Source organism: Gallinula chloropus, assembly GCF_964237585.1.
Source record: "Gallinula chloropus genome assembly, chromosome: 24".
NCBI lineage: Eukaryota > Metazoa > Chordata > Aves > Gruiformes > Rallidae > Gallinula > Gallinula chloropus.
Genome location: NC_140109.1, coordinates 2,922,377 through 3,207,248, shown reverse-complemented (window position 1 = coordinate 3,207,248; position 284,872 = coordinate 2,922,377). Strand labels below are relative to the sequence as shown.

Genomic DNA, 284,872 nt, shown 5'->3' with positions numbered 1-284,872 from the left:
AAACCCCTCGAGGAAGGTGGGTTGTGAAGCAAGGAGTTGGTTTTGGGTATATCCAGAAGACAAAGGTGGAGCAGCATGCTGGGGGCCGGCAGGATGGGACGCTAGGCTCCGTGTCCTTGGGGATGCTGTGATCCCAATTACTGGGTTAAGAGGCATCAAACTCAGTGCAATGTCTGAGGAGGAGTAAACCAGGCTCTTGGGAGGAGCCACGTGAGTGAGGAGCGTTAAACAGAACAGAGCTGATAATGAATGCTGTTACAGTGCCTGTCACAACTGCTCGGGAGTTTTAATACTGTGCAATTTCAGAAGAGAGAAACATCTTCCTGTGATGATTTCTTTCCTTATAAAAAGAGGGAAAATATTCTCTGCTCTCATTGCCTATCTTCCATTGTAGGCCTTTTTTTTTTTTAATTCCCTTTTGTAAATTGGGGAAACTGAGGCAGCATATTGCACAGGCGGATCTGGGGGTGAGGGTTGGTGTAGGTTACTGTGGCACCGCTTGATCTCCCACCCCATGTGCCTGTAAATCCTCAGCAAGGAGCTCTGCAATCTTATTTTTAGGAGCCTGCATAGCCACAGCTTGCCATGAAGTTAATATTTAGGTCAGCAGAATCTAATTTCTTTTAAAATCATAATATTATCACTGTAATTGCAAACGTTTTCATTAAGCACTCACACTTGGGAGGCTGGCACATGCCTGCAAAGGGTTTTTGTGTCCTGGCTGCTGAGCAGTAGCAAGAAATGCTTCATTCCCTTTTACCCACCCCACCTTGCACCCCCCTAAAAACCAACCTCTCTTCCCAACCTACTCAGCATCCTCTGGAGAGGCTCTACAACCCCACATAATAACCAGGAGCTACAAAGGTGACTAAGTCACCTGGTAAATGCCATCACAGCACTTGGCTGCAGTATAATCTGGTGGGATTTGGGGATTTTTTTGTGTGTGTATATATATATATATAATATTTTTTTTAGTTTGCACCTGCCTTCAAACAGGCCTTCCACTAAGGGTGGCTGCTGGCAGTGGCTGAGCAAGCCCCTGGGGAATTGGGGATTTGCAGTGGTACCCCAGGAGCATCCAAGCACAGGCGAGGAGAGACAGGAGAGGTGTTGCCAGGCTGTCGTTTCCGTGTCGCCTTTCTGCTGTGCTTTAAATTCATCGGCAGAGCAAATTAGCTTTCCTTAAGTGAGTTATTGTGTCTCAAAGTCAGGGCTCTGCTTCCCAAGAATAAAACAAAACTCTCTGGAGATCTGGTCTTAATACCACCTGCCTGGAAGTCCTGATAGGGGGCTTAATGCCGAAATGAATATTCAACCTTTGCGGTGGGAATTCTGATCCTGTTCCCCATTTTAGGGCAGTAAGGGGGGGATTACAGCCCTCTCCCAGAGGGGTGGCAAGGTGACAGCTTGTTTTTGGATGGGGAGCAGAGAAAGGGGCCGTCCATCCCCAAATATCCGTGTCACAGGGCTGTAATTCAGCAAACTGAGGTCCTGGGTTTTGGGCAGGGCTGGTGAGGTGCTGACTTAGGTTGGGACAGGACAGAAAGAGTGATGCCACCTTCCCCCGTGCACTTTTGTCTTTCAAATCTAAAGACCCAGGACTGAAATACAATGTCATTCTGCTGCCTGCAGTCATTCATCTGTCTGTGGTACCTCTGTGAGCATCCTGGATGTGTTGCACCTTCACACAGGGAGCAACTGGCCACAAATTGCCCTGCTGTGCAGGTACCCATCCTCCAGCTGGAAATACTATACCAGGAAAGCTGCAGGAACTGGATCCTGTGTAGCAGAGCTCCCTGTAGCTTAGTTCTACCTAGCTGGGGCTGGAGGAAGCTCTGCCAGTCCCTGCTGCAGCCCGCAGGAGATAGCCAGACTTTGTTATGCCTTGTTTAAATAACATTTTTGTTTTTACAGTGGCTAATCTCTCCAATTCCCCCAACATGTCAGTGCTTGGCAATATCCGTTGGGGATAATTGGGATGGTGCTGGGGTGTGGGGCATCTCCCACCCCTCTCCAGTGCCGGCGGATTTCGAGTGCAATTTTTCCTCGCGCATCAAACGGCAGTTTTCCTCGCCAAAATCACAACCTGTGCAAACTCTGCCCTAATCAAATCTATCAAGCCCCAATTTAGGAGCCTAGCTGCTGTCTGTTTATCAGGGAAATGGACTCAAAATTGGCCCCTTTAATGGAAACCCGGCTCTCACACAACTGTTTGAATTAATGGCAGTGCCTGCTGCGAGCCGGCAAGTTGGGCATTTGATTCCAGTTACAGGAAATTGCCATAATTTCTGCTCCACGCTCCTCTCAAGTGACACTAAGCATCTATCTATCTTTCTTTTTTTCCTCCCTCCCTTATTTATTTATTTTGGGAGAGGAGGATGGCATTGTACGTGGGTACTTTTCCCCACCCAAGGATGCCGAAGGGTTGTCTTGTTATCATGGCAACCCCTGCTTAGCAGCAGACCTTTTGTATGCTGAAAAAGGGAGAAAAAAGGGAGGTCTGGAGGAAGAAAAGGATGCAAATAAGATCTTAAGGGCTTCTTTCAGAAATAGGGCTGTCAATGTGTGCCTGCAGCTGCTCTGCTTCTCTGGTGTAACTGAGCCAGGAGGACCAAGGGGTAGCCCAGGAGATGTCTGATTGCTGGGCCTGCACCTCCGAGGAGTGATGTGGTCCTCGGGGTGCCATCCTTGGAGAGCATCCCTGCTCCTTGGCCTCAGAGTCACACTGCAAAGCAGCAGTGGTGGCTTCTCCTGACAGCTCCTTGTCCAGGCAGGCGTCTCCTTGGGTGACCTCCTGAAGAAGCAGCTCTCTTGAACATCTTTGCCGATGGAGACCGGCTGCTTAATTTAGATGCCTGAATGTATGTAAATATCCCACCCCGCGCTTCAGATGCTGTGGGTCTGAGCTGTTTACTTTATCCACGCCTGAAGGTCATCCTTATCTCCACGGGTGTTCCTTTGGGTTTGGTGCTCTCTTTTACATCCTCCCTCTTCCTTTCCCGCTGACAAAGTTTACTCAGGGAGGCTGAACGGCCGTGGGGCCAGGGCACCACTCCCAGCTGTAAAAAGAGGGAAAATACGGAAACTGAGGGAGGGATGCAAAGATGAATGCATGGATGTTGGCAAAGCATTTAACACTGTCATGAGAAGCACCAGAGGAAGGCTGAGGAGGAGGTGAATAATTTTGTCTTCGGAACGGGCTTGAACAGTGTAAAATAAATAAGGCTGGGAGCAGACCAAGCAGTAAGGACTCGTGCTGTGCTTTGGGATGGGGATGTGCAGAGAGCTCTGCTTTGGGATGGGGATGTGCAGAGAGCTCTAATTGATACCTGCCCTAATGTTCGAGCACTTGACTTCTCAACCCTCGTGCTGGTTGCTCAGCACATCCCAGGGTTTCTCTGTAGTGTGGAGCAGAGGGATGAGTGGAAAACTCCAGGCATGGGATGTGTCTGTGTGTTGAACGACACAGCGATGCCAGGAGATGGAGGAGAACCCCGTGTCTCCCAGCGTGGTGGCAGAAAGGCTGCTGGCCTTTTCCTTCTTGCCCTTGGGCGCCTCTCTCCAGAGCAGGCTGCTGTCCTTCAGACCCAAACAAGAGCGACAAGTTTCTTTCTCCACCCTTTTAGAACTATTTATCTAGCTGTTACTTTGCCACCGTTGCAGGGTGGCACAGGATGACTTACACCTGCTTGGGTTAGAATCCTTTTACTTTTAACCAGACCTGGCTCTAAGTGATGTGATTCTCCTTGGTGGAGCTATAAACTTCTGAACCACAGCCTGGCATCCAGTGAGTGGGGTCTGAATGCCATGAAAAATGAGTTCCTGGGTATACAGAGAGGATGGGGAGCTGTTTGCATCCCCTTCCAGAGAGGGAAGGGGCTGTGGGTGGGATGTGGGCAGCTGTGGCGATGGCCAATAGACTCCAAAGCAGTTGCTTGGGCTGTTTGTGGTTCCCTTTTCTCCCTGAAGGAATATTGTTTTAAGAAATGATGGCAGGATGGCAGTATAGGACAGCGAGTAAAAACGCAGAGGAGTATAGCCTACAGGTGTGTGTTGTGAGATCTGTAAATAAGACTATAAGACTTGAAAAAAAAATAAAAAAGTGTGATTTGCAGCTGCAAAGTTCCCAAATCGGCACAGGGGGTGTGTACATCAGTGTGAGCTGCATGCCAGTGCTGTCGGGCCCCAGCAGTGGTGGCTCACACCCGCAGAGGTGGCTCAGGAAGGAGGAAAGTGGGACCTGAACCTGTTTTCCTCATGGCTGGGGGTTTGGTGGTGCATAAACCCGGCCGGCAGCCTCAAGGGAAAGAGGTGGTTTGTGGTTTTGGGATGTCTGCTTTGTTTTTCTGTTGGTATGTAAGTAGCAGTGAACCCTTTGGGTACAAACAGAACCCCCTTTTTGCTGGAATAACGTGCCCCATCATTGCTCTGGGGGATCAATCAGGAATTTTGCATGAAGCCTCTTGTGTGGGGGTGTGTGTGTCTAGGAGGCTATTGCTCCACTAAATCCTGCACCAAGGCAGCAACTGATGCTGGGGCCAAACACTGCTGTGCACTCAGGAGGAGAAACCCAAGGGTATCATTAATGCCTCGGCATCCATCGCCAGCGGCAGCCTAATTTGGGCCGTGCTCCCCAGGGGGAAGGTTGCAGCTATCTCTTTCTGCCCCCCTTTGCCAGCCAGCACCGTCCTATGATCCCGACTGACCTTCTTAAAAGGGATCAACCGGGTAAAATGAAGAGATGAAGAGTAAAGGGAGGAGCTGCGGAGGGGGAGGAGGAGGAATGAAATTAGGAGCAGATATTAATAACCATGTTAAATATTTATCTGACCTCCTTTCACATGATCCTTTTTAATGGTGACCCAAAAATCTGACGTGCTAATATTCGTTCTCGCTCTCCTTTCTGCCTCTCTGGCAACAGCTCTGGGTTTCAGCAGGGGAAAAATACTTCTCTTTCACCTACCCTGGGAGGAGATGTTGGGCTGTGGAGAGATCAGGGCTCCTGAAGGAGCCTTGATTAAAAGTGGCACTGCTGACAATGGGGCTTGTGATGGGAGCAAACGTCCTCTGGGGAAAGGAAAATAAAAGAATAAGTAAAAAAAAAGGGTGATGGATCAAAGGGATGGGATGATATCTCTGGGAATCACTGTGGATTTGCCTGGCAGTCACTGGCACCGTTGCACATCTCCCCACACAGCCCGCTTCTGGCACAGATATGCTTCAGAGGGGGAATCCTGAGCCAAACCACACAATACCTTGAGACTTCCGTGGGCTTGGGGCTTCTTCATCTGTCCTGGCAATGCTGCTGGGGTGTTTTGGCATTCCAGACCCTATCCTGCAGTCAAGAGTTCCCCAGGTCTCTCCTATGCCACTTACAACCGGTAAAATTTCTTTGGATAAGGCAACCTCTAATTAGACATTTGCTGCAGACATGGGCTCTAATCATGTAGTGCTGCCTCGCTCCATCCTTATTATTACCCATTCTGACGGAAGGATTTGCAGATTGTGTTTAAATGGAATATATTTATTTTTATAAGCCCTCCTGTTCTGAATGGCTCCAGGCATTTTGAGCTATTGCTGGGGGAAACATTGCTACCTTTAAAACCTGAGCTCAGACCTCAGGGGCTGGGAAGCATTACCAGCTCTGTGAATGTACAAGTCATTAGCGAAGGCTTGTGAATTCCTGACCGGTTTTCCTTCCCTGGACCTGAAAGCGTATTGTGTTTGAGTGCAGAACTGTGTGCTGTGGTCTGACCCGTTCAGTTGAAGATGAGAGTGGGAAAGTGCATGAGAGCGGCAGGGTTTCGTTCGTGGCTGTGGTTAAGTTCTCTGAGCAGGTCTGAGCTGGGGTGCCAGGGAAGATCAGCCACAACTTTTAGTGTCATTGTAACGCAGGGAGCTCCCTCATGTCTTTCTGATGGCTTTTTTTTTCTTTCCCTTTTTGCTGCTTTCCCATTTATCTCTTTGGTTTCCTTCTCCTGTCAGCCCCTGAATTGCAAGAGCATCAACCGTGCACCCGAACTGGTCTGTGTTTTCCATCAACTCATCAGCTTGCCTTTTGCTGCTGAAGTGCCTGCTGTGCTTTCTCTCCTGTTTTGGTGGCTCAAAGCCTGCAAAAAGCCCTTGAGAGCTGATGTGAAATATCCTCTCTTATTACAGTATTTGTCTCTTTAAACTGAATTCATTAGAAGTGGTGCTGAACACAGTAGTGGGATTTTTCGCATCTCGCCACCATCGGCCCCCTGGGACGCCACCCTTTCAGTTGGCTTAACTAGACCCTCTGAGGTGTCATTTGCAGCTTTCAATTGAAGCATCAATTAAGCAACAGCATCGCCTCAGTTTCCCCTTTGCAGGATGGAGCTGATGGCACTTTCCCAGCTCTGTAGAGTGCGTTCTAAACCCACATTTGCTTTGCAGTCCTGGGGTTGTCCCGGATGGAGAGTGCTGCTGAGGAGTCCTATCATCACCGCCGCCAGCAAAACAGAAACACGTTTAATCTTACTAAATGTAATCTTGTTGTAGAACAGGAAATTCTCCGCTGGTCAGGGAGGATATTAAGATGTCTGCTCTGAAAAGTGTTTGAAATTATCGTCATTAATCTCGAAATGATTATTGCTTAGTTCAAGCTGAGTAACGTGAAAAATAAAGTTAACCTGAAGTGTATATGGTGAAAAGTAAATTGGATTTTTAAAAAGCTCTCGTTTTCCTAATGGAAGATAAGATTAATAGCACGGCTCAGGAATTTAGAAAAAACACAGATTTCCAAAATTTAAAAGAGACTGCTGTTGAAGATGTTCAGAGGTCTCCCAGCCGGGGAGGATTCTGTTTGGTGCTGTCCCAGCACCTGCTCTGGGAAAAATCAGATCTCTCTAAATTGTATTAAGAGCACCCCAAACCACAAATCACCCAGAAAATAACTGTGACCACCCTCAAAAAAATGGTTCTTTCCTTTCCTGAAAGTGAGTCTCCTTACTGTGGGCCATAAGGTGTGTGCTCCAGTAGATGGAGTGATGTTTAACCCATGGGACAGCACCATGGCGAGGTGTGTGTGCAATTACCCGTGGTCTTTTTTGCAACCACTGAGCTCATTGTGATGTGGAAACATCAAAGTTGAGAGTCTCGTGTCTCTTTCATCTCTGTTCAGCTTGAGGCAAGGCTGAACTCTGGAGGTGTTGCGGCTGGCAGGTGGGTTCAGGCAAGGGGGTGGTGGATGCAGATGTGTGACATGGGCAGCAGGCACTTGATTTCTGGTGTAAGAGGGGACCTGAGCCTCTCTGATGAGGAAAGCCAAGCCAAGCTGTCAAGGTCTGACATCCAGCAGAGGTGGGCTAATGCAGAGTAGTTGGGAATCTCCATCTGTGGCTCTGGGGCTTCCCCTGGAACCTTTCTCTGAAGGTTTCCACCATGAAGATAGCCTCACTTGCCATTGTCATTGACTGGGTTTGAATTACTTTGAGTTATGGATGTATCCTCATGCCTGAGCTAGAGCTGTGCTGCTGTCCTTGCAATGGGAGCCACAGCTGACTTCTCTTTCGGAGCTGAGCCAGCTCCTAGCAGACGGAGAAAGCCCCATGATGAAAAGGAGGCCTTTGGGAAGAAGGTTTTTTCCTTGTGTTTCCAGCAGAGAGATTTGAGATAATCTCTGATACTTCGCTCTGGCTGTCAGTCCTGTCTCAAGTTTGTTGCTGTGAACTCTCTCTGGTTTATTTTTTCTAGCTTTCCCTCCGATTCGGATCTGAGAGCACTATCTCCTACTGACACCCACTGATCTCTGATAGCACCACAGTAATAAATCCTGGGTTTCTTTTGCCTCCTTGATCCTTGTTGATGCTCCTGTCTCGCACGGTTGTGACACCCAGGTCCATGGGGCCAGCAAACTCTTGTCCCCACGCGTGCCCCAAAGCTTCTGTTTCATTGGTTGAAGGTTAATGCCGATGGGGTTTCACAACTTTTTGATTTATTGTCTTTCAGCATTCATCACTCTTTTCTTTAAATTAAAACTCCCTCCAGATGGGGTCTCTGACACAGATTTATTGATCTGCAATAAAACCTCCCTCATAACCTGTACAGCTGCCCATTCATCTTTCAGTGAAGGAGGGATCGTTTCTCTGTGGATGTCCCAGGAATGAAAGCGAGCTGCTAACTTTTTCCTTCTCTGGTTTCCTCCATGATTTCCATGCCTCATCCCAGGTCACTTACAAGGCACTGAATGGGAGTGACATGGTCTCAGAGCTAGCCTTCGTGCCCCTTCTATCTTCAGGTGCTCACAAGGGGATGTGGTGGCAGGAAGGCCGGCTGGAAAGTTGCAAAGTGATGGTAGCAGCCATAGGGAGTCTATTTTAGATACTGCAAGTCCTAACGAGGCCTCTATCCTTGTCTCTCACGAGGATATGCAGAGTGGGAGCGTAATGGCAGTAGGTTGTGACTGCTCTGGTGCAAGAAACAGCTCTAATTAGATGCTGAAGGAAATTCTAGCAAGAGAAGTTGGCTGGAAGCTGTAATGATATCTGTGTTTGTAACTTTTGCATTCCCTTGCGGGCTTGGTGGTTCACTGTTTGTTTTTTCAGAAATGATTCAATTTCCTAACCTAGGAGGAACCCATCTGGAAATGGTATCTTTGGTGGTGATGTGATTTTGCTCAAGTTTGGGTTTGTCTTGTTTTTTTTAGTGATGCGATCACACCTTTCAGAGTGGTTTCAATCTCAGGCCAGAGCTACTAGCAAGATCAGTTGTTCTGAGAAGCGTCGCTTTCCAATGACAGAAACCCAAGTGTGTGTACGTGATACAAAATATGATGTGGAAATTCTGAGTTTCTGCAGTTTCAGGCAGATTGATGAAAAATAAGCCCCCAGAACAGACACTAAAGTCTAGACTTATCCAACTAATTCTTGCTGGGTTTCCCACTGTAGAAAGTTGAAAATGAAGGCTAAAATTTCAACAGCCTGAAGCCAAACCCTTCCAACTTACATTATGGTTTGAAGCCCAGTCCCTGGTTTGATAGACCTGATACTTAACATCATCAGGAATCACGCGGTGCCACTTGGTCTTTGGGAAGAAAATGGGATTAGGGAAGGATCAGTCATTCTGACAATTGAGACAGGGGTTTGTTGGTGCCTCAAAGCACAGTGCCATGTGAAGCAGGATTATGGTGTACATGTCCATAAAGATGAATACATACATTAAGCCTGTCAGGCACTGGCTGTGCATGTGAAGGTTGGTTTTGGCTAACAATGTTGAGCCACCCACATCCATCCAGGTCACGGTTGCTCCCAAGAATGTTTTACCTAAACTCCAGGGATGGTCAAAGCTGTACCAGCAGCTGGTTTGAAGGACGTGGAGGCAGATGGAACTGCCAGAAAAATGACATGCTGGCAGAGAGGTGAATGGATGGATGAGGTGTCTGAGAAATGGTAGGTGGGAAAGACCGGAGAGCTGCATGGGGGGTGAGGTGGGGTGGTGAGAACTCAGGAAAAGTGTTGGCCTGGATGGGGGTGATTAGGAGAGGATGGGCAAGCGTTGAGTCAGAAGGGGGAAGGCATCATCAGTTATCACTATAATCAGGAAGCCAGGCTGAGAAGGTTTTAATCACTGTGCACGGAGCTGGAATGCAGAGCAAGTTTATGGTTTACAGTGAGCGGACTGACACAGCTGATTGATGTCAAATATGTCATGATGTATATTGTAAAGCCAGGAGATTTAATGGTGTAACTCCATGGTAGTCTTGGAAGTGAGGCGCTGCAGAGCAGGGAGTGATGGATGGGCTCATTTACATGTAAAATTGCCGATGGCATTGACAGCACTGGTATGCGGAGGGAAGATAAGAGGGAGACGGTGAGATTCACTCTGACCCTGGGATTGAAATATTAAAATACAGCTGTAGGATCATCTGGACTTTGCAAACTGAATGTGTGCCCGTGTGTATTTGAGCGTATATATACACTTGTGCTTATGGTTATAATTATGTGCACAACACGCCTCTGCGGAGCAGGCAGCTCTGTGCAGTATTATCAAGTCTGGACTCGGGCAGAAATAGCTTGTGCTACTTCTGCATCCTCTGGGAGATGAACTCCCGGTGAATCCAGATATTGCTTAGCTTTGGAGGAGGCATGGTCCTGATGCTTTTGGGAGCAGCGTTGCAGAGCAGAGGCAACCGGGCTCAGAAGACCTCACTCCAGACTGGTAGCCTGGGGCTCAGCACGTCCCACGGCACAAAGCTGGGTTTCCAGCTCCAAAGCACCATTAACCCAGATTTCAGCGTGCTCCTGTTACTGTTCCTAGGTGTCAGGAGCAGGGCTGGCGTAGACGTTACGTTGGTAGCTCAGGATCTCCCTTCTAATTTTGGTTGACTTAAGGGTGTGTGTGGGGGGGGGGGGAGAAAATGAAAAGAAAAAGGCAAATTTTGGCTGCTGAGGTGACACAAACTGAATGTGGCAGAGCAGAGAGCCTAGCCTAAATAAACTGTCAAAGGAAATTTTGTTTTCATTATGCCTGCTGCCAGCCCTTAAAATTCCCGTTTGCGCTCTGTAACGCAATCCTCCACTTAGTTCTTTAGGATAATGTTGCTAAAAGTTGGTGAGCTGCATGTAAGGAGCCTGGGGAAGGTCATTAGTAGAAGCAAGACTTTTGCTTCTGGGTGCCAACTCGCTGCTGCTGGGAAGCCTGGAAGGGGAGTGAGAGCCTGAGAGGTTGAAGACCTGTGTTTCGGATGGTTTTAGCTCTCCTTCAGGCCTCTCCAGCTAAAAAGTTTATCTGCTGTCCCTCAGCCCAGGCAGTGTAACCTGCCTCTGGTGCAAATGACTCTGCAGAAGGTGATGGACTCACCCCCAGGATAGGTCAGTCATCTCATTTATCTCCTGCCGAAAACTTTGAGGTCTGAGAAGCAGGGGAAGGGAAAAATCTCCCTCTGCAGCTGCTCAGGCTGACTGAGAAGGGTTCAGGAGCAGCCAGGGGGATGAGTGTGAAAAAGGAGGTTATAAAAGGCCCTTGCTCCCTAATGAAGGTTACCTGCATGGCATTTACCTTCATCCACTTGGTCCCTGTCACATTTGGTCCCGTCCCTCGTTTCAACCTACTTGACAGTCAGTGGAAGGGCCTAAATTGGGCTGTTTTTCAGAGGCAGGTTGACTAAGCACCAACTGAGCTGACCCTGATATAAACGCTTAAGAGGCTTTGCAGGGGATTAAGGGACTGTATTTTAATCGTGCCGCCTTCCTGGGTATGTGTCGTGGGTCCCAGCACACTGCCTGGGGCTATGGATTCACTCCTCCCTGTCCCTGGCTGCTGATGCTCCCAGGACAGATGGATGGAGTGGAGCAGGCAAAGGACAGTATTTTCAGAAATTAACTGGAATTGCTCTTTCCTTAAATGAAAAGCCTAATATTAAAACCATCCTTTCAAAGGAGTTTTTTTTTTAAAAAAACCCCCAAAATTCTGTCACCTTGTGAGACAACCTATAAATTATAGAACAACCACATCTCTCTGCCCAGGTTGGAGGCAAAGGGTGTTCAGTTAGGGAGAGAGGTCATAGGGGTGAAGGGAAAAGAATTTAAACTTCTTTTGACTTCCTGAGCTCGTTTTGGTTCTGATCCCAAACCCTCAGAAGATGATGTCAATCCCATTTTCCATTAACTCCCAGGCTGCAGAGGAGAGAGCCCTTTTCTGAGCAGAAGAAATAGGGATTGCAATACCAGATCAGCGTAGTGTCCTATCTCCAAAAGCTGCCAGTGGCAGATGCTCAGGACAAAAAAATAATAGAGAGTTATGCTGGAGTAATAAATTTTATCTGGGAAGCTGTGATGAGGGCTGTGCAAACAGTTATGTCAAACCAGCCCTTGCCCAGATGGGTTCCTGAGATAAAATAAAGGGTCACTGGTATTTGAAATGTCGTTGCCTGTGGGAAAACCAAAAGGGTCATCTCCATCCCCATGTGGCCCCCAGTGTTAAGAAATGACAAGGGAATAGAGAAGCGTTGATCCTGACTTGTTATTTCCCTGCAGTGGCTCCATGTGTTGGTCTCCAGGGCAGGAGTATTGGCAAAATCACTGGAAGCACCTCATACAGCATGGGTGCTGAAAATGGGGATGTTTGTGGATTTAGGTTCTGGGTGGGGGTGTCATCCCCAAAATAGGAACTCCGTAGCCACCGACCTTGTTGTCTCCTGTACCTATCTCCAGGGTTTCATGGGGCTGCCCCAGTTTTGGTCAGTTTCTTTCAAGAGGTGGTGATTTATCCATCCCTCAGGTGCTGCTGTCCTGGAAAGCACTGGGTGAGATGGAACCTTCCCTCAGCCACACCTTTTCTGAGCGTGCAGCATCCCCCACCATCCCTCCCATAGGAAAGGGTCCTCCCCCCACCCACCAAGGTCCCATTCCTCCCCCCTCCAACTTTGTCTCAGCTCTGCTTTTGCCCTCAGCTCCATCCCAGTGGCAGCCAGCTGCCCTGCCATCCCTTACCCGTGAAGTTGTGGCTACTTTTTGTTTGTTTATTTTAATTATCATCTTTCTCCCTGGCTCGGGCGCTCCCGCAAGGGAGACAGCGTCTGTGTTAATGGGATTATGCGTGCTGTTTGCTGATGTGTACGTGTTTGCCACTTCCTCTCCCTTTGAATTTCACCCAGATAATTGATTTCTGTCTCTTCCTTGGCACTTGCTTTTGCGGCGCGGGGTGTTATTAGTCCCCTTTTGTTTCAGTGCTGAGCGATGAAGCCTTTACAAGGCAGCCCGGGCGAAAACAATTGTTGAATCTCTCGTTTTCCTTATTAGCTAACAGAGGATTGCAGGGAGCTTGAAGCCTCCTGGAGGGATGTAATAACATCAGTGGTGGCTTGGGAGCAAAGTAGCAAGAGGTTGGGTGGATTATCCAGGTCTCTGTTGCTGGCTAACCATCTAAGTTGACTCTGTCTGTCTCCTGTCCAAGATGCTGGGAGCTGAGGGACCACATCGTCCCCCATTTTGCACTTGAGGAGCTGAGATTCGTAGCACCAGCATGGGTCCTTGGCTGGTGTGGATGCCTTCCTGCCATGGCTTGTCAGGAGGTGGTGATGGACAGTGGCTGCTGCTTCTTAAGCTGGGACACCCTGATTTAGGGAGACCAGCCCTTCCAGAACAGGCCAGTTTCAAAGGAATGCATGGGCAGAACCAAACTAATAGAGGGAAAATTAAAGCCTTTTGCAAAGGTTTTAAAATATAATTGATTTTAAATTTTTTTTAAGGAAAAAAGTTATTTTCTGGCTCAAAATGAAAAAATTAAAGAGGTGTAGCTGAGTTTATTCTTTAATTAATAAGGAAAAATAGTTGAAATTTAAAGGTCATCTTGACTTTGGCACAATTTTTACCTGAGCTTAAATAATTTGAGAACTTTGGTTTGTGAGTTTTTAGGGTTTCTTTGGTTTGTGAGTTTTTAGGGTTTCTTTGGTTTGTGAGTTTTTAGGGTTTCTTTGGTTTGTGAGTTTTTAGGGTTTCTTCCCTAACATCGGATCTAATATCACACAAGCACTCTGTGCACGGAGAAGAAATTTAGGTGTTGAGCTAAAGAGTAGCTCAACTGCAATAACTCAACTAGAGAGTAGCTCATATTCATGGAAAAAAATAAATAGAAATTGAGTCTCAACTAGCTAGAGTCCCCTTTGGTCTAGTGTCTAGGCAGAAGTAGGATGTGCTTCCCGAAAACACAGGGAGCTGCCTCCCTTCTCTGTCCTCCTGGCTCATGCCTTTTTCTTCTATTTGCATAATTTCTCATCTTATTTTCTTTTCCTGCCGTCTTTCCTCTTTACCCAACTTCTCACTTATTTTCTCTTCTCTCACTGCCTGTTTTCTGTTTGATTTCTGCTTTTTTCTTCCCTCCCCCACTAACCTAGAATGTGGCTAGCATGACTGAGTGATTTCTATAAGGAATAAAATTGTTTAAGGAGGGGGGGAAAAAAAAGCAACAACATTTTCTGTGCATCACTGTGTAAAATGTACAATAATAAAGCAGAGCCACACTAAATGAATTATGGTAAAAACCCAAATTACCAACATGTCAAATACTATTAGCACTCAGATTTGTGGAAAGAACCTAAGCACAGAGGAAGCTTTTCTTCCTTACTTATTTTTGCTTCCCCTGCTCCCTTTGTAAAGCAAATGCCAGCCGCTCATAACAGCTGGTTTTGGTACTTGAATGAATAACTGGTAAAAAGAAAAGCAAGACACGTTCCCCAGAACCATTTTTCATGAAGTCAGGGTATCAAGGTAATGTGTTACTTCTTGCAGGAACTTCAGGTGTGTCCCTATATGTGAGCCAAAGTCTCATTTCCTTTGACGGGATTAATGATCGCTTATTCCACTGGAGAAGGGAGATGGAAGAGAATCAAAACTAGGGGGGCCAAGACAGAGAAATTCTGTCTAGGAATTGATTTGCCTGCATGGACTAGCAAATCAAGGAAAGGATGCTTTGGTAAGAGGGCTTCCTAAGGGGCTTGGTGTCTTGTAGCATCCTCAAGGACTCTGCTTAGTGCCAGTGGAGTTTGCGATTAGTTGGGTGGCCCCGACTGTGATTGGAGGAGGCCACCATGGCTGTTCATATTCAGTAGTCCAAGCAGCTGGATTAGAGCACTTTAAGAAGGGAGGATTTTTTTCCTTTCCTTGTCTGAAGCCATTTTTTTTTCTTTTGTTAAAAATATTATTGCTCTTGTGATGATCACGTTGTTTTCACTTGCGTGGTTGAGTTTGGAAGGATGACAAGTTCAGCCAAAAGACGAAACAGTTTTGAGCTTGGCCAAGGAAACCACACGTCCATGTTGTCTATGTTTGCTCCTGGGTGAGTTCTCTGGAGAGCAAAAGGATAAAGCATGACTCCATCTCTCTTTCATCGAAGCTGCTCCATTTTGCATGAATAAATATTTGTTGGGCCAGCAGAGATTTTTATAGCCCATCAGCTAGGGCACTCAGCCGGGGTGGAGGAGACGTGTGTTCAGGTCCCTGTTCCAATGCGTATTTAATTATTTATCAGCAGCAGAATGGCTCGGAGAAGAGGCTGAGAGAAAGAGCCAGAGGCCAAGTCTGTAGCCTGAGAGCTGAGGGAGTTAGTTGCCAAGAGAGGCCGTGATTTTTATTACTGCAGATAACTGGCTTTTTTTAGGGTTCAAGTGGGTTTGCTGCTCTGGGTCTCAGCAGAAAGGCTGTACTGGATTTTAGAGTTGGCTCCTGATAAATTGTGCTGGTTCAGGGATGACAACAGTGGGGTGTTTGTATTTCTCTGTATGGAAATTTTCCAAGGTCTGGGAAAGGTGGTGGTTCTTTGAAATGTTCAGCTTTTTTTCAGGGTGGGGGAACTCTTTCCCTGCGTGTTTTATCTGTTGCACCTCTGTGCTCCCTTGCTCTGCAGATGCCTTCCATTGTCTTCCTTTCTCAAAGAGCAACTTGTACAGCCCATATTAAGTCTGCCCAGGCTAACATACACCCAGTTTCCCGACCAACACTGCAGTAGCAGGCATGCTTTGTGCAGGGATTACCAGGGCATTTCTTAGAAGACCTTTCCCCCTAGCTCAGCTGCAAGAGCTGCCACAAAGTTTAGTTGAGATAGCTGCCAAGCCATGTTGTATCTTGGACCAAAGGTCTGCAAAGAGTTCACTTTAATTCTAGATATAAACATCTGGCTTAAAGGGAGTTAAATAGAGGTGGGATTAAAATGAAAGGAGAGGTTCTGGTCTAACAGACCCATGACTTGTATTGGTTTCTTCCATCCTTGCTTTTCCAGAAGGACTGGGCCTTTGGAGATGTTGTGTAGCTTACAATGAAGGAGCACTCTCAAGTCTGCATGCATCCAGCATTCTTTGCTATTAAGCAGGAAGAAAAAGGTCGGCCTCTCTGACCTTCCACTGGGCAGATCTTACACCAAGAGAAAGGTGAAGCTCCTTGACAGAACGTCTGTGAAGCAAATTAAACAATACAAATTTTTTGTCATTCCTTTGAGGCTCATTCCTTACAGATTTGCAAAATTACGCTGCTCCCCCCCCAAAAAATATCTGGGATACTTGTAACCAATTACCCAAAACGGAGCAATTGGCTCAACTAGAAAATGCTGTAGCAAACACATTAGTTAGGCATCTTCTTATTAGACAGTGGTTAGAAAGAATTATGCAGTTATTAATGATGGGTTCCAGCCTCCCCAAGTCTTTGAGTGGGTTCAGTTCATGAATGAAAATAGCTCCAAGGTGTAGGCTTAAATCTAAATTTGGAGTAAGTTTAGTCTCAAGATTAAAACAAAGCCCTGCTTTGAGTGGAGCACTAGATCAGGGTTTTTCTGATATAATGATATATATTCTGATATAATGATGCCCCTGTGGGAGACATTCTTTGTGTCTCCATCCTGTTGTTGGGTTTTTTTTCCTTTAGAGCCAGTGGAAGGAAGTCTCTGAGCAGCTGTGAGAAGTTGATCTTTATTATTGCCATGGTTTGGTTTCCTTTCTTTTAAGTGCTGAACTCCTGATGAAGGCCAGAATCAAGGCACTGAGGTGGTCAATGAGAGCTAGAGAAGCATCCTAGCCCAGTGACGACATCCTTGATGGCTGGGCAGCTCCAGAGGTGATGGTGACTTTATCCAGTGACCTTTGTCTTGCTGTAGCAGACCACCCCAATATATGAACGTATGTTCCTGCTGGGGTGCAGCTTGGGGAAGGCCATGTAGTGCCGCGTTTTATATTAAACAAAAATAAATTCCCTCTAACGTGAGTTTTTCAGACAGGTTGTCCTAATATATTAACTTCTGTCTGTGTTTTGAATAGTCAATTTCACGGTGAAATGAGTTCTTAATAATATATTTACCACCTGGGAGAAATCTCCCAGCCATCTGGAAAGGAGTGGGGATTTAGTGCCTCCAAATGGAGATTGGTTTTTTATTTATTTATTTATTTTGCCCACGTCCCTCCCCAGGCAGGACCCAGAGGATGCTCTGGGTTTGAGCTGGCCATTGCAGCAGGTATTTGGGTCTTTTGCCTCATCTCTTACTGGCATGGTGGTGTCAGGAAGCCCATGGAGGTATCAAGAAGCCCGTGGAGGTTCTCTGCAGCTTTTCAGGCTGAAGACTGGTGTTAAGACAGCACCGGGACACGCCCCTTCACCAAACCCAGCCTAGGACAGCTTCTGCCCTGAGCACTGAGGGGCTGGTTTGGAGGAAGAGGAATTTTTCTTCTTAGGTGTTGGCAAAGCTTTACTCTTTAGATGGAGATGTCAGTGATACATGACCTAAATCCAGGCTGGTTTGTGTAATACATCTTTTGAACTCCAGTAAAATGGAAGCCAGATGCAAACCAAGCTATCCCTTGATTACGTGGGGAAAATAGTAAATTCATCATCACTTGAAGTCTTTTAAGCAAGACTGATTGTTCCACTGAAACCTATACATTGCCTCAGCAAGAAGTTACTGGGTTTGATAGTGTTTGCCTGAACGTGAGGGAGTAATCCTTCTGTTTGCACCAGGGCTTACAGGGTGAAATTGTGTGGCGTGGCATCTTCAGGCTGTCAGATTTGATTGTCTCTCTGGCCTTTGACATTGCAGATTGATGGAAACTCATTGTGGCCTTTCTCTTGTGTCCTTATGTAGCTTCCCTATCTGCTAAAACCTCATCTTTTATATCGCTGGAGTATGAAATTCCCACATGCCTGAGTGTTCGCCCAAGCACAAGTCCCTGCAGGCAAAGAGGAATCTGGTGGCTCCAGGGCTTGAAAAGCATTAATTTTGTTTGCAAAAGTGATAGCATTAGCATATCCTGATCCTCTGCTTTAATGCTCCACACAGGTCTCACATGTGACGTTAAATGCAACCCTTTGCTTTGGGGTTTTGCAGGGCTCTCAGAACTGCTCAGGACGCGTTCGCACGTGTCACTGCGGGGGAAGCTCAGCACTCCCGGTGTCTGAATAATCTCTTTGCTGTCTAAGTAATCTGTGCTGTGGAGATGGGTGTAATCTGGCAAGTTTTAACTGCCAAAATCGTGTTGGGAATGATGGGAAAGTCAAGGATATAAGGCTCTAAAGTGATGGGGGCAGCAGGGGTATCACACACCCGCCTCTCCGTGGGTACCCGCTCGCGTAGCTTGTCACGTTGTTGTACTTGCAGGCTAATGGGATGTATGCCAAAGATGGCATAAATGTCCTTTGCATTTTTCCTGGGCTAAATGATGAGTCCAGGCAGGAAAGCAGGTCTCAACCTACTATTTTCTGCTGCTCAACTCACCACTTTGCAGGCTGCGAAAGGTAGGGGGGAAGGGTTGAAGGTCCCTCTTGACTGAGGTTGAAAGCAAAAAGGTTTTATTTGCCTGTACCATTTATCCCCTCTATTTCAGCCATATGTGGCAGGGGATGCCTCTAGTGATGCCCCCCTGTGAACTCTGCAGTCTCTTATTAGGTGCAGACACCTGGTTGCTCCTGAAAAACGTGTGTGTGTGTGGGAGAGGGTGGTGGTGGTATATAAAAAAAAAGGGGAGCCCTGTTAGGAGCTGCATTTTACAACAGGTTGCACCAAACCCCTGGATTTAGCTCTCCTTGAACTTGAAGTTGGCAATAATTGAAGACCAGATTTTGCAGCTGCTGTTCTGACATGATATTGCTGCCGGGTGTTATGAAAACCACTAGAGCTAGAAACCAGCACTATATGCTCTTCTTGGAGTTTTAGCTTTCAAACATATGAAGCATCAATCTCTAGCTAGCGGCTCATGAGCTATCAGCTCCTACAATCAAGTGGAAAAGAGTATTTCAAAAGTGCTTAGTTACTGGAACAGTACAAATGCTTTCTGGACTAGTAAATGCTTCCATGTATTGGTCCTGGACCATGATTAGAAAGATAAAAATCTGGTCCCTGAGAAAGTACACTGCCTGGCTGCTCCTATTGCAGAAATGTCAGAATAAATGGGAGGCTGAGGAAGGATGCAGGGATCAGCTTGCTCTATGGGGCTGCTTCCAGATGTGTTGGGATACGTATTTATTTTTATTCTCCCTCGTGGCAAAATCTCTTTCTTTCTTTCTTGATCTTTTAATGCAAAATGTTTGCTCTTGAAGGTATGAACATCCAAGAATGTATGAATAATCCAATTCCACAGTCCTCCTCATAAGGGTTTATTTTCAAGGTTTAGCATGATTCAAGCTGCACCTGAAGTTTTTCAGAGGCATCCAAGATCTTTGTGGTAGGTGGGGCAGTCAGACATGCCCTTGGGTCTTGCTAGAAGGATGTAATTGCTCCATGTTTCATGTTGCCAGCACCATAACTAGACGATCTTAGTTGACTGAGTGAATGTGACCCATGTGCTTGAATAGAAAGACAGTGGCGGTGTGGCTGGAGCTTTACCCCAGCCTCTAGAAACCCACCCCACCATATCCTACATCAAGTAAGCATTGCTGCACACATTGCCTTTATAGACTGGAGTGCATCTCTCATACTTTCTTTGTGATAGCAGTGTTGAAACTACCGCTTGCAGCATGCAGCTGCTGTGATTTTACCTATTATAATGAGAATCGTGGGCTTGAACCCCCCAGGATGATGCTTTGGGGGGGTGTGAGGGTTTCTGCTGTCTGTTCTAATGAAAGCTGGGTAGTGTGCATGCTTTTGAAGGTTGTACTCTGTATGTATGGTGAAGAACCACATTTTATGGCTCTGCTGCACGATTTCCTTGCATAACTCTGGTGTTCAAGGGCAAATAAACTTGTAGCCTTTTGCTTTTAAAAGTTTGTCTGCTGTGGCTCAGGCAAAGAGAGTCTTTGCTTGCTGGCAAAGGGCTGAATTCCATAGAAGCAGCAGACAAAACTCCTTTGGTGACTTGTTTCCTACCGAGATTTGGGGATGCACAGCAAGATTGTCTCAACCTTGCCCTTAAAATGACAGCCCCCTCCCCTCCCCAGCAGTTGCCAGTGCCATGGGGGTTGAATTTCCACGTGTGACGTCACAGCGCCTTAGCTTGATTTATCTTTAAATGATGTAAAAGGTCGGGATGTTTTAAATTGGAACCATCTCCATTCACAGTCCATTTTCCATAAGCCGTTTTACTGGTGATGTGACATGATATCAATAACAATGAGGTTTCTCGCTGCCTGCTATAGTTGTTTATGGAAAGGAGTTTCAGAAAACATATTATTATAGAGAATAATGGATGGGCTGTAGGGAGACAAGGAAATAATTGCATTGAGGGGGCTTGAAAACATCATAAAGCCAAGAATGGAGTTTGGTTGGACTCTCATGTCACAAGGTCCCTAGGACTAAACTAATTCTCCATAAATCTGTGCAGCCCATTTAGGCTTACGGGCTTTCTTTTCTTCTCTTCTCCACTATATTCCATCCCCCACTCCTTTTCTTTTGAAGAAACACCACAGAGGAGATTGAAGTGAATAAAAACCACCCAATCCACAATTATGGTGATTAATTATCCATTTGTATTTTTGTTAGCACCTCTGGATTCCCTGTCAGGGGGGCTGAGAATCATCCAAGCTCAGAATAGAAAGCATCCTTTTTCTAAGGATCCTGAAGCTTTGTCTAAAAAGAAGAAGAAATAAATAATAAAATCAACTAAAGAATTAAAAAAATAGAAAGAAAGAAAAGGAGTGTACTACAGAGTAGCCATCCAGATCAGAAATGGTGCCAGCACTCTGGCTGCTAAAACCACCCGCCTTTGGCTCTGATTTGGATTTTTGCCACTGTTGGGAAGAGCTGAAGCTCTTAACACAGTTAATTTGCAAGCAAAGACCATTTAAAGTCGGTTGGGGGGGGGGGGGGGGAAATAAAATCAGTGTCTTCCTCTCAAGCACTGGGGCAGGAGGGTGATTAGAGTACAGGAGGATGAGATCCTCAGGGTGCCAGTGCTGCTTTTTGGGGACTTTGAGATCCAACCATGCGTGAAGTTGGAAGGACTTGGGCATCTCGGTCCTTCCTGGGTTTCTCCTGCCTGCTGATGCTGCCCACCACCCCAGGCTGCCCGTGGTGGGGAACTGCATTCTCAGCCCTGAGAAACGCAGGAGAGAGGGCAAACATCTTCCTGAAGTTGGTCTGAATATTTTCCCTCCAGTGGTCCTCTGGTTGGAAATTTCAAATTGATACATCACAAAAGACCCATTGACTGGCCATTTCACAGAGAAATTTTCCCCTCTATTTTCCAGTCAATCATTTCCCCCCTGGCCCTGTAATTTTTATTTGCATTACGTCAGCACGGGGGAAATTCAGAAAAATCAGGACTTTTCGACCAGTTCTTTCAGTGGTTGCATGAAAGAGCCTTTTCTGCCTCTTGTTGATTGTTTGTTCAGACTTCCAGGCTCTGGGAATTAAAAGAAAACCAGCCTAGAATCATGGCCTTATGTTTATCCCAGGATTAAATCAGTGGGAGATGGTGGATACGCTTCCATGGGCTTCCCAGTATCCAGGGTCAAAGTCAGGATGGGTGGGACAGTTTATATTTCCTGGTCGTGTTGGTTACGTTGTTCAGCCCTGGGTTTGGTTTTGTGGGTGTTTTTCCCTGCATTTGGGGGGGTTGACATCCTCTATTAGTACAACAAGGACTCATGCTGGTTTTCCTGTGTGAGAACTGCTGAATCCTGTGATGACTTTCCAGGGGATGGGCCGGTCTGCACACCTACACAGCTCAGGAAAAATCCCCTCTGGTGGGAATCGCTCCACCTAACCTCAGCAGTGTTCTGCGCTAATGCTGGGTGAATAATGGCTTTTTTAATTATTTTTCACAGCTTGGTTGGTGGCCAGAGCAAAGAAATAGCATTTGCTTCGGGTCACCTCGGAGAAAAGTAGGAAGTTGTGGCTTTTTTGTTGTTTTTTAATGGCGTAAAAATCGCTGTTTCTGTCAAGTCGTAATGAAACAGTTTATGCAAACCTGAAAATAAACCCATATGCTTCACTTACGTAGCCTTTTTTTTTTTAACCTTTATATAAATGTCAATTTTTTGGAATGACAATGACATTTCAAGTGAGAGATTGAAATGTAACACACCAGAAACATCACCACGAGATGTTTTGACTTCTCCTCAGCTCCCTCCTCTCCCCATTCTATTTATTTTCTGCGAAAACTGTTCGCTAAACCTGACTTGAATCCACAGATAGTTTCGGTTCCCGAAAATGACATTTTCTAGCAAACACTGTCAGTTGAAAACAACAAAAAAAAAGAATAAAAATCAATCCTACAGGCCTTGCTCACCCACTGGTGCCAGCCCCAACCCCACCGTTTTTGGCATGTCTTATTGCTTAGAAGCTTTTGGACTGGGAAAATCCTGTCCAAGGGATATAGAATCATAGACTGGTCTGGGTTGGAAGGGACCCCAAGGATCATAGAGTTCCAACCCCCCTGCCATAGGCAGGGCCACCAACCTCCAGACCTGGAGCTACACAAGGTTGCCCAAGCCCCATCCAACCTGGCCTTGAACACCCCCAGGGACGGGGCATCCACCCCCTCTCTGGGCAGCCTGTTCCAGCCCCTCACCACTCTCTCTGTAAAAAACTTCCCCCAAATATCTAATTTAAACCTCCCTTCCTTTAGCGTTAATCCATCCCCCTTGTCATGCCATTGTTTACCCTTTTAAAAAGTTGATTCCCCTCCTGTTCCTCTGCTCCCTTCAGGGACTGGAAGGTTGCAATGAGGTCCCCCTGCAGCCTTCTCTTCTCCAGGCTGACCCAGCCCAGCTCCCTCAGCCTCTCTTCATAGGGGAGCTGCTCCAGCCCTCTAATCATCTTTGTGGCTCCTCTGAACCCTCTCCACCAGTCCCACATCTTTCTTGTACTGGGGCCCCAGCTCTGGACACAGGACTCCAGCTGGGGCCTCATGATGGCAGAGCAGAGAGGGACAATCCCTTCCCTGTCCCTCCTGCCACCCCTCTGCTGATGGAGCCCAAGAGGGGTCTTTTGACCCCTCTGTGGAATACAGATTTTTTGGGGTTTTTTTTTCAATTTGCAGCCCACAAATTTTGCCTTTCTGAGCGAACAGTGCGTGTCAGTGGCTCTCTGCAAGGCTGGAGGCGTTGCGAGGCTTGGTGGCCCATCCTAGCTGATGCAATGCATCAGCCGGGTTCCTCTGCAATCGAAAGCAGGATCCGAAGCCTGAAAGCAGAGTGTATTTATCGCGTCTCGGCGGCACCACGGAAGAGCTATGCCTTAGCATCGTTATCACTGGTCTCCCCGTGGATTAACGGAGGCGCGGGTCAGCCAAGTGACATCCGCAGCCTTATGCGAGATGAGTCGGTAGCAGGAGCAAGATGCAGGCTCTGACTCAGGAGAGCAATGAAGTGCAAACCTTGAGTACTTCATCAGGCAGGCTATTGCTTAACTGCCGGCTTACACATCAGTCTGTGCCCACGTGCTTTCCTGAGTCACAGTCTAGGAAGGGAAAACGCTGCTCCTCCACGTCTCCATCCACAGCGTCCTCCTTCACCCCCTTTTTTTACCCCTGCTGCCACCAGTGTTGTGAAATAAAAGCTTCACTTTGGTTTCAGTTGTTTAGAGGAGGAGATAAAGCAAGCCTTTGCAGTGGTGCTGCTTTGGCTTCTGTTTCACCCAAAATAGCACATGTCAATATGGGGAACTCGCTGCTGCGGGAGGGTCTCAGGGATGCGAGGATGCTCTAGTCCCCCGCCACCCCATGGGTTGGTGATGCTGGGCAGTGGAACCATACCTCTCACTGTGTCCGGTGCCAGCACTCAACCTTATTTACAGCAGGAGAAAATTAATGGGAGTCAGCTTTCGAAGGTAGATTATTTCATTATCATCGTAATTGGTACTTATAATTAGTTGTTACTCTGGCGTGTGATGTGCCCTGAGCACTGTGGCTGCAAAGTGCAGAAGGAAAAAAGGAAAGGCCTCTTTTCCTTTTTTTTTAAATATTATTAATTATGACTGCTGTTTATTTTGCTGGATATTTATGCACTTGCTATTTCAATCAAGTAACCTCAGCTTGTTTCGTGTTGTGGTAGGCAGATGGTAGGGCTTTGCCTGGCCTGGCTCTAGTTCAGGTTCGGCTCTGCCTCCTGCCCTTCAGTCAGTTGTGCCTCCATTTGTCCATGAGCAAATTGGTTAGGCCTCCACCTGCTTTGCTCCATGCTCGGGAATAACTCACTGGTGGTGTTATTCAGTCCTTTAGAGGGGTGGGATTTGAAGAAGCACCCCTGCTTTTCCCAGCGGGGATAGGTGAGGGGGGACCCTGGCACTGTCATGAACCTTGGCTTCTTGTGAGAGCACAGAAGCCTCTTGTCAAAGCCAAATCATCCTGGAAAGCCCCCAGATATTTGCAGGCTGCCTGCTCCGAGTCAGGCAAAGGGCCTTCTTTGTGGTGTGTCAGCCTTTCCACTGCTGAAACAATAAATGGCCTTATCCTCGTTAGCTGACGCAACCGAACAAAGCGCCATTGATTTGGGTAGGTGCTTCGTCGGTGACAGGGATGCGAGGGATGGGGTTTGTGACCCCACCGGCTTCTCCTGGCGTCTGCGTACATGCGGCTGGGTTTTAATGAGCGCTTTGGGCCACGAAGTGGGTCAGCGCTTTCATCTGCTCCTGCTTGACCACCCCCCCCTGCGCATTCCATCCCCCCCTCCCCTCCCAAGCTCCCTCCTGCCGCAGAGACCCGAGGAACTCGCCACACGATGGCACGAGCCGCTGCATCCCTGGGCTGGTCCTGGCTGCAGATGGAGTTGTGGGGGGGACGACACACACATGACACCGCCGTGCAGGAGGGGGTCCTGCTGGGACACGGGGCTGTAACCTGCTGATGTGGCTCCCCACGGATCCATGAGCTTTGTGCAAATGGCAGTCGTGGAGCGCTTTGAAGCCTGAAACCTTGAGCACTTCAAACAGGCAGAGGACAGGCAGATGATGTATGGGAAATTAATATCTAACAGGGCTAAAAATTGTTCTCAATGTCGCCCCAACTCCCCTGCCCAGCTGAGCTCTATTTACTTTCATCCCATCCAGAGCATTTAGCACAAAGAGACCCCTTACACCCTTAATTTTCTAAAACACAAAGCCTTCCATTTCACTGCATCCAGCTGAAACGTTCCCCTTTTCTCTCTCATTTTCCGGCTCTCTTTTGAAACCCTCTTCTCCCTCGCCGCAGCCTCTCAGGGGAGGAACAGAAACCAGCAAAGTTTGGAAAGGAGAGCAGGTCGGTAACCCTTTTGTGGCCGGTTTAGTGCAGGGAGAGCAGCAAGAGGCATTTTTCGCCCCAGCTTGTGCATCAGCAGTTGCGTGAGCGAAGACCTGCCGGCACACCAGGCACGTTTAGCACCGGTCAGTGCATGGCAGAGGATTTGTAACTGGAAATCAGGATGCTTGAAATCTCATTTATGTCACAGTAGGGGGAAAGCAAGCGAGAGCTGCCTCTCTGCTGTGGCACAGAGCAGAGCATCCCGGCAGAGCTCTCTATACGGTGATGGTTGTAGGGGAGGGAGGATGGATTTGAAATCAAGGCACCAGCCCAAGCCCAGGGTTAGATCGGTTCAGCCGTGCCCTGCCCTGGGTTCTCAGTGGTGTGTTGCTTGCCCATGTCTGAGGTTCACACCCCATCATCCTCATCAGTGACCCAGAGATGAGTTCAGGGAGGATTGCTGCAGAGTGGGAATGGTGTGGGCTGGAGGGAGCCTGGCATTTCATACCCCACCCCTGCCTGGACAGGGTGTGCCTGAGATTATCAGGGCTGGGTGCAAATAAAAAACCCAAACCAAACCCAAGAAAATGAGCAATGTTTTGAAATACCACCAAGGAGATTTTCCCAGGCTGATTTGCTGGCCCTCATTTCTGGGCTGGTGCAAAAACACCAAAGGAGAAATACTTTCACGCTGACAGGTTAGAGCTGGGTGTTTCTGGATGGTTGTCCCTGGTGCACCCTGTGCTGAGCCATGATCAGGGCTGTGATAAGTGGGCTGCTTTAGCTAGGCTGAGAGCTGGCTGCCTGTGTTGGCTTCAAGGGGTGGCTGCAAAGCAAGATGGTGCTGGGAGCCGCAGCACTTGCCACTCCTTCACGTGCAGGCCTTGTGCAATGGGGGAAGGGTGGGATAGGGCTGTGCAGGTTCCTGGCATCCAGCTTTGCCTGGGGCCTTTGGTTGCTGCAATTTTATCGATGCAGATGTGCTGTTCCCCTCCCTGCTGTCACAGGGGCTGCTGCTGCAAGCAGTGCTTGGGGGTGCTGACCCCAAAGGGGACCTCCTCTCTCCAGCTTCCAGCAGCAGGTGGGAGCTACAGCCCATCAAGGAGGGTCTGGCAGGGGGGTTGTGCAACCCATAGGAGGGAAAGTTGCTGCTGGCACAAGGCTGGGTGCTTCCCAAACACCTCCTGCAGGGTTTACGTGGTGCTGCTGGGGTGCTTGGGCCTGCGGGTGCCATATGGGGTGGGCTCATGAGATGCCCAAACATGATCCAAGAGCACAAGACCGGAGTTGCAGGGGTGTGCAGGACATGGCTTTGTAGGGTGGTACCTACTTTGTGGTGCTGTTCCTCTGCACTGGAATGAAATTCAGAGTCTTTCACCTCTTGCTGCTCCTCAGCAGCCTGTGCAAAGCCCCAGTGAGCAATGCAGCAGGGTCTAATGCACGCTGCCTGGATATGAACTGGGAGGGATTGCTGACTTGCCTCCCCCAGCCTCATAGGCACAGCTTCTATCTGACCCAGAAGGGTGTCTCCAAGCAGGTGCAGGTGGTGTGGCTTGTGTCCCTGGCTGTGGCATCCAGAGGAAGGCAGCACCGAGCCTAACATCTGTCAGCCGTGGCAGATCTGTGTTTCCCTATCAGAGACAGCAGGAACCAGTGGCTCACGAGCCGTTCCTGCAAAGCTGGGATGTCTTCCATCGCTGGAGGGCCTGATCCTCAGCCGGTGTAAGCTGGCACCGTGTCACTGAGCAAATGGACCAGCTGCTCGGTCGGCAGATTTTGATGCCTGTCCCCGAGCAGCCAAGCCCACTGCACTGCTCTGCAGCTGAGGGCCAGCTTGAACTGCTCTCTTCTCTCTCCCTCCTACTCTTTTCCTCACTTCTCCCTTTTAATTCTCTCCCCGTCTGTTCATACGTCTCCCCTTCTGTTCATCCCCCTCTATTCTTGAGCCATCCTTCTTCTTCTCCATGAAAAAAAAGGCTAAAGGGACAAAGAGGGAGGAAAGGAGAACAGTGCTCCGTCTCGATAGGTTTTTCCAATAACCTTCCCTAAAAATCTCACCAGGTTACATTGCACTCTAATAGACTTTAAGCCAATCTGCCTAATGCCACTGCAAAGGTCAATTAAATTCACCCTAAAAATTTACTCCTGGCTCATTATGCATTTGGAAAAATGAATTAGAAGCACAAGCTGCCCCAGAGGTTTCTGATATTTTGCTAATGAACATGTCTCCTAATGGAAGAAAAATAAAACCACCATGAAAAAAGCCTTAAAAGGACTGTTTTGCTGGTCCATTGGAGACAGCAGGGTAGAGCTGAGCATCTCTTGATAGTGAGAGGAGGAGGGGTGGGTGATGCGATGTCTCAGACACCCCACAGAGAAATTTAAGTCTGACTCTTGCCCAAGCATTTGGGCAAAAGTTTTGATCTCCTGTCTGTACCTGGCCCTGTTTGCAGGGTGCTGTGGGTGGCTTGGCTTCATGCTGCTGTCTAGGCAGCATCGACATTGATTTACTGGTCCTGTGACTTCCTTGGGCTCGTTGCGACCACGCGGCTCCGACTCGGCGTGCTTGCAGCCCACCCATGGAGTAATTACACCAGGAGCTTGCTGTGCCTGTGGGGACTCACAGGCTGCACGCTGGCAGGAAAGGAGGCAAAATTAATCAAGTGAATGATTAATTGCAAATTGTGACCTGGGTTGCTCTAAGTGACATGTTTTGAGGGATTTTCAGGCTGAAGATGCTCAACGTGAAACGCCTTTAAAGGAGCCCAAGAGGGTCTTGTTTTGGGTTTTACTTGAGCAAGTGGTTGAGGACTCTTTAAAGTCCCATACCTCCGAGTCACTTGCTGCTCATCAGGTTTTCACCCTCTTTTCTAACACATACATCTGTAGCCAGGTGCAGGACAGCAATAAATGCTGGTCCTTTGAGCACCCGTCTGTGGGAGTTGGAGAAACTGCTGTCAATAGCTCTTGGGATGGCATTGATTTTGAATCAATGGCAATATTGCCCAGGGTTGTGTTAATTTTGTGTTGGGTTTTGAATTTTGAGTTGCGTTTTGAATCTTGAATTGGATTTCCTGCTCTGGAAATGGAGCCTTGTGGGAGATAGGAGGACATTGGCTGGTCCCATTTGCAGCACGCCTCTCCGGAAAGTATGCTAGGTCAGAATATAAACCACTAAGAACCAGAAAAGGTGCCTGGAAATGAAAAGAGGTGAACTAATGGCCAATAAGAGCACAGATGGGATTTTGTCAAAATCAATGTGTTCCCATGGGAAGTTTAAAGATCATCCCCTCCTAAAGCAGGTGGCTAAAGGATGTGGGATACCTGGACTCCGTCTCTCTCCTCTTGCCTGGATGGGAAGCCTAGTCTTAAGTACCGTAATCTGAAACAGGTTGTGACTCCAGTCTGAGCTGCTGCCTTTTTCCAAGAAGCTGCTGGGAGTTTTCTTGCAGAGATATTTTTTGGCACGGGGAAAAGCTTGAGGGAAACTGAGAGACTGGGCATAACTCCCTTCAGTTTGTCTTTAATTACAGCTAGGGAAGAGGTGGTAATTACAACACACCCTTGCCTCGCAAAGATCCTCAGGTGAAATCAGCGCTCAGAAATATGCATACTAATCAGGAGAGTGTTTTTTGCCAGGGTTGCTGTTGTGTTGGTTGGGATTGAGCAGAGTGAGGCTGCCCAGATGGCAAACAGGATCGGTCTGGCAGAGGAGGCTTTGCGGAGCGGCTAGGACAGGGAAAGCTGTTCTCTCCCTCTTGCTACGGGTATTAGGCGGGAGCTGGGGACAGCGGTATGGTGCTTGCAATGTCAATTATTAGCGTGTTTAGTAAATTACCTAGTAAATTGGCCCTTAAAATTTCCAACTGCGTGTCCTCTCTTGCACTCCAGGCCTGCAGCTGAGTTGTTTACACTCTTTCAGCAGGGAAGATGGATCAGCTCTGTCTCGGCTTCTGGATGTCTTGCAGAGAGGAGCCGGAGCTGATCCTGCACGCTGCTGCTGGGTTTGGGAGATGGAGGCAGGGTCGTGCCAAGAGCACAGGAGCCTTTACCTTAGCCCAAGTTAAAGTCAAAAGAGCCCTGACAGGGACGGGTGGACCCCAGGAGCCCGTGTGTCCTTGTCATATGTGTGTCCATGGGTTCCCAGCCGGCTTGCTGCTGCTTGTGTGTGTGAGAGCATCTCTTGTGGGTTGCCTGATTGCCTTGCCTCTGTGTGCTTCTCCTTGGTGAGCACTGCACCTGGTGTGTCCTCCTTTTCACACCACAGCAGGGCAAGAGAGTGACTCGTAAAACAGAAAGGTGGGTATCCTTGGGACAAGGAGAGAGATGGATGCTCTGCCTGCTGCATGAGATGGGTGAACAAGTGCTGGAGGGACTTGGCCATCATCGGTGGTTCTATAAGCTGACCTGGGGAATTCACTCGCATCCCTCAATATCTCTAACTGTGGCAAATTAAATATTTGAGAGGTCATTGCAAATGGGTATTACAGATGCTTCCCAGCGAGGGCAATTCCTCTGTGGCTTGCTGCTGTGCTAGGCTCACTTCAAAGCTCTGGGGGAGTGCGATGAGGGTGATGGCGGAAAAGCAGTTCCAATGTGCCTTTAGGCTAAATCCAATCAGGGTCTACCTTTGGGACTTGCCTTTGGGGTCGGGAGAGCATTGAGGTGAAGATTTGGGGTTTGTGGGGACTGGTCCTTGGCCAGAGATACTTTCTTGCCCCACTTCCCCATTCTGCTAGCTGGGATGAGTGCATGATCTGTCTTCCATGGTGAGGCATATTTCCCCTTCTGTGCATTTCCAGCTCTCCTTTTGCTTTTTTTATGTGTACCTTAAAGGTCAGCCCATATCTGGAACATGCTTAAAATTTGCACAGAGAGCAGGGGGCAGGAGGAGAGGGGAGAGGGTGGTGCTATAGCAGCTCTTGCCCTTGCTGAGGTAGGTGTGCTTCTTCGGTTGCTACTTCTACGACGGATGGGGTTCAGTACCACACAAAGGCACCCAGCCCCACCTGGTACCCAAGGAAATAGCCTTTTCTTAGCAGAAATCCCCCAAAGCACAGAGTGATCCCATCGTAACCCTGCTGGATGTCACGGGCTGCTGTCCCATCACCAGCCTCAGCTCTTGGGGCTACATCAGCTGTGTCCTTCCTCTCTCCCCAGGGATGATGCTCACCTCTGCCAGCACGATGCTGTCAGCTGAACCATGTGCCCTCTCCTCCTCCGTGCCCCGCTGTGCCGGGCAACACGCATCTGACCCGCTCCCCCTTCCCGCCTGCTGCATCCTGCATCCCTTGCACTTTTCCCAGGAGCACAGGTTGGCAGGCCCAGCGCCGTGCCCCCTCTTGTCTCCACGTCAGGCCCTTACCTTGCCTGTCAGCCGCTGCCTCCTCTTGCTGGGACCTAATGCTGCTTCATTTCTGTTTTAATTTTGCTGCGGTTTCACGACAGCCACTGCTAGGTCAGGAGTTACAGAAAGGTTACTGCTGAGTGATGGGTATTGACATCCTTAACAGTGCCCTGACCCCATCAGTCTCGCTCTGTTCTTCTTTTCCTTACACTTGCCCTGTTTTGGTTTTCTTCTTCTTCTTTTTTTTCTTTTAAATTGGCCTTTCTCATGCAGAAAGCTTGCTTCATCAGATTTTTCCCCAAAGCTGCAGCAGGGAAGGAAGCGCTCATTTGCCTTGCCTGAATATAGGAATTGAGGGAGGTTTTCATCCTCTGACTGTTCTGCCATCACAGAAACCCTATGTGCTGCTTTCTATACCCAGCTTCCTCTCCCCTGATTTCCCTGATATGCCAACACATCTTCCCAAATGCCCATCCGGATTGCCCTGCCCACACCCTGGGCTGTCGTAGCCCTGGGGGCTCTCACAAACAACTGTCTCCCCTCATGCAGGGGCCAGGCTGCATGTTGGAGGCTCAGAATCAGGAATAAGCTCATTCTCTGCTCCTGTCCTTCAGCCCAGCTCTTTGCCTGGCGGGTGCCCTCTGCAAACAGCCGCTCTGCAAGGCAGAGAGCTTGCCCAGCAATGTGCACTGGGCTGTAAAACCCCAGCGCAGCAGTTCAGGTGCAGCCGGTGGTGCTCAGGAGGAGGTTGGGAGTGGGCAGCAGCACCCCTCTACCCAGTAATTTTAAAAAATAAATAAATTTAAAAGCCCTTGTTGAATAGGTGGGGTGATATTTCCCAGTATTTTGCCCCAGTGCAGAGCCCAGCTTTCTGTGCCTCATAAACCCCACTCACTTCAGCACCACTACCACAGTGAATAGCTGCTCCCCAATGGGCAGATAAATACAGGCTGGTGGCTCCTGGACCTGGCAGCCCATCATTGCTTCGTCTGGAAGGATATAAACCTTCACACGGGCTATTTGGAAAGATGGCAAAGCTCATTTTAAGCGTGCCTTATCTCCCTGTTGAGAAGCTTCTGTGGCTTAGCAAGGCTGGGGTTGCCTCCATCCTGCAGCCTGCCTGCATCCCTGCTCCCCTTCCTTCGATCCCGTGATAAGCTGGCGTGACGTTATCAGATGCTTCAGCAGTAAAACTCTCGGCACGCAAACTTTTTTTCCTTTATTGTTGCATCCATAAAACTGGCTGGGAAAACTGCTGAAGCAGTAACCCTGCTCGGTTTTAAAGGCAGCTGCAAATCAGCCCCACTCTCTGGTGCAGCACTGAGCCGTTTTTACGAGCCCTAATTAAACAGGATCTGCCCTGTGGTCTACCTTCCACCCAGCCTATCTGAAGGATGGGATTTAACTGCCGGGGTTATGGTTCTGCATCTCTGGGCTTTGGTCCCCCTGGAAATGAGCTGCTATAGGATGGGGAGGGGATTAAAGTGAACAGAAGCAGCCCATGCAAAGCTGTGCATCGCACATGCGGATCTGCCATGGGCTTAAGCTGAGATACACAGGTTGGGGGACCAAGTTGACCAATTTTAGGGTCGGAGAAGGAACATCTAACTTTCATGACTATGACTTTCAGATACAGCAGGGGATGGTGAATGTAGGAAGTACTTCTGTTGGAGCAAGTGCCTCTAGGATGTGGCAGGACTATCGTGGCTGTATCACTGCCTGAAAAATATCAGGGTTGGTTTTTTGGTAGTTTGGGGTGCGTTGAGCAGAGGTGCTCCTCAGGCTATGAGCACGGGCTGTCCATCTCCTTAGTTCCCCAGGGGAAACTTGGCAAGATTTGCTTCTCCTGACAAGTTTTTTTCCTGAGCAAGAAGGGGAAATACCGGCTGCGGGAGAAGCGTCGCCGTCCTGCTGAGGCTGTGAGGGGGGAAGCACTGGTGACTGACACTTGACAATTTATACGAACCCTCAAGTCTTTCCAAGAAAGCCATTTCTTTGATGTTTCTCTTGGAATCTGAAAGGGGAGAAAGGCAGTATGTCCCACATACGCTTCCCTTCCCTGAAGCCCTGTCCATTTCTTGCTCTGCGCAAGTCAGACGCATCTTGCAACCCATAAACAGGACGTGGAGGGAGATGGGGAGGAGAAGGCTGCAAACAGCTCGTGCATGTGGGGAAGGCAGCTTTTGGTGGGGGAGGAAGACAGGGACCCCCCCTCCTCATTGTGTTTGCATGGGCAGGAGTATCTGTAGCGCTGTCCATAAGGATACTGAGGAGTTTCATGGCACAGCATTGTGTAGTGAGAGGTTTCCTTCCAGGCAACTCTGTGCACCCAGTGCTGGGCTCCTGCAGACGTGACGTCCACAAGCAACAGTGAAATATCAGCAGCATCATGGCTGGGCTTAAATCTTTACCAAGTCTCCATTTTTCTTTCTTTAAACGCTTACAGAATAAATGGAATTTATAATCAGAAACCATAAAATCTCTGATTTATGGTTCATCTTGATGACAATATTTAATAACTCGTGTATATTTTATTACCTCTTTTTAATGCCCTGTTGTGGAATTTTACTTAGGCATTTCACCCTCTATATCAACCTGTCGCAGCACAGATGGGCTGACTTTTTGGCTTTGGGCTGAAGACGGAGCCAAGCGAGCTCTGGGCTGGGCTCTGCCCAGGGCTGCCATCAGTCTGTCCAAGCAGGCTCCAAAAGCAGGGCTGGACATGCAGCCGTGGTCCGGCTTCTTCCAAGAGCTGCTCCCCAGATTGCAGATCTGATGCTTTTCCATGTCTAGGCAGCTCCTTTCCAACATAAGCAACCACGTTTCAGTGCAGGTGGGGGGAGAAATTCAACAGTGTAGGGTCTCTCTTCCCTCCTTGAGGATGTTTTTGCTTGGAAACGTGTATCTATTTAGGTTATTGCTCAAGTGCATTCTCCTCTGGAGAGCACTCCCTGCCTTGCAGGGACCATTAGTGCAAATTAACTGATGCATCCTATCAGCCCCCAGCCCGCTGCACCCAGGGTACCAATCTTCTTCTCAGTGCTTGCATGGGGAGGGGAAGCTCGTAGCATCGTAGCTTCATTCTGGCTTTGTCAAAAAGCAGCAGCTCCCTCCCTTCCTCCTTCCCAGCTGGCTTTTATAACAGGCTGCTTCCCAGCCCAGTGCTGCTGAGCACAGGGAAAGGGAAAGGGGCCGGAGGGGATGGGCAGCAGCTCAGGATGGTGGGTGTTTCTTGAGGGTTTGAACGTGGGAGCGGGTCCTGTCCTGTGAGCCAGGAGTGTGCTGTAACATCCGTGCTCCTCCTGCCGAGTGTGGGCCAGTGGTTCCGTTTTTCTGCTCTTCCAGGAGGATGGTGCCCCAGCAGTAGTGTGCTGACCGAGCAACCCGGGGTACCAGGGGATGGGGTCGGAGGAGTAGCTGTGTGCACACCGGGTCCAGAGCTGGCAAGGGACCTGTAGGGACTTGTTCGGCGCGTCTGTGCGATGCTGGCTCTGCTGACAGTTGCTGCCCATCCATCCGGCGCTCCCTCCCGCTCCCCTCGCCTCGCTGCTCTTGGCAGGAGCCAGGCGGGCAGAGCAGCCAGGTGGAGAGGAGGAAACGGGGCGAGACGGCTCGCTGGCGCGCCCGGCCGTGCGCAGGCAGGGCTGCCCGCCTCGCCTCCCACACGCACCCCCCCGTGTGTTGCAGGGGTGGCTGGCAAAGCTTCCCCCCCACTCGCCCTCCCCCAGGCTCCTGGCAGCCATCCGTATTGGTGGACAGTGGCTGACAGGCGCAGAGGCTGGGAGGGTCTGTGGGGACCAGGGGATTTGGGGACGGCAGGAGAGGTTGTAGTCAAGTGAAAGGGTGGAAAGGCAGCCAGGCAGGCAGGAGAGAGCAGGGTGGCATCAAGCTTGTCGTGTTTGGTTCTTTTTCAGGCACTTTTTGGGTGCAGCCAGCTCTCAGATCGGAGGGGTTCATAGGAAATTTTGCCATCCCAGACTGCAGAGCAGTTGCCCCAAATTTCCTTTCCTGGCTGCATGTGATTTTTAAACTTCTATAAAGTATTTATGGCCATGACCAAGGGGAACCTTAAACCTGTGTCTCTGCCTGGGAGGAGCAGGGTCATTCCTGCACAGATTTTTGGGTGGGTTGGGGGGGGATACATAAAAAGAAAGATCATTGGGAGGGTAAAACCCCTTCCCTGGTAAGAGAGAAGCCGAGGAGGCGACTTCCCTGGACATGTGTATGGCAAGGCTGGGTTGCCCAGCTCCGACGCTAAATTATAGTCTAGCAAAGCAGAAGCCTCCTGAGGAGGTGGGGAGAGATCACAGACTATAAATACCTTTCAGGTGATGTTGGAAATGAAGAAAGGGAATTACTCATGGTCTCCAAAGGTGGTAGGATGAGGAGCAGCGGCCTTGAGCCTAAGGAAGGAGAAGTATTTCTGCATGGCCATTAAGAAGGTGGCTCACAACAAGAGGGCAGGCAGTGGGGAAGAGTCCCCAGGGAGGGAGCTCGGGAGACAAGATGTTAATGGGGATGATGAGGGAAAGATCTTTAGAGAACGTGAGAGGTCAACCTGTTGACCCAAGCCAGCTCTCTCCTGGCTCTGTGGTCTATACAGTTCTGTGATAGATTCCACTTACCCTACTTTACTATGGGCACTTTATAGTTCGACTTAATGGCTAGGAAATCTCTTCACTTGACTGCTCCCCTTAAGACGAGAAGACTGTCTGTGATCCTTGGGTTTAAGCAACAATTCACTGTCTGCAAAGGGATGATGCCTTTTTATTAGCTTCCTTCTCCAAGCCTGGACTCCTGAGGTCCTGGCTCTTCTTTGCCACTGATTTTTCCCTTTTCTGACCTCACTCCAGCCCCGCTGCCTGGCAGATTTGCACAAAAGGGGTGCCATGACCCCTTTTGATACCAGCCTGGAGAGCAGGAATCAAGCCTCTGAAGGTGAGGAGGATGTTGCTGGCAGCAGGTGTGTGCAATGCTACTGGCCCTCCTGGTTTTTTCACTACAGGTCTCGTAGGTCTCATCAGACTTGATGTTTTTCTTAATGTTACTGGCATACTGCAGTTGCACAGGAATCTGGGCTTTCATTTAGCAGCAACTTTGAGATGCTAGGGTTGCAGAAAAAAGCACAGAAATATAACTAGAGCCTGCAGTAAACAGAAATACAACTGGAGCCTAATAAACCCAGCCCGGCTTAATTATGACCATTTTTATTTTAGATGTCAAAATGAAGGTTTTGGGGGTGGGGGGTGGAATTCGGGTCTGACTTGGAGCAGTGGAGGTAGGGAGATGCTCCAAGAGAGGGTGTTTTCAGGGCTGTGGTGCTGTACTGCCTTGGCTTGTAGTGATGATGGAGGTAAGACACAGTATTGCAGGGATGGATAGGAGCTGGGGGGATGCGGAGCTGAGGAACTTTCACTCATCCCTGGAAGGGAGCTGGTTACACTGGATGCTTCTGTTTAAGAAAATCTGTGCTAAGCAAATGAGGGGTGGTGTTGGAAGGGGTGCCAAGGCTGGAGGAGGAGCAGAGCAGCATGTCCAGGAGAGATGCCCCAGGGTGGGGATGGGCCAGGATGAGTGGGTGCTGGCAGCATCCTTCCTGCTTGCCTTGAGGCTGCTCTCCCCAAGGAGCCTCACCACCTTTCCTTGGACTGAGGAGTACATAAATGCCAAAGGAATGCGTGTCCCTTTTCAGAGGCTTTTAGCTGTTAGTAAATTGTTAGCAGGGGATGAGGACGGCGCAGCAGAGGAACTGTCGCCATCGGCAGCTTTTTGTTAATCTGATCTGAAGGGTTCCCTTGTGAATGCATCTGGAGCAGTTCCCCCTCTCCTTGCAAATGCAAATTGCGGCGGGCAAGCTCCTGGTGCTTTTGTCAGGTTGGAGGTAGCAGAGGAGGGAGGCCAATGCATGAGAGATTTTCACGTCTCCACACGGGCTGTGGGCTCCCTGCTTTCATATCTGCATTTTTTTCCCTGCTTTGCCCTCGTTTGCCTGTTCCCAAATGCACATCAGGGCACGGTGAGTAAGGATGGAGAAAGCCACGTTTTGAGACTCTTGTCTGGGAATCTTTCATCGAAGAATCGTTTCCCTGCAGAAGGTGCCTTGTTTGGACTTGGTCTCAGAGGTCTTTTCCAACCTAGTGATCGTGCTGTGATTTACTGCAAAAAATCCACACGGTTTCCTGGGACAATGTCCCAGTTTTCTGGAGAAATTGATTTTCCATTGGGAAAAAAAAATTCTTAATCTAGCTGATGGCTGGTTGCCTGGAGGGAGCTCAACGGTTTGTCTGTCTGATGGTTGAGCCAGGAGTTCTATGAATCCCAAGGAGTCTGTGAAACCCAGGCAGCTGTTCCAGTAGCTGGGAGCTGGCTGAAGTGTCCTTCTTGCTTTAGCTGAAATGGTACTTATGAGGGGCAGGAGGAAATCCTTTCCATGGAAACTTTACTCTTTGGGAATTTTTGCTGAGAGAAGGAAGTTAGGGGATATTTTTATTTGATTTTTTTTTCCCATTAAAAATAGTAAATTTGAGTTTCGCTGGCTTTCCATTTTCTAGTCTGTTCTCTTGGAGATGCCATTTCTGCAGGCAGCATATGACTTCTCTCCCTCCCCCTCCCCAGGAAATTTTCTAATATCAATTTAATTCTGACTCTCGCAACTGCATCTATTCCGCGGGGAACCTACTCTATGGCCTTGCCAAGAAAGTGTTTCCTCTTAGCTGCGAGTTCATTTTCCAGTTTAAAAACATCATTCAGCCCTTCCTAATGAAAGATATAATCAACGTTCAGGCTTCATGGCTTAGCTGAGCCCCTAATGGAGATGGGGAAGCCATTCCTGCAACAGCCCTTATTTCCCATGGCAGACGTGCTCGCACCTTGCAAAGGATGGGTTTCACTGGCTGAAATCACACCCAGAGGGGCTAGAGCAGGCCCACGTGGATGCCAATCCAGGAGTTGCTCCCTGGGGATGCGGTCTCACATCCCGCAGGGATTTGCCCTCCTCTGTAATTGCAAGGATGCTGTTCTCCATAAATTCTGCATGGCGTCTGCAGAAGCTGATGATCAAGAATTTGTCCCAGCTAGACTTAAAACAAAGAAAAAGCAGGGAAAAAAACCCCACCAAACCCAACTGACAAAACAGCAAAAGCACCGTTTGTGTCCCATCTGATTGTATTTTCATGCCCACACGTCTGCTCTGCATAAATGTTTTTTGGAGCGCCGGAGGGAACAGCCTCTTGTTGCAGCGACGTGCTGTGCAGCAGAAAGGGGTTGGGTTATTCGCAGACCTTGCTGAATTACACCGCGGATACGGTACCGCACGTCCCCTCCTGTGCCCGCGTCTTCCCATCCGCCGCCTCGTGAGCAAGTGGAAATATGAATGCAAATAGCCACCAGGCAAATAAGATCAGGTGGAGGTATGGAGCCAGCGTGAGAGCTGTAAGTCACATCAGGTTTGGGCTGCATTGAGGAACCTGCGATGGGCTTTTAGGTTTCTCCCCCCACCTCCTCCCTGTCCTGGCTCCCCCTTCATTCAACCCTGAAGTAACCTGTGAAGAGTCAAAATTACAGAAATTGAGAAATAAACAAAATCTCCTCCCCTGAAAAACAGATGAACCAGCAGGAGGATTGAATTTCAAAGTTCGGGTACCTGACAATCCAAACAGAGGGGTGTCATGAGCATCTCAACCTGACAGTTTCAGAACTCGCCCATAAAGCTTCTGAAGTGAAAAATTAATCCAAAGTAACCTCTTTTTCTGCTTTTCAACAGGCTTTTGATGGTAGACCCTCGATAGATCCCAGTCAGCCAAGCCCAGCTCTCTTCCCTTTGGCTTGAATCCTCATAGTGTAGTGTGCAAGGGTGGCCGTGCCCGTGGGGCACTAGTGATGCCTCCTGGAGCATTTCCATTCCCCTCTCTTCTCCCTTTGCTGTCCCTGTAAGCCCCTGTCCGTCCTTCCTTCTTGCAGCCGTCTGGTGTCTCTTGCTGGTGCCGTTTCTCCCTCTGAATTTACCTTATGGGATTAGGAGTGAAATGGAGGGTTGTAGCGTATAATAACGGGGCTGTAATTACCTTACGAATACAGTGTAATTACACTGTGGTAAGGCTTTTGAATAACCTCACCACCACCCACTAGTCCCTACAGCCGGAATTTCTCTACATTTCAGCTGTAAGGTTACCTGCCTCTCCACGATTGTGGCTTTGGCTTCCTGGTCACTGTGTCTGTGTGTTTTTAGCATTCAGTAGCACCACTGATATTGCACTTACACTCTAATTAATTTGCAGCTATGGAGCGAGCCTTGGAGTTGTAGGAGAGGAGTGGAAATTGCAGGTGTGGAAAGCATAGCTGCCATGTAATCATACTGCGATCGCTGGGTAATTGCACCCCTCATGCTGTTAGCATATAACCATGTTAAAGTTTTGGTAGGACCTCCCCTGGGTCTGTCGGCATGGGTTGTGGTTGGGCAGACAGAGTTCAGCTGTGGCAGGTCTCTCCCGCTACCGTGAACCCCCTTGGATTACAGGCTGTGACACAGCAGCTTGGCCCATCCAACCTGTTTGGGGCTCTGAGCCCATCAGCCCAGCCTGGATACAACTTAGTGACACTTAAGTCCAGCTTGATGAGCGACCCAAAGCTAGTTGCTGACCCCCTTGTGCATGTCCCTGTCCCCATCCTCCCCCCACCATTAAAACGAGCAGTAGCTGTTTCCCTGCCTTTTGGAGCCAGTTGAGATACGCAGATGACGAGCGCTGTAATATCATGGCTTTTTATTATTATTAAGCTCCCAGTGGCTCTTTCCCTGTCTGTGTAATAGAGCTAATGAAATGTCCCCACCGCTCCTGGGAGCTGGGAGGACAATTTGGTCCAGTTCTCTGTAGCGTTTGGAAGAGGCGAAAGGCTGGTTGTTGTTATTTATTACGGATCTGGTTTACTTAATGCTGTGTTTATTGAGTCTGTCTCCCACTCGCAAACGCCGAACACAGTTCCCAGCGCCACTCCCGGTGCCAGGGATCCTTCCTGCCGCTGCTGAGCTGCCTGTGAGTTGCCAGCTGGACTTGTTATGGACTTCAGCTCAGGACAGTGGGCCAGGTTCCTCCCTGGTGTAACGTCATTGGCTTTAATTAAGCTACGCCGGGGAAAAAAATTGGCCCACTTCGTTTGCCTGCTGTGTGCAGATGCCAGTCAGAAGGCACAACGGGTGCCAGCGAGGGCTTGGACAGCCCCATTTTGGCGTGGGATGGGAGAGGTGGTGTTGGAGCACTGGTGTCTACTGATGGGGAGAGAAAGGGGAATCAAATCGTAGTAGGGCCTCACATCTGGTATTCCGGGTTTTGTCTCCCTGTCCTCTTCCCCAGCTGCCTGGAGGCATATGGAAAAAAATAAAGGGAGGGGAAATTGGGCAGTGGATCCTTAAATGATATGAAGACTGTCTCAATACAGTCTGGAAAGCCCTCCAAGATTAGCCCCAATTTGCTCATGACATGCTTGGCATCAGAGATGCCTTGTTTCCTCCTGGCAAGTTTTAACTAGGGATGGGTACCTGGCTCCCCACCGTAATTTTGGGAGACATACACCCCCACCCTTAACCCACACTTTGTAGGGTCCTGAGTATGGCAGCCCCGGCAAGGCTGGTGACAGTCACTCCCGCTGCGCTCCCTCATCACCTCTTGAACGCTGCCCGGAGGCGGCCGCTTCCTGGGGAGATAATTCAGTTGCCTGGTTCAAAGCAGAGTTAAAGTTTCTGTGCTGGCAGATCTGGGGCAGAGTTTAAGAGCGTCTGTATTTCCTCCTGCACCCTCTGAAGTGAGGCACATCCAAGGCTTGCAGCCCTTGGCTTTCATCCATCTCACCGCAGGCATTTGCGAACCACTCTCCTCTATATCGGCTCTCCCATTTGAATATTTCCTGGGGTGTTTTAAAGTGTGGCTCTCACTCTCTAAATGCAGGATCTTTTTTTTTAAAAAAAATTAAGTCTAAATGCAGCAAAGTTGCAGTTTTTAGGGCATCCTCCCCTCGGTTTGCTGCCAAGGGTGGCGCGTGATGGGATGAGCTGGGTGCTGGTAGGTGCAGAGGGATGTACCTGAGACTGAGATGCACGGAGCTTTGCATCTCCCACCATCATCCCCTTCTGTAGGGTACAAAGAGCTGCTGCCACCCTGCTTGCTTTCCTCCTGGCGCTGTGTCCTTCTTCCTGGGGGGCTGTGAGGTCCTGTTGTTCCCATCTCTGCACATCCTGGGTTATCTGAGGACATGGGGTGCAGAGAGCAGCAAGGTTTGACGACAGCCGGGACACGCAGGGAAAAGCTGTGGTGCAAACAGTTGGAAACTGATAACTTGCCATGATGGCTTTGCCAGGAGGAAAAAATAAAACCAAAACCAGAAAACCCAACCCAGAAAAAACCCTGTAAATTCACACTGGTTTGATATTCAAATACTTCTTTCCGTGTGGCATGTGTTCTAAATTGTGTGCTGATGCTGTGGCATCGTGGGAGCAAAATATTCAGATGATTTCTGACAGAATTTGTGTTTCACAAGCTGCTTGGAAACAGAAACATAGTGTCAGGAGCCTGTTTCTCCTGGGGTGTAATAGCTGGCCCTGAGCTGCTTTGCAGGGCTGGGCTTTGGACCCGACGGCCTCTCCTGCCCTTGGTCTCTCTTCCACATGTGCTACCTGGCTTAGGAGAAGACTCAGTAGGATGTGCAAGGCTGTTTTGAAGCTGTCACTCTGCTTCTGCCCTGCTAATGGCCTCATGGAACCCATGTCAGCATCCCAGCCCCTCTGTCCCCCCTCCACTTATCCTACTGGCACCGTCGGCTTCGCGTCTGGATTCCTTGGCTGAGATCAAGTCAAGACTCTCACAGGCCTATATCCCCCCCCGAAATGAGCAGCAAATCAATGCAGGCCTAATAAAAGATGATTGGAAATTGCTAATAGGAGTGTGGGAGGGCAGCCCTGCCTCCCGGCGGCGCCAAGATGAGTATGGATTTTCTCGTGCCAGGGACTGTAAACATTGCTGAATTCCCAGGAGAGCCCCGCTTGCTTACCTTCTCCCTTTGCCCTCCTGCATCCTTTGAAAAGGAGCCTGGTAATGGCAATTAGCTAGATTAATTAGCCAAGGATGAAGGAACGAGCTGGGGCAGGGTGCTAGGAGTCTCTTGGCAAAAGCATGCAAGATCTCCTGCCCTGCCCAGAGTTTGATCCCCATCCCATGGTACACGTGCAAGTGCTGGGAGGGGATAAATTAGGTCAGGGAGCCGGGGCACAGACTGGAAAGGCTGGACTTCAGTTTTGGCTCCCGACAGCTGCTCGTGCTGGGCACATCATATTTATGGACTCATGTCTCCCCCTCCCTCTGGCAGTGTCGTGCCAGCAGCCACAGTCCCAGTGCCCCGCAGCATCCTGATCACTACTAGATCACCGCCGATAAACGTGCTCCTCTGCTCTGTATTCGGCAACGGAACCCCCCTCCTGCCCTTCATGTTGGTGGCGCTGGGGAATGATGTATGAAATCCAAGTCGGTTTGATTCATAGGACTTGTATTCACCTTGCAGAACAGGCTGTCATGAAAAATAATAAACCTCCTTGTTTTAATGCCCGGAGAGGCTGTTGGACGGGCGGCAGGATGGGTTTAGATCCTCTTCCAAGGAAAGAGGCGCTTTTGAAAAAGACTGATTGCCAGCCATGGGATGGCTGCACAAACGGTAAATAATAATTAAAGCCGTGTCCAGAGGCTGTGGTGGGGAGCAGAGCCCTGTCACACTGCTCTGAAAGGGACCACCCCTGACCCCTTGGTCTGTAAGGTCTAAATGGATGTTGCAGAGAGCCAGGGGGGTGCCAGCGAGCAGTGAAACGATCTGTCCCCTCGCCACCCCAGAGGGAAGGAGGCACACTGCAGTTTGCTGGCTACAGACATGCAAGGATGCTGACCGGGACTGCTGCAGTTCATCATCGCTTACGTTCAAGGGAGACTCAAAACCCCCGCTGGGCGACTGCTTGCCCCTTGATGTAGGTAGTCCATCATTTGGTGCCTTTGAGATCTTCCCGTGCTGCAGCACAGCCTTTCCTCAGCCCCCAGGCTGGCTTTTGGGAGGTGTTTTCTTCGGAGTCAATGCAGGGTGCCCGGTGATTTGGTTTCTCCCATCCTCCGTGCCCCGCAGCAGCCCGCACATGCGCACAGCGCCGAGGCAGAAAGTATTAATGGGGGGGAAAAGTTAACCACGTTTATTGAACTGCAGAAAGGGTTGTTTTTATATCCCTTTATTGGAATATAAAGGCAGCTTTTATAACCTTTTAAAGGGGCATAAAAGCAGCTTGGAGACTAGAAAGCTCGCTCCAGTTGGAGGCGGGCAAAAAGAGAGAGAAGGGAGGAGAGCAAACATCTGCTGTGCCCTGAGGTCAGAAGTAACTGGGAGGGGGGTGGTGGATGGGGCTGCTGGGACCCCAGGTCCAAGCTGGTTGTGGTGTCGCCTGTCTTGGAAAGGTTCGGAGTCCTCCCAGCTACCAGCAGCCCCCAGCTCTGGGCTTTGACACATGTTCCTCCTGCAAAGCTGGTTCCTCAGACCTCTCTCTTGGGAGGGGTAGGTGTCGTGCTTAATGAGCTAACCTCTTTCATTTAATTTCACTTTTCTCCCTGGTTCCTCCTCTGTGAATAAATACTGCCTTGGCTTCGTTCCCACTGGTTTGAGGGAGAGTGGAGTGTGTAAATGTTTCACTTCGAGGCTGGAGGGAAAGTTTGCTCTGCAGACTTCTCCAGCCTCTCCCATGGCACCCGGCATCCTGCTGGGATTGTGGGACATGGATGTGGAACCAGCTCACAAACTCAGTGGCCTGGGCAGCGTTGATTAATTTGGGATGCGATTGTACCTAGGGCTGGCACGGCCATGGGCGGTCTATCCCCTTGCTCCACCTACTGCCTGCAGCATTTTGGGACATACACAGGGATGTGCTGTGATCCCCTTCCTCCATGGCATGGGATTTGCTGCCTCCTTCCTCATCCCAACCAGAGGGTCGGTCTGCTGGTTGGGATGCGGCTGAACGCAGCCACTTCAGAAGCTCCTTACACCTCTTCCAGGGCACCTGGATGACACTCTGAAAGCATTTGGGGTTGTAGGTGGTTACAGCCTGGCCACCACGGTCCTCCCGAGACAGAGATGGGTTTTCTCCATCCATCAAGGGAGATTGTGCCTTTATCCTTTCCGTGTTCACGCAGCGGTCGGTCTGACGCGACATTAAAAGAGGAGAGTGACCTTTCCACCGGTCTCCAGCTCAGGGGAGGGGAGAGCTGAGCCCCCGTCTGCAGGAAGGCACATTTTGAATATGGATAGGTCGTGAGCCTCTGTTATCCCCATGCCATCTCCCAAATAATAAGCTTCCAGAGAGATAATGCTGTAGGGCCGTAAAGAGGATGGGGGACGGGAGCAGCTGCTTCTAATTTCGCTTCATGGGGAGGGAGGTGATGCTGAGAGCACCCCGCATTCTCTGCACATATTTTTCATCATTACAGGCAGAAATGCCAGAGTGGTGACAGATATTAATGCAGTTCACGCCGGGAGAAAATCTTCTTTCCATCAGACTCAATGTGCAGCAAGAGGGCAGTGCCATTTGCAACCCTAGGGAGGATGTGTTTGAAAGGTGATGTGTTTTTTACCCAGGAAGTTTTATTCCAAGACAAAGTTCAGTTTGGAGATAGAGCACCTGAAACCATCCCGCTGGGGGCTGTGGGATCGCTCCCTGCCCGTGCCATGGAAACTGAGTGACGGTGCGTTTGCAGCAGTGCTGGGAATTAATGCCAATGTTAGCTAGCATAACTCAAATCACCCTCCTATCACTGCCTTTGCCCTGGGTGTCAGACTTTGCTGCTCAGGGTCCCAGTCTGCCCCCAGCCCCAACCCGCAGTGATGCCGTGAGCTTTGCCGAGTTACTCTGCAGAGGGCTGCTCTTCCTTGCGCCCCTCAGCCTCCTTTTATTTGCTTATCCCACTAAATATTCATCAGTAACATTTAAGACAAAGGAAAGAGATAATTACAAGGGGAGAGTTTTTTTGCAGTATTAAAGGTTAACAGAATTCTTGGCATTTGTGCCTTGTCGATCTCCATGTAATTATGCTCATTTCCCAGAATTCAGAGGCGACTGTGCCTGTTAACGCTCGAAGATGGTACCCCGGGAATTAAATTTATGAGATCGTTTCTCAAAATCTTCAGATTCAAACCAAGCATCTTGCTTAATGGCATGACTACTATTAATATTATTCTTGGATGCATAGTGCTGCAAGGGTCAGAGGACCAGTGGCAAAACTAAAATTGATACAGGCAGACAGCAGCATGTCTGGCTTTTGTTCCTGAGAAGTGTTGGAGCAATTTGGCAACCTCACACCTTGTGAAATGAGACTTGAGGTTGGCAAAAGTTGAGCCCCACGAAGGTGGAGGTGGTCAGGCTTGAGGTGCATCTGAAAAAGCCCCTTTTTGGCTGGGGTTGCTCTGGAGTTGGAAAGTGAAGCGTACATCTTGCCACCCTGTATCTCGCCACCTTGTTTTCAAAGGTGTGTGACCCCAGTGCAAAGGCAGCTGCAGGCAAAAGGAAAATCAGTGTCTCAGGGACAGAGGGTTCAGGTTTCATGGAGAGCCAGGTGTGCTTGGTGGTTTGAAAGGGGGGAATTCAGGGCCTCTGCCTTTTAGTCAACATCGTGGGCTAGATCAAGCTATCTACTCTGGTCCTGGTGCCCGCTCTGCCTGGTTTGCATGGACCGAGTGGCTTTCTGGTAGGAATGGGCTTTGCTGGGGAACATGAGGTGAAGTGGGGGTTGGAGGGTGGTGATGGGCCAGCATCAGACAAGGACATTTACCTTCTCGATTTCTCCTGGGGATTAGGATGTGATATCCAGGTAAGCTGAGGAAGGCTTGGTGTGTCCAGTCCAGAGCTGTCCTTGTTGTCCCAGCACCTCTTGGAGCTGCCCCTCCGAAGGGTGTTCCAACACAGAGCTCACAAATGCCCCCAGACCATAGGCAGAAGTTCAGGGGTGTCCTGTTTCTGGCCAGGCCAGAGTTAATCTCCCCAAGCAGCAAGCCCAGGTGAGCTGAGTTAGCCCAGGTGAGCTGAGTTAGCCTGGGCTGTTTTCCACACCACCTGACACCTATTCCCCATAAAGCAACTGGTTGGGGAGGGGTAGGAGCTTGTTGCCTCCAGGACAGTCTGAGTGTGGCCAGGACCTCAGGTCGGTTGGTTGGTCCTTGCTGTTGAGCAGCCTTCTGGAATGACCAGGTCAGTAAGGTACTCTGTGTTAGCACTGGGTCTGAGTGTAACTGGCTATTATTGTTCTACATTCATGGTGATTTTTGGCAGTAACTGTCCTTATCCCAACCCATGGAGGCTCTGTATGTTTCCTCTGGGAGTGAATGAGTGGTGTGTGGTGGTCAGCCACTGGCTGGGGCTGAACTACCATGGAAGGTGGTGGGGGGAAGCTCACCTCTTCCCATTTAAGGGAGCTGTGCTGCAGCTCCTAAATGTCCACAGTGGGACCCAGGCCAGCTTTGCTTTTTAGCCTACTCAGGACTGAGTTGTAGAGTGCTGGGTTACTATTGTGACATGTATGAAGTGCTGTTGGGTGGCTAACGGGCTGGCTTTACCCTGTGCCGTCCGTTCTCTCTGGCACCTGATTCATGCCTATCGAATGCCGCTGCGGATGCAGGGTGAGCGTAAAGGATGCCTTTCAGGGTGTTAAATACAGCCACAGAACCTCCCAACAATGCGACAAGAAACAGATTTATACAAAACCAATATTGATTTCCACCAAGGATCGATCCCAGCGCACAGCTTTCACTGCACCAGGGTGTCTGCTTGATAATTTTTGAACTCCCCACATAGATGTTTAATATTAGGTCTGGGCATGGGGAAACGTCGCTTCGTAAATACATGTGTTGGGTTGGCTGGGCTGTGGCAGAAGGCTCAGACACTGAGAACTGTGGGAGAAGGGAGTAATCCCAAAGGCAAAGGCAGGCCCTGGGGACTGCTGTGCGCCCCTCCCTCAGCTCATGTCCTAGCTGCAGTGCTGCCTGGCCCATCTGTACCGTACATCAGAGCATCCCCAAGGATGCTGTCATGTGCCTCTGCCTGTATTAGGGATGGGTTGTTTTAGGAGCTAGTGATGAAGCTTTCTTCCTCCCCAGGCCATCTTCCTCTTCCTCGAGAGATACCTTCTGTGTAACCTCTTGAGGTTTTGGAGACGAATCCTTTGCTGGCTTTGAAGCAAAGGCTTCTGCAGCCTTTTGCTGGAGAAGTCCTCCAGCTCCTTGGCTGCAGCGAGCACGAGGCAGTGCGGCTCAGCCAGGGGTGCTCTGGAAGGAGTTAACTCGTGCTCAAAAATCCCCAGCCTCTCTGAGCAGAGCAAGTGACAAACCCAAGCCCAGCAGTTTTTTAAAGGGCAAACAAAATGCTCCTTTTTCTTTTAAGGGCAAGGAGCCTGGTGCAAAGAGCAGGCAGCAGGGCAGCAGATCCCGGCGTGGCTTTAGGGGAAGGCTCTCAAAAGCAAACTTCATTTGAATTTAATGGGACGATTACTGTAAGTTTATGTAAATGCCAGTTAAATATTAACAGCATCTTTAGCGGGGGATTAATAGGATCTCCTCTGTTGTTTTTAAGCCCTGTAAAGAGGGTGCTGGGAATCACTTGCCTGCCTTCAGGGATCGAGGGCTGAGTGCCCGTGAGGATGCTTGTTGCATTCAGAAAACTGGCCTAGAAACGTCCCCAGCCCGGCAAGTTCTCCAGCTCGGAGCCGGAATGCCTTTGGGGTGAGAAGGGCTCGAAACCGGCTCCAGCCAAATAAGGCTCTCAATCTTTGTTTCTTAATTGGGGCCACCGTTAACGAAGGGATAAATGATTCAACGTGGTGAGCGGAACGGGAGCCCATGTCCTTTGTGTCTGCAGTGAATGGTTGTTAGACATTGAGGGCTCAGTAGTTACTCGGGAAAAGCTCCCCCGGCCTCGTGTGTCATTCACCTGACTAACACTGAGAAAATTAAGCACTTTCTTGCAACTCCAGGCTTATTGGAGAATAATGTGGTATGTGATAGCACGAATGGGGCTGTGAAATGGTGTTTTCATTTTGAAGGAACGAGAATGGCTCGAGCATAAATTATGTTTCTGATCATATTTGGCAATTTCAGATTAAAAATAAATTTCCACTCTGGGGTTATAGATTGTCATCTATCAGCTTCGTGAACAGGAAGAAAGGAATTAAAAGAAAAATATGGCTCTACAAATTGCCTTTCCTATGACCTACTTACGGAAAGTAGGGGGTTTTTTGGTGGGTTGTTTTTTTTTTTTCCTTCAGGAACCTACACTTTTGGTGTGGGGAGGCATGGTACTGTGTGTATATAGGTTTGCAGGCAGGTATATAGGCATGGGCTGTATGGGAAGATCTACTGGCCGTCCCTGGAAGCAGCTGCGTGCCCTAGAGATACTAGAATTGTGCTAGATATTTTTAGGAAAGGCAAATAAAACTGCAAGGATTGTGATGTTCTGCTCGATCGAGGACCCTTGACTGCACTTTGGTGTCTGGTTGTCAGCCTTCAAGACCACCCAGAGCTGTGGATGAGATGCTTTTGCTCAAAAAGCCTGAGATCAGGGCGGTGTTTGCTGGAAGGAGCTGGGACCCCTTGGAGCAGGCTGTGGGATGCACTGGTGGGGATTTTTGGGACTGACTTCCTTAAAAATGAAAGCCCCGTCAGGGTGGTGGGAGAGCCTGCGTGATCCCAGGATAGAAAGATGTTTCTGGGAGTTGCTGTGAACTGGCACTGCTGCCTTTCACCCTGTCCAATCTCCTTCTAGAAAATTGAGTAAATATCTGCTGAAAATGGTTTTGCCTGGCTGACAAACTGCTGGGTTTGTGGCCTCTGCTCTGCCTGCCAGACTCCCCCTCCCCAGCTACCATCCCTCTGAGCGCTCTGATAAGAGATGCCCCTCCACAAAGCAAACCCACAGGGCTCTTCCTCCTTCCAGCTCCTTCCCTGCCACCTCCCCAGGGGAAAAAAAATCCTTCCCCTGCCTCCATCCCTGCCGCTGCTTCTCTTCCTTGCCCACTCTGCTTGTGCTACCCTGTTTGTGGTCTCTGCCAGGAGAGGGGGGCCTTTAGCCTTGCTGGGAAGAAGGAGGTTGAGGAGATAGATAGGGAGATAAATATATACCTAGAGTGTGCCTGTGCTTCGCTCGTTCTGTTTGTCTCCTGCCTGTTGCTCACAATTGGGGGGGGAATTTTTTTTTAAAAAAAAAAGAAGAGAGAAAGACTTTTATCTAAGTAGGAAGAAAGGGAAGAAGCTGAAAGCAAGAGGCTGCGTTTCGTGCCCGGATAGGTGCTGCTTTGCAAGCGGCTTAGCCCGCGTACGGCAGACTCTTCTTCTGCTGTGGTCAAAAACCAACAGAGGAAAAAAAGACTCTCTCATCCCCAGAGGAGGCTACAAAGCTCTCTTTCTCTTGCTGCTGAACCTTCACAGCTGGACTCAGTTGCTGGCTCCTCTGCTGCTGGGGCAACTGAATTATTTAAAGGAATCTTGATTTCGTTTTCTCTTTGCTGTTTTCATGCGTTGTGTTTATTGTCTATAGATATTTTTATAGTCTGAAGCAATTACAGCTGTCAGAAAAGAGACGAGCTGTGACAGGCTGATTTATATGTACATCGTATGTATGCAAGAGAGGGAGAGCTGGAGACGGGGAGATAGACCAGGGATTCTGCTGGGCTTAATATGCAGGAGCTGGTGATATTGGATTTGAATTCCTTGGGATTTTCAAACAACGCTGGTGATCTCTTAACAGCAGGCCAAATTCAGCCCTCACAAGGGCTGGAAGCTGCTCAGTGGGTCAGGTTCTGCCCCAACCTTGCATGATTTCAGCATAGGCAGGTGCTTTCTCTTGTGATTTAAGATGCTCCTGGCAATCCAGGCCCGAACACTGTGTTAAAAGGTTAACTGGCTGTGGTTATTGGAATCCCTTTGGTTTTGCTGACACAGGAGATGATCTCTGCCCATCCAAAGGAGCAGCCTTGCAAAGAGAGCAAGCTCTTGAATGATGAGCATGGCGATGGCTTGTAGGTCCTGCTCATGGGGGATGCTCCCCAGCTGCGAATAGGTGGCATGATGGGGTCCCCATCCTGCCTTTGGGGTGTTCTTAGATGCTGCAGCAATCAGCAAATGAATTCTTCACTGACTTGTGCAATGCCACAACCCTGTATAGGAGTTTCATCCTACCACTGATGGTCTTTAAAGACCCTTCCCATGTCATTTGTGGGCCCAAAGGATCTGCTGGAGGCAGGAGTTCACCCCTCCCCTGCTAGGCAGGCCGGGAGCAGAGTGAGCTGCTGAGATTAAACTCCCTTCTGCCAAGAGCTGGGGACAGCTGCTCTCCCCTCAGGGAAAACACAGGACTCAAGGCAGCACGTCCCACCAGCGCTGAATCCAAGGAGCAGGGAGCCTTCAGAAAAAAGAAGTGGTAGAGAGACTTGCAAAGCAATCCCCTTCTCATATGACCTATCGGCATGCACAATAATAATAAAGCTTTATTTGATTGAGTGTTTCCTCTGCCCGGCACAGCTCATAATGTTTTAGAGATTAAATAGCACAGTTAGTGAATTAAGCAGTAGTTTACAGGGGATTCGGAGTCTCCAGGGATTAGTAACGGGCTATGGATCCTTTCACATCTAGGTCACCAGTTTGAATCCAGCTCAGGTTGGCAGGAATTTCAAAAAAAAAAAGGAAGAAAAAAAAAAAAAGAAAAAATGGTGCCATGTAATAGCTGCAGAGCATGTGGTGGGGAACAGAGGGAGGGAGGACTTTTGGATAAAGTCCCACATCGTGGAGAAATCATCAGGGACAGCGGGTGGGGGAGACCTGGTGTCCCCCCTAATGCTGCTCTGAGGGGGAGAGGTGGAAGGCTTCGAGGGGCACAGCACCCCGAAAACCGAGGCTCAGCTGGCTGGTTCCACACTTGCTCAATGGCTCCAGGACTTTGTGCTCTGAGGGTGGCTCCCCAGCACCTTTTTACCAGCATGAAACTGTGCCTGGGAATATTAATGTGCTTAGCCACTAGCGGAGGGAAGGAGGAATTGCTAGGCATAAGCAAATGCGATATTTGTTAAATTATGAGCTGATAAAAAGTATGCGGGGACCGTGCTCCCGGCTGGGGAGGAATTCGCCACTTAAGCTCATGCTGTGTGTCGGTGAGGTGCAGAGGACCAGGAGGGGACACGCTCCTACCTCTCCTCATCACCACCTGCCTGCCCTGGGGCTGGGGGGGTGTGCGTGCGTGAGGGAATTGTCCCGTGCCTCAGTTTCCCTGCTGCACAGTGGCTTTGCCGCCTGGGGAGGGGCTGGTGTAGAGGTAGAGGAGGGTAAATATTAGAGATAGTCCGATGCTGGCTGGTGGGTGCAGGTAAGCACGCCGGGGAAGCGAGCGGCAAGGGGAAGGGGGGGTCTTGACATGCTGTCCCCCGAGGAGCGCGGTGCGGCGGGGGTTAAAGGCTGGCGTGTGCAGCGTGCGCCGCCGCTCCGCTCCGCTCCCCGCCTGCGGGTGTGCGGGTGTTGGGTGCGTGCGGGCGTGCGGGAGCCAAAGTGCCGGTCAGTGATGGAGCCGCTGCCATGACAACCCCGGGAAGTCAGCCTGCGCGCCGCCCAGGGATGCTGCGGGCCAGCCGCGCCGGCGGGGCTGGGATGCTGCCGCCGCCTCGCCCGCTCCCCCGCGCCCCGTCCTCCCGCCGCTGAGGGCAGCTTGGGGGGGGCTCCGGCATCCCGACGTCCTGACATCCCCTGTCCCCGTCCTGCATCCCGCATCCTGCCTGGACCAGCCCGCCTTTGGGACCCGACAGCGGGGCTGGAGGAGAGGAACTGCTGGGCACCTCGGAGGCCCTTTGCCCGCCGTGCCTTCTTGCGTCTGGACCCGTTTGCTAGCTCGCTCCGGGGGTGGTTTTTCTGGTTTTTTGGTTTTGGTTTTTGCTGGTTCTTGGACTGCTCCCGCTCCGCGCTGCGGAGGGGGGCTGCGAACTCGGGACAAGTGTGCGGGAGCGGGGCGCAGCCGGGCGGCTCCCCCGGCGCCTCCTCGCCCAAGTGAGCCTCGGACTGCTTCCCGGGAAGAGCCGGCTCGCCCAGCGTCCAGCACCTTTGCCACTTCTCCTCCTCCTCTTCCTCCTCCCCCCCGGCCCTCCCGTCCTCCTCCCTCACCCAAGGATACTGGGGACTCCCTCCGGATGCCGCTCGGCAGGCTCAGTGCTCGCAGGCTGCCTTGCCGGGGGCTCTCCTGATCTCCGTGGAGCTCCGCATCGCTCGCCCCGGTGGTTTTGCTCCCCCCCGTCCCCACACACACGCACCCCCTCCCTCCTCTTCCCTCCCCCCTTTTCCTCCCCCCCATCCTTTTCGCTCCCGGTGGCCTTGTCGGGTGTGTTTTTTGCCTGTTGGAAAAGTCCCTGCTGCCCAGGATGGGGGTCGGTGGGTGCTTGGCCCTGCCCTGGAGGTGCCTAGTCGTCCTCTGTCTCAGGCTGCTCTTCCTTGTGCCCGCAGGAGTGCCCGTGCGCAGCGGAGATGCCACCTTCCCCAAAGCTATGGACAACGTGACTGTGCGGCAAGGGGAGAGCGCCACGCTCAGGTAGGAGCAGCTGGGTTCCGCTCTTGGGGGGCGCAGGGCGGCGGGGGGGGTCCCGCTGCACGGGGAGGGCAGGCGGTGCCTTTGGGGACGTGACTCAGTTTCCCCACGGGGAGGATGTATCGTGCGGATTGGCGGTGCAAGACGGGTGCTGGGCAACAAGTTGAGAGGGGGTTTGGGTGCCAGGGGACCGGGCTTTGGCTCACCACCCCCTCTCCCCTGCCAGTCGTCTCCGGGAAAGTTGCAGGGGGGTGAAAAAAAAGGGAGTGTGATTGTCTCTTGGCCCCCTGCCCTACACCTGTGTGTGCACGGGCTCGGCTCCTGCTGCCGGTAGTCACGGCTCGGGCACTTGGGCTGCGTTCGGTGGGGCTGAGCACTGCTCTGCTCCTGGGGTGCAGCGCTGGGGATGCCTTGGTGCATGTCAAACCGACCCGGTCTGGCAAAAGGAGGAGTTTTTAGACACCCCCTCCCCCCCCCCCTCCCGACCCTCGGTGGGTTTTGTGCCTTTTCCCCACATCCAGACCTGCTGGGATGATGGGCTGCAGGATGGGGCTGGCTCCGTGCAGGTGGATGCTGCTGTGCTCCTTTAAAATCCCCTGGCTCCGGAGGCAGGGGGTTTGCTGCTACCTGCTTGTGTTAACTCTTTGGGGTGGGGGGAAATGTGGGGCTGGGCGTTGTGCCTGCAGCAGCAGTCTGGGGAGGAGTGGGGGGCCACCAAGAAAACCGCGATTGTGATCAGGGTAACTTCTGGGACAGCTTATTCCCAAATACCCGTCCCTGTGCTCGCAGCAGATGGATGCAGCCATCCCAGAAGAGATCCTGGCGAGGGTGTTTGATAGGGACATGAAAAATAAAAAGCCAGGTTTTAATTGCAGCGCCGGGAAAGCTGCGCTTGCAACTCCAGCATGCTCAGGAGTGACTTTCCTCTGCTGGCGCCTTGCGTAGGTGACACTAACATCTGCGGGGCCAGCTGGGTGTGTGCGGTGAGAGCCGCACTCCAGCTTTACGCCAGCGAGTGGACCAGGGCCAAGACAGGGCAGAAAAAATTATTAAATAAATCCTAAGGAGGTGTTTCAGCCAGGTGTCGTTACAAAAGCAGCGGGACTTAAGTTGCCAGGATGGGTTTGGCCCCTGGAAATGCGGATCCCTTCCCTGTGTGTTTTCTGCGACTCAGCTGTTTGCAGCCCTGGGATGCTCCCAGGAGGGATTTGCCTTGCGTCATGACACGACTGGGCAAAGAGGCTTGGAAATGGGTGGTGGAGGGTGAAGGACGGGGCATCTCACTTCTACAGTTTTGCCCTGTTGAGCTGGGGGAGAATCATAATTATGTTAATAATTTTTCTTTTTAAAGTAGCTTTTTTCCTGCTGGGCTCTCTCAGGCACCAAAACTCCTACAGATCCGGCAAGGGGGTTATCAGTGAGGGAGGGGTTTGGCTTCCTGGAGGTCTGGGTGGCAAAGTACTTGGGAGGGTGGCAGCAGCAGGGTGGTAAGGGCACGGGTGCTCTGCAAACTTACTGGAGGGAGGTGAATTGCTGGTGCTGTAGCGGGGGCCCGCATGGGTTTCTGGCACTGACCGTGCCCCAGCAGCGGGGTGCTTGCTTGGTGTTGGTGGAGAACAAAGGAGGGCCAGGGTGAGTCAGCAGGAGGGCTGTTTTCCATTGGTCCAGAGAGGCCTGGCTGAAAAAGGGACAAACCCTGCTCTTTGGGAGGTGGTCCTGGGGAGGGAGGGCAGTGGTTTGTCATCGCCCCAGAGCCACCATCTGCACATCCCAGTTCAGCTGGGGAGCTGGGCTGGTGGCAAGGGATGTCTGCATCCCTCTGCAGGTACCTCATCGATACAGGCGTGTCCCAGGAGGTGGGCACGTGTGCTTTGGGGTGTGCAAGCTGTGCAGATGATACTCCCGCTGTGCGGATGACATTCCTGCTGTCCTAGCCCTAGAGTGGGCATTGCTCTTGGAAATTAATGGCTTGCTGCTGCTGCGGGCTCGGTGTGCTGCTTTGGTAGCCAGGAAGGCAGAGGACTGTGTTTTGCATGGGAAGTTTGGAGAATTTTCCTTCTGGTTTGAGGTGGGAATGGTTAGTCTGGCTTCGGTACCTTGCTGCATCCCTCGGTAGGACCCGGTCCCTGCAGCCAGGAGGAGAAGAGCATGTGAAAAACCATGAGTTTCCAGAGCAGGAGATCAAGGAAGTGCAAATCTTCCTGCCTGCTGCCCTCCCAGCCCAGCTCCTAGCATAACCATCGATCTATTGAGGAGGAGTTAACTTGTTCAGAACAGCAATACTGCTGAGGCTTCATCAGACCCTGCTGCTCCTGGCCACCTCCTGCCCCACATGCCTGCAGCAGCCCTGCCCTCTCCCCAGCCCCAAAAAGGTGGCAGCAAGGGAAGGGAAAAAACTAAACAGGGTGGTCTCATCTTTTCCCATTCATTTCCATGCGAGGTGGCAGGACGGTGAGTCGTAGCCAAGGATTTGGAAGGAAAGAGATGTTTCTAGAGGTCCCTTCTTGGTTTTCAACATCTGACAAAGGGGAAAGCAAGCTGAAAACTTTGTGGCAGAAGTGAAAGTTCTGTCCCTGCTGAGGGAGAGGGCTTGGTTGTTGGAAAGAGGTTATTTTGCCTGCTGTGGCAGGGCACTGAGAAGCCCAAGCAGGACTGGTGGCTGGGAGGAGAATCCCCTGTTGTAAAGGCTGCAGGCTTTGCTCTGTGTGAGCCTGGCTACTGTAAACCTACCATTAGGACTCAGGTTAGGACCAGAGTCACTGGGGATGAGCAGATAACTGCCTTCTGTCTCACAACAACTGCTGAAGGGTACGATGCCATGTCTTGCTTTGGTATGAGCACTATAGGTGAATGTGTTAAATTTAAATCTAGGCTCATACCTTGGGCTACTGTCTGAGATAGGAGGGACAGGGTTTGCTCCTGGGTGCAGTGAAACTTGCAGAAATAGGAAAAATGGCTTGCAGGAACTGAGTCCAACAACTTGGTGTTTTTACTGATGTGTGTGTTGGTCCCTGAGCTGGGGCTGCTCCTGGGGCTACACCAAGGGCTCACGAGTATGTGAAGGTCAGAGCTGGGTGTCACAGGGCCCCATCATGAGGATGAGGCCGGTCTGCATCCCTTCCCACCATATCCAGACAGCATCCACCCTCCCCAGCAGCGAGTGGTTCATGCGTTGAACTTTCATCCAGCGCTTGAACCGAGTCCAGGCATCGCTGAGACCTTTGGAGCAGTTCTCTCAGCACCAAAACAAATGCCTTGATTATGATTTCACTTTAATTGGCATCAGTCAGCGCTTTCCATGGCGAGGCTCTGATGATCCCATCAGCATGCACAGGCGTTTGCGTAGTATTCCGCCCACCCCCCTCAAATTTGCCCTGAGAGAGCAGATCTGGCTGTAGGGAGAGAGCCACTTCTCTGTACATCTCCTCTGATTTTCGTGCCAGGGTTACATGATGCCTTTATTTCTTCCCTTTTTGATTCTAACACTGGAAGTCAAACCTGAGTGTGTTTTTGTTTTTAGCCCTGATGTTTCTTGTGGTTTCCTCTTGGGCTTTGAAAAGGGCCCTGTGCTTTGCCACTAAGCTCTGCCATGGTTTACCTAAGCTTGTTTGGCAAATTTATTTTGCCCCTGTTGCACTCTTGAAATGATTTTTGAGAAATGATAACTTGGCCATGAAACAAAACAAAATCAGGCGTGTTTGTTTGATGGATGCAAACAAAAAGTGCGTGATTGTGAAGCAGAAAAGGTTCTCAGAAGTGGGGCTGGCTTCTGCAACTCTTTGCTGCCTTGTCTTTCCCCCTTTATCCACGGGAATCTGCCTTGTGGTGTTGTGTCATGTGAAAAACAGAGCTGGACTCTGATGGACACCGGCGTGGTGCGTTCCAAGGCGCTGCTTTCATTTGGCTCCTGGGGATGCTGCTTCTGCTGGGGCTTGAGCAATGGCAATTCTCTGCTGAGGTTTTGGGCAGCTGCTTTAGCAGTTTGCTGTTGATGAGTGCAAAAAGCTTGCTGGGGGGGCAAGGGAGCCCACTTTGGGCTCTTTCCCCCCGCAGCAGCCCCGGGCAGTGCCCATGTGCGATGCTCAGGGCTGCTTGTAGCTTGTGAGTCGATTGCTTTGCTTGCGACGGCATGTTTCTGAAAGAGGAGTTTATAGCTAAAGTGACATGTCAGCAAATCTTCACCACCTCTCTCCCATCTCGGAGATGGAATCAGCTTAAAGTGGGGGAAAAAAAATTGTCATATGCATGGATTTTTTTTTTCTTTTTTTTTTTTTTTTTCCCTGAGTGCAATTTCCATCTGAGATGAGACAAGCTCCTGATTGCTCTGCCAGAGGAGGGTTTCCCTTTATAGCTCTCCTGGTAGAGCTGTTGCCTGTATTTCAGTGGAGCTGCCTGGGCTGGGGTCTCTTAGGGGACAAGCGTGCCTTTCCGGAGCTGTCGTCTCCATTGTAGGGTTAAGCATCTCCATCTACCAGCTCGGGAAAGATTTATGTCAGACAGATATGTACATCTCCTCTGGGATGGGAAGGACTGATGGGGAGGAGGAAGGGAGGTCAGAGCAGCCTGGCAGGTGACAGAGCTGGCCAGCAAAGAGTTGCTGGGGCGGCATTTCTGATCACTAAGCTGGGGTTATGAAATGGAGATTCAATTCTTAGCCCTGCTGTGAACTCCTTGTGTGACGTTAGGTGCCCTCCTAGGTCCTATGAATGTGTATATTCGTGTGTGGCAATTGCAACACTTCCTTTCTCTGTCTCTGTGACTCATCTGCTGGCATTGCAGTCCTTTTGTGGCGGGATGCATCCCTCCCTAAGGAAAACGCTAAGCGTTCTCCTTGAGGGCACCACAGATGTCCAGCAGCATCCTGCCCTTGCTCAGAGTTGGAAGGGGCAGACTGTGAGTGTTTTTTCAGCTGGAGGTGCCAGGGAATTGTCATTGTGAGGTGTGTGCTCAGGCTGCCACAGAACTGCTTGGGGTAGGAGATGAAGCAAAATCAGAAATTGAGGCCAGAGAAAGCAGCACCACCTCCAGCACAGTCCCAAACACTGCTGAGGAGGTGCTGCCATCACAACCACGAGCCAACCCACACCTCGGACCTAAGCGCTGGTGGGTGACAGTCCAAGGGATGGCAACCGGCCTCCTCTCTAGCTCTTGGCCATCCTGATGCACTGTCCCCGTGCTGCCCTGCTTTGCCTTGGCAGAGTCCTCTGAGCAAAAAGCACACTGCTGCTTGGCATTGCATGGAATCAACTGGTAGCTCCCTGCATGTGTTAACGAGAGGTGGGTTGGGGATATGGGTCTTCTTCAGCTTGCCTGTACCCTTGTCCTTTCTGCTGGCTTCACCGGAGTTGCTCCAAGTTACGCTGTTGGTAAAAACCCTTCTCATCTAGCAGAGGTGTTCTTTGCTTCTCCCAGACCAGCCTAAACCTGCTGATTTGGGCTCAGAAACCCTTATTTTCCTTCAGGGGAAACCAGGAAGGAACTAGTCTGTGACCACATCAGCGGGAGAATGGGCTAATAGAAACTGTAATGAGAATACAGAGCCAAACAAACAGGCGAATGGGGAAGTGCGATCCCACCAATGCTGTAGAGAGATTTATGCCGACAAAGGGGCTGGTCCAGTGCTCATTAATGTCACCACAAGTCTTTATCCTAGCGGTAATGGACTGTGGATCGGGATGGAAGACAACATTTTAGTCTTGCTACAGTACTCAAACGGGTTGCATGTGGAATAGCAATGCGGAGAGCCCTCTCCGAAGAGGAGGAGTTTGCTCATTGTGGCGTGGGGCACCGTCGCAAAACAAATGGGAAATACCTTCTGCTCTCCCTGGGTTGAGTTGTTAGAGGTGCAAGGCTGTGAAGGAGCCAAGTCTGAGGCTTGGGTTCAGCTGTCTGGAGGTTGCAGTGTCTGCTGAAATGCCAAACACGTCTTAAATCATTAGTATGTTAAAACCCTTGCCTTAAATAAGGATGCTTCAGCTGGGTGTGAGTGGTGGCGGCTCTTCTCTCCAGCAGTTGGGCTGGGAAGGGGTCGTTAGTTTGTATGCAAGGTGAAGAGGCAGAAGAGCAGATGGGTGGGTAATGGGAAGGCTGAAGGCAAACCTGACTTCACAGCTGGATCCTCTGCTGGAAAAACCAGTGTCAGTGAGATGGGGACAAGGTCGGGAGAGCTGAGCCTGGTCTGGAGGTGGGGACACCTTTAGGGAGAGAGCAGAATAGGAAAGGACACCAAGGGTCAAACAGGAGACGTGCGAGTCCAGCTCTGCATGTCAATGAGGACAGAGTAAATAAGGAATAAAACCACCTTCCAACATGAGCAGCTGGTGAAATATCACAGGTTTTTTTTTATCTAGAGATGGGCGATTTTGACCGGCTCTGTGCCTGCAACCTAAATGGCTCTGACACCTGCGTCTGTTTTATCAGACACATGCAGAGCCCCAGACATGATCCAAACATTTATTACTTTGGTTTTTTGAGTCTGAGTTTTTATTTTTCTTTTTCATTTTAAAATTTTTTTTCCCCCCACAGTGGGATCATCATTTTCCCAGCCTTACATCCAGTGTGGTTTCCAGACTTAGGTTTTCTTACATGCCTCTAAGCAATGTTGATAGAAAGCTGTTGGGGAAAAGCAAATTCTCCCAGGTATGGAGGAAGAGAAGGGGGCAGCTCCAGGTTCAGAGCCACTTCCAAACCTCGAGATGGCGTGGGCTTGCAGATAGGTTGATATTAAAAAGCATATCTCGGTTCTTACCCTTAAGACCTCCAGTTTCACTAGGTTATAGTCAGAGGGCTTTATTCCAGGGTAATATTTATATTTATCTTACATCCCTGTTCTTCTCTTACAGTCCAGCACAAAGCTTGTGATGAGGCCAAAGGAAGAGTGACTTAGGTGAAAACTTGAGCAAGTGTTTTCCAAGAATCTAAATGTTTGATGCTTACCTTGTGTTGCAGTTCAGCTGGAACTAGGCAAGCTCCTGCTTCTCATACCTTTATTAAAAAAATTCAGACTTGTGCTATTTGTTATAAAAGAGAATACAGCTTCTTATTTCTGGAACAGATCTTTTTGCTAAAAAATAAATCCATTTCTTGGCTGGAAAGTGCTCAGTTTAGGATTTCCTTGTTGGGAAAAGGGCAGATTTGTGTTTGGTTCAAAAAAGTAGTATTTTTAATTTTTATTTATTTATTTTTAAATCTGAGTTGGAGTTCATTGAAGCATCTTGTTGCATTTTACAGGAAACATTCTGATTAGGCTGAAGTGAGATTTGGGGTTTTAACATGTGTTATAGAAAACTGAGTGATGTTGGTTTCATTCAGGCTCAGAAGGGAAGGATTTCTAGAGACACAGAGTTTCCCTTGTCACTTCTGAACTGCTTTATATTTTTAAGTCAGCTTTTTCATCATACTTTATCCCTCCCATTGTGTTCTGCTAGTTGCAGGAGCAGTTTTGCTTTGAATCAGAGTTTATGTCGAAAATGTGTTTCCTGAGGCCAGATTTCCATCTGGCCAATGCACATGGTGACCCTGGGTGCTGCAGAGTGTGCGGAGTGAGAGCAAAAGGTGGCAGCGTTGGTTGAGGGGGGAAGCAGTTTGGAGGTGCTCTGGTGGCATGGTGGGATTTAGTCCTCTACAGGCACGAGGAAGGAAAGGTATCCTTTCAGCCTTGGCTTGTGTGCTCATGAAATTAAAGGAAAACTCTCCCCTCTCTAGATGGTTGTACTCTGTGGCAGTGTAGGACATGGACAGGAGGTCGATATCCTGTCTTGGGTTGTTATTGCTTGGTCACGGAGGTGGTTGGCTGAAGGTGATGCCTTCACTGGTGCATGTCAGACGGGTCTCCTAAATTTCTCTGGTTGTCCTTGGCTCGGGGAGGACAGCAGCTGCAATTTCCTCGTTGGTTTGAAGCCAGCAGCGTGCAGACTGTTGACATTGTTTAGCAAGACATGGAGCCCTTCACCTGCAAAACACCTCTGTGAGCCTGAACCCAGTGGGCCAGACGCTCCTGGCCGCTCAGACGTCTCACTTGGTGACCTCCATCCATCCAAGTGACACTGCCCTAAGTAGTCTCAACAGACGCCCAAGGTCTGAAGAGACGTCAGAGTGATAAATAACCTCGTGATCCTTCTAGAAAAGACTGAAAACTTGATGTCAGCACATTGCATGGGAGAAACTTCATCCACCCTGCTGGGACTGACCCTCCTAGCTCGGTGAGAGTTGCACTGTGAGCTCCTTTGAGGGATGGCTGGGAAGGGAAGGTGCAGAGCGGTGTCCTGAGCTTAGGGAGGGAGGGGGTTTGCAGCCCATGGTGGGAAGGGAGGCTGAAAGCCTGCGGCGTGCGGAGAGGTGCCGCGGGGCTGCCGAATTAGCGCGATGGGGAGATGTCAGCTCTTCCTCTCAGCTTCCCTTTGCAGCGCCAACTGTCAGTAATTTAACTAACGTTTTGTAAATAAATGTGGCATTCGGACAGCTGTCACCGCGCCTGTTATAAACACTCCTTTTGTCACTAAAAGCTGGCAGTACCGCTCCGTTTCCCCTGCAAATGCAGCTACCACTGCCAGTTAGCTCCTGAAGCCAGGGCTGTCAAGGAATTGCATGCCGGCCGGTGGCTGGGAGGCTGTGGCTTCGCACAGGGTGCCCAGCAAGGCACTGCCAGGGCCTGGTGCGAAGGCAGCTTTTGCATTTCGAAAAATAAATAAATGGCCTGATCAGCGAGCAAGAAAACCCATTTGAGTGTGGCCGTAGGGCTGGTAGCTTCCCAGCCAGGATCCCGGGCAGTCCAGCTGCAGAGCTGGTGGTGGCACTGGTTCCCGTGCCATCTCATCCCAGCCCTGTGGGAAGCACAGGTAGGATGAGATGAGGAGCTCAGCCAGACCCAGGCTCTGCTGCACCACGGGAGCAATTTGGCACTGGCACCTCGATTGCTTTTCGCTTTGGAGCGTGAGCTCCTCTCATGTCAGGTTTCGGGAAATTCGGTCTCTCCGGGACTGGGTTGGATTTGAGCAGAGCGATCTGTCCTTCCAGCCCATCAGTCTTGTTCGGCACGCTTGTCCTATTAGGAGCATATTCAAAACCTTCAGGCGGTCTGGATGCTTCTCCTCCTCAAAAACCTGACTGGAGAGGGGATGCTGTTGTCTTTCTCCTTGATGGGACATCTCAATCTCGTCCTGCTTTTCTCCTCTCATCTTGCAGGGCCCCTTGTAGCTCCAGAAGCCCCTCCCTGCCTCCAGCCCGCTGTGTTTTTCTGCCAGTGCTGGGTGGTATAACTTCCATCAGTCAGCACCTCTAGCCTCGCTGTGCTGCATTGATGTGTGATGCAGGCAGTATAGGAATCAGCACATGACATCTCTCTCTCTCAGAGCTGCTGTAAAATTAGCTTCATCTCAAGTGGCAGAAAATGATCATATCCTCGCTTGAGGGCGATGAAGAATATTCCTGAGTCACTGCTAGTGATGAAACAGGCAGAAAATCCAGAGTGATACACAACTGCCCACTCAGTTTTAATCGCCGAGGCCATTTGCTGCTGCAGAGCCTCAAGATGCAGCTCCCTCCTCCTCTCCCTCCCTTTCATCCATCACTCCCCTTAGCGTCCCGGGCTGTGGATCCCAGCAGGGGCAAAGCAATTTCCCACCCCACCAGTGAGGCTGCAGGCTATGAGCATCTCGTGCTTCTTCACTGTTCCCCTGTGGGAGGGGAGGAGAGGAGCAGGTCAGAGCTCCCTTTTCATAAAGTAATCAATGGAAAAAGATGGAGCCTGCTCTCCTCAGCTTTCCTCCTGCAGCCTGGGATAAACTCTCCTCTGAGTTCACCCTCATCTCCACAGATTTTTCCCCTGCTGCCTCTGAAGCAGCTGCTGTGCCCACGAGGATGTTTCCTTTCGTGTTTCTCCCCCGTCAAGTTGAGTTCAAAGCCGTTTCCCCGGATTTTCATGTCTTGGATAAAGCCACCCTCTTTCCTACCACTGCCAGCTCAGTGCTTGGGAAACCTCTTGCCAAATTTGCTGGCGACTAAGGCCAAGAAAACCCATCAAAACACACTGATCATCAGAAGCAAAGCGCTGTAATGCTTCCCTTCCTTGCATATGCTCCCTGGCAGCATGTTAGCACTAAGAACTCCTCAAAGGAGGCTTCCTGCATGCCCTACCAGCTTTCCCCCAAAACTCAGGCAGAAGCACCCCCCCCCACTCTGGCTGCAGGTTGAAGGGTCTATAAAACCCTGGCGAGGTTCACACAAGCTCTTTCAGCTGGGAAGTCTTCTCTGCCATGCGGCTCAACCGCTGCTGATCTGGTTCAGCATCGTTTTGGGGGAAAAAGCTCCAGCAATCCTCCAGCTTGTGCAGGCGTTTGAATGAATGCTCACTTTTTGCCAGTCAGAGCTTGTCAGTATTTATCCCTTAACCTGATTTTTAGATGTTCTCTATCCCGCAGATTTGCCGGGATATGCTATTCACACAAAACTCTCCTGGTGTCAGACTTCTGCTAGGATAGCTTAATAGCTTCTACCAGCCTGCGAGGGGACTGGCAACAGTACAGACGTGCAGGCATAAATGTGTCAAAGCAGGGGTTTTGCCAGCATAAAAAAATACTGCAGAAGCTCATTCTCCACCCCCCCTCACCCGATGGAGATGCTGTACCAGCAAAGTTTTCTGCACCAGTCGGCCAAATCCAGGCAAGTTTCTGTGAATCTCACTCTCCTCTCTGTAATCCCCGGCAGCTTTGCACGCCGTGCATTTATTTGTCAGCACAAGCAGGTGCAGAGCTGCAGGACATGGGCTGAGCATCTCCACTTATGGTGGTTATTCCAGCTTACAGCCGCTTTATTCTCGCGTCAGGCAGTGTGATCAGCACTCCTCCTCAGCTTAATTTCCTTTTTCCTCATCCCACCCCCCTAAAAAAAAAAAACACCCCCAAAGTCTGGATGGTGTGGTTTGGGTTAGGTTCAGCAGGAGACCAGGAGATGAGCATCAAAATGAATAGCTGGGTGGTAATTTGGAGTTTTTAAGTGTTATAACTAACCACCCCTGAGCACGCTTGTATTCTGCACATGTGCCAAATGCGTGTGCATGTATCATGTATTTATATACACCTTGCACAGGGCTAACGAAGGAAGACACAAACAGCACAGGGGGAGAGTAATTCGTGCAGATACTTCTCGGGAGAGGCAGCACACTGGGACAAAGCCAACGGGAGCCAGCACAGATACAGCATCTGTACCCAGGAAGTGGTCCCTTGGCAAAACAGTGGCAGGGGATGCTTTGGGGAGAGGTGGGGGAACAAGCCCGTTGGTAAATGCTCTTAACTTTTTTCTCTGGGTGATGCTTGTTTCTCCTGCTGTGAGTCTGGAACGGCCCCACTAACCTCTGGCAAAACCAGGAGGATAACAAAGGAGGGAAGGCTGACTTTGTGGCATTTTGATTTTTGGTTTTGTTTTTTTTCCCTGTGGTTTGGGAAGGAAGAAATAAAGTTGGATTTCAAGTGGAGTTGCTGCAGTAATGGAGGGAAATGAGAAATGCTCTTCAGCTGCCTTCTCCTTCCTTGTGTCCCCATAAATAACCCTTCTCGCTCGGAGACGCCTCGTCTCTTACTTAGAGGAGAGAGCAGGGTTTCAGATGTTAGCTTTTTGCTGCAGCTCAAGGTCCCCTTCCTCTCCCTTTCGGGGAGATGGATCAGTGTGATCCCAGGTGCCTGCTCTTGGGGAGACAGCCAAAACCTCCTTAAAATGCCCCTAATACTCCATGAACCTTCCATGTTCACCCTCTTTTAGTGAAACCGAGTCCAGATGTGTTTCCAGCAGCGAAGCATCATCCTTCCGTGGGTGAGGCCGAGCTTACAAGCTGCCTATGGGGACCGAGGGACAAAAAATGTCTCTGTGGAGGTGTATTTTGACATCTGTGGGGATCTTCTAAGGACTTTTGGCCAGGTTTTGCATGTAGCTTAGCTACCTTCTCTCTAGCTCATTTGTCTAGAAGTCGTTGAGACCTTCTTTGTGAATTCGTGGAAGCAAGGTGCAGGTGATCTCTCTCCTTCTACATGTCCCTTTTCCCCATCACCATTTCTGTGAACGTTTGTGAGTCTTGATTTCGGTCAGGTTTTACAGAGGGGCTGGCTCTTCCTTTCCTACAACTTCCATGAAAATAGGTTGAGAGGTCGAGATGCCTTGTTGGTCCTTTGAAATAACCACAGAATGAGCACGTCTTGTATGAGACGCACGAGAATCCGCACGAGAATCCGCGTGGGTGCTGGCAAGACTCAAGGGAAGAGGGAGCTCTAGGCTGAGCTTGCGTCATTTAAGACTAAAATGTGTAGGAAACTACGCGTCCTCCGTGGTATGTGTGGAGCTACTCATTAAATGCAGCAAGGAGTCCAGGTGGGGAGGGGTTGAGTGCTCCAGATTGCGTGTAAGGAAAGCCGTGAAGATGATGATGTGTTGATGGAGACAGGCTGCCAGTCCCGGTGTCAAGGAGAAGAGAGGAAAAGCTCAGGCTCTTATGCTTTAATGCAGCTGATATCAAATGGGGGATGCTGCACTTTGCTTGCCTGAATCGGAAGACTGCAACAGCTGGTGGCTGTGGCATTGCTGAAACGGGCTGGCTCACCCTTCCCTTTGGTTGAAAAAGAAAAAAAGAAAAAGAAAAAAATATATAAAAGCACAACAGCAATGACAAAAAAAAAACACCCAACAGGCAAGTAACTCGCTTTCCAGAAGTTCCTATTGCTGCAACAGGCAAAGCACTGGAGATAAAAGAAATAAAAAAGCGGGAGAAAGAGGGAGAAAATGCATTTATGAGCTCTCAAACTAACAGCATGCAACTCTCATATTATTTTTCCTCCTTAGCCTTTGAAACAGAACAACGGCCCGGAGCCTTCTCGGCAGATGGACAATGTGCGTGCCTTAACCACTTAACAGCCATTAGCCTAATTTCACGTACTGGAGCCAAATTAAATAATAAGTAAGAGGCTATGAAAAGCTGGTTTGGAGGCTGCGTTACTGCCTTTCACTTGATAACCTTCTCATAAACAGATGCTCTCTCTCTACCCTATTAACCTTGTCTGAGAGCGGGGAGGGGGACTTTGGTTGAAGCAAACAAAGCAGACCTCGGTGGGGAGGGGGAAGGCGAGTCGGGGAGGCCAGATGTGGGGCTCCTCCATATTTCAGAGGCTCCTCTTGTTTTGCTCCCCCGATGCCCCGGCCGTGGAGGAGTCGCTGAGCAAGAGCCCGTTCTGCGGTTGCGTCCAGGTCGTTTTAACGTGCCAAATGATTCATCTTGATCAGCGAGCCCATCTGTACCTGCTGGGCGAGGCTGTGCCACCCGGAGCTGATTTTGTGGACAAATCTGCTTTACTTGGAGGAAAGGGGAGATGGTGCTGATAGACACGAAAGGGGAGGTGGCCCCGCAGCTCGGTGCCTAATCCCTCCTGGGTTTTGGCTCACAGGGGGGGGCTGCAGCATCCTTCATCATGGGTGCACCACTAGCTCTTTCCCCCTACCCGTTCCCCGCCCTGCTCCGTGTCGAAATTGGAACAATAATACTTGCCTAATCTTTGAGAGTTTGTGAGTATTAGTCAGTTTGCAAAATGCTTTTGTTGTTACTTAGCTGATGGGAGGGTGAGGCATTTGCAGGTCTGTGCAGGTCTTGTGGTTTGGGGGGGTGTGGGTGTGTGTGTGTTGTTCTGTTTTGTTTTTCTGCAAAAGCTGTGGAGGTGGCTGCTTTATTTCAGCACCAGCCTCCCCACCGCTAGCTATCGCTCTGTGCTTTGCATCTTGACTTTGGGCCTTTATAAGTTTTCTGGGGATTATAGATGACCGTGCAGCTATTTTTGGTGAGAGGTTTTATTTATTAAAAACCCATCTTCCTTCATTAAGGAGATACATTGATGGGAAATAGATGAGCTGCTCTATTACTGGTGTGTAGCATGCTGCGCAAGCCCGGTGCCGCCGAGGTGGTGTGCTGCGTGCCCTCCCTTGGTGCAAGAAACGTCTCGGTGGAGCCGCCCCAGATTTGGTGCATGAACCATCCCCTCTCCCTGGCTTCGCACTCCAAGGCCCTGGGGCAGATGTAGGGTGGTTTGCTCTCAGTGCAAGGTTTCCAGTAGTCCCTTGGTGCCAGCAGCGATTTGATTGATTTTCCTTCCTTGTTGGTTTTCCTCCTTCGTCTTAAGTTGTCATGTGGGCTCTGCTTTCATATGCAAAACCCGTCCTCTGACTGGCACTGGAGCTGACAAATCCGGGTTTCTTACAAGTTTGCTTCATTTTGGTCCAAGTAGGAGTAAATGACTTGCTGCTTTCGGAGGGGGACGTTTTGAAAGGCTTTGTGCTCTGTGGATTCTCTGAGGTTCAGATGAGGATGAGACTCATTTTTATGCGGCTTTTCCCTCCGTGGGGCACTCGCAGGGTCCCTCTCCTGTACCTGGCTGCCTATCTGTACTAGACTTGCAGGTACTTAATGTCTTTGAGCCATCTGTTCCTCTGTCAAATTTAGTTAAAATTGGCCAAAGGCTTCACAAATTATTGGGGAAGATTGCTAGACAGAGGCGCACAGGCAAAGAGCACGGTTGTGTAAGCTCATTCCAGTAGGAGTCAAGGCTAAAAATACATCAGGGTGTGGTATTTGGAGACAAGGCAGCTGGGGAGAGGGGATCCACATCCAGCCTCTCCCCCAGTGTGGGGGATATTAGACTTGGGTCTGTTTTTTTATACTGGAGAAAGCCTCCTCCATGGAGATGGACTTTGTGTTGGGTAGGATGTGCTGCCTTCTCTTTCTTGTAGCCTGTGGCTTTCTGTCCAAAATAAGCCCCGTTCACCCTTTTCCCCAAGCACTGACCATTGCAGATGTATTTTCAGGCAGATGTTTGTTGAAGAACTTCTCTGGCGAGGGCTGGAATGTGGTGCTTGCTTGGAGGTGGCATGCAGCATCGCTGGCACAGTGGCTGCTGCAGAAGCAAGCACGCAGCTAGGAGTGTGTTCCTGCTGACGCGATGCCTGCACAGAGCTCAGTGTGCTCGTGTCACTGACTGCTTCACCTGGGAGCAGGTTTTAAGACCAGCGTGTTCCCTGTCAGATTAGACTTAGCTCTGGGCATCCAGAAATTAGATGCCTGATCTAAGCTGGTCTTAGAAAGGGGACTGGACCATCTCCTAGTGTCATGTCTCTTGTCACTGGGGGGCAAAGATGACCAGCATGGGCTAAGGTGGGATGAAATGCGTCTGTTAGAAGAGAGAAAAAGCAAAGGGACTGGTAAAATCCCCTCAAAGGCTGGGTGGCTCTTGCTCCATTAGCATTTCTGTAGGAGCCTGGAAAAACATGAGCAATCTGGGATACTCGCTCCTGTAACTGCAGGTGTCGGAGATGATGGATGTCTGCATCTGAGCGTGTTTGTCTAGTCCCCCTTTGCAGTCGCTGGAGAGCAACGGGCCTTTTTAGGGTGCAATTCATCCCGGTCTAAGGCAGATGTCTAAAATAGGTCAGACAGATTGTGTCCTAGCAGTGCCTTTTTCTCTCCATTTGCTATAAAAAAGGGGTCCAAATGGCTAACTTGCGTGTCGAGGTGATAAATTCCAACCCAAGCCTTTAGAAGAAGCCATAGGACCAAACAGGAGATATCTAGCATTGATCAGGGTGTGGTATTAGAGCCAGGCACGGGGTTAAGCTGCAGGAATGCACCTGATACTTCCCCAAGCAGAAATGGGGAAAGAAACAGGGGGTTTAGTGATATTCTTTGACTTGTATTTTTTTGGATTTGATCCTGAGTCCATTTTGTGTCTCATCCCTCAAACTTTCAGGAGACTCAGCTAAGCAATTCTGCATGTGGCTTATCATTAGGTACCTCACCCTGCAACCTGCAAGTTCATTAGTATTCTTTTTAGTGCTAATGAAATGTCCAAGCTGCATCTTTTCTGCATGAGAGGCTGAAACAGCTTAGCAGTGAGGGAAAAAAACCAGATTCCAGCACTATGGAGGTTGCCCAGAGTGGCCCCTTCTGCCAGCAAAGTGCTGCTTGTGTCAGTGGGGCAAAACCATGGGAGAAAAAAAATAAAGGGGGAAAAAAAGAAAACCCCAAACCAGCCCAAAAGTGGCCAGAAGAGAATTTTTTTGATAACTGCATCTGCAATGGGGGCCTCTGCCAAAATGGCAGATTGAGCTGAGGATCAGCCCAGCTGTTGCTGCAGAAATCCATGGGAGTAAACATCTGCGGGTAAAGGTAGCATTGAGGGCTGGGTTTAGGGATGCTCCACTTTCTCCTGCCCCTGTAGAAACCTATATGGCTCCTTGGCTCTGCCTCGTGCACTGGGTAACGAGGGCTCCAGCTCCTTTCCTGGCTGGGGTGGTGCGTGCGAAAAAGGCAGCGTGGGGGCTGTGGCTGTGCCCTGCCTGCCTAAGAGGATCCCCATTGATTTTTATTTTCTTCAATGGAAACAGAACTGACATCCATTAACCAGCCTCTCGGCCTCTCCAGAGCAAGGGATGGAGGCAGCAAAGGTTTTGTTGCTAATTTTTTTTGTCTTAGGCTCGAGTGTTTCTTGGCCGTTGCTCTTTGCAAATGCTGAGCAGCTCTGGCTGCAGCTGGGAGAGGGGTTTGAGGGCAGAGCAGGAGAAATGTGAGGTGGAAATGAAGCTCCCCATATATGACTTAGCCCTATTCATAGAATCATAGAATGGTCTGGGTTGGAAGGGACCCCAAGGATCATAATGTTCCAACCCCCCTGCCACGTGCAGGACCCCAACCTTCAGGCCTGGATCTACACAAGATTGCCCAGGGCCCCATCCAATTTCGCCTTGAACACCTCCAGGGACGGGGCATCTAGTGTGTATCTGTGTTTTGGGAGGCCCTCTGTTTATTTAACCAGGTGAATGGGAGAAAGCATCTCTTCTGGCTTTATTTGGCAGCACTGATGCTTTCACTGCCTGTCTGTGAAGCTCTCCCTTGGGGATGGAGCATGGCCAGGCTGTGGATAGAGGGGTTACGGGGTGACTTCTTGGGGGTGCTGCTCCACTAAAGGCGGCTCCTCTCAAAAGGGTTTCTTTTCTTTCTGGAGGTTTTGTTTAAGAGAGGCTGGAGGTGAGAAATGAGAGGGGCTTGAGGCTTGGGGGGTGGGCAGTCAGAGGCGGGATTTCCTGCAGAGATGCCCGAGATGCTGTAGGCTTCATTACCAGCTTCGTCTGCATCCTTCCCACCCCCTGGGAATTATCCCAAATCTCTGCACGGTTCATCAGGAAAAAAGTTCTTCAGGGAAAAAAAAAGGTTCTTCATCCTTTCTCAGGGTCTGTGGCAGGTAGAAACGAGACCAAACCATTTATGGTTGAAAATGGACTTTTAAAAGTTTTGCTAAGTAAATGTCTCTATATGATGTAAATTTACGAAGCTGATGTATATTTTATATAGACACATTTGAAGTTAGATATCCGATGTCTCCTGAATTCTCAGCAGAATATTTTGCTCACTGTTTTGTTTATTTACTTTTTCTCCCCCTTTTACTTTTGGAGCTCCTGTTTCTCATCGCTAGCTGTCACTGTGCAGCTCTTCAATAACCGTGTTTTGTATTCAGTTGCAGAGTTTTCTTTGGGGGGTTGGTTTTTAATATACTGTTTATGAAGAAGCCTGATTTTGGGAACGGTGAACGTTTCCAGCAGAACGCTTCTGCAGTGAAAGGCCTTGGAAAAACAAAGGAACACACAAACAAGAGGGGAAAAATAGTATTTATTGGGTCTTTCTGGACAGTGGATACTGCAGAAATACCTTTGACATTTTCCCAGACTTATTGGACAGGTCTCAAGCTGACTCCGGTCTCCTGTTTCTGAATGTCTCTGCCTGGACTGGACCTCAGCTGCTGATTTAATGGCAAAGCTCTTGTTGCTAACCCAGCCGTGCTGCACCGTTCGTTCCCTGCTGGAAAAACAGCCTAAGCTCTTTAGGCTTTTAATCAAGTTGTGGTTAATGCTGTGGTGGGTGTAAAGGCTGCTGCCTTGATTGGGGGAGGAGAGGAGCTTCCTGACTCCCTCGAAAGATGCTCGCAGTCCACACTTACACCATGCATTGATCCCACTCCGGTTCTGGATGCTAGTGCAGTGAAGTTAAATTAACTTGATCAAGGCATCTCTCCTGTAGCCTTGTCAGGCTGCCATGTCCTTGGCTTTCTGGCTGGTGGGTTTTGTGGTTCATCTTGCCTTACAGCTGCTACTTGATGGGACACCCTGTTGTAGCCACCATGGCGCTGCTGGGAGCGCTGGGATCGTAAGTCCTGAACTGGGAGAAATTCAGATGCTGGAAATGGAAACACTGGGAGCTGTGGGCTTCATGCTTGATTGCTCTCCTGATTGGTACTATATTAAAAAAAAATATAATAATGCATTAGAGAAAGAATGTTTGATTTAAAGAGTGCCTGAATGCTGACACCATCTCTGTTTGTTTTCATTCCTTTAGCAGAGTCCTTGTGAAATTTTTATGAAGCATTAATGGATCAGTTTTGTTTTTCCTCAAGCAGATTTTATGAGGTGAAGGTAACCCCCCGCCCCACCCCCTGCAATTCCAGCCCAGTTTAGCACTCTTGAGAAACATAGGACATGGAGTGCTTTGGGGCACTCCCCAGACCCATGGCTTGTGGAAAGGGAGGGAAAGGGCTCATTTCCAGCCCAGTGCATGCAGTGATGGTGCAGTGGTTGGCCCTGGGAAGGGAGAATCTGTTGGGAGGAGGACTGGGAGGTGCAGAATGTGTTGGAAGGAGGGATGAAAACATGGATACTCAGTTCAGTGCGATAAACTAGTCCTGAAGACGAGAAGACTTGTAATCCACCTCTCAGTTTGTGGTGAAGGACGTTTGAAGGTTGGCGAATATCAGGGGGAGAGCGAGTGGTACATAGCATCCTGGCTCTCCCTTCAGCAAGGTGCCAAGTGCTTGCTTGCAATAATTTGGTCAGAAGTGATGGATAAGAGGTTTTTTTATTTTCTTTTTTTTTAAATTTTACTTTGCTTAAATCTTCTGTGTGTAATGCTGTCATCCTCCTATGGAGGAGGAAGGCTGACCTGACAGTCAGTGAGAAAACCCAGAGGTTGTAGTTTCTCTGTCCAGCTCTGCCAAGGATTTCCAGGCAGGGCTGGTGGTAGACAGCTTATTTTATAGCAGCGCCTCAAGCCATGTCCCTTCAAGAGTTAGCTGAGTGAGGGGAGCAAACAAGTCCTGGCAGCAGCCCTGCAGGAAAGTATGGAAAACATCCAGCTCCGAGGAGCTTAATGGGAAGTTATTAGCCTGAATATCATCCTTATTGTGGAGGCTGGGCTGCCTTATCATCCTGACAGCCCCAAGTAATTGATGTCCCTTCAGAAGGAAGCCGAGCTGAGGTTTTGTGGTTGGGTGGGAGCCTTTGCTCTGCTGAACCTCCCTGTTGAGGAGCAGCTGGGCATTGTAATGCCATTGGTGCAGCTCTGGGAGCAAGAAGACATGGACAGAAATATCAGAGAACAACTGAGGACACCAATGGCCCATGGTGACCTTCATAGCTGGGGTTGCCGTTTGGTCCGGCATCAAAGTCTGTGCTTAAGTCCTGTGGCAGAGCAGGGTGGGGGGGAACATTTGGGCATCACTAGTGATTGCTCAGTTTGGGGGACAAATCCATGGGGCTGGCTTATTTCACTCATCACTAGTCTGATGGAGCTTGCCCACCCCAGGGAATTCTGTGCCTGGCCAAGGATGAGTTGATTACTGGTTAAAGAATATCTGCAGTTACCTTAGGTAATGGGATGCAAACCTACCCTTACTACCATGAGAACATCTGCAGGGAGCTGTTTCTGCTGCTGCTTAGGACTTTTTATTTTCCTTCAAAGAAAGTTGCACAGGCTGCTACAGAAATGGCCAAGATCTGTGCTTGTGGTTCTGGGGGGGATTCACATGTGCCTGGTGTACTTTGGTGGCAGGAATGAAAAACAAATCAAATGCCTCAAACGTTAACTCTTTCTGTGCTGGTCCCCATATGGCTCCTTGTTAGACTACCCTCTCTGATGTATTTTTTTCTGAACTTTCTTGAAATATGCAGTAGCAATCAAGGCAATTAACTATAATTGCAGAGAGACTACCTTGCGAAGGCGGGACGCAGAAATAGGCAGGTAATTACAATGAGTTATAAATGGATGGTTATTTACATGAGGAGTGGTGTGCAGGGATTTAGTTATCAGAAGTGGGAACTGGTGGTTGCAGCAAAGGACAGTCGACTGGGGTCATTCCTTCGAGCCCCTTGTGTGCCTAGGCACCTCTCTGGTGCTCACCTCCTTCCTCTGTAACACAGGGAACACCTACTCATCATCTTGGGATCCCTAGCAAGCTATTAGGATGTGTAACCCAGGGTCAGCCCAAGTTGCTGACTGAACCAGTGCGTCTCTCCTGGTTGCAATGTCCTCACCCCTCATAGTTGTAGAGGAGCATCCTTTCTGATATGGGAAGAAAATATGTCTTTTAGGTCTTCTTTCCTCTTGGGGAATTGGCAAGGTGGGAAGATGTAAGCTACCTCTCCCACTGCGACGTCTGCTCTGGGCAGAGTAAAGCAGCTGCGATAAGGTTCAGCCACATGTAGCAATGTGCTGTGCTTTTCTAGGGTTGACAGGAACCTCAAGTTACCCTGCTGCCGCTCCCCTCTGGAGGAGTGCTTTGGTAGAACTCATCATGCTCTACTCTGAAATGGTTTTTGAAAACGCTGTTATGAATTAAGGAGGACGCCTTCCCTGTAGTAGCGACAAGCATCCTGAGAGAACAGCCATCAGGGCAAGCAGCCCGGAGGAGCGGTGTAGTTGGTCTTGTTTCAGGAGACAAGGTACTTTGGTGGCAGGACATCTTGTGAGTTGTGTAGATTTCCTGGCCCTGATCTCCCCAGAGAGGCTTAAAACTTTTAGTGCCCTCCTGCTTGGATGTACTTAACAAGAAAGAGATTTCAATTATTTAAAGATACAGGAAGACGTGGAAGCCATTAGGAAGGGACCTCATTGCCCCCTGGAGATACTGCAGTCTTCTCCATGCTTCCCTTAGGCAGGTTGAAGGGCCAGCTATAAACACCAGCACCAACAAGAGAGGAGAGGATGTGTGGGGAGGGTGAAATGAAGCAAAGATGATAACTACCTTGGCCTAAAGTCAGAGTTGGTCTTCAAGTGACCCCAAAGTTTTAGTTTGGAGTTGTCTAGGTTGTCTAGGTGCAGTGAGGGGCAGCATCCAGCTTGGTGTGAACCCCAAAAAAACTCCAGGAGAATAGCAAAGCCTGTGTTATTTGGGATGGTTGATCCCAAAAGGGCAGACTGGGCTGCAGGGTGCAGAGGGTGGAGATGTAGTATCTCTTTTGTTCATTGTTCCTTGACGAGATGTAGGACTTGATTCCTGAGGACAGTCAGTCCAGTGCCTTTAGGAGTGCAATGTGTGCTGTGAGGGTCTTTCCTTCAGCATCTCCCCAAAGGATGATTTCAGCCTGTGCGATGCACACACGCACCAGAAGGATGTAGTGTCTGCAGAAGGCAGTTCTTGGCCTTCACTGACATGCCATCCTAGTGAGAGCCTGAGTTTGTGTGATGCCTCTTAAACTGCAGAGGAACCCCAGACCTTGTATGAAGCAAGGCATTAGATGCTGTCAGGTTGGCATAGGCAAATGTGGAGCTCTGATGTGCTCAGAAATGACTCGTACTCTGTCTTACACGTTGCAATCCGTTTTAGCAAGACAGACAGCAGGTCAGAACAACATTAGCCTTTCTTCTTGCTTCTCCAGGTCTTGTGGAGCTTGTTTCTATTCCTGCAGCTCTTAGTTACAATCAGAAAGGACTACAGCCTAGGCTTGGTGTGCCTTCCCCTCTGATTGCCTGCTGATTCACACTGGAGAAACAAGATCTAAACAAGACCAAAACCTAGCACCCTCTCGGTCAGCAGGTCCTGCTGACAAAAAGAGCTTCATCGCCTGTGACACAGCTCCATCTGTGCTTTTTGTCACTATTTTTAATTTTACCATGATTAGCTGAGGAGATTTCAACTAAATGGCTTTTAAAAATTATTTTTACAAGGGAGCACTGGCTCAAAGGAAGGTCTTTAAGGCAGCTGTTTCATACCCAGAAGGAATCTCTGATCAGAGTGAGATCTTGGTGGTTTACCATGAGGTTAATCTCACCTACTCCAGCCCTATAAAACTTGCTTGTGTCACTGGCCTCTGCAGGGATTGCAGAGGAGCAAGGGGCTCATCTTTTGAGGGGTGTCTGTGGCAGTCTAGAGATGCTCTCTTTGGACAGCAGAGGAAAAGTAGTTTGCTAGCTTGGGTGCAGATGACTAGGCACCTAGAGCAAGATGGAATCCTTCCCAGCCCCTCTGTATCACACGGATTTAAGGGTGATCTGAGCGCAAGGAAACACTATCTCACATGGCCTGGGGAGTTTTGGGCAGGCTGCCTTCCAGCCTGACCGCAGGAAAGCCTGGCTGCTGCAGCAGAGCTCGCCGTATCGTGCGCCGAAGCTGTAATTAGCTCAATCACAAAAGCCAGCGGCTGTGATTTGAAGCTGTTCTTTAATGTGTGCCTCTCCACGGAGCACGTCAGGTGTGTTGTTCTCCTGAGCGTGGTGGCAGTAAGCCCCATCCACAAGACTAAAAGCAAACTTTCTGACTGCTCACCCGGTTTCAGGTTTGGGTTTGGGTTTTTTTATTTCTCCTGACAAGAGGTGGCACTTGGAACATCTTCCAGATTTTGCTGTTGCTCATTTTCAATTCCTCCTTTGTGTCTTTCTGTGTGCTGTCCTAAATTGCCGTGTGGGTGGCATCAGGTTGTTAAATACTGGGACTTTCATCCCTGAGGTGGCTGCATTTCAGCAATGGGGGAGGCAACTCACTCGTTTATTACCTTGTGCTGTTGGATCTGTCATGATGCACAAATAGCAAATGGGTTTAATTGCAATTTTAACTGAATTTAAGTATCATGGTCAGAAAAGTGGGCTGAGGGTGCATGAAATAAGTATGGTGGGTGACCAGCAGGTCTTCTCCAATTGCTGAGTCTCTTCTTCACGCAGAACAAGTACGTTTGATTTATTACAACTGCAACTGAAAATAGTACTGGAGCCGTAAGAGAATTAAAAACATGCGTGGCATGTATATGATACAGAATAACTAATCTTTCTTGACATTTACTGTCAATCACGGGTAAGGAGAAGATAACTAACTCTGCCTCTCATGTTCTGTGGTCTACAGTCTTCAGTCATGAAGATAAATGTCAGGCATCAGCTGTCCTTTAGTGCAACCATATTCTGGCAGGCAGCAACGTTTCAGCAAATTCTTTTGCCGGGAGGTGAGTCTTTGTGGAGGCCCAGATAACACATCCAAAGTCCAGTGGGCTTTGCCTGAAAAGGTTGTGGTGATGGACCCAAAGTATGCCCTGCACCAAGAGAGTGTCTCTTGAAATAGGGACAGGACGGGACACATACACAGACACACAGTTCTCACAGTTTGAACTGCCTAACTTGGAGGTATTTGGGGTTAAGTGAAGGAGGTTCGAGTTCAGTCACCAAGTAGGACTAGTCTAAAGGGGTTTGGTTTTCCTCTGTGAGAGGCAGAGGAAGCATCTACCCAGCTATGTGCTCTGTAAGATATGAGGACCAGAAGGAGCAGAAACAGGGATGTGCCCCTGTTTAACAGTGCAGGGAAGGAACGTGGCTGCTTCAGATGCCTGGGCATTTTGGGAAAGTGCTTATTGACATTTACAAACAGTATTTCCATCATAGAGGTGCCCTCAAGGGCAGAGTTAGCATTACTATTATTAATAATAAATAACAGTAGCACGGTAAAATGTGTACTTATATATTCTGTGTTGTTCAGTACATCTCCCCGTGCTTTACAGAGGAAAAATTATAAGCACATGTGAGTAGGGTAAATATGAGACAGGGAGGCAGGGACTCGTAGTGAGATGAGGTGGAGATCAGGAGGTTCATCTTTTTCCTCTTCTTGCTCTTTTCCTCCTTGGCTTATAATACATAGTTATGTCATTCCCAATTAGCCAGGATCCAGGTACTATTTGGGGCTCGCTGAGGTTGGTCATTTCTGTATGCAGAGGAAGTCCTGAGCGGGTGAAAAAGTAGAAGGAAAGGTCATGTAACGCTCCTGTCATACAAAATCCACCGGTGAGAGGGGAGAGAGCGGGGCTATCGCATTGCGAGCTACAAATAGAGCCGTTAGTGTGCCATCAGATAGCTGCCGGCCATCGATAGCGCTTTATCAATGGGATAAAGATAAATGTGGAGATAAGAGAGTCGGTTCTGCCTTGAAATCCGCTTGCGGTTACCAAAAGGGTTTGTCTTCACGTTGATTTCTTCATTCTGCTCCTGTGGTAAATGCCAAGTCCTGAAATCTTATTTATGGTGAAGCTAATGAAAAGATGTCCAACCGAGCCAGTGTTTCACCCGAAGGATATGAGGATTTTCTGTGCTGTCTTAATTAAGTGAAGTAACGGGGAGACTTCCAAAGCCACCCGACGGTGTTTGGCTAGCTAATTCTCTCCAGCATTGAATTAAAAATTAGGAGCATTTAATAAGTGGGGTTAGGTGCCCCCTGAGTTATGGTTTCAGCAAGATGCACTTAAGCTCGGTCTTTCTGCACATTTTTGAAAGTCTGAGTCATATTTCCCAGCACTTCTCAGCAGCTGTGAGGGCATGGAGCTTTTTCAGTTGGGAGATAAGATTCTTCTTGTAATCACGTGACTCAGGGAGCTGGCGCTTTAAGGGGGAAGAATGCTAAAAATATCCAGAATGGGTGACAAGACAGTAGCAATTTTGGCTTTTTGTGCCATGAAGGGCCGGTTGCCAGCCCTACGGAACAGAGTCAAGGGCTTCGTTCTGCAGTGTGGCTCCAAAATGTCATTAGCCCCATGACAAGTTTGGGAAAAACAAAAAAGAAGAGAGGGGAAGGGATAGGGAGGAGTAAATATGGAATTAAAGTGATAAGAAATAATGAGAAGCATGGGAAAGTGTAAATATTGGGAAATACTTAAAAGAGGGGCAAGGGAAGCAGGGCACAGCGGGTCTTGGACTAGTGCAGCATGGACTGGCATGGTGGTAGAGGAAGACAAAAGGAATGAGACAGAGTGAGCAGCACAATGGCTTAAATTTGTAGGCAGAAACTGTTAAGAGAGGAGGAAAAAAGGGAGGGGAAAAAAAAAAGGTGATTTGGGTTCTTTTATTCATTACTAACCATAAAAGGCCAGTGTTGCCAGTGGCTTTAAAATCCAGTTCCCTATTAAACCTTCCTTGGTAGTAACTCAGCACCTGGAAACTAGAGTTAAAGAAGAAGCCAGCGAGTGCAGAATAGGGGAGAGGAGGGTTGGGAGAACCAGTAGAGTCGAGGGGAGTCTTAAGGTGAAGATCTCACCTTTCTTCTGGCAACGATTTTGAGGGATCAAGAGGCTCAAGCTGCCTGTTTGCCCAGAGGAAACCAGTGGGACCAGCAGCAAGCATCCCAAAGCCCCTTGCAAAGGAATTGCCTGGCTGCGGCTCCCCAGAAAAGGGCGCTGCCCCCCAGTGCCAGGTATTAAATCAGGATTTATGCCTGCTGATCACAAACCAGCTGCAGCTCAGGGGAGGCTGCACTGAATGCAAGATGAGATGGGAGAGATGAGCAGATAAACGCGATGGATAAAACCAGCAGCAAAAGGTTCTTTGGATTTAAGTCCCTTTATGGTGAATAGTGAGTGTGTTGCTGTCTCGGAGGTTCACACCAGGGTTAGGAGAGGCACGGGCAAGTAAGACTGGATCTGGGCAAGTGGGATTGGGAAAGTGCTGGCAAAAACAGGTAATATCCCTCCCCTCTGCCTCCAGCATCACCCCATAGTCCTCTGTACATCACCAGGAACCGTCCTTCCCCGGTGTGCCACTCAGCTGTGGATGTCTCATTGCCATCCTGCAAACCCTGCCCTGCATCCAGCTCTGGGGAGAGTTGTAATTAAAAGAGCTGTTCCCCGAGACCCAACGACTTATTGATTTTGTGTGTGTGTGTCTGTGCAGGTGTGTGCTCCTTTCTCCTGGGGGAAATAGAAGAAACCATTCATTTTCAAGCCAGACTCGGACGTGCCGTGCCACATCCTTTGCTCCCTTTGACACGTGCAGGGCTGTGCAGCAGGGCGAGGAGATCTCTCCCTCGGGAGATGCTCGCTGTGTAGCCCAGGGTGATCTCAACCCCCCAAGGATTTCCCTTCCCTGCTGGGGTTTTGGTTTGGACAGGCAGTGGTTGAAATATGGTGATACGTGCTAAACACCTTGTGTCTTTATCCAGGGAGAGGGAGGTTTGGGGAGCCTCTGCAGCTCTAACAGATGCCACTTGGCTGGAAAAGGGGGAGAAGGAAACAGGGGGTGCTACCTCCCTCTTTGAGCATCCCTTCTCCAAGCCAACTTGGGGAAAAGGGAGAGGCACAGGGAGCTGCTGCGGTTTGCTGTGGTTTGTGAAGTAGGTAATCAGCCCTTCTTTATGAAGTCCAACCTCTTTGAATTTCACCCCATGTTCTCCCTGTTGCAGAATAGAAATGGCTGATAAAGGTCTTATCAGGCTGCTGTGCTTGAGGGAATTGGTGCTGCTGGAGGAGCGTGGCTGTGACCAAAGCCTTGTTGGGGATGCAGCGTGCTGAGCATGGCGGGGAGGATGGGGGAGGTGGAATGGATGGAGACTGGGGCAGAGCCTGAGGGAACAAGCAGAGAGATGTTGCTGAAGTAGCCAAGACCATGGCATGAGGAAATGTGTTTTGGGGTGAGCTGCTTTGCCTATGGAGTTTGGGGATTGCCTCTGTAGATGAGTGTCTTCACCTTTCCCAGGGTGATGTGGTGTGTTTGCAGATTGTTTCTTAGTTTGCTGTAATCAGAAGGGTGGCAAAATGCAAGATTAACACAAAGAAATGCGTCCTTCTATCATCACTTTCCCTTCCTAATGGAAATAGAGAGGATCCTGCACAGTACCTAATCAGTCAGTGGAGGAATAAGATCGTTAACATGGTACAAATCCTCATCTCAGTGACCTGTCTGGGAGAGACTAGACAGCTTCATGCTCAGTTATCGATATGAGAAGTGGAAGGAGATGCTGGCAGCCTTGCGACTTCTGTGGTGAGGAGAACATCAGGGTGGGCGGATTTGGGCTTTTGTAGCCCTGAGGAAAACCCCATAACAGAATAAAGAGATCCTTGGGACCTCTCCTTCCTTATAATTGTAAGGAGAAGCAAACCAAGAAAAGAGCTCTAGTCTACACGGTCTTACCCTAAATCAGCTGTTTTTGAAGGGGCTGAAAGGAGAGGAAGGAATCTCATTTAGCCACCCTTTGAAAGCTTAATTTCAGGCAAGCCTGCCAAAGCGCCGGTTGCCCCTCAGAAAGGAAGCTTTAGCAAGCTCTGACGGCAGCTTTCCATGTTCAGAGCCGAACAGCCTCGGAGAATATCTTTTAAGTGTTATTATTTGAGGATTTGGCCTGCCAGAGCTGGGCAAGCTACAAAAATCCAGATATTGTTGTACTTGGCAAGAGCGTCGCGCTCCTTGCAGAGGGGAAGAGTCTTTGTCCTTTGCTAAAGCTTGAACAAACTTCCATTAAGAATTAAGTGGAGTCCTCTGCATTTCAGCAGTCCCTTGCAGCAGTCTCAGATGGCCTCCTTTCACGTTTGCCCTGCTTAGCTCATGGACATCTGCAGAGCATCCGTTTTCCTAGAAAGCTTTGCATCCATCTGCTCTGTCAATTTTGGTAATGGAGTTAAGACCCCCTCTGCTTCCTGGGCCAGGGGGTGGAGATTATCCCTCTAATACAATTCAAGGAAACCCCTCAGCTCCCAGCTGGCTCAGGCAGTTGCTGGGTGAGAGAATTTGATCCGGAAGCCAAAAATTGGTCAATCTGGCTCATGATGTAGTGTCTGCAATTGGAGATGACTCTGTAACAGCAGTTTAAATGGCTCCACCAAAGTTTTTCTCATTTGCTTTTGATTTTGAGGCTGGTCATGCTTTTTCATTGAGGATGCCAGTGTTTCTTGGAGAGGTCTGGGGAGGTGGAGTGGGTTTTTTCCAGCTCCAACAGCACAAAGGTGTTGGGACTCTCTGTGCTTTGCTTTAGGCACAAACCCTCTGTTTTTCCATCACCTGTCTTTTGGTTTCAGTCTTTGGGGGATCACAACTCATGACAACCCTGGTTGTTGAGCTTTGAGGAGGGAAGAGGAATGAGTAATGGCACCCTCTTTCCAAAGCCTGTCCTGCAGCTCCAAGTGATGCTGGATGAAATCTTCCCATCACGTGTTTGGCAGAGAAAATTTTCCATGGGAGCATCTTTTTTTCGAGGGCATTTCTTACAGAGCAAAATTTCCCCTTAAAAAAAGAGAAAAGAAAAAAAACCGAAACAAAAAAAATACAAAACCATAGAGACAAAAGAAAAAGATATTGATTTTTAGTTTGGATCCTTCCAGAGAGGAGACTATGCAATCATGCAGTCCCTGTCTGTCTGCCTCATCCACTCCTTCCCTTCTGTAGTTTTTGAGCCCTTTGGCCAATTTCTACCCAATTTGACAGGAGGAAAGAGGTCTCAGAGATATTAAATTTCTGTAAATTTCATTAAAATAGGTGGCTGGGTAGAAGGGACTGGCTATTACAGCAGCCCCATGAGACTGGGGCTCCGGCATATGCAGAGCCTTTGTTAAACATCAAACAGGATCTGAGGAGAAAGACTTTCTGTATAAGCAATTCCAAGAAAAAAAATCTTTGACCGGCCCTTGCACCTTAACAGCCGCTGGGAAACCTGGCTGTAGAGCCCTTGAAGGCCGTGTTACATTTGTTCCACTGACTGTGGATGGCTTGTTCATTCAGAAATGAACTTGTAAGTCCTCAAAATAGGTCAGGAGCGAGATGGAAGAAGCGTACGGGTCTTGTTCGGTCGTCTTTGCATCAGAATAAATTTCAGCCATCGAGATCGGGCTGATTTCTTCCTTCCCCAGCACGCTCTGCTGTCTTGCTTGGCTAAAAATGCTGAGCTCCAAATTGAGAATTGGTTCCAAGCAGAGCCCCGTGCGCCCGGCGGGGAGAAGGATGCGGAGGGGTGGGAGGAGGCAGCTGGGAAGGCCAACCAAAAGCTCTGTATTATTAAGATTTTTAGATATACAGTTTTGATAAAAGCTTGCAAGTAGCAAATTTGCTATCAAGCCTAATGTAGCATGGCAGATTTTGTCTGAGCTAGCAAAGGATCACATTTGCAGCTCCTCTGAGGCGGGGAAGTGGGCTCAATAGGCTATTTTCCACATCCATGCTCTGTTCCTAAAAAAAAAAAAGGGGGGGGGGGGGAAGAGGGAAGAAGGAAGGGAAAATAAAGGCAATTTTTCTTTTTTACACTTTACCCTGATTTTGCATGTGTTAGCGATGAATGTTAATAGCCAATAACTTGCACGCTAAACGCAGGCTTTGCCATGGGATTTGGGTTTTTTGCTGGGTGTGCAAAGTTGCTTAGGAACACTGACAGACGGATTGCAGCGTTTTGGCAAGTCTGGCGTGTTACCAATCTGTTGGCATTTTCATTTCAACCCTTGTTTAGTGGGATTAATACCTCTGTGCGCCTTCCCGCACCGCGCTAAAGCTGCTGAAGCGATGGAGGAAGGCGGCAGCGGCGTGTCGTGAAACATCCGTCAAAAGTTGGGTTTGTTCTTTGTTAGTGAGAGGAACCAGGGACTGATTTCTGCTGTCTGGTCTTGGATTTAGAAGTGTATATTCAAAAAGGAAAGTTTTGGATTAGAAATGGCTAGTGCAACAGTCATGCCACTGGTCCCACCATCACCTGGAGGGTGAAGCTGATGCAGCTGTTGTCTCTGGAGTCCCAGGGAAAAAAAAATCCTGATGGATTATGAAATCACCTGGTTTCAGCTCAGCAAGTCTGAGCAGGGTGTTCATACACTGGTTGTGGTTTGCCCAAATCCACTTTGTATGCAGCCGGTCCCGCTAGCTACTCAGTTTGGGTTTGCAGGTCACTGTGAAGCCATTGCCTGGGCACCAGCTCAGGCTGTACGTCGCTGAACGTGTGACCCAGCTGGTGATGGGTTTCCTCACTTCCCGTCTCAGAGCAATAAACCAGATATTTAGACGTGGCAGGTAGGAGACGGGAAGTTTATCTGTGCTGATATACTAGCATTTTTCTCATGCATGAAGCAACTCTTCTTATTTTAGGAGACCATGGCGTATTTTCTTGCTTGGGAGAGCGTAGGGAGACGGCTTATTTCTTTATGGGATCAGGCATGTGTTTTGTTAATGCCCTCTGCGATGTGCCACTGGTTTTATTTGCACCATTTGCTGTAATTCTGTGGCTTAGTGACCCAGTGTGCTTCTGCCCTGGCTCGCAGCACCAAACCCGAACATCCTGCAACCTCTGGCTGTGTCCCTGGATCTTGTATTATCCTTTTTGCTCTTCATTCCTTTCCCCCATTTCTGTTTGGCATTTTGTACCTTGTACAGTTTATTAATGCTCCTTTGTCACTGCCTGCCTGATGGGTTTTCTTTCTGCTTTCCTGCAGCATCCCTAATCTTACAGTCTCGGCTTTATTAAAGGCGGGGAGGGGGGAGACACAAAACCCCGCTGCTTCTGCTAAATCAAGTGGTGTTTGTGTTGGGAAATGAGAGAGTGATGCCATCAAACTCACTTATTCTGGAGATTGGCTAGGTTCACATCCCGGCTGCTTGCAAATCGCATTTTGTTGGAGCCAGGGAGCTCATTGCTCAGCAGCTCGGCTCCCGTGGCCCACGCCCTGCCCCTGGCAGGAGGGCAGCTGCTCGTTTTTCCCTGATATTTGATGAAAACTGTGGGTTTTGCCCTTCTGAGGGAGAAGATAAACCTCTGCTGTGCTGCCCCTCGTCCTGAGCCCACCTCGGCAGCACCCAGCACCGGCTGCAGCGGAGCTAAGCATGGGAGACATCCCCCCGGGGCTTCCCTGCATTGTACCAACAGGTCTTGTAAATGTACAGGACCATTTAGGCTTTTAAGACATCTGAGGCCACTTTTCATTGCAGGCTAGGCTGCTGCACAGTTTTACAGGGTCATAAAAGCCCTGACAGGAGTCATAAAAGCCTCCAATTGCACTGCACAAACCCGTGGAGTATATTTTAAGGGCCCCTGAGTTTTCATTTTGCTGCTTTTATGGGAACTCATAAAAGCCTCGATGAGCACAGCCCCTGATTGGCTCCTCAGCACGGAGGTAGTTAAAATTACAGCCACCGACAAATTGTTCCAGTCTAAATAAATCAGGGCTTTGCATGTAGTATGAGAGAGGAGCCCTGCTCCTGCCTGCAAGCCAGGCTGTGTGCCGTCGGGGACACGCGTGTGCGCTCCTCGTGTCTTTGTCCCCAGCATCCATGTGGGACTGGTGCAAACTCCCCCTTGCCCCCAGTGACCTGACATGAACTGTCCTCACAGGCCTGTCTCAGCTGTCCTGCTACAGGACACGATGTGTCTTGTGCAGCTCTGTGCCGGGCTGTAGGTAACTGCTGCCTGTGCAGTCGGTTCCCTTGGGCATGGTTTTCTGCTGCATCACTCATCTCGCATTATGCACGCACACGCTTGCGCCGTCCGTGCTCCCACCAAATGCACACATAGGTGTCCAGTCGCTCCAGCATCGTGTTGCCCCATGACCCTTTGGGATCACTTCTGTCCCCCACGCCCCAGGCTGAAACCCCAGGGGCATTAGGGGTCTGTCCTTGCTTTCGCTGCACAAGCAGAGGCTGGGCTGGCAGTCACCTGAGCAGGGACAGACCCTAGTGCACTGTAGCGGTTGCAGTGAGAGCTGCTGGGGTTTGGCAGGGTTTTCTGGCTAAATTGTATTTCTATTGAGCAGTGTCAGTTTGTCAAAAGGGAAATATTTCATCGAAATAGCTTGTTGTGGCTTTTTTTCCCCCCCTTTTTTTTTCTTCTTTTTTTTTCCTAACATTACCCAGCTAGACTAAAATAAATAAGAGTGGTTGAAATTCAGATGATGCATGGAAGCTACAAAAACAGACCTCTTGGTGTGGTGCCACCTGAAAATGGGAATGCTTGTGGCAGGTTCTGCCTTCCCTCAGTACCCAGAACAGGGAAATGCTTTTTGGTACTGGGCATCTCACCTGCCCAGCTACCATGATGAAGCAGTTCCAAGTGAGAGGGATGTTGAGAAGGTCAGTGTATCAGGAGGGAAGAGGCAAAATACATGTGGTTGGCTCTGTGGAGAGGTTGTGGTGGCATGGCAATTGTAATGGAAGCTTCCTCAGCTCTTGTCCTCTTGGCACTGTGCAAGATGAGGTGCCAGTTGCTGGGTGTGCATAGTGCTGCTTACCCTGAGCCAGTCCCTGTCTCTCATTTCAATGGGCATCTTCTTCTCAGCAGCCAGCTCAGCTGGGATGTTTCTACCCTTCCCCTGAGCCGGTCATTACCAGAGGGAGGAAAACTCAATACCAGTGGCTTGCTCCATCGCAACAACCACCTCCTTTCTCTTGCCTATGTGCCCAGGACATAGCCTGTGGTTTGCCATGGTCTGCAGGAGCCACGGTGGCTTCCAGAGGCATGGGGAGCAAAGCCAAGCCCAAGGGACCAGGTTTGGGCCCCATGTCCCCACACAGAGGGACCAGCAAGATCTCAGCTGTGCGACCTCCCAGATTGGAGTCTGTTTGTCACAGCTTGGGAAAGAAAGGAAGCGATCAGAAAGGTTCTCTTTGCTCTGCAAAGATAAATGTATCTTATTTCTGTCTTGCCGTAGCTTTATATAGTAATTATATCAACTACAGCTGATCAAAGCATTTGTTAAAGAGAAAACTATCTCTCCTTTGCTTTTGTTACTGTTTGCAGCCAATTTGACAGGCTTTATATCTCTGACTACATTTTCTTTTATTTTCCACGCTTGATTTCTCTTTTTCTTTTCCTTCCCCTTGTTGGCACCTGGCACGTAGACGTATCTCCCTCCTCTTCTCCTTCCCCCCTCTCCATCTGGCTTAATAAAAATGGGTTTTAAGCCATCCCAGGGACTCGGCAGCAAATAGCAGCAGTCGTGTGAGTGATCAGTGTCCCTGCCCCTTCTCCATCCGGGCAGGGAGGTGTGAGTGGGCCACTCAGCTGAGCAGCAGAGCGAGCAGAGCAGCTCACCCTCCCTCCTCTCCTCCCCTGGTTTTTCTGTTTTCTGCTGTTATTGTTTCTTCAGGTGTTTATAAGGTTTTAAACTCTCACCCCCGAGTGCTTTGCAGGAGACTGGCACGAATGGGCTGCCCTTTTGTTTGAGCCATATTCACAAATCCCAGAAAGCACACCCTTGCTGCTGCTTTAATATTATTATTTTATTTTTTTTTAGGATTCCTTTTTTCCCCCCTGTTGACTTTCTATCTTTCTTTAATCTCATTTAAAAACCTCTCGCTCCTCCAGTGTCTCTGCTTCTTTCTCTCTGTCTCTCTGTTATTGGCTTTATGGCCAAATGCTTTAATTTATTTGCCATACAATATCTCTTTACCACCGTTCTGGGGATACAAATTGTTTGAAAGACGTTACAATAATATCAATGCCTGGCACATCTGTTTGTCAGTGCGCAGCATTTCCAGCTCAGCCGCTCAGGGACGAGTGGGGGGAAGGTGTCTTCCTCCTTGTGAGCATCTGGGGAGATTGACTGTAATTCCCTGAGCTAACACTTAGCTGGGATCTGGGGTTCCAAAGGCAAAATGTGCTGGGTAATCTCTCCTTTCCCATCAGCTAACCATGATGCCAGTAAGCGATTAATTCACAGGAAGCAGCTTGAACCAATGTCTGGAAGAAGAACTTGAGACTTTGGTTTGGGGTTAAAATATTGAGTCAAAATTGAGCAATTTGGGTCCATACTGTTGTGGATGGCTGTGGATTTGCTCGTCGCGGTGGCAATTTGGCTCTAGCCCTGTTGAGGAGGAGGGTACTGTGCACTTGCAGCTCCGTGGATGGTGGTGGGAAGTCATCGCTTTGCATGGAGGACATGCCAACCGTGGGGATGGGAGCTGGCACTGCACCCATTGCTCAGCTGGGAGCAGAGCTGCAGGGGGTGAAATGCCATGGCTGGGGCTGCAGCAGACTCGAAGCTGATTTTTTTTCTGGTGATGCCTTTTAGCAGAGAGAAACCAGCCACCTTGGACTAGGCTGGGGGTGAGACACCAGCTTGCCTTGGGCTAGGCTGGGTCTAGTGCTGTTAAAATCACCAGCCAGCCAGCAATTGCCTCCCCTGTGGTGTTTTTAGCTTTCCTTATCAACGCACTTCATAACTTCTAATGTGCATTGATTGCTGTCTATTTCTCCTTTTATTTTTGCGTTATGCTTGATTGCTGCTTTAGCAGTAAGAATAGGGCTTTTAGCCAAAATTGTCTTTTTTGGATTGTGGAGTCCTGACTTTTTGGCTCTCTAATAAGTCCTGTGTTACGAGCCCACATTTCTCTGTTGACATTTTTCCTTCCAACCAATTTCTCCCATAATTTTCCCCAGCGTTGGAAATGAGTCCTTTTGAAGCACCGAGTGTATATATATATTACTGATTGGGGCAAGCCTTTATTATCCGTTGTGAATGTAATCAGGCCCTCATCACTAGTTTCTTGATAATCACTGAGCGCCAGTTCAGTCATTAATTTCGTCTTTATCCATCATGTCTTCTTTCCACGTTATTTGCTAAATAGGTTGGACGTGATTGCGACACTCAACATCTGAGCTTGTAACTCTTTGCTTTCTTAATGTGTTTACATTGTCAGTGTAATGCTGTCCCTGGTACTCAGGTCTGCGGTATTTTACGATGAAGGATGCTCAGCCAAGTACAGTGAGCCTGCATGGAGGAGATGAATACTCCTTTGTTAGACGATCACCATTGACGGTCTTTAGACCCTGATGTTTCAGTACTGCCTGCCTGGGAGCTCTAATTTATTATCTCCCCAAATCAAGCTCCTCGGGACTGAGCTGTTTATCTTTCCCCTCATTTGCAGTGTGGTGTTGGTGTAGAAATTCATCCTCGTCTGTGGTTTCCCATCATGGTCTGCGCCTGCCTGGGACAGCACTGCTTGTGTTGGTAGGAATTCATATGTATCCAGTGGGTCTGGGAGAACATCAGCCCTAGAAGTAGGACAGCAAATAGATTATAGCAAAGACTTTGCCAGGCCACTCGTTCTGATCATTTGGTAACGCCGATAATATCACCTTTCTTCTTGTCAAAGAGATTTTCCAGTTCCTGCTGCCTCGTAGGAAGTCCTGCAGCATGGATGGTTGGAGGAGCAGCAGGTAAATGGCTCCTTTGGGTGGCATTTGCCAAGAAGGGCTGCGTTTGCTTGCTGAACAGCCTTCGTTTGTGCCCTGCTTGCACATTTTTATGCTTTTCCCTTGATTGGGGAGTGTTAAACCACTCTGGGCTGCTCAGATCTGCGATATTACATGAAAGATGCTGCCCAGCAGTGAGCTGTATTGTGCCTGCAGTGTTGCATTGTGGGGTGCTATGTGGTGGTCTTGGGCGCATCCCCTGTTAGCAGGGATATGGGGAAACTGCTTTAGCAGGATATCCCCACCATCCTGTTGATTGTAGGGGCTAATTAGCTGGGATGAAGCTTAGTGTTGCATTCTCTTAATTTCTGGTACCTAAACTGGGTTTCTTACGTCTGCCCTGGGCACCTCTCTTCTAGTACTGCATTGTCCCCATCAGAGAGACCTTCAGTGTCTTTCAAGGAGGGTTTCCAGAGCTCTGGATTCTGCCAGGAGAAATGGAAATGTTGTCCTCTTCCTCCCCTGGTGATGTGCTGCTGCTGCCTTTGTTTTTTACCTGACAAGCCTCCGTGCTCCTCCTTGGCCACTTGTGTCTTGCACCGTGACTCAGTCTGGGGGGATTAGACACTTAACATAGAGAATGAGACTATCTGCAATTACATTAGGATTATAAAAGTGTGGGGAAAAAACAAATGCAAAAGGGCTGTGAAATCTTTTTCAAGGCACAGACTGGTTTTCCAATGATGGGGATTTGGAACAAACCTCCACAGCAGTCGGTTCTTTGGTACTTCATGCTGGCAGTGGCTGCCCGTGGGCAGAGACAGGCACCCAATGCAATAATCACCCTGCTTTGGGGAGGGGGGGTGGCTGGTTTTGGTCTCAGGGGAGTTTAGCTGAGGGTGTTGTCATTGCACAGGTGGTCATAGTAGAGAGGATGAAGCACCAGCTTTGGGGCTTGCTGCTTTTCTGAACCAAGCTGCTGATGGAGACTGGGAATTTTGGGAAGGCAAATCCCACCTTTTACTGGCTGGTGCTTGCAGTGTAGATAAAAAAGCCCGACGCCCTGCCTGCTAAAGCAGCAGGCTGTGTCATCAGCCCATCTGAAACCAAGCTACAGGTCTCCAAATGGGTATTAAAACTCTTGATCAGGTCCTTCTCACTTCTAATGCACGTCTCGTTTGGCGGTCATCTCTCCCTCCTTCTTGCTCATAGTTTCAGCTTGCCTTTCTCCAGGGGCATCAGCCCCTCTGGATAATGTGCCCTGACAGCTCCTCTTACCAGAGCTTTCAGCATCGGTGTGCGGGGCTCTGTGGAAATGGAAGAAAATCCACCTTGTAAGTGCTTTTATGGGCTGAAAACAAACTGAATTCAACAACCAGCCCTAGTACCTTCTGCCATCCCTGAAACCGAGTAAAACATCCAGAGGCTGAAAAATGCACAGCAGCTAAGCATTGGGATTTCTCTTCTTTTCCCTCCTTCTCTTCCCCCCCTACTGTTGTGAAAAATGAGGGGTGTGGGAGATATTTTACCAAGAGAAAATTGGGTAGTCTCCTCGGGAAGTGGTGAGTGAGGAGAGTGTGACAGCATCTGCTTTGTCTCATTTCTTAACCCACCACCAAGTCCCTCAGACCTCCTGGGGCAGATAAATGGGCTGGTGAGCTGGGAGACCCTCGTGCTCCCTGCACGGGCACGGATCCTGTGCTGGGACAAGGAACCTGTGTTAAAAGCAAGCTGTGCTCAGCTCCACCAAACCCCCATCATTTTTGAAAAGATTGAGCCATGCTTTCAGAAATCCTCAGGTTTTCTGCTTGTTTTCTTTTCTTTTCCCCCACTTCATCCTCCCACTTTCTCTTCCCTCCATCTCTGTGTTGTCATCCATCTCTTTGCTGTATGTACATGGAAAAAGGTCCTTTCTGTTGTCCAAACCCTCAGGAGCTTCTTTTGGGTTTAGTTAAGAGCAAGTGAAGGCAACAAAAAGGTTGTTTGCAAGGGTGCAGCATCCAGAAGTGGGATGCTGGGGTGGGAGCGCAGAGCTGGGCTGTGCCTGTGCTGCTGGGGAAGGAGCTGGGTATGTTCCATTTAGTTTTATGCTTCATAATTTCATCTATTTTTTTTTTATTTTTTATTTTCTGGGATAATTTCATTTACTTTGTTTTAATGCAAGGGCTGCATAAGCTACCATCTGTAATATTTTGTGGACCCTGACATAAATTTCCATTACAGCACTTATTAAAACCTCTCTTTATTGCCCTGAACATCCACAGTGCTCTGCAAATTAGTCGTGGGTTTGTATTTCTTCGCCACTGCCTTATGAAGTCACGAGATTTATACCTGCCAGGAGTCTTTTGGAAGGTGATGCTTGGAGGCTGGGAGCATCTTTTTTCATCTCTGCCTGTACTCATATCCCTCACAGGGGCTCCCAGGCCACCTTGGCATGAGTAAGCAGAGGTGGTCGGCAAGTCCTGCTGGGACTACGCAGCCATGAAACACGCCAGGATTCAAAGCTGGAAAAGCTTTTGTTGAAATGTATGTCTGTCTCTCTCCTTACCCTGCCCCCAGAATCGAAATATCTCCCACAAGTGCTGTTGTTTAATCAGAGCAGGGCTTTTCCTAGAAGGGATCTTTTTATTCTGCTCAGTGTTTGTGCAGTGTCTAGCCTTGCAAGATCCCGTTCTCCATGTGTTCGTAGGCATCCTTCTAATAACCATGATTAATAATGAATGACAACCATTAAATCACTTTAAATATCTACGAGCAGCACGATGGAGACCCCTTGCTTCCCGGCAGTGGTAATGCCATCCAGATGTGGCTAAGCATGCTGCTCTCTCTTGTGCCACGGCCACAGAAGGGAAGAGACCCTATAGAGGGTGGGGTGGGATTCCCGTTTCAGCTCTATGGGTCTGGTGCATGTTCCTTCATTGCAGAGCTGCCAGAGATGATGTGAGGCAGCAGTGGCTCTGCCTTTGCAGGCTTCAGCTGGGCAATGCTGGGTTTTTGCCAGCTTTATGCCTGATTTCCCACGGGCAGAAATAATCCAGATTATAGGGACCTGCTGCGCTTGTGTAAAACGGTGACCCGCCACCCACCTCTGTACCCCTGGACTTTGTATCTGATTAGGAGCTGTGCTGTATCAGTGCTAGAGTACCTCCCTTGCCATAGTCCCCATCTCCTGCGCTGACAATGGACCGTGTCTCTGTGGCAGGATCCAAGCAATGCTGTGGCCCTGCCTGGCTGAGCCTGGGTTGCCTCTGCTCCCACAAAGTTGGGCCATGCTTTCTGACTTTATCCCATAAATCTGGTAGCAGGATGAAGGAGTGCCATCAGCAGAGCTGTTAGACCCCCTGAGGAGAACACGTGTCCTGTTTCCTCTCACCCAGGGCGGTGAGGCTGGCATCCCCATGCAAGGTGAGACACGGTGCCTCCCAACACTCTCCAAGCCCCCTGCACCCAGTGCAAAATTAGGCACACACTGTACCTGTGCCAGCCCCACACTGCTGAAGCACAAATGAGAGGAGAACTTGTTTCCTCTCAGCCACCAGCAAGCCAGTGCTTCCACGCTGACGTGGCCGCAGACAAGGGCTGGGATTTTCCACTGCCCTGCACCTTGTCTTTTTCACTCCTGTCATCACGCTCATTTGGTCTTAGCATCCTGCTGAAGTTCAGAGGAGGCTTTCAAAGATGAGGCACAAATGGTACCCAGATGCTTAACTCACGGTGACTTTGAGAGGTGTCTCCGTGCTACGTGTGCCCAGGGGAACAGCAGAATTGACTGCACGGGGCAGGAGATGATAAAAATAAGAAGCTGTTGTTTCTCTATGCTCAGTGGAGTAGAATGAGATGAAAAGCCTGTCCCGCTGTGATGAATTCCCCTGGTCATCGTTTCTGACCACGAGCAGTAGCTGAAGTGGGGCAGAAGGAGAAATGCTGAAGCATCCTTAGGTAATGGTGAGTGAAGGGCGGGAGTGTGGAAGAGGAGTGGATAAATTATTAAAGGTACAATCATTAGAGCAACGGGGGGGAAGGGAGGGAGGCAAATATTTTTTGCTTTTTGCTTCACTTGCAATATTGAAAATGGGAAAAAAAAATCATTTTAGCTCAAGCTGGAACAAAACCTTGACCAGCAGCTGAAGGGAAATAAGGGAATCGGTGCTGTTCCTCATTCAGTGAGAAGTGAGAAGATCTTAGCTTGAGTCTTTCCTAGCGAGGCAGGACAGAGGCCAAGAGAGCAGCAGAGTCCTTTGGGATTGTGCCTGTGGAAGTCTGCTCCTGCCACTGCTCTTGGTCTGGAAAAGCAGGGAGAAGAGCAAGCTCCAATCGCCTCTCCTTCGGGTTGCAGCTTGTGCTTTGCACGGGCTTTGGGAAGGCAGCTTGGCAGGGAGGGCATCGCTTGTGTCCCCACTGTGTTGGTGGTGGGCTTCCCTTCCTCATGCCATGTATCCAGGCTGTCTGCAGCAGGCTTCTTCCTTCCTTTGCCCCTGCCACTTCCTAGTGACAACTGTCCCGCTTTTCTGGACTTCTTTTAAGGGGTGAAGCTGCTGCAGTCTCCTGAAGAGCCCATGATGCTTCTTCCCATGCCCTGGCAAAAGCGATGCCGCATGCTCTGGACAAGTGCTTTTATAGTCTTTTAAGATTTCCAGAGCCACTCTTGGAGGGCCGTTAAGACCTTCGGCTGGTGATAATTGGATTTGTAAGACAGTGCAACATGTGATAAAGTGCTCTTGTTGGACAGGATCCCAGTTTTCTTCTATCATTCCTATTAATGTGATAAATGTCGCTGTCTCAGCTGATAGGGCCGTGTTGGATAATAAGATTGGAATCAGCTTTTGATTTCTCCAGCTCAGTTCTGCATCACGGCTCAGCAAGAGCAGGCAGGGAGAGACCCGGCAGAAGTGCCCGTTGGCAGGGCAGGGGGATACAGGTCTTCACACCGTGCTGTTTCCCAGCTGGCAGGGCAGGAGGTGGGTCCAAGGCAGCGGCTGCAAGCTTTTCGAGTTGCTCAGCATGAAACGGGTGAGGAAGGTGGCCTTGGAGGAGCTGGAGCAGAGGGTTGGATGTGTCAGGCAATGAAACCTCTCCTAATTAAAGCTGATGGCAAAGAAATGCAGGAGTCCGAGTGCAGCTGGGAAGCAAAAGTCCAATTTGGAACTGAGCAGCTGTGAAATTGGGACCCATCGACCACAGCTGGGGCTGGAGGAGGAGAAATGGGGAGTATGGCTGGCTGGGGTGGAGTGGCGTGTGTGTGGAATGGGGGTGAAGGGAAAGCCGTTATGGCTATAGGTGGTGTTATTGCTCCCCATATGGCTTGAGCAGCTGTAGTTTTTAAGAGGTCCTATGTATTCTGCTCCTTGGGAGTTACGTAGCTGACCAGGTCTTGGACTATGGATGGGTAGGGGGAGGTGGCATTTTGGTAGCCCAGCCTGCTCCACCATCTCCTTCGAAATGGGGGTGGCAGCCGAAATGGGAAAAAGCTGGCACGTAGGTTGTGCTGCGAGGCACGGCACTGAGGCAGAAATAGGGGGACAGGGTGGGTTTGCTTTTTTTCCCTTGTCAAACCTCCAATCTATCTGAGAAGTAATGGTTATTCTTGTTCTTTGTGTGAATACAAGATAGTTCTTTATAAATGAAGTAGCCTTTCAGCTGGAGATGTGGGGTTATTTTCCCCTGTCCATCTCTTTGTGCCTTTCCCCTTCGTTCCTCTGAAGATGTCTTGTGCCTTACCTTGGCTATTCCCTGGGGGTGGGATGTGTGTGCTGGGGAGGATGCTTACTAGAGCTGCAGTAGCAATCTAGTGGGCAATGTGCTGTGGGTGAGCAGTAAATAGTTATGACATTTTGCTCATGTTTTTTTGTTGGACCCATGCTTTTTCTTGGTAAATGAATGCCAAATTAAGCCTCCTTTCTCTATAAGGATGGTTTGAAGAGGCAGCTGGAGGCACCAGCCTTTGAAATTAGGTGGCACACTGAGCCACAGTCCATTTCTGCCTAATATTTTGTGTGAAAATGGGGGCAGCAGTAAGAAAGTGTGATGAGGGTGCTGTGTCCAGCCTCCCACCTGCCCCTTGCAGAGCAGTTGGCCCCGCCGCAAGCCACCCATGGGGACAGAGGAGCTGCTCCAGATCCTTAAAGCATTGCTGGGGCTTGGTGTGGAAGTAGCTACAGGCAGAGGCAAGTTGTTAAACACCCTCCCTGTTTCCAGAGTCAGCTGAACGGCTTTTGCTAGCCGTGCAAGCAGAAATCACAGTCGAAGCACAGGGAGGCAGTGATCCTCACCGGCATCATTTATCCTCAGGTACCCTTTCTTAGAGACCAGCTGTTTGCTGCACTCGAAGGGAAAGAGGAGCACACACTGTTCAAACAGCCAGGCAAAGTACCCTGGGCCTGCTGAGTCCCAGTTTTGTAAACGTTATTTCCAATCTTCATTGACTTCCCGGCGTGTCCTTTCCACTAGCACTGATTGCTTGCCTCTCCTGCTTCGGGATGCTGGGGTTTTGTCCTCTTCCTTGATTGCTCTGATCTACGCCAAAAGGGAGAAAAAAGTAATAGGAGGCAGCCAGCAGGCAGCAAAGAAAATATCAATAATAATAATAATAATAATAATATCTACAATTAAAATAAATAAATAAAGCCCAAATTATCTGCCCCGTCCATAGCTTGGAAGTGATGTACTTGAATGCTCGGCCCCAAGGGAAGTGGGCTTGGGTAGGGCAAGGATTGCAGCAAAAACGCTCCCATTCTGGGGTTCTGGGGGCTAACTCTGGCTTGTGGGCTTGTTTTAGTACTGGGAGAAACCTGGCCAGGCTTGCCAAGGTCACAAGAGCTGCTAGGGAGAACTGAGGTGTTTGGGGTTTGACAGCATGAGCACAGCCTGATGTGCGTCGTGGCCAGGGATGAAAAGACAGGAGGAAGCTTTTCCTCTTCCTCCTTATCTTGTTGAAGGTGCATCCCTTGGATACATGCCTGCTGACAGATGGATTGGAGCCGTCCTGTGTTAGAGGCCCTGCACCATCACAACGGGGCAGCCAGTGGGATCTGGAGTTTGGGTTTTGCATGGTGGTGTTTGGCCCCGGCTGCAAGCGAGCCGGGCAGCAGCATCAGCCCCTGGGGACTGCCTTGTGCTGCAGCCAAGCAGAACCAACCCCGGGTCTCTTATCGCTGTGGGGCCTTATCTCTGCCGCGCGCGTTCCGCTCATTCCTCACTGTCAGCAGTGGCAGTTTTTGCTTGGGGAACGAGTGCCAAGTATACCCCAGAAACGTGTTCTGAAAGGGCGAGACATCCCAGAGAGGAATCACGAAACAGCTGCTTCCCTGTTACACCTGGCCTTGTACCCAGTGAGTCCATCATCTCGTTGGTTGGGCTCTGACACTTGGTGTGGTGCAGAAACCCTGCCGGGCCTGTCTTAGACAAGCAGAGGTCTCTGCAAGTGTTGCTCCCACCCATCATTGTTTGCATCAGCTTCCACTCTTGCCCTGCATGGACTTGCTTGTGTTCTGCAAGGCTGCATGTGCCCAGCAGGCACACACCCAGCTCGGTGGCCTGACTGCTGAACACCAACCTTTGGTCAACTCTCTACTTTAAAGTTTTCTGGGACCTAATGTGTTTTATTGTGGCCCCAGAGAAAAGGAGCGTAGTCTTTCGTGGAGCACTTTATGTGCCACAGTGCTGTCTTTTTATTATTATTATTACCATTATTAAACGTAGGATTTCTAATCTTGAGAGAACAGATATTTATAATTTACCACCCAGGGCTTGGTAATTAATATTTGTGTAGGGCTCTCAGCGATGGCTTGGATGTGGAATGTATTATATAAATAAAGTCTTGCAAGCAGCAGGGGAAAAGGAGATTTAAAAATTGTGTGTATATATATATATAACATATATATATACATAAAAGGGGGGCAGGGGGCTGTTCTGTGACAGTGGTGGGAATAGGTGAAGCTGTGAAATGATTCAAAGTCCCCAGCACCCAAAGGGGCTGCAGGGAAAAGCCGGCCGGGATTCTGTGTGCATAGGTCAGAGGCTCCCATGGCTCTGGGACAGCAGGCTTTTCAATCTGGAGGTTGTTCACCACACGTGAAATGAATTTGTGTTCTTACACCGGTTCCTAGCAGACCATAAAATATGATGCACTCACAGGGTCTTTGGCTGCTTGTACAGAAAGCCCGGTGATTAAATGGGCCGTGGAGATTGAGCTGCGGTGGAGGTGCGGCAGCGAGGGTACTGTCACACCGCTGCTGCCGGGATGCTGGCGTGGTTAACAGGTCCCTTCTCTCCAGACCCTGCATTTCTCTGCACTCTGGAGCCACTCACGAGGGGTGTGTGGTGTGTGTGTTGCTTTCACCATCTGATAAATCCCATAAAGGGTTTTCTTGAGAATATCTGTAGCCTGGGAAAAGGGAGGTCTGGGTCAACTGAAAGTAATTCTGAACTAAGCTCAGGCCAGCAATTTTGGGTTAGGAAAAAGATAAACCACTCCAGAACAACTTGGTTTATTTTCCAGAAAAATGCCAGGATTTCTCTTTCAATTACTCTCTTTTTTTTGCATACCAAACAGTTGTTAGTGAGGTTAAACAAACACGCTGACTAAAAAGGGAGAACCTGACAATGCAGCAAAGCCTTTATTTTCTGGTTGAACAAAATATTTAATTTGACCCAAACAATTTTTCACCTGATTTTTCACTTCTGTCATAAAATCAATTTCCTGCATAGCTCTGTTCTCCCACGCTGCTGGCGTGATGGGGTCGGGGAATCCTCCTCACCTTTCTTTTCTTTGGGTTATTTTTTCCCTTTCCCACCCCTTTTTCCATTTCTTATTTGTTTTTTTCACTGTTGTTTTTTGTTCTCCCACCCTTTTTATTTTTCTATTTTTTTTGTTTGTTTTTTTCCTCCCCTCCTATTTTTTTTTTCCTTTTCCCTTTCCTCCTCTCTTTGAACCTCTTTGAACCACGCTAATTATAACGTAGCTCTTATGTAACTAATATGTGCAGGTAATATTGTGATTATATATAGAGAGCCATATGGTCCTGTGCAGTCACTTTCAGTGTTGTTAAATCGCTGAAGCGGATAAACTCCATGTCCGTGCACAAAGTAATTGCACAAAACTAATTTGTGTTTGCAAACAGAACTGAAATTAAGTATGTAAATAAGCAGAGCTGCAGACTAAATATTATAGTAGGGAAGGAGGAAGGGAGGGGGGGTGGGGAGGAGAAAGTGGAAACAACTTCATAACTGCGAAGTACAATCAGCACGAGATGGAAATGGTAAGTGTTTATAATGTGCAGAGAGCTAATGCTGTGAACAACTGTTAGAGGGTTTCAGGCTATAAATCCCGTGTGTCTCTCCTTCCCCAGCCCTGCCTCCAGCTGCAGCACCAGCACTGTCGTTCAGGGCTGGGGGGAGAGAACATATATATATATATATATATATGTTATAATTTAATGGTTTTTTGCTGGGAAATATAGACATAGTCTAACCCCATGTCATTCGTCTAGAGACTCTGTTTTACTTAAAAACTTTTAAAAAGGAACGTTTTACAGCCTGGCATGAATAATGGATGCCAGCATATACTTCTGCAACACATAAATTTGGATTTGAGGCAGCAGGAGTTCCCTCCCTCTCGCCTTCCTGACTGGCAGAGACCCCCTGCCCACCATGTACACTCACTCTGACCTAGGGAAGGGGTTGCTTTTGATTTTGGGGGCTGCTGGAGGGTGTATTTGGTATCAGTAACTGTGTTGAGCAATAGGTAGCATCCCAGAGGGATTCAAATGGCTTTTTGCAATGCTGTCAGTGAGGAGATTCGTGCGTGGGGCTGTGTTCAGTAACTGGGCACATCCCAGTAAAGGGAATATTTGCAGCAGATAGGCACTTTGCACCGACTCAAAATGCATCAGGGTGCTCGAGCGGGTCCCCAGCCATCCCTGTGTGTGCCACAGCCCCAAGCTGGGAGAAGGGATGCTGGCTGCCGCAGAGAAGCTCTGAAGGACCCCTCGTCCTCCTGGCCAGTCATGGGAAGGTTCCCTCTGCTGGCAAGCACCACACTTTGGCCCCTGAGAAGTGCTCAGTAATTATACCGAGCCGGTGGAAAGCCAGAGAAAAAGGGTTTAATTGCAGAAGTGCTTGGGAAAATGTCACTGGGCGTGCACACACGTGATATCCTATATTTACCAGGAGAAAAGGTGCTGGCAATCCTGGCTCCTATTTAAAATCCAGCTGAAGGCTTGTCTTGGGACTGGAGGAAGAGTGGCTCAGCTTCTCTCTGCAAGTTTTCGCTTTGTCAAAAGTGAGCATCACGCTTGGCTCCCTGGGATGGGTGCTGGGAGGTGACTGTAAAATGGGTTGAAATCTTGCTGGCGGAGGCGCGCCGCGCGAGTGCAATGTCATTATTACTGCTATCATCATTAATGGCCACGTCCTTGTCCTGAGATTGGTGGATTTCAGCTCCGTTAGAAACAGGGGGGGTGGGGGGAAGCTTAAAGAAGAAAAAGCTGCCTAGAAAATAAAGTGGAATGACTGTTTGCCAGATGGATAAGGGGCAGAATCGCTGGAGGGATATTATGACTCCTTGTTTTCAAGATGGCGCAAAAGCACAAGGTAAAATAGATACATTAATTGATAAATAAATAAATACTCCTCGAAAACAGATGGGTCCCCTTGAGCCCAAAGCCATCTCTCTTTGTTTCTTTTCCAAGCCTGTACCTCAGAACAAGCGTGCGAGCTGCGCTCTGCTCTGCCGCAGCGCGCTGTCAGTGCGTGGTCTGTTCCGGGTGGTTTTGCCACAGGTAACGCGTCTGAACCAGCTACGAGTCAGTGGTTGTCTCTTCATCACCTGGGGAAAATTGCCCTTGCAGCAGCCTGTGTCCCAGCTGCTGCTTGGGTTCCCTGGCCCTGCTGCAAAACTCTGCTTTTCCCTGCAAATAGGGTACAATCCTACAGCTTTGGGGGGGTGGGGGGAGAAGGGCACACCCCCTCCCCCCCATGCTGTTGCGCAAAGCTCTGCTTTGCATGTGCAATGGGGCTTTTGCAGAACTTGTGCAGTGCGATCTGTTACTGGGAACAGCCTGTTTGATGTTTCATTTCTAGGATGTATGGCTTGCCGCTCTGGGTCATTTCTCAAGCTCCTGTCTGCTTGCTGTGAATCAGCAGGGGAAGACTGGGAGGGCATCTGGGACACGCACGGGAGCTTCTCCCAAGGGCAGATTTGGGGGTTTAGCCTCACCCTGCACAAGCTTTGGCTCAGGAAGGTTTGTCTTGCAGGAGGTTGGGTGGCTCTCCGGTAGAAACCATTGGAGGGGCTGGTTGAAACTTGTGAAGCATCTTCAGGTTTAGCTGCTAAACTGGGAGCTCTTGTGCGAGACCCGCAAAGGCAGAGGTCAGGCCTGACCTTTGGCATCACTCTGAACGGCTGCATGTCCCCCTGATGGAAATTTGGCTGGGGCTTGGCTGAATTTGGGGAACTCATTGTGGATTTGTTGCCATGAGCCAGGGAATCAGACTCCTCGCCTTGACCTAAGCTGAACCCCTGCCTGCAGTAGGCGAGGCTTTGGGTTCAGTAAATGGGAAGGTAAAATTTCCAGAGCTGCTGGGAAAGGCTGCTGTGAGGCTGATTTCTACCCTTAGCCGTGATCATTTTGTTCTGTTGTTGTGCAAATGTTTTAAAAATAACTAGGGAGGGAAAAAAAAATGCAAGTGCAGGGGGAAAGCACTGATAAACACAGCCTGAAATGCTGTTACAGGCAGACTTTAGAGCCTGAAATCACCTCAAATGTATTCTGAATTACCTTGAGCATATTTAGACAGATCTATTTTTCATTGCAGGACATTAATGTACTGACTTGGGGGATTTTTTTTTTCTCTGCACAAACATTTCTGTCGCATGCTGTGAGGAAGAAGTAATAACCCTTCTTAGCACCAGGACAAGAAGAAAGGCTTTTGCGAGGGAATGGCTGGGGAGATAGTTGGGGGCATGGCTGTGAGTCTGGACTCTGGGGAGTTATTTTTTTGCAGCGCTGCAAACCAAGGCAGGCTTGGAGCTTTGGAGCTGCCTCAGGCTCTGGAGCCTTCTCTGACGAGGCTGAGAGTCGATTTTCTTACCGATGTTGTACAGCACGTGAAGCTGTCGGGCTCTGCATGGTGTCTGTATCCCTAAAGGTCGGTGAATTCCCACCATCTCCTTTCCATGGGTTATGATTCAAGGTGTGCAGTTTGTATGAATTAATATAAATAATGGTGAATTAGCTTTTTCTGCTGGTGCTGTTGGGGCAACCCCCTCCCTCTGCCAGGCAGGGGCTCTATGCAGATCTGTGCATTGATTAAATAGGAGCTTGAGCAAACCCAGACCCTGGTTTTGCAGTTGAATAAGCATATTGAGGTTGCAGCCCCTCTGGCTCTCACTGTGTCCAGCAGCGGGAGGATCCGGGAAGAGAGATGCTCTGTGGGGTTGGATAGAAGAGGAGGAGGTTGCTGGAAAAAAACCCAGTGCAGCTGGCCACCCGAAGACGGGTGGGGAAGGTCTGTCTGAACAGCAGGTGAGGGGCAAGAGGAGCAGCACGGCAGATGTTGAGGGGCTGGCGCAGGCAGGTTTTAGGAGAGGAGGAAGCAGAGGCATGCGGGTGAGACCGTCTTCTCCGGCGCGCAGCTCCTCCCCGCGCAGCCTCCTGCCAGGCTGGCTCTGCCGTGCCCGGAGGAGCTTTGCAGCAGGGGGAAGAAAGGAGGAAGATTTCTCCTGTTTCTTGTGGTAGCTGCAGGTCCCGGGCTTTGCTGCAGCAGCTCGAGGGAGGGGATGGAGCCAAAAACTTCTCTCAGCTTCTGGTCTTCCCAGACGGAGGCCTGAAGGAGACAAGCCAAACGGGGTATCTCCTTCCTCTCTGACTGGCTCGCTGCCTGCTTGGAGTAACCGTAAACCTTCCCTGTGTCCTCATGATTAATGACCGAGGCCAAGTAACGCCAACGGCTGCTGCTCAGCTCCAGTGGTCAGCAGCATCCCACCCATGCTGTGCCCGACCCCAGGGAGAGCAGCCTCTCCTCAGATACAGAGCCTGGGGTTTTCCTAGGATATCCTTGGAAGCCCAGCGGCATATCTCAGGGTGAACACCCCTCTGGGTATCTGGGAGTGAGGTGTTGCCCTTTCCAGCAAGGATATAGGTGGGAAATCAAAGCAGCCCTATGGCAAAGGATGTAACTTGGGGCAAGTACCGTGGGAAATGGCTTGGCATGTCCCTGCTGTCCCCAGCACCGACTTTGCAGCAGTGATGGTCCGGTACGTAGATGAAACAGGACACAAGCAAGGTGAAAATCTCTCCTTCGTTTTCCTCTTCTGCTGTCGCTACTCCCTCTCCTGTTCCCGAGGTCGTACTGCATTTCCATAGTCCCTCGCCGGTGGCTCACTGTGTCCTGTAGTTCTTCATGTAAATGCTTGGTTTCTGTCTGCAAAGACTTGAGAGGAACAGTGTTGATGGTAAAATTGTGGGGTTTCCCCCTCAGCTAGACGTTTTTCCAGTCAGAAAGGAAGATGGAGATGTAGAGCAACAAGCAGGTTTAGTATTCTGCTAAAAATGCATCTTCTCCCTGCAAGTCCACTTTAAGGAGTGAATGGCAAGTAAAAGTTTCTCCATCTTTTCATCAGTTGTGCTGTTCACTGGCCAAAAAGTTGGGTTGGCTCCAGCCCAAAACAACCTTTGTTGCCCTTGCATTGCCCTTAGCTCAGGCATTCCTATGCCTGACAGGGTGCTCGAAAGGCTGTTGGATGGGGATCCACCTCCCCAGGTTCAGGACCCCTGATTTGAAATAAGTTTGTGGGTAAACTTAAAAAAAAAAAAAAGCTATTTCTTTCTTTTTTTTTTTTTTTTAAGTCAATAAAGCTGTGGTTGTCAGAGAGGAGACGTGCCCTTAAGCTGGTGACCTTGGCGGTTATCAGTGCTGTCGGAGATCTTTATTGCTTCCATCACGCTTGCCGGGGACGAAGTTTTACTTGTGTTGGTGGCGTGACTGCCTGCGACGTGACTCGTCTGGGTGCTGTGGGGGACGAGCTGCTGAGAATGGCTTTGGGAGCCAGCAACGGTTTTGCAGCCGTTTCACACATCTGAGTGCTGCAGCAGCATCCTTTCTTCATCCTTCCAGCCCCTTGGTTCCCACCCAGGGATGTCCACATGTCTTGCAACCCCTCTTCTCTTCATCCATGATGAGGTAGGACGAAACAAGGTCAACTGGGCCAGAAAGGTGTGTAGATAGCTCTCTCTGACAAGCATTGAGGGGTCCAGCTTGCCTGGGGCAGAAGGATGGAGGACCTGACGGTGTAGGGTGGAAGTAGACTGATAGTGAAGGCGGGTGTCTCGACCACGCGTGTTCCCCGGCCCCCCTCCTGGTTTCCCTTGTGGGAACTGTCCTCTGGTTGTTCTTGCCTAAAGACAGCAACGATTTGCGAAGAAAAAGGCAAAGAAAAGCAGCAGTGTCAGGAAGACAAAAGGGAACATTAAAAACCAACCAGCTCCTCCAGAAGAAAGCAGTGTGGTCGAAAGAAGGATCCTTGAAAAATATAAGGCGTGAGTCCGAAGGAAGGAAAAAGGGAGCATGCCAAATTCCTCTCTAATCCCCTCGACAACAGCCAGATATAATGGGTTGCCAGACTTTCCCCAGAGCTTGTTTTGCTTTGGTCCGGAGATTTTTGCAAACTCTGGCATGCTGGGAATTTTAATCAGGGCCAGGGCCTTGTTCATGGTGGTGTTTATACATCTGAGTGGAGGAGAAGGTCCAGATTTTGCCCTTAAAAAAACCCAAAAAAGCCACCAACAAAAAAAACCCCACAAAACCCAAAACCCAACTAGAAAAACCCCAACAAAACCCAACAAAAAGCCAAACAAAAAAAGCAAACAGGGCAGGGAGGGGGGGAATAAATAAAGCACTGCTCCAGAGGGGAAGCTTACAAGCTGTTCCCATCCTCATTCTGTCCCGGCTGATGGAAAATCACCAGCGCTTGCCTCATGTAAATGGCACTTTACCCACTGGAAATGTGAATGCTGTCACCAGTGCCCAGGTCTGTCAAGCTTATCAGCTGAGCTAGTGAGACGGAGAGATGCACCCAGTCCTGTTCACGCCAGGAGAGTGATAGATAATAACATTTCGAGGGGAGAAAAGGCAGTGAGGCTGACGGACGGGAATTAAGGCGCCCTGTGGAAGTCCATCGCTTATTCACTCCTAGTTTCATATTCAGGGGGAACAGCGTTTGCTTTCCGGTTAGTTTTCTTCCTTCCTTTCATGCCTTTTAAAAGTCAACCCGACAGAATTAATTCTCTTCTCCCCTCGCTCCCATCTCTGCACGTGTCACTCCTCATTTGCACCTGTAATGGGCTCTGGCACGTTTACATTCGGGGCTTTGGGTGCTGAGAGAAAGAGGGAGGGTTTTTTTCTGGCAGTCAAAGCAAGTAATGGTGTGGGATGCCAAGGAGACATCTGGAAAGGATGGGGTGGCCCAAATCCTCCTCCAGATGTGGCGCTTGGGTGGAGGCGTTTGGGCTTGGAGGTGTCTGGGTATGAGGGATCGCCAGAAATCTGGTGATGGAGCTTCTACCGAGGGGTTTGGAGGCAACGCCAAGGAAGTGGGCTGGGAAGAGGCTTCAGCAGTGGCTTAAGATGTTTTCCCCAGTCTGAAAAGAGGGAATATGAGAGGAGAAGGAGCACAGAGATGGCTTGTTGCAAATGAGGGTGGACAGGCAATGAAGCCCAGACAAAGAGAGGTGTAGAAGTTGGTTTTATGGAAATTAATTGTTAACTTGGCATCATTGCATGGGGAGAAAGGAAGTTTCCAGTCTGCTGGGGAAAGGATCGCTGTGAGGAAGGGTCTGTTTCCGTGCAGCTTGCAGGAGAGCCATGGGATCTCTCCTTAACTAGCGCTGTGCCCCGGCTCTCTGAGGGATTATTAATGCGTATCGGGGCTGTTTTCCATATGTATGATCCTGAAATATCTTCTTCCAGAGTGAACCTTGGGCACGAGCGCTATAATGTGATGAGTTAAGCTGCTTGTTCGCAGTTCCACTAAAAGCAAATGGACTGGGAATTTGTTTTAAAAAACTGGACAGAGCTTTATCGGCCAATTAATCAGGATGTATAATGGATAAATTAAAGGGCAGAGTCAAGCGAGGCTGCCAAATAAAAACCAATAAAGTGCAATCTGCAAATGGACATGACATTATGGGATGCCGCACAACAGAAGCAGAGAGGGGAAAACAGGCGCATGGCCTCAGGTCTGATGTGCATGTCAGGCTCCCCCAGGTCTCCTTGGCTTCCCAGCCCACGTCTTTGGAGGCTTAGAGGGCATCCCAACTCGTGTGGGTCAGGGCATGAGAAGTGTTCCCCTTGTAAGCTGGACGACAAATGAGCCACCGGCTTGGTCCAGGGCTGCTGATCTGGGAGACTTTGCAGGAGTTTAAATTAATTTAGGGCTCGGTGCCTTTGTGGGCAGCCCCATGGGCCTGAGGGGTGACTTTTGCACTGCCCCTGGGACCAGCTTTTTGCCTTTTTTTATTGATTTTGTCGGATGGAGCGACATTCGGGGTCCCTGGACATTACAGTAGCTGCTCCACTGCTTTTATGGGCGAAGCCGGTTTTTCCAAGGAGCTCAGGCAGGGGGCTAAAAGGAAGAGCTGGCAATCGTAGAAATGAGTTGGAAGAGCTAATTTCCTCCCAAGCTGTGCAAACTCTCCACAGTTGATCAGGCACTCGAACGACCGCGTGGAGCTGCGTGCAGCTCCCTCGGCAGCGCGGACCCCCTCCGACTGCGGCCGGCCCCGGGGAGGCGGCGGGAGCAGCAGCTGGCAGATTTACGATCCTCTTCCCTCCCTCTGCACGCTCGCACGGATGAGGAATTTTCTCCCCAACAAATAAACCCAAGCAGTAAATTGACTTTGCAGGTAGGGTTGGGGGCTCGGCTGCGGGACGCGGGGGGTGCTTTCCTTCTAGGCTGAGCTCCCCGGCTGTGCTCGCACTGCACAGCCGAGTTGTGTCTGTCCTCTTGGTTTAAAAAAATTAGATAAAATAGACTTTGTTCACTAACTCCCATGCGGTGCTTCTTGAGAGCATAAAAACCATCATCCTACTTGCTCAGGCTTTGCACCGTGCTGGTCGTAAAATCAGGCTGCCGGCGCGTGCTGGGAGCCCTCCCCTCCAGGTGAATGCGGCTCCGTTGTGCTTCCTGGGAAGATGAGGCTGCATCTGCTTCTCATGCACTGGGTATCGTCTCGCAGCACAAGCTGGGGCCGCTTCCAGGTCACTTGGCACATCACAAGTGTTTGATGCATCCTCTGAAGGGACAACAAAGGTGTGAACCTGTCAGGAAGCAAAACCACAAATAACCAGAAATAGATTTTTTGTTGTTGTTTGGGGTTGGGGTTTTTTGGGGGGGGTTGGTTGGGTCTGGGTTTTTTTAAGTGCAAGTGTGAACCTTCCCACCCATGAGAGCACTTCTTTTGGACCCTCTCTATCTCAGTATCAGCAAGGTAATAGCAGCATCGGGGCGCTGCGGGCAAGGAGGGCAAAATATTTAAATGATGTGAAGCAATATTTATTTTACTGAGACATGGATCTGATGGAGAGGAGGTGACTAGAGCTCTGGCTGTGCCTTTTCTTTGTGAGCTTTGGATGCCAGACTGATCCTGTCGTGCGTGTTCGGTGGCATTGCTCCCCGTGGAGAAACTTCCATAAGGAAATCTTCTAGTTGAGAGACGAGGCCAAATCCTGACGAACATATTGTTTGTGAGCAAACACCAACAGCTAGCTTCTCAGCTGCTGCAAATGACATAGCCATGTGGTGACTTCCACTGAGCTATATCAAATCCTTGCTTGTCTTTGTATGCATCAGCTATTAACGTGTTGCTCCTGATGATGCTGTGGTGGGTTGAGCTAGGGCTGGATCTGCACGGTACCAATGACGCTGAGGGTCAGGTTGGGGAAGCTCTTTAGACTTTCCCTAGTCTGCTAAGTCTTATGGGTGTCATGCCCCCGTTTGAAAATCCTCCTGGGTGCCTGTCTGCTTCTCTAGGGCCTTAAATCCTTGTGCCAGACCTCCCTTTTCTGTCTCGCTCTCAAACCCATAGGGAATCCAAGCTAAGTAGGGATTTGGCATGCATTTGTAGGATCCAGACTACCCATCCGAGGTATGTCTAAATGCTTCTCGTTTCCCTAATTTGGGATCAGGGGCTGAGCTTCATCTCAGTGAGGAGATCAAAATTAGGTCTGGTGGGTGTTTTGTCCATCAGAGGGTCTGGGTGCTGAGGAGAGACAAAGTCACGGTCCCTGAACACCCTGTGCCAGCCATCTCCGTCGTCTTTTTTGTTGTGGTCAGGTCATGGCAGCGTGGCTTGGGGAGGGGGTGGGCAGAGGGGTTGCAGTGTGAGGAGGCAGCTGGGCTTTTGTGGCATTGTGGTGGTAAGGGGAGCTGCTGGCAGCCCTGTCTTGCAGAAGCTCGTGGTGCTGGTCCCCTCCTGCCTGCTGCCTGCCCATGGACAGAGTGACAGCATTTTTTTCCTGTCGTGGGCAGCAGAGAACTTCCCAAGTGGCATTAAAATGTCTCCTGGAGGTGAGGGATACATCCCGATGGGTGCCAAACACCTGCATCTCCCCGAGTGTCAACCCCTGCAGACAGCTTCGTTGCAGAGCCTGCCTGAATAAGGGGCTCTCGGGATTAGTCTCCTCGACTGGCTCCACTTCCAGAGGCTCAGAATCAAAGAGGATTTGCACAGAGATAGAGCAAATCTTAAGCAACACATTTGTTTACTTGCGAATCACGGCCATTCCTGCGTGCCCAGGCCAAGCTTTGCCTCATGTTTGCGGGCAGGGGAGACGAAGGGAACTTGCTCAGCAAGGAAACAGCTCTGTTGGGTGCAAATATCCCTCCTCATTAAGCACGGGAAGAAGCAAAGTGCAGAAAGGCGTTGGGTGCTGTTGCGTCTTCTACCGCGCGTAGCAGAAGATGCTCTTTGCAGGAGATGCTCTTTGCAAGAGATGCTCTTTGCCCATCTGCATCCATCTGCCGAGGAAGGAGTAGCTCCTCGCCTGCTCTAGATGAGCTTTCCTCTTCCTGGAGCCTCTGCTGCAGGGTGGGCGAGCCGCTGCGGGGAGAGCAGCGTGGGAGAGGGTTGGAGCCGAGCAAATCTGGGCATGTTTTCTTCTTTTGGACAAATAGCTTATTCTCTGAAAATTCAGTTGTGGGTCGGCCAGCGCCATCTGTGAAGCCCTGCCAAATCTGGTGAAGAGTTTCAGCCAAGAAAGCAAGAAAGAAAAGGAGAAATTAAAAAGCCTGGAAAACGTCCATTTCCAGAACCACTCTTCAAAACAAACATTTCAGGTCTTTCTTTCCAAATTACGCTTTCTGTTGACATTTGCCTGCTTAATAATATATATTTTTAAAGGGTTTGGAAAAGATGACCTCAGCTACTTCGATTATTTGACTTGTTGCCTCTCTGTGGGAAGTAGTCCCAGGGCACAAAAAGCTCAGGGACGTGCTTGGTGCTCGTACAGTGACTATCACAACCTGGCCCTATCCGTGGCAGCCTCCACGTGCTTGCGGATGAGTCCATGTTGGCAGGATGTCTTCAGCACTGACCTCTTTTGAGGAAGGGAGGCAGTTTCGGGGTCTGATGTCTGCTCAAGCTTTTAAGCTGAAAACAGAAATTGGGAGCCACATGTTTCAAAAGTGACTGGGTTTGCTCTTTTGAAGGGAGCTGGCTTTTCCAGAAGGGCTGTGAGCTCCACCTGCTTGTGTCCCCCTTTCCACACCGCTCTTCCCTGTTTTCTCCTCTTCCTTGACAGCCTTGGTTTCTCCTCTGCTTTTCTGTGAGATTGCTTAGCACCATAACAGTGCTGCTGATCCTTTCTCACTGTCAGATTTTAATAGGGAAGATGGAATAAGCGGGGGAAGGGGGGTGGTTGCCAACATCTGGAGCCACGGGATCATGACTGTGAGTGTGCAAGATGTAATTTAAGTTGGGTTAAACTTCTTGGATGTCTGCTGGTTGAACCTCCTACTTGATGCGTAAGTCAGGTCTGTGTAGCTCTGCTGTTTGCTTCATGCTCTCAGAACCGCTCTACCTGCAAATCCACAGGGCATGTTCTGGCAAGGTGTGCCTCCAGACCAGCGAACGCATGGAGGCCGTGGAGTCATCAGCTTGCTAGAGCAGTTTATTTGGCTAAATACACCATTGATTTGTTTGGGCTGCATTCCGACTGTGTGGGCTTTGTAAGTCAATACAACTCCAGTCCTACTCTCTCCACTCGGTAATTGCTAGGTAGTAGATCATATTTAGAAGGCTCAGTGCTGAGTATGTGTGTGTGCTGGAATAGCAGGCGATGGGAGCGTCATGGCCGGGAAGAGAGGGGGGCAAAGACTTCTTGGGGTGTTGCACAGGTTGGAGAATAGAGGAGGGAGGATGCAAGGAAGGGTGCATGTGTCTGATTTGCTCAAAGATGTAACTCTGGGCTGCCTCCGCTCAGTGTCCCTTCCCTGCCCCAGCAAAGCCAACCCACCTTCCCATCAGCAAACACACTGTGTGCTCGTTAGGACAGAGCAGAGCCTTCCTTGCAGAGCATGTGCTGCTTCTTCCTTGCCTTGCTGGGCCTGCTGCATCCCTTTGCCATCTGAATCTATTCCCCCAGCAGCTCTTAGTCTATCTTCGCTGGTGCTGGAGCACAAATAAAGTACGTAACAAGAGTCTTTCAGGTCCATTAGAAACACAGAGGGAAGCAGTCAATGTTAGCCAAAGGAAGCCAGCAAGGGATGAAACTGTCAGGCTTTGGGGGGGGAAAAAATAGCAGCCATTTCCAGGCAGGGAGGAGGTGCTAATTAAATTAAATTTGAAAATTTTGCCACTCATTCCTTAGCAAATCTGGGGAAGAAAGCCCCAAACAATCACCAACCTGGTAATAATAGTTTTTAAAAAAAGGATTGTAAAAAAATCCCCAAAAGTGTGTGTGGGGTGGGGAGGGGCTGGGACGATGTGATTTGCTGCAGTTTTCCACCCAGCTCCTCTTGGACCACGTGCATTTCTGCATCTGCTGGAGCCCTTTGGAGATGCTTTCCCTTTGATGCTGAGATTGGTTCCCCTGAGGGACAGACGATCGCTACCTGGGGAAGCAATTTATGATTATTTTTAGCTTTGTGAACACCGAGGGGGATTCCATTAAGCCCTGCCTGCCTTAACCCCTTGCAGCCCAGCCCATCCCCAGCGCCATGGGTTCGGTCAGATGATGTCAGAATGATGGAAACGGGGTGGTTTTAATAAAATCAGGGATCCCTATAGCTCACCCTCCTTGTGCTAAGCAGCCTTGATCCATCAGGAATCGCAGCATCTTTGCAGGCAGGAGTGCCGCCGCCCTGAGAGAGAATTCAGAGGCACCAATGCAAAGCAGGTAGGAGGAGGGATGGAGGAAAACTGCTGTCACAGAGGGTAGAGCAAATTCTTTAGAGAAACTAGGAGAGGAGGTTGGAAGTGGTGCTTGCACTGATGGCAGTGTCCCAAAAATTTAAAAAAAAAAAATATCATTCAGGTTCAGCTCACAAACAAAACGTTTCCAAATGTCACAGGATTTAAAGCCTGGGAAGGTATTCTGACTGGATTTCGTTCTTTTGCCTCCACAGAATCGAAGTAGGCTTCTGTTTGCTTTTGAGCTTTCAGATTTACAGCTGATATAAAGCAAATGTAAAGGAAAGGTTGCAGAGAAAGACTGTTTTAAACAAGAGTTTTGAATTAAAAACCAGGCAGGCAAGTTGGCCTGTTTGTGGAAATACATTGATGCTTCTTCATTTCCAAAGCTGGGGCTGAATACCAAAAATAACTCTTTCTACAGAGTGTCTCATCCATCCCTAATGATGGGCTGGGGAGGAGAGGGAGCCAGAGCTCCTGGGTGCCTCTCCAAACTCTGGGAAAAGCTTGGGCTTGAGCCAGAGCTTTTGGATGGGTTTTTCAGCTCTCAGCATCGAGCGGATGTGATTCCCATTGCCTGCTGCGATGCAGGGGCGTGGGGTGGGTGCACTCTGTGGGTGCATGGACCAGGCTGGCAGGGTGATGATGCTTCAGCACCCCTCCCCTGCATCGCTTTGCCACCCTCTCCCAGTGCAATGCCACAGCTCCATCTTGCCTCCGGATGGATAGATTTCCCTGTCGTCCCCCCCTCCCCGCCTTGGCCTTTGTCACTGTGGTGAGCCAGCAGCCTCTAATTGGTGAGGAATCAGTCCTGAAATGTCACGGGAAGATTTATATCACAGTGAAGCTTCTCCAGGTGCTAATGGTGTGATAGGCCCTTGGATAACGGTTCCTGGAGAAAATCATCCCAGGCACTCCTGTGTTCCCTTCCCCCCAGCTGCTTGCTTTTCTCTTTATATTCTCAGTATTGTTGGTACAGGAAAACTTCTGGGTGGATTGGAAATGTGGTCTTGTGGCTGTGAGGGGACATCCTAGCGAGCTCCCTGCTGTTGGACATGGAGCTTCATACTGCCTGGCAACCCCCCAAATTTCTTCCCTCAAAGAAAGGAAAAAAAAACCCCAGTTAGCTCCTGGAGTGGCAGTGGCTTACGGGAATGAGCCCCTGCGATGGGATCGATCCAGCCAGAGTAATTACGATAGTCCTGAGCACCCTGATGGAGGTTGTTGTGTGGAATCATTGGTCTTGATGGGAAGGCACCTCGAAGCCTGTGGAGTTCCAACCCCTTGCCCTGGGCAGGGACACCCTCTGCTAGCCTAGGTTGCTGGAATGATGTTTTTTTTGTCAGTCAGGACAAGTGTTTTCCTTCCCCAACTGTAACAATAATATTGATCTTCTTGGTCAGTTACATAAAGACCATCTGCATTAATCTGATTTAATGGGGATTTAGCTGGCACGGGAGTGAACCTGTTACTGTTCTAATCTCATTTCAGCAACACACCGATGCTTTTTTTAATACTCTTTCCCTTTCCCCCCATCCCTGCTGTCCTGCTCTATTTGGATCAGACTTTTCCTGGCTGGTTCTTTACTTGGTTTTGCAGCTTTCACATGTTTGGTTGGTTGGTTCCCTGCCCCCCCGCCCATGCTGGGTGTGCTCCCCAGCAGCTTGGCCATCCGAACCACCCGCAGCGCTCCCAGCATCCCCCAAACCCTTCTGTTTTTAGGCTTGCATCCCCCAATTTGGACTGCATCCGTGTGTTTCTCCCTCATTTTTACACCCAGCATCCCCAGGTGCTGCCGCATTGAGAGGAGATGCTGTGGCATGTAAGCCCTGCCCTACCCAACCTCTCCAGCTCCCAGAGCTTTCCCAGAAGCTGCTGGACCACGTGTTGATATCTACAAATTCAACCTCTTCTGCACCCTGGGAGGCGAGGGTGAGCTGGGAGAGCTGGGGGCTCGCACTGTGGCTGCGGCACCAGATTGCCTGATTATCAGTGCTGCAGCGGAGCTGGGAGCCTTGATGGGTTTTCTCACCTCCAGATGGTGAATACTATGAAAAGTACATGAGTATCAGGGGAGGGAAGATCAAACACCATATTTTTGGCGCTTCTGCCGGAGGCTGGGGAGTTGCTGGGACCGAGCAGCAAGAGGCAAATTAAAACCTTGCATTAATTCCATTAACTATGATCATCATCTCACCAGGGATGAATTTAACCTCTCACCATTAGTATTATTATAGACCAAGAAAAAAGTTGAGTCAAGATGCCCATGCAACATTAACTCGACCCCATAGTGGAGGAGCCCTGCGATCCAGCCTGTGCACCCGCTTTCCCTCCCGTGCTGCTTTGACTGTGTGATGAACCCACAGACCCTCCATCCCATTTCCTGCCTCCTCCCCAGGCGGGTGAGCGAGGAAGGTGTTAAAAGGCAACACAAGGCACCAGTTTAATTTGCCAAGCGACTGGTTCTGCCGTCATTGCAGCACCAGCCGTGCCATTAGTGCCTGCACAGCTGGACTGCTGTGCTGGTGGCAGGCAGGGGCTGCTCTCCTCCTCCTCGCTGCTGAACCGAGAGCAAACACGTCATAAACGCACAGTTGCCATTTGCAGCCCAACTTTTGGTGGTGGGTGGGGACTTGAGGGGTTTTGCCCTTTGCTGAGCTCACATTTTTGTGCTTATCAGTATGTTTTCTACCTGCTGTGGTTGTAGCTCTTCCTTCAGTTCTTTTCCTCTGGGGAGGTGGGCAGCACTGCTGCCCGTTTCAAAATTCATCTGTAAGGTAGAGCCAGGCTTTTCCCATCTTGCCAAGGAGCTGGAACAGAGGTTGCCATCCACACCAAGGTTGTAGAGGTCCCTAAGGAACCACATAGCACAAGATCTTCTCCCAGCCAGGAGGTACCACGCGGTTGTGGTTCCTAATCCATGCTCCAAACATCATGCAGGACTTGCCTGCCCTCCAGCATTTGTCTGAGCTTCTGTGACCTGTCTTTGGATGGAGCAGATCCCTCTGCTTGGTGGTAGATTTGGGATCATCCTCTCCTTCTTGAGTTCAGTTTTGTTTTGATCCTTGTTTATCTCGTTGCCCTGGAAACACTGCAGAGGAGAGGGATGGGAGGAGGGAGAGCCAGGTGACCTGGCAGCTGTCATGCACAGGGCAGCCATGGGAGCATCTCGTGCCACACTATGGGGACAGCCGGGAGGGCTGTCCACGGTGCCAGTTCTGGGTCTGGGAGGTCGTTTGCAGCTTCTAGCAATGAGGGAGCCTCTGAAAGGGCAGCTTCAGGGGGAGAGAGAGAAGTGCAAAATCAGCTGGACAATCACCAGTGAAGGACAAGTGGTTCAGAAGGGGCATCCCCTTGGTTTTGCTGTGGGGAATCTGTGTTTTTCTTGCTGAACCAGCAGAAACTGCTGCCTTTTTTCCCCTCTGGCCACCTCCTGTGCCCCCCTTGTCCATCCACCTTGGCAATATGTTCTCCGTGCGGGCTTGCTTTGAGCTCCCATGTCTCACTGCAGCCAGCTGCAGGGGTTTGGTGGGGCTGGTGGAGCAGGTTTCTGGTCTGTCCCACTCCAGGTTGGATATAGACACCCTCGGATCAATGTGGGAGGCTCTTTCCTGGCCCCTCTTAGGTGTCCTCACCTGAGCCCTCATTGCTGGGATGGGTTTGTTGTTATTGCAAGTGATTCAATGATATGTAATAATGCTGAATAGATTGATATCAAGGCTACTGAGTTTTGATTCTGGCTTTTTGAGGCTTCACAAGGTCAAAAGCCTTGGGGGGGGCTCTCCTGGTCCATGTCTGTCCCCAGCCAGGTCCCCTGCTTTGACTTTGTATCCATCCCTTGTTCGCTGTACCCACAAACGCCTGTGGCTCAGGATTTGCAGGCAGAATCGAGCTCCCAGACAAGCCCAGGGCTCCGGGATGGCACAGGCAATGGGAGAGGAGCTGGGATGGAGCCAGTAGCTCAGAGACCAGCAGCTTTGTGCCCCATAGCTTTGGGGTCAGAGGGAGCTTGTGGCTGCTGGGTGAGGCAGGTCTTTGTGGCAGGCACATAACTTGTCGGGGAGCACCGTCGAGTTACAAGTCTGCAGCGGGTAATTTTTCCTTCTCTTTTGCATGGATTGCACTTGTTCCCTGCTTGGCCTTTTCAGCAGGGAGAGCAGTTTGGATACACATTACCTACACAGCAAAGTGTGCTCTAATTGGCCGAGAATTGGTCCCAAAATGTCAGGGAAAGATTTATTTCCCAGTGCAGCCTCTCCAGGTACTAATTTTTCTATGGACCGCCAGATAATGGCTCCAGCACACAATAGCTCAGAGTCCCTTATCAGGATACAGAGCTGTAATTGGGTTGAAGGGATTTAAAATCATTAAAACCACATTCAAGGGGAAGAAAAAAAAAGGAACCCCCCACCTTTCTTTTCTCTGCCATCAACTCCCCAAGAACGAGTGGCTGTGTTTAATGAGCAGCTCCTGGCATATCACTTACGATGCTCTGGTAATTGTCTCAGTAGCAGAGCAGCCCAAGGGGAGATTGCTGAGCATCCAGAAGCATGAAAGTCTCAGATCCTGACATTTTGGTGATTTCTCTGGTCTGGGTGCAAAGAGTCTGTCTTTGTGCACCTCTGGGTCCCTCCTTAGTGCCAGATTGGAGTGTCCCTTGAGTGCAGGGTGAGGTCAAGGTTGTTGTCCCACCTTTATGGATGATTTGGGGTCCATACTGGTGTTTCAGCATTGGCCAGTTGAGGAACCCAGTGAGACCTGGTAAAAATAAGTGGGTGAACAGTGGCAGGTAGGAAGCTGAAAAAAGGTCTCCCAAGCTGGGCAGAGCAAAACTATTTGGTTTTGGTTTAATTTGCTTTGTTGAGGTTTTTTTTGGTTCTTTCCCCTGCTTTGTGCTTTTCCTTGTTAAAGTTTCCTCCTGTTCACATCAGGTCATTTCTCTGGTGTTTTGAGACCTTTTTTATTCCTGGTCCATCCTTCCAAAGCCCTTGTGAACCCACCCAGCCCTTGTAAAGCGTGCGTCGCCTCTGATCGTCGGTAGAAACGGGGACGGCTGCTGGCAGAGCCCCCAGCCTGACGGGTTGGGTCCTGCTTTGACAGCAACTGCTGAGAGCTGCCATCACTCACCTCTGAGATGGTGTCAGAATATGAATGTGAAGAAGTGAGGAATTTTGTTTGGGTCAAATGAAACGTTTTCCTTGGCCCTGCAGAGTAATTTTTTGTTATCATTAGTTTCTTTAATCCCTGCCTTTTTAGATTTTCTTTCCCCCTCCCCCCTTCCATTTGTCCACCAGCTGAAACCACGTTATTGACACAACCTGACTGGAAATGCAATGGCTGCTGTCTTTTAAGCAGCGTGGCTGGTTGAATTAACGCCGTTATCTGGTGTACTACAACACCAGGTATTAATTTCCCCTAAGCTGTGCAGTACACCACTGCACCCTCGACTGCTCTGGAAGGATCATGGGGAAGGTGACGTCAAGAGCCCCACCGACGGTGGGGAAAATAGGATGTCCAGGTTTAATTGGCAATGATTGTTTTGTCTTCTGTACAAAAGCAGCAAATCCCCAGAAGCTGGTCAGGAGCACAGCTGTTTATGGCGAACAGAAGCTGCTGCTTATCTCCTTGTAGCAACCTGTCTCCAGGAGATCACGGCTTAATTAACTCGCGTGTTATCGAGAGTGGAATTGTACAGACATTGTTTAAAAAAAAAAAAAAATTTAAAAAAATAGGAAGAGATAAAAGTGGGGAGGAAGGAAGTGACCTGGGAGCCAAGTGGAATGAACTCTATGGAGAGCCAAGGCACGTGGCCGCCAGCGGCTGTGGAATTTGAATGTGGTGGATGAGCTGGGCTGCCTGGGCAAGGGAGGGCCATATCCCAGCCCCAGGCATGGTGCAGAGGCTTGCCCCAGCAATGTGTGTGAGGGTTTCCACAGGTGGGGTTTAGCATCTGAGCTCTGGTTGCTGGTTAAGGGACCACAGTGCAACAGCTGGGGGCTGGAGCCTCACAGGCAGTCTGCGTGTCAGCAGGGGGGCTGTCACATCCCACCTTACCCAGGCTGTGCTGCTAGTCCTGGCCTCTCTACCCCTTTGATTCGGAGACGGGCGTCACCTCTCAGCCACACGTTTCCTAGAATGGATTGGTAGTTGTCTGTCTATGCAGGAAGGGGAGAGCCAAGTCCTCCCCATGCAGCCAGTGAGCACTGGGGAACAAACACCCCCCTCCCCAATCCTCCCCAGTGCCATGGGGCACGGCTGTGGCGTGCAGATCTTCCCGGGGCTGTAATGAGAGGTATTGCTGAGGGAAATTGCAAAGTAGAGTTTCGGCAAGGGGATGCACAGTCACTTAGAGCATGTGCAGAGGGGAATTTGACAACCTTTCCCATTCATCGCTCAAAGTGCTCCGCAGATCAAAGCCGGAGAGACAATAATACATTTTTGAACTAAGAACATTAATTTGTATCCAGAGCATTTTAATAAATAATTTTTTAAAACCCAGTTCAGCCCTGTCATCTCAAGCCAATTCCACTTAATATCCAGCCCTTCGACTGACAGATTTTTAACACAGTAATTAGCATGTATGGCTCTTAAAAGCCTTCGCCCGTATCTCAGGCCTTCTCTGCATTATGGCATCTTCTCTCCCCTCCATCCCCCCCCCCCCTTTTTGATATTGTTATTCCATTTGTAGTTGTTTATGATGCCCGCTGAGACAGATTAAAGATGGGAAGCAGCCTGAGAGTTGTTCTTAGGGGCTCCTGTGTGGTACAGAGTAAGCACAGCGGAGCTCATGGATTCAAAACCCGGAGCCTTGCTTTTAAAACCGTGTGTCTGAAGAGTGGAGGTGGTTTCCGAAGCATTTCATTGTTGCTTTGTTGGGTCTGTTTCTGTTTGATTTGGGGTTTTTTGGTAGGGTTTTTGGTGGGTTGGTTTTTTTTTTTTTGGAAGGGGAAGATGGGGGAGTGCAAAGGATTTCTTTTTCCTTAATGAAAGCCGGGGTTCTTGTCTAGCCACACGCGACTGAGAGCTGGGGCTTAAAAGGAAAATAAGAGGGGTTATGAAAGACTCGGTCGTATTGTAAGGTTTGGCAGCGCTGAGAAATATCCTCGTGTGTTATTGCATAGAACAAAGCCTGGAGTGCTCCATCCGAGGATGAAAGCGGGTCCAGCAGAAGGCAGCACACAGCACAGTCCCCTTATTTTCTCTTCTGAGTCCTTAAGCAGGATGTAAATTGTATATAAGTCTGACGTGCTTAGATCTGAGTCTCCGTCCTCAAGCAAAAGTTGCTGGTGAGCAGCGAAGGCCTTTGCCAGTTCCCATTTGTGTGTGTGAGCTGATACACAGAAGGAGCACGATTTTGTTTTCCTAAGCCACCAGAGTGTGAGTGAGGGGGGAACTAGACCTTATCCACAGAAATGGAGAAGCCAAATGCTTTCTTTTAGTGATTTTGTTCCACTTCACTGTTGGCTAAGGATGGACCCAAAGTAAAATCCCTGCTCTGAACACAAGCATGAAAGCTGAAACCCCCCTCCCAGACTGTGAGGGATGGTTATCTTGACAGTGATAGGAATCAAACCTGGAAACCTGTGTCTCTCCTCTGTCACAGCCCATGTGTGACCTTGGGAGCGAAATTGCCCAAAATGTCCTGCAGAGATGTCAGCCTTGGAGGCGTTCAGCCACCTCTAAAATCTATGAGTGCTTCTGTGCTGGAAGACTAACACTTGATGCTTTGCAGCAAGCACCGTGGAGCTAGCAATCTTGCTGGATGCCTGGGTGCTAGGCAGCCCTTATCCTTCCCATTTCACCATGAGATGAAAATCAAAGCAAGGAGAGACAGTTCCTGGCTTCCAGACCGAGCAATACTGAGCCCTCTCTTTGCCATTCAAGACATGCTTGTGCAGACCAGCATTATGAGAGTAGCTGGTAGGGGTGGTGTTGAAGCCAGTGTGCTATGATTTGGGATGCCCTGCACCCTGCGGGCATGCCTCATGCTGCCTAGTGGTGAGCACGCAGCAGGTCAGGGGTGCTCAGGCTCCCAAAACACCTGGTAGAGACCCAGCCCCTCCAGCAGTTACCGGTGCTCACAACGTAGTGGATCGATGCATTAAAGCACAGCACCAGCATCTCACCACTCCTAACTAAGCACAGTGGAGCCAATTTGGATTGCAAAGACCCGGCACCCTGCTTGGGTCCAGGGAGCCGGGGAGCTTATGCAATGCAAATTTACAGAAGACCAGAGCAAAGCGTTTGCCCTGACTCGTTATTCCTACTGCAGCACCTTGGCTGCAGATGCTTTGTGAGGGGATGCTGCCCATCCCCGGGCCGCGGCGCGGGGCCACCCGCCCCGGCGTGCTGCAGCAGCCCTGCCAGCTGATGGCTTTGACAGGATGATGGGCTTTGGCACCTTCCCTTCGCCAGCTTGGAGCTGGCCCACGGCGTGCCTGCCGGGTCCACAGGGGCTTGCAATAAAGTTTTCGGGCTTCTGCCTGGCTTGTTGTTGGCACTTTCCAGTTCCTCTCACTGCTCCAGCGGTATTTCTTGTCTCTGGCTCGTGGCTGGCTCACAGCTGCAGCGTGCTAACCTTCACCCTGATGGGGACAGTCGTCCTATGAGCCCTAGAAGCTGCTGTAGAGTTGAAGCTGCGCTGCAATTTGCTGAAATCCTTCCCTCCTCTCTGCTCTTCGTGCTAAGGATTGCGTTTAGCGGAGGGTTTCGTGGGAGGCAGCTGCTGTTCCTTGTAGTCTATTGTTTTCAGATTGCCTTTTCAGAGACAAACACTAGCATCCACCAAGGAGTGATGGGCGAGCTCTTTTTTGTAAAGCTTGGCTTTCCTTTCTTCCTGGAGTTCCCTGCAAAATGTCAAGTGCTCTTTTCCCATGTCCTAAGTGCACCGGCTTCTTGGTGTTTTGGGAGCAAATCCATTTACTGGCAGCTAGGCTGGGAAGGATGCTGGAGGCCAGGTCTGGTGGAGGGTGTCCCTGCCCATGGCAGAGGTGTGGAACTAGGTGATGTTTAAGGCCCCTTCCGACCTAAACTGCTTTATGACTCCGTGCCCTTTTCCCACTGTTTGCTCTATGCTGGTCTGGAGTTCTTGGAAAACTGGGTTCATGGTCCTACAAGGATGTATCTGTGATTGCAGATGGCAAAGATTGGCAGTTTTTCATGAGGTAACCCAACAACCAGTTACAAAAGTTGAACAGGACAAGGAAAGTTCAGGCTGCTCTGTAATGTCAAGGTGAGCGAGGCGATGGCATTTAGCGTCGGAGATATCTGGGATTAGTGTCAGCTCTCATGTGGCAAGCCAAATTAGGAATGCAGAGGCTGTCTCTGTTTATGATACGGGGTTGTTAGGCGCTTCAGGTACTGTCATTCTTATTTAAGGATATATTTAAGGATTAACAGTAAGAAGTCCAGCATTAGCAGGAGAGAAATGAATGTTAGTGAGCTTAGGCTTGGAGGGCTTATTTTTGATCACCATCATGTGAGCTGCTTTAGGAGAGATGAGCTCCAAGATGGGGGGGGAGGAAGATTCTTGTATTTTTGCAGGAAAAGAAAACCTTTTGCAAGTTTAAATAGAGATCAGAACTTTGCAACAATGACGGCTGCATGAGTAAAGCTGTGTAACTCCCTGAAGCTGGTGTCTATGCTGGGCTGAGGATCTGGCTCACAGCAGCCAGCCTATTTTTAGCCAGGGTTTGGGGTTTTGTTTTGTTTCTTTCTTTCTTTTTTTCTTATGCAGAATTTGCACGATCAAACAATGTCCACAGATTTCTTTGTTCTTTGAAATCATTCAGTGTTCTTAATTGGCAACCTTCTCTGCTTCTCCTTAATCACAGTTGACTGCAAGTAGGTTACATTTGCTGTGCGTGCTGTCTTGGCTGGCTTGGAGGAGCTATCTCCTGATGCTGCTCCTTTCAGCTGGGTGCTGGCACACAGATTTCCATGCTGCAAAACACTTTCTTACACGCAAACTCCGTGTTTCACTTTGCCTGGCGTCGGCTTTGATGTCAGCTGCCCACAAGCACTGGCACCAGTGGAAAGCTGTTGAAGATTCACAGCTCTTCACATCCCAAGATGAGAAAGGCTCATCTTAAAGCAGGAATGGGTGTGAGGAGCGCTGCTCCTGTGCGGTGAGTTTAGTCAGTTCTGATGGCAGAGAGAGGGGAGTCTCATGGTAGTTTCACCTCCACTTTAAAGAATAGCTTAAAATGCTCATCATGAGCCCCTGTCTGAACCCTCCACAATACCTGTCTGTTTGGATTTAGTGTTGGTTTTTTAATCCTTATTTCTGAATATGATTGTTCAGGTCCAGTGTGTCCTTTGGACTGAGTTTGAAGGATCTTCCACCCTTGGTGTCTGAAAACTTTGCTAAAGCCCTTGCTGGCTGCTGGGGTGGGGACTGCACGGCTCTGGTCTGGCACTCCTTGGGTGTAAGAGAAAAGGGTGGCCAGGCTGAAGGCAGGGGACAGAAGTCGAAAGGGTACCCTGTTTTGCATTAAGGACATGAGCAAGCGGCCTGCTGGGTGGATGTGTCCGATGCTTAAGCAAGCCGGACAGTTAGTGAGTCTCTATTACTTACGCGCTTCCTGAAGCTGAAACAATTGCTATTATCCCACATAATATTGCATGACCTACATTTTTACTTGAAAGCCTCCAGCTAATAATTAGTTTGAGTTTCGATTTATAAATAAACACATTCATCTTCTATTTTTTTTTAAAACAGGGGAAGAAAGCAAGCCTCTTGATAGATGAAATCCCTACCTCTCCCTGCTGCTCTCTGCTTTTTCCCCCCCTGTTCCTTGGACTTTCGGGGAAGTCAGGGAGGAAGGAGTAGATTTGCTGGGCTGGGTGAAGGAGGAGGGTTCAGATGTAATGAGGCCGCTGGGCTTTTTCCTGGGAAACTGCAGGAGCCTCGGTGCTTGGGAGGTTTGGGCCATCTGGATAAATAGGGTCAAGCTCCACTTTGGCAGTGATGAAGCGGCGCGGTGCAGTGGGGTAGCTTGGCCTCACCAAAGGAGCTGTGGAGAGCAGCAGATCAGTGCACAAAAGCACCTAGCAGAAGGTGCATCCCTTCCCCTCCCTGGTTCTCCCGGCACGGTCGGCGTTGCCACTACTTCTCCTCCTCCTCCTTGCCATCCATCTGCCTGCCTGTCCGCTCTGGCTGTGGCCGCATCCGAAAGCACAGGAGACGGCGTTGGCCTTGGGTCAATGCCTGGGACTTGGCACGCGTGCACGGGCAGGGGATCGTTAGGCACGAAACGAGTTGGGTATTAATTAGCAGTCATGGGGAAGAGAGGACCACGGCTTGCGGTGGTACGATCTCTCCTGGAGAGGAGAGATGCAGCTGGGCTGCATCCTGCTCTCAGCTCTGGGAGATGGAAGTTTTCCCCATAAGGTCTGTGGTGGTTGTGGCATGGAGTCAGGCTGCCAACACCACGTGGTCTTTCTCTATGTACTTCAGAGCTTTCTGGTGCTGGAGGTAGAAAATGCAGAAAGCTGTCATAGTCATGATGCTTATACAAAATCCTCATGTCCTCATGCAGTCATTCGTTGCCCAAGCTTTTCCCTGTATTTCCACTAGGCTGCCAGGCTCCCTTTGTTCTGTGGCGTGACACTGTGTGCATGGGTCTGTGGGGTTTTGCAGTTGGGATGGGTTTTCTTTTTTTGCTTTAAAGAGAAAGAGCAAATGGTAAAACTTCCAGAGCCACATCTCCAGAAGATGCATCCTTCCCCCAGACCAGGTGGTCCCTTCCTACCCTGCACCCATCCTTCTCACTCTTGCCTTTTGAATCACTGGAATGTGGCTGCGCTTGGGATTTGATCCAAAGCTGACTAGGGGGAGGAATGACCCAACCCCTGCCCTTCTGCTTAATCGAAAAAATCCCCTAACACACTTAGCTGCACGTATGGGATCCCAGAGGCGAGTTTCACTGTGCCGTGGGAAGGTTTTCATTCTCTGGTAGCACTTGCCCATAAGGTGTTATCCTAAGCGATGCCACTTCAGGTGCTATTTTTACTCAGGAAAATGTCAAATCCTTTTTCGGAACTTAGTGACTTGTTGTCTTGGTAATTTCTCGCAGAAGCAAGATCTATAAAAAAAAATCCCTTATTTTTTTGGCACTAGGCTTTTCTTGTCTATTTTGGACATAAATATTTTTTAGAATAAGAAAAAAAAAATAAATAAATGGGAGCAGCTTTAATAGGACATGAGTGGTATAATCTCTCCCCCAGAATGGCTCTTGTAGGGGCTTCTCAAGGCATGGATGTAAGCGGGGAAGTAGCTGTGTGCACTTACATTTATAATACTGGCTCAGTGTCCTTTGAAGAGGAGTCCTTGTATGCTGAGCTCATACCTGGCCCGTTCTTCCCTTATGTGCTGCTTCCTGAACTGAAGGAAGCTCCCTGGGAGCTGGAAATCCAGTGATGAGTGGGGTTATATCCGTTTTGAATTGAGAGTGGCAGCAGGGAGAAGATGGAGGGGGATGACCCACGATAAATCACATGGCACCTCTGGTAACACTGAGATACTCCACTCCTGCTTCAGGGCCTGGGTGAGGTTAGGGTGGGTTGGTGTGACCCCTCAGCCAGCTCCAGAGAGATTTCTGCTCCTGCTTGGTGACTTCCTGCAGAGGGTGACCAGCTCTGCCCTGTCTTGGCAGGGTTGGAAGCTCCAGGCAGTTGTGGTGACCACTTTGGTGATGATGGAGCAGGTGCTTTGTGGCAGACGGGCTGCTTTTGGGGTGCTCATGCCGTCGTTAGGGGCTCTGAGGTGTTTTAAGCGTGATACAAGGGAAGAGCAAGGCAGGAGCTGCACAGCCCTTCTTGGGAGGGACGGGGATGATGAGCAGTGTCTCTCCAATCACAACAAGATCCCCAGAGTCTGAAAGGAGCAAGGCTTGGGCATGAAAGCCAGAGCTGCCCTAATAAAACATTTACTGGGGTTTGGAGACCTGTTCGCTCCAACACGGCGCATACATATTAAATGATCAAAGTTTCCATGCCTTCGGAGGAGCCGGCTGCTAATCTAATGCAACCCTTGGGCTTTGCTCACCACTGACTCGGCATGAAAGCAAACGGCAGCTCTTGTTTTCCTGTTTAAAAGATTTCCGAGCTAAGCTGGGTGGGTCGCAGTTCAGGAAGCAATAGGATCTGGCAAGGAGGGGCTCGGGAAGCTGTGCTGGGGGTTGAGGGTGGATCATCAGTATCTCTCAAGTCCTGTGCACTTTTGACTCTGCTGCAGGCTATCTCGGTACTGTTGTGGTCTCCCTTCCTCTTGTTCTTGCTCATCTCCTCCCCAGATCGCTCTGTCCTGCATCCCGTTGCCTGATCCATAAAGAGCTCTGCCAGCTTTTTCAGATCCCGGCATGAGTTGCAAAGTGCTGCCAGTGGATTAAAACCAAAGCAAAAAGGGGGGGAAAAGATAAACAAATCCCACCCTCTTCGGATTTATAAACTGAGCACACTTGAGCTGGAAGGTGCCAAGGAGGAAAAGGCAAACACAGGGCCCCCCGGGGTGCCATTTTTCAAAGCCACACAGCCCTTTATTTGACTGCCTGCACTTGTTTCAGCTATGCAGGGAAGCAAGCAGGTAAAAAGCCTGCCGGGGCTACTCTTGCAGAGGAGCTGGGCTCCCTCGGGAAGCCGCTGGTGCTGAGCTGGCTCAGCACCTCTGCAAACCGCCGGCTATCCCATCGTCTGCTGCTTCTGCAGAGCGAATACTTCACCTACTGATCCTCGCTGCTCCGGTGGTTTGGGACTGATGGGTTTGGCTTTCCACTTGGTTACAGCATCTTTTCTGCTTCTTGAGCATCTCCTGTGTCTTTCATGTAATTCCTTAACTAGTTTCCGCTTACTGGCGGTCCCTTTCTTTTATGGTATTTGAATCTGTTTGATCATCAGCAAATCTCTCTCTCTCTGTTCCTCTGATAAAGAAATTAAATCTGGGCACTTGCTGAAGGCTTCCTCTCCACCTCCCTTTCCCTTTCTCCATCCGCGCTCAGTGGGAACTCGGCCCTTTTCTAGGAAAGTAAAATAAATAAAAATTAGAGTTCAAAGCATGACATCTCCTCTTGAAGAGGGTGAGGAGAAAGGGGAAAAAAAACCCCCACCAAAACCACCATATATTCTTACAGATGTGACATCAAAATGGAAAACTATAAAGGATGGATTTTTCAAAGGCTCGTATGGGGACTGAGTTGGTTCAGTAGGAAACAGGCAGCCAGAGTCTCTCCTGGCCCTTTGAAAACGTGTCCCCGAACCACTGTGAGCTCGTTGTTTTAGCTGGAGTGTGGGAACTTCTCCACCTGCCAAAGAGTGGGTAGCAGTCGGCTGTATGGGGAGCGGAGGATGCTGTGGGGAGCGGGGGAGTCGCTTGGGGAAAGGTGGGTGGTGGGAATGGTCTTGGGGCAAAGAGGATGAAATGGTGGCTGAGGTTGGGGTGCTGGTGTTGCCAGCAGCCACCATGCCCTTGGGTCACCTTGTGGGTCTGTTCTCACAGCATCTGGGAGGTCCTGCAGGGTGGTGGATGCATTGTTCATGGCACACTGGTACCCAGGTACGTGCCTATCCTGCCCTGAACCCTGATTATCAGGCTTCTTGCCATACCCCTTGGGCTCTGTGACTTCATCCCGTTCAAACCCCCCAGTACCTTGGCTTAGAACAGGATCCCCTTTTGCAAGTGCAACCTCCCAGCAGGCTCCCTCCCTCCCTTCCTCCCTTCCCTAAAAGCTGTTTTACCCCATGCCATGGGTCAGTACCTTGGCACAGTTGAGGAGATGAAGATCTCATTCACTGTGCAGAGACCTATCCAACAAGCCACCATGGGGCTTTAAGCAGCCATGGCATTCTCTGGGGGCCTCATCCAGCCCAGCATCTGTGCATAGCATAAAGGCTCCAGTGTGCTGGTGGCAGTGCTGCAGCTTCAGCTTAGCACCTCAGCTGGCTTCTGGGTGGCAAATGTTGGACTCGAGCAGGAGCAATTGCATTGCATTACTTGAAATAAAGGGAGTTCCCAAACGCATGTGAAACCTCTTGGCTGGCCCAGTACAAAGGCAGCAGCGTCATGGAGAGGTAACTGTGTACAAAGCAGGCTCCTCTCTAGGTTTGCATTTGTTCAAGGTCAGCAGAGCATCCCTGCAACGGGCAGAATACCTGTGGGCACAGAGACCAGCCCCATGCCATCCAAGCCTGGATTTCACATCTCTGTTTTCAGGGGAACTCATGTCAGTCAGGCAGAAAGATGATTGGTGCCAAGTTCCACAGCTCTCAGCATGCAAAAGCCTTCCCCCAGCTCTAGGCAGGTCACCTGCGTGGCCACAGAAGGCCTTAGGAGGTCGAATAATGTTTCAGACAGTAGTCTTTCCTCAGCTTCTGCACCTTTCCTGAGCTCTCCTCAGTACAAACTCCTTTTCTCTAGCAAAACTTTCTCGCCCACCTCATCCTGTCCCTTCCACTGGTGCTCCTGGAGCATGCTGACTGGCTGATATGGGACACGAATGTTGGGGGTCTCCCTGCTGATGTTAGAGTGCTTTGCAGTGACCTGATGCAATTGATGATTCCTTTTGGGGAGAGAGAGCTGCAGTTACATCATTATTGCTTTTTGTTGGAAAAACTTTTGCTTCTGATGCGCTCACATAAGTAACTGTGGTCCCACGTGTCTCTGGTGGTGGCCCAGCACTCAGTGGGTGGCACGAGGAGGGAGTTTTCATGCTTTTCAGCTGCTGGAACCTGGGCTGCCGGGTGGGCTTGCACCCAGCAGCGTGTTGGGAGTCTTGGGGCTGGTTGTCTCACTGTGAACAGGTCCCTTCTTTGCTCCGTCTGCCTCTGCGTCACCTTGGATTAATTACAGTACAATGCAATATACATTTATAGGGTGTCTGCACGAGTGTCTCAGGGCCCTTTGCAATCTGAAAAATCTAATTAAGGTGCAGCCTCCGACATGAATGCTTATCACCAGCGTGTGTACAGCCAGGCAGAGGTGGCACACCTCCATGGCTCAACCAGGAGCTTGAATCCTCACTCTCGTGGCGTTATTAATTACTCAAAGCTTGGTGAGATGCCAGTCGATACCATGGGGTCTGGCTAGAGAGTGAGCTTTCGGGGAGAGTGGGGAAGCAGAAGATAGCCATCGGTTAGAAACCTGTTGGAGGCTGTTCTTGGCCTGGGAGGAGAAGGAGGAGGAGGAGGAGGAGGAGGAGGAGTCACTGCTTTGCAGGGACATGTGCAGCAGCAGCAGCAGCACGTGTTTGCCAGTGACTTTGATGCTGGAAGGTTATTTATTTGCTGCTGAAATACGAAATGTTGGGCTGAGGAAGGTCCTGCTTTGGGGACCAGGCTGGTGATGGGCACAGCATCATTCCATAGGGTTTGCTTGCAAATCTGTTTGGCCTTTTTAGTTGGTCTCAAAAGAGGCACCAGCTATGGTAACGTTCTCCTTGGGAAGGGAAGGAAGGAGTGCCACAACTGCCACAAAAGTGTAAATAGCCAGGGGAGAAGGAAAAGGAAATGTGAAGTGGCCCTTTAAATGTGAGCCTCCAGAGCCTGGAGCCCAACTAGCGTTCCCTCAAGTATTCAAATGAGATTGCAGCATCAGATTGGTATGCATTAGGCTGGTCTCAATGAAAATTAACATGTAATTGCTTCAAATGAAGTAAGTGAGGAGGTAATCTGTTCTTAAATTGGATTCGCAGGATTTTGTGGTACCATAATGCAGCTGTGAAATGAAATATATTTTAAGGATGATGTCCTCAAGGGGAGAGGGGAGGAAAGGGGTGGGGGGGGGGGGGTGTCTGTATTGGGAAGGGTCCTTTCCCTTTTTCCTTCCCTCTCTTGCTTTTGCTCTCATTAGTGCCATTCTATAAACGTGGAGAGGGTACCGGTGCGCATGGCATGCCCAGGGAAGGTCCTACTGCATTTGGCTCCATTACAATCTTCCTTGATGCCCCTGCTGTCCATCCTCTCCCTCTGCTTGGTTCTCTCTTTTCTATGTGGCACCAGTGTCTCCTCTAGCACCTTCTCTCTCAAGGACATGTCCCCATCCTGCTGTGACAGGAGATCATGAGACAAGGCGCTTGCACTTGGTTCACGTGGCAGACAAGCTCAGGTTGCCATACTGCACGTCGGGTAACAACCCCACTTTTGAGACAACAACGTAACAGGTGTCCTGCTTCTGGAGCTCACCTCCCCAAGCAGCCAGCCCAGGTGAGCTGAGTTAGCCCTGGCTGTTTTCCTCACCACCTGACATCACTCCCCATAAAAGGGGCTGATTGGGGAGGGGTTCTCCTGGTTTCCTCCAGAGCAGACTGAGCGTGGCTGGTGTCAGGTTGGTCCTTGCATTGTTGGGCAGCACTCTGTAATTGCTGGGTCAGTAAGGTACTCTGTGTTATCACTGGGTGTGAGTGTAATTCGGGGTGTTACTGTTCTGCTTCCACAGTGCTTTTGTCAGTAAACTGTCCTTATCCCAACCCATGGAGGCTCCTTCTGTTTCCCCTCTGGGAGTCAGCAAGTGGTGTGTGGTGCTCAGCTGCTGGTTGGGGCTGAACCACCACACAGGGAAGATTTAGTGATGTGGTAGGTTTTGAGTGTCTGTAAGAAATTGTGTAGGTTCTTGCTAGGGTTTCCCTGAGGAGATAGATGTCAGAGCAAGAGGCACAGGTTATTTTCTTGTCTCAATCTCATGTGACCTTGGGTGGGGCAGCAGCTTCTTCTGCCAAAGGGCAAGGGCCTCTCCCCACCACCCTGGGACCCAGAGCAGCATTGTGGGGCTTGGGGATCCATTCCTAGTGGCTTGGGATGCCCTGTTCATCCCACATAGTCGTGTGTTGCCAGGACCAGCTCTCTCCCTTCATCTGAAGGGTTTGCTCATTGTCCTTTTTCTATATATCTCTGCCCATCTGCCAGTGGAAGCAGTATAAGCTTGGGTGTTGTGGTGAGATCGCAATTAGGAGCGCGAGGGAGAACTGGTGTAGGAAGGTGGTGTGATAACTTGTGATGACTCTCGAACTGCAAATGTACAGATGGTGTGTGGCAGGATAAATTTGCTACAGGTAAAGCTGGTCAGTCAGCTGCAGCCAGTATGAGTGAAGGCTCCCCCATCTCCCCGTCTCACCTCTGCAGCATGGTGTCCAGGGCTACTGGAGAGCTCTGCCAGTGCTGTGACAGCCTGATACTCAGTCTTGTGCTTTTCTCTGGGTGGATTTCCCCCATGTTGTCCCCACAAATGCCCTTCAGCCCTCTGATTGTGGCCCTTCTCAGTCCCACTCACCCCTGCTCCCCCTGTCCCACTGCCTCCTGCCCCAGAGCATCCTCAAGCAGCCAGCGCCTGCTCGCTCCTCTCCGCAGTCCTGGCAGAGAGCACTCACCCCTCACCATTCCTGTTTTGTGCCTCAACTTCTAAGGAAAAGCCACTTTAGTGATAATTTCCCACTTGTAATAAGTTAAGTGCATCGCTTCCTTTCGAATACATTTTCAGTGCAGTTAAGCTCAGCAGTCCCTTGCCTGTGTGCGCAGTTAAACGCGCTCCTTTGCAGACCGTTGGGGTGGATGGCATCGCTTTATTCCCGGGCCATTAGTGTCAATTGCTCAAAGCAGAACTGGGATTTATTCAGGGGGCACAGCTCGTAATTGAGTGAGTTCAGCGCTGGGGATTGGCACTGACTGCTGGGAGTGCAGCCTGGAGGAACTTCCCCGCTGGGCTGGAGGAGGAGAGCGGGAGCTGCCAGGGGGGTTGTTGAGAAGGGTGGGGAGTTGGGGTGTCTCGAGTGGCTCAACCCCGGGGGCATGTAGTTGGCAAACGAGTGTTTTTCATTGAACAGTGCATAGAAAGGGGAGACCTGTGCAGGTTTTTGGAGGGCAGAGAGAAGAGATGATTTCTCTACACCTTCTCAGATTGAGGAGACCTTATTTTATGGGGTTTAAACTGCTTGGTAACACTTGGGGGGAGATGATGGGATGGTGATGGAGGTATTTTCTTTGTGCAGCATTCCCCACACCTTCTTTCCAAGCCTTTTGATGTCATGCAGGCAGCTGCTAGACTCTGCACCTGGTCTGGGGTGGTCCCCTCCCTGCAGAAGAACAGACCCTGTTGCAGGCAACCCTGGAAGTAGGCTGCTAGGGAAGGGGGGGTGACTTCTGCCCAGGGCTGTTTACCCTTTTGCATTCCTGCAGGGCCCACCACACCCACTCCCCCACCTCCCCCCAGCAATTCCTTGGGCTGCAGGAATGCAAAAAAGGAGAAAATCAGGAGGAGCAAGATGTCCCTCTAGCTCAGCACAGGATCCTGGCTTTGCAGGAGCTCCCTGGCGGGGTGGCATTTCATTAGTAAACCGCCCATGTCCCCGCACAGCTGCCTACAGGAGGTTTGGTGCTGGCGTCACCCCTGTTCCCCAGGGCCGTCAGCACTTTTGGAGGGTGCCCAAGCAGATGGGCCAGCTCCAGCGTGGCCCTGTGGGGTCAGCCACAGGGGTGAGAGCCCAGGTTAGAGACAGGTTTCCTTGGCACAGGGTCTCAAGAGCAACTGCCCTCATTGATGTTTTGCAGCACGCTCCGAGATGCTGAGATGGAAGATGCTATAGACGTGCAGAGCCCTGTTGTTAGCAGAGACAATGGGAGGATAAATAGAAAGGCTGGATGAGCTGAGCACGGGAGCAGGGGACTTGGAAAGGTGCTGCTAGTGCGCTGCTGCATTGCAGAGAGATAAAGACTTTTCCAGACAAGCCATCCCTGCCTGCTGCATCGCGCCCTGCCTGCTTTGCACCAGTCCTCAGTGCCGGCGTCTCCGGGGTGTTGGATGCACGCAGAGGTGCTGGCGTGACTCGTGGCTGCTCCGTAGCCTGCCTTGTGCTCACTCAGCAGGCTGCCAAGTGGGAGCTCCAGCTCCTTTTGCCTCCCTTCCTTCCTCCCCGGTCTGGTTTCCTCCTGTTTCCTTGGCGTTTGCCAATAAGCTCGTCTAAGGCAGCACGCTGGGAGTTGTTTGCAGCTCTGCAAATCCCGGGCAATGAACCAAGGCGGATCTTTTTGAGCCCAGTATATTATTATTAATGTAATTAGTGTGCATCATTTGCATGTATAAACTTTCAATTGAGGAGATCAGGTACTTTACAAACACGCATTAACGCACCCTCCCTGGCAAGGAGGTGCCAGGTCTCTTTAAAGCCTTGCAGAGGGCAGAAGTGAAGGGCAGGGACTTGCATGGAACTTGCTGCTGGTTGCAGTGTGAGCTGGTGGGGGGAAAGGCAGGACCTCCCAGTCCAGAGCCCCTGACTTCCTCTGCTACAACTGAAATGAAACTGTCTGGGCAGGGAAGAGAGGGGGAAGCACAAAAGGTTTATATTTTCCACATCTGAGGGCTGCTTTTGACCAGCTCAGCGTGATTTTGAAGAGGCACCGGGGTGGCAGCTGATCTGCTTCACCCTGCAGCCTTTGGAGATGCTCTAGTTACTGCGTGGGTTGGAGGGGGTACACGCTAGAGGTAGACACCAGCCTCAGCGGGGTCCCCCCGTTTCCTGCTGGACCCTGCTGCTGAGTTAATCACTGGGTCAGCTCCTGCCTGGCAGGTGTCAGGCTCCCTGTGTGGGGAACTGGCTTCTTGGTCCTGACAGCCGTGCTGTGCTGCAGAGAAGTGCTAAGGCTGCGTCTTCGGTGGTGTCACGTCAGGGTGAGCTGAAGGGATGCAGACCCCAGTGGGGATGAGCCTTAAGCCCCCGTTAGAGCCGCCTGGATGAGCAGTCAGGGCTTTCAGCAGCCTAGGCCCAAGCCCATGGACCATTTTAATCCCATAGTCCATCTGCCACTGTGGATATCCCCAGCTTAGCCCCAAGCAGAGCCTGTTACCTCCGTGGCTTTGCACATCAAGCCTGGTTATCCAAGCTTGACAGACTGAGACCAGTGACCCTGCTGCTGCCCTGCTTGCAGCCTGCAAGAGGGGTCAGCAGACAGCGTTGTTGCTGGAGGTGCACACACCACTTAGCTTGTGTTGATGGGCTCTCAACATGCACTGTAACAAAAATTCAGTACATCTGCCCCAGCTTTCTCTGCTGGCTTTGTGCTTGGTGTGCAGGGTGGCATTGCCTGCCTGTGAGTGTGTGAGCATACGGGGCTGCAGTGACTGTGTCTGAGCGCACGGAAGGCGAGCAGATGCTGGAAATCCTGCTCAAGAAGGGCTGGAGTTGGTAGAAACTGCCAGTGCATGACTTAGCCCGACACAGCAAAGAATAAGGAGAGGGGAAGCCAGGTTGGGTTGTGGCAACGAGGGTTTGGGTTTACTATTTCTTAGTAAAAGAAGCTTCCAGAGCACCTTCTCTGTGGTAAGCACACCTCAGCCTGTCTGTGGTTTGTGCATGTCCCAGCTTTGCAGGGCTGTAAGCAGCACGTGTCCCAAGGGGCTTGGGACAATCTGACCCTGGCTTCCCCTTTGCTTAGGAACTGATGGCCAAGCTTCTGTTGTCACTGGAGTGTAAGCATCATAGGAAAGTCTATGAGAGTGGCAGGGCTGTGGTTGAACACGATTGAGTTGTTCACAGCCCGGCCTTTAATTAATCCTAATAAATAACAATAAAATGTGATAATCACAGAAATAAATCTGAGATGAGAAGCTCCTGCCTCCGGCAGCGGTCTAGTTTAGTTGATCATTTATAGCACAGCGGATGGTGTAGAGGCTGGAAGGGACACGGGGACCATGCAGCTTGTCTCCTTGCTCAGCTGTAATGGGAGACTTCTGCACCTGGTTTTAAACTAAACCCCAAGCTAGTTCCTCCAAAGTTTTCCAGTTTGGTCTGGCCTGTAGCAGAGATAAAACACTGCTGGTGTGGAAGGGGTTGCTTCAAAACCCAGAGGGGTCTGGGGACTGCTGAGTTAGGCTGAGGAGAAAAAGGAAAGACATCTAGGGATGCTTTGAGGTGGGTCAGTGCTGTGGCACAACACGTGTGAAACTGTCAGGTGGCCTGGATTTGGGAAGGGGGTTCCCTAGGGTGGGCACACAGAGAAAGTTAGGTGACAGTGGAAGGAGAAGTGAGTCTGGGAGGTTGTCTAGTGCAGGGGTCAGCTTGGTCCCTGCCCCAGGTTGGGCCACCAAGTTTGCTGGGGTGAGCCTGGATCAGCCTGGTCCCTGCTTCCTCACGATGGAGTTTGTACCCTGATAATCACAATGAAGGCAGCAATCAGGTTGGTAATTTCGCTGAGCTCTTTTCAGTTCTAATTAACATTATTCATTTCTTGTGTGTCCTGCTGGGTTGAGACAATCTGTGCTCTCCAGCCCAGCCCTCTGGAACACCAGCGATCTGTATAAGAGGCAACAAAAAAAGTGTTGCGTGCCAATTACTACACTTCAGTAATTAAAAACCTCCTTCCCCCCACTGCCCAGCCACCTCCTCACCAGTCATTTTCTGTGTGCAAACTCGTGAAAGCAGAGAGAGAAATTCAGGAGGGCATGTCATTGCTGGCTGTGCCATCTGTGTCTGCACCAAAGATGCAGGGTACCAGGGGGCTGCATGAGGTGAAGGCAGGATCAGTGGTCAGGGCGTTCAGCTTTGGCACCCTGTTGCTTATTTATTCCTGATAAACATGGTCATAGAGGCTGCAGTGTGGCCGTTGGGCTCTTTGGGAGCAGGTCTGTGTCTGCAAAGCAGCTGGCTCGCCTCCAGCAAGGGCCACTTTGTCTGCAGAGATGCTATTATGGGTCTGGAAAGGGCAGGACCAGGCTGTATCCTCTTTGTGCCCACTGTGCATTGTGGCCTGGGGAGTACAGGACCAGGATGTGAGCGGACAGGTTGGGATGAGCATGGGTGATGTGTGCATGTGGCTCTTGCCTTTCGTTGGTGCATGCAACTGCCTTAAAATGCCCCAACTCCATCACTCATGGTCCTTTTGAGATGCCCTCAGTGGCAGCAGGGAGCAGAGGGCCTGGTGCAGTGTCAGGAGCTAAGTCTCTCTGCAAACCATCACTACCTACCCCCAGGATGATGCAGCAGTGATGTGCTAGCAGCGTGTCTGCCTCTTGAAGGAAAAACTCTGGGGTCTGGGGCTCTGGGTTTAGAGGGAAAGAAACAGCAGAGGAGAGGGAGCAGCAGCATCTCCTCCTCGTGCCGACAGTCGGCAGTTTTTCATCTTCCTGGAGGAGAAGGCCTTGCCTTCTGAGCAGGAGTGCAATAAGAAGAATTAAGGATCTTGAGAGAGAAAATTACCTCATCTGTTCTTAATTATTTTTACATCTTCTTTTTGGAGGCGAGCGCGCTGTTTTCTGGCACCCCGGGGACCTCTCTCTCCCCCCTCCTTCCCTGGCACATCACGGGGTGAGAGGGAAGGCGAGAGCCTCCAGCAAGGTGGAAGAAGCATCTCTGGGTTTTGCACCTTGCCAGGAGCGGGGTGGGAAGGGGGAGGAGGCTGTGGGCTCAGTGGTGCCTTTGCTCTACACCTGTGCTTGGAGCCCGGCTTCCTGACCGAAGCCAAAAGCTTTCCGCTCTGCTGCTTGCGTGCAGGAGAGGAGGACTTCCCATCCCTGCGCCGGGTTTGAGGAGAGAGGACCTGCTGGAGGAGGGGAAGGGGAGCAGATGGAGGGGCTGGAAGAGCATCAGGTCGCTGCGGCGAGCCTCAGCCATGGGGACCCCGACCGGTGCTCGTGCAAGGAGGAAGTGGGGTTGGCACAGTGGTTGGAAGGAGCTTGGGTAGGAGCACAACCTGCCCTCCTCTAAATAGCATGCTGTATCCAGAGGTCAAAGTGCGTCTTTCCCAGGAGCTGTTTCTGCTCTTTATTATAAATATATATATATATAGGCTTGGGAGCTTTAAGAGGCAGGGAAGGAAATAAAATAACAAGTTTAAGCTTGCCGATCCCAGGGACAGAGAAGCGTGTCTGGGTGATAAGAAGAGATTGTGACCGGGTGCTGTGAAGGGCGAAAGCACTTATTTCACTGTTGCCTCATGCGTTACCTGAGCCCCGATGCTTTTCAAAAGCACTTAAATGCCCATATGATAGAGGGAATGCTTGGATTACACACTGTCTGGCTCCATTATTATCCAGGGATCTCCAAGCTGATGCATTTCACCAAAAAAAAAAAAAAATAAAAGATGGTGTGGAGGAGGAGAGAGGAAATTCATATTTTTAGTTCAGCCTGCTTACAGGTTCTCTGGGATAATCTGTGCAGAAGGGACTGGTCCAAGAAATTCAAGCCGTGTCTGGCTTCTCATCACCCTGTCCTTCTCTGCAGTACGGCTTTGGCAGGGCGGGTGGACACCCCTGTGGTGCCTGCTGCAACTGCAGGAGCCCCTGTCACAGAGCATCGCCATGGGCAGGCCAGAGCCCAGCACCACATCTCTACCTGCATTTTATTCAAGCCCGGGAGGTCTAAGCTACAAGGTCCAGAGTATAATACACTAAAACCATCCCCTGGGAAGAAATCCCAAGTTTTATTCAACTTGAGCCACCCGACTTTCAGGTTTTGCTCAAGTTGTAATGCAGCTGAGAGCAAGAGCAGAGTTCTTGGTGTTCAGCCCAGGCTGAATCTATTGCTTTTTTTAATGCAGACAATAAAAAATCTGCTCACATTTAATTTATTATTATCGTAATATCCTTATGGAACAGCAGTAAAATTGTTTAATTTATCGGATGTTTTTCACACCAGAAAGGGAGGATGGTGCAGTAACTTGGGTACTTGCCTAGCAAATCAGCAGGGGAGTCCTGGGTGTGGACTGTCCATCTCGCCTTGGATGGGTCACTTCACAGGCACCCATCCTCCCTCACCTCTGAACGCTGCGTGGTGAGGCTGGTGGGGTGATCTGCTGCCATGCTCCTTGTTTTGGGGTGCCTCCAAAGTTAATTTGCACCCCAGCTGCTGCACAAGTAGTGAAGTAGATTGGGGAGAATATGAACAGTGGGTCTGAGGCTGAGTGGTTTCATGTAGGGACATTATCCTCCATCTCCAGCACCCAGCAAAGCCCAGATAAGTCATAACAGCTCCGTAGTCCCAAACTTGCTTGGAGAGAAACGGGGTTTCAACTGGCTCAGGGTGGGACGATGCCCTTGCTTGAGGACCTGGGGACAGAGGGTTACAGGGCAGGTGGATACCTGGATTTGTGCTGTGTTGTCTTCTGGGGAGGGGAGCATCCGGTTGTTAATGAGGGTGGAAATAGGTTTGTACCTCCAAAACACCACTCGGCAGCTGAAATGCTAAGCTGGGGTAAGCGGAGGAGATGCAGCGATGCAGATGATGGGAAGGGAAAGAAGAGCTGACAGAAGGGACAAATGGTAGAAAGCTCAAGGATTCTCTTTAGAGGTGTGTCAGAGCTGGCTTTCTCCTGAGATAAATTTTCCTCGCTCCTTTGTGAAGCAGAGCGAGCCGCTTTCCCGCCTCCGCTTTGCATTTCTTTGCCTGGCTGCAGGGATATGAAGGTCTGCAGAAAGAATGACAAGTGATGGGTTTGGGCAGGAGATACCAACCTGCACCCAGCCCTACCCCTTGCCCCCTGAAAGTCAGGTTTGGGCTCAGGGGAGGGGGGAGGTTTTGGCTTAAAACTGGTTGCCTCTGAGTCTGCAAAGGAGCCAGTGGGAACAGGGGGGGTGAAAGGTCCTTTGGTGATGGCTGCTGGGTGGCTGTAACCTCCCTGGATCAGAAATCATTGTGAAGCTTTTGGGAATATCTCTAGAGCCACCATTTGAGATGGATATATCAGTGCCCTGAGCGCTGCAGGTAGAGTGCTGACATTGGACACTGAAAACACTGCAGAGCTGAATGTAGTGCCAGGAGGATCGGGGAGGTCAAAGTTGCCCATGAGCAGTGTGCTGATGGGTCACCTCACTGTGTCTCCCCAGGTGCTCCGTGGATAACCGAGTGACCCGAGTGGCCTGGCTGAACCGCAGCAGCATCCTCTATGCCGGCAATGACAAGTGGTGCTTGGACCCTCGGGTGGTGCTTCTGGCCAACACCAAAACCCAGTACAGCATCCAGATCCAAGATGTGGACGTGTACGATGAGGGCCCCTACACCTGCTCCGTGCAGACAGACAATCACCCCAAGACATCACGTGTCCATCTCATCGTGCAAGGTAAGAGGAAGGGAATTTGTACAGGGGTTGGGCTCGGTGCTTTGATTTCTGTTCATCCCTTTTGCCCTGGTGTCTTCTCCTCCCATTGCTCCTACATTGAGCCTACTGCATGTAAGACAACACAGTACAAACGTAGAGGCTTATCAACAAGCCCGGAGAGTCCTGGTGAAGCTGGGCAGCACCCAGGTGTTTGCGATCGCATTTATCCAACGTTCCTGGAGTCATCATGGGGCTCTGATACAGGCAGCTCTGCCTCCTGAAGCAGTCACTGGCAAACCCACATTGCTGTTTGTTGTTGTTGCTGTATTTTGATGGGGTGTTTTTTTGTTTTCCACGCTGGAGGCAATGCCCGAAGTAAAACCTGTGTTGGGGGGGAAAAAAAAAGAGAGAGCTGGCAGATTTGTGTACTCTGCGGGGGTGTGTGTGTGCCTAGCAACAATATGTGTTTGTGTGTGGAAACTCTGTACTTCTGTGAGGAGGAGGAGGAGGAGGAGGAAGGCCAGCAAGGGGTGGCAGAGTACTGGCAGTGGCTAAGTGTGCGTTTGCTGGCGCATTCTCATGCCTCACCGAGGCTGCATGGTCCATGGGGGTGTGTACATGCACGCCTTAGCAAGTGTGCAAGCACACCCAGGCCCTTGGGAGGGGCTGGACAAGTGTGGCTGCACATGATGCTCGAGCAGATGGATGTCCATGCATGATAGCTCCCATATTTGTGCTCCAGGACCTGTGCTGAGCAAGGGGCAGCCTGCCTGGTGCTATGGCCGGGGCCCTGTGCACTCTCAGGGAAACAGCCTTGGGGAAGATTAATGGAAAATTTCTAATCCCTTGCTAGCAACCCTTTTTCCCTCTTCTTCTTCTGTGATTTGGCCAGGAGCCCTCTTAGCATGACATACCAGCTTTAGTATTGGAATCTCGTCTCGGGCTAATTTTCGAATGCTGATGGGTGTATTGATTTGGAAACAAGCTGGGTTAAAAAGGCATTGGTCTTGTACAGAGTCAGGTTGAGCTAATCCGACGTCGATATGCCAGGCCTGAGCATTATTGACAGCCTAATGAATAGGAAGGGGGGAGGGGGGACGTTTATTTCCGCCCTCACCCCCACCCTTTCCGTTTTCTCTTTCCCCTCTGAGCAAACCAGAGCCAGACTTTCTCCATCTCCATTAACCGCAAAGAGAAAGCGGATGCATTGCCAGCCCGGGTCCTTGCTGTTTATCTTGCAATCTGTTATTACCTGCCTGAGTTTCTTAAGCCTAAGTCGATCACCCACAAGTTCTGAAGTCGCTATCTGGCACTGGGGTGATGCAGGACAATTTCTATCTGTTCTCTTCTGATTCCCGTTTCCTGACCTAAATTTCCTGTATCACCAGGCATCCAGGTCCATCCCTCCCATGCCCTGCTGTATCATTAGGAAGAGATGTTTTCAGTACTGGAGGAACAGGTCATATCTTAGCTCCTTGCAGTGGTGCAGTTAAGTGCTGGAGGGTTCAGTGATGGGCTCAGTCCTGTAATGTGCTGAGCATCCTCACCACTGCTGACAGAAATACTGCCTCTTGGGAATGGACCCCTTAATTTCCAGAGCTATTCCTTGGCTCACCCAGACCTTTCTAGGGTGGAAGGTGGCAAGAGTGTGAAGTGCTGGAGTGAATGTGGTGTCCAATTAAAGGGAAGCCTGCCTTAATCACCCCAATAAAATACGGCTAGGGTGCCAAAATTAACTTTCCTGCCTTGGAAAATAGGCCTAATAAATGGGCAATCTGATATAATCCTGGCCTGAAAGGCATTCAGCTTGCAGGAAAAGGTGCTTCCCTCTCACTCCTGGGAAAACAGGGTGTCCGAGCACCAGATTTCAGGGATGCGCCAAGTTCAGCATGTTGTTGTGGTACCTCTTGCCCCTTCCCACAGCCCAAAAGGAAAGGAGAAGCAGTGGAGAGGAGGTGGGAAAGGGAGTGTCCCGATTAGAGCAGGGTTAGTCCAGGTGTGGACAGAAAAAGGGAGGTGTGTGGGTTGTTTGGAAGCAGATCCTGCCTTCCCCTCGCTGCACCATGAGAGGGCCTGGGGGCACAGCTCTGGAGGCAGGAGCTCTCCAGACTCTCAGGATGTAATTAAATCATGCCCCGGGGCAGGCTCTGCTCTCCAAAGGGACCTGATGGCAAGTGGCAAGGAGCAAGTGTTTCCCCTTCCAGACAGGATTTCAGCAGCCTGATGCTTCTCCAGGCTGGTGTGATGGGTACATATTGGCCAGGGTCTGGGTGCCCTCGGCTCACGCCGTGCATCCTTCCTCCTCTCAGAGTGTAGGGGCTATCGCTGGGAAATAGCTGTGGATGGAGGGAGTGAGGGAGCTGGAAGAGGTGCTGTGGGGATGACAAGCAGAAACCAGAAGAGGGATGGGGCTGGGAGAAGGAGCTTCCTTTACGGTATGAGGGTCAGGGGTGGTGCCCCAAGGCAGCAGGAGAGGATCAGCTGGCCACCACCAGGAACCAAGGATGTCCACGCTGCAGCCAGGGAGGCGCTGCACATTTATTTCTAGGTTGACTGTATTGATGGCTGAGATCCCAAAATAAGTTGGGTAGAAGGCACCTCAAGAGCTAATTTAGCACATCCCCCTGCAACAAGGCAGAGACTTTGCTGGCAAACACGTGTGAAAGCTATTCTTGAAAATCTTTAACAAAGCAGGTTCTTCAGTCTCCCTAGACAATCTATTCTACTGCTTCGCTACCTTTATAATTAGAAAATGTATAGCTAATATCTAACTTAAACCTCCTTTGTTGCAAATGAAGTGGAGTTTTTCCTCAGCCTATTCCCAGCGGGCCTGAGGAACAATTGATCAATGTCCTCTTTGTAACAACCTTTAGCTTTTGGGAAGGTTGTTATCGTGTTGCCCCTTAGCCACCTTCTTTCTGAAAGGATGCAAGCCCAGATTCTCCCACCTTTCCTTCTCGGTCAGGCTTTCAGAAACACTTGTCAGTCTTGAAATCCTGCTACAAAAGGCAAAAGGTGATTGCTACCGATCCAGGAATAGCAGGTCGGTGCACGTCTCCTTTCCTGCTGCCTCTGTGCTAATGTGGGACAAATGAGCCTGGAAAACCGAGACAACAGACCCTTGGCATTGAATGCTTCAAAGTTCAGACCTGCTATTTCAGGGAGTGCTTTAAATGGGGTCAGGCTCAGCCATTGGTAATGCCACGCCGATGTGAGCCAGCAGCAAAGCTGCAAAAGGTTCAAGGAGGTTCTTGAAGAGCTCCTGCATCTCCCCAGGGAAAAGCTGCTGGTCCTAAAATGAACAGCTCCAGGGAGTGGTTGCTGTCGTCTGCCTGGAAGGTGGTCCCTGCCTGTCCTGCTAGCTCAGCCCTTCTTAGGAGGAATTGCCCTAAGACAAAATGAAGTGTGGGGAAGCAGCACTTGCCATGTTTGGAGGACTTCACTTTGGACCCTAGGGAAGAGAGATGTGTTTCTGGGTAAAAATCCCAAAGACACAAAATCCAGGGAAATCCCACTTGCAGTCAGCAAGGTCTGAACTTGGAGAGAGGTGGGAACCCAGAGAAAAAGAGGACATGGGCCCCGTTGACCTCTGAGGAGCGATGCTTTCTCTTCCTCTCCTGTATCCCACGCTGCTTTCCTCAGTTTCTTGCCCCTGCAGCAGCATCTCAGGCACAGCCTCCCCCTTCTCCCCGCTCCCAGCAGGACACTTCAGCTATTTAAGCTGTTCTTCTTTGGGTTCCTGGGTTTAAAAAAGAGAGACGAAGGAGGAGGAGGGTGTCTGGAAAGCTCTTATTTGTATTGATAATAAGCCGTCTCCAATGCACGCCTGCAAAACACTCCCACTGCCTTGTAAGATGCATTAAGGAAAGTTGGCCTTATCTCTGCGCGGAAATGGACTTGGGGAAGGAGGCACCGAGCCTGCTGGAGTTTAATCTCACTTAGGCACACAAATTTGCATGATAGAAAATGGTGGAATTTTAGTGCTTAGAAAGAAAGAAAGAAGGGGGGAAAGAAAAGAAAGCAGCAACTGGGGGATATTAGGCTTCCTCGCTGCTTTATCACTTTCCCTGGCCCTATCTGGCTCTTTCTGTTGCCACTGGAGCAACTAATCGCCCCTCCCCTTTTGTTTGGTGTAAATGAGTTTTCCCACTCCTTCCCGGGGCCCGGGTTAATCTGCAAATCCCTGCCTTTGTTCAGGAGTTAATTACCTGCTCGCTGGAGTTGGGGCGCAGGTGGCATGGGGCCACCTGGGTGACAGGGGGGGCAGACGTGGCGCGCCGGTGGCACCTCTCCCCACGCCGGGGCCGCCCCGGGAGCATCGCTGCCAAGGTGTGTGCCAGTGAGATAAAGCCACCGGTGGGGCTGCAGCGGCGCCCGGGACGGTTTTGTTTCAAGCACCGAACTCTGCCCAATTAATTTTTTTCTTTGATGCCATAAGCCCCTTTCCCTCGGGGGAGAAGAAGGATCACTCCTCCTGCAGCCGCTTTCCGGCCGTGCGCTGCGCTGCGTGGGAAACGCTCGCCCCGGCGAGGAGCTGGGAGGAAGGATCAGTCCCCACACTCGTCGTTGCCCTCGTGCCAGGGCCTCAAGGTGGTTTGTGGGGACAGCAGAGTAGATGGGGTGCATTGCTTTTATTTTTATTCCTGGAGATGCTCAGAGCTTCCCTGGCCACTGATTCGTGTGGTGGGGCTGAGCCTGTCCCCATCACTGCCAAAGCCACCGGCGCTTGGCGGGGGGCTTAGGAGGGTCAGAGGGATTTGCCCAGGGCTGTTTGGTAACTTAGTGCCAGGGAGGCTGCGCTGGCCCATGGGCTGGAGCTTCATGCTGGATAGGATGTTTCCCAGCAGAAACCATGGGAGCTGCGCCTGGCATGGGTTTTTCTGGTGTGTCCACACCTTTGCCCTGCGAAAGCAGCTTTCCCTTCTAGAAGCAAAAGCAGGTTAAGATAATGCCTTCTAGAAGGCGTGCCGAGAGCTGGGAGAGGCTCCCCAAACCAGCGGAAAGGGAGGAAACCAGCGGCATGAAATCGAAATCCTCCCTCGCTTCGCCTGCGCTCTCAGCTCCTTTGACTGATGCGTTCCTTCCCCGTCTCTCTTCTGCTGCTAATCACCGTCCGTCCATCAAAGCGTCTTTTCCTTTTGTATCAGGGCTGCTGTCGAGGACTGAAGGTCTCCCACGCGTTCTCGTACGCTCTCCTAGTTGTCAGCTTTGCAGCCCCGTTTTGCTGTGGCCCTTAGGAGCATCCCTCCTGTCTACTGCTTCTGCATCCATCACTACTCCTGGATCTCTCCATCTCCTTCCAGCCTCCCTTTCCAGCCCTCACGTCTCCACGGGGGCCCATCAGCCTGCCCGTGGTCCCTCGTGGTGTGACCACATACCCGTTGTGTCGCTGGGCAAGTTCTCTCCAGCCTCCCCCAAGTCACTTGACCTCTTTGCAAATCAATTTAACATCTGTGAGGCAGAGATAATAATTGTCACCTACTTCACAGGGGGGTTGATGAGGATTAATTCATTAATGTCGACAGAGGTCTTTGAAGATGGAAGGCGCTATCTGAGAGCTAAACGTTATTATTAATTAGCAATTATATCATGGGGCAGGAGGGGTGGGGAAAGCAGAGACTCCAGAGTCCGTGCTGGAAACGTTTGCTCACGGCTCACCCATCTGGCCTCACTGCAGCTTTGGGCTGCCCCAGTTACATGCCCACTCTGCTGCTGGGGGAACCAGGCAAGCTGCATCCCGTCGGACACGTGACCTGCTCGTTAGAAGGAGAGCAAGTCAGTAATGGAGAAGGAGTGGGGAAGGGAAGGTGCTCTCCCTGCTTGCCTGGCACCCCCAGACCCATGGGAGGATGCATCATGTTCCCAAGGAGAAATATTTGGCAGGAGGATGGGAGCAAGGGGAAGGAAGAGCCGGTGATTCATAGGACAGGCAGGCTGTTTTCATTCCCTCTGTGTTTTTCTTCTTTGCCTACACTGAGGCTGTGGCTGATTCCTCTGTTTTTCTCCCCCTGTGAACTGCTGATGCTGTAGCCCAGTCTGGTGCAGGGGTTCCCCATAGCATTTCCACTGCGTGTGCTTTCGTGGCGACAAGGCAAGCTCAGTGTATCCGAGCAGGTGAAACCGGGAGGCTGGTGGCACGCTGCACCCACAGCTCTCTGAGGGGGCTGGGGGAGGACTCGGGTCACCTGCAGGTCTCGTGCTCACCCCCTGCACAGCAGGTCACCAAGGATTTTACCAGACAAGGTGGGAGGGCATGGCAACACCCGTACCTCTGCGATGCAGAGCGGGCATCTCCCTGATGCCCATATGGTTTCCAAAGTACAGTTGTTCGGCATGATAAAGCCAGCGGTGGTTTAATGAGGTCACTGCAGTTTAATGCTACTGCAGTAATCTCTTTTGTTTTACTACATTAAAATATTTGTGGTGGAACGGTTGGACCGCTGTAATGCGATATCGCTACCTTAATGTTATTGTTGCCATGGTAACGCTAATGGCGGCTCAATAACATTATTGCAATTTAATCTTATGACAATAAAATTAAGGGTAGAACAGTGAGACCTCAACAATGTAATGTTACTACAGTAACAGCATTGTTATCGTAATCGCGGGAGCAGAGTCAACTCATTGTAGTGTAATATTGGTACCAGCGCTTTATTGTTACTATAGTAACACGGAGCATCCGCCGAAAGTCGCGGCAGGGGATGAATGGGAGGAGACGTCTCTGGTGCACCGGTACTACAGCTACCCCTGCGCTGTCAGTACAGGAAGGTCACGCCAGTATAGAGTCACCTCATTTGCCTGATTCTACAATTGTGGTGTTTTTATCGGCTCCTTTCTTCTTCTCCCTCCGTTACCGGAGCTCTTTGGAGTGGGTCTGTTGTTTTAGCAGCCGTAACTCTGCAGGGAAGGATTTAAAGCATTGCCTCCATCTAGTTCCAGATCCTTCTGCCCGGCGTTTTATAGCATGTGGCTGTTATGGAGCGATAACGTTTTATATTTATATGTCATCTTTCATCGTGAAGGATCCCGGCACAAGCTACAAATTATTGCTGTGCTGCAACCCGACGCACGCTGCGTGCGAGATGGGGGGGGGGGGGCTTCATCCAAGGGCACTGGAGCTCTCTTTGCTCCCCTGGAGACATACTGGCTGAGATACCTACCTGCTGGGCAGCAATACCTGTGCAGGGGAGGGTCTCCTTTGTTTTGAGGACTTCTCTGGTGTCCCCAAACGCTGTGAGGTAGGACAGGGTGTCTTTGTGCATCCCGAGCCGTGCGCCCCAGGCAGCACCCGTTGCCACCTGGGTGGCCACAGGGGAAAATTCCACACACACCCCCTTCCCATGGCTCCAATTGTGGCTAGAAGGGCTTAGTGCAGGCAGTGGGCTAGCAGGACAGGGAGCTGCCTGTGGAACTGAACGTTTTGGAGCAGCCGTTCCTCAGGCTCACCCATTGCACCTGGTTTCATGCTGCTCACCTCAGACCCCACAAACGCTGCGAGGCACCTGGCGATGGCAGAGCTTTGGCTGCTGGGGTGCAGGGGACATCTCGGTGCCACACGCACGGTCTCGCTGCAGTTTCCTCCAGCTTCCAGGGGAGGGAGTCTGAGCTGCCGGTCTGTGGTGCCTGGCATCGCGACCGCATCCCTGCCGCATCGCATCCCTTGTCCTCCTGCCCGGGCACAGGGATGCGCGCTTGCCGTGACATCGTGGGTTTGATGCCTGGTTGCTCTTTTGCAGCCCTGAACTACCTATACCACCACTTCTGTTGCCTGGCAGGCAGGGATTAATCCTCTGCTTTCAGCCCCTGTGCTTCCTCCCAGCTTCTGAGGAGATCTCCATCCTGTGACATCTCTTCTCAGTGCATTAGAAGCCTGAATTTGGGTGCACTGCTGCCTGCCTGTGTTTTGCAAGCCCAGCCTCCAGCCCTAGCACAAATCTGGGCCTGTTCAGCGAGGCAGCTGCTCAGCTCTCCATGTGCATCAGCATTTGATCTCTCTCCATGGGTATTTGGACTCTGACCACCGCAGTAATTCCTTGTTTGTCCTTTAATAAAAGACCCGTGAGCCCCCTTGACACCGGAGCTGGAATCAGTGGGACCTGGGGCATCCTGCGTGCCAGCTCTTCGTGGCAATCTGGTACTGCATCCATCCTGCCAAACCGGCTCCTCCGGGAGTTACATGTTTGAAAACACGAGCAGCGGCTCATCTCCCATTCAGTGTTTTTCTCCATCATTTGCTTTATTAAATATTGATTTTCTGTTGCATTATTAAACCTTAAGTCCCAAGCATAAATTCAGAGTTGATACTTTAATCTGGCTCTTCTTTTTGGCCTTTAGAGCTGATTTTTTCCCGGTCAGTCCCCTCGAGGTGAGTCCAGGAGCAAAAAAGCCTGTTGCAGAGCCTCAGGGAGTCAGACACTCGGAGACAGGGAGCTCTTCCTGAGAGAGAGATTGGTCTGTTTGATGCACAGCTTTTGCCAGTGAAGGTGGCATCCCCAGGGATCCTGGCCTGCAAAGACCACAGGTGAATGGAGGTTGGGGAGGCATCAGCCAAGTTTTCCAGGGAAGTTTGTGTGCTACTGGCTGGGGGAAGGATGTAGCCTCCTTTTTTGGGTTTGGTGTTTTTTGATAGCATGGAGAGCCTGTGATCTGAAAGGGGAATTTAGTCTGGAGAGGACAGAGTGGCATCACTCCACACGCTCTGCTTGCTCCCTAGGGTTTTTGTTGCCTCGCTCTGCCAGAATTGCCACGCTCAGGAGCAGTGTGCTCCGCCGGGGCAGGAAGCCGCAGGTGCTGATGTCTTGTCCTAAACGCATCTCTTCGAGCGCAGCTCCTGGGCGATGCTGTACAAAGCTGTGCTTTTCTGCCGTACAAATCCCCAGCGAAACCAGAAGTTGGCCTTGGCCAGAATTCCAGGCAAAAGCCAGAGGGATGCGGATGGTGGGATTGCTGCCAGCGCAGGGCTGGAAGAAGCTGCCGGCCAGGCAGGAGCGGTGCACACGGCCACCGGCACATCCCCGATAGCCAAGGTGGGTCGTGCTGACCCACACCGGCTGCTGGGCTCCACTCACCTCCCCTTCCCTATCGGAGAGCTGCACGCAGCCAGCCGCTGCCAAAGCCCCACGCTGCCAGCAACCAGGTGTCTGAACATATTTCCAGAGCCAAGATAACTCCGTGGCCAAGAGGGAGGAGGGGAAAGCAGTGTGGCAGCGCTGGCAGGTCCAGGAGGATAAAAAAAAAAAAAGGCAGGGAGGGGGGAAGAGAGAAAGAAAAAAGCAGAGGGAGGTTTGCAAATGGCTTTTGGATACCCATCCAAACGGGGCATGCTGGGCGGCATGAATCCCGTGCCTGGCAGCTGGCGAGCTGAGCAGTGATTTAAAACCAGGCTCCCAGCGGCAGGGAAAGAGGCAGAGGGGGAAGCAGATGTGAACACAATGCTGGAGATAAAGGAGAGGCCAAGGGAACAGCTGCTGAAGAGCCGTCCCGGCCTTGCCACCTCCCATGGCGGGCACTGAGTGCTAGAAAACCTGCAGCAAACATCCGTGAGCTTGAGGATGGGCTGGAGAGGGCGACCGAGCCCACAGAGAATGAAAGGGAGAAAAGGGGGAAATGTGGTGTTTCTTACACTGTTCGTTCTTGGGTTTTGAGGGAGAGGTTGAAGCGGGGAGAGGGGGAACTGCACTGAAGGATCAGGAGAATCGTGGTAATTTTTTTGCCCTGCTTTTCTTGCCTGCATTGGTACTGCAGTGGAGGAGAAAGAGGAGGAAAAGTGGGCAGCAGAGAATGAAAAGGCAAGGGCCTTCAGAAAAGGTGTGGAAATATGGTCTGGAAAGGTTTCTGGTTTGGGTTTTCTGTGTCTGACTGGCTCTCTGCGGAACTGGTAATGCGGGATAGCAATGCCCTGTCCTGTGGAAACAAAGCGGCTTTGCTCATTAGTCCAGGGATGGACCTAGAAGAGCCCTATGGAATGAATGGGTGCAGCTATTCTGGGTGCAGGTGAGAGGACAGGGAGGTCTTGTTGCTCTAGGTCAACCCCCAGTCTCGTTTTTCATGTCTGAGTTCCAGCCAGCAGTAGAGATGCCCAGAAAACTTCAGGTCTCTGTTTCTTTACTCTAGTAGCTTCTAGCGTAAGACTGGGACAAGGCAGCGAAGGTTGCAGACCCCAGCCTGGCTTGCTTTCCTACCTGAGATGAGCTGAACAGTTCTCAATCCACCTCCCTCGCTGCCTAAGCCTTGCTATCCCCAAGCCCTCGCAGGGAATGGGCTCCTAGGTTTGTACCCTGGGGCTGTCCTTCCCTGGACCAGCCTTGAGATGAGGGGTCAACAGAGGTGTCTTCTCCATGATTTGCCCTCCTTGTAATCCCTCCTCCTCACAGCCAGCCCGAGAGCTTCAGCCTTTGATCCACCTCCTCTTTTGCAAACACTTCTCTCTGCTCATGGAATTAAATCTCTCTCACAGTGTTTTCCTTCCCTATCTTTTCTTTTTGGCCAAGTCTGTCTGAAATATTTCTTTTTTCCTTTTTTTCCCCCTGCTCCTTCAGCAGCAGGGCTATATAATTGATGGCCTCACCAAGCTTTCCGAGCTGAACATTAAACCCTTCCTGCCTTGGCTCCGACCGGAGTTCATTACTTTCTGAAAAGCTTCGTTGTCTGTTTGTGCTCAGATGATTGTTGTTGTGGAGGGGAGGATATTGTCAGCAGAGAGGAGGAGGAGGCGGAGGGGCTGGATTTGGCCAGGACTGCTTTGCAATCAAATCCTGCTCGCTTTCTTTTTAGCGAATTTCTGAGTGGAAAAGGCCTCTGTTAGCAAAATTGAAATGCCAGCACCCTCCTGAAGGTGGGGGCAGGAAACTCAGGCCCCTAATTGATGTGCAGAAAAAGGTTGTATTTGGGATGGTGGGAAAACGATGCTTTGCCAATTGCCAGCGAGAGCGATGCTCAACCCCAGGCAGGTGGGAGCAGGGGGCCACTCCCATCACATGGGCTTTATCCCTTGGGTTCCCAGGGAACTGGTTGTGGTCATCCCTCCCAAACCCTTTCGGTCCCAGGAGCTATCTGGGGAAGGGTGAGTGCCATGCAGTGCTGTCAGGGTCCCTCTGTCACTGAGATTTCCTTATTCTGGTGCTGAGGGTTGCTGGGCAGGAGGAGTTTTGCATGATGTGATTTGCTTTCTGCATCTTTCTCTGGCAAGATGAAGCAGAAGGGCTTTCTCTGGTTTGCCCTACGCCGGTGCTTCTTCTGGCTCCCCGTCTATCTCGGTGATTTTTCAGCACTTAAAACACAGCAAGGCTGAGGTGATTACAAGGATTGGAGATGCAGTGACACTTCCCTGCCAACAAGTAATTGATTTATTAAAGACATTACAGTACATTCATGGTTGAGCGTAAGAGTTTCCTTTGAACTCGCTCAAAAATCCAAAGGGATTGTGCCTGTTTGCAAGTACCACGGGCAGAATAAATCTGTGTTCCCCCCTCTCCCCCCCCACACCCCATCCTCCACACCACTGCAATTTCATTTCCCTTTGACTGGCGCGAGTAAATATCACAGCTTGACAACTCCAGTCCAGTGACCGGTGTGATCCAATTTAATAGCATTTAAAAATTCAAAGTGATTGTTAGCCAAATGGAAATGTAAGATTTCATACCCAGCCTGCCTTGGGGAGGAAAGGAAGAATGAGGGAGGGTGCGGGGGATGTAGACAAATGGACTAGATAAAAAATAATGGAAAGTAACTTAATTAAAGAGGCTCGAGCCAAGTTAAAAACAGTAATGATTTTGAATCGGAGAACCACGGGTTTTAAAAATGAAAGGGAAAGAGGAAAGAAAGGAAAGGAAACTGTGGATAAAGAGCCTCCAAAATGATTAAAAAGGAGAAGGAGGCATAGGAAGGAAGGGGTAAAAATAGTCCTTCCATGAAAAGCAGGAGCATGTGGGGAATAGATGGATCCGTTGATGAGGCTGAGCATTAGAAAGACAAATAGGGAAATTAAAAGATGCTCTGGGGGGAGATAACTCCCCACGGCTTTTCTGGTGTTCTCAGAGGCACAAGGGTGGCTAAGGAGGAGGCTTGAGGGCTTTGTTTAGGAGAAACAGAAAATATAGGGGCATTCCTCATGGAAAAGGAGAACAGGAGAACTGCCCCCGCATACTCCAGGCATGGCAACATCCCTGCCTTGTGGTGGCATCGTTTCCTCCTTTCCCTTTCCTCCCAACATGGCCTATTTGGGTAGGAGCATGGTAATGATATTGTAATTGCCCCTCTGTGTATGCAGACACCCTGCTGTGCTCTCTACAAGCCCAATGGGTAATTTTTAACCACAGGGCTCTCATCCCTGGTGGCCCATAGGAAATACCTGTCCTGGCAGCTGTCCTCACTCTCCCAGTGCCTCTTCCATGGCTGTCCGAGCTCTGCGGAGCTGAGAAGCAGGTGCTGTGGGAGCACTGACCCAGACGGGTGCTTCTGGGCCATTTGCTCTTTGGGCCTCATTTTTCTCCACCTGTAAAGTGGGGATAATAACACTCCCTTATCTCACCAGGATGTTTTGATGATAGGGCTATTAATGCCTGCGTTGTGGGCAGACCCCGAGACAGCAGAGGCGATGATATGCACAGGTACTGAGAGAAGCCAGGCACCTGTGGGAAAGCTGTGAGCTGGGGAGAAGAATTAGTTACCTCTACCCTTGCTGAACCTTCTGAGAGTTCAGTCTTGCAGTGCTAAGATTGCTCTCTTAAGGGCATTTTAAGGTGAGGGAAGGATGATGTGCATCATCGTATGCTCGTTGATATTTACTCTCTTGTTTTAGTCAAGCCATGGGTTGGGGCAGTTGTGTTGGGTCAGGGTGGGTGCTAACAAGGTGCACAGGTGGGGTGCAGGATCAGAAGTACTCTGTGGGGAGGGGTGAGGATGGCTCCACTTGGAGCCTGTGGAGGAGAGCCTGAGAGGTCTCGCTGTGTAAAAAAAGATGGAGTGGACCAGAGCATCTTTGGGAAGACAGACCTGCCCAAGCGATGGATGGGTTTGCAAGTCTTGCACAGAGAGGTATGGTCCCGTGGGGACAGGAGGAGGAGCAGCATAAATCACCTTCTGTGCTGTTCCTTTCGAACTGCTGGGTCGTGTCGATGTCCCGCTTTATAACCAGACGAACAAAGGTTTTGGTCGGAAGTAGCAGCCTCCAGACCACTTAATCAGAGAACAACAGGGCCATGCTCCCAGCCCAACCCCTTAATTTTTCACCAGAGCTAAAGGCAGTTGCAGGAAGGACTGTGAGCAGAAGGCTCTGGCTGGGGCATGTGGAGGAGCCTGCAAGGGCTGGAGTTTGGCACTCGCAGGACTCAGGAAGGACAGGAGCAACGGGGCTGTCTGAGGACAAGGAAGGATGGCAATGGCACCTGTGTTTTTAGAGACTGTTTACCCTGCTCCCTGCATGGACAAGGGCAACTCTCCTCATGTCCATCTCCCGCTCCCCACCACTTCCCTCTCCTAAGCGGGGATGTCCAGGAGGGCTGAGGATGCAGCCTGCATCCATCTGCTGTCTCCTTTTGCATGTGCTCATACAAAGTCTGCCTTTCTGCACCTCAGTGGTAGAGCACCTGGTGCTGTGGGGTCTGGAGGTGTCAAAGGCGTCGTAAGGGAGCTTGGGAGGAGGGATGTAAATAGATGAACAGAGGCGAAAAGGGTGCAGTCCCATAAGATAACACACAGACTTCACTTCCAATTCAATCAAAACCTGGGACTTCCACTCAGATCCACTTCACCACCACGGATCTCGAAGGTTTTTGAAGTAAACCCATCAGCGCCCGTCGCAGCGTTTTGGGAAGCGCCGCTCATCCTCCTGCAAGGGCGGGCGAGGCGCCGCGCTCTCCCCGGGCACGGGCTGCACAGCTCCTTGAATTAGATTAGTGTCAGTGTGGAAAGTGTAATCATAAACACTCACTTTGTGCTCGAGTCGGGGGAGAGGGAGCACGAGCGCGAGAGCGCGGAGATAAGAACAAATATGCAAGAGCATAGTGTGTTTTTAATGGAAGGGAGATTTATTTCTCTCTGTGTCTTTTTAAGCCTCTAGATAGATCATAAAAAAAACCCAACCCAACCCACACACAACCTGTCTGCCTGAAATAGCCGAAATGTAATTTAAAGAGCATCATTTTAACTAATACTTCACTTCAGAGACACCTGCCCTATATTCATTGGAGATGCAGGCTGCATTAGAGCATCTGATTTATCTTCGGAAAGGATGTTTGAGCTCCTTTGTTCCTGCTGGGTCCCTTTTGACAAGCAAAGTGGCTCAGGGCCGATTCAGCATCCTCATCCCTCCATGTGATGCTTGCTCCTTGTGGATGGAGAGCTGGGGGAGGGTGGTCACTGGGAGAGCCCCCCCCCACACACACTCTGTGGGAGTGGGGCTGGCAGCAGGACCTGCAGAGGGGCATGGTTCCTTGCCCTCTGCCTGGTTTTGGGGAGATGAGCTGAGGTTTTGTGCTGATTGAAGCAGGATCAGTGTGCTGGTGAACAAGTCGTGTGTGAGCTTGCTGCTCGTTGGCACGGGAGACTCTGGGTTGACTTGGGAAGTGTTGTTTGCAGGCACGTCCACTCAAGATCCATGCCCTAAACTAAATCCATGCACTTCAGCTTATGTGAGTCTTATGGACAGGATTTCTGTCCACGTGCAGAAATCTCCCCACTGGCGTTCCTGTGACTGCAGGCTCTGTGTATCTTAACATCTGTTAATGCTGTTGTCTTTACAACAAGCATGCGAGGAAGAGAAATATGTGTCATTGCATTTGTTGGGAGAAGAGGCCCAAAGAGGTGGGAGTGTTTTGCCCTGGCAGAGCAGGGAGTGATGCAGGCATCAAGCCATCCTACTTACTGACCTGCAGCAAAGAGGCCTTTTTTATTTTTAATTTTTAAAATAGAGGAGATTCCACAAATCACAGTTTTCTCCCTAGGGTGTGACCCTGTGGAGGACAGGATCAGATGTTGTCCTGCGTCCCTCAGGAGATGGCAGTGCAGGGGCTGGTCCCAGACCGCCCTGAAATCCCAAGCAGCTTGCTTCTTCTTTGGGGGAGCTATCAAGGACAAAGGAGTGCAGGGATGAGCAGGAGGAAAGACGGGGAGAGGAGAGCTATTGTCAAATCCCTAGCTCGCCCTTTCTGATCTGAAGTTCACTTGTAATATTTTTCTCGACTTGGGTTGCTAATGCGTTTTGTTCTCCAGAGTGCGCCTGGCCCAACTTCCCGCCCAGCCTTTAATTAGTTTCTGGATGATGACATCTCCGCTGAGAATCATCTCTCCGCGTCCCTCCGATCTCGGGGGGAGATAAAGGAATCTAATAAAGACATTCAGCATTTCTAGGTGATGGGTTTGACAAGCTTCGTATTAGCAAGAAGTGGCGATCAGACTTTGCTGGGTACCCTCGGCACGCTGAGGTCTGTCCCCATGCGGGGACTTTAACCGGTGGGTCCGATGGAGCCTGCTGGGAGGAGAGTGGCAAAGCTGGGGACCCTGCCTCCCCGAGCGGGGTGCGACACAGCCGCTGCTGGTTTGATGGTCACTGCGGAGGTAGTTGTCAGCGAGGCTGTCGTGCCTCGAGGAGAGGTGTCAGTAATGCTGGAAAGACGATGTAGATGTCTTTAAGGTTTTGAGATCCTTCAATTTTCTGCTTTTTATGAGGCACCGCTTGGCTTGCAGGGGGAATCCCAGGTGGCTCAGGGTGCAAAAGCTGGAGACTGAGATCCTTGCTCTGTGCAGCGTGTGTGGAGCTGAAAATGAGATCTGTCTAGATGGGGAGCTGAACCGCCAAACAGTCCTTGTTCAGCTGCATTTCTTCATGGGTAACAATGCAAAAACTTCACCTCTACATCTGTCTTCTTTTCCTCTTTCCATTCATCATCAGTGGACTCATTTTAGAGAAGGCAACAAAGTCCAGAGAGGTGCCACATCTTCCTTCGGGCATCATAAAATGAAAGCAGAATTCAGGTCTCCCAAACCTGAGTGATTAATTCTGCCTGCTCCATAAAGCTGCTTTTTAGTAGTCACGCTAAGCAAACTCCTGCTTAATTCCCCAACAATGTGGGACTCGGTGTCAGGTGTTTCTTCCATTTTATGGTAAGAGGAGAAAAAAGAAAGATGTGGATCCCTTCAGAGCCTTGAAAGCAGGGCACCAAATCTAGCCCCAGCTTCTCAGGGATCCAGATTGGTGACCTGGTCCCATCAACAAAAGTCAGGAAAAAGTCCTTGTGCTCAAGACCTGACTCTCCCTCTGTGCCACGTTTGTCCTGGCTTATCCCTCGTTGACTGCGGTAAGAGTATTGCTGATTTATGCTGTCATAAGTGGAATCAGATTGGGCTCCCTTTTGGCACTTAGCTATAAAGTTTGTCTGCAGAAGCCCTGCTGCTTATGCGGTGAATTATACCCGCGTTCACAAATACTTTACTAATGAATGATTGGGAACGTCTCGTTTCCCCCTCCTCCTCTGAGTTATTACGGTGCTGTGCCGTATAACCTGCTGCAGAGACGGGCGTAAAAAATTCTGCGTCCTCCAAGCTCAGGAGAGCTTTGCAGCAACAGGAGCCGTTACCTACTTAGGAAATCAGTTAGACACATCTCGGTGCCGTATGACACATCTCATTACGCCTTGCTTTAAAACGAGCAATTGCCATTAGTTATTTATTAATTGCTTATTAAGGTCGTTACGTATGTCCTCTTCATTTCCAGGCTTCTTTCTTCATGTCTTTGGCTGCTGCCAGGTTTGTGCAGGAGGCACTCGATCCTGTGGCAAAGCGGAGCCGAGCTCGGCACGCTGGTGGGGAAGGGGGTGATTGTGCAAACCCAGGGCAGAGGCAGCCCTGTGGGAGCGGGGTGGGGCAGGATAGGCTCATGTGTTGTCAGGTGCTTGTACACGAGGCTACATGATGGAGCAGCATAGCTGGAAGGCTCTAAGGCTGTGCTTTGACCTTCCTTGAATTCCGTGGACTCCTTCAGTACAGCTCCCGAGCTGCATTGCTCTGACGGAAGGATGAAGCCCTCCTTCCTTTTCTCTTAATTATGGTTCTCTTAGAGTGGCACAAACTCATTTCCAAACCCATTATCATACACCTGTAATTGACGGCACAGGTCTCTCAATTTGCTCTCTGCCTTCCTTAAAAAGCAGGAAGGTTTTCAGTGCAAAAGAGAGAGAAGGTACAACGCAGGTGCCGGCGCTGAGGCAGCCTCAGCACCATACCTTCTCTTGGGCCTGGTGGCTGCTGCTGGAGGAGAGACAGCCTGCTCCAGCTGCAGCCTGGAGGAGGTGGAATGGAGAGCCAAGTGCTTCACCCTTGGTCCGGGCTGTGTTAGTCCGATCCCTCCATTGTAAGCCCTGGAGTGTGGGCTCAGTCCAACTCGTAGCATTGGTGCAAGCAAGGCTAGGGCACCCAGGACTCCCACTCGCCTCGTCCCAGAAGCAGGAGCCATGGTAGCTGTGCTCTGTAAGACACAGGGAAATCTGTGGGATGACAGCAGTAAGAGGCTGTTATTAAAAGCAGGAGCAGCGTCAGCCTGATGTTCAGGAAGCTGCCAGTGCACATTGCAGATCGCCTGCAGAACGCGTCTGAATCTCCCTCTTTCTCATTCTTTGAGGTTTTTATAGTTGTTCTTTGTTGCTTCCTTTGATCTGAAGCAGATGTTGCTCGTGCTGGGAGATGCAGGTTTGCATGTTTTACGAGGGGCAAGCAAAGCAGTGCTTACTAGGAGAGCCCACTGGATGCTGTTGGGGGCTGTGAGCCCTGTGCAGCGCTGGGTGCTTCGTTGGGGCCAGCACCCGCTCTGCCCAGCTCCTGCACAAGAAGGGATTTGCAGGTTTGGAAAGGTCACACCTGTGTATCTGTGCTACTCGCTTGGCTCCCAAAGCCTGGCTAGAAAGGAGGTGGCTAGGGCAAAAAACCTGCCATTGCTCCTTGCATTCACCCAGCTCGTTGAGGCCTCCTTGTCTTTGACAGAGAGGTTGTTCCAGTTCTACACTACCCTAATACTCAGGGGTCTCCTTGCCTCTCACCTGATACTTGGCTGGACTTTAGGGTGCCCGGGAACCCCAGCCATGCTGAGGGCTACAGCAGGGACACAGTGTCGGGGAGAGAAAAGCATAGACAAGCAGCCTGGTCACTGCATGCAGAGAAGGTGGATGGCAAAGTAAAGATGCTAGGAGATGGAGGGGCCAAGGGGTACGTGCATGGGATGCATACGGTTTTGCACCCACCTTGGTTCTGGGACAGGTGTTTGGAGGTGAAAGCGTAGCAGGGATATAGTCAGTGCCAGGGAATATATCTGTGTAGGCAAGCACATATGCTTGGATCCGTAAAGACATATATCACCTGCCTGAACACCCTCGAACGTGTAACGCGCCATATGGTTTGCTTAAATATTTAAGCAAGCTGCTTTCTGTCCTGAGGACGCCGGGTGTGCGAGCGGGCGCAAACCAGTGGCACGCCCCGGGTACCTGCAGCATCTTGAGAGCAGCCCAGAGACCTTTCCCATCATCGTGGCAAGGATAGGGGTGAAAAAGAAGAAGTCGGGTCGATAAAACACCAGCCCCTCTCTGGGGAAATCTGCGCTGTGTCACCGGAGCAGCTTGGCCAACACTGCCATGTTTAATCACTTCTGAGCAAGAGAGATGCTGAACACAAAAGGACTGCCCGTGAGGAGAGGGCTCCCGCCTGGGAAGCCTGCATTTATTTAGCTTTATTTATTTATTCATTCCCACAGGGGCACAGCTCCATCTGCGTCCCGCGCTCAGCATAAGAAATTTCTCCTCTGCCCCACTGCTGCAGCAATGCCAACTGCAGCGGTGAAAGTGCCTTAGTACAGAGGGGACAGGAGCACCGGTGACCGTTAAATGATATTAAATACATACTAGCGATCACTTATTTATTAAGCTTTCCCTCCTCGATGTGGTAAAAGCCTGACAACATACCTGTTCAGTCTCTGGAAAGGCATTTTAAATAGTTCGTGTGGTTAATTATTCAAACGTTTAATTAGCATACAATAACTGTCGTGTTAAATCCTACCACTGCACATTTAATTTAAGGGTTAGCTAACGACTTCGCTGACGCTGTCGCTCCGGTTTGCTTCCCGGCCGTTCCTGCCTCATCTCATCCCAGGTGGGCCGCAGTAAATTCTCTCTCTCTCCGAACCTGTCCCGAGCTTGGTGAGCTTTTTCCTCGGCGCATGAGCAGCTCGAGCTGCTTTTCCATTTATCAGAGAGAGTTGTGAAGTCTCCCACTGCCTGGCCAAGCAGCAACACAATCCCCTCTCCTCCCTAAATTTTGTCTGAACAAAATTTAAATCTGCTGCTGTATTGCTGAGGAGGAGGATGTAATGCTTGTGTTTGGGGAAATCTCAAGTTTAATTTGTTTTAATTATGTTTCAGAATCCGGTCAGTTGATTTGATTAGAGATTTTTTGTGTCTCTCTCCCGGGCGGGTACAAACCCACGTGTGCGGTACCAGAGTGGCAGTGCAAAGTCTGACTTGCTCCCTTTTAAGTCTCGGTGAGCTCTGCAAAACAAGCTAAACTGGGTTGGTATGTGCTCTGTAATTAAAAACATCAGAAAGGTTCCTCTGTGATTTAGCAAGCATCGTGTTGAAGATGATAGATACTGCTCTAGTTTTGTTGGGACTTCCAGCTGGAAGGCGATGGAGGGCAATTCGCTGCACCTCTGGCTCTCCAAAACGGCTATGGTAATACCTCCTTGGCCTATTTTTGGGTGTCAAGAGTGTAAGCTCGACCTTTGGAAAGCACCTCTGGGTTTCCTGACTGTCAGTCCCAGCCTCACCAGGAATGTGGCAGGGCAGTTGTCACCCCATTGTAATTAATTGCATCTCCCTGATGAACTACCTGGCTATTGGCAGAGTATCTCCCAGGAGGCATGTAGTGTCCCCTTGTGCTGGGTTTAATGACACTGATGCATATTAATATTTCTTTTGGACTCATCTTCATGCCCTCCACTGTCCTGCCCCAGAGCTCCTGCTGTTCTGGGAGCGTCTGATCCATAGCTGTCCTCCGGTGCATGATTAGCAGATTAGCCGTTGTGCCCAAAGCAGCAAAAAAATGAACTCCCAGAAGCCCTTCAAAACAGAGAATAATTCATTACCCACCTTGATTTCCACTTAAAATGTACTTTAACTACACTTCCAACTACAAACCCTAAATCACCCTCATGTTCACAAAAAATCCATCATTTTTTATTTTATTGCACAGCACCGGCATGACATAATCCCTTCCAGAGCGTCTTGGAGTGCTTTACGGATCAATAAATTACTTACCTGCACAGCAGAGGCAATGCGTGCAAGGCCATTGCAGTCATTCCAGCTCTGAGCAGCCCTGGGAAGGTGTGGGAGGTGGGGAGAGGCTGGGAGGGGGTGTGCAGGAGTGGGGTTTAGGTCAGGAATAGGGACGTTGCAGTGGTCTGGGCTGCAGCTTGAAGCGGGTGGATGAACGGGGCTTGCCCTGGGAGGGTGGAAGGAGCAGGATGCTTTGCAGGTGATTTGTGACTCTCCTGCAGAGCGCTGCAGCGGGGTGCCAATCCGCTGCTAGGCTCTGGAGAATGGCTTAAAAAGTAAAAATATATACCCCAAGGAAGGTGACGGTCCCTGTTACGTTCTGCAGGTGAAGGCTGATAACAGCAGCCGATTGTTTTTCTCGTCCAGCCCTGCTGTAGAGCTCGTAGACACACCAGCCCTCCCTGGGAGCTGCATCTTGTCCTCTGCTCACACAGCAGCCGGGGCTGAGCGCTCCCTGCTCGCTCCTCATCCCTTTCCCTTCTCTGACCCCCTTTCTCATCACACTCCCCCCGTGCCCTGCGTGTGTCCCCTCTTTGGTCCCTTGTACCTGACCTCCTCCTGCATGTTCATGTAGGCAGTGGTGATGCAGTGGCATGGCTCTCATCCTGATTGAATTTCCCATCCTTTGCACAGCAGTAGAACTTAAAGGTTTCTCAGAGACTTGTCATCATCTTCATGGCCACCTCCTCGTGGTGCTTTTTCTGGCTGCAAGGGCATGACAGCCTGCATGGCTGCAGAAAGAGCTGCGAGCCATGTGTGTGCTTTGGGTGCCAGGAGCGATGCTGCCTTTGGTGGAGTTTGGAGGGGGTGGAAGGGGCTTTCCTGGTAGGATGTAGCTCTGCCAGAAAAGGTTTGTCATGGCTGGAGGACAGGATGAGTACAGAAAGCAGAGTGGGGAAGAAGTACCGTCTCATGCACCACCAAGATGCTGAGGAGGAGCTGTCTTGAGCCTCCCTAAAATGATTGAAATACCTCTGGCTACAATTTCTTCCCACGTCAGCCCTGTCTTCTCCACATGCACACCCCCCCCTATTCCCCATCTTTTCTGTCAAGTCAGAGGAGACCGAACGGCTACCACATAGCATGTCAAGGTGGAGGGAGGAAGGAAGTTCAGCCTCCCTCACCCACATTTTGAGATTTGAGTCAGAGCAGACCCGATTACATTCTCATCTCTCTCTCTGTATCTTTACAGTGTCTCCAAAAATCACCGAGATCTCTTCTGACATCTCCATCAACGAGGGCGGCAACGTCAGCCTCACCTGCATAGCCACGGGCAGACCAGATCCAACAATCACCTGGAGACACATCTCACCCAAAGGTAAGAGCCAAACGTTACCCAAAATACTCCGGGAAGGACACGGCACCGTTTGTGTGTGGCTGAAGAGGGGTGTTGGCTGGGTCGGATTGCAGCTGTGGGAAAAAAAAAAGGAATGAATAAGAGGAGATGTGTGCTGAAAAGACCTGGCTTAACATGAGGGATGATGACTGATGGAGAAAGGACCAACCCGGTGGTCTGGTTTTGCTTCTGTGAGGATTGGTAGTGGGTACCAGGTCGGGGTTGTTGTGCTTGAGGATTGAATTGTGCTTGTCCAGCCCTGTTTTTAAAAGTTTTTTGGGCAATTCCCTCATGTTGATTCAAAGGAGGACTGTAAATAGTGCAAATGAGCAGGAAAACACATGAAGCATTAATTGGTGGCCTTGTTAATTGGTAAGCAAAACCTGAGCAGAACTGTGTGGGTGTGACTGCTGGGAAGCAAATCCCCATACGTGCCCATTTGGGAGCATACTTATTACTTCAAAACCATCTCCCAGCTGCTTTTTGGCAGTTGCTTTGCATTTCGCTGCCCTGTTACTCCCATGTGGCCACAAGGTTCTCCCCAGGGACCTGGGGGTGAGACCTGGGGGCAAGACCTGGTGGCTTTGGGTGGGATGAGCCATCCAGGTCCTCTGATCCCCTCAGTTATTTCTCCATGAGTTTTTCCCAATGAGGGCAGTTGTCCCAGACAGTTGCCTCAGGCTGTCCTCAGGGATGCCCCGGCCAGGCTGTCCGGCAGCTGAAGAAGATGATGTGGTAGGGGCAGTGATGGATGGCGCCGTGTCTGCTCTCTCTGTTCGGCTGCCTGATGATGGCTGCGGCGTCTCGGAGCAGCTCCATTGATTGTTTTTTTCTTGTGACTTGTCTGCACTGTAGCAAGCTGCTGGGCAAGATCCATCACTCTCTCTGGCCCAGGCAGAGAGAGAGCTGAGTCGGCAGCATCTCAGCCCCTTCTCTTGACAGGACCCTCTGTGGGAAATCATTCCCTGCCGGTACACGTGTTGGCTTCTCTACCTTAGGTGGTCATGCCCACAAGACAGTGGCCTTTGGTCAGGGTCTGTGCGTGGATGAATGATGGGATCCATGGTGTCTATTCCTGGCATGGAAGTTGCTGTCATTGTATCTGTCACCACCATCAGGTGGCATTTATGGCTGAGGCAGTCGCTGTGTCTCCCACCTTGAAGCCTTTTCTTGTCTCTCCTCTTCCCCGTGTATACCCTGGCGATGTCTTTTTGTCTCACCCAACCTCCTCCCCGCCTGTTTTCACATGCAACTTGTTCTCTCTGCAGCCCCACTTCCCTTCCCGTGTCCTCTCCTGCTCCCTCAGGACTTTCCACTCCCATGCCCCTCTGCTGCCTTCTCCCACATGCCATTCATCCTCTCCTAACCAGGCTCCCGGCTTTCGATGCCTCTGCCTTTCCCAAGGGCTATTTTCTGTGTTTGCTGCCATCCAGCAGGTTTCTTTCCCCGGGGAATCTTTACCTGCGCTTGAACCAGATGTTTCCATTTTACTTAGGACTTAGCTGCTATGGAAACTGAGGATGCACCAGGAGAGGAAGAGTGAGCTAATCAGAAATTACCTGTGGCGCTGTGTAATTTGCAGCAGCAGCTCTTACCTGATTTTGGCCGTGATTAGGCATTCTGCTTTCAAAACTCAAAGGGAACAAACGATCACAGAGATTTACTTGAGTCTAGCCTCCTGCTGATGCAGGGTGCTGAGCCCAGAGGTGGTCCGAGACAACTTCGGCGGCTTCCTGCCTCCGTAGGCAGCTCCTCTGTTTCACTCTCTGGGTCTGCCAAGCCACCAAGGGGGACCTCTGCTTCTCTGGTTTGCATTCAGCGTGCATAAGAGATGAGGGCTGGAAACATGGGCACTGAAATAAGAGCCCAGGCAGGTGCCCAGAGGTGCAGTAGCAGATGCCAAGACGTAACCCTTTCTTTAGTAGGATATACTTTTGATTAGGACAGCCAGGAGCGAGCCAGGGACCTGAAGGTAGCTCTCTTGGTTGTAGGTCTGCCTCGCTGCTCATCCCTGGGGAAGTCTCGAGCAAGCTGTCTCCTATTCCTTCTCGCCGCCTTTCTCTGTCTCGCTTGGAGTGGTGGAGAAAAGGGACTGAGGAGAATTGGTTGGAGGAAGGCTGGTGCATAATTTAAGGGTTTGCATAGCGGATGGGTAAGCGGCTCTCACCGATGTCGCTGGGGAGAGGCTGCGATAGCGCTGTCTGTGCCAGGCACGGCCAGACTGGTAGCTGAAGGAGCCGGTCCCCGTGCTTATGCTGACTAGTGCTCCTCTGCAAAGGCACTTCATGGGCTTTATTATTTTCTTGGCAGCTGTAAGCCTACTGTGCAGCTCTTGGTGGGAAATGGAGCAAATAAGAGTGTTTGCTCACTGGGGGAGCATGCGTCCGGGTCCTTCAGAGGATTTACACCGAAAGCAGCCCCGCTCCCCGGTGACTGATCTCACTCAAGACCCTTTCCCAACCACTCCCAGCTCCCTTGACCACTGTTTCCCCCCCTGTGCATTGCTGTGGTGTGCTGCAGTGTGCGTTTAGCAGCTTGGTCTGGTAAGCTCAGCTGGATTTCCATGTCCGTGGTTGCTGCCATGTTACGGGAGCTCTTAAGCCTGTTTTTGAGGCTCTGTTTGGTTTGGGGGCTGAAGAAGTTCACCGCAGCCGGGAGGAGGAGGAGAGCATTTTTGCTGAGTGAATCTTGAGTAAGAGAGTTTTCTGCTAGTGCTGGCCTTTGTTGGTGCCTCCATTGCCAGTCAGAGCCCTGTGTGGTGGCTGGCCCTGTCTGTGCCCGTCCTCATCCTCCTGTCGTGAGCAAAAGTATTATGCTGGCTCTGGAGAAGGGTTTTGGCAACCCCTGTCCAGTCCAAAAAGTACTACTGGCCTATCTTCTGTCCCTTCCCACTCTGTCCTTTTTTTATTTCTCGACCCAGTAATGCTGTACCAACCCGTGGCATCTCTTGTTAGTGCAGCTGAATGGGTTGAGGTTGGACAAGACCACTGGTGTGGTCACAGCTTCTTCTGCCTTGGTGGCGGAGGCTTAACTGCTTTGGAGCTGAGTTGCCACCATGGCAGTCAAGAGAGGTGTCTTCAGGAGGGCAAAGGGAGGGAGGGAAGGAGAGGGGCAAAGATAACCATCATCAGGATATAGCATCCAGCATGAAGGAGGTGGCATCTTTCCAGAGGAGGTGTAGGTTGTGCAGTGCTGTGAGTGCCCACACACATCCGTGTTTGCACCCATAGGTGCCTAGCATCAGTGTGTTTTGAAGGCTTTGGATGTATTACAGTCCCCAGCCCTGCAGTGCCAATGCCATCTGTAAACTGCCGAGAGGTCTTCTTGTTAATAGCCTGATTTTGGTCACTCAGGTGTTTCCATAGTTACTGGGCTCTTTATTTATTTTTTGGGGTAACTCTGATGTTGTCATGGCGATTGCCATGTTGTGCAGCTGGTTTTCATCCCTCAGAGGACAAAGGTTGGGATTTCTTGGCTAGGAAAAAGCTGAGCTGCCAGCCACAGGATGAGGCCAGAGCGGTAGAATGTGGTGTGAACTGGGGGATATTTATCTATGCTGTGGGCACGAGACCTGTCACGTGCCCCCTTAGTCTTGGGTAATGTGTGCTGAGAAATCTCAGTGAGGCCTCTCCCAGGAGGGATGAGGGCTCGGTAGCCCCTCTCCAGGAGAAGCAGGAATGATGGCAAGGGCTCTGTGGTACAGACAGCCCTTGCTGTGACAGGGCCAGGGACACAAGGAAGGGCGTAAGAACTAGGTGTGTGCACACAGGTGCCTTCACCAGCACATCTGCCTGGCCAGCATAGGGCTGCCATGAGTGGATATCCTGAGCCAGAGCCTGCTTCCAAGTCGTCATCCTTAACAACCCTTGATGGACTTTTCTGCCATGGTTTTGTCTAATTGCTTTTTGATTATTGCTGTAGTATGATGGATTCTGGTGTAAGGCTTAAGACAGAGGCTGCCAGGGTAGGAAAACATTACGGTTTGGCTTGATGGTGTATTTACTCATAAGAGGTCTGATCGAGAGGTCTTTATAGCGGGAATCCCTCATTAATCTCAGGATTAGACTCGCCTCTGAAAGATTGATCCTGTGCAGAGCCAGAGTCCGGAGCTGTGATTTGTGGGGTAGGTGCTGCCTGGGTGAGGTGCAGAGCGCAAGACAGGGGAGATGCTTAGAGGATGCTCAGAGGATCCCGACACTGCCATGGCCTGGATATCCTCAGCAATCGGTCCATTTAACCTCCACATCCTCCCTGGAAGAGGTACAATAGCGGTCCCTTGTCTCTCAGGACCGATGGGAGGATAAATGCATTCAAGACGTGAGGTGCTCAGACGCAGTAGTAATCACAGCTCGTATATGCACTTAAGATAGATGAGACACGGTGGCCTAATGTGGCAGAGGTCTCATGAGATCATCTGTCTATACATCAGCAGCAAACCAGCAAAGGGACTCTGGGAGAAGTCCGGTATATTTGGATATATTGATTCTCTCTGGCTCTTGGCGGGGCTTAAAACAAGAGGACTAGTAGCTGCAAAAAAAATTCAGCTTGAAGAGTTGCTTGTCCCTGGGAAGGGGACACATCCTCCTCTCTCAGAGGTTTGTCCATTAAGCACATTGCTTGCTGTGCTTCATCTTTCCAGGATCCTTTCAAGACAGGAGGTGGGGGTATATTTATAGACTGGAGCTTGGCTGGGGGGCACCGAGGGGAGATCCACTTGGGTGGGAGAATCTCTGCTGGCTTCTGTGCTGCCTCATCCCTAGAAGCAATAAGCTCAGTGTCCTGCAGTGTTGTTCCCTTTAACCCTGCCTCAGGTCACCTAATTAACTTTAGACCAGAGTCTCGTGCTCTCTGCTGGTCCTTTTAACAGGGAAATCTCTCTCAGAGCAAGCAGATCTTTTGTGTAAGGCCACTTCTGTGTTCTTCCAGGGTCTTGTGTTTCTGCACTGTCTCGTCTCCTACTCAGGGTTTGTGTGGTTTTGGATGAGGGCAAGCACCTGCCTCACCTCTCCTCTCAATGTTTGGAGGGTTTGCCTGCATTGCCTCAGGCAGACTGAACACATACCAAGGAGCCAACCAGAGCTTGTAGTGCTTCACAGAAATGTGAGGGGGTTGCACTCTTCTTGAGGATGAAGGAATTGATGGGGGGCGGGGGGGAAATGTCGTGTAAACCAAGAGAACTGGTTTCTCAAAGAAGGGATGTGCCTCCTCCTATGTGCAGCCTTGGATTGGGTTGGTCACTGTGCCATATGTGACATCCCACCTCACCTCATTGTATTCATCTCCACCAGTCCCGTGGTGGCCAAGAGTCTCATGGAGGCTTGTCCGACTCCTTCGGTGGCCGAGCACCTCGTCCTCCTTCCAGGAGGCAGTAGTAGGCCTGGGCTCCAGCTAAATTAACCGAAGCATTTCAACCGGCTCCAATCCTGTCGGCAGCTCAACCGTCCCCTTGTTTACTGTTGAAATAATTACTGCTTTGCCATAATATTAGCTCTGAGCCGTGACTCCATTACCATTATCGCCGGAATATTACCCATTTATTATCTCCCAGCAACCCTGGAAGATGAACACTAGGCTTCAGAGACCAATTGTTTTACAACAGACAGGATCTTGGTGTGCATTGTTTAATGAGGTAAACTACATTATAGCCGGCATTAATTTGGCTGTGGTGCACTCCACTAAATCATTGTTAACCTGTAAATCTGCCACCGGTTTTGATGCGCGCTTAATCGGCGCGCGCCGGACTGATCGGCTGGGAACAGGGTCACGGGTGGCCCGGCTCCATTGCACCGTGTGGGATGCAGATAAAGAGGTTGCAGCGCTCTTGGGGGAGTGGGACTTTGAGATGGACGCTGGTTTGGTGCAAGGTCGTGGTGAAGGAGAAGCTGGCTGCTCTGGTGGCACTGCATCCTGAGCTCCAGGGGTTTGCTTTCCTCAAGGAGCAGCTTGGATATGTGGTTAAAGCCTTGGCTGTGGGCAGCTCCTTTTGAGTATTCCCCCTCCACTGATGTTCCCTGGTTTCTCCTGCTCTTCCAGAGCTATGGGAGATTATATACTTGTATGTGTGCTGGGGGGTGTGTGTGTGTGTGTGTATATATATATATATAAGTAATATTTTTGATTCCCTGCGTGGTGGAAATGAACTCTCTGAGCTGATTTGTTTGCATATTTGGCATAGCTGCCTTTAAAATATGCATCTTGGTACAAAAATAACAAGACCCCTACCAGCTACAAATGAGGCAATGTCTTTCCCTTAAGAAAAGGAGGGGGGAAAAAACCCAACCAAACCCTCTCTGCTTCAGCATATTCCCTAAACATAGCTTTGCAATGTCACGCTTTCCCTCCTTGCCAGAGGCAGAGCGTGCTCAACTCCTTACCTCAGCCTGGAGAAGCGGGTGGGCCAGTTGCTCTCATGGAGATCTGTTTCCCGAGCTAAACTGTTTGCATGATAATCTCAGCCCTGTGTGCACAAAGCAGCGGTGGGACCCTGGGCCAGGGAAGTGGGGAAGTTTCTTACTCTCTGAGGATAACACCCTCACCATCCTGCGCTCTGTCTCTGTGCGGGGACAGTGATTCTCATTCCATCCCCAGCAGCACCTTGGCTAAGCACAGGAGGAAGGGGCTATGTCAGGTGTTTCTTTGGTGTGGTGGGACAAGGCGGACAAAACTCAACGCGCCACTGATGTCAGCTTGCTGGATTCCTTTTGTCTCTTCGTTAGGGATGAGCACGGTTCCCTCCTTCCCCAGTAAGTGTGTGTGTGGCTTTGTGTCGGCAGCTCGCTCCCTGCCTGGGACTCGCCTTTCATTCGGCTGGCGTGGGGAAGAGCAAGGGACGGGAGCGTCTGAGATTCGAGAGATCTCCACACAAATTAAAACCTTTTATCAGCCCCTAATAGCTGTGCAAACTAATTATATTTGGGCCAAACTTTGCCAGCGACTCCCCCGAGGTATTATTATAAAAATCTGAGCTGTGGAAACGCGTCCCCATTCTGTCAACACCAGGTCGCTCCAGCTATAGAAAACTCTGCTCTGGCTCATTTTAGCTCCCGTGATGCGCTTTGCATAAGCCACCGCAGTTGTTTTTGGGGAGGAGAGAGCCCAGCCAGGCTGCCTCATGTGTGTGGCCCAGGTCTGCTGAGTTTAGGGGAATAACATCAAAATATTTATTTTGCCTGAGCCCTGCTAGCCCGGCTCAGTCGGCCACCACCCTCCCCACAGCCATCAGTGTGGCCTCAGGGCTGCGGGTGCGCAGGTGGGGTAACTCTATCCCTGGAGGGATGGGGACATTGTGATGAGGGAGGGGAAGGATACCCAGAGGTGCTGGAGATGCTCAAACCCTGGCAGGCAGGTGATGGGAATGAGCAGTGTTGGGAAGAAGTGTGGCTCTGATGCAAGGCTCAGTGTGGATGACTTTCTCAGTGCCTTGCTGGGAGAAGGGGGTGGGAGGATGACTTGTTGGTGGTCTTGGAGTTAGTTTCCCCCAAAATTCACACCTGTCCTTTTCTTGGCATAGCCATTTGCTCCCTTCCTTCCCTTACAACATCAGCTCCACTCCCTGAGCTGGCATGGGGCAGGGCACTGAGGCCAAAGGCATCTTATGGTGTTTGTCCCACGGGAAGGAGGATTTTGCCCCCCACTGCTGTTCCCCTGCTGTCCTTGTGCTCCTTCTCGGCACAGATTGCCAGCTAATGGGGTGGAGCTAGTGCGAGCGCTCTCTATTAATGGAGCAGAATATAAACAGAATAAAGCCTTCATTTCCCGGGCTGTGATTTCATTATTAATATACTTTACAGTTCACAGGTTGTTCATTTGCTTCCATGTTTTCTCAGCTGGTGTAATCTGCAGCGCAGAGTGAGAAGAGTCATAAAATTTCCATTTCCAGTTGAATGTGCGTCCAATTCGCCGTGAAATGTTTCTTTCTGTCGTGAATATTAAGTGCCCAAGGAGTCAGTAGCCACAGGATTAGGTAGGGCAGGTCACTAGCCCCTCTCTGTGCCCCTGGGGGTCTGGGAGAGATGCGGGTTCAGAGGAAGAAAGGTGATGGGGTGAGGTCTAGGGACTGAGGGAAGGAGCATGTGGCAGAGAGAGGAGGAAGGAAAGGGGGAGGAGAGAAAGAAACAGTGCAAAATTTGCTGGAGGGGAAGGGAGAAAAGTGTGAGGTTGGCTGCAAGGAGTGATGCAGTGGGCAGAGGATGCTCCGATGGAGCAGACCTGTGCTCCACCTTGCAGTTTCCCTGTCCCATGAGTATGATATTCAGTGAGGATGCTGTTGCACCAGTGTCTCTTCCAGTTTGTAAATCAGTTGTTGGTGTCTGTGTTTGGCTAGCACCATGGGCTCTGGGGCTGTGCTCTTTCCCTGGCCTGAACACGGGTAGAAAGAGAGTTTCCTTGTCTCTGGAGAAGGTGAGAAAGACTGCTGCAAAACGGGTTTGTGAGTGGAGCTGGTTGGTTGCCCCGTACCAAGTAGCAAATCCTCCCCAGAGCCCGAAGTGCTGTTGCACACGCAGAGAAAAAGGGGCTTGCCATGTGAACTGGGGGGCAAAAATACCAGTTTCCCAGTTCTGCACCTGGTTACACAGCCAGTGGGAAACATGTGGGATCTGTGGTGTATTTATTTAGTGCTTTCTTTACTGGTTTGTAGCAAATTGAGTGGTCGCTCAGGGGCAAGGCAGCAGCAGGAGTTTGGGTCGTTGGGGCAGATGGTCCTGCTGCCGGGCTGGGCAGGCAGCCTGTGATGGCACAGGGCAGGGGGGCGCCCAGAGCTGGCAGGGCCATGGAGGGCTGCCCACATCTGCAGTGCCACTGATGGTGGGCACATCTGGCAGCACATCTGGCACATTGCTGCAGCTGGATGCAGTGAGGGATGTGCTCCCTGGTCACCCCTCCCCTGCCCCATCCTCATAAAAGTAATGCATGATGTGGTGTCACTGCTGGGGAGATGGGGGCCAAAAAGCCAAATTCCAGTGCTGCCCAGAGCTGATGGCACTTGTTTCCTTCTGACTCTTTGCTGAAATGACTTCAGTCACAGCATTCCTTCAGCAGGGGAAAAAAAATGCCTCTTCCTTTCCCGTCTTCTTTCAGTTGAGTCAAGATAATAATAGTCTTTTTCTGATCCCCTGAACTTTCCCATCTGCTTGGTAAAACAATGGCAATTCTTCTTCCTCCTGGTCTCTGTCTCTCTCTCTCTGTCTTCCTCTCTTTTATTTTTATCCCTCTACAGTATAATTTGAAGCCAGAGCAATGCCATAGCCCATGGGTTTTCCCCTTCCTGTGATGCGCCGCTGTTACTTAAAATGCCTTTTTCCCTTTCCGAGCAATGCCTCTCGCTGCTCCCCCAGCACCTCTAGCAGGGCTGATATACCTCCACAGGATGCCTGGAGAAGGGACTGTGGGCTCAAGTGATGGGGCCCAGCTCAGTCTCCTTGTTCCCAGTCCCACCCAGCACTCTGGATTCCTCACCAGCCCCTTGGTACACCCCCAGATATGTGCCCATCTCACCGCCCAGGGCTTTCCCTGGCTTCTCTCGATAAAGCCACAATATTGCAAGTGATCCTCCAGGAATGGAGACATCAGTGCCATAAAACATGAGGGACAGAGCAAGGCCGCTGGGCTGGAAAATAGCGTGTCTGAAAAAATAAAGATGGGCTAAAGATGATGGAGAGGCAACAGCGAGCTTCACCCTGCTGCCGATCGGATGGCTCCGAGGGGTGAAGAGGGGTTGGGGGATCCCAGGAGGAAGAGGAGGAAAGGAAAACCATGGCAGAAACAATGTCTGGGCTTGCAGGGATATGCAGGGAGAAGGGAAGAGTTTCCCGGATCCCCGCAACTTCTTGCCAGCACTGGGAATAGATTTAGCTGGCACTCGGTGCTTATTTTTTTCACTCTTAATGCCATTATGCCACTTGCTTCCCATCCCAGGGATGTTTTCTTAATGCGGCTGAAATACAGCTTAGTGGAGGTTACAGCCATTTAGCACTTTGGATTGCAATTGCTTCTTAAGAGCTTGTCCTACGGAGAAAGCCTTGGGCTTACGTTTGCAGCCGGAGGGACCCTACAGGGTCCTGGCCGCCGGTGGCTGTTTTCTGAGACAAATCTGGGGGGAAGCAGGATGCCTCGAGTTTGGCACAGGGATTCTTTCACCTGCAGAGCAGCGCTGGTTGCACGCAGGGGCGTGTGGTTGGGAGGGGATGCAGTGGATCTTGCCACTGGTATCCCAGCTGGGTATATTTTTTTGGGGTGCTTTGATAAATTCCTGCAACTGGGAGGCAGAAGCACCTGATTTCTTGTTGTTACCTCCCTTTGCCAAGCCTGGTGCACCGCAGCTTCTCCTAGAGACAGCAAGAAAGCTGCCAGAAACGGGATGGGCTCCAGGAAAGTTAAGTTGCAACAGGATTTAATTGAGGAGCAGCGTCCCTGCAAACAAGATCCGTGTGTTTGTCTGGGCGATTTTCTCTGGCAGCATCTGTCCCTCTCCAGCATCTCGGCATCATTGTAGCAAATTATTTAAACACTACCAACTGTACCCCATCTGTCAGGCAGCCCCTCCAAACGTATGGGACCCTACTTTGCCTCCTCTCCAAAGGAACTCACCGGCAAAGGCTGAGCGCCAAACAACAGGACAAATTAAATCAAAAGCACAGCTTCGGCACCCAGGGGGAAAATGCACATCAGCTTTGACTTATTGCACGGCGCACGCTTACAAGAGAGAAGCAGCGGCTTTTGTCACTGCAAGGGGCCATGAAAAATGAATTAGGGCCGCTGCTGGGAGAGGGCACGCAGGAGAATCTTTCATTCTGGCGACGCTGTCCTCTCTCACCTTGCAAGTGGCAACGGGGAGAAAAATCGTGGGGAGGAAGAAAGAGTAAGGAAAGAAAGGAGAGAGGACTCCTTGTTGGGTGGCTCGAGGCTGAGAGTGCAGGAGGAAGGAATTGTGTCCTGAAACCAGTGTTGGTGCTTGAACGGGGAGCACGTTGTTGCTGGGAGATGCTGGTCTCATCAGTAACTCTCTGGAGAGGGTTTGGCTCTGCAGGTGCCTTGGGATTTGGTTCTCACCTGCTTTTTGCAGGCATTCCTGCAAGGAGGCAGAAGAGCTGAGTGGGGAAGTGGCTCAGTGCAGGTGGCAGCATCTGCCACCTCTAGGAGCATCTGTCCCTCCTGGTGCCACCATGAGGGCCAGCGCCTTGCCCTCTGAGCAGAGGAGAAAGCCTACCAGCTCTGGGCTTGAGGTAATGCATAAAGGCTATCGTAAGAAAAGCAAAGCAGCCCTCTAATGAGCCCTGCACCCGTCTTCACTACAGATCTGACACCATTTAGGTGCTTCGTGAGCTGCAGCTGTTGCTGACATGCTCTAACAGGTTGGCAGGTGCTATCTGGACCTTTTCCTGGGGCTTGGGGTCCTTTACCAGCACCCCAGGAGGAGGCAGAGGCTGAGGATGGTCGCTGCCAGATTACCGAGCCCCGAGCTGCCTCTGAACTAGCCCGTCTCTCCCATGTGCTGAACTATAAAAGGGCTCATTCTTTATTCGACTCATTTGCTCCTGAGTTAGAGCCTCGTTCAAGGGTGGTTGGTCCCTGAGTTGTTTTGTTTCCTTTCTTTAAATATTAATTTCTGTAATCCTTTTATTTCCCAAGGAACTACTTCTTGCAAACAAAAAGGTTTAATGCTTTTTGTTTTGTTCCTGGTAACAAATAAGTTGTCTGAGGCATGCGAACATCCTGGCAGCGACAAACTGTGTTTAAGGCTGGCTTGTGGTGCACACAGGGTAGGGGAGAAGCATCCCTAAGGGGCCATGGGTACCATGGCAGCACCTTCCCAGGGATGCTCACCGGGAGAGGGAGGGCAGCGAGCCTAGCTGGCATCGGGAAGCCCCCGTGAAACCCGGGATCCCCATCTTTTGCATGGAGGCGTCTCTGACATGCCTTTTTGAGATGGAAGATTTGAGAGCCGAAGGCCGGGAAGCACAATAGAAGATAGACTGCTTGTACCTCATTGTCTGGAGAATAGATGGGCTGCGGGCTCCTGGAGAATAGGAGCTGCCACTCAGGCGGCTTTAATAGAACAGGCGGCAGATAGATTTCAATAAAAGAAATGAGTATAAATATTGTTAGCGGAGAAGAGAGGGAAAGTGAAAAGGATCTTGTTTGACGAGTCACAGTGGGAAACTTTCAAGGACTTTTAAGCTAAAAACTCTTCACAATGGTGCTATAATGGGCAGCTAGGACGACTCAGCAGCCTTACGTAGAGGCGAGCGGACTGGGCAGGAACGCCGTGGCATAGCTTTGCATGGGAGGCCTGGCCACGGATGCAGGGCACCAAGGCAAGGTGGTCGTGCCAGGGGAGTCTCGGGACTCCAGATGCAGCAACTTGGGGCTGGCTGTAGGTGCTTGGAGCAAGCAGAGCCACAAAGGTGGGTCCTGTCTCAGATCTAGCTCTGAGTAGTGCAAAAAGTCAAGGAAAATGTCTTCCTTGGCAGCAAAGAGCTGAGGTTTGGCAGTGGGCTGCAGAGCCACAGCCTTCCCGGTTGGCAGTTGTGTTTGGAGGGCGCCTGTTGAATCCAAGCAAATGAAGTGTATGAGCAAGGAAAACAGGCTCTTTCCCCCTCTCCTTGGTGACACTGGGCACAGCGGGTGACAGTCAGCACCCCTGGGGCGTGAGGATGAGGAGAGACCCCAGGCTGCAGCAGCAGAGGCGGCTGTTGCAAAGCTCCCGCAGCCCCAAGCGCTGTGTGAAAGCCAGGCAGCGAGAGCATCATCCCCTGGGGCTTTGCACAACATCAGGCCACAGAAAACATGCTAATTAACGTGGAAAAACATGTAAGAGGAGAGATTTCTTTCCTTGTCACCGGGAAACTTCAAAAAGAGAGAGGCTTGCCCCCATGTAAATCTTCGATACGCTGCGTGCCTGTTTCTAGGGCTGTGGTCCTTCAGAAGGCTTGTAGAAAATGAAGAGGAGGAGGTTTGTAGCTTGTGTCTGCTGTCCACCGGTCGTGTAGGTGTTCTTCCCTCCTCCAAGGGTGGTGGCAGATGGCAACAGGCTGGAGCATGCGGTACGGGGCTTGGGGGAAGATGTAATATTCACAAGAGGAGGAGAGGAACGTGCTGCACTCGCCTGGGTCGATAGGGTAATCTTAAAAAAAATCATTTTTTTAATGATTGCTCTGGATGATTTTTAGCAGGTTAATTACCCCCAATCTCTCTCTGCCGGAGCGTGGAGGCATTAAGCCAGCGCCAGGGAGTCGGAAGGAGGCGGGTGCACGGAGGGCAAGCTGCCCTAACCGGTGTCATTCACCTGATGAAAAGAAAAAGGGAAAGGGAATTTTTGAACTGCCTGAACTTCGTTCTGTATGTGTTAATGGAGCAGTCAGGAGCGGTTAATACTGATTAATAAGAGGTGAAGCAGCTGCTTCCCCCATCTTTGGCCAGGACATCTGCTGGTGCCAGCTTTAGCTTTTCTTTACACAGGTCACTTGGGGTGTCCTGCCCATGTTGGGCTCCCAGATTTGGGGCGATTCCTTCCCCCACCTCTTTCCCTGCACACGGGGAGCCAAGCTGCCCGTGCGATGGTTCTGAATCAACCACCCTGCACATTTCCACCCGCCAACACAGAGTAGGAGAGGTGAAGCAGGCACCAACAACTCGCTCTTATTGCCTCTGTGGGTTTTATTTATTTACTATAAACTGTTACAGAATGGCCATCACTGCCGCATCGGAATGACGTTTGAAATATATGGTGCTCGGTTTTAACGCGTGACTTGGAGCCGGGAGTCTGCGCGATGTTAATTTTTATTGCCAGAAGTAGCTGTAAATTGATAGTTTGGAATCGCTGTAGGGACTGTAATTAACTAGTTACTATTTCACCTCCAAAAGGAGCAATGTTTCACGCTCTTACTTTTACTTATCTGGAATCAGCCGCTGTCAACATCCGCTGAAGCCTGTATAAAGATTTATAGACCTTGGAGGTAAATATTGACTAATGGGCAGCTTGGCTTAATGTTCACCTTGAAGGACAATAAATTGTGCTATTGATTGAAGGGAGATGTCAATATCTGCATTGTTGTAAACATTTTAATAAAATTATCTCCATAAAATATTCTCTTTCTCCAGCTGATCCTGGCTGGTAAGGATTGGTGCCCTGCAAACGCAGCCGCACGGTGTAACGGGCAGCGTAGGAACTCGGGACTGGCCCTGAAGCTTAGGCTATCTGGAGATCCAGTGCCTTGAGGGAGGATTGCTGAGCTTTGAGCTTTAGGGGTGCAGATTTGGGCTGGCTGGCCTTGATCCAGGGTGCCATGGGCACACGGCAGGGTGTTGTGCCATGTGGTTGGCGTGTCATGGCTCAGGGTGGTGTTAAAAGAAAGACTGGATGTTGTATTGAGGGACATGGTTTAGTGGGAGCTAGTAGTAATAGGTGAATGTTTGGACTGGATGATCTTTTAGGTCTTTTCCAACCTTGATAATTCTGTGATTCTGTGATTCTGGGGGGGAGTGCGTCAATAGGGTTGTGGCCCTAGGGGGCTAGCATGGGGCAGAGGAGCAGTGATGGTAGCAGTGCATGGCACACAGTGCCTTGCTTCCAGTTCAGCAGAGCTTTTTTGATGGCATTGCAGGCAGCAGTCAGCCAGGCAGAGCCATAAGCGACGTGTCCTAGGGACCTGAACATGGCTGCAACGGCGAGCCAGGGGACAGTGGCACGTAATTAATTTGGGAACATGTGTTCGCTTTCTGGTGAGTTATTATCTTGTCAGAGGCTCAATGGAAGCAAACGGGTGGAAGGAAGCAGAGGAGAGGCGAGTTGAGCTGGGAAAACAAGAAGCAAGGGGAGGAGTATGGATGCAGGGGGCATCTTCCTGCACCTCACCGCATCCGCACTGTGTGGGACCCTGAGCACAGCTTTGCTGTGTGTTGGGTATGCCTCAGTGCTCAGTGCTGGATCAGGATCTTGCCTCTGCAGCCATTATGTCCGAGCATCCATGTGCCAGGGCCTTGTCATACCTGGCACTGACCTCTGTCTTGTTGATGGCAACATCTCTAATGTACCCATGGTGGTTCCACTGTTCCATGCCACGTGAGAGACATTGCTTAGTTGTTTTTGACTGTGTTTCAGGCAGCTTGTTGTCACCATCCTCAACCAGCTCTGGCTGGAGGCTTCCAAATGCCACACCAAATGCTGTTGAGCCCACTGGTTCTGCCCATGACATGGGCTATTCATAGTGCATCGAGTCCGTCTTGGCTGTTTTGCAGGTCCAGGCTGTTTTCCTCCTTGGTTTTTGTGCTTGATCTTCTCTATCCCTGAGGTTTTCATGGAGAACTGCAAAGGTGCATGTCTGGCAAAGCGAGCTCTAAGTAGTGTGTGCTCACCAAGCAGGTGAATTCAAGCTCTGGTTTTCCATCTCCCTGGCTTGTGCCGGGTTAGTTCATCATCCTCGGCTGATGAGCAACGATTATGCTTTTGCCTAGACTGTGGCTGTTCCATTTCTGGTCTGTGTTATATTATTAGTATTAATAATAATAATGATGGGCGCTGGCTGTGCTGGTTTTCTAGCTCCTGAGGACGTGAGAGAGCTCTCCCATTAATTTCTGTAGTATTTCAGCTCCTAATTGTGCTCAAGCAGAGCCAGCTTTGTAAGGTTCCCAGCATCCATTCAGGCAGAGCAGGGCTGGGACCTGCTAGGAGGATGCTTCCAGAGCCATGGGGTCCTGGGCCAGCCCTGTCCTGAGCATTCCTGAGCTCTGGGTGCTTTTGGAGTGCCCACTGCATTGCTCTAGCTCCAGCCTCAGGAGAGCTGTGGGGGGATCATGATCCCAAGGAGCCTAATATAGGTGAGACTGGTTGGAAAAATAATCCCCATCCAAAATCTGGGCTGGGACTCACCTCACTCCTAAGCCCAGGGAGCTGAGCTTCATCCAAAGCAGCATCTGTGTCCCTGTGCAACCCGGTGAGCAGATAAATGTCCCTCTTGTGCCCTGCCAGCCCCACGAGACCCCAGCAGCCACGGTGGCATGGGCACCCCATTGAGTTCTGCACTTACAGACTGTGCTTGCTTTGCCCCGGCCCTACTCTCTCACTTCACTTTTTATTCCTCAGGGTGTAGTAGTGGATGCTAACAAGGCAGGATCTGGACAAGCTTCCTAATCATCCTTATCTGGGGGTGAGTGGTACCAGATCATGCTCAGGGCAAAAGGCAAGCATCAGCTCTGGTGCAAAGCATCCTGTCTCAGTCCCAGGTGGGCTCTGCGAGTCTGATGGGCTGTCGCTGAAATCCTGTGGGTGCCAATGCAAAGTGCGCCGGACCCTGAAACCCTGAGCTCTCTGCGCTCTGCCTCCCCATCAGCCAATTACCATGCACGGAACTCAGACTTCAGTGCCACGCCGGCACAGAGGAAGCCTTCATCTCTCAATTTCCTGAGCCTTGTGCAGGTGGAAAGCTGACCCTCGCAGTTCCTTTAATGAAGCCTTTTGCTGGGTAATGAAATGCACTCGAGCCGCTTTGCTCCCAGATCAAACCGGGGACACGCACTACGCCTTGGCTATGGCTCGAGCTAATTCTTGCTGCCTGTGAGCCGGCACCGGGCCTTTGGCTAGTTAGGGACTGGAGTGTTATCTGCGCCTTTGCACAAGCCCGAGTCAGATTTGCACGCGGAGCATCTGAAGGCCACCGGCTGTGCCGTCATTTTATCAGCAGGCAGCGCTGTGCTACAGAGAAGCCGATTCTAGGTCAGCCATAAAAGGGATTTATTCCCCCCCCCCCCCCCCTTCCCTCTCCTTTTTTTGCAGCGCACACTGCTGCAGGCCTGCTGGATTGCGGGATGGAAGGCTGCAATTTGTGTCTCCAAAGGATATTGATTTGGGGGGTAACGCCTTTGTATCTTGCCTATCTTTCAGTTGTACTGGGTACTGATGAGTTCAGTGGTTTTAGCAGTAAGATTCCAGGATGGGGGTGTCAGCCTGGGGCCGAGGCCACAGGGCAGTCGGCAGTTCAGCACCTCTGGTTGCACAGGAAAACTCGCTTCGACGCTCTCCGAAGCTCAGGGGATAGTACGGGGCTGCCTTCCCATTTGGGTCAGCCCAGGATGGCAGGATGCACTCACGTGGGCACAGGGCCCTCAGTTCAGCTGCTGAGTGTGCAAAGGAGTGGTGGATGTGCAAAGTCCCGGGGCCGCTGTGCATAGGTGGCTGCTGTGAGGTCTGGCGTGGGGGAGAGCCAAGGTGTGATTTCATTGCAGCTGAGCATATTTGCACTAGTTAGAGCTGGCAATGTCAGCACCTGGGATTGCAGCAGCAGGATCCCAGTGGGTACCCGGGGTGCTCGCCCCACGGGAGCTCGCTGCGCCGAGCTGTGCTGGGGGTGTTAGAGAAATTGTGTTGGTGCTGGCTCAGGGGCCTTGTGTACAACCCCCTCATACGTGTGCCTTCAAGAAGGATGTCTTGGCGTGTGACCACGCTCCCTATTTATGTACCGCTGGAAGAGATGCTATAAAAGTATCATCTGGTGGGACGCAGGCGGTGTGTGCCCTGACAGGAGCCTCCCGTGTGTATAGTTAGCGTGCGTCTGTAAGGAGCGAGATGCACACGGTTGACCGGTCAAGCATGGTGAGTGGTGGCCCATCAGGTCACACCGGCACAGAGATTGCGGCAGCAGGATCACCCGGTCCTGCCGGCCAAGCTCGCCGCGTTCCCTGGGGACCAGGGGACCTGCGCTCGGTCTCTGTGCCACTGGCACTCACTCCCAGAAACAGCTGTCCAGAGCTAATTTATTTCCTAATGCTGCAGCAATGTTAATTTATAAATTACACTGGTAATTCGAGCTATTATTAATTTCAGATGGTGTAGGGCAAGCCTAATTAAAATATGACACCAATTGCCACACATATGTACCAAGGACTACCGTTTAAAATTTATAGGAATATTAAGTGTGACACTGGTCTCAGAGATGCTTCGTGCAGTAATTACAGCGTCTCGGCTGCGGGAGATCTGATGGAGCGATGGGGAGAGCTGTAAACGAAAGGAAGGGAGAAGTTGTCCCCGTTCAGTGGGCTGTCGAAAACCCGCTCGTGCTGTTAGTTCAGGGAGGAGCAGTGTTTCCTCGGGACGTTTGGCAGACATGTCCTAATTGCTGGGTTTCTGTATTTAACTCTGCATTTGTTGCAACACCTCGCTCTCCATCAACCTGGAGACTATCACAGCCCAACACCTGCGCCTCGCCAGCCCAGCGCCGTGGGCTTCCAGGAGCGCTTCAAAGCAGAGCGGGCGCTTGGAAGGAAAGGCTTGGGGCGGGGTGGGGGCAGCGTTGTGAGATGCCAGACCAAAGGAAAGGCTGCTGGGTGCGTCTGCCAGGCTTTGAGCAAAACCAGGAGCCCAGGAAGGGGAGAGGGGGCTGACTGTGGCCCCCCGCTGGGACCACGGAAAGGAGCTTGGAGGGACAAACCGATTCATTGAAGGGAGATGTTGGCAGCAAATGTTACGGGGCTGTGAATTAACTGAAGCTGAAAAATCAGAAAGGGATGTCTGTGTAGAGACAGGCGATGCCTCCCAGGGATGTGGAGGTGCCGAGGAGGGGTGATTTCAGGCATTCTAGCAGGGTTTGGTGAGGACCCCCCTGCCCATCCTGCTTACACTGGGGTTATCTCCAGTCAGTGATGCTCTTGGTGGGGCCGCGGCCACCACAGAGGTTCAGTATTTGCAGACATCTTTCTGGAAGGGTTTTTCTTGGTCACAGGCACGTGTGGGCATCCTGGCACTTGAGGGGGTGGATCTGATGGCAGTGTGACATGCTCACAGATGGTGGCAGGAGCTTGCTGTTCCACCCCATTGCTCATGGCCCTCTCCCTCTGTCCCTGCAGCCGTGGGCTTCATCAGCGAGGATGAGTACCTGGAGATCACAGGCATCACACGGGAGCAGTCAGGAGAGTACGAGTGCAGCGCCTCCAATGACGTGGCAGCGCCCGTCGTCCAGCGAGTCAAAGTCACCGTCAACTGTGAGTAGCCTGAGGGGCATCGGGGACCAGGGATGGAGCAGGTCATCGTGCCGCCCCACACACGGGGACGGGACTTTGTCAGTGGGGAAGTGGGGTGAATGTGGCCTTTGGGCCCTGGAGCTGAGACAGATGGTGGCAGTTTGCTCAGCAGGTGGTGTTTTGCCCTTTTTTCTCCCCCTTCTTTTCAAGCTCCGATTTTTTTCCATCACCTCCTCCTCAGCCACTTCCATCAACCTGGGTTTTCCGCCCATGGTGAGATGCTGTGCTGATAACCCCCAGGGAGAGGAGAGAAGTGAGCAGTAAATAGGAATTTTTTTCCTTTGAAAAAAAGTGAGAGGGAAAGAGACTGAGGGAGCAAGCAGCACACTCAGAGGCAGAGGTGATGGTATCCCCAAAGTTCTCTCTGGCCTCCCCCTTTAGCTGCTTGGGGTGGGCAGAGGGTAACACATGATTCTTGAGAATCAGCCTGACACCCTGGGGACACTGGCATCAGAGTAGCAGGAGCTGGGCATGGGCTCAGAGATGATTTTTTGGCTCCTTCCTATGTGCAGGGAGTTTGAAGAGCAGGGGGAGGGGGTGAGATGCCCCAGGGCTGCCAGACATTGACCCCAGGTTTCCTGTTTTCCCCACAGACCCACCGTACATCTCGGATGCGAAGAGCACCGGGGTGCCGGTGGGGCAGAAGGGCATCCTGCTGTGCGAAGCCTCTGCCGTCCCCTCCGCCGACTTCCAGTGGTACAAAGATGATAAGAGGTAAGAGCCTGGGGCGGGGGGCATGGTGGGAGGGTGAATATCCACCCCTTTCACCTGGGTCCAGTGTTGGCAGCTTTGGTGTTCGCTAACTGGGCCCATCTCAGCACCAGGGCTATGGTAGCTTGTTGCATCCCCAGTAACCCTCAGAGCAAGCCAGGTTTGGATGCCCAGACAGGTCCCCTGTGACTGCAGCAGGCTGTGTTTGTCACGGGCTAATCCCAGCATCTCATCGGGCAGGAGCTGTTGCCACTTGGTATCTATTCAAAGCTCTCTGCACGGTGGGAAATAGATGAGGGGCATTTGGGCAGGGGGCGTGGATTTTTGCAGGAGTCTCTGTCAGATGGGTTTTAGCCTCCGTCTGGGTAGGCAGCGTGGGCAGGATCACTGCTGTTTTACAGCCTCGTGGTAAATCCCTGCTTGGGTGAAGCAAGAGCAATATTGGCAGCACAAATCCAAGCACTTAGGAGCCGATGAAGCCCTTGTCATCGTTTTAAACTCGCTGGCCAGAAGGCAGCATCAGCCCCTTTCCTCTTGGAAAGGCAGAGGGAACACGGTGTCGGTCAAGAAACAGGATTTGTGATGCTGCAGAGATGGCTTGCCCTGCACTGGGGTGAAAGTCACCCTTTTAGGTCAACCAGCAGCTCCTGTGTCCCTCCAAAGCAGCAGCAGAAGGCCTTGGAGCGAGTTGAGGAGCAGAGCAGGCAGGAGTAGGGTCCCACTCCAGAGCAGCTCTTATCTGTCTCATTCTGCACCCCAGGCAAAGGGTTTTCTTTGACTCATTTTTGCATTGCTTCTCCCTGGGAAGCCCAGAGGGGCCACGATGCATCTGATTGTGGGACAAGCTGTGCAGGTCACTAATAAGGAGGCTTTTAGCTGAAAAAGATGCTGCAGTAGCTACAGGGGAGGCTGGGGCCGCCTGCCTCGACTGTTTTGGGAGGAAAGGAGCAGGCGGAGTGTACAAAGCGGCGGATGTTTGCGTGGCAGATGAAAGGCTTTGCTCAGAAATAGGTCAGATCACGAGGGCCCAAGAAGCGGCGGCAGGAACAGGCTCAGTCAGAGCAGGGCAATAATGGAGAACCAGCACCTCCTGGGAGGAACTAGCAAGTAAAAGAGCCGCAGGAGTGGAGCAGGATGGGGACAGCAGTTGAGGGGTGTCAGAGGGCTTGGCTAAAGCTTCCGTGGTTGGCCAGCTGAGAAGGGCCTCCCTGCTACACGGTGCCCACACTTGTGTCCACCTAAAGGTATTAGCTGCCTGCACATGCTGCCCGCCCTGTTAGGGGCATGTGGGGAGCTGGCAGGGGCGAGGGGAGGGGGAGGTGTGAGGAAGCATCCTGCAGAGCAAGGCTGATGTGAGAGGGAGGGCAGGCTTTTCTGGGTGGGAAGAAGCCTTTCCCAGGTACCATCCCTGGGTGTGTGAGTGTCCATCCACATGGCTGTCGGCAAGCCCCACACTCCCCTTCAGCAGTGACCCCCTCTAGACAGCATGGGGACTGTGTGGGCTGCCAGCTAAGGGATGAGACCCAGTGGAGTGGCATCCATCTCCTATATCTCTCCTGATACCTTCCCTTCTCCCTCTTCAGGCCTGATCTTTTCCCCAAGCTTGATGTCCCTGTTGGTGGGCTGGGCTGGGGGATTAACAGGGTCATGGATCCATCCCCGTAACCCTCTCCCCTTCTTTTTTACTCCCAGGCTGGCTGAAGGACAGAAAGGACTGAAGGTGGAGAACAAAGCTTTCTTCTCCAGACTGACCTTCTTCAACGTCTCCGAGCAGGACTATGGCAACTACACCTGCGTAGCCTCCAACCAGCTAGGGAACACCAACGCCAGCATGATCCTCTACGGTGAGTAGTGCCGAGGCAGCTGGCTGGGAAGGGGGCACAGTTTAATGTGAGACATGCAAGACATAGGAAGGGTCTCTCTTGTCTTTTGGGGAACAGATGTGTTCACTGCTCGTCCTTTCTACTCTGGCACATGGGACGGGGGTTGTGTCGAGCCCAGGGAACGTGTGAAAGCCTCCAAACCCAACTCCTGACTTGTGTTTGGTACAGAGGTGTTTGGTACGGTGTTCAGGGCCCAACATTGCCATGAAGTTAGCTCTTGGCTGCAGGTTTCCATCTGCTCACTCTGATGCATGCCTAAGGGAGCCTTGTTGGAGGCATCCTCCTGTGCTGAGCAGTGGGAGGGAGGTGGCATTTAGGGTCATCGTGGCAAAGCTGGGGCTGCCTGAGAGTAGATGGACTCTGTCGCCTTCCAGGCTGGGTTCTCTGCTCCTGCCAAGCAGATGTATTCTTACTGGTGGTGCCAGAGGGGAATGGGAAGGTGCAGAGGGCAGGGACGGGGAGGAGCTTTGTACCCTCATCTGGGGGCTGTTTCCTTTGTGTGCTGGAGCTGGGATAAGCACAGTGTGTTTGCCTGACATTGCTTGTGGCCGGGAAGGGCTGTAATTGCTTGACACATTTATCAAGCCTCTTCAGATGGTGACAGACACAGGCAGAGCAGGGGGCCACAGTCCCCAGACCCCCTCATTGCGACCAGGAGAGATGACCTTCTCCCTGGCCACTGCCACAGGGATACTTCCCTGCCAGGGATATGGGTCAGCCAGGCGGTTCTTGCTGCTGAACTGTATGGGAGAAGCAGGGCTTGGGGACCTCCATCCCCTCCCAGTGTCACCCTGACATTGTCCTTCTCCTGGCCACCCATCCTCCCCCATGGCAAGTGCTGACTGTGGGTGATGTTAATACCATCCTGTGGCAAGTGAACTGTAGAGTGGTGCAGTTTGGCATTAATCACCACTAAGAGCCTTTGATGGAAGCACCATTTTCCTACAGCCTTGAGCCGTCCTGTTATTGCAAATTCTCTCCCAGCTTGTGCAAAGGATTTAATTAACCCCATGCAGGAGAACCCCTCTTCTGTAGGAGAGATGTGGCTGGAGCGTGGCAGGGGCCCAGTGGGTCCAGATGTGGGGGCTGGGGTGGCTTGTAGGCATGTGGTGGGTGTGAGAAGTGAAGGGAAAACCCAGTGAAAAAAGAAGGAAGTGCTGTGGAGTTAGGAGGAAGGGTGTCCCTGGAAATCTGGTCTCATTGTGGTGGTCCTCCCGCACGTCTTTGCAGAAGGCAGTGCCTGTCTTGTGTCTTCCTTTCATCCTGTACAGGAGTGGGAAGCTTCTCTGGTTCAGTGGGAGTGGGTGCGGTGACTGGCTTGGCGGGGGCTCAGCAGGCGCTTCTGTGGTGCTGGGTACCCTTTTGGAACAGCCATGCAGCACGTTGTGACTCTCCCTCCCAAAAGCAGCACACCCTTTTTGTCTCCCTGGTAATTTTGCTCTCCCTGGAAGGCAGACAGTACATTGGCAACCAGCTGCCACCATCCCCAGAACTTCCACTGTCCGCCTCTTGCTGTCCTTGGGGAAGGGCTGGGCGTGATTCAGGGGAGCCCAGGATAGGGAAGAGGTTTCTCTGGGGTAAGCAGAGGATGCCAGGCAGGCAGCGTCACAGGAAGGGCCTGTCCTTACCTGCTGCAGGTATCAGCAGTCGCATTGGGTTGCCCTGACCTGCAGCAGAGGACTCGGTCCCATCTCAGATTCCCAGCCTCCCACCCACCCCAATGTAGAGCTAACCTTGGATCTTAATGAGCCTAACAACCATTTGTTCCCCCAAAAGGTCTGATGAACATTAGTGTCTTTACCTGCCCGCTAAGCTGTCATTAGTGTTGCTTAGGAACTATCTCAGTTCTCTTCCCCACCTGACTTCCTAGTAATTGGAGTCCCAAATAACACCATTTTTCCTGGAGAGGGACACTTCTGGCCCTGTCCGGGCTCCATCCTTAGGGCAGCTGTGCCAAGCCAGCTCTGCCAAGCACCTGGTGTATAGCCTGGGCTGTGTATAAGTCCTTAGCCTGGACGTTGTAGGCTCCCTATAGGTTTATGGGGTTGAAATCTTAAGTGGCAGGGGACCCCTGATCTGACATCCGCAGGAACAGGCTGGATGGAACCCCTCCCAGGTTAAAGACATCTCCCTGCTGACGTCTTTGAGATCTGTCAGGTGTTTGGTTTCTGACCCAGGCCTGATGTTTTGTGTGACTTGTGCTGTCACAGCAGCGTCAGACAGGACATGGTGAAGCATCCTGACAAAGTCTAAGCTGGTTTCATGATCCACCTTAGCTTTGTCAGTCCAACTGTGACTCCCATCAGGGAACGAAATCAGAGTCCTTTGCCGGGCTGTGATTTCTGTAAACCCCATTGATTTAATGATCCTTTCAGTCTTTATTAATTGAGTCCCCTCCAGGAAGGGACAGTTTCCCTGGCCACGCAAACCCACAGCAGACCTGAGGGGGGTCTCTTGGCACAGGGCTCCCCGTCACCATTGGGAACAGCCCCCCCCGCCCCCACCTAATTAGCAGCAATGCGGTTGGCCCCGCGCACCACTATCGAGCATCATCGGGCTGAGCTGGCTGGTCCCTAAGCAACCAGATCCTTCGGTCCAGCAATTAATATGTCTTTATTTAACGTAATGAAAGACGAGAGGCAAGTCACATGCAATGGCTGCGTTACCTGTAGCACACGAAACAGCTCAGATGGGCGGTTTTGGGGAGGGGGGGAGCAAATTTGTATGCATCCCCTTTACCCTGAGGCCAAGGAAGTATTTTGAGTTTGTTTCCCCCCGCAAAGGGAGGTTTAATCCCTGCAGGTACTGAGACGTGAGCTTTTCCGTGGCCGTGTGACAGAGGCTAATGTAGCGTACATCTTTTAATCCTTTTTTTAATCTAATTTTTCAGGGAGGTCAACTGGTGCTTTATTTAACATGTAGCACTTGTTATTATAGGCCTGCCGCCTCGTTCTGCGGCTCATTTGGTGCTGTCTGTGATGTGATGGAGTGCTCAGTGGAACCACATCATTTTGCAGAGTTGGGGGAAGATAAAAAAAGCTCTCTGCTTCTCCCCTGTTGCGAGTCCATGTCACTTCCCCAGGGCCAGAGTCAGGCAACAAACCCATTTAGGGTGTTGCAGGGCTGTCGAGAGGGATGGGTCACAAACAGGAGGAACCCAGGGAAGAGCTGAACCCCAAAAATTCCTTTACTGTTGTGGTCAGGAATCTATTGTGGACTTTGGAGACCCCCTTCCCCATGGGTCTGGGGTCCCACAGATGGCTCAGCTTGTGTAGTTGTCTTCCTGGGGGGGAACCCGTGGCCCCAGAGGAGCAGGGCACAATTCAGGCAGCAGCATCACACTTGCTACCCCGTCTGCCTGTTTTCCCTGGCCCCAGGTCGAGGGCAGGCTGAATGAAGCATTTCAAGCCTGCCCTGTCCATTGCCCTTTTGCCTTAACCTTCACTTGTTCTTTAATTTTTTAGAAGAGACAACTACTGCTCTGACACCCTGGAAAGGTCAGTAATTCGGGGATCCCTGCAACGCTATTTCTCTGTGGGCCCTTCCAGCTCCTGCCCCAAATTATCCAGGTGGGAGCTGCGGCACCCACCACCTTGACCACCCCACCCACCCCGCAATCCCGCCGCTCCTGCTGATATAGCGATGAATTAGGGCTTTCTTGCTGTTGTCTAACTGCCCTCCCATCCTGTGTACTCCCCACCAGCCTACTGTGCCCGTCTGGTGGTGGTCTGTGCCCTCTGCATGCCCCACTTCCCTCCCCATCAAGGTCTCCTATGCCCTCGCTCCCTCCCTATGGCTGGGGGGGCAGAGCAGGGATGTCTTTGTGGTCCGCTTTCCCTGTGTTGCTGTGTCTATGGTCTTGTGGTCCTTCCTCCTTGGTGATGATTCTAGTGCCTTTTTTTTTCTGGGATGCAGTAGGGGTGCAGAAGTGTCTGGTCCTCTTCACAAAATTGGTGTCTGCCATCCCATTCTTTATTGGCTTGCTGTCGTCTTGATTTTGGGCTTCCCTAGCCAAGTGTCTTTATTTGTGATGCACTGAGTGGTCAGCCCTTGGATTGACTTGTAGGCATCAGGAGGACTATGGAGGTAGCACAGAGACGATAGCGTCTCTGGATCTGCCCTTGTGCGTAGCTCTGAGGGATGCCAGGATGTGGGGCTAAGAAGGAAAGTGTTGTGAGGGGGTCTGTGAGTGTGATGGAAAAGTAATACCGGTGGGAGACCAAATGGTTAACAGTCCTCAGTGCCCCGGACGGGCTGTGGAGCAAGGGGATGTGTGTCCTGGGTTTCAGAATCACAGGCTGAGCTGACCTCACAGGCAGCCCTGTGTAGACAGGGCACTGGCCCTGGCACCATCCTGAGATCTCTTACCACCCTTGTGTTCCCCTGGGCCAACATTTTGGGGTGTTTTGCTGAAAGCCAATGGTGCCAGGTACCTTCCCTGTCTTTTCCCACGGCGAGCCATGGGCTCCTGATCCCTGAAGGGGGACTTCCCATGGTTCAGATGGGCTTGGCTTTTCTTCTTGACCACCCCATTTGTCCCACCTCATTCATCTTGAGATGAACCAGTGTTGCTGGCACATCGGGGTGGCTTGTACTTTGCCCTCAGGGATGGAGGTACCAAGAGAGCTCTCACATGGGGCAACACCACCACATACCACAGCACCAAGGGCCAAAAGGATGTGGGTTTTTTGCTGGTTTTACTGTTTATTTTGTATTTTAGGGGGTTTTCTGGCTCTCTGGCTAACCACACGGGTGTTTCTCTCCCTTTCTGCAGGCCCCGGTGCAGTGCACGACGGGAACAACGGTGCGTGGCGGCGAGGCGGCTGCGTGTGGCTGCTGGCCCTCCCGCTCGCCCAGCTTGCCCGCCAGTTTTGACCCGAGAGCCGGCCCGCGGAGTAGCGGCGGCGACGACCAGGGCCAGCGAGCGCAGGCAGAAAGGAGAGGAAGGAGAAGGAGGAGGAGGAGGAGAAGTGTTCACCGTTTCCGAAAATAATCATAAGAATTGAGAGAGTATCCGGCCAGGCCACCTGGGGAGGGGGAGAGAGGAAAAAAAACATGCAAAAAACCCCACCAACCCGCAATGGGAATTTGGAAAGGAAAGAGGGGGAAACAAAAATAATAATCCAAGGCTTCCTGCTGAAGATGCAACGCGACTGAGTCTTTTTCTGCCCTCTACCCCCCCCCTCGTTTTGGTTTGGGTTTCTTCTTTTTTCTTTTCTTTTTTGTCTCCCACCTTTTTCCCCCCCTGTTTTCACCGTTCTCTGCCGTGGGCCAGCGCGGAGGCTGGTGGGTCGTGTGGGGTGGTCAGGGTGTGCTGCTCCCCCCACCCCGCCTCCACCTGGGTCCCCTTTGCTGCCCGCTCCCAACCACGGAGAACCCTCCATCTGGACGCGCTGGTTTTCTTCTTTGCCGAGATTTCCCCGTCTTTTCATGGACCGTGCCGCCATTTGTGTTCCAGAATATATATATATATATCTCCATATATATATATATATGTATGTATAGATATATAGATCTTCAACAGTACCACACCGCTGCAAACGGAAAGGGAGGAAGGAGACTGGCGTCGAGCCCCCACACTCATCGTACCACCCGTGGACATCGTGAATGATAAGGGATTCTGAGTCATGGTTAATTTTATTAATTATATTTTCTGATATGAGCCTCGAACTCTTAGCTCCTAAAGAAAAAAAAACCACAAACAGAAATGCAAAAAAGAGAGGGGGGGGAAATAATTTAAAAAAAGAAGAGGAGGGGGAAAAAACCAAATCCAGCAAGGAGAGGGGGAGAAGCAGAGAGAAGTTGGCTCACCACGCAGCCGAGGAAGCGACCGGCCGAGGTTTGCGAGTCGACATGAAGAGGATTCCCACTTCAACCCCCCCCCCCACACTCCCTGAAACCGGCCCAAAAAGCGGTTGTCCGAACAGTTCCTGCCAAGGGCACGGGCAACGTTCGCCGCGCGTCGAGGCGGAGGGAGACGCTGAGTCTTTTTATGGGATATATATATACAGTATATATAAATATACATATATATATATAATTTTTTTTTGTTTTGTTAGCGTTCTAGCCACGGTTCCCAGCAGGATCCTTCCGCTGCCATTACTGCATGCTGTATATGGAGTTAGGTGTGTATCGGTCCTCAACGAGACCAGCGTCTCGGTCCACGCGTCCCCGCATCCCCTCGCCTTTCCACCCTTGGGTCACCGGCACGCCGGGGATGAAGGGCTACGGGGGACTAGGGCCCCTCTCCATCGCCTTTCACCGCGTGGCCCCGGCCCCTTCACGGCAGAATAAATCGAACCGAGGGGCAGAGGGAGATCTATATAGCTCAGTTTTATATTTTTTTATATATATATATATATATGTATGTATATGTGTGTGTGTGTGCGTGCGTGTGTGTGTATGTATATATATATATATATATAAAAACCAGAGATAAATAAGGAAAAGAAGGCGAAGCGATCGGCACCGAGCCATCAGCCGAAACGTGGGACCAGTCGACCCACCGTACCTTTTGGCAGGGGTCTCTCCCGCGATCGGTTTTCCTCCTTCGGTTTCCTTTCCTTCCCTGCGGCCGATGGCAGGGGGCACGCGGGGGGCACGGGCGGGCGGGCGGCGAGGGGGGGGCTCTCTCTGCCTATCCATTAAAACGATTGTTCCATGTGGCCGCTCCGTCTGGTTGTGGTGCTCATTGCCGCGGGGGCTGGGGCTGCCCCCTGTTCTCCCCCCACTCCACGGTGCCGGGGACAGGGAGGGATGCCCAGGGTGGGAGGGACATCAGGTGGGCGCACTGAATTGTTGCAACGGGAGATGGCACATGGGAGCGTTGGAGAGATGGCACACGGGACTCGGCGGCGAGGATGCTCTCACAAGGTAAGGCATTGGTGAGTAGATGTGGGGCACGGCTGTGCCCTGTTTCCCCACCCCTGTGCAGGATCCCACCCAGCTCTGTGGGACCCCAGAAGGTTTCCATGTAGCCCTCATCCCCAGCAGCACAACATTGCAGGAGATGCTCATGGAGCGGCCGAAGCGATTCCCATGGGAAGGAGAGACACGGCAATGAGAGGTCAGTGTAGGAAACTGGGTGCCCCTGTGCAGAGGTGCAGACAGAAGCGTGTCGGGATGGAGCCACGTGTTTGGCTGTAGGTGCACCCCACATGGGCCAGGGGTATATCTGGGCTTCTCTGGGCTGGTGTCTTGGTTTTTTGCTGATTTGCAGGCAATTCCTCAGTGTGTTTGGTCCTCAGCCTTGCCCAATGGGCCGCCTGCTTCCCTGAGGCTCCCAGGATTGGTGGTGGTTGTTCTTTTTAGGATCAGAAGCTGGTCAGTAGCGATGGCAGGACTGTTGTTTTGGTGGTGATGGCTTTTGTCTTGACCTTAGGCTGAGTTTGTGCAGCTCATGAAGTGGTCATGGAGGATGGGGCGGGATGAAAGTTGTTGCTTTGTGGTGTGATGTGTCAGCCAAGACGTGCCAGTGCTGGGGGAGAACTGTGTCCTTAAGGCTTCACCACACATCCCAAGGGAAGGGCAGGGTAGCGAGGATGTGCGAACAGGACAGCCAGGCACACAGAGCTTTCTGCATCCCAGTGCCAGGATGGCACAGGAGGCGGCCACCGGCCAGCCCAGCCCTGCCCCACAGGGGATGCTGGAGCCAGCCATCCAGCACCCCTGTTTTACAGGAGAGTGTGTTATAGCCAGTTTTTGTCTTTGGCAGCAGATATGGGGCAGGGTCTTCATGTGGATCTTTCTTAAGCTTTACAGGCCTTTTAGGTGGTCCGGCGCCAGCAAGCCTGGCAAGAAAGGCAGCGCCCAGATGCTATGGGGCATGGAGAGGGATGTGACATGGCACCCAAGGAAAGAGGTATGGAGGTACCAGGATCTTTCCCCTCCTCCCTTTAACATCAAATGTTTTGGTGCTCTAGGTCAGACAGGAAGGGGCACAGACTTAGAGATGAAGAAGTAGTTAAACAGGGAGTGGCTGTTTGACAGATGTATTATTAATAATGTACTGATGTATGTGGGAAAGGGAGGGATGGATGTCATGGCCTGAAATGTGCCCTTCATCCCACTGGATGCTGCAGCAGTGATCCTTAGGCACAGAGTGTGTGTTGCCAAGGGCTGCAGAGAAAATCCTCCCCAGCCTGTAGCAGGGAAGGGGCTTTGTTTCACCCCTCCCCGGGCAGTTATATAAAAGGGGGTGATGTAGGTGAGGTACTGGGGTGAGCTGGGTTGTGGGATGCATAGGGCTGAAGGCAAGAGTGCTCCTTCATGGTGCCTGTACTTGTGCTGCACCAGGCCTGGCTCCCTTGTGAGCTTTTATTGCTGAAGAGGCTCAAAATTAGCAAGTTTCCCCCAAGGGTGGCCCGTGCCAGTCATGGTGCTACAGGGAATATCAGGATGTCTCTTATCTTGTGCCCAGTTTTGGAAGGTTTTTTGTAGCAGTAGTTTATAGCAATGCTGGGATGGAACTGTTGTTTGCTTGGGTGCCTGCTGCAGCCAGTTTGCTGTAGAATTTTGGGGGGGGGGTAGCCTCTTGGGACCAGGCTTTTCATCTGAATGCAGGCGAGGAAAGGCCCCACTCCCACCTGAGGGGACTGCACAACGGAAGCGACCCCTTGATGCATCCTGAGCTCCCAGCACCCCTGCTCACCCCAGGTGCCCCCGGAGATGTATGGCCACAGGATTTCCCTGGGGAAACAGGGACACCAGTCCCTTCAGTTGTCACACAGGCTCCATCGGCAGCACGCAGCAATGACGGGAGCAGGCACCCAGAGGCAGTCAGGCAACAGCTGGCTCCCTGCTTGTCCTTGAGCTGGTCACTGAGCTGTGTGTCCCCGAAAATCTCCTGGCAGTGAGTCCCACACTAAGGGAGCTTTTTGAATGGCTTCTCCCAGTTGATGGGTAGGGAAGTGCAGCTTCTCCTGGCATGTTGAAGGGCAAGATGCCACAGATCACAGCTCTTCCTTCTTATGGTCTTGGCTGCCTTTGATGAAGACATTTGTCTGTGTTACATACCTTCATGTCACGTAGGAACAACCCACCCATAGGAGCATGTTGTCTGCAGAGGCATCCCTTGCGCGGGGCAGGTTTAGTTGTTGGAGGAGGCGTTGTTACGAGATGATGGAGGAGATGATGCAGGGAATGGCTCTGTCACCAGGCAGAACAGATCGTGCCGTGTCTGCTGAATGTAGGTGAGCGATGAGAACAAAAAAAAGAAGCTGGTCCTTACCCTGCAGGGTCTCCCTCAAAAGGTATGTGCTCATCCGCGGCCAGGGGATGGAGGTGGGTGGGACACGGGTCCCACTGGCAGAGCCACGAGGCTGGTTCCCAAGGGGAGGTGGGAGAATGGGGCAAGGGGCAGCACAAATGGCAGCGGGCACTCAGTTGGGGGGGGGGGGCTCGAAGCATCGCTGTCCAAGGGGGAGGTGATCAAAAGAGGCTCCACCTAAATGCTGGGCGAGGCTACAGGAGTGACAGAGGTCCTGGGTGCTGGGGAACCCTCCCAGCTCAGCACGCTGGGTGCCATGTCCCTCCCTGGGTTGCACAGGGTCCGCAAAGCAAAGCCCCTAAGGTACAAAGTTCGTCAAACTTTATTGATACACTGCACAATCACAACCATCTCTTATTCTTGCCGAATTAGAAAAGGTTACAACTACAATGTAACATGCACAAATCTCAGGTAGTATAGCCACCCTTGGAATACAATGATCGACGGAAACTCAAGACCGGCCGTCCCGGCTGTCAGCAGGAGAGACCTGGGAGCTGTAGCTCTGCTCCCCTGCCCCAGGTGCCTGGCCACCCCACACCCCTGAGCGTCCGAGAGCGGCGGTCGCAAAGGGGATCGCCGGCCGGCAGTGCCACGGCGGGGCCGGTCTCTGACAGCCAACACGTTCCTCACAATGGCACGTTACATGGCACGAGAAAGTCGAACGCCATCCCGGCGGAGGATGGGGAGCCGACCCAACCTGGGGAGGAGAAGGATGGGGTGGGGGGGTGGGGGTGGCCCCGGCACTGGGTTGCCGGTCTCAGCGTGCGTTGCAGTGTCTCGTCGTCACCTCTGCTCTCTGATCTGCCATGGCCTCTAGCCCTGCATCTCTGGGGCTAGTTCGGCATTTCTGTTGTGGGGACAGAAAAATTTGGGGCTGGCCCTAGACGGACATGGGGAGGCAGTGGAGGGAGGGAGGGGGTACAGGGAGCCGTCGCAGGGTGGAATGGACCCATGAAGGCGTTGGGGCAAGGCGCCTCCTGTGCCCAAGGGAAGGATGTGCGTGTTGCTGTGCCGGCTGAAGATGGTGCCATCCCTGCTCCATGAAGGTGCCTGGGGCCATAGGTTAGGACCCGGATCACTGTCAGTGACACCTCTCTGAGTCGCCTGTGAAGTGGTGCAGCACTGCAGGGAACACCAGACCATGGACTCACCTGGGCTGTGCCATACTGGATCCTCACCCATCAGGTAAGCCAGCGTGCCGGGATAGCACCGGAGTGTTTTTGCCCTTCGGGCTAGGTGGTGTTTAGCCAGTCGGCTGTGGTACATGTCAAATGTCTGGAGTGTTGGGCAGGAGTGTCTGCTGAGATTTTGTAGCTGTAGCTTTTGCTTTGTTTTGTTTTGGTCAGCACGGGGCCCAGGCAGCCTGGTGAGAGCAGGGACGAGCAGAGAGCACAGTGGCAGAAGATGGGTTGTTGGCATGGAGCAGCATCGAGGTCAGGGGTTCTTTTTCTGTCATCTTGCATGCCAAGGACCATAGGTCCCCAGCTCCCTCGTGGCCACAGAAAGCAGGACAGCAGGGCAGGGCAAGGAGGTTTTGGCAGTGGTAGGGTTTGCGTGGGCAAGGCAGCGCGTGCAGGGCCATTGCTGTTAAGCCATCTTACTTATGGAAGGAGAAAGCAGAGGTGAGGCACGGGGAGGCATCAGGTCAGGACAGGGATGTTTTGTGTGCTTCCATAGCACGTCGCTGTAGAGTTGTGTCCCTGTTGTAGGCACAGGGTCTGGTGCTGCGTGTGACTTTTTCAGGAGTGGGGTGGGAGGGTCCATCCCCAGACCACGGCATCCCCCCAAAGCAATCCCAGGTGCCCACAGAGTGGCAGGAAGGCTTAGGGCTTCCATCACCTACCTGGCCAGGGGGACGGTGGCTCAGGGTGCTCTTGGGTGAATGAGCCTCTGTGCAGGGAGGCCACGGGTGACGGAGAGGGGACGGTGGTGGCTGGAGTAAGCAGAGGGTAGTCTCTGGGCACATCCATGTTGTTGAAGGCATGTTGGCAAGCAGCAAGCTATGGGCATAGCAGCCATCCTCATCCCCACTGTGCTAATGCAGCAAACGGGCAGAGCCAGAGCCTTCTCCACGGGGTCAGATGCTCCTCAAGCAGGGGCACGTGGCAGGTGTGAGAAGAGGCAGGAGGGGGATGGTGCAGCTCAGGGCCAGGGGGGCCTACTGTGTTTCTTCCATCTGTTGAAGAGGCAGAGATGCCTGGCCAAATGGTATGGGGAGGCCATGCTGGGTGAAGGACCAGGGAGGCACAGGGCGGCCACGAAACAAACCTTGAGGCTGGGAATGTGCAGTCCCATTCCCTCCAGATGTGTGCAGATGGGCAGAAGCATCAGAGCTGTGGGAAATGGGGATCATCACCTGGTGCTTTGCTGTGTTGTTGAGTGCCTCTGCCCAGCATTGGCGGTGCTGTGCTTTTGATGTGCAGGTAGGGAAGTACTTGGAAAACAAGCCCAGAGGAACTTCCCTGACATCATGGCGAGAGCCACAGGGGGTAGGTCCTGGCATTAGCGGGGCAGCAGCAGGGCAGGAGGGGTGACAGTCCCCAAGGCCTGGGAAAGCGGCCTTGTGCCCTCAGGATGGTGAGGGGTTTTTTTGGGGGCAGGGAGGCATGATGTTAGCTGGGAGAAAGAAAAGCAGGAGGTGCGTGACCCTTGAAGGTTAACTACTTGTGTAGGGTGACCCCCCACGGGACGGTGCCTTGGGGAGCAGTAAGGACCTGGAAACAGAGGGAGACCAGTGACACTGGGGATGCTTAGGGAGGAGCTTTGGCGGCGAGAACTGACATTCAGGGCTGAGAGGGCTGAAGGCAGAGCCAGAGGGCTTCAAACTTGGGGTCTTTTTGGGCATAGGCGGCTTAGCAAGATGACGAGACAGACATCCCTGGTGATGGCTCCAGGCAGCGCCCGCCCTGACGGCTCCACGCCACCCATGTCAGAGATGAGGTGGCCACGGGGAGACCTGTCCATGCTGCACCGCGTCCCCGGGGTGACGGTGGCAGGTGAGAGTCCGGTGGCACGTGGTGGGGTCTGTACAGCATAACCGGCGGCGAGAACGATCCCGGCACGTGGGAGACGTGGCCATCCTCGGACGCTCGGCACCGCCGCCCATCCTCCGGCGCATCGCCCGTCCGACGGAGAGGAGTCCTCGGGCGGCGCGGCGGGCCGAGCCCGCGGCGGGGGAGAGGCGCGGTGGGGCCTCCCGGGACCCTCCGCTCCCTTATCAAAAGTCGAGGAGGAGGCGAGCGAGGAGGGTGGCCCAGAGACAGAGGCTGGCGGCCACCCGGGAGGCTGCATTGCCACCGTCGTGCACCGCTCCTGGCCCTGGGCAGGGGGGAAAGAAAGAGGAAGAGAAAGGACAGCGTTAAGGCTGGTGGCAAGGGGACATGATAGGGCAACCCCTTCCCCATCCAAGGGGTGTGTGGGGGTGGTTGAGTTTCAGACAGCATTTCCAGTGAGGGTGTTGGCATGGGGTCCAGGTTGTATCTAGGAGTTAGGTAAGGAGCTCAAAGGACGTTTAGAGGAAGCATGGTCCTTGTTTGAAGAGGAATATGCCCCACGCAGGCACCAGTCCAGCCCTGCCATGCTCAGTCTTCAATAGTAAAGCTATAACACATTTTACTATATACTACAGTAATACTTCTCTGGGTATCCAGTGCCCTAAGTTGCAAGTCAGGGAGCAGAGTGAAGCCCCCATAACCCATGGGGAGATGGCTAACAACCTGCTACCCCACTAAGATACACACAAGTCGGTGGAGCTGGATGAGATGCAGCTGGGAGTACTACAGGAGCTGGTGGTAGAAGGGCTCACCAAGCCACTCCCCATCATTTATCAGCAGTCCTGGCTACCTGGGGTGGTGCCAGGTGGGTGGAGGTAAGAAAATGTGATTTCCATCTACAAAAAGGAGAACAAGGAAAGCAGAGCTGCACCCCTGGATTTCTGGAAGGAAAACTTCCTAAGCTGTTTTGGGGCTCTATTTAGCAGAGTACTTTGGGAATCTGCTTGTTTTTCTGTTTTTTTGTTTTTTTTTTTAAAGCAGCACCTTCAATAAGCATTGGACTCTCGATCAGCCAAACCAGGAAATCCTCCTGGAGCTCAAGAGGAAAGAGAAATCATACTCTTTTGGGGAGCAAAATCAGGCTTCATGGGAAGATAAGGGAGCCGCAGTTCGCCTATGTGGGGGAAAAGGCCCAGCCTCCATTAATATTGGACCCAGCCCATGTTGTGTCAGATACCACGAAGGGCATTTTGAGGACATTAATTGTAAGTGGACGTGTCCCTTCATCTCCCCCTTTTGGCATCCAGCTCTGTGGTTTAGTGTCTGTGTTTTCTGCCTCTCCACAGCCCTGCGTCTTTGCCCCCAGGTCTCTTGCTCTCTGCCTTCGTGTCTGTCAGTCTGTCTTTTTTTTCTTTCTCCCTGTCTCTCTATGGGTCTCTCGGTCTTCGCTCTTTCTCCTCCACCCTGTTCGCCTGTCATCTTGTTTTCCTGGCTCCCACTCTGTCTCTGGATCTCCCTGTGCCTTTCTGTCTGTCTGTCTGTCTCGTCTTTGTCTCTTTGCTCCCTTTTCTGGACGAGGGATCACTGCTTGGTATTTCAGCAAGCCTGCCTTACTGGCTGACTCACCGCTGGATGGATTCAACTCTAGTCCAGCTTGGTACCTCCTGGCTAAAGACAAAAGGGCACCTACCGTACAAGATGATGCTGGCGTTGGTGTTGCCCAGCTTGTTTGTGGCCACGCATGTGTAGTTGCCGTAGTCCTTCTCCGAGACGTTGAAGAAGGTCAGTGTTGACAGGCGGCCCTTGCTCTCGATCCGCACGCCCTCCAGTCCGTTCGCTAACCTGTGGGGAAACATGGATGACACGCTCAGAGCGCTGTGCCAGCCACCTCCCTCCCCACCAGACAACACCACTGCACAGCGACATGTGCCCCCACTCAGACGAGCCCTTCACCCCACAAACCATCTCCCCGCCTGACCCATGCAGGTCCACCTGCCTTAACCACCATCCCGGGGAGAGCAAACCCTGACACCCCCCTTAGCCAAGTGCTCAGACCCACCAAAATGAGTTGATCTCAGCCTTCCACCACACCTTATCCCACCCTCAACCCCAAAGTTGGTGTGGCTGCCCCCCCTCCAACGCCATGCCCCGGTCGGCCCCTCCTCTGCAGCCCCTCACCTGGTGTCCTCCTTGAACCACTGAAACTCCGCCACGGGGACGGCCGAGGCCTCACACTGCAGGATGCCCTTCTGGCCCACCGAAGCGCCCGTGTTCTTGGCATTCGAGATGTATGGTGGATCTGTGGAGACACCATGCAGCATCACGCTGGGCTCCACGCGCACACCCCCACCCTGATTCTTCCATCCCTTGCACTCACAGTTGACGGTGACCTTGACTTTCCGCACGTCCGGGACCGCCACGTCGTTGACAGCGCTGCACTCATACTCCCCAGACTGCTCCCGCGTGATGCCTGTGATCTCCAGGTACTCGTCCTCGCTGACAAAGCCCTGCCCTGGGAGACGTCCCGAACGCATGGCACCATCACCCTTCACCCAGGAAACTTGGAAGATCACTTAACAAGCATCCTCACCCTCATAATAGGACACATTGAAGGGCCAGCACCTCCCCCCTCCACAACAGGCACCAGAAAACCATGGGCAAACTTGGTGCCACCCCAGCCACCTCTACGGCGACATCAGTCCATCCCACATGGGCTGGGAAAGACCCCTCCTCAAACCCTGTGGTCTCACCTTTCCCAGAGAGGTGCCGCCACGTGACGGTGGGCTCTGGTCTCCCAAAGGCCAAGCACATGAGGGTCACGCTGCTGCCCTCATTCACGGTGATGTCCGACGAGATGTTGACAATCTGGGGGGGAACTGCAAGACACAAAAATGTGCAATGTAGAATAATGTAGAATAGAATAGACTAGAAATAGAAATAGAATAGAATGGAATGGAATGGAATCGAATAGAATAGAATCGAATAGACTCGAATAGAATAGAGTCGAATAGAGCCGAATCGAAACTTGCTTGGTCTCACAGGTAGGTTAATATGGAATGGAATGGAATTAAATAGAATAGATTAGAATAGCATAGCATAGAATAGAATCGAATAGAATAGAATCGAATAGAATTGAATAGAAAAGAATAGAATCAAAGCGTGCTTGGTCTCACAGGTAGGTTAATATGGAATGGAATGGAATTAAATAGAATAGCGTAGAATAGAATAGAATAGCGTAGAATAGAGTAGAATAGAATAGAATAGAATAGCGTAGAATGGAATGGCATGGCATGGAAGGGAAGGGAAGGGAAGGGAAGGGAAGGGAGGGGAGGGGAGGGGAGGGGAGGGGAGGGGGGGAGGGGAGGGGAGGGGAGGGGAGGGGGGGGAGGGGAGGGGAGGGGAGGGGAGGGGGGGGAGGGGAGGGGAGGGGGGGAGGGGGGGGAGGGGAGGGGGGGAGGGGGGGAGGGGAGGGGGGGAGGGGAGGGGGGGAGGGGAGGGGGGGAGGGGGGGAGGGGGGGAGGGGAGGGGGGGAGGGGGGGAGGGGGGGGAGGGGAGGGGGGGAGGGGAGGAGGGGAGGGGGGGAGGGGGGGGAGGGGAGGGGGGGGAGGGGGGGGAGGGGAGGGGGGGGAGGGGAGGGGGGGGAGGGGAGGGGGGAGGGGGGGAGGGGGGGGAGGGGGGGAGGGGAGGGGGGGGAGGGGGGGGAGGGGGGGGAGGGGAGGGGGGGGAGGGGAGGGGGGGAGGGGGGGGAGGGGAGGGGGGGAGGGGAGGGGGGGGAGGGGAGGGGGGGGAGGGGAGGGGGGGAGGGGAGGGGGGGGAGGGGGGGGAGGGGGGGAGGGGAGGGGGGGAGGGGAGGGGAGGGGAGGGGAGGGGAGGGGAGGGGAGGGGAGGGGGGGGAGGGGAGGGAGGGGAGGGGAGGGGAGGGGAGGGGAGGGGAGGGGAGGGGAGGGGAGGGAAGGGAAGGGAAGGGAAGGGAAGGGAAGGGAAGGGAAGGGAAGGGAAGGGAAGGGAAGGGAAGGGAAGGGAAGGGGAGGGGAGGGGAGGGGAGGGGAGGGAGGGGAGGGGAGGGGAGGGGAGGGGAGGGGAGGGAAGGGAAGGGAAGGGAAGGGAAGGGAAGGGAAGGGAAGGGAAGGGAAGGGAAGGGAAGGGAAGGGAAGGGAAGGGAAGGGAAGGGAAGGGAAGGGAAGGGAATCTTATCTTGCTTGGTCTCACAGGTCGGTTACTACAGAATGGACTGGAATGGCATGGAATAGAATAGAACAGAACAGAACAGAACAGAATAGAATAGAATAGAATAGAATGCAATAGAATAGAATAGAATAGAATAGAATAGAATAGAATAGAATAGAATAGAATAGAGTAGAATAGAGTAGAACAGAATAGAATAGAATAGAATAGAATGCAATAGAATAGAATAGAGTAGAATAGAGTAGAACAGAATAGAACAGAATAGAATAGAATGGAATAGAATGGAATAGAACGGAATAGAACGGAATAGAACGGAATAGAACGGAATAGAATAGAACGGAATAGAATAGAACAGAATAGAATAGAATAGAATAGAATAGAATAGAATGCAATAGGATAGAATAGAATAGAATAGAATAGAATAGAATAGAATAGAATAGAATAGAATAGAATGGAATAGAATAGAATGGAATAGAATAGAATAGAATAGAATAGAATAGAATAGAATAGAATAGAATAGAATAGAATAGAATGCAATAGGATAGAATAGAATAGAATAGAATAGAATGCGATAGAATAGAATAGAATAGAATAGAATAGAATAGAATAGAGTAGAATAGAATGGAATAGAACAGAATAGAACAGAATAGAATAGAATACAATAGAATAGAATAGAATAGAATAGAATAGAATAGAATAGAATAGAATAGAATAGAATGGAATAGAATAGAGTAGAATAGAATGGAATAGAACAGAATAGAATAGAATAGAATAGAATAGAATAGAATGCAATAGGATAGAATAGAATAGAATAGAATAGAATGCGATAGAATAGAATAGAATAGAATAGAATAGAGTAGAATAGAATGGAATAGAACAGAATAGAACAGAATAGAATAGAATACAATAGAATAGAATAGAATAGAATAGAATAGAATAGAATAGAATAGAATAGAATAGAATAGAATGGAATAGAATAGAATAGAATGGAATAGAATAGAGTAGAATAGAATGGAATAGAACAGAATAGAATAGAATAGAATAGAATACAATAGAATAGAATAGAATAGAATAGAGTAGAATAGAGTAGAATAGAGTAGAATAGAACAGAATAGAACAGAATAGAACAGAATAGAATCGAATAGAATAGAGTAGAATCGAATCGAATAGAATCGAATCGAATAGAATCGAATAGAGTAGAATAGAATAGAGTAGAATAGAATAGAGTAGAATAGAATGGCATGGAATAGAATAGAACAGAACAGAATAGAATAGAATAGAACAGAACAGAACAGAATAGAATAGAATAGAACAGAACAGAACAGAACAGAATAGAATAGAATAGAATAGAATAGAACAGAACAGAACAGAACAGAATAGAATAGAACAGAACAGAACAGAACAGAACAGAACAGAATAGAATAGAATAGAATAGAATAGAATAGAATAGAATAGAATAGAATAGAATGCGATAGAATAGAATAGAATAGAATAGAATAGAATAGAATAGAATAGAATAGAATAGAATAGAATAGAATAGAGTAGAATAGAATGGAATAGAACAGAATAGAACAGAATAGAATAGAATAGAATAGAATGCGATAGAATAGAATAGAATAGAATAGAATAGAGTAGAATAGAATGGAATAGAACAGAATAGAACAGAATAGAATAGAATAGAATAGAATGCGATAGAATAGAATAGAATAGAATAGAATAGAATAGAATAGAATAGAGTAGAATAGAATGGAATAGAACAGAATAGAACAGAATAGAATAGAATACAATAGAATAGAATAGAATAGAATAGAATAGAATAGAATAGAATAGAATAGAATAGAATAGAATAGAATAGAATAGAATGGAATAGAATAGAGTAGAATAGAATGGAATAGAACAGAATAGAATAGAACAGAATAGAATAGAATAGAATAGAATAGAATAGAATAGAATAGAATAGAATAGAATAGAATAGAATAGAATAGAATAGAACAGAACAGAATAGAATGGAATGGAATACAATAGAATAGAACAGAATAGAATAGAATAGAATAGAATAGAATAGAATAGAATAGAGTAGAATAGAGTAGAATAGAGTAGAATAGAACAGAATAGAACAGAATAGAACAGAATAGAATCGAATAGAATAGAGTAGAATCGAATCGAATAGAATCGAATCGAATAGAATCGAATAGAGTAGAATAGAATAGAGTAGAATAGAATAGAGTAGAATAGAATGGCATGGAATAGAATAGAACAGAACAGAATAGAATAGAATAGAACAGAACAGAACAGAATAGAATAGAATAGAACAGAACAGAACAGAACAGAACAGAACAGAATAGAATAGAATAGAATAGAATAGAATAGAATCGAATAGAATAGAATCGAGTAGAATAGAATAGAGTAGAATAGAATAGAGTAGAATAGAATGGCATGGAATAGAATAGAACAGAACAGAATAGAATAGAATAGAACAGAACAGAACAGAATAGAATAGAATAGAACAGAACAGAACAGAACAGAACAGAACAGAATAGAATAGAATAGAATAGAATAGAATAGAATAGAATCGAATAGAATAGAATAGAGTAGAATAGAATAGAGTAGAATAGAATAGAATAGAGTAGAATAGAGTAGAATAGAATAGAATAGAATAGAGTAGAATAGAATAGAGTAGAATAGAATAGAATAGAATGGAATGGAATAGAATAGAATAGAATACAATAGAATGGAATGGAATAGAATAGAATAGAATACAATAGAATGGAATGGAATGGAATGGAATGGAATGGAATGGAATGGAATGGAATGGAATGGAATGGAATAGAATAGAATAGAATAGAATGGAATGGAATGGAATGGCATGGAATGGAATGGCATGGAATCGAATCGAATCTTGCTTGGTCTCACAGGTAAGTTAATATAGAATATAAGTAGAATAGAATAGAATCAAATAGAATGGAATGGAATGGAATGGAATGGAATGGAATGGAATGGAATGGAATGGAATGGAATGGAATAGCCCGCAGTCTTGCTTGGTCTCACAGGGAGGGGAAGGGAGGGGAGAAGGAGGGAGAGGGAGAGGGAGAGGGAGAGGGAGAGGGAGAGGGAGAGGGAGAGGGAGAGGGAGAGGGAGAGGGAGAGGGAGAGGGAGAGGGAGAGGGAGAGGGAGAGGGAGAGGGAGAGGGAGAGGGAGAGGGAGAGGGAGAGAAGAGAATCACCTCAAGAGATCATCTGGTCCAACCCCCCTGCTAAAGCAGCTCCCTAGGAAATATCACTCAGATAGGCATCCAGACGGGTCTTGAATATCTCCAGAGATGGAGACTCCACCACCTCCCGGGGCAGCCTATTCCAGGGCTCTGTCACCCTCACTGTGAAAAAGTTCTTCCGGATATTGGTGCGGAACTTCCTGTGCTCCAACTTGCAGCCATTGCCCCTTGTCCTGTCCCCACAGGCCACTGAAAAGGGGCTGGCTGATTCCCCCTGCATCTCCTGCTTCAGATAATTATAAGCTTTAATTAGCTCCCCCCCTTAGTCTTCTCTTCTCAAGGCTGAAGAGTCCCAGCTTACAATATTTGGTCGGCCAAAAAATACATTTGCCCTGTAATTTCTTGTTTGTTCGGAAAGCCGGAGAGAGAAATTGAATGTGAAAGCGATGCCACTAAATTCAATAACAATAAGCCTGTGATTTATCTCCTTCCTTTACTGCTCCAGTCCCGAACCGCCCTATGCGCCAATTCATACTCCCTGTTGGACTGGGACACACACTGGTTTCTGCCATCGCTTGCGGGGACCGTGACACCCTGTCTCCCCTCCTTCCCAAACCGGGGAGCACCGATAGCCCTGCGGGGCCAGGCATGGCATCCAGCGAGCCACTTCCAGGCACCCAAGCGCAAGGAGGGGTGGATGCTGCCTGGCCCAGCGAGGATGCCTCTTCCCTGCTAAACCGTGCGGGAAGATGCAGCGTGTTGGTAACCGCTGCGTGATCGCTGACTACACGTGATGCTGACACACACCACCGCACGCAGGCTGACTCATCCCCCAGCCGCTCCTTAGCACCGATCCTTACCGGAGGCGCTCGCCGTCGTGGCCCAGGACTATTTTTAGCTGCCAGATCACGCCTCGGAGCAGAGAGCCTGTGTGAGTGCCACGGCTGATAGACAACTGATGTCCGTCCTCCACATCGTTAGCTCCAAATCCATTAAAAGAGACCTCTTCCTACACCTTTGATAAAGCAAGATGATGGAGGAATGTCTTCAAACCACCAAAGGCCACTTTGCCACGTCTCGTGGGATAGGTCCTGTCACTCCCCTGCAAGACAATACCCTCCACAGGCACCACCATCCCACCTGTGGCAGGGCGTGCTCTCACCCTCGCACCTCACTTACCACCCCCTCTCCTGTTTTGGGGAGACATGAATTTCACATTGCTCCTTCACCCCTCCAGCTGCCGCAGGGGCTCATGCCCTCCGAGGGGTGACACTGCCACCCTAGCAAGGGTGGGATGCTTGCTGGAGCCAATGCTAGTTCACCACACAGCCCCAAAATATGGTGCAAAGAAACAATGTCAGGAGTTTTAACAAAGTGTTGCTGCTCGGCAGCAAAGATTATCGCCTCTGATCAAAACCACTCTGACCCAATCCGAGAGGCTCGTCAGAGTTGGTTTTATCCAAATGATGGATTAAACACATCTGACAGCTACAGTTCGGTCAAGGGAATGATTTTTTGTCAAATTTCCCAGGCTGGTGAGCAGATGCCACACCACTGCCTCACACACTCTACAGGTGCATCTGTTTTTTTTGTAGGAGATCTTCCCTTTTTCTTCTCTGCATCTTAAACACCCCCTTTTTCACAGTTTTCCCTGGTAAAACACCCTTTGTGTGATCCATTTTTTACAGAAAGGCTCATAAAACAGGCACATTTCAAACACATCCTCTCTGCCGCGGAGATGAGATACTATTTTTTTCTCCAGCCTGGCTGATATTCCCCTTGTTGACTGCATCCTCCTGCCTCTCTTTCAGCACACTATTTGAGCACAACTGAAGTGGGGGTGTGTGTGGAAATAAAGCACCACCCAAATCAAATACCCTGTGCTAGGCCATGTCTCCCAACCACTCGCCACACACCCTTTTTCTCCAGGCTTTTTTTTTTTTTGCCTTGAGACAGGGAAAACGATAAAACCACTGTGTAACCACCTGACAGTAAATTTATGAACAATTAGGCAGTGAGAGTGCTTCTCTGGGACTAAGACTGAATCCTGGGCTCCTCTCTGAGCAGGAGTTTAGAAAGCAAGGGGATTCTTTCTGAACCTCATGACTCAACAAGAGGGTCTCCCTGATAGATTCATCTGGCCCTGTTCTCTATGCACTAACTAATCAAGATTACCTTACCATCAAATCTTAATCACTGTCACGTTTATTACCAAACACCATTACACCCTTTTGTTTTATATCAATAAACATATTATTGCCTCTCTCAAGAGTGAAGTGCATCCCTCTGATCTATTCCATCTGCGACAGCTTCCCAGGGAGCTATTTGTGTGTGTGCTACAACGTTCTTTCTGTTCGGAAATATAATGGGGAAACAACTTCTCCGTTCCAACCTCCCCTTCCCCCGTTTTTGCTTTTGGCTGTAATTAATCAGCTGCCACTGTGCTTTTGTTTCGTCAGCTCCCGGTCCCCACAGCACATCCCAACACCTCTGCTCTCACCAGCTCCTTCTCAGTGATTTCAAGAAGCCTCAAGAATGGGAGCCAAGGATGCTCTCTAGGTGCTCCTCCCCATCCCATCCTTCCTTCTCACCCCTGTCCAGATTTTAGGGTGATACTTCAAGCCAGCCACTTGGAAGGACGGTGGCCATTCCCACCTCGGTAATGCACACTGTTTTCTTCCTGAAAGTCAGGCTTGCCCTCTTTCCAGACACTCCCTCTCCCCATGTCCTCACTCCTTCATTACTCTTTCATTTTGCCCCTTTACTGCTTCCTGTTCTTTTGATGCTCAGTACTCTTCTGCGTGCACATGTTCCCTTCTCTTCCTTTTGTTCTACAAGTCCCTGGGCCTTTCTTCTCATCTTTTTATTAGTATTTTTTTTTGGGGGGGAGGGTATTTCCACCCCGGATGTGTCTTCCTTCAATCACTGATTGAAGGAATCCAGAAAAATCCTTCCAGATTTTTCCTTGTGCACGCCGCAGCTTTAAGAGTTTCCCCACAGCCTGCTTCTGCAACCTGCCTTTTTATTTCCCCTGCTCCATCCCCAGTCCCTATGAGCCTGACCTCACGGAGAGTTTCCTGCTTCAATTAACTGTTTTGCTCGTCCCTGCCAGGACAATTAACCCAGTGCAGTGAGGGCTCACCAGAGCTGAGCCTCTGAACAGTCATCAACAAAGGACACTTGTCTAGATCCAGAGATGTGACAAAGGGTGCTCAGATATGGTGCCCTGTCAAACGTCACAAGCCCCTTTGCCACCTGACCTGATGAGCAGCTTCGACAGCAAGAGGCACATGCAAAGGCATCTCCTTCCTCTCCCTGGCTGGAGATCTCAGCCACTGCCTGGTATTATTTGTGTACTTGTTCCAAAAATGCCAACAGGTGAGCTTGGGCAGGTACAGGGGGCCTGGCCTGGGCCCTCAGCTTTTCAAGACCTCCGTGCAAGGAGCTGCATTCCTCCTGGGACACCCTCTCATTGCTGCCAGCAGGATGGAGGCCAGTCGACCCCGTGGCTACCATACCATAATGCGTGGCACGTGCAGGCGATGAACCCTTTGCATGTGTCACCCAGCAAGATGGAGACGTGCTCCATGCCCTGGAGAACCACCTTGGCCATTCCTGCAAGCCCTCATTCTAAGCCATGCAAACTCTTGCCAGCCTGGCATGCTACATGAAGCAATGGGAACCTCTGCCCACATTTTGTATGAGGCATTCTGCGTCACATTTGCTGCACACCGTCTCTTTTCCTCACTAGCACCTTGTTCCTTAGGTAGACCAAAAAAAACCCCCAACTCCCAAACCACCCAGAAAGGGTTAAGTATCCCAAGTGCAGATGAATCTCTGGAGCAGGAAGGTGAGCCTGCTCCAGAGGTTACAGCATCGCTACCTCTCACCCCTTCCCTCCTCCAAGCTGAGCTGCAGCTGCTTCTGTATACCATGTCCACACCTCTTATGCCAAACTCTCCAGCACCTAAATACTAAGCACTTGAAAAAGAAATTATATATAAAGCACTTTCTATGTTTAGAGCATATTATCAGGTCTTTTCTATGACTACCAACGAAGGCTGAGCCGCTCCCCTCGCCTCCTCATGTGTGCCGTACAGCCTCCTGGTAAGGTTTTAATAAGTAGTATTGCGTTCTCAGCTCCTCCTTGGATATCAAAGGTAGCACGATAAAAGCAAGCTTAGCTGCAGCTCTGGAGAAATCTGTGGTACTGGGGGGAGCCCAGAGCACAGTTTGTGTCAGGGAAGAAGAGCTCAACGAAGCTGGCACAGTGCAGGGGAGGGTTGGACTTTCAGAGGCTCCAAAGAGCCAGTTGTTATCAGGAAGAAGTTAAAAATAAAGACTCGATTTGCTTCTGAGACGCTTGCTGAAGAGCTACGCCTGCCTGGGTGCCACTTTGAGAGGCGGTGGATGTGACAAGGGACAAGAGGCCAGCTCCGGGAGAGCATCCTTACGTGAATTTGGAAAGCCAACCACAGCCTCACCACAGGAAATGGAGGCCATGGTCCTTCAAAAGCTGACCTGGCTCCCGGGGGGAGGAAAGCAGCACGACACTGAGACAGGAAAATGGATTGTGCCGACCAGAAACTAACAGTAACAATGCCAACAGCCAGGAGAGGTTTTAATGAAAAATCTATGGTGAGTAGGATTAAGGCAGTACAGAGGAGGGTTCGCTAAATAAATCAGAAACAGAGGACATCTGAGGAATACCAAAGCCTGCTGCTATTAGGCACCAATGGCTGGTATCAACGTCTGCCACCAAGATCTCTGCCAGACAGGACACCACGTGGCACGTGGATCCCAAAGCGACGCCGTGTTGGCACTGCTATGAGGAGAATGTGGGGCTTGCTCTCCTCTGGGCCACTAACTGTAGAAGCCAGAGCTTTCACCAAACCACTGACCCCGTGCTCCGCTCTTCAGACTGAAATAATAAGCCCTGCATCCTGCAATGGGAGGCAGGAGGGCTCAGCCAAGGCCCAGCTGCATGGTGTCCTCCGCTCAAGCTGTTTATGGCAAGAGGCAGATGAGGTGACTCCTCTTCCACTTGTATGAGATTAAATGCCAGCTTGCTCTACCTTCAAAATGCTCCCCAGTACACTCAGGCATGCCATAAGTCCTGCGTGTGTCCCTGAAAGCATCTGGCCCATTGTCACGAGAGGTACCCCCAAAATATGAGGAAAATAGAGACAACCCACCCCCCTGCCCCGGCTCCCTGCCATTTACACTCATATAAAGCCTCGTTAGTGGCTGCTGCAATGAACCAATCCAAGAGACATATTAATAACGACACTAAGAGACACATTTACTGTTGACTGCAACTCCCCGGCAGATTTATCGCCGGGTTGCTAGGAGGGAAGGCCAGGCCCTGCAGTAGCACAATTAAAACCCGATTGAATACGGGGACAAAGAATCAATATTCCATCCAGCCAACTTTTAGTTTTGCACAATACAAATATAAATTAATTGACCTGAACGTGGTTGCTAACCGGTCATTACCGCCTGCGCACTGGCCAGCTGGCATGGGTGATGCATGCCACTGGGGCATGTGCAGCCATCCCCAGTGGTCCCTGGGCCACTGCTGCTGGGATGGCTGCCTCCTCGCCAAAAGAGGGGGGGTCCCCCAACCTTTTTGAGGCCGTATTTAGTGCTAGGAGAACAGCAGTAGAAACAAGGCTTCCATCCCATCCCTGCTCTGCTTGCACGTACCACTGAGACCAAACGTGCCTCTGGTAAACCACTCCCTTCTCCCAGCATGGAGCAAAGTGCCATGTCCTTTGCCCTAGCAGAAAACTGGCTCTTTCCCTGGAAACTACCAGCCCTTGGCTGTGCCAATGGGGCTGGTGAGCAATGACATTCAGTCTGAGCTGCCAGAAAGCACATTTACCCCCAAAGGAACTCTTCCCAGCACATTTAGGGACGCCTCGCCACCAGACAGTCACCCTGGATGGAAACCATCCCTTGCCTTTGTTTGCCCAAGCCCAGCATCACAGATCCCATCCAAAAAGGGGCGAGGGGAGCGGGCGCTAAGCACTGATACCCCTTCACCTAATTTCATTAGGTGCAAAGCACTCGCATGTGTCACTGGTGTTGACTGGATGGATTAGCACGATTAGAGAGCAGACAGGATAAACAGATTAAACTCTGTAGATGGACAGCATGCCACTCAAAAAGGGACAGAGGGGATGCTCCCAGAGCTCCTACACTCCTCTCTTCCCGAGCTGAGCACTGTTCATCGAGGGCCACCTCCCCCTGACCTGCTCCCACCAAGACTCAGCAGGAGAACTGCTTGGATGGGTGGGCGCACTCAGACCCTGCCTCTTCCAAATGAGAAGGACACATAAACACATACATATCTGTGTTGGGGACTTCTCAGAGACATGTCGAAGCCAAGAAATTTTTTCAGATTTTCTCATTGCAAAATCAATACCCATCAGCTGTTTGAAATTAAAGGAAAGATTAGGTCCTGGTTTTATACACGCTTTATTGTATTCCGAGAGCTTTCTACTCAGCCAGATAAATCTTCTTTCAGAGGATTAGGAAACTTTCATTATCTTTATCTAACCTGAACTAACACTAACTCTGAAAAATTAATCTAGGGACCGGACAAAAGCCAGTAGCCAGTGCAAAGCTGCAAGGATCCAGCGGCAGCATCCACTGGAGTGCTATGGGAACCTCTGATCTGCCAGCACCCAGATCCTCCCTGCCAGAGCAGTCTCGGGATCACTGCATTGTAACTCAACAGTATCTGCTATACCAACACACTGCCCACAAAGCAGCCCTGTGCCAAAAACCCTTTGTGGCCCTGCAGCAACTTCAACATGCTCATGCAATCCACGCTCTATCCCCAAACCTGCTGGAGTCAGCTCCTCCACTATGCTTTCCTTCTGGCCCTCCCAAAGCATCTTCAGAAGCATTCCTGAGCACTTCACTAACAGCTCCCCGAGCCACGAAGGTACCAAGTCGCAGGGCCCGGGTCAAATTCAGAGCAGGGACGGGTCAAATTCAGAGCAGGAACAGGCAAGGGGGGCAAAAGGAGGAAGATGCCAGCCGCAGTTTCAGTTCCCAGGCATCCTCTGCTCCATATGATGACAGTGCAACACAGCAAGGATGACGTGAGTCCCACCTCCTCACCAGCATGGCAGGGACTTGACCCTGTGCCTCTCAGCCCCCAGAGTAATGGATATTGGTCTTATCACTACATCCTCATCGCTTCCAAACTGTTCATAAATCCAGATGTACCAAACATTTTGGCAGTAGCATGTTAGACATGACCTACCTTGCACGATGAGATGGACACGTGAAGTCTTGGGGTGATTGTCTGTCTGCACGGAGCAGGTGTAGGGGCCTTCATCATACACGTCCACATTGTGTATCTTGATGCTGTACTGGGTCTTGGTGTTGGAGAGGATGACCACGCGGTTGTCTATAGACCACTTGTCATTGCCAGCATACAGGATGGTGCTGCGGTTCAACCATGCTACCCGTGTGACCCTGTCATCCACAGTACACCTGCAAAGGAACAGACACAGACACATGGTCACAGATGCGGGGTAACATGCGCAGCGAGCACCCCGAATCCCAAAAGGGGATTTGAGCATCATGGGACCCTAGCCAGGCCACCCTGTTGCCACATCCCACCCACCACCCCATCGCCTGATTTAACAGAAACGGTGGGTTCACCAAAAAAAAAAGCCTTATTTTATTTATTTATTGCAGAGCTGGGGAACTGCAGATGAAAATCCCATTACGTTTGACCTCCGCAAGCTGCGCAGACTTTCCACGCACAACCCCCCTCCCCTGCCACCCCCCCTCCTCGTCCTCGCTGTGTGGGGAGAATCTCAGATGAAGTTGTAAAATGTGCTGACAGTTCTGCTCGTGGGCACGGCCCTCAAGCCATCCCCGGGGTGATATACACACCCACTGCCGGGGGAGAGGGGCTGCGCCACAGGCACGAGGAGAGGGGAAGAAGAGAAACAGACGGAGACGGTGAAGCCGGGGTGCGGGAAAGAGAAGGGAACATTTGGATAAGCAGCTGTAAATCCTACAAGTGCCTGGAAAACGCAGCGCGGTCGTTTCCATTATTTATTTCCTGCCTGGCTCCTGCCCTCCCCGCTCTGAGGCTCAGCAGCTCCGGTCCGCGGCGCTGACTTACGCTTGGCAAAGAACAGAAGGGGGAGGTTGGGGGGGGAGGGGGTGGTGGTGGTGTGAGGGGAAGGAAGGGAATTAAAATGTTCCCGGAGAACATGGCTTTTTCATTCTGTTTGATAGATTTTTCTTGATCTATTTACTTCTGGCCGCCTCTTGCCGCCACGGCACCCGCAGCAAAACTGCCAAGCATTTGGCTAAATTAAGAGCCTGGCATTTCTCAGGAGCTTCGCCTTTCCCGCTCGAGGACGGTGGTAGGGGAGCTTTTTTCTCGGTGTAAAAAGCACACCAGGCAAAGCAAGCTAGGTGCACGCTTGTGCCGATGGCGGCAGAGCCGCTGCAGCTTTGTGCAGGTGAGATCTTTGGGAAAAGCACCTACAGTCAATCACGAGACGTGCTGGTCCCTCTCCACGTGCCAGTAAATTCAGAGATGGGCCAGCGGGCTGTCCCTGTCCTTGTCCTCACCATGGTGCCTCTCCTGCAGAGGCTTTGGGGGTGTTATACACCTCCCTTGCTGGGACTGCAGATCGTCACCTCGATTGAGATTATTAATCGGGCAGGGGGGACGAGGCGATACTTGGCATGTTTGAGGGTCCCCCCAGGCGCTCGGTTCAGACGAATGAGCCATATATCCTCCCACGAACAAGCAATTTTCCCCTTGCAGGAGCTGTACGTCTCCGCCAAGCCACACCACAGACGGATGCTGGGGAAGACGGATGGCCCTCCATGCCCGCTGCCGCACTGCCGGCATGCCGGGAGCCTGCCCAGGTGTCGGATGCGCCCCAGTGCTTGCGGACACACCGGCTCTGCTCCGCTGGACTGAGGTGGCCTCGTGCCCTCGGACAGCATCGTCCTCATCGGGAAGCTGAGCCCTCCCTTCATTCAAATTAACTGGGGGAGAGCTAAGCGTGGCCGACTTAAGTTCAGCCCTGGGGGATTCCGGTCTAGTGGACTATTACTGCTGTCTCACTTCATTATAATGAATAATAAAGAGATACTTACACACGGCTTCTGTAAATTATTCATTGCGTGCATGGAAAAATCAGGGCAGCAATATGTAAAACAGACAACTTGCATGTCTGCACTCACATAAATATCCAGACTACAACCCTGCGAGGTACTCTCAGGTCCCCTCATTAGGGCTGAAGCATAAGGACTTGGGTTTGAAGTGACAGGGACGAGGAGCTCGTGCCGTCACCAGGTACATTGGACCATTGCTGCCCAGCTCTGGCTGGCACTGGGGGTGCTACCTGCAGAGATCTGGGGTCAGGCCGGGCTGCCTGAGAGCTGGGGGTCATTTCTTCTGCATTTATGGCAGCTCAGAGCTGCACCTCAAACAAGTGCAGAGGGATTCAAGGACAGCACCGCCCTCCTTTGGCCCCACCATCCTCAAAACTGCTCAGGGCAGCAACTAGGAGGGAAGAATCCTTCTTCTAAGAGCAAGGAGGCAAAGGCTCCTCCTCCTCCACCCCATCCCTCGAGTTCGCTTTTCAGTTGCTGCCACTCAATAGGTAATTTGGAACCAAGACCCTCTGGCTCTGCTGGCTTTGCACCATGCTCCTCTTCCCTGGCAGGAGCAGACAAGCCATCACCCTTCAAATAACAAGCCCTCCTGCACCGCCTAGTGATGTGTCAGGGCCACCACCAGCAGAAAAGACACTGTCCATCAGCAGCCACAGACAGCCTGGCATTTCTGATGGCACCTTCTCACCAGACCTCACATTCCCACTGTGGCTTTTCTTGCACCCCTGGCATTTTCACTTCAAAGGCCCACACCCCAACAGGAGGAGCACCCCGCCAGCATCTTTACCTGCCTCAGAAAGTGATCCCAGTTAGCTGCTAAGCCACCAGCACTCCCTCGCCTGCTGAGCCGACTTTGCTGCCTATTTCCAATTGACCAGGATTATGATAATGTCTCCAGTAAGCAAACAGGTAAAGAGACTTCTGCAAAGTGTTTAGATAAAGCAGACAAGCTCTGACAAAGCTGGATAATAAAGCAGGCCAGGAGGTTTTCCCTTGAAGGGATCTAATTAAGCACAAAGACAAACCCCCATTAAACAGTCTCCTGAAGGCGCCGTACCCATCTCCAGAAGAAACCCAGCCTTACGAGGCTGGAAGGGACAAAAGACAATAAAGCACCTGTCAGACTGGAGGGAAATAAATCCATCCCAGCTCTGTGGTTCACCTGGAGAAAACCCAGCAGCAAACGGGGGGAATAATATCCTGGGAGCCCAGACCCACATCTCATCCCGGCTCCCCTACACAGCCCTCCTTCACATGGTGCCACCCCGCATCCCATCTCCGCATTCCACTTAGACCCTCAGTGCCTTTGAGCTGAGACTTGACACCATCCACAGCCCTTTGGCTGCCTCCCACCGTGACCAGTCCGCGCCACAGCGGCTTGCTGGGGAGTCTCGGATGCTGGGCTTCGCTCAAGCTCCGTCCCCCGCAACGCTCACACCAATACACGTGGCCTCTCGGGCGATGAACCCGAACGCAGCAGCACGAGATGCATGAGGGAGGGAGTTGGGGGCACCGGCAATGCGCCGCTTCCCCTTTAATTGCCCCTATTCCTCATCCCTAAATGCGAATTTTGAAGTTTGCCGAGAAATTATTTCACTTACTGTCAACAATACAGATAACTCTGCTGACGCTCTTGTTGTGTTTGGCGGCACAAAGAGACTGTCTCCTTCCTCTCGGACCTATTAGGAGAGACCCCCGCGTCGCTCCCGCAGCAGGCTCCTGCCCATCCCCATCAATGACACTGACAGTGCTTCTGCTATGCACAGGATGTGACATAATACCCGCTGCCTTCATCCCCTGCCTTTCCTGCTCCACATCGCAGACCCTTCCTGCACTGCCAAATTGACGGAGCAGGAGCGCAAAGCCTGGGCTTGCAGGTGTACGGCTGGGGCTGCCCTCCACAGCTGCCCTGGGGTGAGGGGAAACACTGTGTTCAGGGGCAGCACAAGTTTTCTGGCACTAGTTTGGAGGGGTAAACGGCACAGAAAGAGTTGGAAGCCTGATGCATGTCTTGCAAACCACTCTCTGTGGGTGCAAAATATCCCAAGGACTCCAAAATATTAACACACACCCCTGAGCAGTCTGGGAGATCAGTTTGCACCCACTGAGACGAGACCGCGGGTCCCTGGCCAAGCCAAGATGCTCAGGGCAGATGCTTGTCATTAGATGGGCCCAACCCCTGCCCTCCCACCACTTCCTTCTACAAACCAACACTTTTAAATACTGCTACGGCCCTTCAACCCCAAACTGCTTTTTTCTCCTATAGGCACCGCATCTCGTCAAAATGACAAATGGAGATGCCGAAACCAGTCGCAAACTCGCTGGCTGACCCAGTTTCTGGTGGTTAAAATAGCTCACCCAGACCGGGAACAAAAGCCCCTCCACAGCAATGGGGTGGTGCTTCACCCTGGGAAGCTTCCAAACACAAGGGCCCACCACAGGGGCAGAGCAAACACCCCAGCACCCTCGTCTTTGAGACGAAATTGTTAATTACATCTGCAGGGCACTCCTGATGGGATTTCTCCTTCACTTCCAACACTCACCCTGGCTATGGAGTTAACAGGCTCCGAATGCCTTTTATTCCGGGCGGCTGGAGCACAGGCAGAGGAGATTTATTTGTAATCATCGGAAATAAACACACTTCCTCAGAAGTAAACACAAAAGAACAAAACCTGGCGGGGCTCCCGCTTCGTTGAAGATGCAAATTAGAAGCAGCCCATCAAAACACGGTGGCTCCTCTAATCCTCTCCCAACAACGTAAACCATCAAATTAGCCGTGGGTACAATGGCATCTGCGGCGTGTGACGGTGGGTCTCACACAATAGTTCCCCCAGGGCAGGACTGCGCCGACTGGGTTTCCGTCACTGTCATCCCTGATATTTATTCTCCGTGCAGAGGGCGGGAGGTACTTTGTCTTCATTCCCCATCCCTTCAGCTGGCACCTTGTCTCCTGTGCTACCCGCTGTATCCCTTCTCCCACCTCTCTCATCCGTCCCGGCACCTGGGTTGCGTGGCTCCATGGCATCCCCAGTGCCATCCCAGCACCCCAAGGATGGAGGGGACCTGGGATGTGTCATTTAGCACTGCCCAGCACCAGCATCTCATCACCTGCTTGCCAAGTCCTGACCTGTCGCCACACCAGTGTTCTGCACAGCAAAGCAAAGACTGGGATGCACCAGGGGGTCAGCCAGCCTAAACTGTTCTCTTGTTCCCTGTAATACCTCTCCCTCCTGCACCATACACCAGACAGCCCACTGCCTCCCACAAAGGCACGTGCCACTGCCTCTCACTCTCTGCAAGCTTAATTAATGACCTGGCCCCATCACTACCTCATCACTCCCAGTTCCCCAAGCACTGTGCAAACAAGTTCCAGACCACCAGCAAATCCTTTTCCGCCACCTCCCCAGAGCCCTCCAATGGCTACGAGGCCACCTGCCCTCCCTGAAGGTTTGGGGTTTATCAGGAAGGGTTTCTCCCCACCAGTTCCCCTTCGGCAGCAGTTTGCCTGCCCACTACCAAGCACCAGAATAGAAGCTGCTCCCCGTGAAAAATCAAAGCCCAAATTGATACATTACAGGTTGCTAAATATAAAATATCCATCTGCAAAGATAATAAGCCTGTGAGGGCAGAGGCTGCCGAGTTGCTCCATTTCAGATAGTTTAATGGTGTTTTGGTCCATGACTGCAGCTCCCAGACATTAGAATGATAACAAGATGACGAGGAAGGCGGGAGCTGTCTGCACCAAGCATCAGAAGTCAAGACTTAATGGTCACCGCACGGCCCTCAAGGGGCCCACACCACAGAAAACACCACCGGCTGCTTTGTGCCCAGTATTTGCAGGGCTCTGGGTGGCCTCTGCAACAGTCCAGGGGATGCCCAGCTTGAGCTGGATCACTTCTGGACTTGAAGGGGCTTGCTCTGTACCTGCATCCCCGTCCCCATCTGGGAACGATGGACCTGGGTACCACTGCGAGCAACACAGTGTGATGCTAAGGCCGATGCAGGCAGAGCTGTACTGCAGGTGGCTTGGAAACCAGTCCCGGTTTGTGCAGGAAAGGGATGCGAGGTGAGCTGGGCACTAACTGACAGCACCAGAGCAACACTCCCTGTCTTCAGGACCATATCAGGTTTGCAAACAGCCTCTTGGTTACAGCCTCACAGCCCCCAGTTCCCCATGCAGCTGTGGCCTGGCCATGCCCATGTTAGGATGCAGCCCAGCGCAGCGGGGAAGGTCAGAAGGCATCAGCCTAAGCCCTGATGACTGACAGCCCTCAGGACAAATCTTCATAAGGAAATATGAGGGGGCAGCAAAAGAAATAAAGCAGAAGCCCTTGAATAGAGCAAATCAACGGGGGTGTTTATAGAGCAGGTGACAAATGCTAACATCAGAATCACTCGGTGCTGGCAGCCACATCCAACCCCCCAAACAGACAACAACAAAGGCACAGAGCAGGGGCAACCGGTCCAGTAAGACCACAGGCATCAGAAGGAGTGCAGCAAGGCATCTTTCCTTGTCCAAAATGATACCTCTCCCTGGCACAGCCAGGTACCTATTTCCAGTTTGTTCATAGCCACTGGATCATCCTGCAGTTTGGAGAAGGCTGGGACATCCAGCATTTACCATCAAGGTATCACTACCCATCCTAGGAAACATCGATAGAGAGCTGTCTTCTCACCAGGGAAGCCAAATTCCTCCCTACCCAAGGCTAGGGCTCTGCCCTATGTCCCAGCAGGGAAGGAAAGACCCAATGAGAGATGCACACCAACACTGTCACCACGTTCTAAGGTGCCTGACTGAGGGACACGATCTGGCAAACCCCCCTGCTCACGGCACGCCGGCACCGGCAGAGCCCAGCACCTCAATCAGCGCCCGTGTACGAATTCAATCAGCACTAATCTAACACAATGCAGCACCTGCGCCCTGGCTGATTTCTAGTGTTCTTCAATCAAAAGGAGGAGAAGAAACGCCGAGTTTATTGCTGGCAGTGCTAGCAGACCCGAGCAGCCAAGAACCTGGAGCCCTCTACGCCTGCGGTGGGGTTTTGGGGTTGGGCTTTTCCCTTGCTGTTGTTTTTTTCTAGTTGTTCTTTTTTTTATTCCTTTTTTATCCACCTTCCCAGGCAGGGAGAGCCAGAAATAGCTGTTTTGCTGTCACAGTTAGCCACGTAGTTAAGCACCGGTAATTAACGCCCGGCAATACCAGGCTCCGACCGACTGCTATGATTCAGCCATCCTGAGGGACTGGTGACTGGCTCCATCTCAGCTGGGCAAGGGGGCTGCTTTCAACATGGGACAGAGTAGCCACAGTTCCAGCAGCATCCCATCCCACAGTCACAAAAGAAAAAAGGATGCTGGCAGCCTGACTGAAACACAGGCCAGGGCACGCCTGTGACACAGGGAGCAAAGTGACCCTACATCTGTCCCTGGCTCGCAAGGAGGGGAAAAATCGATCAGAAGCAGCCCCAGGGCAGGACAGGGAGGCAACACAGTGAAGGGGATGGCAGGAGGCCATGTGGGTGACAACCCCAAAATGGGTCCCTGGGGAAAGATGCCAGCACACAGGGCGCTTCGGATGGAAACCTGGACAGGTGCCCATTGCACGTGGTCCTCACCCTCTTGCCTGTCTGTCCAGCCCCATCGCCCTCCCCAAGAGAAGCCAAGCTCTTCTCCCAAACCCCCATTAATTGCCACTGAAAATATATTTGTCACGAGACGCCCGCTCCTCTCTCTGCGGCTCTTAAGGGTAATGGAGAGGTTTCAGTCTTCGGAGGATAAGTCTCAGGCTCTTGGCTGCTTGCCCGGGAGGATTATTTTACATCAGGTTGAGTTCTGTAGTAATTATCTTCAAAACAGCTGGACTGCTGGATAAACTCGCTGTATCTTAATGTACAATACAAGAGCAAATACGGAGAATTAAACTGCAATTTCAGACGGGCCTGACAGATAGGTGGAAAAACCACTCGCCAGCGTTTCGGAGGCCGAGGCTCGGGGCTCCTCACACATCAGGGGTGGGGAGACATTTTCTCATTCGAAATCAATTCAAACTTCCCTGGAGACCAAGCAGAGGGGAAGAGATTCCAGATGAAGATGTTTCACCCCCAAGCTCTCAGCAGAGAAAGCAGAGCACCATTTTCCTCTCCCTTGCAGCTGAGAAATGAAGCGGTATTTGATCCCATCTAGAAAGCCTGGCATTTAGCAAAGCCCAAACTTTCTCAACACTCAGGTCCCAGCTGTGGCCCTTGCTGAGGGGCACCTGTGCAGGGTAGGGCGAAGGGAAAAATCCGCTCGCTCCATCTGCACCCTTTCCAGCACCTCACGTACCCCATCCCAGTAGGATGGAGAGGCTGACAGACAGACATGCCTACTCACAAACAACTAGCCAGGACACAAGCACCCTCATCCCAACTATTGGGGACGGGGGGAAGGGAATTAAAAGGAAAAGAACCAGCTCCCTTCAGGATGGTGCCATTGCACAATTGAGCGTGTGAAATGTCCACAGGCAGAACTAATATAACCTCTACAAAAAAGGGGAATTTTGCCGATGGAGGGTGAAGCTGTATTTCACAGCCAGATCTGTAAATGACCTGGGTAAGCCATCAGCCCAAGAATATAATTACCCATTTGCAGAAATTTCACCTGCAATTAGGCAAAATGAAGTAACCCACTGGGGGAAATCCTGTGCCTCCGCTGACCCTTCTTGCTTTCCACCCACCGCTACAGCGCTGGGATGAGAGACGGATGCAGTGGGCACTGGAGCCAGACGACAGCCCCATGGCACCACCAGATGAAAAAGTCATCACCAGGGCCAACAGCCGTCTCGGTCTAAGACCTTTCCATCTTCAACCAGCACAGCGTCTCCGAGCATCACCAAAGGCCGGGTCCCTGTGAAACCAGCTGGCGCCGGGTTCCCGATCCCAGCAACCCCACGGGGCATCCACACGGCCCAACGGCTTCGTGCAATTAGGGGGTTTATTTGTTTGAGTTGTACGTGAATATACCAAATTACATTATCAGATCATAGTCCCGCTTCTGATTTATTCCTTCTTTGTTCTTCAAGTCTTCGTACATCTAAGCAATTAACCTCTCAAAGAGCTGGAGAACACATAATTATCCTCATTTGTCTAAACGTCACCAAGATGGCTGCCTTTCAATTAACCTTCTGGGAATGGAGGGAAGTTGGAGTGATACAGTGATCATTTCCAACTTCAGCGTAGGCTTTTTCTTTTTTTTTTTTTCCCCTTAAAGTAATTTAATTGAAATATTCAGATGATAAAATATAGCCAGATAGCTGTTACTGCAGGTAACGGGATCAAGAGGGGGCTTGCAATCGAAAAAGAAGTCAAATGAGGTACAGTAATATTATATCAATACGTGGCACTTCCATCTAAAAATATCAAAGCACTTTGTGCTTATTAATGAAGGGAGCCTTTGGCGCTCCCCAGCTGGGTTGCAGGGAGAGACTTGCGTCACTTCTATATGTCACTGTTACCAATGGGGAAACTGAGGCAGGGAAGAGACCCTCTGGCACCTGGGGAAGCAGGACCTCACAGAGCTGGGAGCTACCCAAGAGCATCTCTTCCTGCCCTGGGAGGAGGAGGTGGCTCTGCAGGAAGCTCACACAGGAGATGCTGCCGCGACTGAGCTGCTTTGGCTTTTGTTTATTTTAATAATAGCCCCCCGTTTTGCTGAGGTAGCGTCTGCCACGCCGAGCGAGGGCTTCGTTCCCACCCATCGCCTCGCTAATAAATATGCATCACTTCCACCGGGAAGTGCCAGGTCAAACTCTGCACCCGCATTAAGCAAGACACCAGTGTCGTCTGGCGCACGCAAGTAATATTTATACACACCCCCGCACGCAAATATGTATGGAAAACAAACAAGCCAGCTCCCAAGTTCATCGCATCTCCTCCCTGACAAGCGTAGCTTCCCAATTCCCCACCACGCCGCAGCGTCGCTCCCAGCGTGAAATCGAGCCGCCCAAAAAGCAATTCCGGCTCCGCACCTCGCCGAGCCCTGTTTCCCACCTCCCAGCCCAGCCCAGCAGAGAGGAGGTGGCCACGGCAGGGCAAGTGCTCACCCTCCCTACAAAGTCCGTGTGATGGGAGAGACCTCAACGGAGCTCCTCCACAAAGGGAAACTAAGGCACCGATAGACAAGGGGTGCGCAGGGCTCACTCCCCGCACCCTTTCCTCCCTGAGCAGATCATCCCGCTTGGTATTCCAGTGCCAAGATCACTCTGCTGATCCACATGGCTGAGAGGGGAGGAAAGGACGTGGGAAAGCAAAGGTCCCACGTTCAGGCCTCCGTAAACCCACGTCTCTGCTGGCACCTCCATCCAGAGAGACGAAGCGAGGACAGCACAGTAGCCACTGAGTTTATTCTCAGCTCAGGCTGACGGCGCCGTAATTAAAATGCAAGCTGGAGTCACGGTACCTATCAATAAATCTTTGCTTTTGGCTCTTAGGCTTGACAGGAAGCCTATACCTGGTGCAGGGAGTCCAGACCGAGGGGGAGGCACGGATAAAGGCTCTGCTTTATGGACGGCCATTTTAATGTTTCGTTTGAGTAATGGGCCTTGCAAATTAGCACCCCGGCGGCCTGAAATACATATCTTTCCAAGGACATGTGGGCTCCCAGTCCGACAGGTGATGTGGGCAAACGGGCCCCAAGGGGACCTGTGATCTGGGCGCTTTGCGGCTGCAGTCGTATTTTATCCCAGCTGGGATGATGAAGAAGAGAGTGGAGGGCTCGGGGAGAGCAAGGGGGGTGGTCCCAAGGCTGTGAGAGGAAATGGAGCAGAAAACGACCCTGGGTGAGACCAGAGAGGGGCTGAGGAGTGGCCAGGGGGGTCTGCGGGGGGGAACCCATGCTCTACGGGCACAACACAGCAGCCAGGGCAGACACGTGGAGCGCATCTGCAGCACACGCCTCTCCTCACATCAAAACTATGGATTTCTGGCTCTCAGCAGAGCTTGTTTGAGCATCTCGCTCCAGCCTGAATATTCTGAAAGGCTGGAGGTGCCTCCGATGCTGCAATTCCACCGGGGAGAAGGGGCACGTCTTGGTCTCAGGGAAAAGCCAGCGTGCAGCCAGTGGGCTGGGGTCTGGCTCCTTCGGCAGGAAAGTGTGAACATCCCTGCGTTAACTCGGAGGAAACCGTCGGGAGAGCAGCAGAGAAACATGCGGCTGAACACGAGGGGGAGCTCGGCCCGGAGCGCGGCTGAGCAAGACGCAGAAAGCATCTCCATCAAACCGCACGGAGGGAGAAGATGCTCGGGCACCAAGAGGACGCGTCTGAGCTCCCCCCAGACACACGTAACTCTGAGCAGCGTCTTCCCCCGTGTTGCACGTGGTCGGGCATGGATTCATCACAGAGCTGAACGCGTGCTTGACAACGAGCCAGCTGCCTATAACGCTGGCATATAATGCCAGAGGCCCATTACTCCCCTCCTCCTCATTCTCCCCACAGCAAGGGGTGACATCTCCCCACCAGCACACATCCCTCTGTCCAGCCCCTCCCCCTTGCCAGCACAGTAGTGAAAACATGGGGATAAGCAGAGCCAAAACACAGCATATTCAGGGCAGAAGAGCCTGCCAGGCCCTAAGGAACCTGCTGCCACCTCCCCATTGCCGCCCTGCCACCTCAGGGATGTCATCTGCATTTCACTGCAAGGACTGCAAGGGATGAGCAAGTAGGCTCAAAAGCAAGCTCTGAGCCTGGTGCAGGAGTTTCCATCCATGGCACCAGGACCACTAGCTCAGGTCCAAAGTATCCCAACAGGATTTGGGAGCGGGCGGAGCTGGTGGAACCTCGCTAAGACCTGGGCTCCACTCAAAACCCTCACAGAGCATCATTCACCACAGGGAAGGAAGTGGGAGAGAGGGCTGCTCCTCCTGCCACTCCCCCTCACCCTGCCAAGTTTCAGCCATACAGGACGTGATGCAGAGAGACAGCTATGAACTCGCTGGGAGAGGCAGGTGTTTCGGAGCAGTATACACAGCACTCTCTAGGCCAACAAGACGAGACGCTTCGGGGCAAAGAGGAAGGAGCAGCCTTGCGGAGGTACCACATGTGCTTCTCCATCCGTACCAAGACACTTCTATTTTATACACAGGCATCTCCCTCCAGACCTGCTCAGTGAGGCAAACGCAACAACTTCCCAGTTTCTCTGGATGTGCAGGGATGAGCTCTCAGCAATCTCAGCCGTCCAGGGGCACTACATTTCCTTTACAGCCACCAAAAAGCTACAAAGAGTGGCCAAAGCCACCTCAGACAGTTAATCCATGGCCCTGCCGCCACCCAAAGGACCAGAGTAAGGGAAGCTGAGAGCTGTTCTGGGAAATTCCTGCAGCTTTTCTTACCCATAAAGTTGAAAAAGGGGGATGGTGATGCCAACTATTTCTGCCACAAGCACCTACAGAGCAGGCAGACAGAGGCCTAGGCCAAGGCGTGCAGAAATCATTTTCTCCTGGCAAAGCTGCCGACTCAAGGAGAAACATAAAACCCTCAATGAAGGGCTTGTCTAGTTTATTATAACATCGGCTTTAATTTATGCGCCTGCCTTTTATGATTGTTCTCTATCACTGTTCCTGGGGCTTATTTATAGAGGGCCATTAGCACAGAGAGCAAGCCCTGATGAGCGAGCATTCGCAGCGTCTGCCAGGGGACCGGGGATATAAACCGAGGCGATGAGGAGGCGGCGAGCTCTCGCAAGGGGCTGCGGCGAGTCCTCTCCCCGAAAACCGAGGAGGATAATTTGATCTCGGAGCGCGATACAACTTCATTTCACGTGGCTCTCTCCGGGCAGGCTGCAGCCTCCTTCACATGCACTTGGCTAAATTCCCTAGCCCCAAAGAAACTCGGTGCTACGCCACTGCAGCTTGACGGGGGCGGGGCAGGGGAGAGGAAGCCATCTCCCCATCAGAGCATCCACACCAAGCACAAAGAGGCTAGGGATGCAGAGAAAAGCCCCTTGGTAGGAGAGGAGAGCTTCCAGGTGGGGAAGGCATCCTCGGCCCTAAGCTGACAACACCGGCACTCATCCCTGCCTGCATCCCTGCCCTGTGCCCATCTCACCCCCTTCCACCTAAAAGCAAAACATGCCGATGGCTGCACAGACATCCTGTGGTACACAGGGGATGGCACAGCGGATGGCACGGTACCAAAAGCTTCACCAGTGCAACCAGGGCATGTGATCTTATGCCCGTAATCAAAACTGCCCCTACCAAAAGGATGGCTTAATTACAGGCACAGGCAGGGTCCATCCCACCCTCAAAGTGCATCCATGTGCACGGGCAAAATACATCGGTTCAAACCCCAGGTAAGCGGGTAGGTGGGTCTGCCAGCAGATAGAGGCGATGTAAAATGAATTTGTACGATCAAAGCCTTCCCATACAGTTTGCAGGTAATTTGCAATGAGAACAAAAGCTTTAAATTCATCCACTAAATTATTCACTACAAATCGTCCTCTCAGCTCCCGCGCTCGTGTCCTTCAAGCCGTTCTAGGTGGTGATTACGTCCCCTCGGCACTCGGGGAGGCCTCGGGGAAGCAGGGAAGCGGCTGCGGGAAAGACGGAGCCGCCGATCCGACACCGGCGGTTTGATTTACAGAGAGAACTGGGGAGAAGAGACAGCCAGCCCTCGGGAAAAAAGAAACTTCAAGCTCTAACTGTCCCATCAAGGGGGTTTCTGGGTTCTTTATGTGTTGTGGTTTTTTTCCTTTCTTTTCCTGCAACAAGCTCCCACTGCAGGCAGAATAGATGATGCTAAATTATTTTGGAATATGCTGAGAATGCCCTGCTTGGCCAAGCGAGGCCTCATAAATCATTCCTCTCCCTCCAGTCCCCCTCCCTTCACCCATTCTTGATCTCTCTTTCAAGCAGGATGGTGCCAGCTTGCCAGCAAGTCAATCGCCCTGGCACCACCAGCCATGTTTCAGACAGGTGCTGCTGAGACACTGGCAGAGACAGACCTGCTGCCCAGGGGATGAGACCACGCGACTGGGAGAGACAGACAGCACCAAAAAGGAGCCACTCAGGCCATTAATGGGTTTCTATCTCCCAGCAACCAGTTTTTGAGCATGCCTCAGTGCAAGGTGTGCCCTGAGCCATATCAAGGAGCTACCTCGCCAGCACTGGAGTTCTTCCTTCAGAGTCCCTCCCATAGGTCCTGAAATAAGGTTCATCAGTGTTCTTCTGGAAGAGCTGGGCTCATGTGGGTCATGGGACAGCCTATCTTGACCAGCTTGGGGATCAGCCTGAGCACCAATGGCTACCTTTGCTTTAAGGTCAACAGGATTTGGCTGGAGGAAGCAACGCTATGCTCAGCATGAAAGGGATGGGAGATGCAGTTGCATCCAGGTGCTGGATGCTCTAACATCATTCCTGATGGAGCTGGTGACAAGGACTGAGTTTCCTCTCGTCTCACTAGCACGAGCTCCCTCCAAAGCAGGGGGAGATGCTTGTGAAGGACTTGGCAGGGCAGAGCATGCCGGCAGCGGTCCAGAGCCAGAGGGAAGAGAGTGGACCAGAAAGAGGAAAGCCCTACAATGGAGGAAATGTGGAGCTCATCCAGCTTTTGTGCCATAGCCGAGGAGCTGCATGGCCCAGGGCTGTCAGCCCGGCTCCTTGCACCACAACAAAAATCACAGCTTTCTCTAAAAACCTCAAAGCTGAGATATCGTATTGCAAGCAAGGCAGGGGCCCTTCCAGCCAGGACTGATGGGGAAAAGAGCACTTCGGACCACGAACCACCGCGTGGCAGAGGCACAGTCATTTTCTAATACCTGAAGTGACATTTGGCGAGTCCCTCGCGCTCAGCTGTGACACCGACAATGTCATAATAGGGATATGAGCGCTGCGCATTTCTGTGCTGGCCCGGTACCTATCACTCAGGAGTGATGGAGAGGCGGCAGGCTCGGGAAGCTGCTGACAAGAAGGATCAGCAAGCAGCTCTATTTGTGGCTCCGGGCAAAGACTAAACCCACTCCCTCCCTGGCTGACAACAGCTCAGAAAACAAGGTGAGCTGCTGTCTTCTGAGGCTTGGCTGTGAGCTGGCCCGGGAGGTCTCAGCCAGGCATGGCAGCGGGGGTGGCAAGGTGATGGCTGAGTCCCTTGTGGTCACCCTGGCAAGCCCTGGGTGGGAGGGAGCCCCATCATCCATCCCTGCTCGGAGGCGATGGATGCGCACGGGGCTGCAGGATAGGGTTCAGGATTCACAGGGGGCAGAGCTAGGGTCCCCCACCCCTCAAGCATCACACCCTCACTCCTTTCCGCCTTCCCACCCACAAACACAAGCGGGGTTTTGCTTGTTGTTTTTAATCAATACCCTGCTGCCCTCCCCAGGAAAACACTAAAAAACCCAAAAAGCGATAAAAGCCTCACCAGCCACCCTTGCCTCTCCAGAGCCCGAGCTTTACGACACTGTAGCTATTTATCGCTCGCTGTGTTTTGCAAATACCAGATGTGACGCTCATCCTGAACAGCCTAGTTTAAGGCCCCTTGGTTGTTCTGTAGATGGAGCTGCTATTTTAGACAAGACAGACGTGAAACAAAAACAAAACCTAAAGCAGAAAAGGGGGAGGGGGGGGAAAAAAAACCCCTCTGAGTGCTGCGACGGTGACAAAAATCCACAGCAAAGGATTCATCTTTGTTTTTTAACCCGGTAGGAAGGTGAAAAAGCTGAGTGGGGCTGCAAGCACCCAGGAGCAATGGTCCCAGCAGCTGCGTGGGGCTGGATGGGAGTTGTCAGCGTGCAGGGAGCTGCCGGGAGGCTCTGCTGCCACTGCCACTGCCACCGGCATGGGACTGGAGATGACCCAGAGGACAGTGGGTAAGTGGGTGCAATAACTGGATCTGTGCATCACCACCTCTCCCATGCCAAACACTTTGCTGGGTGAAATGGCCAGCGATGTGCGCGCATGGCTCCCTCCCGCGCTTCTCCCCCGCACATTGGCACAGCGCATTCGGGCTGCCCAGCTGCCAATTCCCACGTTTCCCATCGGCATAGCCACCGGCATCACAATCCCTTCACGCCAGACCGCCTGTACCAGCGGGGCCCAACATGCCCAATATTTCATCCCCGGCATCCCAAAAGGGCTAAGGAACATGCGGACGCGCTCCATAAACCCACCATTAGAGATCCCCTGATGGAGATGGATTATAATTTGCAAATGATTAAAACACAATTAACGGCGGTAGGGAGGTACTCCAGGCTCTGCAAAGGAGCCGTGCAAATGAGGAGTTATCAGGACCTTCGGTGTCCTAAGCACCTGTCAATTCTCAGTTGAAACAAGTGCATTAGCCTCGTCCAATATCCATCTAACCTTTCCACTCTCCCTTGCTCTGTTTCCCTGGCAACCATTTAAAAGTGCTGGAAAAAGGCACAGCTGCTTTCAGAAAAAAAGAAAAGGAAGGGGGGAAAAAAAGGCAGTGTGTTCTTTTAAGGCGTGCGTGTACTCGTTCGCTCTTTCCCCCCCACACACACACCTCTTCTCTCCATCCCTTCCTTTACTTGCCTGTGTTCTCCCTGCCCAGCTCAGCTCTGACTCCAAGTGGGTCCACATGAGCTGCTATGCTTGGAGGGCAACGAGCAAGGTGGGCACAGCCATGCCACCCTGCTTTCCCTAGAGATGGCTGGATACACTGCGAGCCACTGCAGAAAATTGCTTGGGATTAGGGAGAGATGATGGGGAGCAAACCCAGGAGCTGGTTCAAGTGGCTGAAAAGGGAGATGCTGCCCCAAAACAGCCTGTTCCTACAACGCTTGAGCCGGGGGAGCTCAGAGTACCCCATGCTCCTCCCTGGCACATGGCAGCAGAGCGCTCTGCACAACCAGCACGGCTCTCCGGAGTGGTACAAGCACAAAACTCTGTATTTTGCGGCACTCCCTGTCACTCTCTGAACAAAACAGCAGTTAACAAAGGTCAAAACTTGAGGCTGTCACTAAACCCCTTGCTACTGCCTGCTAAAGAGGGCGATTTCCACCCCCCCTTGCCTTTTCTCCCTGCTCCCGCCTGCCTGGGCATCATCTCCCAGCACATCCACGTCGACAAGAGTGGCATTTTTCCCGACACCTTTGGGAGCTTGGCTCCAAAGGGTAGAAGGAAAATGGCAATGAGAGCAGCCGTCATAGGAGCCAGAAGGAGGAGGACAGCTCCCCGAAGCCTGTCATTGCTGCACTCTCCCATCTCTGCAAGCAAATGCCAGGGCAGGGCTGGAAATGCATCCTCTTCCCCAGGGGCAACACCCGGCACCGCCCCGCTTTGGATGAGGAGGAGGCTGGGGTGGAAGAAGGAGAGATGGGTTTTCCAAGAGCTTGAGGAGGCATCAGAAAGGATGGAGATGGGACAGGGACATCTAGCAGCCCCCTGACAAACCTTTTGGCACTTTGTGGCACTGCCCTGGCAAGGGAAGGTGCAAAGTTCAGTTCTGGAAAGCGCTGGGAATCTGTGTAGAGGGGGAAGAAGCCTGACTGAGCACAAGCCTCCCTACACACCTAGAGAGGCCCCAGGGGAGCGCAGCCCCCAGGGGACGGCTCCAGAGGCAGCCAAGCTTCATTAGCTCCACTGCTCTGTCTACACGCTGATGCGCTGCTCTGCTTACCAGCTACTGGCAAGCACAGGGATTGCTAATAACCCTGTACCCCCACCCCGTATCCCACCCCAGCATCACTCAAACACGCAGCTTCCCTGATCACCCCCAGGTACAGCCTCCAGCTGAGGACCACCCCACAGCGGGGCAGGGGGCAGGAGCATTCCTCTTACGTGGGGGCAGGTGAGGAGTGGAAACTGGGGTTGCAGTGGTGCAGGGAAGAGCTGCGTTGCATTAGTTAATTAATTGTGGGGTTTGAAGCACGCCAGGGCCACTTTACACTCAGCATCTTAAACGGGGGGTGTGGAGAAACAACCCACTAAACAACATGCACCGGGGGAAAAAATAACAAACCACCCAAAACAAGGGAAAAAAACCCCACCCTAATCTAATGTTCCACAAACACCAGGCACCCAAACAGCTGATCTTTGTCAGGAACCTTAGTTCCAAGAACCACTTACAGGTTTTCATCAACACATTATAATATTAATCAAGACTCATAATGCAGAGTGATTTGCATGCCAACAAATATATTTACACTGTAAATTGTTTGTTGAGAAGCCTCAGAGAAATATGCAATTCACTGCTATTGAACTTGGGTAGCGGGGGGAAAAAAAATAAAAGCACAAACTCCCTGTAGAGTTGGTTCCTTCTGGTTTTGGCAACACAGCTCATTAGCATGCACTCGCATTTCCACGTGGGCTTTTGCTCACAGCCATTTAGCTGGATCACAGCAGTCGGGGACAGAAAGGTTTATTGAGGCCCTCGCAGCTAAATCCAGGCCACTGTCCTCTCAGTGGAAGCGACGCAGCCTCTGATAAACCAGTGCTGGCCAACAAAGCAAAGCACAACAGGTCTTACCCATGGGGGACTCTGTCTGCCCCGTGGAGTGATGCCAGCCTGATTAAACAGCCCTAGGGTTTCTTCTTCTTCCCTGGCACCACATGGGGCTGACGGGATGAATCAAAGCTGAGCAACCCAGGGGAAGTCCCGAGGATGCCCATGGCTTCGAGATTTAGGGGTTTGACCCTCCCCAATAAGCTCTTACAGACTCTCCAGGGCATGTGGAGAGGCCAAGAGGAGGAGCTACCACCCACGGTACTACCAGCACAGTTTCACGACGCAATGTGCATCTCCAGCCACAGAGGGAGAGGACAAGATGGGGTGAAACACAACTGGAAAGCAGCAAGGGAGTTCAGAGCCACAACTTTCGCTCCTCTCGTATGCTCACACTGCATTACTCATCCTGAGGCATCTTCCCCTACTTTCTCTCTGGCTGCTCTCCCCACCCGAGCGCACAGGGTCCTGCCAGACCTTCGAGCCGGGCGCAAATGAGCCTCTGCTGCCTCTGCATCCAGCCTCTCCCCTCACCGCCTGCCTGGGGCTCTGGGGCTGGAAAGGATGATTAGCAAAGGTGTTAGAGGAGAATTAAACAGAGTATTCTGCGGTGCCTCTCTAAGCTGCTGAAGAGCCGATTAGCAGGAGGCATTGATCTCCTGGTTCAGAGATCTTCTAAAGAGTGAGGTGGAAAAATAATGGGAGGGAGAAGGGGGAAAGCTAATTAACACTTCCAGGGTAGCACGCTCTCCATGTGGAGCTGATATTAATAGACGTGATAGAAGATGCCCCGGTCAGCAGAGTAAGCACTGTTTGCTCACCCAGTAGGTGTCCTTGTGCGGCGAGTGGGAACGAGCCAGGGGACATGCCAGCACTGAGGGAGGGGAGATGGCAGCAGCAAGGCACCTCAGACTCAGCTCACCATCCCCACTAGGTCAGGATCAGACTGCAGCCTCTCACACAGGTACCTCTTGCTGTGCCCTTGCTCTGGCTTTGGATGATCAAAACGTGAAGGGAAGCAGGCAGCTGAAGACATGCTCCCCACATCCAAGCTAGTTATCCCACCTCCCTGGCCAGTGGCTATTTGGGATGACACTAACACTGTGCTGGCTGACACACGGAGTGCTCTTTACAAGCCCACCATGCGGCCAGAGCTTCATCCCTGTGAAGAACAGGGAAGCGACCTGGGAGCACGGGAAGCATTTTGACAGTGGAGTGACAGTCACAGGAATAAACTTTCAGGGTCCATCAGGTAGTTTGATCTGTTTACATTTAACACTCTGCTTCTCTTCGCATGCAAAGTACAAGCCCCTGATCCCCACTTGGCAATTACCGACATTAGAGGACCAGAGCACAGTCTTAACCATTCGCACTAGCTAATAATGCATGAACAACCACCTCCCTAACCCTCTCTATGCCACGATATTAAGGACAGGCAGATGCCTTCCAGCTCTCCGTTCACACTGATTGCCCTACAAAAACATCAGGGAAGGAGAAAGAGGTTGGTTGGGGGCGAAGGGGCATTTTATTTGATAAAATCACAAAGAGCAGTGCATCCTGCAGAGGAAGAATCTCTGAGACATAAATGTCAGGTTTATGAACAATTGAGCTGCTCTGTGCTTGCCCGAAATTGCTCTTTAAGGTCAGCGCTGTAAGTGTTCCCTTGGGCAAATGGACTGCGGGACAAGTGCCGAGCGGAGAGCGGCGGCTCTTCCATCTCCAAAGCTGGACCGAGACACAGCGCTGGGCTGAGGAGCTGCAGCCCCACACAGCCCCCAGCGTGGCTGCCCACGCAGTCCCAGACATGCACACGTACCGGTTTTGGGGGGAAAAACTTGGGAACAGAAGGAGCGCTGCTGCCTCCAGCCCACTGCCTGCCAAGCCCTGTGCTGGCACTCCTGGAATGCAACAGCTCTGCTCAGGAAATGCAGATTTATCTGAGGAGCCAGATTGTGTCAAGATACATCACTTCACCTTGGTCTTGGAGTGCACGGGATGCAGGCAAACCCTTCTCCCAACTGAGGACTAGGGTCCCTCATTGCCCTGAGAGGACACCAAGACCGACTTGAGAAACCCTGGCAGGAGCTGTCAATCCTCCAGCACACCCTCAGGTGCCCACACAACACCCAACTTCTCAGCAACACACGCAGGCAGGGTCAACCAGCTTGCCCAAAACCAGGCATGGTGACAGGAGGACTGAGCCCATAGCCACAGATGCTGCTGCTCCTCCTGTGTGCCCTCCAGGGAGGACACCCCATGAGATGATCCCTAGGGTGATGGAAAGCAACTCAGGGCACCCATCAGAGCGAGGAGGAGTTGGGGAACTGATCTTGCAAAGGTTGCAGCAAACAGCCTTGATAGGAAGCAGGAAGGAGGATCACTAACGCAAGTTGGTTTATATTCCTCAGGGTTGTTACGATGGGGCCTTGATGGACCATATGGTCTTGTCTTGACCCTTAAATCATCTTATGCCCTTCTAACAGCAGCAATCGCTGTTGCTGGCTTCCATTCCTTGTTATTCTTGGCACTGGGAGGCTGGGATTGCGAGGCAGCTCAACCCCGTAATGAGATGCATCAGATGGAGACCATCTGGAAGGAGCATCCAACTTTAACCTTGAGGGCTACTTGGAAAAGGACCTTCAGCCAGCAAAGCCGCCTTCCTGCCGACAAACAGCCCTCTCTCGAATGCCCCCTGCAACACGCCGGGGTCTTGGGAGCCGTCAACCTCCAAAGAGCTCAGCACTAAGCCTCCCACACTTGATGTCTACAGGACGGGTTGCCCATCTGCTCCCTGCCAAGCCACCGTGTCCTCGCGTGGCGGGGAAGCAGTCGAGCGGGGGCCAGAGAAGCGACTGCGAGCACTCGGGGGAAGCGGGGCAGCAGACAGCCAGGCGGGTTGCGGCCGGAATAAATCAATTATCCAACATTTCTCATCCGGAAAGGCAGGAGGGGACTTGGAGGAAGATCCAGCTCCAATGGAGGAGCTGCAGGGGTCGGCTCTGTCCTCTGGCATTTTGGACCTTCCTTGCCTTTCCCCTCACCTCTCACTCCCAATTTCCATTTCACTAACAGCCAACCCTTTCTATTTCCATATTCCCGTTTATTTACAGGCTCGCCACACATCTGAGAGATATTACTGACAAATACTGCCCAGCCACCTTGAAACAGACAAACTTTGCTGCTGGTGGAAAACTCATTTTCCAAAAACACTTGGAAGCTTCTGTGTTTGTTTCCACCCCAATTAGGAAAGAAACCCATAAAACAGAAACAATCTTCACACCCTAAGTTTCTGAGATGGCAAGCTTCTCTCAAAACATTTCCCATCAGTGTGGCCTTCCTTCTGAGGGTGAAAAAGCATGAGGGATTTGTGCCACTGGCCTTAGGACCCCAATTTCAGGGAGCAAAGCCCTGCAGCACCTCTAAGCCTTCGCTGAAAGCCTAGGAAACCTGTTACTTCAACCGGTTGCTTAAGTGCTTTTTCTCAATTGTGCCTTTGTTCTTTCCATTTTTTAATTAAGAGTGAAAGGCCCAGGCTGTAAAAAGAGGCATTGGGAAGCTGCCTGCATGGGAAGAGGGGAAGTTCATTTGAATGGAAATTGAGAAGCCAAATCTTTGGAAAGGCTTTCAAAAAACCCACCTTTAACAATTTTCTTTGTTGTCCAGCAGGTTAAAGACCTCATCCATTGGAGCTGGGATATCTGTCTTGAAATGCCTCTGCAGATCTCAAAGGTGGGGTATTTTTTTCCTTTGTTTTTTCTTTTTTTTTTTTTCCCCAAGCAAAAAGCATGTGCTGGGGCTGAACAGGAGTGGGACACAAGAGGAGAGCATGAGGGTGAGATGTACTTGCCGCTGCCACATCTCAAAGGCCTTTGCTGCCTCTCGAAAAGCCAGGGCTTCTCTGACAAAGAAATCCTAACCAGCCTAAGTACATCCCTGCGGCCTGACCCTGGACGCTGCTTGAAATTATTCGAGAAGGATCAGGCAAATGGTTTCATATAAAACATCCCCTTGAGACTCACCGAGAAAAGAGATTCATAAAAAAAAAATAAAAATTAAAAAAAGAGCAGCACTTAGGCACAGAGAGGCTGTGATGGAAATAGCAACCCAAAAGGGCTTGGGGAAGGCGAGCTTTTCTTCCCACCGAGGATGACCAGAGGGCACAGCATGAGCTGTGCTGGCTGTGCAAGCAGCTCTGCCGATGACAAACGTCACCGTCTCCAGTTGGAAGGATTTATTCCCAGCCACAGACCTCTGCTGTCCAGCCAGGCTGGATAGCATGAATCATCCCCACAGCCGATTTAATTTAACGTCTGTCTGTCCACCTCACCGAAGCACATGCCAAAGGATAGTAAGGCACCCGGATCATCGGCCACACAAGATCTCAGAAGAGAAAACTCAGAGAAGGTCCTGAGAGGCAGCACTTCTCAGATCCTTCTCAAAACATCTACTAACTCTTAACTTCCCCAGCCGGGGTTAGACAGCAAACAAGATGAGGGTCCTGTGACACGGCTTTGCTCCCACCCCCGAGGCTCACAGAATTATCATTTCCTATTTTGCCCTATATAAATCTATCAGACGCTGTGCCCGACGACCCAAGCTGGCTTCCTGGGGAAGGAAAAACCTCTCCCTGTACAGCCAGCCAGCTCGTAATTGCCCACTAAAGAAGATTTAAACTTTTTCCCAAAGCGCCTAGTGCTGGTCAAAAAGTACACACTGCACCCCCTGCCCACTGTGGGTGGATACACAGGGAAGAAGTGATTTTTGGGGAGAAAAGCTAATACTGCTTGCTAAGAGAAGGTAAGGGGGGCAAGACAGGGACAAACACCGCAGCTTCAGAGCAAATCCCCAACTCCTGACCAAGTATCTCTGCTGCACAGAGCCACCTCTTGATGCCCTTCGGATCAAGAACGGTTGTGAAGCTCCTCACACCCACTTTCTGTCCCCAGGAAGGCACCTGGGACGGTGCAAAGGTGCTGGGACTTTGCAACCTTTGCCACTTGCATTTCCCTTCCCACCATCAGCACTGCTGTCCCCACAAGCCCTGACTGGGATGAAAGTACCTTCGACAAACACGGGATGCGGTGCTGGTAACACCGAGCCACACAGGGAGCGTGCAAGCCACCCCGCTGTGTTATTAATACGTGAACTTTGCCACCGCCCTCCCACGCTGCCTGCTGATTTTTATACCATATTGCATAATTAATCTGTCAACATTCTGTGACGAGGTATAAATATTAATAATACGATCACACAGTTGGCTGTTCCTTTTAAAATTCAAACTCCGCAAAGATAAATCACACACTTAATCTTCACAAGCTTTGAAGAGTGTACTAAAAAAGGAGGGGGAAAAAAAAATTTAAAAAGAAAAAAAAAGAGTATACATTTGATTTTTGAAACAGGATTGCCTGCTTTTACCTGGATTTGCCCTCCCATTTGCACACCCACTCCTGCAGATATGAGTACGATAGTAGCGCTTGCTCAAACCTTTGGCTGCCCTGATATTGTGGGAGTGACAGTGGGGAGAGGCAGTGTGTGGGTGTCCCTCCTCACCACAAGTTAGGAGCAAAGCACGGGGCTGTGCAGCAGCACACCGGCTGTGCCCAGGGGACAGGGTCCCCTTCCTGGGTCAGGCCGTCCCAGCACAGATTCACACATCCCTGCACAGACTCAGTTGGGAAAAGAAAAATTCCAAAAAAAGGTTTTAACAATCCCAACAAGTGGCATCCCAAGTGGGGAGGGGGGGAAGTGCATCCCCACAGAGTTCTGTAGCTGCTTTTAGTGCTGCCACCCCAAAGAGCAAAGCTGGATGTCAAGACACAGAGCCTACAGGACTGGAAGCCCAAAGCACCACCAACTTCCTCAGTGCCTTTAGCAACACAGCTCGTGAGGCATCACTGCAGCTCGACGCTCCAGAAAGCACCAGTTTTGAAACACGTAAGATGTCCAAGGCAGCACACAGAGTTTCCGAGTGCTTTGCCACCTGTGCCTGCTCACAGACCCTTCATTAGGCAGAAGGATGCTGTGTCTCCTGTGGCACAGTTTGCCACTGAGGTCTCCGAGACAGCACTCTGAGCAAGTCCCCCCAGGTGCCTCTGTGGGTCCCCAGCCCCAGCCAAGTAGCTCCATATGCAGAAAGCTCCCCTAAGCCTTTACAAGGAGCAGCTTTCCCAGTTCGTTCTGTGCTGCAAGACTGCAGCATTGCTCACTGCCCACAGCTCATAACCCCAAGACTTCTGCTCCGTGCTACTTCCCATGCATTATTCATATCTCCAGTCGAGATGCTGCCCCTTCCTCAGCTTTTTCTGCTCCCCGAGATTAAGAATGCTCTCTGCTTGTAACATATGTACCCCCTTGCAAGCAATGGGGACTATTCTCCATGCCCATCCTCTCCCAGTTCACTTGCTCCATCTAACCCTGCTTTTGTTTCTAAAAAGTGGAGAATGGGGAGGAAAACTCATGGTATCTGCCCGCCTCTGCAATACAAATAAGGCAAAGCCATGGCAAACTCTTCCCTCACACTCCAGTCACTTTGTTTTACAGAGTACTGAAATGAAAGGGATACTTTAGATTAAAAGATTTGTTTAATGGTCTGATTAATTCATTCCAAACAGACAGAGACTGTTCTGAGGATCTCTGTTAGCTCTTAACCTTTCCAGCTTGGGCTTTTCTCTTTTTTTTTTTGTGTATAAGCAAGGATGTGTTTTAATTTAATATTCAGCGCCTGCTGCGCTCTCTCTGGGTTGGATCACATGGCTTTTCTTCTTCACAGGGAGAGGGGACCAAATGCTTCTTAAAATAAACAGAGAGAAGCTGGTAAACAAGGAGGGCAAAAGCAGGAGGGCTCACCTGGCAGCCCGCGCCTGCCATGGGCAATTACCCCATTCACCCTGGTTCAGTTCACAAAATTAATTAGCACCGAACACTGCTGGTCCATATTATTTATGAGCTAATGAGCAGGAGAAGCTGCAGCTCCAAAGGCAAGCACTCCAGGTGGCCGGAAGCAACTTTCCATCCCACCCAGGAAGGAAAGGACCCCGACCTCATGATCCCAATGAGGTGCCTCACAGAGTCAGGAAGGGAGCCGGGACTTTGAGTGCAGAGGTTTCAGGGCAGAGAGCTCACCTGCAGGGCTGGCAAGACAGGAGGAGAAGCTGTGATACTGCTCTGATTTTCAGAGACCTGAATCAAAAAGCAAGGGATCTGGTGGGTGCCCCATGACTGGTCTTCATGGGCTCTGTATGGGACCTAGGGATGCTCCTAGATTCAGGGAGACCCATCACGTCATACCCATTTCCCGCGGGCTTGGAGCCATTTTTCCCTTTCCTCTGAAGCTAGGACGACAGGTTCTTCCTCCAATTGAAACATAAGGCCACTTTGTCAGGAAGAGAAAGGACAGTGACAAACAGGTGCATTAGCACAGCGGGCAAGCCTGGAGTGCTCGCACCAAGCCCTGGATCAGACAACACCTCTCGCCCTGGCTGCTGTTGCAGCCCCTGTCCCCGGCTGCTGCGACCACCCTGCACAGCCCCTGGGCTGGGGTACCCACAGTGTGGCACTGCCTCAGCAAAAAGCAGGCTCAGCAGAGCGACGGGGAGACAGTCCCCAGGCGCGGCTCAAGCAGCAGGCTGGAAGTAGACGAAGAGGCATTTAATTTCCGCCTGACGTGCTATCACTTACGCGAGATCACAGCTTCTGCTCCTGCTTTCACTCTTCCCCCTCCTCTAGGGCTGCGGAGACATATCACTGCTTGCTTCAAGTGAGGCAGAAAGTTCAGCTATGGCATCTGCTAAGAGTACTCCACGTCTAGTGCTCATCTCTTAGGCGAGCCTCTAACTGCGGGATGCTCCGTGCCTCGCCACCTCCCCAGCTGGAGAGGCAGCTCTCTGCTCCGACAGGACCATAATGGGTCCAACGCCTGGGGATGGCAAGTGAGGGGCAATTAGAGCCTCTGTTAATGCAAAGGGGACTGATTTTGGGTTGCACGGACAAGACTCGATGCGGCAGGTCGGGAGCGCTCAGCTTGGCAGTGCCGCCCTTCTTGCAGCCCAGGCATTTGCTCAGGGCTCCCTTGAACGTGTTATTTCCATGTCCAGCCAACTATGCGTGCCGCAATTAATCCTGTCTAATTGGTCTATCTTTGCCTGTTCTACCGACAGTCCACCAAGCCCAGACACTACGTAATCCCCCCCATACCGATTCTGACATCCACAAATGAAACAAAAGCCAAAAAATCAGCTGCCCAGACAGGAAATCATTTTACTTTATTCCCCCATTTATTATTTCTCACCCTGTAGGCTCACAGTTGTTTGGGTTGTGGTGGGTTTTTTTTAGGTTTGGGGTTTTTTTGCCATTTTGCTGGTTAACACGGGGGGGGGTGGGAGGGGGAGGAGGAAATCATATTCTAGAGTTTTTGCTTCTATACGCCTTTTTCCCTTTTTTTAGCACAGAACAGATGTTTCACACGTCAGTGTCTCTCTTGACAAAGGCGGCCTTTTTCTGTTGGGGAAAAGATACTCCCAAGGAAATTTTCCTCCCAGCTCTAGTCCCAGATTTCTTCAGCTTTCCCACAGCCCCTCCTGTGCCTCCAGCTACTAGAGAGCATATCCTTGGGGCTATCCCCAGCACACGGGTCTGTCACCCAGCCTTGCACATCGCCTTCAGGGCATTGCCATTAACAGGAGAGGCTGATGCAAGTTATTTACAACTGCAACAGTTCCATAAGGTAAAAAGCCCCCAGCTGAAGACATCATATAAAGACCTGCAGGAGGATGCAACTCCATTAAAACCCTTCTGACAAAGCCATGTTTGGACTCAATGGATGCCAGGTAGTGATTGCAGTCACTAGCTGGTCATTATGGCCCCCACCCAGGACAAGGAGAAGGGATGCTCCTTCAGCCACCACTTCAAAGAGCCATCACAGCCAGAACGGTACAAGCCCTGGACACCTGGCCAGTTTTTGGCTCGCTGTACCTACGGTGCTTGTTTTCTTGCCGTGCCTCAATTGACTGGGATGAAAAATGGGGATGATAATAGCCAGCTAACGGTGGCAATCTTTGAAATATTGGCTCTGCTAAAACAGGTGAGCTGTCTCAGCTCACAGAAGCGACCCCGCTAGCATTGTGAGGGACCGATAGGTTTGTTTTTTTCTGGCCTCAACAATAAATCACCAGCTCACCTCTGCTGATAGTCAGGGAATCAGGGTAGTGGTCGACTAGTCATGCTTTGCCAAATCCCACCCCTCACTCCCATCCCTGCAAGCATTAATTACTGAATATAGCAGCGCTGGGAGAGGGAGGAGAGGGCTGGGGCTCACTCTGCCTCTTCCTCCAGCTTCCCTGTACAAGGAGGACCATTATACTTGAAGAGAAAAGCAAACAAACCTCTCACCACAGATAAAAACCAAAGAAGCACACCTCACACGTACGAGACAGCTTCAAAACTCCAGGGCCTGTTCTCACTCGAGCCAGCAACATTAACTGGCTTCACAGATACGAGAGTAGGGTTGGGACTGACTCCGCGTTTGGCCAGGCATCCCAGGGATGAAACCCCAGGAGCATTTTCTTGCCAGTGCATCGAATGGAGCAATCCCAGCTCCCCACTCCCCAGCACATCCCCACCTCTTCTCCATGCCCAAAACCCAACGCTTGGAGCTGCGTCTCCTCCGGAGCAGCCGCGATCGGTGCTGACAACAACCCCTTTCCGCAGGACGAGATAATGTGCATTATTTGCTAAAATAAGTTTGACATTAATTAGCAGGAATCTTCGCTGGCAAAGCCTCACACTGCGCAGCAGATGTGATGCGGGCTCACAGCTCCTTCCCTCCCTACCGGGTGGATGGGGAGGGAAAGAGCAGGAGTCACGGAGTTTGTGTAACGCGTCCAGGAAGACTGCGTCAAGAGGGACTGTCACCACCGGTGCCAAGGCGAGATGTCCTCCCAGCAGCAGGCTGGATGCATTTTAAAAGAGACAGGCTGGGAAAGAGACAGATGTCACCCAAGATAAGCGAGGCAAAGGCGGGGGATGGCTGGCACCGGGGCTCTCCGCTCCCCCTGGGAAATGCCAGCTTGGGACACGGTCATTTGCCTCCCTCCAGAAAGTGGGTAGCGAGCGATCGAAGCGCTCGTCTGAAAGCGCTTGTTCTCTCCAGAACATCAGCTTCAGATTCAAGCCAGGCAGCTCAATTCCTCATCCTCTGTGCTCGATAAACCCTGGTCCATAAAATTTATTGCATGCTTCTAGGTGACAACTGCAGGAAAAAAAAAACCCCAATGCTGGAGTCGCGTCTCGTGTAGACAGCCTTTACAGATGGCATTGCCACGGCTGATTTACATGAGACAAGAGGCAGGACGAACCTGAGTGCTGGGAAAAATCCCATACCTGGGTGTGAAGAAACCCCTTCCTCTCCCTCCACAGCCTCCTCTCACTTGCATGCTTGTTTGACAAAGGCCCTACTCCACAGGTTACCTACAGTATCCCGGTGAAAGCCACAGTGTGCCCAGGGACTTCAGAGCCACCCACACCAGGCCGTGTATTACTATGCAACCCACATCCATTGGCCTGTAAGTGTGAATAAGTGTGATAAGGGACATGTAGTCATGTCATGGGCAGCCAGAGGACATCGATGGCAGGAAACCCCTCTCCAAGCCCAGAAACGCTGCTGTAGGACTTTCTGCTACCTCTCCTGTACCGACTATGAAAAGGAGCTCAGTCCTCCTGTGTTAGAGAAAAGCCAAGGGAGGATGGTCAGTCCCAGGGAAAGCGTGTGGCCTCTCCACATCCGAGGAAAGGGAGATGGTGCTGACAGTATGAAGCAGAACAAAGCCGAGCATCCACCACCACTGAGGAAAGGGCAAAGGCTCAAGACAACAGGGATGTCTGCAGCACAGGACAGTGCAGAGACAGGTCCAGAGTGCCTTGGGGAGCAGGCAGCAAAACCATTAGGGTTGTGGAAGGTCAGCACTGCAGGAAGCAGGACCAATGTACTGGGGGATGCAGTCGCTTCCCTCTCATCGGCACTAAACTCACCACAGCCACAGAAGCCAGGGCTGTGCAAAGCACAGCAACGCATCTACCATACTCCATCCTCTCCTGAAAGCTTATTAACTAACAACGGAGGGTAAACACCGCAATAGCAAAGCTCAAAGCAGATAAGGACCCACAGCACGCAGCATCTCTATGACCTCAAAGCAATCTCCAGCCAGCTGGGCAGGACTCCAGCTGGCCTCCTGAATCCGTTCTCAACCTTTCCTTCTCCATGGCAGAGAGGTTCAGGGGCTGGGAAACCGAGTAGGCAGGAGGCGGCGGTGTGGGGGAAATAGGAAAAAAAAAAAAGCCAGAACAAGCCAGGCCATGGTGAATGGAGTGGAAAGATTTCTGAGGGAGCCATGTTTGTCACATTAAAGTGAGTGAAAGGCAGGCGCGGGCGCTTCCCTGCCTGTCAAGTGCGTTTGTCTCTGGTCCCAGGAATTTTCATTATTCATTATTTGCTCGGCATGGACAGCAACAGGAGCGCAAGGCTCTGTCTAATCCCCACCTGATAATGTATTTCTGATAAGCATGACGGAGCCGACGCTACAGAGCGGATTCACATTTCCAGTGGATAAAGTGCCATTTACAGGAGGCAGGCGGCACGCATTTAGATTGGGGAGATACAGGGAGGTGCAGGCTGATGGGTCCCAAGGGCACAAGGGAAGAGTAGCGACATGGGCCTGGGGACAGAGGCGACATCCATGCCACTGCCCTTTCCTCCAGTAGCAAGGATGCACACACATAATTAATACTATATGCGACCCGAGTGAGGACAAATCAGTGGCAAAGACATGAGAAGAGCCTTGGGTTGGCTCTGGTCTCACCCAACCTGGGTCTCCCCTCTATGATACAGACTTCGAAGGCCAAAAAAACCCATCCTCAAGACACAGTTTAGAGCTCCAGAAGCACATCGCGCTTCGGGAGAGAGCTAATTCAGCAGCTGCCTAGGGCCCATGTCCACTAGCAATTATCGTGCCTCGGATCAACCTCATTGACTCCAATACTACCGCGGTACAAAGCTACAGCAATGGGCCATTAATATTTATCAGGCTTCATACGAGGAAAAATGGCTCGTATGATATGTTCTGTGTAATTTATGTCATGTATTTTAACAGCGGGTCATGGCAGAAGCCAGATAACAATAACCTTGTCGACGAGCAGGATTTATAGCCTGGTTAAGATACATATTACAAAGGTATCCGTATTCTTGTAACCTGTAAGTATTTCAAGTGTGAAAACTCTAAAGAAGAGGTATAGGTGTCAGAGGGATAAAACTGTGGGTATATGAGAGAGAGAGAGAGAATTTAGGTCAGGTATAAATATGGAAAAAGTTCTTGATGCCAAGATCTACAAGGCTGTGCAACCATCTCCTGGGAGGAAGGAGGAGATGCTCCATTGTTTTCGACATTTCAAACGAGACTGGATGGAGGACTAAATGTTACGCATGGCAGAGAGGGGTTTATGCACTAAGGGGATAGGCTAAAATACAACCCTGCCATGAAAAGTGGCAACGGGGAGACGACGCAGCCTTTCCATCCTATTCCACAAAGCAGATCCCCATGCGTATTCAGAGACGGGTCTGCTGATCTCGGGCGACACAACTAAGTTTGTAATGCTTTCTGCTCCTGTCAGCTCTCAGAGTGGATACAGAGCCTTCCTTCCTTCAGCTGGGAAGGAGGGAGCCGGGGCCTCCCCTCCTGCTGCATGATGAACAGTGTTCCTGCCATCCGGAGCGCAGGATCTGCGATCCCCTGAGAGACACGGAGGCTGCGTGGGTACGGAAGAGGACAGTATTTCAACTAAAAGAGCCTGAGCTTGACTGTTAGACCCCCAGCCCAGGACTGTAGAAAATCTTTTGTTCCTCACCAAGCACCGAAATGCAGACCTGCCAAGGCTGTGGGGAGATGGCGCGTGAATGTTGGACTCGCTTTCCCTGGCAGATGGGGAACGTGCCGAAAGAGCCCAGGATTCAGTTGCTAACAACGTCAGTCATTACAAGACACGTCAGCACATCGGGCCTCAGCCTGAAGCCAAGAGCTGAACATGGACTGACCCACTCCAAGGCTCTAGCCTTTCCACACCTATCACTGAGGGACCTCTTTGGACCTGCAGTCTCTGTGCGCACGCCAAGGACCAGCTCCTCTGGGAAAAGGGGAGACGGAGACTCGCTGGTCTCAGAAGACAAGAGCATCCCCGCAGTCTCGCCGAGCTCTCGGCAGCTGGAGGACAGCGAGAGAAGCACAACGCAACTCCCCTTCATGCAGCGATCATAACTTTGCAACAGCAGCTCTTTAACAGCTTTCCTCACTAACAAGCTGCTCTTGTTTTCATGTTTTGGAATGGCTTAATCCTGTATATGATAACATCCCCAACAAGCGAGTGCATTAAACTGTGACAGCTTTTCACTGACCTAAGCAATTGCATTGCGAAAACGCCATTAGAGTCTCTCTCTTCTTCATCTAATCCCCCCCTCCCCATCCCCTCCCTCTGCCTTTTCCCCGGCCAGTAAGAGCTATGCTCAATACCACTATTAAATTACCCTTAGAAATACGCTCCTCAAAGAAAATCAATGCACACGTGTTTTAACACTTGTCACAAATACATCAGCTGGGTAATCAAACATATATTACTCCACCCAAGGTTTAAATAAATAAAAGGAGGGCCACGTGTTGATGGCGTGCTGCCATGGCCTGCACACCCTGTCCCATGCCACAGCCATGCCCGATGCCATACTGTGCCCCAGTGAGATCTGCCCTAACAGCGATGCTGCATGCACGGTGCTGCTGTGAGAACAGCACAAGGGGGAAGGGGTTAAGCCCCAGTGCTCAGGGCACCTCATTTTGCAGTGATGCTAATGTACATCCCCATGATGCACTAATGTACACCCCCGTGAAGCTTGGGAGTGTGCAACAGCCTGGCACCAGCAGCACTCCCGGGATGCAGCATCAGGCCGTTGCTCGGCCTCGCCGGGCTTGTTTTTTCAAACCCTTCTCCCCACTCACTCCCTGAGACTGTTACTTACTGCTCCTGGTGCCAGCGGGACAATTCTCCCTCCCCGGGAGCGTGTCTTGGCATCCCTACAGAAAGGGCTGTGGCTGGTGGTTTGCAGAGGGAACGTGCACACCGGTCTAAAGTGCCTAATAAATACACTGCATGCCTGGAAATCTGCTCCTACTGTGAAGATGTTTGCTACGACTATTTTTACTTCAACATCATTTTCTCTCCCCTTTTTTTTATTTGTTTTTTATTTAATAACCCACCCTTCCTCTTTCTTCCCTGGTCAAATCAGGACAGGGAGGGATTTCTTGCCGACTAATTAAACCCCCACATGTTAATGAACTCCCAACACTTTGCTGCCTCGGAGTGTCCGCAGCCCCACAGGAAATTAATAAGAGCTTTAATCACGAAGAGACTTGAAAGGTCAGTGCCTGCTATGGGTCTCCAAACACAGAAGGCAACAGAATCATACCGTATTTTAAAAGCATCCCGCTGTGAAGCCATGGGGCTGAGGACAGAGACGAAATAACAGGCAGAAAATGAGAGACGAGGCTGCTGCCGCAGGGCGAGGGAAAAGCGGGACGGGGGAGGCTGCAATCACACGCTCTGCCTTTGTCTTCTACTTAATCTGCCCCATCTCTGTTATTTCTTTTCTTCCCAGCGCAAGGCCAGATTACACGTGATCGATCTGCTTGAGAGTAACCCTTTACCAGCCCACCTGACACCTCATCTCTTGACCTTCCTCTCCATCTGCTTGCTAACCAAGCTCTCCACGGTCTCCCCTTAGCAGCTATTTGCGTGCATCTTCCTAAAGCTCCTTTCAAGGTATTAGGAGGTATGCAGATAAATTGATATCGTAAGTACACGCTCCAGATGGACCAATTACTGAATTAATCCATAATACCTACCTGGCTACAGTAGCTACTTATTTACAGCAGTCACCAAAGCACACGCGTAATCTATTCATTCCTCAGCACAGCAGTAAAGCCCTGCACTGCAAACAGCTCTACAACGTATTTTTAGCACAGCCCGGCTGAAACTCCAGTGGCCAAGGGACTTGGGCTCCAGGAGCATCTCCAAGCAGAGGGACAGCTCCTCCTCACCTTTACAAACCCCTCAGAGCCACTCCTGCAGCTCTTCCCTCTCCTCCCGCTCTCCCCAATTTCTCTGACCTCCGAACTTCCAATGATGTGATTTCCTACCTGATTGATTGTTAAGAGCTTCAGCTACTCTAATCACAGATCAATGGCCCACTCTGTGGAGAGAAAAATCATCCTTGGTGGTGTTTATCTTCCCTGCGAAATTCTGCCACCCTCCCCTCGCTCCCCTACCTCTTTAACCCCTTGCTGCCTGCAGTGCCCAGTTGCTGCCTCGTTGGGTGCTCCTCAGGACAGCCTTAGGAAGGGAACAACTGCCCCAGGACATACAGACAACTCCTCCCAACACCATCACCGGCACATTTTCCCCACAAACCTCTGGTCCTGCCTTTAAGAGAAGCCCCTCAAATCCCTTGCCCTCCACAGGCTGGTTGCAAGCCCCAATACCAAGAAGGGACGAGGCCAGAAACGAGTCCAAGATGATCCCAAATTTCCCTGTAAGTCAGAAGGAGGCCCCAGAGGAGCAGGAAAATCAGCCACCCAACACGAACATCCAGGCCTAAGGGCTGAGCCTGGCTCAGCCATGGGCTGAAAGCCAGGCTCATACCCCAAAGTGAGGAGTCAGACCTAACACACCACTGCTCCAGCCCCTCTCCAGAGCACGTTCAAAGAGCTTTATGCTCCAGAGGCCTTTCTATATTTAGGTTTATAAGCTAGATCCCAAGAGGGAAGGAGCCCCCAGCACTGCTGCTGAGGCTCAAACAAAGACTTGGCAACGCATAAGCCCAGGAGAAAACCTGGCATCGCGACGACATCTGATACAGGCTTCAGACACCCTCCCGCCGTGCAGGAACACAGCGAGCGCTTCTTCCCTCGAGTTCAAAGACTCTTCCCTTTGGGCAGGTTATAATTGAGCGCTGTGACGTTACCCACACCGGCCACTCTCAGAGGCACCGTGCCGGACGAGACCCATCATTGCTCCCTGTTTCTCTGCGGCAATTCCTCAGCCTCATTTTGACTTGTGGTTCCTCATCCCCTCTTGGGATTTGGCCCCATCTACAGAGATAATTGGAAACACACCCTCTGCATCCTCCTCCTGTCAGGAGCCAGCTGTCTGACGCTTTAAAAAGCAATCTCCCTGCCTTCCCCCTCCTGCTCCCCACAAAAGCCTTTGCTGACATCCTGGCCAAGCAAGGGCCATGGGCAGAAGGGCTTCCCAAATAATTTGTCATCTCCAGGCCTTCCCCTTTAATTTCCAGCCAGATTTCATTTGGCAGCACTTTAGAAAGTGGTACAAGAAATCACCATTGGAGCAATAAGACCATTATAGTCCCTCAACGGCCATAGCTGAGGATGCAATAACTACACCCGCTGCTCCCCTCTGGCTTCGACCTCACCACAACCCCTTGTCCTCCACGCGGCCCCCATCCCCGCACTGCCTGCTGCCCCACCCAGTCCCCACTCTTGCTGTCTTTTTATTCTGCTTTATTATACACTGGCAGCACCAGGAGAGGGAAAGAGCACCCAAACCCACAGCAGACACAGACAGCAAACTTTCCTGGTAAGAGCCAGTCCCCTGCAACGAGCATCCCTCCCTCCCTCCCTGCCACAGGGGATGTCTTCCCTTTGCCGCCGCCGCCGTTGGCCTCCTGAAGAACTAGGATATATATACACACAAGAGATACATATATATATATATAAAAAGAAGAACGACCCGCTTAATGAGCTCCGATACCCTCCTTGTAAAGAGTGGGAAATTATCTGCGAGTCTAGGAATATCTTCATTAAAAATGCATTTAGCTGTGGAGCGCTCCGAAAGAGAGACCTGTAATACATGAAAGATTAGCCCCAGATTGCTGATTGGGCTCTTTCACATCGTTATGGTAATTAGGCTCGCACAGGCTGTTGTGCTGACTCCGACACTTTGCCAGGCTTGCCTTTGTCTGGGATTTAAGGTGGATTTTCCCCCCCTCTCCCCACCCTTTCTCCCACCCGCCCCCCCCCCGCAACCAATTCCTCCAGCTCTGCTTGTCTTGGCCTCTGGCTGAGGAGCAAGGCACTACCTCGGCTCATCAATATGCACAGTGCCCCGATCCGATTCACCCGCGCTCCCCGGCCGCCTCTGCCAACCCCAGCCCTGCCTCACACAGAGGAGAGTGAAGGAATTAATGGTAATTACGAGGTGCGAGTGGATATTACAGCTCTCAATCTGATTGCCACTGAAACCAAATAAAAAATCCAACTTAATCAGCCAATTATTAGAGCAGGGAATAAACAAACGATGATGTGCCCTCACGTCCTTCCTAATGCGCTGCCTGTGGACCAGGGGGAGCCTGGCTGGGTCATGCTTTCTGCAGTCTAACCTGCTCCAGTACAGTTGGGGTGGTTTTTGGTCCCCTCTGTGTCATTTGAAGGGAAATCCCCTTTAGCCCATCCAGCCTGCAGAGCTGGAGTGAGGAAGGGGTGTGTGTCAGACGAGGTGTGAGGGAAAAGAAAAACACTCAGGAGGTTTCCAGGGAGGACCACATCTAACGATTGTGGTTTCCAACAAGTCTCGTGGCTCACCCCTTGTTGTGAAGTACTGCTTTGGCTTCCCCTGAGCTGCTGAACCCCCTCCTCTGGCTGCAGGTCTCCTCCTCTAAACTGCTACAGGGCATGGCACACAGCTACCTGCCAGCCACTTGCTTAACCCCAACAATGAGAAGGGGCTGTTTTGTGGCAGCAGAGCCAGGAGGGAGCTCCCGTGCTGTTATCGCTGCGTGGATGTCACTGTGTCTTATTCCCCTGAGCTACAGCAAAATCACCTCTTCCTTTGGTCCCAGCTCAGGATCTGAGCTGTCTCCAGTCCTTCACTGGACTCAACCAAGACCTTTATCACGAAAGGTCCGAAGCAGGGCATCAGCAGCTCTGGGGCTGCAGAGGTTTCCAGAACCTTTACTTGCCACCATACATACAGCAGCCAAAAATCCAGCCAAGCCACAAAGCAGCAAGTGCAAACAAAACCTACCCTGTCCAGCCCCAGAAATAACAAGGTGCTGCATCCTCCCTCCTAAAACCGGTCTGTGCTTCTACGCCACCTCTGCCCTGGACCTTAACACTTCTCTGATGACCCCAGACTGGTGCCAGCCCCTATCATCTCTTGCTAATCCTAGCCTTGAAGCCCGCTAGCCCCGCTGCTCACCCTCTTATCTCTCACTCCCCAATCTGCCCACCTTAGATTTCAGCTGGCGTTTGCCTAATCCCTCTTGAGCCCAGGGGATCTCTGCGGAGCCACTGGCCTTGTATTAACCTCATGGCACTGGGGCAGGTCTGGAGACTTCCCAGATACAACCTGGGCCTCTGACTCAGAACAACAGCAGACAGGCAGGAGCAACCATAAATTAATCTTCTCGCCCATTTCTCCCTTCCTCACACACCTATTGATGTGTTTCTCCAGCCCCTCTGCATCCTCCCTCCATTCTATTCATCCATCCGTCCCCTGGTGTGTCCTTTCATTACCTACCCATTAGGTTTCCCTCTTTCCTGGCTTCACGTTTTCTCCCCTCTCTGACTGCTGTGGGGAATATGCTTCAGCCCTGCACCGGAGCATTGGGAGAAGAAGTTCAGGCAAGTATTGCCTATCCTAGGGAACACTGTTGGGATGCCCACCTCCTCCAGACCACCACTGGCCACAGGAGAAAGCCAAGCCATGGCTACTATAAGAAGGATTGCTGCTCTGGAAACCCACCCATGTCCTCTCCCCATCCGCTGCTCCCCCTTCAAATCTTTTTGCGAAGCCCCCGGCTCCTCCCAAGCCTTGCAGACAACACACAGCGAGCAAGGAGATATTGTGGGCTTTGCTAGGTAGCAGGGGCTTGCAGCACAGGGCTGGGGCTTCCCAGAGCTGCTCTATCCTCTGCACAGGTTTTGGGAAACCAGGTGCTGATACAGCGTCTGCTGTTTCCAGAGGAAACTTTTTTCAGATCTCAGCTCCCGGAGCCAGTGTTCATGTCCAAAAAAGCACAGCAGAGGCTCTCTGTGAACAACACCACTGCCACAAATAAACCCGAGCACCAGCAGGATGACAGCTGTAATGAACCAGTGCGTACGTCCCACTTGGAGGTTTCGGAGAGGCTGTTCAGTTGCTGATGACTGATGACATTTGGATTTCAGCGAGACAGTTTTCACAGGAAATCTGCAGAGGAGCTGGTTTGAAGACACCCCCTCTGCTTCCCCCAGTAATTGCTTAATAAGCATTGTATCACGGCAGCCTCATTTGCTCTGTGCCTGTCTAGCAGCAAGGGACACCACCACATCGGGAAGCCGACGCTTACAGACTCATGAAAGGACCTTGTGAAGCCACCAGACCCCACTGTCGAGGCAGCACCCATCCCATCCCCACCACATATTTTGCCTACGTTGCTCTTCAAAGCCCCCAGCAGCGAGCCGCAGCCATCTCTCTCCCTGTCCTCTCCCAGCACTTTCCGATGCTCGCTACCAGAGAGATTGCTGTTCCCAAATATCTAACCTTGATCTTCCCGACTGCAAATTAATCCGATTCCTTCCTGTTCTGTCTCGCAGTGGACACCGAGAGCCATCGATCGGCCTCTTTTCTATAACAACTTCTGACGTATTGGAAAAAGTGAGATCGCATCTCCTCTTCTGCCTTTGGGCCCCACGGGCAGGGCTCTGAGGTTTGCCAGGAGCTCTGCTTGGCCCTGCACAAACCACCCAGCCCCGCTCAGCAGGGAGAAGAGCTGGTCTGCAGATCTGCTCCCTCCTTCTCCTCCTCTGGCTGCTCTCTGGTATTGGGAAGGGAGTTGAAGCCCCTGAGCCTGAAGGGTACAGGGTGGGGAAGGGTCTGGGAACTAGTATTCAACAGATCAGATGTCCATCTTTAGCTCGGGGAATAGAAAGACATCAAAGAGCAACACTGGAGCCCTGCTCCCCCTACGCACCCGGATCTCCTTCCACCCTTGCATTTCTCCCACCGAACACCCCATGGGTGGGTGGCCCCATTCCCAGGCTGCTGCCTACAAGGAAGAGAGTCTGTGCCCGAGCTGGTTCCTGGGGCTGCATGCCATCCATCTCAGTATCTGTGCCACTGCAGCTTGGCACGACTGCAGCGGTGGGGATGTCAAAACAAGAGCGAGCGGCTCCGTCAGGAGCACTGCTATTTATACCCAAGGGGCTGATGAGCACCCACAGCAAGGGAGAGCACAATGGCGAGCGGCAGGAGCTTGATTACCAAGGGGTATTTTTAGAGCATGCGGGGGGTGCGTGTGAATCCTCTACCCCTTCCCAGCAGAGGGTTTTCATTCCCCCACTCCTGGAACCTTGATGGCAGCCTTAGCTTAACGCCACGCCGGTGCTGCTCCACGCCAGCAGCATTAGACCCCTGCCTGACAGCTTACCAGCACTCACACCAGCAAATGGGTAAATCGCTGCAATTACACTCACAAAGCCACCTCCCCGGTTCCTTCCTCCCGCCCCTCGGCACACGTGCCCACATCCTGCAAAGCGAAGTAATGGGTGGCAGTCGAAATGCTTCCACAGCTTAATGGCACTTCGCTCTTGACTGGCAGAGCCAACGTACCGCACCGGCGGGTGCTGCTCCTTTAGCTGGCAGCGGGAGCCGGAGCCGGGTGGGTGGGTGCATGCGTGGGAACCCAGCTAGAAACCACCTCCAGTCAAAGGGGAGGCATCAGCTTTGTTAAACCTGCAGGTGACAGGCCGGCCTCCCATCGCCTCTTAATCACAGGCAAGCCAGGAGCTGCTATTTGCAGGCACATTAACACAGCTGTGTCAACTTCTAGGTGAATCAGCTTTGCTTCATCAGACACATCAACAGACTCAGCACTGCCATCTCCTCTCCCGCTCAGATTTATTTTAATTGCGAGCTGCAAATAGCATTCTCTCTCATTTTCCTACCCACATCCATCTGGAAATATCTCTCAGATCTTCTACTCTTGCCTTCCTGGCTCTTTTAGCACTGCCCTCTCCTCTTTCCCACCTCGCCCTGTTCCAGATTCAGACTCAGGTTTGCAGAGGAGACCAACGAGAGTCAAAACCAAGAAAGGTCTGGGTCACAGTGGCCACTTTTTCAACAACCAGAGTGCCTAAAAGCTGGGCTCTTTCTAACTGGGACCTCAGAAAAGCTGCCAGCACGCAAGCTTCATCCTTCCCATCACCCATGCTGGGCCCAAGGGACAGCTGCCAGCATACAGGTTGCCCAGAAAGGTGGTGAAGGCCCCATCCCTGGAGATATTCAAGGTCAGGCTTGATGGGGGCTCTGAACGACCCGATCTAGTGACAACATCCCTATTCATTGCAGGGGAGCCGTACTAGACAGCCTCTAAATGTCTCTTCCAACCTTACCTACACATGATTCTATGATTCTATAGCTGGAGTTTCAGAGTCTACCTTGCTGCCCCATGAATATCTCAGCCCCACGTTAAGGATGCTGGACACCCAAGCGTTGCTATCTGCATGGAGAAGCACCAGCCCAGCATCTCTGAAAGCCAGGTTCTGTCTTCAGGGACCTAAGGTGGTTAACAAGCATGGAGGAGCTACAGAGAGAATAACTCCACAGCTACCCAGGTCTAGCCAGTTGCCTCAACGCCTTCCCCAGGGGGTTCCTGTACCTCAGCCACCCTAGAAAAGGTGTCTGCTAGCCCTCACTTCCCCTTAAATCCATCAGCTCTTCCCAACTCCCCTTGGATATGCAAGATGTGTTTCAGACTTGTCCTTGGACACCTCTCACACGCAGCAAATTAATACCAGCAATCAATCATTAATCAGAGCTCTCCTCCAGCTACCAGGAAAGGGGGCTGAAGCAGGCCAGGCTCTGCTCCCATTCATGTCAGACAAATGCAAGCCCGTGGAGCGACTCCAGATCTACACAGCGTAACAGACAGCAAAAGCAGGGCTCAGTACTCAATCACGCACACCCGAAGCCAAGCACAGCAGTCAGCAGCCCAGCATCTGGCTGTATTTGACCAGCTCCAGTGAGAACACTCTTAGCCAGAGAGAAAAAGGAAGAAAAGAAGTACACCAGCGGTTAGTCACCCGCCCGGCCTCACTAAGAGAATGTAATCGCTAGATACGGCTTTTCCCATTATAGCTCGTTAATGACTTGCCATTGTCCTCCCGAACATGTGAGGAGGGAAGCATGGAGGACAGAATCTCTCTGGCTGATTGCAGAGGTGTCCTGGACCTGCCACACAAAACCCTCAATCGTAATTAAAAGCTGTTGTTTCCCATTTCTTACAAAGGCAGGCTGGCAATTAAACCTGCTCTGCCAAGAACTGCATTCTCCTATATACACACGCACAAATATGTATACACATACAGGTACAGGTAGATTTTTAGACGCAATTATTATTTGCGAAATAAGAAACAGCCTTGCTCTGCAGGCATTTAGAAAGGGCTCCCATCATTCCAGAGCATGTAAATATTTTTAACGTCCGTAACGCAGGCAGCCAGCTCATCCCACTGCTGCAGGGCTATTTCCTCCACGCCTGGAGCCACGGCTGGACTGACACCAGTGCCCACCCTGAATTACAGGAGCTGTAATCCACGCGCCCAACCGAGGCTACTAACCGGCTTATTTTAATTATCTGTGACACCAGCTATAGATATGTACTGTGAAACTCGTGATCCTGTGATTTCTAGCAGCTCTCTTCTTCAGGGACCACGCGACGCATTACTGCCACAGACAACAGACCTGCTCATAAACTGCTCTGCCTGCATGTGCTGAGAGGGGAAGCGTTGGCTTTTATGGGCGATGCCGCCTCCCAACTATTTGTAGCTACCGTAAAAACCATGCGGCAGCCGCCTGGAAATGGGCAGAAGAACAATTTAGGGCAGATCTGAGAGCCAACACGTCCCATCTCCTCGAAGGACGCAGCCTCCTCAGGGGGAGCAACTGCCAGCCAGGCTCTTGCTCCAGCCACGGAGCAAACATCAGCAGGCGATGCACGTATTGGACACCCCGCTGATGCACCCTCAGCAAGCTGGTGGGTTTCTGCCCCTTCGGCCCAGCCGTGGGGAGCGCCAGCAGCATCAATGCATTGCGCAGTCGCCATGCCTTGGTGCACCTCGCTCCCTGCAGACTCCGAGAAGCAGCGTGCCATGGCTGCCTTTAATAACTTTGCAATCAGGTTTAAATTGCCACTGCAAAAGGTTTATAAAAGTTTGTGTTGCCTGCTAATTAAATCCATACAAATGCCAGCTCGGCATTAATTTACTGTAAAATTAGCGTGAGGCTACAGTGGGTTATTTGCAAGAAACTTGCCCACGCTGAACTACCAGTGAGGAGCAGCTGACCTTGGGAATTATCTCCCCAAACCCTCCCTGCCACAGATCAGACACAGCTATTCTTTGAGGCACCACATGCAAATATTGTTGCTTTTCAATTATTTGGCGACTGATCCGGAGGCTCAGAGACAGCAGCTAATTAAAATCTAATTGAAATAAAATCATTTCCAATTCTGCCGCCTTTCATCGCCTCTTGGAGCAAAGGTTCCTTCTTGTCTTGCAGGCTGCCTGTCCTCGGTCCTGTTTGTTCCTTAGCTCTGCAAACAACCCACGTGCCACCCTCCTTGCAGCCAGGGAGTTTGTGACGGGACTGCCACGGATGCAGGGCCAGGATATGTCCCCACAGGGCAAAGGAGAGAAGGTGACAGCAGGAGGAAATACAAAGCTAAGTGAGGAGAGGAAGGAGAATGGGAACAAGAGGTGTGGGGAAGGCAGGGGAGGGAGAAGGCAGCAAGCCCCAGCCCTACCCATCTCCACATGGATTATCCATGAGGTGTCTCTTCTCCCAGAGCAGCCCCCCAGCCTGCTCCCAACTTGGCAGCACCCGGACCAAGCCACTGCTGAGCACAGAGGACAAATATACCCCGGGGTCCTCTCTGGAGGCTCAGTGGCACTGTCTGTGCTCCGGCCAGTATCCATTCTGTGGGGGCTCAGCCTAGGGGCCCCCCTCCAGCCACACAGCAGGGCAGGCAGGGAGCAAGCCAGCTGCATGAACCACCTCTGTTTTGCCCTTAAAAGCAAGGGGGAAAAAAAACACACCCCATCTACATAATTCAAGCAGAGGTGGCAGAAATGGCTTCCCGATATAGCTGCGCCTCAGCCACCAAATATAGAACTGGACACACTGTATAAAACCCAATTACTACTGTGAAAAACCTCTCTCAGACATACACACTTGAGACTGTATTAACTCCAGCAACACAGTATATCTTGTCATGCCAATAAAGTTCTTGACACTGAAATTGAGAGGAGGGAGAGCATCTATATGTACACAGGGACCAGGGATAGAGCGACACAGAAAGCAAAGGATACAGGAGAAGCAGGTGATGGTAAGAAACCAGTTTAATTTGCCTGACACATTTGCCCTAATATTTTTTTCCTTCTTTTTCCTCAACGACTTTACAGCTCAGCAGGAGTAATCATCATCATAAAAAAAAAGCGCCAACCAGGGTTATAAATAAAACGAGAGATAAAGAAAGAAAGATAGAAGCACACGCAGTGTATAGAGGCAGCTAAGCTGCCATGCCGAGGTCTTTGGACAGAAATCCTCCCATGCGCCCTCCCCACTGCGCATCATTTATCCCTCTGCGGCCAGATCAGATGCTCCATCTCAAACCGGCCATTTGGCATCACAGCCACCTGCAACTGGCATCACGAAGAGCATCCCATGCCTAGAAATATGGGGGTGGGAAGGTGCTGTGACAAACTCACACTTTTTTTGGGGTGCAGAGGTGGTGGAGAGGCATGGGGCGGGGGTCAGGGGGCTGTTGCAACCCTTTGCTCAAGTAGAAAGGAAGCTGCTGACATGCGCTTCCACTTCCCTCCCCTTGCATCTCCACATTCGCTGGATCATCCCCATCCTCGGGCAGCCTCTCAGGGGCACAGCTCTCCCAGGGACACCCACCACAAGTCCCTTTCCCCAGCAGTACCGCTTGCAGCCAGCTCCCACCTGAAGTGTTGGGCTAACAAAGTCTGCTGCTCCTCGGGTTTCACTCCAGCGAAGCGTTCTTCATTATTAATCCTCACAAGAGGTTGCAGAGGATCACATTGATCAAATGATATCTGCATTAGCAGGAACACAGCAGAGCTGTCACTACATTACGCAGCTCTTTCTCCCTCTCAATATTCACAGTAGCTTAAGGGCTAAACAAACTTGGGTTGAGGAAGGAAGGGAGAGTGGAAACCTTTTGCCTCCACCATGCGATTAACAGCAGGCTGTGGGAAGTGGCAGTGATGTCTGGCAGCTCAAGGCTGGGGAAGCTGTGTGGGGTCGGGATACCAGTGAGGCAGAGGCACCAGCTCAGCCCTAGCCAGCAGGATGCTGCCCAGCATCAGTGACAGATCTGTTCCTGTTGGACACAAGCCCCCAGTAGCAGCCAGCCCCACTTCCCACTGCAGAGATCAGTGGCAACAAATTTCCCTGTCCAAGACCAGGGGAGTCCCCAGGGGCCAGGGAGAAGATGCTACAGGAAGGGAGGAGGACTACAGGTACCGCTTTCGGCTGTGCTTCTGCAAGGGATGCACAGCACTGGGGAAAAAGTTCACAGCTGCCCTTCAGATGTGAGAAAAAAAATCTGCTAAATACACAGGAGGAAAAAATTTGTCCCATTCATTCCCAAAGTCTTTTTTTTAGAACCCACCAGTCACCCATCAACACGCCACAACTGGGTGGGACCAGGGGGCAGCTGGAGCAAAGGTCCCCTCACGCTGATGAGGCATTTGGGACAGACACGCACCCAGCTTTCTCCTTGTGCAAACTGATGCTGTTGTCAACACCCACAACGCTCCAGACAGTATCTCCTACCAGAGATTCATCCCTGTCTTCCAATCCCTCTGTGATCAGGTGGGGAGCAAGGGGCAGGGTGAGCATGAGGGTGGCACCCGGCCACACACCTCCCACAGAAACTTCTGCACTGACATTTTTAATTTTAAGAAGAAGTTAAAGGAAAAAATCATGGGGGGGCAGAAGGATTTTCACCGAGACAAGAAGAGGTCCTGCTCTGCGTGTTGGAGCACCGGCAAAATCCTTCCCCCCATCCCCTCATGCTCTTCAGGGAAGATGATGGTTCTTCATGCTAATGGTAAGTGTCAGTGTATCAATTTCAGACTCTCTGCGAGTTGAGATGAAACATGTGCCAAGGTCAGGGCTGGAAGGCTTAAGTGTATCTATTGTCACCCTCATAATAGCATACGGATTCATTTCTATCATTTTTATCTCTCTTCTTTTTTAATAATCCCATAGTGAGGATATAATTCTCTATTAATACATTATAGAAGAAGCTTAATAGAAAAAAGCGGGGTGCTCTCTTTTATTTTTTTTTCCCCTGACTTACAGGCAGTGCATGCAGAAAGCTGGGGTTTGAGGTTGCCTGGTCTCCTTTTAAGCTGGGGGGGAAAAAAAAACTAAAAAAAAAAAATGTTTTCGATAGTTGACTTGCCTCTTTCTTTATTTTTTACCTCAAACAAAATAAGAATAGAGCTCTCTGTCCAGGGAGGCTCATTAGAGGTCCCCAAAAATTGGAGGATTTCTGAGCCATTATTTCACGGCGCAGGGTTTAACAAGGGCATCTTTCTCACATGGTTTTCTCACAAAAAAAAAAAAAAAAAAATCATTAAAAAAGGAGGTGGCAACAAAATCCACCTCTAAAAGTGGGGTTTCAAACAGTCAGCTATCCCTCGTCCTCCAAAGAAATCATGTCTCAAACAATATAATCCTAACAAGTTCTCCAGATGTCCTCTGAGCCTTCCAGAAAATAGAAAACAGACATATCTTGAATTTTTAATGTGAAAAACAGTCAGAAAAGTAAGAAAGCAAACAAACAGGGACAAAAACAAACAAAAATGAAGCTTTTTAGTCCTCCTATATATGTAAATCTCATCTCCCATAGATTCCAGCATCTGTTTTTCCCCCCCCGCTTTCAAATCCTGGCACAGCTACCATAAGAGAAACTACAGCAAACAGCTCTGGAGCGGCGTTACGAGGTGTGCTTTGGGAGAGGACGAGCTTGTTCCCCCCTTTCAAGCCATACCCACCACCAGACAGCTACCAGCATACGAATAAGCACCTGAGCATCCAGTGCACGGAAGGATGAGCCTGGGCTTCGCCCAGACCAGCCAAATGCCACCTGCAAAACACCCAGCATGCCATGCTGAGTGCTGGCTTCCTGGCACCAACTCAATGAGCTGACTGTGGTAAAGAAGGAGCCTCCAACTATCACCTTGCCAAAGATCTGTCTTACAGCACCTTGAGGCGCAAGGGTAGCAACACTGAGGAGAAAACAAGGGGTGCAGCTGCTGGACAACTGGAAATCACTGAGCAAGGCTGGCAATGCTGCTCGGTCCTCCCAGCATGGCATGGTGGTGGTTGGACATGTCACTTCTAGCTGGGAGCCCGGCTTCCTGGCAGTCACTGGCATCAAGCAGCCTGTCACCTGCCCATCACATTGCACGCAGCCCGAGAGGACCACGTTCGTTTTAACCAAGCACTGGCAGCTCGAAATACTTCCTAGGGGAGAGGAGGCGGGGAGGAGAAGAAGCAGCAACAAGAGATCATGACAGTGACAACGGTGTCCTTGTCCTGATCCCAAGCCTGGGACGGGGGAGTGTCGTCCCCCATCACCATCACTACACTGCAAGGCATTTCTTACACACTTACATGGAGGCAGCAGGGACATCCACCTCCCCTCCATGAAGATCCCCTCCCATACGGGCTTCTCCTACGCCTTATAGCAGCTACTCCTTGCAGCTACATTCCCACCAACAAGGCTCTTACTCCTCTTGCTCAAAATATGAAGATCAGGGTAAGTGGCTTCCAATTTACTGACATCCAAAGCCCAGAGCAAGGAGATAAACGTCGACACTTCCAGAAAGCTGCAGTGATAGAGGAATTACAGCCAGCTCCTCTGTGGCTCCAAGGACCCGGCTGAATTCATTCTGGGGCCTCCTGCTATTCCTAGCAGAGCACAACGCAAGAGCTGGATGAGGCCCAGAGGTCCACACTTTCACCCCATTTACTAAGAAGCAGCAAAGGATATCCAGAAAACCAATATTTTTAGCATAGTTAAAGTAAAATAAAATAAAAGCCACCCTCCTATTCATAGCAGGGCTCAAGAGGATACAAGTTGTAATGCTGAGTGAAAGCATCCTTGGACGACAGCCCCTGGATCCCTGCTGTGCACAGCAGGGCTGAGGCTCAGGGAAGCTGCTGCAGAGAAACAGGATTCGACCTCTGCCCAAACCACAGGCTGAATTCCAAATGCCAAAAACATCCTGGGGTTCACAAGAAGGGTATGGCAAACACGGGCTCATCTAAAATGCTTTTAATCTTTGCTCCCCAAAGAGCAGCCTCCTCCCGTGGGATTTCTATGGGAATAGAAAGAGCTGCAGGTACATACAGGGAGGGGGGGTGGGGTGGCTTGGGAAGAGAAAGATGAAAAAAACCCAAACTAACTTATTTTCCAATCCTTGGAAGCAAAGTTTTTTGGCAAACAGAGCTCTTGCTTCGCTGTGGCCGGGCAGGGCTCACTGGCTCCCTCAGAAGGGACATTGATCTCATTGTCATGTTAAACGCCGGACCAGTGCTCACCGTGTTGAATTAGTGCCGGTAGATTTCTCCGACTAGAACATCTTGGAAATCGCAGTTGGGTTACAAGAATCAATTAGGGCCAGATGGGGGTGTGGAGAAGTTAAACAATTTGCCTTATTGTAGGATTCGCGCCACGGCAAAGGGTTCTTTACATTTTCATTCAGATTTAAAAGTCACTCGAGTGCACCCTCTGTATAATTCAATCGAGGAAGGGAAAGGAAACTACCAAGCGGGTAAAGATGCATTGTTCTTCTCCAGAACATAAAACTGGGGGGAGGAAAAAAGAAGGGAAAAAGAAAGCGAGGATTAGAGTGCACATCCTCAGCCTCAGCAGGGGGAATAGGGGCACTGAAGTCTGTGTGGCACCACCCGATTACAAGGGCATCACAGTAATCCAGAGGATGTGAGAGCACATCACCTCCCATCACCCCTGCCTTCGTTCAGCCTCCGGTGGGAATTCAAGCCAGACTCTCAGCAGCACAAGGTTTGCGATGTTGAGTCTCCGCTCCGTCCAGTCACTTTCCCATCGACAGAACAAGGACCCACAGAGACACCGACTCCCAGCAGAGCCAGGCGCCGGTAATGAGACCCAGCCAAGGTTAGTCAGGGGAAAAAAAAAATACTGGCTAATATGCAGCACACCTCCACCACCGCAATAAAGACAAGATTGAATTGCAGAATGTGGCTGCGGGTCTTGTTTCTATACGTTTCAATGTTGTGCTCCAACAGGTCGGAATATTGTTAGCAATTCCGTCTGCGGAGGAGACATTGCTGAGCTGGGTAAAACATGTGGCAAATTTCTTCCTGCGCTCATCTTGGATCAGGTGAAGGCATTTCGTTATATAGGCTCGGGGGTTATTTGCATTATGGGATTCCCAAACGCTCTTCCCGAAATGGTTAGGAGCATTATGTAAATCAGCCAGGGGGGAAGCTTTCGACAAACGCCTCAGCTGATGGAACAACTTTAATCTCAAACCTGGCTACTTTCGCAATTACCTCACATGCCTTTTGCCACCAGCAGCTTCTAAGGGAAATCCAGCCCTTTACAGGGGATCCCCGAGTCATTACGTGAGAAGGAGGAAAAGGGCAAAGATCCTCTTCGGTCTCCCACCCGCACGCAGGAGCTAACGTGATGTGCCTTCTTCAGACAAGAGGAAAGGTTAAACGGAGCCCTCATCGGAAGGCTTCAAGCTGAGATCTGAGGAGAAGTCTGAGAGCTGGGCACCCAAAGCCTGCTGAAAGTCAAAGGATGACGATCATCTAAAGCCTGCGAGGCTATTCTGAACCCTCAAATAGAAATAAGCCCGTGCGCTTTTGTGCCTGGGCTTGTCCACTCCAGAGGAGTACCAAACAATGGAGAAGTGACTGGGATTCATCCCACTCCTCTCCCTTTCCCCCTACGCATGATGCGAGGGCAATAAGAGGCTGGCAGGGATCAGCAGAGGAAACCATAGCATGGGAGAGTAGGAAAGGGATGAAAAAAAGAGGGGGCAGAGAAAGGAAGCTCTGTGCCTCAGATAGCTCCCCACCTTTTCCAGAGCCTAACTTCAATTTGCACCTACTCAGCATCACTGAAGATGCTCAGCTCCATGACATTTTTATTTCTACCCTTCCTCGCCTTCTCCACACACCAGTCAAAACAGGGACTGTGAAGCACCATGACTTCTCCAAGAGAGTTCTTTTCACAGTCACGGACAGCTCTTCCTAAGGAAGGAGTGGATCATTTAACACAAAATCCTAGAACAAACGACATTTGTTTATAGGAAGAGGAACAACATCTAGAGACTCCTCCCCAGCTGGTTTTTTAGGAACAACTTCATTTCTGTTGTGTGTTGACAGTTGCCGAGCTGTTCCTGAGCTCGCTGCGTTGGAACGTCCATAATCTCCCTTCAGATACACCTTGATTAATTTTGCTTCATTTATTATTTAAGCCTGGTACCTTGGTGTAATATTGAAGACCTGACTCATTCTTTATTACTAAGCCCTGCCATGTGCCCTAGGAGGCTCTGCGATCTCCGTAGCCTTCGATCTGCTGAAAGAGAACAAACTCATCTCAATCCCTCGGTAAATATGAGAGATTGCTGGAGGGATGCTGTCAGCAACATGCTCCCTTCTCTTACCTCGGCTGCCGTACTGCCTCGCCACGGAAAACACTCTTAAAGGCTAATTCACTTTCCAACATCTGCACGGCTCATTTGCTGCTGTTGCTCTCCCCTCTCCCCCTCTGTTTCTCTGCAGCTGCCATTGAAGTTGGTCGGCTCCCAGTAATCCCCGTTCGCAGATATAAATGGAGCGAGCCGGGAGCTGCGACTATGGCCAATTAGCCACCGGCCAAAGGCGGCTCTGCCGGAGAGGGCACGTGGAAATCCCGCTCGCTCACAGAGGAAAGACAACACAGGGAATGCAACAGGGATAGAGTCTCTCATTTCGGATGTTTTCAGGGTGGTGACAGGGCATCATATGTTTGGGTTGGGTTTTTTCCCCCCACCAGAGTCTCAGCTGGCTCCCATCATCTTCAGCCGAAGATGCTTCTTTTACATCACTGACTCATCTCACCAGCAGAGGTAAAACCAGCCTTTTTAAGCCTACCTTTGGGAAGCTGGGGATGGGAAAACTGCAGGGCACATCAATCCCACTCCCAACCGGTCTTCTGGATGCAGAGGGACTGCAGACAGTGGTCACTCCTATCCCCAAGGAAGAAATCCTAAACTTCCTTTTCTGGGAGTTGGTGCTCACCAGCTTAAAAGCCAGCGATCAAACCCTGCCCAGGCTTAGGAGAAATTTACATCTGAATTTCACAGCTTGGATCCAACTCTGTAACAGGCTGAATGGAGACAGAAACGTAGTGAATGTTTCCCTCCTTTGAGCATGGATCTACACCCCTGAGATGAAACTCCATGGCTAAAATTCATCCCTACTTCAAAGGCACCAGCACAACTCAAAGGCAATAAACCCAGGAAGGGAGAAAGAATGAAAATATTTCAATGGCAAAAGACAAGGCCTCACATTTCTACAGCTCTCAGAGTACTTTGAAACATGACGGAGCGCGCAGCCGGCTACAGGTCACAAGAGAAGTCGAGTTCATGTCTTGAAATCAATCCCAGCTGATGGAAAAGGAATTCTGAAGCGATAAAACACTACTGCTCGCAGCCACACTCATGCAAAGCCTCAGCCGAGCACCTTGCATGGGGAATGTGGGGGGGCGCAGAGCCCTTTCCAACTCTGAAACCTCGTGCAGGTTCCCGTTCAAAGCTCCTGCCACAGCTGACAAAGAGCAACAGTCAACCCCACTCACAGAGCGGTCTGGGTTAGAGGGAACCTCTAAAGGACCCTTTAAATGAGCACCCTTGCTTTAGGCAGCTTTTCAGGGCGCAACAAACCCTCTCTCTTGAGAGACAAAACAACCACTAAGCCACTCAACGGCTCCCACTTGATCTTTCAGCCAAAGAACCAGCCAACCATCCCTCCCCGGGGTTTGGGGAGGTGAGTCTTGCTGCTGGAGCCCAGCCCTGCCTCTGACGAGTTCACACCAAATCCGACAAGGAGCAAATTACACGTCTGTAAATATCAAAGGCGAGTTGTTTTGCGAGAAGTTCAGCATCTTGGGGTCGGGTTTTCTTTTTTCTTCCCCTCCCCTCCTCTTTTTAAGCTTTGTCAATACCAACTGTGCTTTTCTTCCTGGAAACTGTATAATGATGAGAGAAAGTGTTTATTTTTCTCTTTAAAGGGATGAAGTATTTTTCACCGATATTTTACATGTCCGTAAAAACGATTTACGGGATTGAGTGGACGGGTCACACGATGCCCTTTGCCTGCTCAAGGGAAGGGGGGAAAAAGGTCACTCCAGGGTGAGATTTCAAGAGCTTCTTTGCTTCTCAAAGCCTTTTATGTGAAATATCATTCCCCCGTGTTTTTGGCAAGGGAAAAGAGAACGGGAGTCTAAGCACCAGTCAGCATGGACTCATCTCAAGAAAAAAGACAGCACAAGACAAATATAATTGTGTTTGTTAAGGGACTACAGCAGGCAGGCAGAAGGGAGGCAGTGGATGTGGTCTGCTTCAGTGTCAGATAAAACCACTGCATAATGTGCAGGGGAGGCAGCCCCAGCAAGGAGAGCAGGGGGGCAGGAACAAATACAACTATCCGGTTATAACTAAAAACCAACAAGAGATAATAAGACAAACACGTGTCCACCCCCAATGAAAGTCTGATCAGATGCCACAAACAAGCACCAAGTGCAGTGTCTCCTCCTGCCTGCCACAGAAAGGCAGCCAAGTTCCCGAGAGCATCCAGAGGGAGCAAGGAACAGCAGGATGGGGGCAAGGATGGAAGAAGACATCACATGAGGGTCCGCACAGCTGACCCCCCCCCCGCACACTGAGGAGCGTCTATGTACCTCTTCTGCCTCCTCTTCCTCCACCACCACCCTTTGCTTCGCCTCCTGCCTGCTCCAAAAGAAACCACCATATCTGATCGGCTGCGTAAGCCAGAGATGGCTGGAAGGAACAGATTCCCTCCCCTCCCTCTCTCTCTCTCTCATCTCCTTGTTCTTTTTTGGATTTACGACAGAGAGCTGAAAACCAAGAGCCTCTATTCCTGGAAGAGCGTGGCTGGCTGGGAAGCCCTGTGGCTGGCAGGCACACGAGGCAATTAACCCCCCATGCACGCAGAAAGGCACAGGAAGAGGCTGCCTGCAAACCATGTGGCGAAGAAAGGGGAGCTGAGATCCCCCATGTCCCCTGCTCACTGCCGTGGGGCACAGCTGGCCAGGCAACCAGGGACGTTCCCTACGCTGGGGGCTGTAGGAGCTGCCATACAATCCGGGGCCTGGATCCTCCAAAGTATTTAGGCAGTCAAATATCTTGCAGGTCCTGAGCCCCTCAGAGCCTCCTCGTGCCTCAATCCGCTCTCCCGAACCGAAGCCCCACAGCACCTAGCAAGATCAGCCGCTAATTAAACCGTTCCCTCGACAGCTTGCAAGTTAGTTATGCCTCATTATCCTCACTTAACTGACTGGAGAAACTGAGGAAGGAGAGAGATTAAAGGATTTGCTAAATCTCCGGCAGCAGTCAGTGGCAGAGGCAAGCCCGGCGCTCATAAACATTATAAATCCCCCCATCTTGGGGCTCCCAGCCCTGCACATCCCTCCACTTGTCGTTTTTACTACTCGCTATTGCTTATTAAGTGCTGAGCACGTGCAAGAAGCCAAGCCGGGAGAGCACCTTGCTCGAGAGCTCATGTCTGGAGGGCAGGTATAAAAGGGAAAGGATGCTGAAAGCCAAAAAGACCATAAAACCTGCCTCTCTAAACACACAGCCCGCAGGAGAGGTTACCCACCCCAAACTACCACACTTGACCGTGATGCTTAAAATGATCCCGGTGCCCTTTTAGTTCCCTCCCCAGCTGCTGGCAGCATCTTGGAGCTGCCGAAAACAACCCTGATTTTCTCCAAGTGAGCCAATAAATCAGCCGTGGGAAGGGCTGGCAAAGCAGAAGGCCCCTGGGAGAGGTTGTGAAGCCCCGTGAAGGGGAGGATGCCGAGAGAGGAGGAGGGGGGCCCCGGAGAGAGAAAGCAGCGACGATTTTAAAGGGAATCAAGGAGATGGGAGAGAGGAGGGAGGAAAGGGAGCTTTAGAAAAGAGGAAGAGATTGACAGAGCAAAAGAAAGATGGAGGAGAGGCACGGAGAGGAGAAAGGGAGGCAAAAATAAAGGAGGAAAAGCAGGCGAAAGAGGTAGTTGGGAGAGAGAGGAGGCTGAGAGCTGGGAAGAATTAAAGCAATGATGGCAATTTAGCACCAGGAGTTTTATCTTTTACTTTAACAGCGAAAACCAACCCCCCTCCCCACATCAGGAAAGCAGTTTTGTCTCTTCAGCTCTCTCTGGAGACAGCCACCAAGGAAGGAAATAGCAGAATCGGACCCCTTCCCCTCCTACCAGCAGCATTATTGTTCAATAAAGATGGGATATTGAGTGCTGCCCCCCCACACACACCCCATTTTGTTCTTCTGCTGCACTGGATTATATCCTCATTACCCTCTCAACAACACTTTGCCAATCATCATTTGGTTGTTGTTATTATTCCTGATGACAAACTCCAGCAGCTCCCACTCCCTCAACAGAAAATCCCTGCCTCTCGTATCCCATCCTGACACAGGGACAGATCTTTTTTCCAGAGGTGGGGAAAAAAACCCCACCAGAACAAACCCAAAAGCATTCCAAGGGCTGCTTTTTTTTCACCTCTGCTTATCTGTTTCCTCATGTTCTGTTTGTTACTTTGCTGCAGATGGGCTTGGTTTACAAGCCAACAAGATTTGCTGTGACTTCCAGCTCCTATGGAAAAAGAAAACCCCAGCAGAGGAGATGGGAAGTCTGAATGTGGGGCTGTACGCCCCTGTTTGGCATCTCTGTCCATCCCATCCCTCCACACATCACACCCTGAGGTCTGCAAACTGGGCATACGGGAAAGCAAAGTGGGCAAGTGAGAAGAATAGGTTAGACCTGAATCTTGAGACCCCCTTCATCCCCGTGGTTTTATCCAGGAAGTGAAACCATCTGCTTGCCATGGAAAGCACATCTGCTGAAAAGAACCCAGGGGGTTCCTGGAAATACCACTTTATGGACCCCAGGGAGCGTAAAAGCCCACAGAGATGCCAAGAAAGTGATGGAAGGAAACGTTTGGTTCCAGCCCTGCTGGGCTTCCCCATGACATCTCCGGTGCTTTGGCAAAGCGCTGGTGACACCAAGGATGTGCTGCCAGGGAAGGGGAATGCAGGGAATCAGACATAGCTGCCCATGGACACACAGCTTCGGGGCTCACGGTGGGGATATTGAACCCCCAATGGAGACCTAGCAGATAATTTGGGGGGGCTGCAGTGAGTGGGTGCATGCCCTGGGTGCGGCAGATGCAGCAGCACATCACTGTGAGCTCTAGCTCTGCCCAAGCTGAAAGCAAGAGGGTATTTATGGGCACACAAGACAGCACAAACTGCAAGAGAGCTCACCTGGAGAGCGATACGGAAAAGACACGCTAGCACCAAGATTAAAAACAGCCCAAGCAGGATCAATATCTCCCGATAAGGGCTTTCTTCCTACAAGCCTTAAACCCCAACAGCCCTCCCCAAGTCTCACCACGGACACGAAGCAGCGATTCGAGGGCAGACACAGCATCTTTCAACACTTGACCTCCCTCAGTATCTCAGTGAGGCTGCCGAGCAAAACCACGAAGCAAAAAGATCCCTCTGGAGATGGGAAATCGGGGGCATCCAGTTTGTCTCCGTAACGGTATCGGGCAGGGCTGGCGCTGGAAGCGCCGTTTCTCAGAGCTTCACCTTGCAAATAAATAGCTCTGAATTGCAGCCAGAAGGCAACGGGATCTTTCAAAGACATTATCTGGAAGCAGTCAGTAGAATGCACCTAAAGTCTCATTAATCATCCCGCCGCTTACAGTACTTCTTAATGGCTTTTATGGTTTATCCTTTGAACGCCAACAAAGAGTGTGATTTCTCCTGGCTTATTCTATTAAACAGAAATCAATATCTAATACAAATGTGCCGACGGTGGGATATTTGGAAAGGCCGAGGAGGCACCTGTCGGGCCTTTTCTCCTCTCCTCTTTGATGTGGGCAGCGCGAGGCACAGGCTCTCTAAGGAGCGGGGATCTGCTAATCGCGGCTCCTCGCTTTGCAAAGCCAGTACTAATCAGAAGAGGGGCTGTGGGCTGTGATACCCAGGGGGGGCGGCTTGCACAGAGGCTCTGAAATCACGTACGGTGACAGCATCTTTTCCCCCGGTGCTCAGAATCAAGGAGGCAAGTGCTGCGAGCGTGCAGGAGAGAGGGAATAAAAAAGAAAGAGGTGCAGGAGCAGGGTAGGGCGGTTTTCATCTCTCCTTTCTATATAAGGGCTCTTGTGAATCTGAGCGATGGTTGCAAGGCAGCTGAATCAACACTAAGCACAGGTATAAATAAGCTTCTAGGAGCACGGTCTCGGGAGCCAAAGCTTGTTATTAATTTTTGCAGCTCGAGAGGCAGGCAAGTAGAGGAGGCTCCATGTCTTTCGCTCCCTCTTGGTCCCCTGGAAATGGGACTAGAGAGCAGAAAGAAGGGCAAGAGGAGATTTGCTTTGCTGAATTAGCTGGGCAATGCACACAGTTTTAGGGTAGGAACGGTCCTTTACCAGAGATGCTTTTCAGCCCAGCTTACACCTAACTGGGGCCCCAACCCTCCACCCCAAAGGTACCGCCACCGGAGCCAGGAAAGGAAGAAGAGCAGCCAGGAGAGGAAAAGTGGTGTACCAAACTCCCATCAGCTATGGGGTTTAGCCTGTGTTACGCAGGGTTCCTACACTTGCAAAAACAGGGCCCAAAACAGCTACAAAGAATGGCATTAACTACCTTAGAAACCAATTCCAACCTCCTAATGGAAAATGAAATTTGTATTTGTTAAAAACCACTTAGAAGGTTCGGAGCCTTCCTTTTATACCTCGCTTGGAAACACGCTGTTAAGTAATTTGCAATTTACCAGGTTTGAACAGTTAAGAAAATCCTTCCTGAAAACACCAGAGGCAAATCGCATCACTCCAGAAACGAGCTCCTTCATCCAGAGCCTTCAATGCTACCAACCGCCTCACTGTGCCCAGCCAGCCCCACTTTACTGCACACCCCATATCCCAGAGCATGTGTGAATAACAGAGGGAAGCAGGGGGCTTGGGGGGTGGTGTATGTCTCTCCTGTGTCATCACCCTCTGGACCCAACACACAGAGTTCTCCATCCTTGCATGCCCAAAGCAGGAGCAAGCAGACTTAGTGCCCCCAAAAACATTCCAGAGACACCACAGTCCCCTCACCACACTCACTGCCTTCCCAAAGGTCCACTGAGGACCAGCTCCAAAGGCTTTCTTATTAAAAAGATGCCAGCAATAAGATCTGGAGGAGAACAGAGACAGGGGGAGCAAAAGACAGGGAACAGCCAGCCCAAACAGCACACACTTCCATCAGCACCCCCCATATATCAGCATTGGTGGCACCCTTCTGCAGCACCCCACGGTATCATTTTGCACGGCTGATTGCACTCGCATCCTTCTTCCCCCTTCAGAAAGTTTCTCTTCAGGGAGAGAGGAGAAAAAAAATACATAAAAAGGAGCCGAATAGTTACGGATGCTCGAGGCACTTAGCTACACTTAGCAACCCCGAGCCTGCCAGAAACATCCTCGCACAAGTGACGCTTCCAGAATTAACTCCCAGCTCTCGGCACGCTTGAAAAGAAAAAAGGAGAGAAGCATGCTAAGCCCCTTAAATGGCAGCACTTGGTTCTGCTTCAGCACCGGTTCACACTCAGCTGCCATTATCTGAAAGGAGATAGCAGCCCTACACTGAAAGCAAACTGGCCAGGGCATGACTTCCAGCCCGCTGTGCATCACCTCTGCGAGATGCTGCTGAAAGCAGCTGGGGCCAGGACACTCACCGAACACCACCAAAATTCCTGCTGCTTTCAAGGAATATCCCTGGTTGTGGTTGTGGCAAGTACTCTACATCCCATCCTGGCACCAACCTGCCGGTAAACCCACAGCCCGAGCCGGGGCAGCCTGAGCCAGCTCACCTGCCTCCAAACGAGGGGAGAGAGACAATGAAACAAGGCACCATCTCTCTGGCAGCACAGGGAAAGGGCTTTTTCTGCAGATTCAGGTTCCCCTCACTCCTCTTCCTCAGGGAAGAGCATCCCTGGCTCTAAACAACGAAAGCTATTGGGATTGTTCCTGTGCCTATCTGGGTCTCTTTATTTATTTATTTCCTCGGCTCCTGCTCTGCCAGCCCATACATCACCCGAGCCTATCTGCAGCATCAGAGTCCTTTCGGAGACACTCCTGCTCCCGCCACCCCAAACTCCGAGGCAGAGCCCGCAGCCAAAGCAAACATCTCCAACGTCTCTCCTCCAGAACTGAAATGTACTTTTAATAATTTAAGGCTTTATGGGTCCTTTTGGTTGCGAGGTGAATTATTCACAAAATTTCACAACGACAACAGCGCCGCCGCCCACCTGCGCGCGCGGAGCAGGTGCACTGACACAAAGAAAGAGGCTCTTTTACAACTTCTGAGATGCTAAATCATGTCAAAGAGAAGGGATGAAAGACGGAGGGAGGGTGCCAGCCTCCAAAAAAATCACATCCCCCGCTATTTCGCTCCAATAGATAAACGTTTGCGGGAGAGTTTCACGGGGCATATGATGATAGGAGACATTTTTGTGGCACACAGGTGTGAAAAAGGGTGACAGGAGGGAGAATAAAACCTGATAACACTTCACTCGGGCAGCGGCAGCAAAGGCAGGTGTTCTTCCCCCTCCCCAAGCCCCCAGCTGCACAGAGCTGAGAGGCGCAGAAGGGAATTGCCGAGCAGGCTCAGATCCCAACCAGAATCTCGCCCCATAATGTGAGAAAGCCTCCAGCAGTGAGTCAGCTCTGTTCTTCCACCAGACAGGTATTACGCTCGCATCAGCTCATCACTGGGTTTTCAAAACTTGGGTGCACAATGCCTGGCTTCTGCCGACAGCCCACGATGCAGCTGATTGTAAGCAGCCAGATTCACTCGTGCAAGTCAAAGATGTGTTTTGTTGGGGGTTTTTTAACCCCCCCCCCAAGAGAAACTGAAAGCAGGAGACAGTCTGAGCACCTTGGATATGTTCCTTTGCTGTCAGAAATGTGGAGAAAAAGGACCATCTCCTAAAGACAGTGCTGTTTGATAAGCTGAGGGCAGAACCCACTGCCTGAACAAAACCAGAGCAATACAATCCACAGGGGAGCAATCCCAAACGCCACGAGAATCATGGAGTCACTGTAATTATTATTATTAACACCAAGATGAGGGGGTTACAAACCCGTGGTGTGCCCCGGAACTGCCCAGGTGTGCATACAGATTTTCCTATCATGCCCTTAATTTCTCCTCATCAAAGACGACCGGCTCACAAGCCAGCAGCTCCCATCAGGACTTTGAACCCCTCAAGGCACCAGGTTGCTCGGAGCAGCATATGCTGAAGAGGTATTCTTCCAGTTTTGTTTATGAAACACAACTCCACTGACAAATCCAGGTGGGTTGGGGTTGGGTTATTCCCCCACATCTTTGCTTGATGCTGGTGAGGATTTCTTGAGAGCTTACCAAGGAGCTCTTGCCTTCTCCAGCACTGTATTCCATCTGAGGTCATAGCATTTCACCTCATGGAACCTGTCTGCAGGAGGAGCTCTCCGCTGACCTGCTAAGAGGGAGCCTGGAGGCTTATTTTGTTCTTCACATCCCACTGGGAGATGCTTGGCATTCCCTGGGAAGGGGAACAGCAATGACAGTGCAATGCCATGGCCCACTGGGACTTTGCAGACATTCCCTGGGAGATACTCCACTCCCCACGCTCCCAGGAAAATATTCTCCACCACTGCCTTGAGGACAACAGGGATGAGAGGATGCTCACAACGAGGTGACAGCAAGTGGGATTTATCGCCTGACACATCGGGAAGAAAAGCCAGTCCAAACTCAGATGAGCACAGAGGTTTTGCCTCTGCCCAGGCTTGCAAGGGACATGACCTTTCTGAAAACTCTGGTTATTTATTTTGATAATCCTTTTGTTGGGATAAACGCTTTGCTCCCGCCACGGCCCCAAGGTCATGGGAGTTAATGAGGAGACGAGAAAGGCCAAGTGAATGGGATTTGTCCTTTGCAACCGAATGCATTAGTGGAGGAGAGGTGAAATGAGGGGGCTGGCCTATTTCTCCTCGGCTTTTTGCTTCAAAAAAAAAGGCAACAGCAGCAACACACAGCTGCAAAACAACTCTCTCCCTCTATCTCTTCCTCCAATTCCTGTTACTCTCCCTTGCCTCTGTACTCCTGTCCCACCACCCGATAGGAAGGAGGAGAGAGGATGCTCATGTCCACACACACGGGATCCTTATGTGAAACACATCCCTGGGTAGCACTGTCCTGCCCCGTCTGAGGGCCCTGTGCCCCTTTATGGATCCCAACCCCGAGGTTCCCAACTGCCCTTGGAGCAGAGCAAAGGGGTGCAGGAGAAGCTGCCCACACCTCCCCTGCTTGGATGCAGCCATTTTGGTGCAGAGATCTGCAAGAAGAATATTAAGCTTGGTCTGAATGCAGCAGCCTCGCTCAAGATTTATGAAGGATGAAGGAAGGAAGATTCTGAGGCAAAGCATCATCTCAAAAATAACTGCCGAGTCCTGGCGGGTATAAAAGATCTGTCCATAAACCAGTTTGTCATCACCAGTCAATAAAAACGCCAGCAAGGGGAGAAGGCTGCGATAGCCACTGTCCCTCACCCTCCACGTCGCACCAGAGCGCTCCCAGCCAGACCGACCGCACACGTGGGGGCATTTCCAGCCTTGCTCCAGATACGCACCCCCTGCCCCAGAGCCTCGAGGGGGAGTATAGTCACAGGCATTTCCATGCTTGGAGCTACACAGGAGCCACACAACAGACTGATGCCCAGGCAGGACCAAGGTGTTTAGAGGAGAAGGATGGAGTCACACCCACAAAACCCAGCTGGGGCATGATGTCAGCGCTGAACCAAGATGCTGGTACCTACCAGATGCCCGAAGCCCCCCAAGGAAAAGCCTCCCAGTCGCAGGCAGCAGACAGGCAGAGCTGCCCAAGGCATGAGAAGAGTATCTTTGACAAGGTGCACCAAGCTGAAGCATTTGAGGAGCAGATCGGTACATTGCTGTGATAAAGGGCTGTCTTAAAGGAGGTTGGTGGGTTTCCTTTCTTTTCTGTGGGTTGTTTTTCTTTCTTTCTTTTTTTTCTTTTTTATTTTTAAGGCTACCCAGTACAAAGGAAAACACCCCAGCTGGTAAAAGATGAAGGCAGCATCTCACTTCTCTCATCACCTTTCCTATCACAGGCAGCCCAGACACTCCTAGCAACTTCTTCTTGCCAGCCTCAGGAAACCTTCCTACTTGATTTCCCCGTAGCGTACATTCAAAGAGGGGGCATCCCTGGGAGAGCTGGGAGGTGACGCCAAGGGCTGACAGCAGCAGAGGGAAGCGCCAAAGCTGGAAGGGATCTGTCAGAGTTATCCAGGCTCTCATCCAGCTTGGGCAGGCCTGTTTCTCTGCTGCATTCTCCAGCGCTCTATCAAGTCAAGTTTCAAATAGCTCAGATGATGGACCAGACCACGGAGGCTTCAAGATCTCTCCAACAAGAGGATTTCCTCCCTTGCAAAATCATTTATTCCCTGATGGTACACATCACCTCAGCTTTTGCCCACTTCAGCCTCTTCTCACCTTCCAACCTGAGGGACCACATTCCTCCACCCCTACCCTCCTGTAGCATCCTCCAGCAAACACCTTTACCCATCGAGGCACAGGGACCATCCCTGGCACTACCAGGACCCCCAGGGATGCAGAGGCAGCACAGGGAGACAAAACCTTCTCCTTCCAATCCCCCAGCCATAAGGTAAATCGCTTGGGTGTCCTCTCCATATATCCCACCAAAGGGGAGTATGCCTCATGAGACATTAGTCAGGTTGATACAGAGCCACCAAGAAACACATCTGACCAAGCACACCAGCCACGTGCTTTCCTGCTTGTTCTCCCTTTTTGTTTCCTTTTCCCTTTAACCTTCTGCCTGAAAAAAGCCTCCCCATCCCTTCTCATTACTAATCATTCATATCAACCTCCCAGGAAGCACTCTGGGGCCACTTGACTATTAACAGGGCACTAAATGCAAGGCGGAGGAGGATGTATTAATATCTAATAGGAGTGATAGATGATGTGAACCGCTCAGGCACTCCAACTCAGGTACTCATGTCAGGTACTGGAGCTAATTTAAAATAATAATAATAACAACAATAATAACAACAACAGCAGCAGCTGCCTTCATTTTCCAAGTCAATTGATTCCTCAGCAGGAATGCCATCTTGACAGATTTATTTTGATCGAATTGTCTAATTGAATACAGTTCTTGTTTCCCTTCACTTTGTGACCTTTCACGCCTGTGAAACAAATGCAATTTGGAGAATTACTCCTCAGCAGCAAACTCAGCTCAGCCCGGGCTGGGATGGACGATTTGTCTCTCTAACTTGCCAGCAAAACACCACCACAAGAGCCTCCCAGTCCTGGGTGCTGTGCTGATATTTCTTTCCATTTCCACTTGCACATTGAACAACATCAGGTAAAGAGGAAAACATGAGACATCTGTGAGACTCACAACTGAACGTACTTGCTGTTGGGCAGATTCTACCTCCTCCCCATCCAGATCCTCACTGTTTGCTACACTGAGGCTTCTTCCAGTTTACTGCAAGACATTTTGCTCCCAGTTCCGCAATGCTATCAGGATAAGATGCACCATCCTCTTTCCTTTACCCAAGCAGCAAGACAAGCTTCCACCACCGCCAGCCCTTCATCCAGCTACGCCTTCCTCCAGGGATGCTCTGGTGCGCCAGACACGCGGCGACGCTTCCCATAAATTTCACAAGAACGAGTCTCAAAGATTAAAAATAACTAAGCCGTGTCCCTCGCAGACAAACGCAACGTCTGCGCGCCAAGAGAGGTCCTGGTGAGAAGAGTTGGAGCTGAATCTTTTATAATAATATCAATCAGTATTAAAAATGTATGACCTGCTCAATTTTTAAAGCATCTTAAATTAATCTTTAAACACAACTATTTTGCTTAAACCAAAGGCTTTTGGTAGCCTGAGAATGGTATTTCCATCTGTTCCCCCGGGTTCGTGCCAGGTATCTAGAAGAGGTCTAATAAGTAAATAATGTACACCCAGCACAATTCCCTAGAACCACAAAAGGTGTGGGGGGGGAATGATTTTGGGGGAACAGGACACACAGAATTTACTACTAAATTCATTATTGACTTAGCAGAAAAAAAACATCTTTATCTGCACAGCATGACAGGCTGTAACAACAACACTCAAACAGCTAAACCTAAAGGGTTTGGGCTGGACAGCAAGCACAGCCGCTGCCCCTCAAGATCAGGGAAGCACAGAAGAGAGGGATGGGGAGAAAGGGAAGATGAGGGGCTGTAGCAAAGTTGGACCAGACCCATCTGACCCTCTCTGACACATGCCCAAGTCTAAACCAGCACAGCAGTAACCCCGTGCCCCACAGCAGGCAACGTCACAAGAGATTCCCGTGCGTGGGACACGCCACTCAGCCCAGCAGCGAGCTTCCCAGTGACAGCATCACTAATACATTCAGGGGAACGTGGCATTACTGACGGCAAGACTTCTGCCTCGCTTGCTGTTTAATGTTAAGAGGCTTGTACAGTCAGCAGCGTTTAAAGAGTAATGACTGTTTTCATGGTAAATGCTCTGTTAAATAACCCAGGATTATTGTGTTGTGTTATTGCATATATAAAATGGCATTTCGAAAAATAATAATTGTTTTAGAGCTAATTGATGTTTTTAGCCAGGCTCCGTGCATGGAATTTTTATCTGGCAGAGGGACGGGCTGCTGTCAGGAAGACAGTGGGAAGGGCAGAGGAGCTTTGACCCACTAAATTCACTAGAAGGGTCCACCTGTTTTTTGTCTGGTGTGGGTGCTACTTCTGGTCCAGCAATGGATAAAGTTCAAGTTGCCTGCTCTGAAACACGAAAGGGAGGGAGCTCAGCCAGGGCAAAGCCCCACTGCAGGCACCCCTGCAGCCCAAGCCGTGCGTGCCCCAGCACAGGCAGCATCCCTTGGCCAAGCACAGTCCATGAGACACCAGAGAATCATCACACCAGCAGCGCTCCCACCTCTGCAAGTCTTCTACACTCAAACCCACCCAGCTTCAGCCAGTTATCCATGTGGTGGCACTTTGGAGCTACCAAAAAAATCCCTTCCCAGAAGGATGACATGCTCCCCCCTCCCCTGTCCCCAAGTGTTATTTCTGCAGACAGCAATGGAGAACCGCCCTAGTGCTATCAGCAGTGGGCTGATGAATCACTGGTGAGCAATGCTGCCGCGGGAGATTAACCATCATCCTTCCAGAAGGGATTTGAGTGGTTCTGCTCCTTTCTCTCAAGGCCATTCCTCCTCCGGGACACAGCTTTGAGGCCCGACAGAGCCACCACCATCATCATCTCTAGGAACTTCCTGCTCATTAGATGGGTATTAGGGCATCTACCACCATCCCAGTGTGGCGTTGCCCTGCCAAGCTCTGCAGACAAAAGCCTGAGCACAAAAATTTAGTGACTGCAAGGCTGCCAAGAGCCCAAACTCCCTGTTTACGCCCCTTGCAGTCTGCAGGCATTTCAGTCCGCAATCAAAGAGCGGAGAAGTACTCCTGCCTTTCAAACCTGGAGCCTTTGAGCTCCTCTGACAGCAGCAGCCTCGCTGACCCTTGTCTGGAGGCTTGCAGGGCACTCAAGCAGTCAGAAGCACTGGCAGAGTCCTGAAGCTTTACAGAGGCAGTGACTTTTGGGATGTGAAGTTAATCACACAAGCGAGCGTCTCCAAGTTGCCGGGAGGGAGAGCGGGGCCGTCAGAGACCGCAGTTAAAAGTCTCCACCATCTCCTAAGATCTTCGCGTCCAGACACAAGCCCAGTGCCAGCGCGCTCAGATCACAGGGCGAGAGCAAGGGGCGGGTACGCAGCTCCCAGAGGGGACCCACTGGATCACCAGGTCCCATCCCTCACAGTCAGGCAACCAATTAATCCAAAAGGGTCCAGGGCATCTCCGCTCCACCTACCAGCACACCACAACAGCTTATAACAAACCAGAGACCTGTAGAGCAGAGGCCAAAAGCCACCAGCTCTGAATCGTCAGAAGAAAGGAGAGGAGATGAAAGCTATCGCCGTGCCCCGGACCCTCACAGCAGCAGGGAACGGGTAAAAGGAAGACGTTTAAGTGAAGCGTGAGACAAGGTTTGCAGATGGGCAGGGAAGAAAGCTCCCCTCCCTGCTCCTCCAGAGTGGGAAGGATGGCACAAAAGTAATTGGACTGTGAAATCTAAGGGAAGACTGCCAGACCAGGAGAGTTCAAGACCACGAGTCTGCTGGTTCGGAGCTGCTCCTCACCCTTAAAAGTCACTCCCGTGCCCATCTTCGCAGAGACAACTGCCTGACTTCATCATTTGGGACAGACACAGCACATGTCCCAGGCCCAGCAGTTTCAGGGCTGGACAAACTCACCCGTCGCTGCCCCACAGCAACAGCTGCCACCACCTACTGCAGCCTTTCCCAGCCCAAAGACAAGTTTGACCTGATAGCCTTGGAGACCTCACCCCGCCTGAGGGTTTGCAGGGAGGCAACAGGAGCAGTCTGCTTTCCTGGCATCCCCCTGCGTGCACCCTGTGATGTCACAGCAGCCGTAGAGCCCACAAGGTGACAGCCAAATCCAGCTCTGTGCGCTCTAACAGCATGAGCCGCACTGCCGGCTGCGTGAGTGCACAGACTGCATAACAAACGAGGTGCTTGAGTGAGATCCCGGGGCCAAAACCTTCCCGCCTTCGCTTTTCTCCCTACCCCATCCTCTGCAAAAGCCAGGGCAACCTTGCACCAGTGACTCTGAAGGACAGGGCAACTCTCCAGGTCGCCCTTTCCCCCTGCAGAAGGAGCCTCTTCCAGGCCCTGAGGCTCTGTCTCACCCCTCTCCCTTCCTTGGAGGCAGGATAACTGTCCTAAAGGGTTACATCTCACTACTGCGACTGCAATGTCAAACCCATCTCTCTCCCCCGCCCTTCAGCATCTGTCTCCACGGTATCTAAGTGCCTCAGATGACTAGAAAAGTCCCTTTGCATGTTTTCCCAACCCTTGGCTGTACAAGTACCATTTAATCAAGCTCAGTAATGAAGCCAGGAACGAGCCAGAACAAGCTGTGCAACCACAGGCAGGACCAGCACAGCCTTTAAACAGGAGGTGGGGGCTGATCCCGCTACCCACAGGACACACAGGGGACAGAAGCAGACAGAGGGTCAGGCACCTCTGTGATGCTCCAAGGTCCGAGCAGCCCCAAACCTCCCAAACAGCCTGCAGGCAGTATAACATCCCAGAGGTATCCTCTCTGCACTGATCCCGTGGGGTATTTATTTCTCTGAGGTTCCTGGACACTGGTTCGACCCTCAGCAAAAGTAGCACTCTCCACCTTCAGGGCCCCAAAACCCACGGTTAGAACGACACGCCTGTACTTTTGAGTGTAGCTCTGCCCAGCACCATGAGGCCCCAGCTCCTGAGCTCACCCCTTCAGAAAATTATGCCGGCTCTCCAGGCTTGAGTTTCTCCCTGTCTCCAGGACCTTCCCTGCGGGGATACAGACATGGGCTGGGGCTTGACCCTCCTTCCTCTGAGTGGCTAGCCATCACTATTACTCATAAGCAATTACTATTTCCTGCTAATTGAGAGGAAGGAGAAACACAGTGGCAACCAAGCTGCTGCTTGTGTGCTGCATGGGTGCAAACAGCCTTTATTTCGTGGGAGAGCTCACTCGGGAGCCTGCTGCAGGGACCCAGGCCCGAAAAATCACTGCAAGCCACTCTGGGCAGGGACTCTCCCTTTGCTCTACGCCCGCACAAGCACCCGCCCCAGCGTCTAGACCCTGCTATAGTTTAAGTAACGATCAACCCTCGCTCAGCCATACAAGGAAACACTTGGTACTAAAAATTATTTAAAATTCATACCTACATGGGGAAATTATTCAGTAAACTCTAATTACTTACCAAAAGCAACGACGATATTTTTAAGGAGAGGGAGTGCCCATAAATACAGAGCCATAAATAAACTGCTACTCAGTAGCACGAATTAATTTGTATTTAATTGCTAGAAATTGCTATCAATTACTAAACATTCCTTGCAGAATAGGCAAATTCTTTAAGAACGATTTCAATTGCTAATTGGAAGCCTTTTCCCCTCCAACCCCCCCACCCCCGCCTGGCATTCTTTCTCATCCCAGGCCCTGCCCAGTGCTGCAGGCACCCTCCATCCCACCCAGTGAACTCTGCACTTCACAGGACCTGGATTTGGGAGCCAGGTCCAGAGCAGAGAACTATCTGTGAAGAGCTGCTCAGGCTTCAAGAGGCCTCAGCACCTTTGGTGGCAAGGAATGACTCCGGATGTGGCAGGGATAGTGGCTCCTTGCAAAGGGTTGGGAGGAGGGAGTTAGGAGCTGGAAGTTACAGCTCCATCGTGCACCCAGGGAGAGAAGCACCTCCCCAAGACTACTCAGTTTCCCCCAGACGCTACAGCAAACCTACACCAGACCCTGCAGGAAGCCCCCCCCGGTGTAGCATCGCTGCTCTCCAGAGCACAGACCCTGTCCACAGCAGAGGCATGGGCAGATGCAGCGATGCTCCCATGCATGCCATGCAGCACGCCTGGCTGCTGCTTCCCTGCACCTCCACACCGAACGGCCCCGGTATCGCTTCTGACTCATTTTCTGGTGTTTTCTGCTTTGCTGTTGGCATAACATCCTATCAGCACAGTTAATTACATCCACGCTGAGTGTGAAGGACAGGCTCATTCTCGCAAAGAGCCGGAGGCCGTGCAATCCATCCCGCTGCTCTCGCAAAACAGCTTCCACCTTTGCTGGCAAACCGCAGAACGGCGCTTGGCCAGGCTTCAGGGCTGCCCTCAACCCCTACATCCCTCCAGGTCTTCACCCACAGCATCCCTGACGCAAGGTTATACTGATGGCCACACCTCAGTCCCCATCGCCCAAATGGAGACTACCCCAGAAACTCAGCTGGTAGATGGGACAAAGGGCAGGAGAAATGCTTGCCCACAACGGCTGGGCAGACCTTTTTGCACAGAAAACAGCAGGCACAGAGAGCACCCTGCTCCACCCCAGAACCCATCCTCCTAATGGGAGGCACAAGTATATCCATGGGTGAGAGGGGATGGGAAGCAGGAGAGGGCGATGGGAAGAGCTGCTTGTCGTCTCTACAGCTTGAGTAAAAAGAGACCCGGGGTCTCCAGGACTGTCAATCCAACATCAAGGCATCACTCCATCACTGGTCCCCCCCAGGACCAGGCTGACAGTCACAGGGAGGCATGTGCCAGCCATGACAAGCGGAGCAAATGACACACACATCTCCTGCTTACAATAACAGCCCTTCCGTGTCTAATCCATCATATTTGATGCAGATCTCTTACCCTGAAGTGTTGTCAATGAGGATTTAATTTAGTGCTAATTAGACAAATATTGCATGTTAAACACCCATTGATTATTAAGAGACAGTAAGTGCGGTTCAGCTCTGCACAGGGCACACGGACACGCTGTATTATATCTGGGATGAGGCTGGTAAATGCCTTGCTGTTTCTAATCATCAGTTGGTAATTAACGTCCAATAACTTGTAACTTGGTTTATCATTATAGATTTAGGAAGGCAGTAATAGTACTGTATGCTAATTAAATATCAATTGATTATTTAAGGCATGTAAAGATTTAGCAGCTAGGTAATAGATACATACAGTTGCTGAACTTTAATAACCATAGCACTGTGTTCTCTTTCACTGCTAAGCTGGGGTTTAGCAACCCCAAATTGGTTTGGTAATTTGGAGCTCCTTCTTGCTAATTGGGGTGATTGAAGGCCGGGCTAAGTGATGTGCCCATGGTCATAGAGAGAGGCAGTGGCAGAGACTGGGGCACTCCTAAACTTCCCATTGGGCATTTCGCACCTCAGCTTCTCTCACTCCATGCAAAACATAGAGACACAGAGGCAAACTACCAATTCGCTGCAGGAAGAGGCTTTCAACCCCAAGCCTGGTGCCCACTGGCATCCCACCACCCCACACAGCCACCTCATTCAAGAAACCCCATCAGAAGAGACACACACAAGAAGCCAAAGCCTGGAGCTCTCTGCCTCTAAATAACAACCAGAAAGAAATTGATCAACACCAAACAACATTGCAGAAGCCCACCAAGCCCTGCCACCCCCTCATCCAGTGTGCTCACCCCCCCAACTGCCTCTCCTCCTGGGGATGTCCTCATGCTCCCCCGATGGGGTCTGACCCACGCCCAGTGTCAGTGATCTGGGAGGCGCAGGTTCCCTCTCGCGTGGGAGGAAAAGAAAGATGAGAGACAGAAGCCCTGTGTCTGAAAGGGAGAAGATAAATGGTTTCTGAAGGGAAATAACCTGCCGGACTCAGTGTTTTTGGCAGCACCCCGCTAAGTGCAGCATCAGTCTTGAAAACCAGCTGCAAGCTCAGCAGCCGCAGGATGAAGCGCAGGATTCAGGGAAACCTCTTCCCAGGGGGAGCCTGAGGCCAGGACCATGCAGCCTCAGCCACCCTGGCTGGCTCCTGGCTTAGGAGAGGGATGCCAAGGGATTCGGGTGGGAACCAATATTGTGGATGGGGCCTCAAGGCGCTGCCAGTAGGGACGTGGCTGCAGCAGAATCCCTGCTCTGGATCCAAATGGGAAAAGCTGTTGAAAGCAGAGAACCCACCACACACCCTCCCAGCTCACGCAGGGCACAGGACGTGACCAACGGGGAGAGCAGCACTTCCAGTAAAGGGAGCTGCTTCGTGCGGATGGGCTGGGCTGGGCCCATCGCTGATTTACCGGGCAATAAAAGCAAAATCAAGGAAAACGCTCCAAGTGCACCTCTGAGAGTCTGCAGCCTCAGTTATCGAGTCTGGGCAGGCCCCAGCTGCCTCTTAAAACCTTCTCTCATGCACAGCAGGTCTGCACAGTGACCAGGAAAGGGGTCGGCACACTCTTGGAGGGAGGAGGCTGGCCAGCTCTGCAGGAGGTACAGGAGCACAACATCCCCCCATACAAAAAGGTGGCAGAAGGCAGCAGGACAAGGCTGGCAGGAACCCTGCAGTGGGATGGCAATCCCAGTGTCTGGAAGGAAAGCCAAACCCATACATACAGACCAGCGAGTATGATCCACCCTGTACCTTCTCACACGGGGCACTGTTGCACAATGATGCTACAGACAGACACACTCACACACCAGGAATCCAGCACAAGGCAATTTAGGACATACAGACAGTCCCCCAAGCCCTCTGTGCAACCCACCAGGATGTTTTATCAGCAGGCTGCAGCCTGAAACTACTACAAAGGCAGCTCCTCTTACCAGTCAGGCAAAGAGCTTGTGTTGGGATGAGCCTCAAAAGCAGAGAAGCACCTTTGGACTGCCAGTCTGTCTCTTTACAGCCTGCTCCATGCCATGGCTCACACCTCGGGTTTCCCACACACACACAGGGCAGTAGGCACAGTCTCACCTGAGTCATGGTCTGAGGCATCTCCTGCCTCCCCCTGCCCGCAAGGCTCATTATGTTGGCAGACAGAGGATATTAGATTAGCCCAATGCAGTTTCTCCTTGATGAATCTCCGCTGGCCATGGCACAGCTTCCTGTCTTTCCCTCAGGATGGAAGGCAAGCCATCTCCTAGGACCATTTCTCCACCCTTCTCCACAGCAAATCCTCGGTTTGCCCTTCCCCACTGGCGCAGAGCATCCCTTGCCCTCTCAGGGGAGTGTCAAGCAGCCCTGACATCTCTCCAGCCAGTCCCCCGCAGAGCCAAGCTGGAATGCCATCGGCCCAGGCGATTCACACAGGAACCCAGCAAGAGAGTAGAGCAGTCCAGAGGAGGAGCAGAGAGAAAACCCTCTTAAACAGCTTCACAGCCGAAGTTTACCCGTGCTGCAGCAGGCAACAAAGAGAAACGTCAAGAGCAATGAGACAAGGCAGGGGAGGCATCGCAGCAGATAAAGGATTCTTCAGGTATGAGACAAAACCAGCTTTGGAAACCTCGCAGAAGTGAGTTTAAAGTCTCCAGAGGATATCAATTGAGAGTCTGTCACTCGGTGTCAGGATAACTTTCTGGACAGCTCTCGGAGCTTGTTAAGCTCTCGCTCGGGCTCACATCTGAGCTCTGGTGGCAGCGCTGTCTGCTAGCACAAGCGCTGAAACCAGATGAAAAAGACCTGCTGGAGTCCACGCAGCTCCTCGGTTGTCCCCCCAGCATACCCCCCCCAACCTGTGACACCCTCAGAGGCGACGGGTCTGTAGGTGCAGCTCAAAGATGCTCTCCCTGAGGGAGGGAACCCATCTCTAAGCAGGGGGGCAACACACTGAAACCAGGCTGCTCCTGCCCCAAAAGAGGGGCCGTCCAGGAGCTCGTGGGTGCTGGACGAGGTGCAACAGCCCAGGCCATGCAGGTAGTCAGACCAGACAGTTGTAACCGTGTCTCAGCATCACGATCTATGGCCCTGGGAAGAGACTTGCTGCTTTCCCCCACAGCAATCATTTCATCAGAAGCCCTGCAAGACTCCCGCTGTTCCCGCTAGCCCTGGATCCCTAACTTTAATTAAGCCCAAACAGCCTTCTTGCAGGAACAAGGGAGGAGAGGGTGACTCAGACAGCGATGGGACCAGCCAGCGTAATTATCATACAGTTAAGAATATTAATTAAAAACAGCCCTCCCCCCAGTTAAAAAAAAAAAAAAAAGCCAGACTAATCAATTCCACTTAAAGGAATATATGGGGATAAGGAGCAGGAGCAGGGAGGGTGATGGGGAGAGAGAGAGAGATGGGATGCGCCGTGAATGCTAACAGCTTCCCACCGTAGCCGCTGCCGCAGTGAGCCCCAGGCCTGGCTGCTTCCAACAGTTAACTTCGAGTCTCCTTGGAAATGGGCTCAATCTTCCCCTCTACCTGCTGCTGCATCGGAGCAACTCCTGTGATCGCACAAAGGACTTTAAATCTCGGCTTTAACTGCCTTGATTGAATTAAACGCAACAACACGGTAAAAGCAGCCTCTTCATTTAAGGCATAAGCATGGAGGCTTTCTCCTCTGCTAACGGCGCTCTCCCTCTTTCTGAAATGATCAGTTGCTCGTGGGTTATGCTCTTTAAGGAAGGGGAAAAAAAAAAGGAAAGGAAAAAGTCATCTGATAAAGTGGGTTATAAAACTGGTGGTGGTAATAAACGGAGAGCAAGGAGCCTGATGCAAAGCCAGCGGAGAAGGCAGGAATCGCTGTAGGGATGCAATATCTGAACCGTGATTAATACGTGACCGTGGGTGACGGCGGAGGGAGCAGCGCGGGATGGCACTCGCCAGGCTGAACCCGCGATGCAGGGAGCAGCGCTGTGCCCAAGAGGGGACAGAGGGGAGGGTATCAGTGAAGGATGATGAGCGGTTCGCTCCGAAACGTCAAAGCCATGGGAGGAGAGGTGCCTGGCAGCATGACACCCTCTCCGCTGCGCTCCACACATGGTTGTGACCGAGGGGCAGAAGGGGATGAAGCCATGGCCCCATGCCATGTGATGGGCACAGCCTTGCAGTGACTGCTGACCCCCAGGACCGCTCGTCCCTGGCTGAGATCTGCAGGGGAAAGTCATCTCCAATGTCCAGGAGACATTGTTCTCTACCAGAGCACCACTGCAGTACCTCCAACTCCTACCCACAGCCACAAGTGCCCAAAAAACTCTGGGCCACGCCAATCCAAGCCAAGATCTGCATGGACCAACACAACCACAGACTCCTCACGGGGGGTCACGAGCCTAGCTCACACCTCTCCTTCCAAAAAAAACCAAACCAAAACCCCAAACCCACACTCATCCTCCTTTCTCAGGACTTTCTTGCCTCTGCAAAGTGGGAACAGCAGCAGCACGCTCCCGTGGCTCTTACAAGCCGCGACACAGAGAGGGACGCACTACGAGAAGGTGCCCTGGGAGCATAAACCATTCCTTTTTATCAACCCCCGTTATTATCACATTAACGTCATCTCCACTCACAGGATGGATGCTCAGGTGGCCCAGGAAGCACTCCTGGCTCTTTCCTGCCCCTCCACAGGAGGGGGGGCAGCCCGATGGCAAATGCCCATGAGAATTACGGCCAGGTTCCCGGGCGCAGACACGGCTATCGGTTCCTTTTTATGAGCCTTCATTGTTATTACCACCTATTTCTTTTTACATTCCTGCCAAAATACCAAACATTAATCTCCCTCGCTCCCTGCAGGCAAAACACGGGTAATTGGATTTATATGGGTTAGAAATTTGTTAGATTTTTATATTTTTATATATATATACACGCACATGGAGAGAAAGAGAGAGAAAAAATATAAACAAATAGGTGGTCGGGGGGATGCACTTTCCCTGGGTCTGGGGTATCAGCAAGCTGGCTCAGACCAACGCCCCCCACACATCTCAGCTCCCGGTAGCCGGCACACCCCCTGGTCTGGCCAGCCAAGCTGACGGCCAGGCTCTGATTTAAGAACTCATCCCACAGCACTGAACTTCACGTGATGGGAGTTCACAGTTGCAGCATTTTTCTTCGGTTCATCCTTGCAACGGCTCTCTTTTCCCCTCTACTCATTCCCTCCTTGCACCCGCTATTTTACTTCCATCACCCCCCTTCCAACTTCTCTGTTTCTTCTTCCACCTTCTCCCTCCTGGGCTCCCACTCCTCTCCAGCCACGAGGTGACACCACAGACAAAAGTCTTGGTCCACCAAGAGAGAGGAAAAAGCAAGATGCTCTGTGCTACTGCTCCATGGGTTCTCCTGCCTGCACTGGAGATGGTGCAAAGCACCTTACTGGAGTCAGCACAATCTCCTGGTCTGATCCTACCCCACACATCCTTGTCATCCTTTGAGACCCGTTTGTATCCTGAGGAACAAGTCACTCGAGCCCGTATAGTCATGGAAACGACTCATTCTAAGCAAATCTTGGGAAATATTCACAGAAAAACAGAGGTACAACATGTGAGCATTTTGCAGGGAAGATCCGACCTTGAAGGGTTCTGTCTGTCAGGGAAGACAAGGGCCACACATCAAATGAAACCCGTGGTAAACAACCCATTGCAGGCTAAGGACTGTTGGCAGGGGCTGTGGGGGAATTATTTTTCTCATTAAGAAAAAAGAAAAGGGAAAAAGGAAAACCAGAACAGCCTAACCCTCTAAGGCTGCTCACAAGGACAGCAGCAGTGGTGATAGTCACCGAATCAGATATTCCTTATGAACTGCCTGCTTGGCTGCGGTATCTAAAGATTATCACTTAAAACAATATGTCCAGCTGTTGTAAGGAGCAGCCACGGTTCAGGGCTGAGAAATGCACAGAGGCAGCAAACTGTGAGAGCAGCCAAGGGAACAGAGCAGCTCTTCTGAAACTAGGGATGTGGAAGGCAGCCCCCTGCGCCCCAGCTTCACTCTGCAGCGTTGGCACCTAATCCTCTGCAAGAAACAAAGGCCCCAGCTCCCCAAGCAGCGTGCATGATCCAAGGGAAGGACAGCTCTTACTGCCTGCAATCCCGAGGAGTTTATTGTGCTCGTGAAAGGATCTCATGTACCCTACAGTGAAAGGATTACTACCAGTTCAGGCTCATCCCCTGGAGCTGAACATCACCACTCGTAACTATTCCAAGCTAGGAGAGCTCAAGAACTTAATGTGGGGGCTGGCTTCTTGCTAGGCAAGAGAACCTTCCTCGGATTTGCATCCCTGAACATGGAGAGGGGACAGCGAGTGTCACCTCCTCCCACTGCAGAGCCAGACCAGTTCGCTGCTCTCCCAAAACCTGGCTTTTCTGAAACAAAACCCCCAGAGCTCTGGTTCTGATCTCCACACCGGCAAGGCTCTAGCTCTCTGCTGCAGATATGTTGGCACAAGCAGCATTGACAGCCTGTCCAGCTGAGTGTGAACTCCCCCAAACCAGCCCCAAATCTCCCCCTTGCCCCATACAACCCCAGCAGGCACCCCCACATAAGCCAGCAAGACAGAGGAAGAGATTGACCCCACAGCAAGGACAAGAGGGCTCAAAGCTGCTCCCTCCAGCATCTCCTCTCCTAATGCTCGTGAGGGCAATGGCATGGTGGGGGTGCTGCTCTGAACTCCACCAAGGTGGGAATGGAACAAGACTGGGGAGGTTGGGGACCAGCTGCCTGGTCTCACCATCTGCATTTCAGCAGCAGCATTCGCCTTTGCACATCGCGCTGGGGCGGAGGGAGCAAACCCCCTCCCCGACCTTTCTCCAACCACCCTTCCAACGGCTGCAATATTACGGTGAAATTAGCGGGCACTGTAATTATAACTATCAGGAGCAGATAAGACAAGTTAAATACCAGCTACCTAGGGAGAAATTATTATGCCAGCCAGGAGGATCCAAATGCCAGAATCCATGGCTGTAATTTCACTGAGTCGCCAATTACAGCTCCACCACGCAGAGAGCTCTACCTTGGAAACGGCAGGTATATATTTAGCTGCTCCAGAAAACTTTTTGGGTAGGAGGGCTGGGGAGGGGGGAAGGGAGGGCAGTGATGGAGCAAGTCCTCGCTAATCTGCTCTCTGCTAATCCTCATGCTTTTAGCATTTGCACACACAAGAAGCCGGTAACTCTCTTCCCACCTCTCAGCAAGGATTTAACAGCAGAGAGAGACGTGGCTGCTTTTCTCTGCCAGCCGTGGCAGGTGAGTGTCACAACCCCCATTAACAGGCAGGTGAACTGAGGGCTGGAGAGGTTTGACTGAGAAAGAGCCCCCTCCCCGAAAAAAGCCCCCCAGATTTCCCAACTTCTCAGACCTATGCCCACAGACCATGGTCCTGCCACTGGCTCCTCTGGTTTGTGTTTTACTGAGGCAGCATCCAGCTTTGGGAAATAAGACAGCAGGTAGATTGTCAGACACACACCCCAAAGAGGAAAAAAGAAAAGAGAGGAAAAAACCCAAATGCAGCGTTGTCAGAAATAATTAAAACTATAATTGCAAAAATAAATGGAAGAACAGCATCTAACCATGTTTTACTCTGGCTTTTTATTTTTTAATTGGAATTGTTCTCATAGCTGCTAATTGACAAAGGACAGCCAGCCGCAGCACCTCGGATGTGAGAGAAGCTACCCGGGTGGCTTTGGTCTCCTTCATGGAGAAGCAGGGAGGGAGGCCACGTGCCCACCAGAGACAGATGGAAAAGTGGAAGAGAAACTGACTTGAAAATCTGCCTTTAAATAGGGGAGAAAAGCATCTCTGTATTAAAGTCAATTGCACATACCTAAGGTTTCCTGGCCAGTCTTAACACCACCTCTGAACACCCATTTCCACTAATCATCACAGACAAGCATCTGCCATTGGCTCTGTTTTACAGGTGGGGAAACTGAGGCAGGGAGCAACAGAGGGTCCTCCAAGTCCCAGTGTCCCTGAGGCAGCAGCCAAGGAGAACACCCAGCACCTCCTGTCTCCCAGCTACTCCTTCCAACCACTGAAACACTTTGTCTTATAAAAAAGCACCCAATATTTCTTAAATACAGATAAAACTATAAAGCCTTGAAATTTTGAGCAGCTGTTGTTTTATGTCTTTATGAACTGTACTGATGCCTGTTGTAAAAGGTCGGCTCGCTGGCGGCACAAGCAATACGATCCCGTTTACTACACAGCCCTGTTTTAACATCTCTTGAATATTTGCCACCGCAGCGGCGCTCCCCGTGGTTCAGCCACCTCCAGCAATCCCCTTCGCACTCCCGCAGCCCTCTGAGATGGTGAGGATGAAACAGACCCCAAGGTTTCCAGCCAGGGTTTGGCCACGGGCACTGCTGACCACACCAAGTCCCCGCCAGTGATGCCCCATGGCAGCCTCAGGGATGGATGCCCGTGCCCTGAGGCTCACAGGGCACACATCCAAGGAGCATCGTGCGTAGAAAGCTGAGGCTTGGTGGCACTCTTCCCAAAAGCAGAGACTTAATCCTAGTTTCTGCATCAAATCCCAGCTGGGAAATTAAAAAGCTGCCTTCTGCAACCTCCCCATCAGTTACCAGTGCAGCCCTTGTCCTGCTGCGTGTCCCAGGCTGGCAGGTGACACTGGTTAGTGCTGTCATCTTAAGACCTGCCCCGCTCCACAGCAGAAGGCCTTCCTATTTCAGAGTCAGGTAAGGGGCAGCTTGGTTTTCTTCTTAATAGCACATGGAGAATTTGCAAACTGCCTCGAGTTCCCTCGAGAGGAAAGGTGCACGAATGTTACAGGAACTGTTTGTTCTTACAATAAAAGAGTAGTGATTTATCCACAATCTGCCTAAAACAGGACAATCGTTCGCTGTTGGTCTGAGATGACCTAGAAGTTGCCTGCAGATGGAGCCTTGCTTTCTGCAAGGATCGCACCGCTGAGCATCCCTCCACAAAAAGGGCAGAGAGCTGGAAATGGAAACACCCAAAATCCAATACAGGAAAACCACAACCAGCCCAAGAAGCCTCTAGGCCTCCCCCATCAGTTCTGCTCTCTCTGCAATGCAATGTGTGGTTAAAGACCTGGTATCTCAGAAAGCAAAGAGCTTCTGTTAGCCCAGATGAAGCTGGGGAGGCTCTCGGACTCAGCCCAACTCACAGCCAGGCAGCAGCACCACGCCAAAGGAAGATGGGAGAGGACCTGACCCCACCAGACCTAGCAGGATTGTGGCTTATCCTGCAAGCGAGATGAGGTGGTATCATGGGTTGCAGGTTGTTGAGGCCCAACTTCTCAGCTAGCATCCATCTGAGCCCCAAGGAAAGTGCCACTTCAAAGGGAGGACAGCCAAGGGCCCCACATCTGCTCGTACCACGGGCAGTGCTACCTTCCAGGGGAAAACCCCATCCTGGAACCCCCAACAGTCATCCATCACAAACATCACCCCCACAGAAAGTCTACACAGGGTGGTTTCCCCTTCCCAGCTCTCCACAGGGTGTTACAGCCCACAAATAAACACCAGCCACATCCTTGAAACACTCCATCTTTGGGCTGGTGATGCTGCCACCCCCTTGGGTTGCTGCGTGCGGCACCTCAGTCGCCTCCAGACCCCGAGGGAAGACAGAAAGCCAATTGCTACTCCGGGCTGTGGAGAGGCAGTGGGCAAATGGGTGGGAAAGAAGAGGGGAGCTGTCGGGAAACAGCAATGCAAGAAGAGATGAGGGAACTAAGGGCAAGTGGGAGCTGGAGGCTGGGAACCTGACTGCAGCAGGGAAAAGCTACACAGGGTGCAAGCTGCAAAGGATGTGCTGAAGAGCCTGGGAAGGACCAAAGGCCGAGAAGGGAAACAGAGGGGGAGCAAGGGGCAAAGTGGTCCTCTAAGCACCGGCACTCGAGTCCCACCACAGGACAGAGTTTCTTGCAGGAAGACTGAAATACCCCCCACTTCGGGGCTGGCTGCTTCACAAACATTCCCTCTCGTAAACACCATGGGAAGAAAAAAAAAAACAAACAGAAAATGAGGCCAGAAGCTTAAAAAAATGGGAAAATAAAATAAAAACCCAAGGAGATCCAAGTCAGCCCTCTGCTGGCAGCAGGCTCGGCTGGCACAGAAGCCACGGGGTCCCCAGGGTAGGGGTTCAGCATCCCCCACAGCTCACCCACACCAGGCACCCATCCTGCTTCGGCCTCCACAAGTGAGAGCCCTGCACCCCACACTGCCAGGAAGGCAAATTAAGAGAGGTAGGAAGAGGGCACCAAGGCCAAAGGCATCTCCCCGGGGGAATGTCTCTTCTTTAAACTGCCTTGCTCACTCTGGCTCAGGTTAATCATCCTCGCAGTTCAATTATGAAGAGCACAAGGAAACGTGCCCTCTCCTCTCTCGCTGTGCCATGGCCTCCAGTTACACGTTGTAACGACAAGCGTGTCCCAGCGGGTCACTGCCTGGGACCCAGGAATAGGGATGTGCCCAGCACAGGGCAAGATCCCAAAGTCCGGCAGGCACCGTGAGACAAGACAAGCGACTAACACCTCTCAGCAGCATGGACCTTGAGCTGGAGCCCGTTTCCCACTACTGCGTTACACACCAGATGTTTCCCCTCTACAAAGACCACCCCAGCCACAGAAATCTTGCCAGACCCACCCTCCCCTCCCAGTGCATCCTCATCCCTGCAACAGCTCGACTGCTAACAGAGAGCACAACGTGCTGCTGTGCTCGCTTGTGCCAGCCCTGTGCCTGGCTTTGGGAAGAGCAGCTGCTCCCTGCTGCAGCCCGGGTACTCCAGGTCTGAACGAGGGAGCAGGCAGCCTTAAGGCGGGGGGCGGGGGGGGAACCTGGCACTCGCTAATGCGGAGAAAGCAGCAGACAAACTCCTCCAGACTCACGTCCCACTATTCCCGCGCTTCCTCCTCGAGTCCCAGGGTTGCTTGCCCAGCTGGATTAACCAGCTCAGTCCTCCCTGGGCTGCCTGAAGCAGGCACAGCATGACACAGAGCCCTGGACATGAGCTGTCTCCCCACTGACCCCCAACCCGCCCCCCTCCCCCCGCCCAAAAAAAAGCACCGGGCTGTTTTATCTGCTCATCTGGCCACACCACTGCGATGGCTATTGAGAGCTGCGATCCTACACGGGTGATGCACCACGTACACCTGTAACTCGTTCAGGGAATGAAAAGGGATGCTCTGCCGTACCGCGCGGCACAGAAGCGGCCCATCTGCATAGAAGCCGCCTGCATTTCTCCCAGGGCAAACAGCGTAAGGTAAAGCATCCATCAGAATTCACGAGACGCACCCCCCGGAGTAAAAGATTGATTTGATATTAACAGATCCGTGCAGAGACTATAAAGCGATCGAGGCGAAAACACCGACGCCTCGGAGGCGCCGCAGCCCTGGAAACCCGCTGGCAGCGCAGGCTGGCATCGGCGCGGGCAGCGCGGAGCCCCCTTCCCCTCCCACACAGGCACACGCACCGAAACAACTTCGGGAGCATCAGGCAGCGCTAACTCACTGTCTGCCACCTAAGCCCCTTTGTCAGCTCCTCGTCTGGCACCCGCAGCCCCCCGCCAGCGCCGACGGGAGGCTGCCAGCCCTGCGCTGCAGCTCGCTCCCCGTCACAACGCGTCGGCACATCTGTGTGTGTGTGTGTGTCCCAAACACCCGCCTCCCCCCCCGCTACTCCTCCAACTCCATCAAGCTGCCCCCCCCGCCACAGCGGGGACCAGCCCCGGGACGCGGCAAAGTCTCCGGCGGGTCTCAAGGCACTCCGACAGCCGCGCTCGCCCCACAGCATCCCCCCAGAGCCGCGGCCGGTCCCCCCCTCGCACCCCCCAAGAGCGGAACCCAGCTGCTCCTACCTGAGCGTGGCGCTCTCCCCTTGCCGCACAGTCACGTTGTCCATAGCTTTGGGGAAGGTGGCATCTCCGCTGCGCACGGGCACTCCTGCGGGCACAAGGAAGAGCAGCCTGAGACAGAGGACGACTAGGCACCTCCAGGGCAGGGCCAAGCACCCACCGACCCCCATCCTGGGCAGCAGGGACTTTTCCAACAGGCAAAAAACACACCCGACAAGGCCACCGGGAGCGAAAAGGATGGGGGGGAGGAAAAGGGGGGAGGGAAGAGGAGGGAGGGGGTGCGTGTGTGTGGGGACGGGGGGGAGCAAAACCACCGGGGCGAGCGATGCGGAGCTCCACGGAGATCAGGAGAGCCCCCGGCAAGGCAGCCTGCGAGCACTGAGCCTGCCGAGCGGCATCCGGAGGGAGTCCCCAGTATCCTTGGGTGAGGGAGGAGGACGGGAGGGCTGGAGGGGGGGGGTTGTGGAGGAGGAGGAAGAGGAGGAGAGAAGGTGCAGAGCAAGAGATGAAGGTCACAGATGTGTGTCTGCTCGAGACGCTACTTTAAGATTCAGTTGGGCACGCGCTGCGGAGATCTGGCATCAAAAGTTTATAACCCAAGGAGGAAGTGTCTCTGGCAGGAAAGGGAGGGCGGCCATAAAAACCGGCTGGGGGAGCAAAACGGGCTCGGAGTCGGGCTGCTTGCCGGCTGTTGCTCCTTCCTTTCGAAAACAGGGAAAAGGAAAACGAAGACAGGAGGAAGGGGGGGAAAACCGGGGGGGAAAAAATCCCCAAAGCCCCCCAAAATGCCGATTCTGTCGCAAGATCGAAACTTCCCCGCGGAGCTGCAGGCGACGTCCCCACCACCCGGACGCGAGGCAGAAACCAGCGACGCTCCCCGGGTCTGCGGAGCCCCCTCCCGTCCCCCGCCGGGGGTTCGGGGCGGGAGGCTGCTCTCCCAGCCGCTGCTCAGCCGAAAAGCGGACGGGAGGACGGGGCTTGGGGGAGCGGGCGAGGCGGCGGCAGCATCCCAGCCCCGCCGGCGCGGCTGGCCCGCAGCATCCCTGGGCGGCGCGCAGGCTGACTTCCCGGGGTTGT

At 51.1% G+C, this 284,872-nt stretch overlaps 2 protein-coding genes across 3 annotated transcripts; one reads left to right on the top strand and one right to left on the bottom strand.

The window, feature by feature from the left end:
• Nucleotides 1-51,883: 51,883 nt before the first annotated feature.
• On the top strand, nt 51,884-182,898 carry LOC311200695 (protein CEPU-1; the record flags this gene model as incomplete). 2 transcript variants are annotated; one of them, XM_084274978.1, is made up of 8 exons in its annotated part: nt 51,884-52,050; nt 134,433-134,665; nt 156,149-156,274; nt 175,130-175,264; nt 175,897-176,017; nt 177,707-177,858; nt 181,362-181,394; nt 182,672-182,898. In XM_084274978.1, 8 exons carry the CDS (start codon nt 51,884-51,886, stop codon nt 182,770-182,772), a joined length of 1,068 nt encoding a protein of 355 aa, XP_084131104.1. In that variant the 3' UTR covers nt 182,773-182,898. The 2 variants fall into 2 exon arrangements, with proteins under 2 accessions (XP_084131104.1, XP_084131105.1); XM_084274979.1 differs by lacking the exon at nt 181,362-181,394.
• A 7,484-nt stretch (nt 182,899-190,382) lies between these two features.
• LOC311200593 (opioid-binding protein/cell adhesion molecule homolog) lies at nt 190,383-283,965 on the bottom strand (the record flags this gene model as incomplete). The annotated part of the gene is made up of 7 exons (XM_084274875.1): nt 190,383-190,483; nt 191,849-192,000; nt 192,337-192,457; nt 192,536-192,670; nt 192,909-193,034; nt 204,832-205,064; nt 283,799-283,965. 7 exons carry the CDS (start codon nt 283,963-283,965, stop codon nt 190,383-190,385), a joined length of 1,035 nt encoding a protein of 344 aa, XP_084131001.1.
• Between the last annotated feature and the right edge of the window lie 907 nt (nt 283,966-284,872).